The sequence below is a fragment of the Natrix helvetica genome (genome assembly GCF_964273705.1).
Source record: "Natrix helvetica genome assembly, chromosome: 6".
Lineage (NCBI taxonomy): Eukaryota > Metazoa > Chordata > Lepidosauria > Squamata > Natricidae > Natrix > Natrix helvetica.
Window position 1 is genome coordinate 61,284,719 of NC_138553.1, and position 251,689 is coordinate 61,536,407.

The 251,689-nt window shown below is 39.2% G+C and overlaps 3 protein-coding genes across 7 annotated transcripts; 2 read left to right on the forward strand and 1 right to left on the reverse strand.

Moving 5' to 3' along the window:
- The first annotated feature begins 26,196 nt into the window (after positions 1-26,196).
- Positions 26,197-46,733, forward strand: CAPZA2 (capping actin protein of muscle Z-line subunit alpha 2). Its single transcript, XM_081958856.1, has 10 exons — positions 26,197-26,468; positions 32,940-33,003; positions 35,341-35,392; positions 36,101-36,164; positions 36,894-37,100; positions 40,171-40,250; positions 40,818-40,896; positions 43,813-43,884; positions 44,944-45,006; positions 45,814-46,733. Exons 1-10 carry the CDS (start codon positions 26,430-26,432, stop codon positions 45,952-45,954), a joined length of 861 nt encoding a protein of 286 aa, XP_081814982.1. The 5' UTR covers positions 26,197-26,429; the 3' UTR covers positions 45,955-46,733.
- Positions 46,734-51,766: 5,033 nt separating this feature from the next.
- ST7 (suppression of tumorigenicity 7) lies at positions 51,767-164,621 on the forward strand. Of its 5 annotated transcripts, none has more exons than XM_081958613.1 (15): positions 51,767-52,382; positions 104,956-105,038; positions 112,832-112,991; positions 114,753-114,807; positions 116,030-116,145; positions 116,815-116,890; positions 123,251-123,405; positions 132,069-132,166; positions 139,973-140,087; positions 149,436-149,508; positions 150,887-150,989; positions 158,488-158,623; positions 161,617-161,709; positions 162,757-162,896; positions 164,318-164,621. In XM_081958613.1, the coding sequence occupies exons 1-15, from the start codon at positions 52,232-52,234 to the stop codon at positions 164,411-164,413; spliced, it is 1,650 nt and encodes a 549-aa protein (XP_081814739.1). In that variant the 5' UTR covers positions 51,767-52,231; the 3' UTR covers positions 164,414-164,621. The 5 variants fall into 5 exon arrangements, with proteins under 5 accessions (XP_081814739.1, XP_081814738.1, XP_081814742.1 ...); XM_081958612.1 differs by having other exon boundaries at positions 51,770-52,382; positions 158,488-158,638; XM_081958616.1 differs by lacking the exon at positions 51,767-52,382 and adding an exon at positions 53,819-54,160 and having other exon boundaries at positions 158,488-158,638.
- A 3,938-nt stretch (positions 164,622-168,559) lies between these two features.
- ASZ1 (ankyrin repeat, SAM and basic leucine zipper domain containing 1) lies at positions 168,560-207,019 on the reverse strand. The gene is made up of 14 exons (XM_081956820.1): positions 206,791-207,019; positions 205,132-205,231; positions 203,690-203,812; positions 202,854-202,965; positions 185,822-185,933; positions 184,521-184,655; positions 181,899-182,023; positions 181,177-181,252; positions 180,009-180,065; positions 179,286-179,398; positions 178,802-178,907; positions 171,576-171,689; positions 169,433-170,958; positions 168,560-169,151 (listed from the first exon to the last, which is right to left on the reverse strand). The coding sequence occupies exons 1-13, from the start codon at positions 206,887-206,889 to the stop codon at positions 170,806-170,808; spliced, it is 1,425 nt and encodes a 474-aa protein (XP_081812946.1). The 5' UTR covers positions 206,890-207,019; the 3' UTR covers positions 168,560-169,151; positions 169,433-170,805.
- Positions 207,020-251,689: the final 44,670 nt, after the last annotated feature.

A 251,689-nucleotide genomic window follows, 5' to 3' on the forward strand; every position in this document is an offset into this window, starting at 1 on the left:
GAATTGTTTTCCCATAAAATGTCCATATAATCCATATATACTGTAGATATAATTGCGTAATTGTAACCATAAAATAATTATGTTTTATCACACTGGATGAAATTATTCAGAAATTCCAAATGCACTTTTAAAACATTTCCTTATTAGGTTATCTGCATGTAAAATTGGCTTTAGAAAGTGAAAAACATGAAGAACATGCTTCTATAGTTCACAGAAAACAAGTAAGCAAATGCTCTTCAAATGTGTTAGATGACAAGTCCTGTTATCCCCAATCCCCAATGCCAATCCCTACTATCTAGGAATAATGATGACTGCAGGTCACCTAGAGAACATTGACTAACCTATTTGATCAAAATTACTATGGGTTTAACTTTTTTATGCTTTAAATTAGAATTGAAGGTCAATAGTGACATAATCAGGCAATCTAGAATTAATGCACATTTTGCTATTGATAAATTTACAAAGATCAATTTTCTCACAAAAATTTTTTTCTATTTTTAGAACCTGTATATTTTAAAAAAATGTGGAAGGACTTTTTAAATCAGTGTTTCAGTGTGAATGAAACTTCATTCCAGCTCACTGAAAACTTAACAAATTTGTCCCCATTAAGAAACAAAACATTGCTTTGGTGATTAAAAGTTTTGGTACTGTAGAAATAATTGCAAATAATAAATTTCTGCATCACAGTATATAATTGTGTGAGCCGCCCAGAGTCATGTATGGTTATTAGTGCTTATTTAAATTGAATGAATAGTCTTGTCTTGATTTCCTTGCAAGTAGAGGCATACACAATCAAGTGACAACTTCAGCTGATCTTGTGCTGGAACCCAAGCAAGGTCAAGAGGCCTTATACTAGATCAGGGGTATCAAACTCGTGTCGTCATGGCATTTATCGGGACTTTTCTCCCCTTTGCTAAACCTAGCATGAGCATGGCCAGCATGTGGCACATCCAACCCATGGGCCAAGCATTTGACACCCCTGGACTAGATGGCAGAAAACATCTCAAAATATGGCAAGATATGAGTCCTATTCTTCAATATTACAGTGCCCCGGAAGTCTCCAAGAATTGAGTTATTGACTTAAGACTTTTATAGATAGATGGATGGATAAGAAGAAAGTAAAGAAAACCTGGAAATATGCAAAGGCAAAGGGACTGAAACATTCCAGAACAAAGAAAACATTCAAAAGAAACTCAGAAAGACACTGATTGATTAGGTATAAAAAGGGGGAGAGTACAACACAATCAGACTTACGAGATTCTGCTATCACCAACCTCAATAAAAAATAGTTTTAGCCTTTTTGTGAAATTGAGTTCTTGCTCTGGGCTATCTAGTGGGGCTGATAATAATGCACTTTAAATTAAATGTGATAATAAAATGTTATAAAGGAAAGTAATTGATAATGTACAATACTTTATTGCCTCTTAACAAAATACCATCAACATTAACATTCTTGCCTTACCAATTAAGATTAAAAAGAGAATACTTAATCATATTTTGACTTCCCGAATTATCCTGTAAGTATGACTGGCAGAGGCCCAAAAGACATACTTAGTAACTGATGACAACGTGGGCATGTGTAATGGTCCAGGCTTTTTTTTCATATGCTATTATTTGCAAGTTAGCAAACAACAGCATATGACACAACATGTATCATTAGAGGCTCTATACAGAACAGTCAGCTTACAACTTGCGTATCTTTCTCTCTCCATGTGTATGAGAAATATCCTCACCATGATGTTGGCAGTGAAACTGCACAATATATACTTCACAGACCTGTGAAGCAACATTACTATATTCTAAACACACTTTCAAGAAAAAATAAATAAAACGAGTGCTGTTAAGTATGGCTAATTTAAGATTATTATTTAGAGTTGGTCTGCAGTCTGGGTAAGTTCATGCATTATGGCATAGCACATAAGGTGGGAGCTCAAGCAATTCTAAGCTATTATGTGCTTTTTATGCTTGTTACTGAATAATTTAAACATCCAGAAGTCTTGATTACATATAATAAAGCTGAAATAGAAATGATTCTACATAAGGATTTTCCATGGTAACTAAATTATTAATACCAAAGAAAACAAGAAATTAACTACTGTTAATTTCTATGTAATTTAGTAGTCTGGTTAAACCTCAGATCATTGAAACAAAATGACATTCATTCATTCCGTTAATGCAGAATCTTCGGTTTACTCCTTGGAATATGCATATGGATAATGGATTATTTAAACTCAAAATATTGCATATTGGAAGTTCTGACAATTTGTTTTTGGAGCTGGACATGTGAAAAGAAAAAGGGAATTATTTGCCAATTCTATCATTTAGCACAGGGGTCTCCAACCTTGGCAACTTTCAGCCTGGAGGACTTCAACTCCCAAAATTCCCCAACCAGAAAACTGGGAGTTGAAGTTTGGGAGTTGAAGTCCACCAGGCTTAATGTTGCCAAGTTTGGAGATCCCTGCTTTAGCAAAAGCAACCCTAAAATATTTTGGGGTGGTTAGACCTTGGGGAAATAGTGGGATCCTAACTGTCTATTGTGCAGTAAAAATCTGGAAATCACGGAAAAGTGTTAACTCACACATTTTAGCATAACAAGAGACAGGCTGGTTCTATGCTTTTCTATCAAATCTTTTCAAGACACAAAACACTAGACAGGATTGCATTAACTCCAGTCTATTAAAGGGAGATGCCAGTTCCTACATGGTGGAATGAGAAAGGAAGGAGGAAAGCTGCTCCTCCAAGAGAAAGGCTGCACTTTGCAGAGTGTTTTTGAGGATGGCACATTCACTGCAGAGGCAGCCTGAATTTCAAATCGTAAACAAAAGATACTAAGAGTATGAAGATGAATAAACAATGAAGTGAACAATAGCATGAACCAGGCAACATGCTTATTTTTAAATGCACTCAAAAAACAACGTGTCTGATAGCCAATCCAATCAAGTAAGCTATCAACATGAGTTTTGTGGCAATAAGGACTATTATGAAAGAATGGCATGATGGGTTTAGTTGTGCACTCACTCTTTTGTCTGGCTGATTGTGGAGTTTTCAAAATACCTTTGACTATGAAGACACTCACTGCATAGGTAAAAACCTGAATCTTAACATCAATGGACTACATGCAAAAAGAATGTACATATACTTATCAGCAGGCTAATCAATCCAACAGGTATTAACAATTGCAATCATATTATTTCTGTATGGAATGCTAGTGGGCGGGGACATCCTGAAAGCTCAGGGATCAGATTAAGTGGAGCCCAAACTTGTGCTGATTTGTTTTCATACTGTTGGAAATAATTAGCAACATTACAGTTCTTGCCCAAAACACGATTGGTTGCATTCTGGTTGTCAGTTTGGCTTATCTTGCTGCTGAGCCCTTCAGATCAAGGTCATCTTGCTCAATAGGGTACCACAGTTTGAAGTAATCTAGCGCATGCCAGGAAACCATACGTGATGGATTCCTCTTTGCTCTTGTGTAATGAGAGATAAGAATCATTGAAATGGAAGAAACAGTTTGGATTTTGAAAGTGATGAGCAATCTGAAAAATGCAGGGACTTTTTCCACTAGCCCACAAGCATTTACCAATCAAGAAAGATGCATTCTTGCCTCTGTTCCCCCACAAATCCTGCTATGCTGCCTCATTTTGATAGATGATGTGTGTTTCTGAAAGAAATAAGTGAAAAATGAAGGGAGCATAACATTCTAGCATAAGATGGGAAGGTCATCCCAACTGCCCAACTAAAGCAAGCAGGCACCTTTATTGGGCAGATGCTTTAGTGAGAAACAGCTTTAGTGACAATAGCAAAGACTTCAGAGACTTCAGTGGTAATCTATTCCTTTGTTTTAACTAAGAAAACCACATGGATAAACAATATGAAGTGATCACAACACAGTGCTAGATGATGGACCCCTTAGGTCAGATGGCACTCGACATGCTGCTTAGGAAGAACTGAGGATCTTTCAAATCCTGTACTTCCTTCAGTCTCCCTGCATTCACTCACTCCCCTGCCTATCCACAGTATCCTACCACACTCCTTACTTGGAACTCCAGTTGCTTCCCACTTAACAACTCATGCATCTTGTATTATGATGAACAGACTGCAATTAGCTCATATGAAAGTTCCAAGTTAAGCTAAAGTAGCTGAAGAAAAGCAACTAATTTTCAGGATGTGACCTTGAACATACACCCTCCATTTTTAAGAAGATTGCTTTGAAGTATTGAACTTCATTGACAGCCAATTAAAGGAATTGTGGAATGAACTTAAAGAAATAGTTAAGAAGACTGCCTGGGACAAAGAAACAAAAGAAAGCAAACTGGATGACAGACAAACCATGAAAATTACAAAAAGCGAAGTCAAAGACAAAAAACAAACATCTTGGAAAGAAGTTAACAAACAATTTCAACAATCTGTTAAAAACGGACAAAAATAAATTGCCAGATATGAAAAATTATTGAAGATGAATTCAGAAAAATAAAGTTTGGTGTTGGAGAAGATTTGTGAGAATACCATGGATGACTAAGAAGCACATATAGGTTCATGGAACAAATCAACTGTTCTCACTCAAGGCACAAATGACCAGGTTCAAATGATCATACATTGAATGCATTATGCAAAGACCTAGCTCTCTCAAGATGTTTATTAATGCTGGGAAAGGTGAAAGGAAAGAAAAAAGTATGATGAATAGCAAGGTGAATTAACTCAATTGTACTGTTGGAATAGTGAAAGGATCACAATCCTTCTATGTGAAGAGTTGGAACCAATGTGATGGCCCATAATCAAAATCATGGATGTTAAATCAGTTAGGACTCTTTCCTGAACTCCCATCCAAGCAGTAATAAGAGTTTGTAGTTCCTGAAATAAGGTGAATTTTAATGTGCTAAATATGTGAAAATCCATACATAACATACTTCTTATAGTTGGAGACAAATTCCTGTTGCAAGACATTTTCTGTTAAAAATAGAAGCATGCATTAATCCTATACAGGAGCTTTAAATATTACCTTCCCCATAATGTCCACAAGTCCACACAATGTGTTGGCGTTAACATAGATATTTTAAAATGCATATTTCATAGTGAAAACAACATTTTTTTAATTATTCAAGAAACTTCTACACATGCCTACTCTGTTAGTACAGATAGTATTAGGTGGACTGCACATTTATAGAAAAAGCAAGAAACATCTGACATTTCTTTAACTCTATAAAAATGATAACTTTGTTTTGCAGGTAACAACCTTGTGGGAAAGAATCCCAGAGGCTCATACTTTATAAGGTCACTTGTACTACTTTTGCTATCATGGCATGTGAAAAACCTATATTATTCATTTGGGGAATGGTTACCAGTGCTGTTACCTCTCTTGACTTACAAATATGAATCAGAAAGAAAATGAAATTTCCAGGCCACTTCTCACTGAAGAGTTTGAAATAAGGTGAAGATTACTGTTACATCACCAGGTCCTTTTTTCACAATTTCATTGACATTAATGGAAAAGGAACTGCTTTTTCCCCCACAAAGAAAATTAAATTTCAAATGAATTATCATGGCCGAAGTGCCCTGTTCTTGCACTTACTTTAATTACGAAGTGGATAATGTGCACATCACAGTGCCCTCTAGCTTCCCAATCTCCAACCTTCAATTAAATCCCAACAGGATCCATAATGACAATTTCACATGGACTTTTTTTTTAGACCATGAACCATAAGAAATCAAGGAAGCTGCAGAGTTTATTATAATTTAAATATATAATTATTTATTGCACAAAACTGTGGTCTAGAAAAGAAATTGGGAGTTCTAGGGTGGCAAAAGAGAGCCAGTTTAGTGTAATGTTTAAAGGTACTAGACTAGAAGCTGGAGGATCCTAATTCTAATTCTCCCTTAAGCATAGAAATTGGCTAGTGAGTCTGAATCAGTTACCTTCTCTCAGCTGTTAGAAGAAGACAATAGCACACGACTTCTGAAAGTTCTTGGACCTGTCCATGTAGCCACCAGGGAACAAGACTATCTCAAAGGGAGAGGGAGTGAAGGAGAGAGGGAGAGGGGCCGAGAGAGGGAGGGAGAGAGAGTGTGTATCTTGTGCTAGAATACCTAATTAGGAGCAAGATCAAATGTATGAAGGCAGAATAAATTTTACTAACTACATATTGCAGGTTCCTTATGTTAACAAAATGAGTGACAGTACTTCTTTGAGGATAACAAATCTTTTCACAAGCAGCAGGCATGGCATATGGACTGAAATCTGCAGGAGGACTGGTTCACTGGAAGCTGGTCAAGCTTTATGACTATGCCTAAATGAGAATAAAGCAGAAAAGTTAAATTTATCTTACTATACTGTAAATTAGGATAGAATCATATATTAGTCTGCAACCCATCAGTAACTCTGTACACCAGTCTGCTAAGAGCTTTGGAAGCCTATTTCCCCAAAGTACAATGAGACAGTAGAGATATATTTTCAAGAAATAAGCAGGAGGGAGAAAGACTGGAGTGCTATGTCACAATGCTGAGAACTCTAACAAGCACATGCATTTTAAAGAAGATGCAGGGACAATAGGAACTGACATACAATACTTCGATTTAGAAGAACACTTTGATAAATCTCATCTAAAGCAAATCTTAGAATGTAGCATGGGAAAGATTGTAGTCCAAGTAATAACAACTTGGCTACAGAAGGAAGCAAATATAGGAAGCAAATTATCTTTCAGACAAAATTTAGAATTAAACCAGGGATAGAAACACTATTGGTCAGTCTGGTGAACTATATCAGAATCCTGAATGTGGAATGTGATGCTTTCTAACCAGTTAGAGGCCATCATAGTGGCCTTTGACACCATCGATCCCACTATTTGACAACCTATGAGGAAAGGAAGAAGTTGGAAGAAATTTGGTCAAGTTATTTCTCAGGATTCCTTAGAGTTCATCACCCTCAAGTTGATTTTGCCTATTCTGTGCATGCATCCAGATACAGGGGTTTAAAAGTATTATCATTATGTGAATTTGGGAGATGACATAGGCTTTGGAAAACTTCAGATTCTGACATTCATCTCAATCCTATGATAGATTTTTGCAAGTTGATAAGAATTGTTTTAATTGAAGAGCATTTATGTCAAGTGCAAACAAACAACCACACTACATATGGAGTTCAAGCTAACTACTTTATTATGTTTCTGTGATACGGGAATCTCTCCAGACAGGCAACCTTCTCTTGGGAACCTATGCATAAAACTCCACAGAATCTAGAGGATGCCAGTCCAGCCCTTTTGCAGTTGTACAGTGACTTCATGTTAACTCCACACTTGATTCTTCTTCCCTGCCAATTTGAGTGCTTCCCAATAATTTAATTGAATGGTTGTGCAAGTACAATTTTTATTTTATTATTTGTGTGGGGGTTTTTATTTTATTATTTGTGCTATCTTATGTAAACTGCCATGATTGACTAAGTGGAATAAAAGTGCTGCAATAAATACATAAAATATTTATAAAAGTAAAAAAAGCACATTTTTGGCTTAAAAAAGAACTTGGTGTCAAAGATGAACTATATACTTCTGGAAGAGATTATTATTCTAGCCTTAGAATAGTAAATATGTCTAAATATATGATGCCAGACACAATTATTAGTGAGAAATGAACAGTTTATTCATGAAACAAAGAGAAAATAGATTCAGCATCAAAACAGCAAATGGTTATTGAATGAATCAGTAATCTCAAAGACTTTAATGGTTTAGTTCTCTTGGTACTCTGAAAAATTCTTTTACAGAAATCCTCTATGTGGATACAGACTGTTTAGTCACAAAAATCCATATGTGTTGGCTGAAACAAAAATAATAACTGCCAAATCTTATGAGTTGACTACTCTGGGAAGCAGTGAACTCTGTTGTAATCCTAGACACCTACAATCTCAAAAGCAGAGAGGCTAGAGCAGTGATGGCAAACCTTGTTTCACTTGGGTGCGCAAAAGCTCACATGCATGCATGATAGCATGCATGTCAACATCATAATCCAATGCCCCCCCTCAGGCCCCACCCCCTGTGTATGTGTGCGCTCCCTCCGCGCATGCACGTGCAACACCAGTTTTGGTGCTAGCAGATCTCCCTGAAGCCTCCTGGGAGCAAAAACGGGGCATGGGGGAGCCGTGCCATCCCCCCTGCATGCGCATGCTCTCCCCGCTCCCCCATACCCCCACTCACATGCATGTGTGACCTCCCCCTACTTCCCCATGCATTCACGCACATCTGCCTCAGGCACCAGAGAGCCAAAAATCAGCTGCCCGGCAGAAGGCGCATGGGCATGCACAGTGGATCTGAGCTGGGCACCAGCCTGCGTGCCTGCAAAAAGGTCTCCATCTGCCACCTGTGGCAGGCGTGCCATAGGTTCGCCATCCCAGGACTAGAGCATGATATGTAACAGGAACAGAAAAAATAAGGCTGTAGTTAAAAAGAATGGAAAAAGTTGAAAAATATTACAACATAAAATAGACAATTAAACATGTTCAGATCTAGACAACCTTTAAAATAACCAACATCTTTCATATATTTAATCCATGGTAGATATGATTTCATCAAGGTCCTAATGATTTGTGATCTTATATTATAAGAGATTATAAAGTGTTCTGATTGTAAATTTTTACCAGAAACAAATGTTTATTTTCTACAAACTTATTTTCAACAGGAAGAATGATATGTCATGATTAATAACCAAAGTGATAATAGATCTAATTGCACAGTATTATTTCTGAAAAGCTAAACAGAAGCAAAAGAGATTTATTATTAAGGCTTATTAACTGTGAAAAGGAAGCAAAGTAAAAGGAAATAGACCTATGCTTCTCTAAATTTTACAGCAATATTTATTTTATTTATTAAATTTGTTTGCTACTCATCTTGCCACAAGGAGACTTTGGGCAGGCAATTATGGCAATAACTATAAACAAAAAGTTCAAAAATGTTTATCGTCTGGAAACACAATCCTAAATCACCAAATGGTGAAATACAATATTTACATAGCAAGATTTACCAATGAAACTCAAAAATGTAGGAGCAAATTTTAATTGATGTTTTTCTAGAATTTATGTAGATAAAGGCAACAAAATGCAGTGCAATGCTAAACGTAAATTGGGTGACTTCAGAACAATGAGAGTGGGATTGAGGACAGGAATAACAAGAAATATAAAACTTCATATTATATATATTTCATTCAGTATGAAGTTTTATTCAGCAAGCTAAATGTATAAATACAAATTTAGCAAAAGGATATATTTTAACCCAATCAAATCATTATCATGAATACTTAATTCTTTTATTGAAAAAAATATCTTAATATATCTATTAATTAAAACAAATTAACTTCTTAAGAGTGACACAGGTATTTCACAGCACAAAGTCATCTGTAACCTTAAAAAAAACCAATTATTCTTTTTTCTCCTTCTTCCAAGAAAGATATCATTGCTTCAAAAGAAATCACACTTCCACCCAGGAACTCCTGGGGTAGTTGATCTACAATTGGAATAGGATGGAAGTTAAAAATTAATTACTCTCCCAACATATTGATTACATGGCTATAAACATAAAAGCTGGAGCCCAGAACAATGTACACTGACCCTCTGTTGAAGCAGCATGCTTGTTTTCAAAGGGAAACCAATTAAGGTTTCAAAACCAGCTTACTGCAGAATTGAAGCTGAAACAAAACCAACAGTGCCATCTAGAGGATATCTACTTATTCCTTATAGAAAAGCCATCAACTATACATCAACTCCACACATTCCATTCAGTTTTTTCACACAGTTGATATTTAATTTGCAAATATATCTAACAGCAAAAGATTTAGACAATGGGCATGCCTGAGTGGAATTTGATTTTAAATCTGGTTATATTAAATAGCACTTTAAAAAAATGTCAGTGAAATCTATAAACCGAATGCAAAAATAAAAGAGGAACTCTAGATATGTGTATCTGGCCCATCTCCAAAGATATCCAGCATTTAAGATTATTTTTGCAGCATCAGGTTCTGATCCTATGCTTGCTATGAACAACAAGTTTTTGTTTTTAATTGCATATGAGTTTCCCATGAAAGTCGACAGGCAAATGAATTTTATTTTTAACTCATCAGGCATATAAAAATTCCAGCAAATATTACCAGTTTAAATCAGAAGGCAAGCAACTAAAGCTATTCCAATTCTTCTAGATAAAGAAAACAGAAGACAGAATAGGCGTAATAAATGTTGTCCTATATTATTAATCCTCTTACTTTTTTTTCCTGTTACTTCTTTGATGTGGATCCCTTAGCCCTCCCCAATGAATATCGAAAGCACTTAACAGACACAGATTTCAACAATTCCCTAACAATAAAAATTGAATAGAGACCAATTCAACTCAGAGCACATAATAATCCTTAATGACTTCCCACATGCATAGGTTTCCAAAAGAAATGCCAATAAACTTCTTCCCAGGTTTCACTCAGGATCATTAAACTTCTCCAGTTCTGCAAACTTCATTTCTAAAAGAAAATGGGGTACCCTTATTCCCATTTGCCTCTAAGACATACCCAGTTTCTGCAATCGTTCTTCATATGTTTCAGCCTCCAGTTCCCTAATCATCTTTGTTGCTCTTCTCTGCACTCTTCTAGAGTCTCAACATCCTTTTTACATGGTGGCAACCAAAACTGAATGCAGTATTCCACATTCCAAGACATTATAAAGTGGTATTAACACTTCATGAGATCTTGATTCTATCCCTAAACTTTGAGTATAACTGAACTGAAGTTTTAAACAATCAGGAAAAACAAGCCTATGTGTTCATTGAGAACCTGGGATGGTGATAATTTTTTTTTTAGTAAGGTCTTAATAAACCTAAGGAATATTTTATAAGAATTTATAAAGCCCCAAAATGTATTGCACCAAAACGAAGAGAGATCATTGTAAGATCTTAATAAACATAAAGAATGCTTCCTACGAATTAACAAAGAACTAGTTTCCTGGTTTGTTTCCTTCATACATCACCTGTTTGAGAGAATTATTTACAAGGGTGCAATGGAGAGAGATACCTGATTAATCAACCTTTCTGCTGTTTTACGTTGGGATGAATGATAATTCCAGAGAGAACCTGGAAAGAATATCAAAAAACGAGGAGGAATAAGTTAGCTGAACTAGCTTAGAAACCAACAGGTAGGCTAGAAACAAACAGGTAGTCCTCGACTTACAACAATTCATTTATTGACCAATCAAAGTTACAAAGGGCACTGAAAAAAGTAACCTAAGACAGCTTTTCAAACTTACAACCGTTGCAACATCCCCATGGTCATGTGATCAAAAGTCATGTGATCAAGAGGCATGACAACAGACTTATGACACTTAACAACCATAGTAAGAAAGGTAATAAAATGGGGTAAAACTCACTTAACAAATATTTCTCTTAGCAACAGAAATTTGGGGCTGAATTGTGGTCATACCTCAAGGACTACCTATACTCCAAATCTGTGGATACTTTATTAAACATGAAAAAACTCTCTAAAGCAGAGGTTGACTTCCCAGTTGGTTCAGTGACTCCTGTCGCTGTCTGGAAAATCCTGGGACAGCCCCCAAGTTGTGGGATTCGTTGTCTAATTTGGAAATAAACAATCACCAGCCAAAACTTCCAAGAGAAAACAATGGTTATTTTATTCTTCACTTTGCAAAGCGGGTGGATCACCCACACGTAGTTACAAAAACTACTGGCAGAGAGCTATTATAATGGTTTAATAGAGCTTCCATTCTAAGGGACAGACTATCGGCCTGCTGGATAAAAAGGAAAAATCTGATCCTTTAGCTTTCTTAAGAGCCAGATCCCTCAATATTAGAATTAGTTTAAAAGAGAGTCATGTGATTTGGGGCCCAGCATCATTAAGCTTTCAGTAGAATTTTTTCTATCAATTCATTTTCTTTCTGGCCTGAATTGCTGTATGAGAAATGAAGTTAAAAAGCTCAGAAAAGAATTTCTCTGCTCTCTTTCTCTGTCCTTAAACTCAGACTAAGTAACAATAGTTTGGTTCTAGGAAAAAAATGGTATCTGTATCTAAGCAGAAAAAACAGAGAGAGCTGACTCTAGACCCAGCAGAGTTGTCTGTCTGTCTGTCTGTCTCTCTCTCTCTCTCACACACACACACACACACTTTAGTAGGTTCCTAGGGAAATTTGACTGCCAACTGTATGCAGAAAAAGTGGAGCAGGTCACCTTTGGTAGATCCCAAAGGAGGCCTTCACCTCTGTGGGAATTCTATTGGCTGTATGACTTCATCCGTCCAGAGGTGAAGGGTCAAAGGTCACTAACTGCCAGTAGTCATTGAGGAAAGCGAAGATGTTTTCAAAGACGTAAGTAGGTCTTCAGAAGGGCTCTTCTAAAGAGCTTCTCAATGGTTTTTCTTGTTTGGGAGGTGGAAGGTTTTGTCTGTGAGCCTTTGCCCTGGGATGGGGAAACTGAGAGGGGGAAGGGATGCCCTCAGGTCTGGGCTCCTTCACAGAGATTTACACAGAAGGAGCTTCTGTCTTTGCCCAAATGCTCTCCCTGTCCCAGAAACAGAGCAGGTAGAGCAGGTAAGAGTCTGGAAAAGAAGATTTACTCCATTCCATTCCGTTCCTTTAATTAGGCTCCTTAGATTTTGAGATGTAGGAAAGTCTTCGAATGCTGCTTGGGGACAAAGAAAAGGAACTCCAGGCCAGCAAGTCCTTCAAGCTGTACAATGGAGGACACAAGGAAGACAAAAGTTATTACTGAAACTCCACAAAGTGGAGCAGTATGGTGAGTACACACTTTGGGTTGAAGGGGGTGGAGAGAGAAAGGGAAGGAGCTCCTTTTGTAGTGGGCTCCTCTGTGTAGGCATCTAGATAAGCCAATTCTGCCTCTTCCTATATTCTAGATTGCACTTAGGGGCTGGGCAGAACCAAATTGCTCCTGACCCTATAGGCCCCCTCCACATGAAGCTTCTGAATCCACATTAACTTTCCACAAGTCTCTGACTCTCTGGGAGAGTCAGTTTCATGAGACTCTTCTAGGAAATGTCAAATTTGCTCAGTGGAACCTTTCTATATACTGGGAACTGGGGAGGGAGGATATAGAGAATGCAATTTGTCTTTCCCCTAAAACAGACATAGCCAGCAGCTTTGAACTGTGTCTCCGAGGGAAGGATGCTGCAAAGGGCTGATTTTAGTGTCTTTTCTTCAAGTGGAGGAGACCCAAAGCTTTGCTATGATTCTACCATCTGTGTCTCTTTTCCCAGATTTCCCCAAAAAGGGCAGCCGAGGGAAAAAGAAGGTCTTCTTCGAGAAACAGGATCTTGCCCAAGCAGCACAATCAGAGCCGGCCGGCCTGTATAGCAAGAGACCTGGAGATGAGCCAATACCTGTGGCAAGAAGTCTCCGAGAGGAGGAGAGAGACACAGCAAATAGTAAGTACCCCTCAGAAGGAGAGGGTTTTTTGCTGGGCTTTGCCTCTGGGTTTCAATCCCAGTCTTTTTTGCCCAATCTCAGTGTGAGGCGAAAGATTCCTTAGGAATCTTTCCTTAGGAATCTAAGAGAGTCTCAGAAGGGTTTCAAGCTTTCCTTCTAAAAGGAAGAACACTGGGGACTCTGGGAGAGTCAGCTGCCCTGACTGACAGCCAGACTCTTTTCAATTGCACAGGAGCATCGCCTAATCCAGGTCCTCAGTGCAATCACTGCATGGTTTGCCTTAAGAAAAGTGCACAAACGAGGACGCCAATGTGCAGAAATAAAAATGTGATGGGAAGTGGGGGGAGTTAATGGTGGCAATCAAGGAAGATGGGGAGATATCAGAGGAAAAAGGAGAGGAGGAAAGTTACTATGAATTCTCAGAAGGTTTAGAAAAAGCTGAAAAGGAACCTTAACATGGGGGAATTTTCCTTTGGACTGAAAGGAGAGCTGTTGCAGCAACATAGCAGATTAAAACAGGCTGGGACAAAGAAGTAGTTCTGGAGCAACTTGGTTGAGCTTGAATTTTCTGATTCTACCCACTATTGTTTCCTGGCAGGTTCTGTTGCAGGACCACAGCTTCGCGACCAGATTAGCTGCCTTGTTAGAAATGTACAATCTCAGGTCAGACTTTGGTTTCTTTTGTAGTGAGTGAGGAAAATCTGTTTGGGGTAGTCAATGAGTAAGAAGGGGAAGGGCATTCAGTTGAGCCAGCTTATCCTATTCTTATGGGAAAATGAAACTGAGGGTTGCTTACTACTATGGGCACTGATGTCTCTTCATTCTTTTAATCTCGCAGCAAGATCACACCAACAATGGACAAACCGATAGAATCCATGCTGATGGACCTTTCTGTTTTTTACTGAACGGCCACCTATGTTTCTGATGTACCACTTTAACCAACATTTTTGGGATTTCCTTTCTGGTTGCATGGATGGGAAAATGTTCTCCTGAAGTATTAGCACCATTTCTTATGTTTCCTTTCAGGTGGAGAAGAAGTTGTTTGGCCTCAAACTCAGAAGCCTTCTCCAACAGTCTCCCACCACACAGCACTTCATTTTTATTCTGAAGGTAAGGGTCCAGAAATCCCATGACAGCTTGAAGGAACATTTGGCAAACGTTAACACAATCAAGTGTCAAAACTCCTCATGAACAAACATGTCTTTTCTCTGTCAATTCCACAGCACTTGGACCCACAAGGGAACCTCTTCTTGCCGGTGTTGAACCAGCTACTCTACTGTGGGAACCATCATCCCAGGATCGATGTACATAGCAAAACTAAATTAACATGAATTTGAGTCCCCCACAACTCTTGGGACCCCATCCTCAAATAACCTCCCTCTTGGAGCCAGAAAGAATATAGAGGAGGTGGTCCTTTGCCTCTCATTTCACTTGAGGAAATTCTGGGAAAGATATCTTGCTAGTAATATTTGAGTGATAGGCCAAGGAAAGGAGAATTAATCTTCAAGACACCTTGGCAACACTGTTGCACTTCTTTCTCTGTTTGTTTGTTTGTTTGTTTTGTTTTTATTGGATTTATATGCCGCCCTTCTCCCAAAGGACTCAGGGCGGCGTACAACATTAAAAACATTAAAAAAAATATTTACAGTTGGATGAAGTCCAGCAAGCTTTCCCAGATGTTCCCAGGGGAATCCGACAGGCTGGAATGACCTATGAAAACATCAATGAAGATAACATTATTGAGAACACTAAGGGAAGGGGGTGAGGGTTACTTAAGACTTGTCCTCTTAGTTACGACAGTCATACCAACCGTACACTAATGTCATCACATTTTGGGTAGTTGGCAAGAAGTTCAAATTTACAATCCTTTGCAGTATCCAATGGTTAAATCCTTGCAGTTTGAGATATTTTCATTGTTTTAAGGCAGTGGTTGGCAAGCCGCGGCTCGCGAGCCACATGCGGCTCTTTACACACTTTAATGCGGCTCTTCTGTGTGCCGGGCGCCCGCTCCCCTCCCTCCTCTCGGGCACTTCAAAACAAGCGTCCCTTTCCCTTTTTTCTTTTCGACCCACAATGATTAGGGAGGATCCTGAAGATGGGTGGGGACAATTAACGTGATCGGTTAATTTGCTACTGCCCACGCGGCGTGATCGGCTAATTTGCTACTGCCTGCCCAGCTCCCCGGTTAGATTTTTGCTGGGAGGGGGCGGGGGGGGAAGCTCCTTGGCCTCCGTCTCTTTTTCTCCCTCCTCGCTTCTTGGGGCTCCACCAATGGGGGAGCAAGGCCCGCCCAGCACCAGGCTTTGGGCTAACACAGAGGTCTGCAAAGTTGGCTGTTTTAAGACTGGTGGACTTCAATTCTCAGAATTCTGGGAGTTGAAGTCCACAAGTCTTCAAGCTGTCAGGTTTGAAGACCCTGGGTTTTTTTTTCTAAAGGGTTAGGGGTGCAAGGGTCTTGCAACTTGACAGCTTTAAGACTTGCATGCTTCAATGCCAGAGTTCCTGAGCCAACATGACTGGAGGAGGAATTCTGGGAGTTGAAGTCCACAAGTTTTAAAACTGTCAGGTTTGAAGACCCCTGGGTTTTTTTTCTAAAGGGTTAGGGGTGCAAGGGTCTTGCAACTTGACAGCTTTAAGACTTGCATGCTTCAATGCCAGAGTTTCTGAGCCAACATGACTGGAGGAGGAATTCTGGGAGTTGAAGTCCACAAGTCTTAAAGCTGTCAGGTTTGAAGACCCCTGGGTTTTTTTTTCTAAAGGGTTAGGGGTGCAAGGGTCTTGCAACTTGACAGCTTTAAGACTTGCATGTTTCAATGCCAGAGTTTCTGAGCCAACATGACTGGAGGAGGAATTCTGGGAGTTGAAGTCCACAAGTCTTAAAGCTGTCAGGTTTGAAGACCCCTTGGGGTTTTTTTCCTAAAGGGTTAGGGATGCAAGGATCTTGTAACTTGACAGCTTTAAGACTTGAGTGCTTCAAATGCCAGAGTTTATTGAAACTAAAAACAGTGTACCATCCTATGTATTTTCGGTTTTAAAAATGTGGCTCTCAAAATAAATTTCAATCGTGGTTTTGGCGAGATTTGGCTCAGTTGAAAAAAAAGGTTGCCCACCACTGTTTTAAGGCAAAAAAAAAAAGGGGGGGGGGAACCAGCCACTGGATAATCTGCTTTTGGATTTATCACCATGTGATTCACTTAACAACTGCTGCAAAAACGATTGCAAAATTGATTTGGTCATGTGGCAACTTGATTTAAAACTGTAATTGAAGACTCACCTGTTTCGATTAGCTGGCCTGGCATAATTATAATTGTGACAACTGTTACCTCCTGGAAACATATTCTTACCTAGTTATTTATAGGGTATGGTTTTAAATTTAACTGATTTTAGGGTTTTAGAACCAGATTTATATTCTTCCGTACAGTTCTTTTAAAATTTTTAACCTCCTCCTTATGTGTATTTATATCTGTATTTATATTTGTATTTGATACTTATTGTTTGTTGTGTGGACTGTACACCGCCCCGAGTCCTTTTCGGGAGAGGGGGCGGTCTAGAAATTCGAAGAAAATAAAATAAATAAATAAAATAAAATAATGACTGATCATGCAGAATTTGAGCTCTCTTGTCATACGTTGAGGCCAACTCCCATAGATAGAAAACCTGTGTATGTTTTCCTCCTGTGTAGCAAACAGTTCAAATTTCAGTATCTTTCAGTTTTTCTCACATTTTATTTCCATGCAGATGACCTAGAAGTAGAGGAGCTGTGACCTCCACTCTCTGCTGTTGATCCACCTATATTCACAGCTTCCCATAAAAGGGGCTGTGAGCCAGAAGCTGCATGTTGGTTTACATTCTGCTCCAGTGGTGGGTTTCAAATTTTTTTAGAACCTATTCTCTAGGTGTGGCCTGCTTGTGGGAGTGGCTTGGTGGTCATGTGACCGGGTAGGCTAGGAGTGGCTTGGTAGTCATGTGACTGGGTGGGAGTGGCTGGGCAGTCATGTGACTGAGTGGGAGTGGCTTAGTAGTCATGTGACTGAGTGGGAGTAGCTTGGCAGTCATGTGACTGGGTGGGAGTGGCCAAGCTGATGTCACTGAATTCTTTGCCCCAAAGAATGACCTACAAAAAGAAGATATAAAAAAAGGAAATTTATTATTAGAATAAATAAGAATAAAATAAGAATAAATAAGTACAATAAAACAGCTACTTACAGAGGAAATATGGCTGTCCTTGCCGGTCTTCAACATTACTGACCACCTTACACACACACTTCCAACCCCTCTGCCTCTTCCCTCTTCCTGGATTCACTCAGACGTTCTTAAAACTCACAGCCTGTGCACAAACAAGACATTTTTAAAACCCACAGCACAGCCTGGGCACAGCACACACACTTCCAGCCCCTCTGCCTCTTCCCTCTTCCTGGAGTCACTCAGACGTTTTCAAAACTCACTGCCTGTGCACAGCGCACACACTTCCAGCCCCTCTGCCTCTTCCCTCTTCCTGGAGTCACTCAGACGTTTTCAAAACTCACAGCCTGTGCACAGCACACACTCTTCCAGCCCCTCTGCCTCTTCCCTCTTCCTGGAGTCACTCAGACATTTTCAAAACTCACAGCCTGTGCACAGCACACACTCTTCCAGCCCCTCTGCCTCTTCCCTCTTCCTGGATTCACTCAGATGTTTTCAAAACTCAGAGCCTGTGCACACACACGACATTTTTAAAACTCGCAGCCTGTGCATATGCACACACTTTTCCACTCTTTTAAAAATGTCTGAGTGAATCCAGGAAGAGGGAAGAGGCAGAGGGGCTGGAAGTGTTTGTTTGTTTTGTTTGTTTTATTGGATTTATATGCCGCCCTTCTCCCAAAGGACTCAGGGCGGCGTACAACATTAAAAAACACACATCCCAAAAGTTAAAAAGAAATTAAATACATATCCAAAAAACAAACCCAATTTATAGGACAATACATTTAAAAAATGAGATAAAATTAACAGGCCAGGCCGGCTTGCTGGAAAAGCCAACTTTTTAAGGCACGCCGGAAGGACCGGAGGTCAGAGTTTATGCGAAGCTCCGGGGGCAGCTCATTCCAGAGGGAAGGCGCTCCCACACAGAAGGCTCTCCCCCCGGGAGTCACCAGCTGACACTGTCTGGCCGACGGCACCCTGAGGAGACCAACTCTGTGGGATCGTACTGGACGGTGGGAGGCTACTGGCTGCAGTAGGTGGTCTCGCAGGTACCCTGGGCCTAAGCCATGGAGTGCTTTAAAGGTCATAATTAATACCTTGAATCGCACCCAGAAAACAACCGGGTGTTGTTTTCAAAACTCAGAGCCTGTGCACACACAAGACATTTTTAAAACTCACAGCCTGTGCATATGCACACACTTTTCCACTCTTTTAAAAATGTCTGAGTGAATCCAGGAAGAGGGAAGAGGCAGAGGGGCTGGAAGTGTGTGTGCTGTGCACAGGCTGTGAGTTTTAAAAATGTCTGAGTGAATCCAGGAAGGGGCGAGAGGCAGAGGGGCTGGAACAGTGTGTTGCTATAGTATCTTCCAGCCCCTCTGCTTCTTTCCTCTTCCTGGATTCACTCAGACATTTTTAAAACCCACAGCCTGTGCACACCCACACACTCTTCTAGCAGCCCTTCTGCCTCTTCCCTCTTCCCCAACATCCTCCCCCACCCACCCCACCCACTCACCAGTTCTTTCTTCTTCTGGTTCTTCTTCTGAGAACTTTTTGGCAGCATGGTACGGATGGCAGGGGTGAGTGAAAGAGCAAACGAGGGGAGGGAGTGTTCCGGTACGGGGCCTCCTGACCAACGGGTATGGGTAGGCATGCTAAATTTCACCATCCGGTACAGTACCAGTCCCTACTGGTTGAAACCCACCCCTGGTCTTTCTTATCTTGAATAAACAGCATTGCTGGAGGAGGAGCTTCCTGGAGCAATGGCAGTTTGCCCGTGAGCTCCGTATGTTTGCGGCGCTCGCTTGAGAGAGCAGGGATGCTACCGGTCCCTTGTGTCATCTTTGAGGACCTGGTCCAGTGAGTGACCACCCTGGCTTTTCATCGCGACCCAAATGGGTCTCCAGGTTGGTCTGGTGTCCAAGAAAATTGGAAAGAACGCGAGAGGGAGAGAGCTGGAGAGAGCTGGAGAGGAAAATGGAAAGAACGCGAGAGGGAGAGAGCTGGAGAGAGCTGGAGAATGGCAGCGTGAGTCAGCGCAGGCCGGCTGCTGTCAGCTGCTGTGGGAGACGCTGGGCGTGAGACGGCTGAGCGAAGTCGGCCAGTGTGTTTGCTGATGTTGGGAGCGTGCGGAGACGGCTGGGCGAGATTGGGGCATGCAGGCTGTTGTCAGCGCTGGCACTGGCGGCGTCTCAGAGAGGCCGGGAGCCTGGAGCTAGGAGCCCTGGAGGCCAGCCGAAGTGCCGAAGCGCCGGAGGCCGGCAGGGGCGTTGGCCTCCGGCGGCGTTGGAGGCCGGCGGAAAATGGCCCCTGGAGCTGGAGCGGCGGCCCGAGATGCCGAGCACACAGGAAAGGGCGAATGGTGGCTGTTGGCCTGTGGTGAGAGCAGAGAAGAACGGAGGAAGAGCGGAAGAGAGTGGAGGAGCGATGGCAGAGGCGTCTCAGCGCTGGAGGCCTGGTAGGAGGAGGGTTGCTCTCAGCGCTGGAGACCAGACAGGAATCAGGGGGCTTGTTGGTGGCTGAGACTTTCAATGCCAGGGCTGCCAGAGTTCTGGCAGGAGAACCATCTGTCTCCTGCTGGCCGCCTACCTTGTTTTTGAACATCTGCCCCCTGCTGACCACCACCAACCATCTGCCCCCTGCCTACCACCTATTTACCACCCTGCTTTCTACCTACTGACCAGCTGCCCCCCGCTTACCATCTAACTGACCATCTGCCCCCTACTGACTGACCACCCATTGTCCACCTATCACTTACCACTTGCAGACCATCTGATCGGTTCACCATCCCCACCATCCCCGCCTAGGACTTTGGTTTTACCATCTGTACCCAAGCTCCGGCTTTCTGTATACCACTGGACTCAGGGCATTATGTACTATTTATTCTAACATCTTTCAACACCATTTTAACATCTGTAGCACCCTCAATTCGATCTGGGGCCCTGCTGAATTATGGTCTTTTATGTACTCAAGGACAGACCTGATTTTACTGTGGGAGTCCCCCCTCTCGCAAGTATGGCCCTCCGCCCTTTCGAGGGCCCACCTTGATGAGGGATTTATTAATCCAGAGAGGTGGAGGAAGCGAAAACTGAGGGGTTTTTTAATAAAATGTTTTATATATATTTTAGGGGGTCCCGGGATGGGGGGTGGGATTGATCAGGCTGAGGGAGGGGCTAGTGCCAGGCCGACAGGTGAGGTTGGTAGGGAAGTGAGCGGAGCTGCGGAGGGGAGGGGGAATAGTGATATTCCAGCAGAGGGTCTTGTTATCACAATGGTCGTGGGGAGGGGTAGGTGCGAGGGCAGACAAAGATCTCGTTGCCGGTTGGGAAACCGTGGTCGTTGGACACGACCGATCATTGTGTTATTATTAAGGGGTATTTTAATGGCTGATTTTTTAACATTCTTAATGTGATGTAATTGTTACCTCCTCCGTGCATGTATGTCTTTGTATATGTGTGGATTTGGATGTTTATGTGTTTGCACATATGTTTTTATGTTTTTACATGTTTTATTGTACGCCGCCCCGAGTCCTTTTTGGAGAGGGAGCGGCTAGTAAATTAAAAATTATTATTATTATTATTATTATTATTATTATTATTATTATTATTATTATTATTATTATTATTATTATTATTATTATCTGTCCCAACCCCCGCGCCCTAGGTGGCCAGGACTTACAGAGCCAGGGCCTGAGGCTGATGTTGTGCAACGCAAGGTCCGTTGTCAATAAGGCCCCCCTCATTTATGATCTCACCTCTTCCAAGTAGCTGGCCTGGCTCAACCATAGTTTTATCATATCGCTCCTGACGGGTTTTTAATTGTGTATTTTGTATTGTAATTGAGGGATTTTAAATTGAAATTTTAATGCTATTTTATTCATTTGTTTACCTCCTCCTTGCACATGCATATGTATATGTTTATGTATTGTTATATTTGTATATTTTTATGTGTTTTAATTGTACGCCGCCCCGAGTCCTTCTGGAGAGGGTGCGGCTAATCAAATAAAATTTGATTGATTGATTGATTGATCTAGTTTTGGAGGGGGAGCCGGACCTTGCAGGGATTACGGAGACCTGGTTGGGCCACGAGGGGGGTCTCCCCCTCGTGGAAATGTGCCCACCGGGGTACTGTGCATTTCATCAGCCTCGGACCCTGGGTAGGGGTGGCGGGGTAGCGGTTATTGTAAAGGAAGGGCTGGAGCCGAGAGAGTTCACTGTGCCACAGATATCCGGGTGTGAGTCTCTATGCGTGAAGTGGGGCCCAGGGAAACAGTTGGGCTTGCTGATTGTATACTTGGCTCCTCACTATGCATCAGTGGCCCTGCCAGAGCTCCTCGAGGTGATTGCCGAGATGGCGGTTGAGACCCCCAAGCTATTGATTATGGGGGATTTCAACCTGCCGTCGACAGGGGGATCATCCGAGGTAGCTCGGGAATTCATGGCTTCCATGACAGCCATGGACCTGACCCAAATAATTCAGGGCCCCACACACGAGGGAAGCCACACCCTGGACCTTATTTTTGTCTCTGACCAGTGGAGGAGTGATCTGGGAGTAGGGGAACTAGCTATTACACCCCTGTCATGGTCAGATCACTCACTTCTCCGGCTCGACTTCCTGGGCACTACCCCCCATCGCGGGGAGGCGGAACCGGAATGTCCTAGATGGTTCCACCCCAGGCGCCTGATGGAACCTGATAGGTTCCAGACGGAGCTTGGGCCACTTCCTGTAGTCCTGACCCGCTCCCGGATGGAGGACCTGGTGGCCGCATGGAACAGTGCGGCTGCCGGGGCCTTAGACCGGGTTGCGCCTTTGCGGCCTCTCCTGCGGCAGCGATCCACCCAGGCCCCTTGGTTTTCCGAGGAGCTGAGGGTGATGAAGCGCCACAAGAGACGCCTAGAGAGCAGATGGAGATCTTCACGCTCTGAATCTGACCGAACACAGGTAAGAGCCTATTTACGGACCTACCTTGTGGCATTAAGAGTGGCCAAGCGTCGATATTGTGCCGCTCTTATTGCGTCCACAGACAACCGCCCTGCCGCCCTGTTCCGGGTGACCCGCTCCCTCCTTTCACAGAGGCCGCAGGAAGCCCCTTTGCAGGGTAGAGCAGAGGAATTTGGGGAATATCTGCGGGACAAAATCGCTCAGATCCGCAGCGAGTGGGTCCCCTGCAGTGGTCTAGGAGGGATGCCAGAGGCGAGTCTTGAGGGACCATCTTGGGAGGAGTTTGACTCTGTTACTGCCGGCGATATGGACAGGTTACGTGGACGACTGCGAGCCACCACGTTTACTGGACCCGTGTCCCTCCTGGCTTGTACTGGCATCCTGGGAGGTCACACGAGGCTGGCTCCAGGAGTTAGTCAACGCCTCCTTGAGAGAGGGGTTCTTGCCAGCCGTCTTAAAAGAGGCGGTGGTGAGGCCCCTACTCAAGAAGCCTTCCCTGGATCCAGCTATATTAGCTAACTACTGTCCTGTCTCCAACCTTTGCTTTTTGGCAAAGGTTGTAGAGAGTGTGGTGGCACAACAGTTCCCACGCCACTTGGATGAAATTGATTAGCTAGACCCGCGCCAGTCCGGTTTCCGGCCCGGCCACAGCACGGAGACGGCTTTGGTCGCGTTGGTGGATGATCTCTGGAGGGCCAGAGATGGGGGTTGCTCCTCCATCCTGGTCCTATTAGATCTCTTGGCTGCTTTTGATACCATCGACCATGGTATCCTATTGCGCCGTCTAGAGGGGTTGGGGTGAGGGGTACCGTTTTGTGGTGGTTCTCCTCCTACCTCTCTGGCCAAGCGCAAAATGTGCTGACGGGGGGGCAGAGGTCGACCCTGAGGCCACTCACTTGTGGGGTGCCGCAGGGGTCGGTCCTCTCGCCTCTCCTGTTCAACACATATATGAAGCCGCTGGGTGAGATCATTCGTGGTTTTGGGGTTGAGTACCATCTGTACGCTGACGATACTCAGCTGTACATATCTACCCCAACGAGGCCGTCGAAATGATGTCCCGGTGCCTGGAGGCCGTACGGGTCTGGATGGGCAGTAACAGACTCAAACTCAACCCCTCCAAGACGGAGTGGCTGTGGTTACCGGCGCCCCGGTTCAACCAGTGGGTTCCATCACTGGCCATCGGGGGCGAACAGCTGGCCCCCGTGGAGCGGGCGCGCAATTTAGGCGTCCTCCTGGATGCCCGGATGTCAATGGATGACCATGTGACGGCCGTGGCAAGGGGGGCGTTCCACCAAGTTCGCTTGGTGGGCCAATTGCGCCCCCTATTGGACCGGGGCGCCCTGCGCACAGTCACCTATGCACTGGTGACGTCCTGACTGGACTATTGCAATGCTCTCTACATGGGGCTTCCCTTGAGATGCACCCGAAGGCTGCAGTTGGTCCAGAACGCGGCTGCGCGGGCAATTATGGGAAGTACCAGATACTCCCATGTAACACCTCTCCTGCGCGGGCTGCACTGGCTACCTGTGGCTTTTCGGGTGCGTTTCAAGGTGTTGACTATCATCTTTAAAGCGCTCCATGGCACAGGACCTAGCTACCTGCGGGATCGCATCCTGCCCCATACATCCCTGCGGCCGATTCGCTCTCACAGGGAGGGACTCCTCCGGGTGCCGTCCACTAGGCAGTGCCAGCGGGCGACGCCCAGGAGTAGGGCCTTCTTTGTGATGGGCCCGACCCTGTGGAATGACCTCCCCCCCGACATTAGAATAACGACCGATCTCCGCTCCTTCCGTAAGAAACTTAAGACCCACCTGTTTAACTTAGCTGGCCTGGCCTAACTGTAGTTTTTGTGTCCCTCTAGCCTGTATTTTAAATTTTTAGGGATAGATTTTTTAGGTTGTTTTAATTTTTAACTATACTGTACAGCCTATCATTTAATTCGTTTTAATGGGTATTTATAATTATCTAAGTTTGTATATTGTTTTATTGTGGTCTGTACACCGCCCCGAGTCCCTTTGGGGAGAGGGGGCAGTCTATAAATTTAATAAAATTAAAATTAAAAATTAAATGCTGGAATCTGGCTCCCTACTGCTGAAGTTCCCCTTGGAGTTTGGAAGAGGTCACTGGGGCTGAATATGTTGTGGAGCAGACGCCGACCATACTCATTTTTATTATGCTGCAACAGTTTGGTAATGTGGAGGGTTGGACTAAGAGATGGTTGAGTTTCTGCAAATGTGTGTTTTTCTTCTATCGAGCATATGGTTGATTCTGCTCTCTGCCCTGTGATTTGTCTCTTCTTAGGCTGTGTAGCAGCTTGGACAGAATTCCATGCGGTGCCTGTAACTGACCTGTTTGCTTGGACCACCACCCGGCTGGATCAACATCTCCTCAGGATAGAAGAACAATGAAACACAGATAGATGGACTTGAGTTTTTACTGGCAACGTGTTTTTTCTTGTATCTATGGGACACTTATATTTCTCCAGCTATATGCCACCATTGAAGGCAAACAGAAGGTAAAGAAGACAGAAGTTTAGTCAAAGGTGCTACCTTCAAACTTTCAAGATCCCGTTAATGTAGCCTTACAATAAGGTCAAATTAGCACATTTAGTTGTATTTCCTGTCTGGTTTCCCTAGGAGGCCTGCTGCAGGAGATTGTGCAATGTGACTGTGAGCATTGTGCCTTTTGCTATTCTAATGGTGGTGGGTCAATCCTATTATGTCCTAAAAGTCCTGTCCTGTCTTTAGTAATCCCATCAGTGTTTTTGTTTGTGAATAGATTGGCCCAGTCTTTCTTAATAGGCACAAAATATCCATTTCTAAAGACTTCAGGCACCTGCTAGACGCTGTTTCACTATGCAGGAAGACTGGGGGTGTTTTCTGCCTTTAAGAGCATGTTTCTCCATTTCTCCTTTGGGGAAATATAAGATTCTGTCTCTTTTAATATTCTCCAAATAATATTATTTGGAGGGGGGGCTTCGTACAGTATCTTAATATTTATACATGTGATTACAACCCATTAAAAATGCAACCATTGTTTTAAATCCATTGACATAGGTGCTTTTATTACAACCTCATCAATAGATATACATTTTTATTTAACAATTCCTTTGAACTCACTAGACTTGTTACACAAAGTATCCACAAACATTACTTATAGGAGACAATTGGCGTTGTTGAAACAATGAGAAACAAAGCTTGAAGAGAGGGTGGACTCTCTTGTTGTTAGCAGTTGGTAAACAGAGACTGGCTGGCTTCCGGGGTTGTTAGGCTGATAGGAACACCTCCCTGCATGTTGGCGCCACGTGTCTTAAAACTTACCAGCCTGCCTGCTAAATGTTTACAAAGCGAACAGATGGGGATTGTAATTTGAAAACTCCCCCTCTTTGAAAAAGAGACAGAATCTTATATTTCCCCAAAGGAGAAATGGAGAAATATGCTCTTAAAGGCAGAAAGCACCCCCAGTCTTCCTGCCTAGTGAAACAGCCTCCAGCAGGTGCCTGAAGTCTTTAGAGATAGATATTTGGGGCCGATGAAGAAATTAAGCATAAAGCTCGAAGGCTGAACCTCGTAATCCTAAAGAGAGAGACCATTAAAATGAAAACCCCGGTATGACAGATGACAGCCTCAAACCCGGAAGACTGTTTGCGCATGCTCTGCCTCTCCGGCTCCCCTCGTTTGCTGGCTCCCCTGACGCGGCGCGCTTGGGCTTCGCGCTCCCTCTCCACCTCCGCCTCGAGGCCGAGCCCCGCCCTTCCTGCTTGGCTGAGGGGCGGAGACGGTGGCTGGGCCTTGGCGGCTGCTGCTCCAGCTGCTGCTCCTCTTCCTTCTCCCGCGAACGATTTGCGAGTCTCCGGGGGTTCTTTTTTTCCTTTCCCTTTTCGTGGGCTGACCGGAGAAGAGCTAAGATGGCGGATCTGGAGGACCAGCTCTCCGAAGAGGAGAAGGTAAAGAAGGCCGCGGGAGGAGAAGGGTGGCCTTGGGGGAGAGGGGAGGAAGAGGAAGCGGCGGCGGGTTCTTCTCCCCCTCCCGGGGACAAGGAAGGAAGAAAATGAAGCAAGCGGATGTGGAGCAGGCTGGAGCCGTCAGCCCGACTCTGCCAGTGGGGAAAGAGGTTGCTTTCCTTCTGCCCGAGGCCTCCTTTGCTCGCCGCCCTCGCCGCTCCTTGTACGGTCCGATGGCTGAAAATAGGCTGCAGGCTCCGGGCTGGGGCTGAAGCGAAGCGGGCGCGGCGGATCCGGTGTCTCCACCCCGCCTTCCTCGCCTCTCCCTGGATCTGCCTTTCCTCTTTTAATCCGGAGGAAACCGGGTGGATGGAAAAGAGCTCCTCCTGGTCAAGCCCCTCTCTCTCCTCTGTCGGCCTCTGCACTTGGTTCCGCCGCGGCCTCTCTTGTCTCTGGAACGGTTCGGGGCGATTTCCAGGTGGGCGGCATAGCCCACTTCCCTTGATTTAAATGGTGGCCCGTGGTCTTATTCACGTGGCATGACGGGATTTCCAAAAGGTGGCTCGGGTGGACGCTTGTTTTTTTACGCCCCTGACTTCTCTGACCTCTAGCCCTTGTCTCAGGATATTATTTTGCAGATCTGATGATATTGCTTGGAAGGGACTCCCATTCTTCTTCTATTTTGGGTTTTTCAGGGGCAGCTTGTTAATCTGATGCTGAGGGCAGTTCTGACTGGTTAAAGGAAAATTTCTTCCTGATCACTTCTTCTTAGGAGTCTTAAAGTTTGCATGCCTTTACTCAGATCCATGCTAGAAATGCCTCAATTAGTGTTAAGATTCACACAGCAAAGAATGTGACCTGCTTTCATTTGCTTTTGATCTGTCAATCTATCTGTTATTATTTACATTGATGGCTTATCTGTGAAAACCCAGTTAGTAATAAATCCTTGTTTGTTGCTAAGCATGTTTTAAATCATCTCTGCTCATTTTCTTGTGACACTGTTTATAACATGCAGCTGTCACATTCCTAAATTACTACTTACGTGTATGTGTAAATTAGTTTAAGATAGATTTTAAGATGTATGAGGTTCTTTTTCTTGGTTCTATTCATTTAATAGCTATTGAATAAGTATAAGTCAAATAATTTGTGTATTCTTTTATATTTGTCCTTAAATTTGATATACTGGTATGAAAAGGAAGCCATTCCCTTCAATTAACCAAACTAAGCTTAAGACCATCTTGCAAAATTTTGATTTGATCGTCCTATTATGCTGTGTCACTTCCTTAACTATGGTTTATAGAATCCACAATAGGTAAACTTAAACATGTAGTTTAGATTCATGCAAGTTGGTAAGCCATAATTTAGGAGAGGTACTTGATGTGTTAATTATGATTTGTTCAGTAAAACATAATTGCATGAGTCCAAACTACATATTTTAATTTTGGCAATTGTAGATTTAATAAACAGTGCTTAAACAAATGACCAATTGGCCATAATAGGATCAGATCAAAATTTTGCAAGATGATCTATTGCTTGATTTGGTTAATTGAAAGGAAATAACTTCCTTTTATTTTTTTAATCATCTAATTAATGAACAAATATAAAAGAATACGTGAGTAATTGAATTGATTTATATTTATTCAATAAAAAGCTTAGTTTAACCAAAGCTTAGTTGTATATTAACATAACTGTGATCTAGAGGTTTTGTTTCCAGAAGGATAACTGTATTAATTGATTTTAGTAGGAATCATAGTCTTTGAGTTCACATTAATCTATATATTACTATAACTTTCATTCCCATAGCCTTTAACTGGGAGACACAGTGCATCATAGAGCAATAATTTTTGAGCCAAGGTACCTCAAATAGATTAATTTACAGAATGTGTACAAAATCTGGGGCCCATAACTCTCTTGGAAGAGAAATTTGGCATCTTTTATAAAATATTTTATGACATAAATATATCATTAACAATTTATTCCATAATACAAAACATCATAAAATATGTTTGTGCTAATGTTTGACTTCTATCTAGTTCAACAGGGCTATTTTCAAAGTAGATATAGCTTTGAATGTATCCCAACTTTTCCAGTGAAAGCAGTAAATTAGAAGTTCTGTCACTGTTGAAGACATTGAGGAATCTAATAAGGAAATATCTATGAAATGACCCAACAATGTCTAGTATACAACTGAAGCTCTCATCTCTATAACCTTTAACTGGATGAAACACGGGGCAATAATTTTTGTTCCAAGGTACCTCAGATGGACTAATTTACGGAATATCTCCAAAATCCAGGGCCTGTGATTTCTGAGGAAATTAAATTGGGGAAATTGTGGCTTTTTCAGCTGCTGGGCTACTGCTGTGGGCCCTATTATCCTCATTTTCAACATTCCTGATAGTTTCTCAGCCATTCTGGCAATCTTTCTCTTCCTCCCTCACCCCATAGCAGCCACTTATCTGTCTTCTAGGAAGGGAAGGTTGAAAATCCTATGTATTCCTACAGTCTGCGCTACCCTCCCCAACCCACGTTACTCCCAAAGTGTCTTCTTCAATCCCTATACCTTTTCCCCATCCCTATACTTGATATCTTTTGCATACTGCCATGCATCCTTGCCCACTTTGCAAGCCTTCCTGACGCAAGCTAACTCCCTATGCTCCATCCTTCACCTAAACAGTATCTCCCCATCACTCTTCCCGACACACTGCCCACCTGTATGCCTTATCAATTATACATGACATATATTGTGCACAATCACGCACACTTCTCAACCTTCACACTTAGTTTCCTACTGGTCTTGGAATTGCAACTTCCTGTTGGCTTCCCAGTGACTCTCCCCTTGCAAGCTTCCACAAGCACAGTAAATGGGAAATAGTAGGAATTTGAGAGAGGGAAGGAAGGCTGGAGGAAAGAAGGAACAGTGCAGAAGGAATAAAGGGAGAAAGAAAGAGAGTGAGAAATGTGGGAGAAAGAAAGGGACAGGGTAGAAGGAAGAGGGAGGTAGAGGGCAAAGGAGAGGAAGGAACTTTTCTGATGCTCCTTGTCAGCTTCAATATATATATCTGAATGGCCAACCTAATACTGGGGCCCCCAACCCCTGCGTTGCGGCCCGCTACTGGGCCATGCCTCTTTTGGAACTGGGCTGCACAAGTGGCAGGGCAGCATGCGTGCACATGCAACTCCACTCACAAGTGGTGGCTGCTTGCGCTTCTACAAGCATCTCCACCTGCAAGAGTAGCAGGCGCTTGTTCAAATGCCTGCCACACAGAACTATCCCCTGCAACGGACTGCCAAGCCAGAAAGGTTGGGGGCCATTGACCCAAAGATCAAGTGTTGTCCACTATGTTTATAAATATTGCCTTTAATTTATGTTTATTTAATTTGAAATTCTTAATAACACAATAGATATTACACAGGCATTTCTTCATCATGAGGCAAATTAAACTTTGTAATAATTATTTAGGTTATGAATTTTAAATTTTATTGAGCATATAAATTGATACTTTAATTGAACATGGAATATTGATTTACTGTCTCTATCAAAAGATATTCAAATTCAGTTTTCATGTAGGAGTTTGAAATATCTTCCAGATGTCATCCTGATGTTTGCAGCAATTTGGGAAGAAAAAAGAGAAAAAATCCTGTTTTCAAGATGCATGATCTTAAATAGCTAGGTAGAGCCCAGGAAGACAATCTTTGTATAAACACAATTTACACAAGGAATTTATATTTGCCACACCTTTCTCCTGTAGTTGGTAATATCATTGAAAAGAAGAGGAAGGGCAGCTTTCTTCCAGTACTTTTAGGTTAGGAACCAGGTTATTACACTGCACAACTCTACACTTGTTTAAAGTAAAGAGGAAATGCAAATGTATGAGGAAATAATTTAGGTAGGTTTCATGGGGGAATATTAAGCAACTTTGAATTTTAAACAGGAACCCTACTTCCTCAAAACACACTACATTTTGTAGCATATTCTGAATACAGATTTGCAAAAAAATACAAATAAATCACCAGGTACCCTGAATTTCCACATTTGGATGACTAAGAAAGAGAGTGTTAAAGGAAGATGAGAAAGTTGCACAAAATCTGGAACTGTCTGTCTTAACGGTTTTCATTGTAGAACATATTGACAGAATATCTTTAAATAATATACTAAAAAAAAAAAGGAACTGAGGTAGTAAGAAATTACATAACTGAGTTTCTGTTGCAAAGAGCTGAAAGCAAAAGTAAAGTTCCCCCTATTTCCAATCTAAAACCAAACATTCAGATCTTCCTTTAGGCTTAATAGATCTTCCTCCCAAACCCTGGGGGAGGGGGGGACACACTGTATATAATGATCCTTACTTCAATTTCAGAAACATGTCAAATCTGTACCTTAAGACTCCAGAAATAGTTTTGATTTTAAATCTTGCTGATATAAAACAATTAGAGACTTCAGATGTTAGTCCCAAGTATGCTTAACTCAAATGTAAAACCAATGAGATTCTTACAGATAAGTAACATATTCTTAAATAGCTCTGGAATATACTTAAGGATAACAAATACTTGATAGTAAGTTTTGTCAGAGGTTTTTCAGAAGAAAATTAATTAAATGTAGGGAATGTTGGCAATCATGATCATGTGATTGCAGGAATGTTATGAATAAAACTGGTCTGGACATCAGGGAAGTTTCAATTCTTCAGGAGTAATAGATCCCCGAATTCTTATGCATTCTTTCAGTTAGCAGTTTTTTGATATCTTGATTCAAAAATTGTTGTGGTAGGCTAATTAGAGGGTAGAAACACAAGCGTTTTAGTAACATAGAATTAGATATTGCAGTGAGTGTGCTACTATCCTGGTTCTTCATCTCATTTATATGTGAGGGAAGAAGAGCCCACCCACTTTCCTACAATATTCTTTAAGATGAAAAAAATTAGAAAAGAAACAAATGAAACTGAATATGCAACCTAAGAAAAAAGGGAAAGATAACCTACTTTATATTATAGTATATACTTATTAATTATCACTAGTTTATTAATAAATATACTATTATAAATACAAATACAAATATTTTAAATTATCAACATTTCTGTCAAAGTTATGTGTATTTCTGTATTGCAAGAATTGTAAATACTAATCTAAGCATCGCTATTGCCTTATAAAGGCATGAACTTGATGGATGGGTTTGCTTTTGACTAAATTGATTTCCGTTGTGGTCATAAACATGAAGAAGTTAAGAAGAGCGTCTCTCATTTCTTATCTCTTCTATGTATTAAGCAAAAAATCTCTACTATTCTTGTTTAAACTGTAATATGTACATTTGTGTTGTAGTTTACATTTGTAGCATTTTTTCAAAGTTTTATTAAATTTTTTATAGATAAAATACAAATATAAAAAAGTTTTTTAAAAAGGTAAAAGTGCAAAGACTAAAGAGAAAGAAACAGGTAGTGACTTACAGCTTTTTTTCAGTGCAGTTACAAGAAAAGTTATAAATGCAATCTTTTTACATTTCTAATTATTTCACACTATTTCATAACAACATAGTCAATTTAGGCAAAAAGCAAAAATCAAAGTTTCATTTCGAGAATTAAGTCCAGAAGTGGTTTCCAAGTGGAAAAAAAGCCTAAACAAATTCTTCTCTTTAATGTAGACAATCAATTGATCTCTCCACCAGGTTCATCGCCTTTAGCATCCATTCTTCCATTGTGGGAACTGATGTGTTTTTCTTTCTCTGTGCATATAAAATTTTTGCTGCAGTCAACATTTAAAATAACTTTCAAGCACTTTGTCTAGCAGACCTAAAAAGAAGACTTCTGGCTTTAACTTTATATTTATTTAAATAATTTTCTGAATTAAAGCCTTGTCTCAGTATTTCTTTCCTTTTGACAAGAGATGATAAATAGTGCCGTCTTTACAATTGCAAAAAAGCTTGATCTCTTGTTTAACAGTAATATGTTTATTTGTGTTGTGTATTACATTTGGTAGAATTAAAGAATTTAAATGTTGTATTAAAAGTTATGCATATTAGCAGTTTACTGAAAATATTGGAAAAGTTAACCCACATTATTGTATTGTTACTTTGTGTTCATTTGACAAAGCCTTTCATTACAAAGAAACAACTGCTTCAGGTAGTATAATTGGGAGGCAGCTTATAATTATGAGTCATGTTAGTTTTAGAAGTAAGTTACTGTTAGTAATGTATTGGAGAGATAAATATTGTTCTGAGATATTTCAGGCAGTTCATTCCTGAAAGATTATTATTTTCCTCACTTCCCAGAGTATTATGTCTAAATTGTGCTATGGCTGCTACAGGTGTTTTGTGTTTAAGTTAATAGCCAAACTTCTATAACAATTGTATAGTAGAATTAAGGTATACATACATTTTTTCCTGAAAAATAAGTCCAGTTCTTTTAATACACTTCAGTTTTTTAAAAAGACTATTCTTGTTTCCTTTACAAATTTGGTTGAAAAATATACCATTTGTTTTAATTTTAGGTGCGCATAGCAGCAAAATTCATCATCCATGCTCCACCAGGAGAATTCAATGAGGTTTTTAACGGTGAGCATGCCATATGTTAATTTTCATTTCAGATAGCCTATATACAGTGTAGCATCCCTTTTTTGAAATATAAGTGTCCTGTTTCAGATTTTGGCCATCTCAAATTTGAAGCATCTTGTTTAGAGTCCAAAGCTGCTGTTCCAAACTTCCTGGATGCTTGAAATGCTCATTTTGAGCACAACAGTTTTAAAATCAAGATTTAGTAAACCTTAGTCTTAATAAAATTAATATTTTTATATAGATACCATAGTGTTTTAATATAATAGTATCTTACAAGTAATACAAGTCATATTTTTAAGTCACAGATTTTCCTATTACTGAAATTGATATACCGTATTTTTCACACTATAAGATGCTCCGGACCATAAGACACACCTAGCTTTTGGGGAGGCAAACAAGAAAAAAAAATCTGCCTCTGCCTCCCAGCAATATGCCTCCTTGCAGCAAACAGCCTGGTCAGCTTCAGAACAGCTTGATTTAGCACGAGCAGCTGATTGACGATTGGATCAGCCTACCAGAATACCTCCGATCAGCTCTTCCAGGTTGCGTCGATCACCACCACCACCTTTCGCTACCTCCACACACCCCATTTTTGGCCTCCATGTGTCCCGTTTTGGCCCATTCCAGACAGTGGGGATTACCACCACCGCGATTGCTGCTGCTGCCAATCAGCAGCAATAGGCAGCAGCAACCCCTGGAACGGGCCAAAAATGGGACACAAGGAGGCCGAAAATGGGGCATGCAAAGGCAGCGATGGGCTGTGGCAATCACCACAGCCTGGAACAACTGATTGGTGGTATTCTGGTAGGCTGATGTAACTGCCAGTCAGCTGTTCATGCTAAATCAGGCTATGCTGAAGCTGGCCAGGCTATTTGCTTTTTGCTACAAGGAGGCAAATTGCTGGGAGGCAGAAGCTGAAAGGTGGGGCTTCGGCAACATTCACTCTATAAGACGCACAGACATTTCTACCCACTTTTGGTGGGGGGGGGGGTCATCTTATAGACTGGTAATTCTTTGGCATATTTGATATTATCTTATGCCAAAATGAAGATTTGATTTTGTCAAGCATGAACCAGGCCTTTGAATATGAAATAGTTTAAATTAGAAGCATTTGTACACATCTGCTTTTGAGTTACATTTATGTACGTGTGATTTAACTATTTTTTTAAAAATTAGGTGTAAAAAGAATATATATTGAATATAAGCTTAAAGTTATGATAAGTTAAAATATTCTATTTAAAATACAGTATGATTACGTCCTCCCCAGTGGGCGACTAAGCTGTGGAATTGACAATTGGTTTAAGCTCTAATTAAGAGATCTGCATATCTCTCTTTTATGAAGAGTTTGAGGGGATTTGAGAAAATGATATAAAATTAGACCTTATTTTAAAAAAAACTTACAAAATGATTAGACATGACAGTTGCTGAAGAGGTGTTAACAAGTAGAATAGACTTCATATAATTTCTAGAGACACCAGTTGTCTTTAAATTGAAACTGGCAATAATCAAGCTATAAGCATTTTAAATGGTACCAGTCTTGAGAAAGGCAACCTCAGAGTGATTCTCTTGTCTCAAATCCTGCGCTTGCCTGAGGGTTTTTACTCATTATTTTGTCCCCATTTTTTTCTTCCTGTGAAACGTTTGAATTAAAGAAGCATTATTGGTATTATCTTGTATTTTTGAAGTTTTGGTGGTGCTTTTAGAGTTAGTGATCAATTACTATATATGAAAGAAAAGTATTTCTTGTAATAAAGTAACACCAGTTACAAGAAGAGTCATTGAAGTTTAAACTGCTGTTTAAACTTTGAAACATTTTAGTTCTTTATTTCCTAACTGCATAATGAACATAATGCCATTGTAAGCTACTGTGTGATACATTCTGTTTGTTTATATAAGTGCAGGTTTTGACAGTTTACAATAAATATTGAACTCTATTATGTGCATATTGAAATGTAAGGATAAATTTTGAATGAATTTCTAAATTTGAGCTTATATAAATGCTTGTTATATTTTTTTTAGGGGTTCGTTTAAGCTTTTTAATATTATACTTATTATTACATTATATACAAATGTGTTCATTTTTTGGTCAGAATAGCAAAATTATGTCCAGTTAAATATACAATAAATCCCCTAGAAAATGTAACTGCTATTTCCTGTGAAACTCCAAGAAGTATATTTCATCCATATACATAGCTGGTACCAAATATTTAGCATTAAAAACCTTTAGTTTGGTTGGCATGCATTTGAGATGGATATTTTTTATTTATTAGCAGATATTTTTTTGACTGGGTTTATATCCACTATATTCACCATATACTAATGCTCAGTATTTTTCAGATGTTCGTTTGCTACTTAATAATGATAATCTTCTCAGGGAAGGAGCAGCACAGTAAGTATTAAACCCTTTATACAATACTATCTTTCATTGCATTAAGAAAGCATGACACTATTGAAAATTTATATTGGTAGGTAGGCAAGGAAGAGGGTAATATTTCTCATTGCCGTTTAAAAATTGTAGTTGCTGAATTAAAATAAATTTGAAATTAAACTTTTTAAAAATAAATTACATTAAATTTTTAACTCCAGTTTGTTGAACAGTCTGGTCAGTCTTATGTATGAGCAAAGTAGGAATGTGAAACTTAGTCAGTACAACTTTTTGCATCCAACCAAACCAGTTATTTTGTTGGATTCAAAAGAAATAGGAAAATACAGACAGATAATGCATCTCTGCTAGCACGTCACTTGGGTAAACCAATACATGATTTATTATACACTGCTAAAAACAGCATAGTTCCTTTACTTATCCCATTCACGCAACATGTTAATCAAAACAAACAAGTCATGTCATGACTTATCTAGAGCAGCAGATCACCACCCTTTGGGCACCGTGGACCGGTTCTTTGGGGAGAGGTTTTTCCATGGACCAGAGGGTGAGGTTTTGTGTGCTGTCTGCATCCGTGGCTGGAGCTTCACTTGTTTGTATGGCCCGGTTTCTGACCCCAAATCTAGAGGATATAGTGATTAGAAATAGATATTTGCTTTAGTACTTACTTTAATATGTAGCAAAAAAATTATCTGATGTCTTTTTTCTTTCTAGCGCATTTGCACAGTATAATTTGGACCAGTTTACTCCAGCTAAAATAGAAGGCTATGATGAACAGGTATCTTTGAAAATATTTAAGTTTGAAAATTATTATTATTTAACATCTGATGAGAATATGAGAAAAAAGAAGTAAGCATATACGAACAATGCACATAATTATATACAAAAATTCTACGTGGGTGTGGCAATGGTCTCATAACTGGATGTCGAATTCAGCTATCCAGGTGATCGTCCCTGGGGTTCCTTCATGCAGATCATCAAGAGAACCAGAGAACGTATATTGTGGGCAATTTTGCACAATACGTTTAATTGTTTGCATATCAACATCACAATCGCAACAAGGGGACTCTTTTATCCCCACTGATATAGGGCAGAGGGACTTCTTCCAGTATCACACCTAATTCTGTACAATTTTATCCAGAGTGAGGCAGGTCAAAACCAGGTGGCTTGGTCGAGGTTAGGCCATAATAAGGTACCTTGGACCACTACTCCCTCCAGACATTAAACTGGGTAGATGTTAAGCAAATAGAATGTTAGCCAATCATATAATTGATTTAATCATCTATTTCTTTTAGTGGAAAAGCTCTATGAAAATAAATATTAATTGATATTATGAGTTATTTTAATTTTCTATTCAAACTTCATATTCTTTATATGTGATGGACTTTGCACTTAAAATTGTTAATGTACACTATGATATCAGATGTCTATAAAAAGTACTGTCTATATTAATTAAAAGAAGTAGAAATATTAACTTAGAAATGCCCCTTTCATAACTTTTTTGTAGGTATTAATAACAGAGCATGGCGATTTGGGCAATGGAAAATTTTTTGATCCAAAAAATAAGATTGCTTTTAAATTTGATCATTTACGAAAAGAGGCTACAGATCCAAAGCCTCATGATGTTGAAAATACAATTGAGTCATGGCGAAACTCCATAGAAACAGCAATGAGGGCATATGTGAAGGAACACTATCCAAATGGTGTCTGCACAGTAAGTATCACGATCTGGAAAATGCTTGGATTAAAACTATTATTTAGGTTGCATAATTTAAATGTCAAAATATATGTACAGAAAGATTGGTGCACTTGCTCTGCTTTTGTGTCTTCCTCTGTATGGCCTGTCCACTGATTTTGTTACATACATATCAGCCACCCTGTCCATGCCCTTTCCAGTAAATTTACATTACGATTTAGAACCACAATTGAATTAAAATTTCTGGTTTTAAGCAAGGCGTTTGAGTAATGCCCTATGACTTTTTTTGCCACAGTTTTTAGACAAATCACTGCAGTTCTTAAGTAAATCATTTGGTTATTAATGAATATGATTTCCCCAATTGATTTTGCTTGTTGGAAGTCAGCTGGGAAGGTTACAAACGGTGGCCACATGACCCTGGAGTGTACAACTCTCATAAATACATGCCAAACACCCAAATTTTGACCATGGGATGCTACAGCAGTCATAAGTGTGAAAACTGGTCATAAATCACTTTTCCAGTGCTTTTATAATAGTCACTAATTGAATGGTTAAGTTAATGAGTACCTGTATTGTCTCCCTTTAACTGCCATGGATCACCATCTTTTATTCACTATCTTATCTCAGTATGTAGAGAATGTTTTCTACGTCCCTTATAGGTAAAAAATATACAAAGAATTCAGCAGAATGAAGCTAAGAGCCTTCTGTTTCCACAGTGTTTGATTCCTGAGTAAGGCTACATACAAAATATGAGCATATTAGTACCCTATATCTACTAATAACTAGTATTTAAAGGTACATTGGGTTCACTAATAGAGATAATGTATAATCATAATAACAAGTAGCTGCATTTAGTCCTAATAGTAACAATGATTTTTACCTATATAATAAATATTTCATCATAATGCCAAATCATAATGAGTAAAATTTAAAGTTATATTATTGCACCGTGTAATAGATGAATCCAGCCAGGTGAATATACCGTATTTTTCGGAGTATAAGACGCACCTTTTTACCCTCAAAAAGAGGGTGAAAATCTGGGTGCGTCTTATACTCCAAATGTAGCCCCACCCACCTGGTCCGCACGTCAGATTTTCGGGTGGTTCCAGGCAGCGGGGATCCTCGCTTCTACATGGAGCCCAATTCCCGAAGCAGCCCAGGGAATTTCACTGAAAGCCTTTTGAAGGCCCCCTCAGGAGCCGTCAAATGCTTGTTGCCCCTCTGACACCGCAGAGTCTCCTCCCACCGCAGACGCGCCTTCTCTTTTCCCCTGGCCAGATCCGCCACCTGAAACGTGAGGCTAATGGAGGAAAGAGCTTTCAGGGACAGCGCCTTCCGTACACACCGTTTTTCGAATCGGGGAGGGGATCTGCCGCCTGAAAATGCTTTCCTCCATGATCCTCATGGGTGTCAGAAGGGCGGCAAGGGCTTGACAGCTCCTGAGCGGGTTGAGCCTTCTCCGCTCGCAACGTCATCGCCCTGAAGGCATCACTGGCAGCAGCTTCCTGCAGCTCAGGAAGCTGCTGCCTGGAAGGCTTAGCTCAGGAATTCAAAGAAGGCTTTGAATCAAGCTTGATTGCACCCCATTCAGGTTTTTAACTTCCCGATCTAGCAGCCAGAGAAATCTAGCATCTCTGAGGCACCTCTCATTTGCAGGAGGAGGAGGAGGAGGGCAACATATACAAGAGACTCTGCATAACTTGTAAAGAAAGCCGCGCTTGGAACCTGCCGAAAACCGCTGTCCAAAAAGCACGGCTTTCTTTCCAAGTTACTCAGAGGCTTTTGTATATGCCGCCCTCCTCCTCCTCCTGCAAATGAGAGGTGCCTCAGAGACTCTAGATTTCTCTGGACGCTAGATCAGGAAGTTAAAATCCTAGAATGGGGTACAATCAAGCTTGATTCAAAGGTTTTGGCTTTGGATCACTGTGCTGCCACCCAAAATGCTGTTACAGCGATCTCTGCAGAGTCCACTTCACCTGCCCCTTCTCAGGCAGTTCCAGGCGGCAGAGATCGCAGTAACAGCATTTTGGTATCCCATTCCAGGTTTTTAACTTCCCAGTCTGTTCCTCTTCTCTTCTTCCACCCCCATCTCCAATCTGCCCAGATCTGTCATGCAGCAAAGAGATATGGTAGCTGGGAGCCTGGTACCTGCTTTTGCACTGAGTAAGGAAAGGCGGTTGCAAAGAGGGCTGTGAACAAGCCCGGTTGTTCAAGGAGGCAGCCTTGATAGGCCATCTTCTTTAGGGCTCAGGGACCACCAGGAGAAACCATTAATCCAAATGAAAGGGATCCCCAACCCCTCCTTGCCCAATGTTCCCGGTCGAGCGCAGCAGCGGTGGTTCAGCAGCCCCCATGTTTCTTTCTCTCCTCACTGAAGAGAAGAAGTGAGCCTACTGCCGCTCCTTGGGCCAAGCAGCTCCGCATGGTCGCCGGTCAGAGGGAAAGGGGGGGGGGAATAAAGCGCAGAGAGATATGTTTAGTCCTGCCCTTCCCTGGGGAGGGGGTAGAGAAAAGCGGATTTGAGATCGATAAAAGCCTTACACTTTAGGATGATCGAGCCCCCACACATCATGTTTTTGCCCTCCCTGGCCCCAGAAGCACTTTGCAGGCCTCCCAAGCTCTCTGCATGCCTCAGTTTTCAGAAGGTTTGGGAGGCCTGCAGAGTGCCCCGGGGGGCAGGGGAGGACAAAAACCTTTTAAAAAAAATTCCTCTTCAAAATCTTGGTGTGTCTTATATTCCGGCGCGTCTTATACTCTGAAAAATATGGTAAGTGAATTTATGAAATTCAGTTTAAGCTACAATCTGCCAGGAAGTTCATGGGAAAAGTGCTTTCTTTTGTTTTTCATTACAGCATAAGAAAATAAATATTCTTATTTTATCAGAAGCAATATTTAGCTGCGAATTAAATGAAATTCCTCTATTTACAAATGTTATTATTTATTAGCCAATGTTATTATTTAGGTACTGTATATTAGCAATATGTTTTTAATGAAAACTAATGTCCGTGTCTGAAGGTGTTTTCGTATGATACAAATTATCTAAAGTTATCTAAAATTATCTAAAGTTTTTTCCCCATTTGTGATTAAGGTATATGGAAAAACTATTGATGGACATCAAACAATTATTGTTTGCATTGAAAGTCATCAGTTTCAAGCAAAGAACTTTTGGTATGTATAAACTGCTTTATTAAGAAATAGATTTCAAAGGAAGTTTTATTAGCGTTTTGATTTCATTAAGTTTAATTTTAAAAAATATGTTTTATCTTGGGTAATATCAATTTTATATATATTTCAACCGTGACATACTAGTCTCCTTTTTGCTGAGTCTCCTAACCGTATCTCACAAAACATGCTGTAAATATTCTTCAATTCTCCAGAGCAATTTTAGGAGACTTGGCAGAGGCTTCAGTGAGAGATAAATATTATTAAATTAGTCCACGATTTTGAGCTATATTGCATAAACACTTGTTAATTTGAAAAGGTTATGCCTAATATACAGGGGTGTGTGTGTGTTGAAATTTTTACTTTTACTACTTTTAATTTAAATACAGTATAAAGAGTTGAAGATTGGGAAAAGCCTTTGAAGAGCTAAAGCAGAACTCCTTGAAATACATCATTTTTTTTTAAAAAAAAGCATTTTGTAGTGATAATTTTGAAGGCATAGTTCTCTCTCCTCTCCCCCCACCTTCCCTCCCTCCTCTATTTCCTTTTATGAATTTGTGTTTTTTTTTAAAGGAATGGTCGTTGGCGATCAGAATGGAAATTCACAATAACGCCGTCAACCACCCAGGTAGCAGGTATCTTAAAAATTCAGGTATGGTTATCCTAATTTTCCAAAATAAACTCAATAGCTTAATAATATCCCATGCAAATCTCAAAAGATAATTTATAAATATATTTAAAGATCATTTTGCATTTTTCTATTGGGAAAATGTACAGATAGTCCTCAATTTATGACTACAATTGAGCCCCAAATTTCTGTTGCTAAGTGACACATTTGTTAAGTGAGTTTTGCCTGATTTTACGACCTTTCATGCCTTAATTATTAAGTGAATCACTGCAGTTAGTAACCTGATTGTTAAGCAAATTTGGCTTCCCCATTGACTTTGCTTGTCAGGAGGTCCCAAAAGGGGATCTTATGATCCTGGGACACTGCAACCGTCATAAATATGAACCAGTTGCCAAGCATCTGATCCTTGATCGCATGATCATGGAGAGATGCTATGAAGGTTGTAACTGAAAAAGTCACAAGTCACTTTTTTCAGTGCTACCGTGTTACCCCGAAAATACGACCTGTCCTGAAACTAGCGCCTTGCCACAAAAATATGGGCAAAAATATAAGCCCCCCCGAAAGTAAGCCCCCTGGACCCCCCCTCCTCCGGCCAGGCAGAGCACTGCTTACCAACCTAGCGGTATCCTGAAGGCGCCAAGCTGCAAGAGCCGGGGGGGAGGCGCTCAAGTTGCTTGCTGCCTTCGGGATACCGCTAGGTTGGGGAGTGGCGTTCTGCCTGGCCGGAGGGGGGACTTGCCAGGCGGTTGCTCCCTTGTGAGCGGCCTCCCGAAGAGCCAGGCACAGCCTCAGGGGTGAAGCAGCCATGAGGTGACCATGCTCACGAGCAGCCACTCAGCAAACCCCCTCTCCAGCCGGGCAGAGCGCCATTCACTGACTTAGGGGGTATCCCTAAGGCACCAAGGCACGTGGCTCTCTGCCTGCCCCCCAGCTCCCGCGGCTGTCCAGCAGAAAGCCCACAACCATACAGCGCACTCCTAGAGCGGCTGCTGCTGGAAGACTCGGCAGCCGAGTTTTGGAGTTTGGAAGCCGGAGAAGTTATGCTCGGAGCGTGGCGGTGGAGCCCTGGCTCTGCAGGGAGAGCTGGGCCAGGGCATGGTGAGGCTAGGAGGCATGCTTGCTGGGGGCGGAACAGGCGCTTGCGCAATCCCCTTCTCCAGCCAGGCAGAGCTCCATGCACTGATCTAAGGGGTATCCCTAATGTGCCAATCCGTGGGAGATGGGGGGGCAGGCAGAGCGCCACGTGCCTTGGCACCTTGGGGATACCCCCTAGGTTAGTGAATGGCGCTCTGCCCGGCTGGAGGGGGGTTTGCAGGGCGGCTCCTTGTGAATGTGGTTATCTCATGGCTGCTTTGCCCCTGAGGCTGTGCCCGGCTCTTCGGGAGCCCGCTCGCAAGGGAGCAGCTGCCTGACAACCCCAAAACAATAAGCCCTCCCCCTATAATAAGCCCAAGGCCATATTTCGTGGGGCAAAAGAAAATAAGACCCTGTCTTATTTTCAGGGAAACACGGCATTTTAACTTTGAATGGTCACTAAATGAACTGTTGTAAGTCGAGGACTACTATGCAAACAATTAAAAATATTATATACACCATATAGCAGTGGTCCACAACCTTTATGGCTTGGCATCCCAGTTGGGTGGGGTGAAGACTTCTTGTTTGTACAAATTGATCTGTACATATGCGCACTGGCCCGTCACTCTCAAAAGTCGATTCCGAAAAGGCTACTACAGGTAATGCTTGACTTACTATCACTCATTTAATGGCCTTTTCTGAGGGTGCTGAAAAAAAATTACTTAACATTTGTCCTTTTGATCATCACAAGCATCCTCAGTCTTGTGATCAAAATTCAGGCATTTGACATCTGGCATATATTTACAATAGTCCCGCTTCCTAGGTCACATGATCACCATTTTCAATCCTTTTCAAATGACTTCCAACAGGCAAAGTCAGTGGAAAGAGCTGGATTCACTTAATGACCATGGGATTTGCTTAATGACTGGGGCAAATAAGGACATAAAATTGGATGTGAGTCCTTTAATGACTGCATCACTTAATGATCAAAGTGTAATACTGTATAATGATTAATGTCTACCGCAAAGAGACATTTCTTCAAGTCCATTCTTGGGCACAAAAGATCTTGCTGTGCAGTTTTGGTTGACTTTCTCTCCATCAAACTTATTTCACAGGATTATATTTTGTGGAAAATTGGAAAGAGCATTAAATATACCACTTTGAAATCTTAAAGGTTTATATTAAATGATAAAAATAAGATCTGAACAAGTGGTATGCAGTTATGTTTTATTAGATTTAAAAGTATTTGAATCTTTGACATCTGAATCATATCTCAATCAACTAAAGACTATTTCTTACCATATTTTTCGGAGTATAAGACGCACCAAGATTTTGAAGAAGCAAATTTTTTTAAAAAAGGTTTTGCACTCTGCAAACTTCCCAAAACTGGCCCGTTTTTCATGAAAATGAACCACTTTCCCCTCCCCAAAAGGCATGAATAGCTTTTAGGGGGCTTGCAGAGTGCTCCTGGGGGGTGCCCCCCCAAAACGAGCACAAAACGGCCCGTTTTTTGTCAAAATAATTGCATGGATAACCTTTAGGAAGCTTATAGAGTGCTGCTGGAGGCTGGGGGGCAAAAAACGGTCAATTGTTCACTCATTTCTGCCCTCCCCAGCCTCCAGGAGCTCTCTGAAAACCTTCTAAAAGCTATGCACGGCCATTTTGGTGAAGGGGCGGGGTTTCAGAAGGCAAAAAAATGCTGTATTCAGTGTATAAGATGCATCCAGATTTTCAGCCTCTTTTTTGAGGGGAAAAGATGTGTCTTATATTCCGAAAAATACAATATTTTGGAAGGCAAAAAATATCACTAATATATGCTGCTGGCTTCTGTTTGTAATTATTTTACTGTGAACTTTCTATACATAGGTTCATTATTATGAAGATGGAAATGTTCAACTAGTGAGTCATAAAGACATACAAGATTCTCTAACAGTGACTGTAAGTATCTTTTCTTGGGCATTAGTATAAGAACATTACATATTTTTCATATTACATATTATAAAAGTTAGCATGCTAATAAAAATGAACATACAAGTAGCAATAAGCAACCTGTCCCACCTTTCGGTAATATTCCTGATGTGTGTTTGTGTGGCACATGATAACGTTATGATAACATATGTCTGATGTTGATGTATAAGTATGAAAATTACATTGTCATATGCAAGTAACATTTTTGTCATTGTGACTTGCAGAATTACATGTATGTTCCTTTTGACATATAAGTGGAAAAAGTACTTAGATCTATTTCTACAATTGACTTTATTAACAGAAATTGACAAGAGTAACACTTTGCTCTACAAAGCTGATCGGTTTTATTTTCTGAATCATTTTGCTAAACTTTAGCACAGATTATTAGTACTTAAAGCATTATTTGTAAGTAAAATTCATTGTAATGAACTATTTGAGACTTTTTTTAATATAGAAGTTTCCAAATTCATATTCTATTTCATTTTGAAAGCATATTTTATTCAATAAAAGTATTTTTTATAAAAAGCTACTGTTTCAGAAATAAAAATAGAAATGTGAGAGTAATCATGATTCAGGTACCTGGCAATTGGCTCACAATTACAACTGTTGGGTCATGCGATTACCATCTGCAACCTTCACTGCCAGCTTCCAACAAAGATAATCACATAACCATGGACATTGCAGCCACGTGAGATTCACCTAACAGTGGCTCCTGGAACTTCTATAACTACTGCCATAAGTTGGCGCATTACCTTGTTCCTGGTTCCAATTACCATTGTTAAGTGGGGATAACCTGGAGTCTCTACCTATTGTGATAAGGTTTGTTGAATGAGTAACAATATTATTTTGTGGCTTTTCTGCATCTCTTACATCATCCTCTAGATATAATACTGATATGTGTCATCGCTTAAACAAAATATCTACTCTCTCTGCAATTTGTGTACTGTATTTGAAATGATATTTAATCTTAATACTGATAGTTAACTATTTATGGTAGCTTTAGTTCAGAAACGTTTCCCTTTTTTATAGAATGAAACCCAAACAGCAAAGGAATTTGTGAAGATTGTAGAGGCTGCAGAAAATGAATATCAGGTATCATGGTATTTTATAAGTCTACTACATATAGTCTCAACTATTGTTCTGAATCTTACTGGGCAACTTTTATCTTTTTCCTTTTATATTATATGTTCAAAATAAGACAAAAGACTGTTAAATTCAAGATGATTGCAATACATAAAATAAAATTTACCAACTATATACTTAATGATAGAAAAGTATAAAAATCAATGTGCAACAATTCAGGATGTGATCACAGAGAGATAACATTTGGCACGTCGCTTATTTGCAGTAACAGCTATTGTAGACAGATAAACCTATTTAGTCCAAAATCCAATCTTCTATAGCTTGCTTGATTCGCTTTTCTCCACTGTTATATGATACAATTGATTTAATCTTGAGTTCTTAATTTGAACAGATGCTGAGAAAGGAATATGTCATCTTGTAAAAGCATTCTTGATACTTAACCTTACAAATTACAATAAATTATATTTATAGTTATAAGATATAAAACAAGTTTTTCCCAGTGAGTTAAAATACAGAGGTACTGTATTTAACTCTGTTATTGTTAAAATATACTAAGGTTTGTGCAGTCATTGTGCTGACTGTTGCCTGTGTACGTCGCCCCGAGTCCCTGTGGGGAGAGGGGGCGACTAATAAGTCCAAATAAATAAATAAATAAATAAATAAATAATATAATATTTCTATTTAATCTTAGACTATCGAGTTTATCAAATAAAGATATGGAAAAAAGTTTTGGAACATAATGATAAAGTATAGAGTTGGAAATGTGTTGCTTTATATCAACAAATTGTTTAAGAAATGTTTTCTTTTTTGTTACAGACTGCTATCAGTGAAAATTATCAAACAATGTCGGACACTACTTTCAAGGCTTTGCGCCGACAATTGCCAGTTACTCGCACAAAGATTGACTGGAACAAGATACTGAGCTACAAGATTGGGAAGGAAATGCAGAATGCTTAAAATGAATGTGGCAAATATGAATAATTTCGTTCTTCTGTACAAAATAAAGTTATTGCAAAGGTATTCAAAATTGTGATGTATCACCTTGGCCATTTGCCATTGAAATAACTGTAAGTAGTTTGGTTAGAACACAAGGCTTAGGTAACTTACTCTTTTTATTTGTCCATTTGTTTCTCCTTTACAAAGTTATAAAAAAAATCAGTGTAGCTGAAATGTTGAGAGCTTCTGATATATTTAGATTTTTATAATGATATGCCTATAGTTTTCAGTTAAATTAAACAGTTTGAAAAAAAATATTTTTGCATAAGATTATTCCATATTGCTTTGCTTTCATGCAAAAGACAGCTTACAAACACAATTCCTTTGAAAAGATTTTTTTTCTGGACAACATGGATTTTAATCATGTATACTGCAGAAATATTCTACCCCTCCACTGTTTGAAAGCTGGAGAAAAGCATTTCTATATCCAATCCTATTTAGTTATTTAAATAGCTTGATGTTAACTTTTTTTTAAAGCCAAGATCTAATTTTTAAGAAGTTGAAATTAAACATTAGTGCTTATGTTCAAAATGCATTTAATGTTCCATTTGACAGCACCTCAGATGAGTTTGGATTTTATCAGTCATCAAGTTATTTTTATCATGCAGCCATAATTGTATTATAGCAAGGCATATTGTTATATATATGTAATCCTATACTCATTGTGTGTCTGTCAATTTTTTCTTCAATTGAAATGTACTAAAAATCAGTGTGAATTAAACATGCAAATTTTCTATTTAGTTATGATTATCATTTCAAATATATATCTTGCAACAAGTTTAAGAAGGAACTTATTGAACATAAAAAGAAACAGGAGCCCATAATAAAAATAATAAAATAATGAAGGCAGAGATAAGGAAGAAAATTGATGTGTGTGTGGGAGTTGCAGTGGAGGCAGTCCCTTCTTCCAAAAATGGCTTGGATCTAGGTGGCAGTCACATGATGTTTTATTTAATGACCAACACTTAGCAACAGAATTGCCAGTTTCAATTAGAGTTGTTGTGGACTTTGTAAACTGATTCAAGCTTATAATATTGCTGAAGGAGAAAATTAAAAGTTTCCATTTCATATTTACAATTATAGAAGTAAATTAATGAAATAAAGAAAAGGATGAGAAAATTTAATAAATCACAGTATAATGATGAGATAATGCAAGCAAAGATAATTGCTTCACTTATTATTATAATCATAATTATTGCAGTCCTGCTTTTTTATTTTAACTATCAGACGACTATCAGAAAATCATTTCTTCATAGGCTGCCATTCTGATTTTTTTCCAGAATATCAGTTCCTTTTTCCAACTTACATTGCATATATGTTTTTGGGACTACTTAGGAAACAGAACCGAAGTAAGATACTGCAATAATAGGATTTGCTGGGCACTCTCTTCATGATCCAGGCACATTTCTGTATGAAATGGTTACAATGTATAGTTTTATTTCCATACCACATTAGGTAGAAGGTGAAAATCTAGCAAGAGATTAGATTTAAATGTATGATTCCTATTAAGCTATATTTTCTAATTATTACATAGCATCCCTCAAATGTTGATATATATTGTATAGTTTTGCAGATTTGGTAAAATAAAACACAGAATAAAAATAGTTGGTAGAGGATGGCTTCTATATTAGGTTCAATAAATCTACTTATTGATTATTGATCATACATGTAAGACTTAATTAGATCTAGTTACATTCATTGATGATACTATATCCACTCATACCAATATAGTTAATTGACCTCAAATTTCAATGGGAAATGTACAGATACTGTGAGAAATCTTAGTTCTTCAGTGCGAATGTCAGTTATATAAGGAGAGGAGGCCGGTACTCCCATTATGAAAATCCTTAATTAAATAGTTCAGTGAAATATCCAAAGCAAACTAAAAGCAGGAAGTTGTATTTGGAAAAAGTTTAAGTGGTGCATGGTATTCTTTTTTGTACAATTCTATTTTACAGAACAATATTTCACATTTATCAGTAGAATTGTAATAAATAATGAAATTTCCTAAAATAAAGATATAAATTATCTTATTGTATTATCCTTAAAATATTTTGTTAATATGTAAAATATTCAAGTTTCAAAAGTAGATGATGTTCAATATATTTATCCTGAGATAAAAAAACAAAACATGCGCAGAATGTTTGTCCAGTAAATTTATAATTTATTTGCCAGGTGGGGATAGAATGCTGTTTGCTTTTTCTGTTGTTTCATAGGTAGTGTTGAAAAATCAACAGGTGTTATCATGGATAATGCCATTTCTCCTCCTCTTCTTAAAAATATCCTTAGTAATATTTAATTATTTTAAAAAGCATATTAATGCCTTAGCTACTATTTAATTACTATTGCCACTGCAATAGTGTGTAAATAGTAAATATCACACAATAAAGTAAATAGTTTATTGTGTGATAAAGTAAAAATGGTAATGCTTTTACCATACAATCATGCCTTAACCAAGGGTTTTCCTAGGTTACTATGCAGAATGTGGTAGTCATCAGTCTGATGACCGAGTCCGTTTGAGTGCACTACGCCTATTCTGCAATAGTTTTACTGATTTCAATTAATTTTGGAGACCCCAAACTAAATATTTACAGTATATGGTCTTGGCCCATATACAACTTTATTTTGATATAAGCCTACCCATTCATAACATGCTGTTTGGTGCATAGAATTGTAAAGAGACATGCACCACACTTTCTCCTATCATTTAGGGTACTTGCTGTAGGCAGTATTTTCCCTCTTACTTTAGGATTACTAGTCACCTAACGAAGGAATAAGTACAATCTTTATTGTCATTGTACTTAAATACAATGAAATTGAATGTCTAACTGACCTTAGTTGATCTCAGAAAGATAGGTTGTATTTGTTTAGCACTTAGAAACCTTCAAAAAATCTAAGGACTGGGAAGATAAAATATTCTAGAAAGTTTAGAAACCATTTCTGTCCTTGTTTTTTTTAAAAAAAAAACCCTGCGTGTATATGTAATTATCAGGGATTACTCAATTTGAGAGATTTATTAGCTAATATAAATATTATTTCAAATCTTACATTTAAAGCAGAAATAGCAAAAGCACTGTACTCTTGACATTAAGCAATCTTAGAAGACTATCCATAGATTTTAAAATGTCACAATAGCTCTTACGACTTATATACTGTTTCACAATGCTTTACAGCCCTTTAAGCGCTTTACAGAGTCATCATATTGCCCCCAACATTCTGGGTCCTCATTTTACCGACTTCAGAAGGATGGAAGGCTGAGTCAACCTTGAGCCGGTGAGAATCGAACTGTAGGCAGCTGGCAGTCAGTAGAAATACCCTCAGAACTGCATTCTTAACCATTGCGCCACCACGGGTCAAGCAATTTGGTATTCTGCAGATGAAATCAAGTTCCCAGAACCCCAAAATGCCATATTGATGCCTTTTTTAAAGTTGTAGGAAGAGATTGTTAATGCCTAAGAAAAGTACTAAAATCAGCAGAAAAAGTGTGTGTGTGTGTGTGTGTGTATTTGTGTTACAACCCCTGGTATGCCCAAATATGGGAGGGAGCTCACTACTCCCTCTTTCTGTCCTTTGGCTCATTTCAGAAGACCATCCAGGCAGAAAACCATATTTGGGCATACCAGGGGTTGTAACACAAATACATACCTATTTCCCTGGCTCAGCTGATAAGGAGGAGAGCCTGTGGCTTAGTGGCTAATACTAACTTTGGCTTGAAACTAAATCTCTTAACAATTATTCTAGTGTATCTGTTAGAATCTCAGAATCCTTTGCTATTGTTAGGTGAGTGTCATATGATGACAAGTTGATGATTCTCCCCCCCCCCACAAACACACACCTGCATATTTCAAATTTCTGAATCCAAGAAATAAGGTTTTAAAAGTAAAATCAGTATCTGATTAAAACATTAAGATGCAAAAACAGACCCTTTCAAGTAATACGTGGCCTCTTCTGGTCATAGTACAGAAGCTACCGTATATCATTTTCATATTATGATAGAAGAGAAAAATACTTGGCTCTGTAATAATTGATGTCAAAGGGATTTTGAATTTATAGTGAGTCTCAAGCTGAAAATGATTCAGCAGTGATGGGGCAGCCAAAGAGGCAGCTGTAATGTTAGTTTGCATTAGCAGAAATTGTTTCCAACTTTGAGAAAGCAATAGTTCATAGTTCCCTCCCCCAACTGCTGCATTCAGTTCTGGACACCAGATTTTAAAGATGCCGTTGGAAAGAACAAGAGTGATCAGGTTTCTGGAAAATTAATCTTGATAAATTGAGATTTTTAGATAAATTTTTAAATTTGAGGAAAGATGATTGAGGGGATATGTGATCAATCATACTGGACAGGACGTCACATAGAAGGAAGCAAGATCTATTCCATATCGCATGAAAATGTGGAACAAACAGAATGAAAATTTTGCCTGAAAATTGGTTTTTAATGGTAATAGTTAAGTTAAACCATGGAAGTGATTACTGAGAAAGTTGGTAGAATCCTTTTTAGTAGGTATATTCAAGCAAAGGCAGGGCATAGCTATCAAGTTTGGCTTTAGTTTATGTGCTACCCAATGCTGAACAATTCTGAACATTGCACAAAAAGCATTAAAACTTTAAACTTTAATTTGGATCCTGTATTAAACACTGGACTTAGTGGTTTAAATAGGCTTCATCCAACTCTTAGGTTTCTGGAAACAAGACAAGTTTCTTTGTTGAGATGATTCCTTCATCAGCTTCTATGGGGCAAAAGCTATACAGGTTGTCCTCAGCTTACGACCATTTGTTTAGCGATTAAAGTAACAACAGTAAAAGTGACTTACAACTAGTCAGCCCACTTACTATAATCACAATGCGACATCATTCCATTTCCAGCCAACTGGAGCTTGCCGAAACGTTTTGAGAACACTGAGATGTTTGGGGGTAGTCTGCATATTTTCTCAGGATGCCTGGCCTTGGGTTGCTGGTACAAACTATACCCAGCTGCTCTGATCTTTATCATCTGTCATTCCCCTCTCCCGATTTCCCATCACATACACACGCAGCTTTGTTGCCCTTGTATCCACCCCCTTTTCCAGTTTTTGATGGCAGGATGCCTGTGCAATGCCAAGCTAAGCCAAGCAGATCTGACATTCTGCCCCCTTTGAGAGAGATGTTCAGAGATTAGTTCAGCAAAAAGAAGAAGAAGAAGAGAGGAGGGAGAGATATACAAAGATTCTAAATTAGCAAATAGTTCAATGGGGTTTATCTGGGTATTGATCATAGAATTTTTTAAGCAGTTGTGTGCTTTGATATTTAGAGTCTGAGGGGGGAATGTCCTACGCTACCAAATACTGGGTTTTCCCCCATGAAGTCCAAGATGTCTTTGACTTCAAAGTGCTGCTCTCCCTCAATCACAAGGGGTTGGGAGGTGGTTGCTATTCAGGATGGAAAGATGTGGTTTCTGGTTTCCACAGACTGCAATGGAATACTGGCATATGAGCTTTTTGGCAGCTCAACAATCACTAGGTTAATAATCCTTTTATTGGGAAAAGAGCCAATGTATCTTGCCCCCAATTTTTTGGATGGTTCTCTAGATTGTAAGAATTTGGTAGACAGATAGACTTCTCTCCTACTTTTAAAGTCCTTTACCTAAATGTGCTTTTCATCGACCTATTTTTGTATGTTACCCGAGCTTCATCCCAAGTTTTTTTCTCCCACTTGTAGAAGATGGAAAATATTCCAGATTCCACGGTACTTAAAATTAATGCTTTCCTTATTTAATGGGGATGGTAGGAGAGAGACGGGGCTGCCGTCGAAAACGGAAAGGAAAAATACAGCTAAAATGAAATAAAAGTGGAGGCTATTTCTTCTGAATGACTCCCTTCCCGTTGGCTTCCTCCCTGTTTTTGCCATCGGTTTGTAAGTTTTGGCACTGCAGAGACAGGAACCGTGTTGACTTTGGCCTCCGGGGGTAGTCTTGCGTGCCGGTGCAAACCAAGAAGTAGAAGAGGCAAGGGACGGAGGGTGGGAGGGAAGAGGCTCCTTTTACAGCTAGGTTTGTTTACCGCTCCAGCCGGGTCTTAAATAGATGTTTGCGTGGAAACCCTGGGAGAGGGAGGAGGTAAAGCGGGACACGTTACTTTGGGAGACATGAATCATCCCAGAAGTACACAGTGCGAGGTCGAGGTAGCAGAGCGCGAACTGCAGAGCGCGTGTGGCTTCGCTCTGCCCCTCTCAAGCCACCCCCGGCTCCCTTCCTTCCCCAAACATGGCCGAAACCGGGGGCGGTTTTCTGGAGCAACTCAAGTCCTGCATCATCTTGTCCTGGACGTACTTGTGGACTCTCTGGTTCTTCGCCATGCTTTTTCTCGTCTACGTCTTGAGGGTACCTTTAAAGATCAATGACAACCTGACTTCAGGTAACCAACGCGCCCTTTTTTCTCCTCGCCTAACTCACGCCGAGGGCCTTCGGCTGTGCAGCTCCGGGGTGGCTGGAAGGTGGCGGATGATGGGTTCTCTGGAGGAAAAAGGCTAGAAACTTTCTTTAGAGCCCACCCAGTTCCACGGCGCAGGCTAAAAACACCGTCGCTCTTGATAACGGGGAAGTGTAACGTTTTTCTTCTGCTCCTGTTGTACCTCTTAGGTAGTAAAATTGGAGAGGACTCAGGCTGGCTCTTTTCCCTGGTTGGTTGGTTTGTTTGTTCCCTATTAGAAAGAAAAGTAACTCCGTTTCAGCCCCATGAGACTCCGTAGGAGGCATTTTTGAGCTGGGTATCAAGGTTTTATGCTCACTTTCTCCTCCCCAATTTCCCCCTGGAGAGAAAGAGTGGGAGCGTTTGGGAAAGCTGGTTGGCTTGTTAGACTGTTCTGATCCAAACTAAAACTGTTATGGAAAAATATTGGAGGGGTGTTTCTGCACCCCCATGTGGCAACAACTATGCACTTTAAAAGCCAACGAAACTAGAAGAGTCTTTTCAGATCTTGTGTCTATGAGTGTGTAGGGCTGCAGCTTTTAGAGGTTTTGGTCGACATGTTGAATGGGGATAGGAGGAAACATAATCCTGTCCATAAGTTTGGTGAACAGACAACTATGGAAGTTCCATTTAGCTATCATAATAATCACTTCTGTGAGAGTTGGCATCTTTCTGCTACATGAAAGTAGTGAATAAACAGGGCAAAGTAAAGCATTTTGCAGGCTACAGGGAAAGACTCTGATTCCACTGCACATCTACAAAAACAAGTAATTGGTAGGGACGGAATGCTGGGTCAACAACAGCAGAAAATTATAACATGCCATAAGTCACAGGCTGATCTTTCCAAGCTCTTGATAGCCTTGCTCTATTTGATCGCCAGCAGCAGTGACATCAGCATGTTGAGCAAGTAGGATAGTGGTATTGTAGCCAGGATACTAACATTTTTCCTTATCCATTTAAAAAAGTAGTTATAAATAAGTTATGCTGTAAGTCTGACACATAATCACTAATACACCAATATTGGAATGGTGTGGAGATTAATGTGTTGTTTGTCATACTGTTTTTAGAACTTTGAAGTGTCATGATGTCAACATACAACAGGTGGTAACAAAGAATAGGACTTGCTTTTGAATATTATTGAGTTATACAGTTTGAATATATCCAGATATTTGTATGAAATAATTCATAAATGCCTAAAAATTAGACCGGGTAGATGAATATTTTGAGATGACTACTTTCATAATAATTTTTTTTACTAAAAATAGTGAAATGCATATGGAAGTTTAAAAATACAAATATTGGCAGAAAAGTAGAAGCTAGTATATGGTCTGTTGAAGGAAGGAATGTTTGCTCCAAGAAGCAAAAATGATTGTGAATACTAGTGTGCTTTTCTCACTTTGTTATGTGAAGTAAGGTATTGTGTGTAAATGAGAACCCTTTTGGTGTAGTGAATAAGGGAGACTGAGAGTCCTAGTCCTGCCTTAGGCACAAAACCAACTGGGTGATCTTTGGCCAGTCATTTTCTCTCAGCGCTAAGAATAAAGCAATGGCAAACCACTTCTGAAAAAACTTGTGAAAAAACCCCTGAAGGGAATTATCCAGGCAGTTTTTGAAAATCAGACATGACTGAGCAGAAGAAAAAAATGCAGCAAGAAAAAATACAAGCATTTAGACTACACCGACAGACTCTGAAAATCAATTGGAAAAAGGGGAAAGGAAAAAATGTAAGTATTTTATCTATTTTGTTTTTAGGTATGTTTTTCTTTTCTTTTTCTTTTTAACATTGATAATAGAACTGCATCTACATGGAGAGAAGTATGCAGTGGGTACCCCAAGACTCTGTTTTAAGCCCAGTACTCTTCAACATCTTCATCAGTGATTTGGATCAGAAGATAGATGGGGAACTCATCAAATTTTCAAACGACACCAAGCTGGCAGGAATAGCCAACACTCCAGAAGATAGGCTTAAGATACAAAAGAATCTTGACAAACTTGAACATTGGATCCTACCTAACAAATTAGGGGAGTGGAGATTAAAACATATAAAGAACAGTTGCTGGAATTGGGTATATCTACAGTAGTTTAATGAAAAGAAGGACTTGAGGTGACATGATAGCAGTGTTCCAATATCCCAGGGGCTGCCCCAAAGCAGAGGGAGTCAAGCTATTCTCCAAAGCACCTGAGAATAGAACAAGAAGGAATGGGTGGAAACTAATCAATGAGAGAAGCAACTTAGAACTAAGGAGAAATTTCCTGAAAGTTAGAACAATTAATCAGTGGAACAACTTGCCTCCACAAGTTATGAATGTTCCAACATTGGAAGTTTTTAAGAAGATGTTGGATAACCATTTGTCTGAAGTGGTGTAGGGTTTCCTGCCTAAGCAGGGGGTTGGATTAGAAGACCTCCAAGGTCCCTTCCAACTCTGTTATTTTATTCTATTCTATTCTATTCTATTCTATTCTGATAATATGGTAGAGATTTTGTTACTAAGCTCAAAAAATCCTATTGCTTTTTTTTCTTCTTCAACATAAAAACAAGTTAATCTGCTTCGCGTGGTAGATCTTATTTATTTATAAAATTTATTTGCTGCCCATCTCATATCCAAACAACTCTCAGCAGCAAACAATATTACATTGAGCTTTAGTTGTAACACCATACTAACTTTCTGTACATCTGCCATCTTTTATCTTTGTTTTATGGTTTTATTGTAATTTCTTTGGTTTTTGTTAAATTGACAAGAATTAGGTGGCATAGAAGTTTAATAAATTATTATTAAATTTCTTTGAAAATATATGTTTTAAATACAAATTTGGGAGAAATTATGGCAGAAGCATAGCGCCACAAGCTTCTCCTAACTCACACACAGACCCAAACACTTGCAGATGATATTGCTGTACAATTCTAATTTGGTTATACAAAAGAGGCAGTCAACTTATTTTCCATTGGCCTGGAGGACAGGGCTGGAACCAATAGGTGAACAAGGAAGAAGCTTTTGATTGAATGTCAGAAAGAACTTCCTGACTGTAACAGGCTGCCAGCCAGTGGAAACAACTGCTACATAAAATAGTGAGTTTTCCTTTGCTGGAGATCATGAAAAAAAAGCTGGCTAGTCATCTGACAGAAAAGAATAATGCAATGCTTTTATTAAAAAACAAAAACAAGGTTGTTACATTTAAGTCTAAAGAATGGATATATACTGTAATTCAAAGTTTGAATCAAAAGTTGTTAGTTACTAAAAGAAGACAAAGATGTATTTATTTCTTAGTTGAGATATAAACAACTTATTTAATGAATTTAATGTATTTAAATATAGTTCTTAGTAGAACTTGTAGGCCAGGAAAAAAATAAAGCTATTTAGATTTGCCAAAAGCAGTATTCCCTTCTAGAAATATCAGATTGAAATATCATCGGATATTCTTCTTTTTTTAATCTTTGAAGTGCATATATTTGGATAAGGGCTTAAATTTTACTTATTTTGTTTCATTCTATGTCATGGAAGTTTTGTACAATACCTTTTTATTCTTTTTTCCTTTATATTTTAAATTTTGGATTATTTCATCAGCAGAATATTCTGAAAATATTCCTTCTCTCACAAATGAAATCTTCCAGACAATTAGCTGCTGACTAGTCAGTTCGTTCAGATTCCCCCAAGTGCTCCTTCATTATCGTTTTTCTGTTTGACTAGTTAATTTTTAAAATATATTTAATATTTATTTATATCCCACTTTTATTATTTTCATAAATCAGTCCAGGTGTTGAACATATCGAATAGTTCTTCCTCCTCCTATTTTCTCCACAACAGCTCTGTGAGGTAAGTTGGGCTGAGGCAGAATGACTGACCACCCAATTGCCTTTCATGCTTCAAATAGGACTCTCTTTCATTGACCACAGTCCCATCTGTAGTCCCAGCTGTGGCCAATGTCAAGTAGCAGTGCCCCAGAGATATCTGAGAAATAAAAGTCCAAAGGTAATATTTTTGAATTGATTTCAAAATCAATGTCTTTCTCACAGAATATTAAGGTCAGATTCAGATGTGGAAATGATTAAAACAGCATTGTTTGGTCTTTAGCATTATCTGTTTTGTATCCTGTGGAATGCTGGGAAATGAAAAAAATAAAGTTTTCCTTCTATAAACATCTGAATTTGTTTATTTCTGTTAATGAAAAAGTTTCATTTAACTTGCTATGGAGTTACATAGTTTTATCAAACTGTCAGCTGGGGAAAAATAAGATAAGGAAAACAGCAACAACCTTGCAGATCACAATTGCTTCATCTTAACAATCATAAAATAAAATTTGTACTGTATCTATAAAACTGTTTCAGATGATATTTCTCATGTGCAATGAGATGGAGTAGATTTGGGTATGTTTACTGGGATCCATGTTTTTCTTTTTTGTCAGCAGCACATATTATTAGTAAATATTATTTTTCATCCAATGATCGTTCTTATTGCTTAGCTTAGGTATCAGATTGATATGGAAATAATATAAAGCTCTTTTTTCTTTATTACAGATATGACAATAAAAATCATATAACATATAAAATATGTTTTCGTAGATTTTCACGGGTGTAGGTATGCTTGTTGTATTCGAGTCTTTTCCTGTGTAAGATTGAGATTGTCTTGGCAATGTTACAACACAAACAACAATGGACATACAGCACCAATCAGCACCAATCTACCAATCATGATACAGCCACACATCCAATCAATCCACTTACTGAAACAACGCCAGCACTCCACACACACCCCACCAAGATTTATTGAAAGACGGTAGCTCCGATCACACTTTAAGCCGAAAACACCGAACTTCTCATTTCTAATTCAGACATTTTGAATGATTCTTTCCATCTCCTTCCTCAGACATGTTTTAGTAGTGGAAAACATTTTCAGAGAAGCAAAAATTTTCCACTCAGCTTTAATTCTTCAGAGAAATAAATGTGAATTCCTCAGATAATTAAATTAATGTGACCAATGAACATTTCAGATAAATTGAGGATGAAAGCACAACATGCTAAAAAGAGAGAGAGAAAATTCTTCCTATTTTTTTGGTGCTTTTATCCACAACTGTATCCCCCAAAATAGTTTTCTTTTATAATAATACCGGTTGACCCATAGATTACATAGGGCACATCCTGAGTTTTGCTACTCTTAAAGTCTTCTAAAATAACATCATCAACATGTAGAGGCAAAATAGTGGTTTATTTAATGGTATTGGATATACTCTTTATTAGATAATATGCGCTGTATAACAGATGTTTAACATGGATGTTTTTATAAAATTATCCCAGACTCCAGTCTTATGCATGCAGCCCTTGAAAGCTGAAAAACAAACATTTAAAAACTTTATATTTTGTTAAAAAGATTATCTATGGCAAAAAGACCCAATATTGTAACCATGTTCTTTGAGACAGGAGATGTTTTAGACTCTTTAATTATTTTGAAAATCCTTCAGCTTAACAATTTCATTTTTGAAGAATAGGAACCAGAATTATTGTATTACAAATTCTGTTTTTTAATTGATTGTCAACAGTTTGGCAGTTCGAATCTCACTAGGCTCAAGGTTGACTCAGCCTTCCATCCTTCCGAGGTTGGTAAAATAAGGGCCCAGATTGTTGGGGGCAATGTACTGACTCTGTAAAACTGCTTAGAGAGGGTATATAAGTCTAAGTGCTATTGCTATTGTTTTAGTATAACATTTACCTATAATGAAGCTCTGGTGGTGCAGTGATTAAAATGCAGTATTACAGGCAAACTCTGGCCACAGCCTGGAGTTCAATTCTGATGGGACTCAAGGTTGACTCATCGTTCCATCCTTCCAAGATTGTTAAAATGAGGACACAAATTGTTGGGGAAAATATATTGACATTTTAAACCACCCAGAGACTGCTATAAAGCACTATGGGTAGTAAGTCTTAAGTTCTATTGCTATTGCTATAATTCTTACTTATTGGAGGCGATTTCAGAGTTCTAAAAAGACCAACGAAGAGTAAGGCACTGCTAAATGGACACATGAGATCAAAGGAGCAGCAAATACTTTTCTCATCCCATGTGACTGGGTACCATAAAGGGTTAATTTTTATAAAACAGATTTCATAAGGGAAAACAATTTGCATGGAGGAAACTAGCAATTTAAAAGGTCAGCAATTTAAAAAAGTCACCATTGCAACATTAAAGAGGTGAAATTGTCAGACCCAATGCCAAAGAAGATTTAATTAAATTCAATTGAATCCAATTCTTTGCTTATACCAATGGCAGAATATTGTCAAACTAAAGTTATAACCTTCTAATCTAATCACCCTGAGAGATTCTAGTGTATGCTACTCTGAACCCCTCCCCCATCTAGCTCGGATTGCACAAAGTCTTAATTTGTCATCCTTTCTGGAATGTGCTACCTCCTCCTAGGGAAAGTCCAGTGCTTTTACTGGAATTCCCTTTCTTCTTCAAGTGCCATCTCATTGCATCACAACATTCAACAACTACACAAATATTCTTTAATGTTTAGATTTCATTTGTGTGAATTTTTTTATGTTTTCAGCATTGCAAAGCCCTTAAAAATAAACATAACAATAATTGGATCTAGAATGTGCAGCAGCAGAAATGATAAAAGCATTCTCCTAATATTTTCTACTGCTCCTGCAGTAAACATGCTATGCATTGATATGTGTCTCATGCTTATCTTTTAAATATAATGGGGATTTACAGCCTGAGCATCAATTGTATTTGAAAGGAATATTAGTACCAGTGGACTTTTTTTAACTGGAAAGATAAACTCCAATGATGATTGTGCATGTCTATTTAAACATCAATAATTTCTTCTAAACTGATTGTTAGTCAGACAACACAGGAAGATATTGTTAATAGGTTAGTAGATGTTCTTGAAAGGCATTCCAGAAAATATAGCACATTGTGAAAAAGATGAATTTTGGAAGTTGAAGTCCACACATCTTTAGGTTTTGAAAAAAATATGGTGTAGAGATTCACACATTCATATTTCTGATAGTATCTGTGGTGGAATCCAGGCTATGATCTAAGTGTATTGTTCCAGGTGTAAAATTTGCTTGTTCTGGGAAATAAATATAATTATCTTTTAAATCTTTCGTTGAAAACTGAATTATATTAATTTAAAAATACGTGTGTTTGAAATCTAAGTTGAAGAATCTCTTTTAACATTTTACAATTATGAATGTAATAATGAATTAATCACTTGAATTATAATTTAAAAGCTATGTTGTAAGTGGGCCAAAATTTATTAAACAAACACAAACTTCAATTTAACAAAGAACATTTTGATGAATGTGTATTGTTGCAATTGTTTTTTATCATTTTGAAAGTTCAGAATCTTATTTTGACCATTTGAATTAATTAGAAAGTATGATAAATCTTTGTTCTATGAATTGGCTATTTTTTCACCTCATCTTTCCCACCTTCCCACCTTCTCATCTTTCCTACTGCCTTCTCCTATTGGTATCTTATCATTTATACCCTATGACTTATCATTTTCTTGTTTCTATGTACACTGAGAGCTTATGCACCAGAGACAAATTCCTTATCTGTTCAATCACATTTGGCCAACCAAGAATAATTCCTATTCTATTCCATTCCATAAAACATTAAACATACTGATAAACTGTGGTGAGAGTTTGATTGTTGTAAACATATTTGGGACTTCCATTATTTTGATTTCATATTCCACTATAACCCCTTTAATGTTAAATTTATGTTTTGGGAGATTCAATTTGAATATTTCTATTGTAAATAAGAAAAAGTACAAATTTCAACTCTGAACAGGTTTATTTTTCACAATGGCTAAATTTTTATACTAGACTTGACACTAGAGGTCAGACTGTAAACACAATAAAAGTTAAAATCATTGACTCCCTTAGATTTCATTGTAGGTAGGACTGTGGAAATGTAGGTAGGACTGTGGAAATGTTATGTAATACCTTTTAAAAAAGATTAGAAATTTGAGTAGAAAAAGAAAAACAAACAACAAGGAATCAGACTTTTGATCATCAATATGCTTGTAATGAAGTCTCAGATGATCTGCACTATTGCTAAGTGGGCTGATTCTTGCTTCATCTTAATATGTTGTCAAATCTTTTTATAAACCACCTGTCAGAATATATAGGTTAATACTGAACTGAACAGATTGTATTTGGGAAAAGGATTATGAAATACTTCACTAACAACAAGTTGCATTAAATGTGCAATAACCAAAGCGTTGTTTCTAATATTCCAGATAGCATATAGAAGACATCATAACAGAGAAACGGTGACTATGTCCTGCCAGATGGCACTGCTTCATAGAACTGACGCAGAGCATACCCACTCTGTTAGATCTTGTGGGACAGATTATTATTATCTGATGGGAAGAAGTAAATAGAATCACCCCAGTTGCTCCAGAATTATGTTTATATTGGTCCACATGGATCTATGCAAGGCTAGGAATGCACGGAATTGCATCACTCCTATAGGAATAGAGTCCATTTGATGTCAGATTATTATTTGTTTTTTTCCACTTCACAGTCTACCTTGAGGCCTTAATGACCTGATGAACTCAAATACTAATTCAAATCTTATTCTCCCTAGCTTTTAGACATCAGTTAAGATCAGCCAAGAGCTTCTACCTATCTAGAAATATGGATGTGGTGATTATCATTTCATTGCCAACTCTCTTTTATCTTAAATGAACTCAAACTCTTTTTACTGTCTCATAAAATATTAAGATCTAGAAATTGTCAGAAAATTAACAATGGGCTGGACCAGTCACACGCTCATCTCAAACCACCTCACAGGACTTGTGGAAAAAATAAAGAAGGAATATTATGTATGTTCATCACCTTGAGTCATTCATTAAAAATCAAATATTTGATTATTTTACATATCTAATACATATAATTGTTCCTGAAATAGAACAATATATTTAAATAAAGCATTAACTTCATTGCATATCCAACAACATAAATGCAATGAAGTCATTTCTAAAACATTATGTATTGTTGAAAAGGACATAAACTGAAAATCTATTGAAAATTTTGCTTAACATAAAACTTGGAAGAAAAAAAAGAAAAAAGGTACAATTGAAGGATTTTTTTTGTAAAAAATATTTAAAAAATTATTAAACAGGCATCCTGCTAGCTCCCTTCTGTTTCTTCCTCACAACCTTTTTTTGCCATAGGTGTATAGTACAGGCCACCCAACCAAGCAGAAAAAATAGATGTACTTTTTGCCAACAAACTAACTACATAATATATGTAGGAAACACAGTACAATTGTAATGGGGACTTTAATTACCCTGACATCAATTGGAAGACTAATTCCACACCAAATGGAAATCGAATAAGTTCCTGACCAATTTAGATGACAACTTTGTTGTTCAAAAGGTAGAGGAGGGAACTATAGGGACAATTCAACATAACACAAACACAAGAAATAGAACACAATGATACCTAGACTTTAAACTCCTAGACTTTAAAAGAGCTTATTTTAACAAGCTCAGAGAGAATTTGGGAAAGATTCTTTGGATGAAAATCCTAAAGGAGAAAACAACTCAAGCTTGGGAAGCTGAAAAATACGATCATGAAAGTCCAGCCCAGCACAATACTGCTAAAAAAGAAAAACAAGAAAATCCAAGAAACCAGCATGGCTGCACAAAGATCTCTCTGACAAATTGAAAGACAAAAAGGACAAGTACAAAAAGTGGAAAGAAGGACACATAACTAGGGCAGAATATCTGCAGATAGACAGACACTGCAAAGATGAAGTCAGGAAAGCAAAGTCTCATAATGAACAAGGACTTGCAACAAAAGTCAAAGATATTTTTTAAAAAAGTTTCTACCAACATATAAATAACGAGAAAAAAATCAAGGAAACAGTTGGTCCACTAAAGAGAGAAGACGGCAAAGAAGTAACAGGCAGCAGAGAGAAAGCAGAGCTGCTTAACTCATTCTTTGCTTATGTCTTCATGCAAAAAGAAATTCTAGCCCAACCCACCAAAAACATAACTAAAAGACAGACTAGAAATAAAAGTTAAAATAACAAAAAAAAATGGTAAGAGAACACCTGTCGGATCTTGATGAATACAAATCACTGGGACCTGATGAATTCTTTCCCAGAGTTCTAAAGGAATTGGTAGATGTCATCTCAGAACCACTGTATCACATATTCCAAAAATCCTGGAGCATCAGGGAACTGCCAGAGGACCAGAAAAGAGCTGATGTGGTTCCCATCTTCAAAAAAAGAAAAAAAACCAGACCCAGGAATCTACAGAGCAATCAGCCTAACATCAATACCCAGGAAGATATTGGAAAAGATAATAAAAAAACAGATCTGCCAACATCTAGAAATGAATAACTAGGAATAACTAGGTCAGCATGGGTTGTTAAAAACCAATCATGACATACCAATCTTATTTTGTTCTTCAACTTAGTGACTAAATTAGTAGATCAGCGAAATACTGTGGACATAATATACTTAGACTTCAGCAAGGCATTTGACAAAGTAGATCACACAACTTCTTGGTAAGCTAGAAAAAAGTAGAATAGATAGCATCACCATCAGATGGATTCATAACTGGCTGACAAACCATACTCGATGAATAGTCCTTAGTGGTACTAAATCTACATTGAGGGAAGTAAGCAACAGCTTACCACAAGGTTCTGTCTTAGCCCCAGTACTTTCCAATAGCTTCATAAATGAATTAGATGAGGGAACAGAAGGGGAACTTACTACATTTGCAAATGATACTAAACTGGCAGAAATAGCCAACACCCTAGATGATAGGCTTAAGATCCAGATAGATCTTGACAGACTTGAACACTGGGTTCTATCCAACAAAATTAAATTCAATGTAGAGAAAAGTAAAGTCATACACTTAGGCAAGAAAAGCCAAAAGTACACATATAGACTGGGTGAAACCAGGCTTAATAGCAGTAACTGTGAGAGGGATCTTTGTAGTCTTAGTGGACAACCAATTAAATATGAGCTAACTGTGCGGCGGCAACCAAAAAAGCCAATGCAGTCCTAAATTGCATTAACAGAGGGATACAATCAAGACAGTGGTGGGTTCCAGATCACGGTGCAACCTGTTCGATGCAACGGGACCTGGCGTCCACCACATGAATGTGCACAGCATGCACGTACACACGTGCAGCATGCGCATGCGTCCTTACCTCCTGTGATGCTCCACGATGCCTCCGCGACACTCCAGCTGCTCGGAAGAGCATCACGCAGGCGCCGTACTCTCCATGCGCAGAAGCGCTGCAGAGCTCAAATACAGGAAAGGACGGCGGGTGAGCAGGTGGGTCCTCCAGAGCATCATACCGGAATGGTACCCGGTGCTCCCAGCAGGCACCGGTACACCGCAGGCACTGGTATGCCTGCAACCCACCACTGAATCAAGATCAAGGGAGGTACTAATACCACTCTATAAAGCCTTAGTAAGACCACACCTAGAGTACTGCAACCAGTTTTGGTCACCACACTATAAAAAGATGTTGAGACTCTAAAAAGAGTGCAGAGAAGCGCACTGGAGGCTAAAGCATACGATGAATGGTTGCAGGAACTGGGCATGGCTAACCTACTGAAGAGAAGGATCAGGGGAGACATGATAGCAGTGTTCCAATATTTGGGGGGCTGCCACAGAGAGGAGAGTGTCAAGCTATTTTCCAAAGGAATAATGAAGGCCAAACAAGGAATAATGGATGGAAACTGAACAAAAAACCCAAGAGATTCAACCTGGAAATAAGGAGAAATTTTCTGACAGTGAAAGCAATCAACTAATGGAACAGCTTGCCTTCAGAAGTTGTGGGAGCTTCATCACTGGAAGCTTTCAAGAAGAGACTGCCATCTGTCAAAAATGGTGCAGGGTCTGCTGGGGAGTTGGACCAGATAACCTATAAGATCCCTTCCAACTTTGTTAAACTGCTCCCAGTCACTATATTTCTACTTGAAGTCCTTAGCTGAAAATTCAAGCCAAACCAGGCCATTCTGGACTTGGTCCCTCCCAGCCTGAGCCTTAGTAAAGTTAAGGGATTGCCTCTAATTCTCCCAATCACATATCCTCCCCCCCCTCCCGCCGAATCTCTGGCCTTCTGGCCTTCCTGCACCCTGCCTTGCAGAGTAGCAAAAACCCCAGAACCGCATGGCTGTGGGACTGCTTGCCAGGTTCTAGGAAACTGTAACTGCCCCATCCCAACTCCAATTATCTTCACCATCTTGTATTCTGAGACCCCTGCTAACAACTGAGTTTAGAATGATACTGTATATAAATAAATGAAACAACTAAGCCACAATATCAATAATTCATTCATTTATCTCTCATCTACAAGGGAGATGTCTATCATTATCTGTAGTAGTGCCCATTTACAGTCTGCAGAGGATAATTAAGCCAGACTCTGCAAAAGAAATAATGAAATTAATAGAAGAACATTTCAGTCCCCAGTGTTGTGAAATAGACATTACAATTATTTGTGAGCAAAGGAATTTCAAGGGAGATAAGAAAGAGAATGGTCTGAATTAATGTTTATCCAGAGACTTAATTATCTATTTTTAATCACAGTATATGTATGTATTAATTAACTCGCTGAATTTTGCCAGGTTGTGTTTTCAACAACAGATAGGTATGTGTATAGGTGCAGGTCTGCATTATATCAATAATATAATTGTCACTATCTATACTTTATAGATTTAATTTTTAATGACTTACTGTTGCTTATTCCTGTCTTTCCAAAGTGTATGTACTATATATGCCTGTAGGGTGATGCAGCTCAAATTGTAGTCTATACTTTCAACATAATAAACAGTCTTGTAAAATGTGTAATAGGCCAGCATGATTAACCTCTTGAATAAATATGAGAGGTTTTAGGAATGTCCTAATGAATAAAAGTAGTAGAAAGGCAGCACTATTTTTAAGCTAACTTGCATACACTTTAGTTAGACGTGGACTATTTACTATTACATAGATGAAGCTGACTGTCCTTTAATAAAATTGTTCTGCTAAAACAAATATTAATTTTCACGTTTCAATGGCCAGAATCAGAGGCTGTGACTAGAGATAAGAATGCTTACAGATTTTCTTGTAATATGTTGCAAAACCTGTTTTCAAATAAACACACATGACAGTACTAAGGTTATTGGCAGAGAGAAAGTTCTCTAAGCTAATAAATACAGAATCTTTGAACAAAAGCTGTCATGAGTGGACCAGGTAAAAACAGTGCTTTCAATATAGCAATTAAAGTTTTAATTTGTTGAATGTATTAAAATTCATAGCATGATAAATTATTTAACGACTTGGTGTGACAAATTGCTTAATTGTTTATTCACTGCTCTCAGATTGACTTTCTGTCTAGTGATATGAGAAGTTTCTATGCATTTGTTTAGTCAATGTTTTTGACTAACTTATGACTGTATGACTGTAACTTTGCTGCTTGTATCATTATGATTTACCATATATTGATTGTTTCCTATTATGCTTATTTGTACCCTATGACTATCATTAAGTGTTGTACCTTATGATTCGTGACAAATGTATTTTTTTATGTTCACTGAGAGCATATACAGCAAAGACAAATTCCTTGTGTGTCCAATCATACTTGGCCAATAAAGAATTCTATCCTCTCCTCTCCTATTAAAAAAAGCTTCTCAAATAGTTGGTTGATTTTTTTTCTTTAGAAAAACTACATGATGAATCTGTGATTAGATAACATTATTTATAAAGAATGGATAACTTGTGCATGCAGGTTATCTGTTTCTATTATTTGATGAAGAAAATCAATTTGGAGATGTTAAAATATTTTCTTTCAAATACAATTATAATGCAAGGTATTTTTTTAAAGCAACTTTATAAGTTGATTTTATGATCGCCAGTGCTTTTCTTCCTATCAGAATATTCTGAAATCAATTTTTGGTAGACTTTCTTACTTCTTAATTGTAATCTTTTAAGTTTTAGAAATGTCTTTGACAGTGATAGAATTGACATGTGTTAGAATATTATAAAGGGCCTCACCATTGGTTCAGCAAAAATATTCCTAAAGTTTAAGAAGAAGAAGAAGAAAATTATTCTAGCATAGACCTGGATTAAATAGTTGAGAAAAGCATTTGAAAGCCATGATGGAAGAAAAGTATAAAAGACACAGTTCTATTTTGCTTAACATAAAACTTGGAAGAAAAAAAAGAAAAAAGGCACACACTGAAGGATTTTTTTTTTGTAAAAAAACATTTAAAAAATTATTAAACAGGCATCCTGCTAGCTCTCTTCTGTTTCTTCCTCACAACCTTTTTTTGCCATAGGTGTATAGCAGTGACGTGCGGTGAGGTTTATGACTGGTGAGTCACTGACACAGTGGTGGGTTTCAAATTTTTTTAGACTTGTGGACTTCAACTCCCAGAATTGACTATAGATCAGCGATGGCGAACCTTTTTTGGCTCGCGTGCCACAAGTGGGGGAAGCGCAGGGGGGTTGTGTGAGGGCATGCCACACCCATAATGCAATGCGCAACCCCCCCCTGTGCACATGCGCGCACAACAGGTGCAACACCACCCCCGTTTTTACATGCTTTTTTCACCCTCCCCAGGCTCCAGAGGCTTTATAGGAGCCTGGGAAGGGTGAAAAGAGCCTCCCCCCCGGAGGCCCTCTGGAGGCTTCAGGGACCATCCGGAGGCTTCCCTGAAGCCTTCGGAACGCTTAAAATGACCCTCCGAGCAAAGCGTAAGTGCCATAGGTTCGCCATCACTGCTATAGATGAACTACAGAATCATTCTTAGATGTTTTTAGTATCCAATTACTTCTAATTTTCAAGATCACAGAAAATGATTGTTCCCCCAATCTCTGAGAATGCAAAGATCAAGTTCCTTGCCTATCTTCTGCCATGGATCAAAAACGCAAATACTTTGACTTGGCAATGAGCCAAAACAAAGAATCAATTTACTGAATCATAGTTTTTGCTTCAGCAAGGCCAGAAAGTAATTTCATTTGCCATATTATGTATAAAAACATTGTGTGATTGTAGAGGACTAAATTTAAGTGTCAACAATCCCAGCTGGCACATTCTAAAAAAGGAACTCCTGGTCCGATTGGTCTAAGGAAAGAGGGTAGCAGAAAGCTCTTGTTCCTGAGCCCTCTCCCCCTAGGAATTTAACAGCCCCTCTCCCATTTCTGTTTGGCAAACTGCGAGCCTAAATCAGGTGCAAGTAATGATGAAGCCAAGTCAGCTTTGACATGCCAACCCTCCAGAGCAGTGGCCCTCAAACGTTTGGGCACCAGGGTCTAGTTCTGTGGAGCCAGAGGTGGGTTCCTACCAGTTTGGCCCAAAGCCGGTAGTGATATGACAGCCTGGGTCACTGGAACCAGTAGCGACCCAGGCTTGACACGTCCCTGAACTGATTCCCTGGTCATCATCACCGTCATCTTGTTTTTTAGTTCTGTGCATGCGCAGAACAATTTTAATTGAACTGCACATACATGCGTGAAGCGCGTTCACGAGCAAACTGGAAGTAAAGCCGGCCAGTACCCACCCCTGTGTGGAGAGAGGTTTTGCCATGGACCAAAGGGAGCATAATTTCGTGTGTTGCCTGCATCCTGCGGAGGGAGCTTGGCTTGTTTGTGTGACCTGGTTTCTGGCATGCCATGACCTGGTGCCAGTCCGTGGACCGGGGGTTGGGGACCCCTGTTCCAGAGGAATGATAGCCCTAGAAAATAAACACAAAAATGCACAAGAACATGTCATGTTCTTATTCAAGATTTTCCTTATTGGGTCTGACTTAGATGTTCGGCATGAAATCTGCACAGTTGCCTAGCTGCCTCCACATTTGTCACTGCCACCCATTCTGCATTGGCTAAAGGATGGCCCCTGCATAATAACAAATATTGCAGTTTTCCCCTATGGTACTGGGAGTCGAAAATCTCCTTGATTTCACAGTGCTCCTCTCCTTTGACCATGATGGGAGGTTGCAGTGAAACACTGGGGGCACTCACCTGAGGCGTTTTAGCAGCTGAAGTTCTACAATAACCAGATTTACCCGAAGGATCCTATGTACTTGGAACCTACCTTCTTACAAAATGTTCTGCTGTCTTTGTGTCATGACTCCTGTAAAATTGAGGTCCATTGGCTGGCTTTTTGTTCTTTTCCACACCAACTCATCCTTCAGGGACAGGTTGTCTTTGTGCTGCTGGAACCACACGTCTCTTGCCAGGGCATCTTTTAAGGGTTGCACTAGGTCTTGGGATGGCTCTGGTTGGGATGTCACTTGTTGTTCGGTGAGGGATGGAGCTGTGCGCTGTCTGGATGGGATAATAGAAGTCACTATTGCCTCTTGGGTGCTATTGTACTGTGGCATGTGAGAGAGAGCATCTACAAGGAAGATCTTCCCTCCTGGCAGATATTAGAGGGTGAAATTGAATGGTTAAAGTATTGAGCCCATTGGACTTGCTTAGGGAATAGTTTCCGGAGGGTCTTCAGTGCTTTCAGATTCAGACCTCGAACACGATCTTGCTACCTTCTGGAAACTCACTCCACATCATGAGACCTCACCAGACTGCATTAAGTCTCCTTTTCCTAGATAGCCGAGTGTCTTTCAGTATCGGACAGTTTGCGAGACACATAGGCATAAAGTTCTAGTTCCCCTTCAGTGTTCTTTTGGAGTAGGGCTTCCCGTATTGCTACATCACTGGAATCAGCCTGTATTACAAATGGCTTCTCTGCATTGGGGTGTTTCGGGACCGACTCTGCAGTGAACTTCAACTTTTCAAAAGCAGCTTGGCAGTCAAGGGACTAATGGAACTTTGAGGAACTTTGAGGAACTTCGAGCCTCAGAGTTTTATTTCATTGGGAGTGTTACTTGGAACCCTGACACCAGGGATTGACTGGGTTTTGGTTTTATCTCTCTTCCCCCTCCCCCGTTTTCAGCAAATTGGTAGGGCTGATCTGACCAGCTTTACATGTTCTTTAGGGGGTCTCGGTGTAAATTAATATACCGTCCAAGTACATCAAGGCCCCTTTGTATAGGTGCTCATGTAGGACCTCTTTTATTAGTTGAATGAACATGACGAGCCCATTGTAGCCCAAATGGTATTATTCAGAACTGGTAGCAGCCTAGGGGGCAATTGAACATTCCATTCAACTCTCTCCTTAATCTTCACTTGGCAGTACGCCTCAAATTCAGTTTAGTGAAGACTTTTCCCCTTGCCAAATAGCCCAGGTTGCCATAACAAAAGTTATTAACAAAAACAGCTAAAGCAATCTCTGAAATAGAACTGTATCAGAATAGATCTAGATTTGTCACTTATGTATGTATAAGGTTCTTTTAAAAAAATAATTGGGGGAGATGGGTTTGTACCTCTTGCTTTGGTTGCTTTGTAGTTCTCATTTCATTTTGCAAAACACATTTACTTAGTGTCCTTCTCTCAGCTTCTGAATGATAAGGAGATTGAATTAATCTGAGCTTCTTAATGATAAGAAAGGTATTCGATTCTGTTACTTCTGGCCTTGTAGCATTAAAATATTTGGATAGTGAAATCAGGCTATCTTACTTCGTAGGAGATAGATCAATCACATAAAAAGTATAATCAAACGCTTTAAAAAAAAGAACATGCAGAATTTAATGTTTAACTTTTTAAGTAATTATATATGGGTTCTCTTTGGTCAGTGAATCAGAAAGCATTAAACATGTACGGTTGTAAAATTAGGAGATTAATTTTCTGCATAAAGCAACATCAGCTGAATTTTTTTTAAATTGCACTTTTATTTTAGTGAACAGATATGGCTATTCATTTTAATCAAATAGCTCAAAAACATAACCATGGTATAAAGCACCACAAAAAATTAAAAGGGATAAATATACTGCATAGGTAGTCCTTGACGTATGACCACAATTGACCCCAAAATTTCTGTTGCTAAGTGAGATAGTTGTTAAATGAATTTTGCCCCATTGTATGACTTTTCTTGCCTCAATTGTTAAATGAATAGCTGGAGTTGTTAAGTTACTAGCAGAGTTGTTAAATGAATCTGGCTTCCCCGTTGACTTTGCTTGTCAGAAGGTCGCAAAAGGGAATCGCAGTACCGCTTGTACAGGTAGTCCTTGACTTCATTTAGTGACCATTCAAAGTTACAACGGCACTGAAAAAAGGGACTTAGGATCATTTTTAAGACTTACGAGCGTTGCAGCATCCCCATGGTCATGTGATCAAAATTCAGATGCTTGGCAAATGGTTCATATTTATGACGGTTGCAGTGTCCCTGGGTCATGAGCAAGTTGCTGTAGAACAGCAGCTTTCAACTTTTGGGCACCAGGGACCGGTTCTGTGGAGAGAGGTTTTTCTGTGGACTAGAGGGGACGTGGTTTCATGTGCTACCTACACACCGTGGATGGAGCTTCACTTGTTTCTGCGGCTCAGTTTCTGGCATGCTGTGGACCTGTGCTAATCCATAGGCCAAGGCTTGGGGACCCCTGCTGTAGAACTGTCATTGAAGGAACCGATGCCTAAACTCTCAGGTTCCTCCAGATCATGGGCAGGTTCACACAGCAGGAGAGTAATTGTTTTCTTCTGATACCTCCTAGAGCAAGACAGTAGAGTACATTGGGAAAAAGTTCTACAGGGCCTTGTACAATTAATATTGATGCTGTTATTTGCTGGCATGAAGGGTTTTATGTTTATATCCTGCCAATATTGATTACCTAATTCGTCCTTGTCTAATTGACATACAAAAGCTTTGTCAAACACCTGCTGCTGGATTGCAGCTTGATAGCCCTATGGACAGAGAGCTTTTCACGAGAAGCCAAACGGTTTCTAAGTTCTGGCTTTCTAAAAAAAATGTCTCATTACCAAGAAGGATCATTGCAGTTGTGGAACTGCTTGAAAAGTAAAGATTGGGCCTAAACACGTGGATCCTAAATTTCAGTAATATCATTCCTATTTCTGATTAAAGTATTGTGCTCAAAATTCATCAAAGTACCCTTAGTAATCTGGACCTAATAATATCAAAATCCTTTAAGTTATTATATGCATGTACCTAAGACCCATCTGAGAGATGAATTTAGCTTCAGAAAGTTTCTTTATGGATATATTCTTGCCTTTATATATGACAGAAACACGGTCCTTTGTGCTATTATTGGCCTTTTGAAAAATAGATTTAATTTGTTCAGGCCAAATTCCAGAGGGTTGCAAAGCTATTCTAGGATATTTAAAGAATAAAACCTGTATTGTTACTTGATATTTGAGATATTTGAATCCCTTTGAGAAAACTATGATTTTGATAATAGAATACTTTACTGTGAGCCTTTCTTCCTTACAGGAAAGTGCTGAAATCTGAGTTGGGGACACAATGACTTCAACATCAGGATAGAGAACTACAGACAGCTATCTAATTTTAATTGTGAAATTATTATTTCATTAAAGTGGTGATCGCTGATTTCATCTGGATATTGAAAAGATTACAATCCTATTTTGTTTTTTCTGAAACAACCTATTTGCAATGAGGTAGCTGCAACTACCACTAATTTACATAACTGTTTTAACTTTCTAATTAAGCCAAATAACCACCAATCTGTGGATGAAAACACATCCCACTAGATTCTTTCTGTAGGGATGGAATCATAACTGGAATTTAAATTGATAATGGGAATATATAGAGTATGTGTGCATTTTTTTCTTCATTAATCATGTCCGATTCTCAGAAACTGCCTGGACAAGTACCTGGAGGGGTTTTTTTGTCAATATTTTAGAAGTAGTTTTGCTATTGTCTACTTCCTAGGACAGAGAGAAAATGACTGGCCCAACATCACTCAGCTGCCTTTGTGCCTATGGCAGAACTAGAATTTATGGTGTCCTAGGTTTTGGCCTGATGCTTAACCTCTATACTAGACTGCCCCCCAATGCCTATATTTATCTGCCAGAAACTGTAAGATATCTCCATGATGGCTCTTAGTATTTCTTGCCGCATATTGTTTTAAAATGAAACATTTATTCCTTCTAATTTTGCTTATTTCCAATAACATTTCCAATAAAATTATGCTTATATTTTACTCAGCTTTTTCCAGCTCAGATTACCCATAATCTGTGTGACCTCAATTACTGTGGTTGCACCTTGTCTGCTGTACTGGTGGTGGCTCAATGGTTTTTGTCTCAAGCTGGATTTTCTGTGACCCGCTATTTCTAATCCATTATGGCTTTATCCTATTTAAACTTGGTATACCACCTTAAGCCATGCTGGGTTCTTCTAAAGATACTAGTGTCCTGCTGGACATTGTAGTTTACTTATGCCTGTCAAGTGGCATCTACTAGACTACAGAAATGTAGATGATCATTGAACCTTATGCTAACTCTTTTTTGCTGCCCTGAATTTCTTGTACTTATTCTTACTCTTTTCATTCCTCAACTCTTCTTCCCTCTATTTTTCAACTAGTTGCTTTGGTTCACATATTTTTCAATTATCCACATTATTATTTCCTTTCTCTATCACCCACACTCCAGATTCCTTAAAGAACCAAATAAGGAAAAAGAAGAATTCCTAAAATGTGATGGGACAGAAAGGAATGTAAGCCACAGTCCTTCCTCTCACATGGGAGAAATAAAAATATGAGGGGCAGCTTAGAGAACCTCCAATAGAGAAATGTGTAAGAGCAGATATCAAGATGATGCTGACTTATATTACTATTTAAAAGTAACTATGATGTAAAAAAGATGCCAAATTGCATAAAATATGCAAAAATGTGATCACTTATGTAGTGACAATACTTATCAGAGACAAAAAATATATATGACCTACCTTGAAAGTAAGTCCTAGCTTGATTTTTACACATGTGCCCAATATAAGGCCTGCCCCCCAAATAAGTCCTAATTAAGACCCCGCCCAGTCTGGGGTACAGGGGGTGAGGCGAGGCGCACGGGTAAAAATTAAGATAGTGTGAGGGATGGTGGAGCTGCCCTACTTACTAGGCCTCGCACACCCTGACACCTGCCTTGCCGGCCCACTTCTTCTGTAGCCGCTTGTGCCGCTTGTGCTTGTCGCCCCTGGCCTCTGTTTTGCTGTCCAAGGCCTTAAGGAAAGGCCTCTGCAACTGAGGAACAGGCTCCTGATTGATGCACGGGTTACCCCAGCTCTCCATTTCAGCATTAGAGGCCCTTCCGGAAAGGCCTCTGCAGTCGATAACAGAGCTCCGGATCAATCTGGAGGCTAACAATACGTAATATTCCTTCCTTCTCCTATTTTCCATACAACAGCAATAATATGGAGAGGTGAATTGGCTGAGAGAGAGTGACTGGCCCAGAGTCACTCAGCTGGCTTTCATGCCCAAGGCAGGACTAGAATTTTTAGTCTCCTGGTTTCTAAGCCAGTATCTTAACCACTAGACCACACTGGCTCTTACTTAAAGGTTTTCTTATGAAGTTTTCTTTATTTTTCATTATGATAGTTCAATAAAGAAAGAACAAGTTGTAATAGTTTTTTGTTTGCAGTTGTAATAGTTTTTCGTGAGCCTTTGTACAATCTGTCACCATATTGATGAATCCCAGATCACATTCAGTTTATTAGTATTTATACAGACAGTTATTTGTATTTCTGCATTCCCTGTTTGATGGAAATGAACAAACTATAAACATTTTGCTGAAGTGTACATGATAACAGAATTAAGTTAAATTAACAATGGAGGTGGGGAAGTATTAACAGCTATATTTTACTGATTCTATATACCAAGATGTGAAAGAAAGGCAGACTTGGCAACCGCAAAAGAGAGGACTACACAACCCTGTTTTTAGCTGTTCAGAGAGCAACTGGACTCTCCTTCCCAGGAAGGGAAACAAATAGTGTTGTTTTTTTTTTTTGAAGGAGAAATAGAAGAAGTTTTATAAGGTAAATATGGGCACCTCTATTTTCTCTTAAGACAGAATAGCCGTATATGCAATATATGCAAAATAAAACAGGGTTCACAGTTACAAAGCATGTTTCTGAACTACAGCTCTTAGCATTCTTCATCATTGCTCAATTTAGCAAGCGTGTATTAGGATTTCTTAGGAACATCTGGAAGGATACAGATTCTCTGTGCCTTTGTGAGGCAATTAGACAAAATTGGCTTGAGGCCACATTCAATCAGTGGGCTTTCAGTTAAATTCTCCCCTCCCCCCATCAGTATTAAATCTGCATACATACATTTAGTGTAAATATATACAGTTAGTCCATTGAGTTATATAGATACACATAGAGTAAATAGATATCTTTTTATAGTTTAGTTGATAATTTGTTCGTTTGGGCTCTGAATAAAGAATAGGCCTTGGATTATTGCTTTACTCATTCTTCATAAAGCAATCAGTTACAAGATATTTATTGAACACCATTCTGAACTGAGTATTTTTGTTTTTAATACTGTGGTGAATGCATTTCACTCACAAGCAGTACTTGCAAATATGTTTGAAATTCACCAGCAGCAATGTCCTTTATGTAGTGGGTCTTTCTTCTTTTCTTCCTTCCTTTCTTTGCAAGGATGCAAAATATATGTGCTTCTTTGTCTTCTGTATTTTGTGACAAAAGAATTCCCATTTGAATTGCGGTGCTCTATTCAGTCTCCCTCTGAGCCCGTGATTAACAGCAGTCAGTCTTTGCAGTATTCTGACGTCATCCAGTGTATGCATAAGCTATGCTATTGTCTTACGGAGAGCAGGGGTTGTGGATTGCAGTATATGGTCTCTGCTATCTATTTCTGCTTCCCTGCTCTACAGAAGAGACACAGACTATTCCTTGTCTTCTGGATTTTAAAGCAATACTCCTGATTTTTAAAAAAAAAAACATTTCTGTTGCTACTGCGAAGATTTTTGCTTTAAGGGCAACAAGAAAGGCTGTCTGTAAAGCGAAGCTTGGGAGAACATAAAATCTGCCAGTTGGATAGCTGTGGGAACTGCATTGTCTGGCTTCATGATTCCTGCTGTGTAGCAGTCTCATCCCTTCTCTTATAGATTCCCTCTATCTCTCTCCCTTTTAACCCATCCTTTGAAGCATCTGGAGCCAGCCATGTTTGGCACTGAGTCGTCATGTAAGTAAATGGGATGCCTGATTTTGTATTTCTGTTTTTGGAACACAACTTGCTCTGTGGTTTCGATCCACAGGCAACCACTATCTGATATGCTGAATAGCAGCCACAGAATATGTTATTCTAGTTTAAGAAACTGGGGATGCTGTGAAGGTTTTATCCAGCTTTCTCTATGCATGTCTTTGACACTGGCTGCAAGGCAGGGTAGAATGGATAGGGATGCTGCTGAATCCAGGCTACTTGGGGAAAAAAACTGGGATTGCTCTTGAAGGTGTTCAACCTGTGTGGATATCTGTGTATCTTTGAGATGCTCTCTCTCGCACACATACCATTATGGCAGATACAGTCGTTTCTAAAGGTGCATTAATGAAGGCGTTTGAAATACTGTCGGATTATATGCTGGAAAATTAGAGTGTATTTAATTTAACAAAAGAGTGGTAGCTTTGTGGTATGAAAGAATGGCCATTTCTGGTGGTGGGGTGGAATGCTTTGTTTTAGCTTGCTTTACTGATGTGATGGGGTGGAGTGGAAAGGGCAAGCATTTGGGATACAGTAACAGGAAGATAATTCCAGTCGTTTGTGGCATACAGAAATTTGCAAGCTCCATCTGGTGTAGCAGAGACAGTATGGATGCCTATCTCTGAAAACGGGATGGATTTGTTTTCTCTTTAAAGAATTTTTGGGGAGAAATCTAAAATAAAAGATGATTGTTCATTCCTAATAACATTGTTGATGATAACATGGATATTTAAGAGCCAGGGAACATTAATAACCAATGAGGCTATTAACTAACATAAAAATAATAATTAGATACTATGGAATTCTTCAAAAAGAATTATTTAACCTTTCATGATGTAAATGTTTATGACATGGGAATCAGTTTATTTTCCTTTCTAGTTAATCTGAAGAGATTACAGAGATTATAGATCATTCAGAACAATAACATTTTAGGAAATATGACACTTAAAAAAACGAAGGTTTCAAAGGGTTAATTGGTTCTTTTGAATTAGCTTCCCACTCTTTGTAACACAATGCCTGCTCAAGGTCAAGGCAGAACAAAACGCATCATCGCCTGTACATTGTTAGAGATTTCTTCCTTTCTCTTCCTCTAGAAATATTTCACCCATGTCATCATTTAATTTAAATCGATGTTTGCTTTTTTAATACAATTAACAGATGATATTGGAAATAAAACCATAAATGCTTTTAATCTCATGAAATGGCACTTCCTCAAATATCTGGGCAATGTAAATTATAAGAATCCTCATAAGCAGTTTCAGAAGAAAAAGGAAATAAACTTGGATTCTTATTGCAACCTTTGTACCAAGGATATATTCTGTAATTATGGCTAATGGTGAGTAGGGATATATAATAAATTGTCCACAGCATAAAGGATTTTCTCATTGTTTACTGAACTATCTAGTGGATCATCAATGTGCTGCTTAACCAACTGCTATTCTCGTAACAGCTGGGCAAGCCTTTGTTACTATGACATCCAGATTAATGAATTTTCTATTTTAAAAGAGTATGTGATGCAATCAAGGCTAAGAGCTATATATTTTATAAAATGTATATTTTCTTTTATTGAAAGCAACAAATAAAAAACATTGTTCTTGAGAATTCCACAAACAGAAAACTAGGAAGAGTTAAATGCTATTTTATTCAATTGTACAAACATTTCAGCTCAGATGTTAACACCATCACTACTGATCATAGAGAGTTTTGCAGGGGTTTTTCATTTTCCTTTTTATATATTATTAGCTGCAGGCAGCCATATATTTGCACTTAACTGTGTTGAAAACCTGAGGTTTGCGGAATGCAAGGTTCTGTTCACTCCATGTGGAAATGATGAATTACAATTTAAAGGAAACTTAACACTGATTTAGTGGCATTTTTCAGTAGTATGTTACTTTGAAAAGTGTTCCAAAAGACTGTTAGTCTTTATGCATTATAAGATAAAGTCATTCCTCTCTTGATCTTTTCTTTTAGCCCAAAACTTCCCAGTTTTTTGGAATGGCCTTGCTTCTTATATCAATCCCCAGTCATGTTGACCTTACTGATTTTGGTAGGAAACATTTTTAGGTTGTCTATTCCAGTGGCGCCTAACCTTTTTGGCACCAGGGACAGCCTCCGTGGAGAAAGGTTTTTCCATGGACCGGTGGGGATTTGATTTTGGCTGCTGCCTGCATCCCACAAATAGGGCTTTGATTGTTTGCGTGGCCCAGTTGCTGGCGTGCTGTGGACGATGCCGGTCCACGCACCGGGGGTTGAGGACACCCGGTCTATTCTATCCAATTTTTGAATTCTTGTACCCACATTATTTCAGAATTTCTTCTATCATTTGCACGATAATATGGAAATTACTATTCAAAATTTGATAAAATCTGCTGAATGAAGGGTGACTCAAATACTGTTTTGAGAAAGCAACCAGCCTAGACGCAACTCTTCCAAAATTCTTCATGGAAATCTGTTGTCAGCATTTTGAGGAGATCCATTTTTGTGGTTAGAAATAGGGAAGAATTATGGGTTAGTGAGGGTCTTCAACCAGGAGATATTCAAATCTTCAGTAAGGAGGTAAGAAGCTACTGCCATCTGGCTTAGTAATTTTTTAAAAAAACTTTTCTGCAAATATATTTCACAGAGCTTTCCATTAGTGTAATTACATTGTATGAGTTACTCTCTTCTTAACAGTAGTTGTAGTTTAAAATCCTTTTAAATTCCTCTCAGAGCTATATTTAGAATAGTTATAAAAGATATTTCTATTGTCCTTCTATCCTGATGCTGCTTAAAACCATAAAAGCTAGATAGTACAGAACTTCAGTCTATCCATACTATTTCTAAACAATCATGGGCATAGGGAAAAGAGGCTTCCATGCAAACCATTTGCCACCATAACGTCTATGCATCAACAGACAAATAGCTGCAAAGGATTGCAAAAATGTATAAAGGTATAATGTTAGGGTTCTTCCTTAAAAGTTGTAATTCTTAAGGACTTTTCAATATTTTGCATTCCTTTAAAAATCAGTTCACAGTGAGGATTCCATTTTGTGTAAATATGGCTTACTTTCTGCCATCTTAGATGGCCCATTCTGGAAGCAATCATTAAGCATGGGAATCTAAGGGCCTAGCTTAGCTATATGAAAAAGAACAGGTGATGCTGTAAAATGCCCCAGATTCAATCCTTAATATATTCAGCTAAAAGATTAGTTTATATTGGAAAACTACCAGCCAGGCAAGGAGGAGGAATCAAGCTGAGAACAAGCCTTGAGTCCTTGCACAGCTGCAAGAGACCCAGGCCTGATCTCTCCCCACCCCCAAGTCCCTTGGAACCTTATATGTTTGTTCCCAAGGGAAAGAAAGCAGTCTGGGAGATTATTGTACTACAGATAAAACATAATAAAGTAATCAACTTGAACCCTTCATGTGTGGATCTGGTTGATTGTACCTGATAGTTTGTGACTCTTTAGAAATCATTGCTAGTCATTAGAAATATTTTTTTTCTGATGAGGCTTGCATTCATTCCCTTGGGATGCAAGGGAATGCAATTCTCATTAGGGGATGCATTAAAGTAGATGCTTTGCTAGATTCAAAGGCAGATGAGGTCATCCTGTTCCAGCACTACCTTTCTTCTTTCTCTTACTCTGCCATCATGTCTTTTTATCCCTTTGCTCATATCAACATCCAAGTGTCCTAGAACATTCTTAATTCTCAAACTCTCTGAATGATAATATTAAAAGAATTGAACAAATATTATGTACATTTTGGTTCAGGAAAAATGTTTTAGTCTTGACTGGAATAATAAAGATTTGAAGCAAGATGGATATCCTTAGAGAGAGCATTTAACTGATCAGGCATCTCTAAGTGAAACAGCTATTTGCTATCAGTTTGCCTTCACAAGACTGGTCTGGTAATCTGGTGAAATATGTCAAGGGAACCTCACAGCATTTAGCAAGTTCATATCCCAAGACGTTTCTAACTTGAAAGATTAGTATCCTCAACCTTGAATTGTGCTTGGAAACAGGCAAATAGTGAATTGATGAGATCTAAGTAAGACAACCCCCGTCCTCCCAAGACATCACTGGAGGCAATCATGCACTGCCTCAAATTGATTGCTCTTTTGCCTTCCAGAAACTTGTTTTCCCAGAAACCTGCTCCTCCATCTTTGTTCTTGGTGAGAAGAGTATGGTGGGATGAGGCAAATAAGATGGCACCTTTTCCAAAATTAAGTATAAGCTGATCAGTTGGCTAGACCTGGCTATAACTCTTTGGTGCAAGACTCTTTGGGCTTTTTCACTTCTTAAGAACTGCTACGCTTAAGAATTACATGCTATGTGGACTACATAGGCCAATAAGTTTTGCATTTTGTCATGGGGACAAAAATTCAATCTTTGCACTTACTGACAGGAAAATCTGGATCTATGAAGCACTTTTGGTGGGGATTTAGGCATCCACTCCAATGCCAGTCCTTGATGCTAATAGGCAGTATGATTTGATGATTGCTGCAACATCATATTACTACTTCAAAATACTGTTTGATGTTCAGTCAGTGTAGTCACATGTTTCATGGAGCTTACCAGCAAGAAATCTTCCACAAGACCTATATTTTGGAGACAAATATAACTTGCTGGGTGAGGTTCTACTCTTTCCAGCAACCAAAGCAGAAATGGCCATTGTGGTATATACTTGTAGCTCTGCAGCTGGATAGGGAAACAGTCTTCCAATACATAGACTGAAATTCAGATGGTTACTCTCAAAAGACTTCTTCAGTGGCACTAAAATATTCTCGGAGGGGATTTTCTTCCAGTTTCCCATGGACAACACCACTTTCTTGCCAGATTACCTTCATCCAACTTCAGACTGTCCCAGAACCATGTTGGTAACAGGATGAAGGCTCTGCTTTGAGAATACGTCCTTTCCAAAAGGAAGATGGGCTGTTCATGAACAAGAGCGAGAAGGATATGCTGGATGAGCTGTTAATGAATATCCTTTTTAATTAGCAGAATGCAAGCAACTGACTGTTTCCATATCCCAGTAGTTCCCCCATGTGTATAGTATTTTCTAACATTCTTCAATCACAAAAGGCTATATTTTATTTTTAAATAACTATCATTACAAACCTCTATTCACAAAATCCATAAAATAACAACAACTAAAGAAGATAAAGCCTGAAGGACCTTTGTATTCAACATGTATGATGTTCAGAATGCCATATTGAGGTATGAGGCCTACACTGGATCAGAGGCAAACACCCTGAGACTGGACTCTTATGTTATAGGAACTTTACATAGATATAATCACTACTTCTATCCAAAGTGCAATGTTCTAAGTCCACGATGTCACAAAGATGAAAGAAAAAAAATCTATTTTCTATAAATAGGGCTTGGGTCGTACAATTGGAATATATACAGTTGAGTATGTGAGATTATATCAAGTTATACAGCACTCTAACATAGCAATCTAGGCACTCATTTGACATAGTTTATAAAGTTGAGCTACAAACACAGGTCAAAGTGGATAATCCCAAAAATGTAAACCTGCTTTTTGGGACGAAAGTTTGAAATCTTTCAGAGGTGTAACATATTCAGTTCATCTCTTTAAAACATCCATTTCCAGAGTAGGTCTACTTTTGCTCAGCATGTGGTTGTTGCCATAAAACAAGTGTGTCCTTGAGCAACACTTTCTGCACCTTTGAATTAGAAATGCAAACAAGACTGAAAGAAGTGAAGCTGGAAAAGGAACTAAGCATTGCTTGCAATCAACCCTTCTAGTTTTCTGCACTGATAAGATTTTGTCACTGACAAGAAAAGGAAAGGCACAAACTTCTGTATGGTTTAAAAAACCAATGGAAATTATGCTTAGGTGTTTAGCCATGATTTGTCATCTCAGTGCTAACCGCATTCATCCATGGTTAGCTTTAACAATATAGCTACCCATACTGAATGGCACTCGAGATTTAACAAATGCATCAAAGAATAATTGGGTGAAATCTAGTAATATCAATATCCTAATATTTCTAAGGTAAAGGTTTCCCTTGCACATATGTGCTAGTTGTTCCTGACTCTAGGGGGTGGTGCTCATCTCAGTTTCAAAGCCGAAGAGCCAGCTCTGTCCGAAGACATCTCCATGGTCATGTGGCCGGCATGACTAAACGCCAAAGGCGCATGGAACACTGTTACCTTCCCACCAAAGGTGGTCCTATTTTTCTACTTGCATTTTTACATGCTATTGAACTGCTAGGTTGGCAGAAGCTGGGACAAGTAACGAGCTCACTCCATTATGCATTGCTAGGGATTCGAACCACTGAACTGCCGACCTTTCTGATCAACAAGCTCAGCATCTTAGCCACTGAGCAACAGCATCCTCCTTTACTATTTCTACTAATATCAAATTGATAATTGAATGGAAATATAAGGAATATATGGGATATAACTCTCTGAGTGTCAATGACTAATTTTTTGATTAGGTTTTGTTGCAAAGATAAAACTGACATTTACTCAGTGTTTCTTCACAATGCAGTGAGAGTTTTTTGTGGGAGGGGGCTGTGTCTCCAGAGCATACATATTAATGTAGCATGAAGATGAAATAATAATGTACATGAAGGTAAAGCATTAAAGTTTTTTTTAATGCAATCTCCAATACTGTGTGCCATATTGCTTTATACTTATTTTCCCCAGACCATGGCAATCTTTAGATGTCCCGTTTTCTTAACCAAAACCCTCAATTACATAGCTTCACATTTTTTTGTCTTCTCCTCAGATGGCTGAACCATCTTATATTAACAATCTATGCAGAAAATTACTGGCATGAGCCCAGTGCCATAGACTATTGTACAATATGATCTGTATAGTATACTGCTTCAGACTAAATTAGGAGCCGTATTTAAAAGACTGGAACTGCCAATTCAGAAAGAAGAATAAGAATGGCTTGGTGATCTTTTGTTTTAGCCCGGCCAGCACTTAATACTGATAGTCATTCATCTGGGACGGTAGCAATATACTTGAATACAATCTGTGTGGCAGCATGTGCCCTTGCGCTATTCTCAGCAACTCTGAAAATGAGGCATTTCCATTTCATTTGCATCTCCCTTTTTAAAGTAAATAAACAAGTATAACTAGTTCATTTGTGTTCCTAAAATTCATTAAGCCTGTCTACAGAGGGGTCTTTTTCACTCCCATGTAATGTATTTTTTAATGGCATTGTTCAAGGATTAAAGAGGAAGTCAGATATGCTGCAGCAGCTTTTCTTGGGCTAATGTGCAAATTTTTATTCATTCTGACTTTGTCACCTGCATAATCTATAAGCTTCAATTTTTAGTGTTAAACTTCTAGTCCAAAAAAACAATATTATTAGCTCTTCGCTTCAAAATACATAAAAAATGTGTGTGTGTATTTGTGTGCACATGTGTGTGTGTGTGTAGTGATTAACTGATGTATTATTCAGTGAGATGAACAAGGGAGTGTTACCAAGATCATACACAACGTTTTGGGAATGAGGCTGGGATAACATAAAATACTCTATATCTAGCAACATTAAGCACTACAGAGAATAATAAGTCTGATTTGATTATTACATGTAGTTCTTGTCCTTAGCATTTAGCTTTGGTTTTTCCCTCCCAAAGAACCAAAGAAAATAAACCAAGTTTTTTCTAAGATGAGATTTAGTTGTTTTGAGACAAGGAGCTATAAAATAGAGATTTATGTTAAGCTAGATTCACCAATTTAACAATAAATCAATAGATTGTGATATTTAAATATTTCTTAACAGGCAAATGGAGTGTAATTATTTATATTTAAGAATATACTGGTGTATTTACTATTGGCATTTCAATTTACTAATTCTTTTCTAGAAAATATTTAGTCAAAATCTGCATCTATATATTGTTTCTATAAATATACTGTAACAGTAAATATGGGTTTTTTGTTTAATATGCAGGTAAAGCACTATTCACAATTCCCACAGTCCTGTGGGTCCTGTTAAGTAGAGATATAATATTACATTACTGCTAATAATATAAATTATAATATTTATTAATGTCAACCAACTAAATCTTTTATTTATTTATTACTTCAACATCTGTGCTGCTCCATTTCCAGGGATATATTGTCCAGGGACATATGTAAATATTGTTACATTTGATGATATCTTTGATCTGGTCCTTTCATTTGTATTAATGTTAAGTATGCATTTTAAAACCATTCCAAAAATATTATTAATAATAGTGAAATAAATGTCCCCATGTATCCCCCCCTTTTTTTGTGAGAGTGGGCCTTGGGATGCTCCAAATAGGTTGTGAGCTATGCTGGCCGTAGTGTATTCTACCAAAAAGATCACCCATGCCAGGCAATTCTTAGCAGAAGGATCAGACTAAGTGTATCCACCAAGCCATTTAATATGGTGAGAAAATGGGGGAGGGGGGAATCTATACCACAAAACATGTTAGAGTTTCTGGGCATCGGTCGACAAGTGACAACAAGACTCAGGAGATATGACTGGCAACCAGTACCTAGCTGTCTAGGTTTACTGGAAAAACAACTACCAACAAGCAAAGGTTTACCGTGTTTTAAAATTGTATCATGATGGCCTCATATTTTAAATTGGAACCAACAAAGCTGGAATACTTAAAGTGAATGTTTGAACAGCAAAAAAGAATTTATCCAGATTCAAATACCACTAAACAACAATTAGCAGATCGCAAGAGATTAATTACCAGATATAAAATATTCAGAAACAGAACCAGAACCAGAAGAGATTCATAAAAATTGTGAAAACAATAATGAGGAAAAAAATCAGAATTGGCAATATAAAGGAGGCAACTGGCATGACCGCACAAAGTATAATTACACAAAACTGTAATAGCATAACCAATACAGATCATCACAGAAACAACCCATGAACAGGCCTCCTGACAAGAAGAATTAAAAATGAAGATTATGGCATATGCAGAATTATCAATAGACGGGGAAAAGACTGCCAACATTGAAAGTAGGGCACAAAAAAGACCTGGCATCTATAATGAAAGATATGACTAAAGTGCTTGCAAAAGTTAAAATAACATCAAATGAACAGACCAATCAGAACAGCTGTGGTGGTTATAGATGATCTAGATATACAAATTAGAAAAGTGAAGATCAGACTGGAGGCCAAAAAAAAAAAAAAAAAGATCAGGTACAAGTAATTTAAAAACACAAAAATGTATAAAGAATGCAAGGATAAGGCAGGGCTAACAATAAATATTGGTTACCACCAGAAAAATTTGAAATATTAAAGTAACAAATAACAAAAAATCTGGAAAGATTGATTGCTATGTGGCACAAATTAGCCAATTTATGCAAAATAGCTATTTCAATCAGACCAGAGGCGATTCTACCAAAGAGTAAATGGCAATATAAATTCTGAAAAACAAAAACCAAACAAAAAGGAAACAATCTAGTTTTGGAAAAATCTATGGGAAACTCAAAAAGACTATGATAAAAATGCTGAATGGAAAAGGAAATAGAAGGTGGATTTAGTAAAAAAAATCAAATAGAAGACCTTATATTAGGAGCAGTAATGGATAAAATCTAGAAGCAAGAATTAAAAACTGGATATATCCTGGAAGTGATTAGTTGCATGACTTTTGATTCAAATACATGATAGCTTGCATCCAATTATAGCTAAATGGCAATGAAGTATTTCATAAAGAAGACATCAGTGACTAGTTAATAACTGGCAAAACGTATCTGATTCAAAAAGACCCAGCGAAAGGGACATCAGGAAAATATTGGCTGATAATATGCTTGCCTACAATGTTTAAATTACTCACAGATATAATAGTGGACAACCTCCAAGATTATTTAGTAGAAAATAATATCCTTCCAGTAGAACAGAAAGGAAACAAAATGAAAGCAGAGCTACAAAACACTTGATTAATAAGAGTTCTGGAGAATTACAAAAACTGAAAAACAATTTACACATTGTCTAGATCAGGGGTGTCAAACTCAATTTCATTGAGGGCCACATCAGGGTTGTGTTTGACCTCGGCAGGGAGTGAGGAGGCATGGACGGCTTGATGTTACTCATGTTTAAACTCTCTAGAAAATGAGTGGGCATATTTGGGCTACAAAATGCCGAGCTAAAGAGACAAATTAACAAATTGACATTTTGGGTGAGGGCTAATCCCATGCTATCTTTGTTCAGACCTTGCTTCAGGGAGTTTTTGCTTATGAATATCCCTTTATCTCTTAAGTGCTGATATCTGCTGTGGGCTATTAAGGAAGGGGGGGCTGCTTTCTCTCTCTAAGAAAACATGCTTCTCCATTTCTCATCCAGGGAAATATATTTTTCTTTTTAAATATTTCTCAAAATATTTCATACTTCTAGGAAAGGGGTGGATGCTGACTTTCTACAATTGGTGCCATGTTACTATGTCATATTATCATGAGAGCAAACTATAATAAATTGGAAGGAGGATCCACTTATTATCAGTGAGCAATCATGTAGCTTGGCCACTCTGAAGCAATGCAAAAGACTCCTGTCCCAAAGGTACTTTTTCAAGTGGCAACTGGACTTTCTGGAAACCAAGGATGACCTGGATGGCTGAAGAATTCCCATAGACAAGAAACTCCTGTGCTCAGTGAACTGACAAAGCACCCAAGAGAAGCAATCATTAGATCCATTTGCACCACTTAAAGATACCAGCTGGTCTCACTCACCTCACAAGATATTCTAAGGTAAATCACCCATATTTAAGGAAAAATCACATGCCTTCAGAAAGGCAGTAAAAAAATCAGACAGAATGCCAAGCTTGCATCCTGCCTCTCAGCCATTTCTTCTATGGATATGCCAACCCTTCTGTAAATAGCTGTTCAAGCCCCAGAAATAAAAGTCCCACAAAGTACTTGGGCGGAGGGGTGGACGACTCCGGAGAAGCTCAGCTACAGACAGAAAGTTTGGGTGTACTGCTAAGAATCATTAAGGCTGTTACAATGTAACAAAGCTTAACCCAGAGGCAGTTTCTGAGAACACTTAAAGGGGGGGGGGCATTAAGATAAGGATTAGGTAAGAAATACAGGCACATTAGAATCTTTCCTTCCTGCATTTCTTGCAGGATTAGCCCTGTAAAGTGGGAAAAGATTTTTTTCCAACAACCAGTTCTCCGAAGTGCTCAGAAAATTAACATATGGTTCGGGAGAACTGGTGGGAACTGGCAGGAGCCCACCACTGACACAGTTCCAATAGCAGTTTCCTTTGCACTACTCAGATGACTCTGGGACCTAGATAAACCTCCAAGTGGTCTCAATGACTCTAAAAGAATGCTTGAAGGAATATAAATCTTTCTATCCCCCACCATCCAGTCAGAGCTGAAAAGCTTCTTGGATGAAACGTGAAATGTATTTAAAGAAAAGCCAGAAAGTCCAGTTGTCTCTTGAAAAAGTACCTTTGGGACAACCTTTGGATGACTGAGAATCTCTATAGACATGTTTTTCTGGATGTAATTGAGATTGGCTATATCACTGAATTCTCCTTGGAATATTACTTTTTGTGTCAATTTTGCTAGACGAAAAGAATTTAAGTGTTCCTATTTCTGTGAATGTAGAAATAGCTTCAAGGTGTAGTCCCTATAATTATAGGAAATTGAAGCTTTGCATGGTAAATTCCTTTGCTCCAACTAAGTCATTCAGGATTTCATAAGTATACTGATTATAGTATATTAGCTTTGTTTCTAAGTCTTTTTTAAATGTACATTTCATCTGCGTAAGATGAAGCATTTGGAAAAGGAATGGTGCACACAAATCAGAGAATGAGGTTTTCCAAAGCACTGCAAGAATGGGGTTCCTGCAGTTCTCCAATTAGTGCACCCATTATGGCTGCTGCAGTATTCACATTTTGATCACATGATACTGCAATGGTCATAAAACCAAGCACGGATCTTAATTCCATTTTTTTCAGCACTATCATAACACTGAATGGTCACTGAATAGTCATCAGTCAAGGATTACCAGTAATAATACAATAATAGTTTACTGGCCTTCTGGTTTAATTTTATATGTTCTACTTTTATTTTTCTTTGCATTTGTACCACAGATGGTATTCAGCAGATTCTGAGCAGTTCTGGAGAACCGGTAGCAGAAATTTTGAGTAGTTCGGAGAACCGGTAAATACTACCTCTGACTGGCCCTGCCCCCATCAATTCTCTGCCTCCTTAGTCCCAGCTGATCAGAAGGAAATGGGGATTTCGCAGTAATCTTTCCCTGGAGTGGGGAGGGAATGGAGATTTTACAGTATCCTTCCCTTGCCATACCCACCAATCCACACTCACAGAAAGAGAGAGAGAGGAGAGAGAGAGAGAGAGAGAGAGAGAGAGAGAGAGAGAGAGAGAGAGAGAGAGAGAGAGAGAGAGAGAGAGAGAGAGAGAGAGAGAATATGAATTAATTAATTACCAGCAACTCAGCTTGATTTAGAAGAAACTTACTTTTCTAAAACCTGTAGTAATCTTGTTACAAAAATTATTTTTCTGTTCTAAAACTTTTATTTCATTTACAAAACTGAATCCTTGAGGAGACTTCTGGATAGCATTTGAAGAATCACCAACACCCAAGTATACAGATATTGAAAAACTTACAACTGTTCTTTTATACTTTTGATTGTTAGCTGCTCATTGCCTTTGCAAATGAGTGGCATTCAAAATAGTAATAAGTATCTGTATTATTCTTTTTAAAAAATTGTTAAAACTGAAAAGTGGAAAAACAATAAAAAATAAAAAATGACCATTACTAAATGCTTCATCTCAGAAAGCAATTTTGTCTGACTTTATATTTTCCATGTATATTGGGCTTGAAACTCCTATAATTTTCAGTTACATGGTCAATTCTGGAAACTGCCTCAACACAGACAATGTGGGGAAAACAATTTGGGGACAACTATCTTGAGAGGGATGCAGTGACTAAGATGCTGAGCTTGTTGATCAGAAAGGTTGGCAGTTCAACGGTTTGAATCTCTAGTGCCATGTAATGGAGTGAGCTCCTGTTACTTGTCCCAGCTTCTGCCAATCTAGCAGTTTCAAAGCATGCAAAAATGTAAGTAGAAAAAATAGGAACTACCTTTGGTGGGAAGGTAACAGCATTCCATGTGCCTCAGCGTTTAGTCATGCCGGCCACATGACCACAAAGACGTCTTCGGACAGCGCTGGCTCCGGCTTTGAAACGGAGATGAAATATATATAGATGAAATATATCGGGAACATCTAGCACATGTGTGAGGGGAACTTTTACCTTTTTTACCTTTTATCTTGAGAAAAGAAGGTCACATCTTCACAGGGCTTTTGCAATTTTCTAGAAGAAACTGCACATTTGTGTAAACATATTCCATTATCTTCATTTGGCAGATGGCCCAATTTATTTTTTGAGCGCACCAAACCAGCAGTAATGCAAGCAGCAACCCATCCCTGCTTAATTGTACATTTATTGTGAGATGATAGATGGGGATAGGCAAACTAGTATTCCTACAATTGCAGAGAGGCAGACAAAAATTAGCTTTTAAATACTGGAGCACAAGAAAATTTAGATGACCAAATCTTATCACCATAATTTGCAAGCAGGTTTCTTCATTTGGAAGATAAATTTATATTTATTCTAAGCACCTGCAAAAGAAGTAATCCATAGTCCAGCAAACATACTGACCTTTATTTAAAACAAGTCATTCATTTTATGTTGTCTTGTACCTCTAAGCACATTTTGTTTATTTTTTGGTTATTTGTTGAACTTTCACATGATATGTCACCGAAAGTTAATATTTGATTTTCCCATCTGGTGTTTTGCTTTACAAAACCTATTTGCCTCCCTGTTTGCTGTTTCAGATTGCAGAAACGTTATAATAAAACAAAGCAAAACAGAAAATAAATACGAGTTTCAAGTTCAGAATTCTTTATTGAGAAATATGAGGGAAACACTTTTTTGTCCAGGAAGAAAAATACTCCGAAAATTTCAGGGGCTTAAATGACTTAAGTCAATCAACAGATTCTTGAAAGACAGACAGTGTTTGACTACAAACAAAGGAAATAGTGGCCTGTACACTTTCCATGAATAAATACCAAGTGACTTTGGTGAAAAGGCAAACAACACAAAACTCTGAAATGTATTATTTATACAAATAGGAGTTCCATTGTGAACAGCAAGGTTCCATTATCCTAATTTTTGAAAAAGAGCTTAAATTGTTTATTTCAGATATTGAAATATGTTTTTATTAACTATTTGTAACAAATAGGTGCAGAACTCGAATCCAGAACTGAGATGTTAATCAAGCTACCTGCAGGTGAAAAAAAGGATTTCTGACTTTTGTTGCATTTTATAATGCAAAAAACAAAACATTTAAACATGATTTCATATCAACAAAACAATATAATGTGATACAGGAATCTCTATTTTAAGATTGAAGCCACAATTCTAGGCCCGCTTATTTTTGTTGTTCTTGTTAGTTGCAAAGTCGTGTCTGACCCATCACGATCCCATGGACAACATTTATCCAGGCCTTCCTGTCCTCTACCATCCTCTGGAGTCCATTTAAGCTCACACCTACTGCTTCAGTGATTCTATCCAGCCACTTTAGGAACTCCGTTAATATAGCAGATTTTGTTTCTGAGTTCATATTCTGAGGATTGCACTGTTAATCTTTACCTCCCACTAACTTCTATTGTTTTATCATGTTATATTAACAAAAGTATAAGGAGGGCTCGAACATTTGTACATTTACATTTCAAAATGACCACAGTGTATTGCAATTTATGAACAGGATTTGATTGCATTAACAGAAGAAAATGATTGCATTTTATAGGAAAATTTGTGTAGGGCTATAACTGTGAGATGAAATTAGAAAAGTTAATGTTTATTACACAAATCAAATATTCTTTATCCAAACTGAAATATTTCCTATGATTTTAATCTATCTGGAATTTATCTGGATCTATCTAGAATCTATGATTTAAATCTATCTGGAATCTATGTTTTAAAAATACTACAGATTTATGCAGAAATAGCTTCACTGGCATCATTCTGGGAAGGAAATATTTGCTTGGCAGTTATTAGTTATTATTCCATTCTTTGTTGCTATTTTATGTTATGATGTCCTTGCAAGCAACCCATGTGCTTTAATTCCAGTAAATAAACTGTATCAGTATAGCACAGTTCATCTTAAAAGAAGAATTACAGAATTATCAGAAACTATCCATGAGCTCTCACATTATTGTATATTCTTTTTTTTTTTTGAAAAAAAAGTTTTATTGGTTTTTTAAAACATTTATGAGGAAAAGGGTAAATGGAATGGTTACAAATTTTGGCAGTAGCAAGTGTGACAGACGCCCCCTCCCTCCAAACTCATAAGTTACATCCAAATATCAGACATTAATCCATAGTCATAAAAAATCAGCATATTAATTCTAGAGAAAAATTTTTCAGTCAGCTTATATAGTTATAATATATAATCTAGATATAATTTCATTATTGCTTTCGGTTTGTTTATAACATTGTGGCTTTCTTATTCATTTTTGTGATCTGAGCTTTCTTGGTATTGCCCCTTCCCCCCCTGCTGGCAGAGCTCCGGCCCCTCCCGTGTCCTGTGTGACCATTGTGGTATCTTCTGTTTTTTCTAGGTTCGCTTTGTTTTTTTCCATAAAGGCCTGTGCCTCTATGGGTGTATTAATTCTAATTCTTGTCTCCTCCCAGAATATCAGCATACCTTCGGGCATCAACCATCTAAACCACACCCCCTTCTGGTATAATTTATTCGCCAATTGCGAATAATTTTTCCTTTTCTCCCTAATTTTTTTGGGAATCTGCTTTAGAATGGTTATCTCCCTATCATGGTATATCAGTGTTTGCCCCCTTTGCACACCCAGAATTTCATCTCTTGTGCTTTTCCTAAGGAATCTAATATGAACCTCCCTGGGTACATTGTGTGTTCTGGCATATGCTGAGTTCACTCTATAAGCCAGATCTATCTCCCATTCCATCTGTTGTTTATCTTTGTGTGTATATTCAGCTAAAATATTAGTCATTATGTCCCTTATATTTTCCCCATCTATTTCTATTACATTTTGAAATCTAAGATAAAAGGACATTCTCTCAAAATCTGTTTTCATTTGTTGAATATCAAGCTCTTTGTTTCCCCTCTGCAAGGCCTCAACCCCCCCTCTCGCCTCCGCCACCCCACCCTCCACAAGGTCCAGTCTCTGTGAGTTCTTATAAATTTGCGCTTGGTTTTCTTTAATTTCATCTTTCATTTCCCTTAGCTGTTTCTTAATTTCCTCTTGGCCCTGTAAGATTTGCTGGAGCATTTGTTGAAAGTCTATCTCTGTAGTCTTGGGTTGCATCAATTCTGTTATCTTTGACTGTGTGGCTGGACTGGATGTTGCAGATGTTGGAGCAGAAGTAGCAAAGCCAGGTTTTCCAGGAGGTGGTCTTTTTGGAGACATGGTTTAAAAAGCAAAGAGATCAGTCACTGTAGAGATTGGGCAGCTGGAGAAGAAGAGCAGGCAGTCGGGTCCAGGAGACAGAGAATCCAAACAGATGGAAATTTCTTTAGTCACTCTAGCAATAGATGAAAGATTTTTTTTTTTTTTCCCAGAGGGTTCAAAAAATCACAATCCACAAGAGATTCCTCTGGGCGGCTCGGAGACAAAGACCGGATGCCTGAATTTTGAAGGTGGAGTCAGATCTTACAGTTCACAAAGACAACGGAAGTGTGCCATCTTGCCCTGCCAGTTTTGGGCTCAGAGGCATAACAAACTTTTAAAAGTTCAGAAAATTCTCAGTTCACCCATAAATTCTAGATCTAAGTCCAAGGAAAGTCACTTTTATAGGGGTGAGGCATCATTAGTTGGCTCTCCCCCTTCCTCCTTCCCCTGGGGGCGAGAGCAAAGTCTTTTCAAGCCGCTTGTCCAAGGGGGGGGGAAATCCCCCTCCCTCTAGCCGCACCTCCAGCAAAGTCCGAAAGAAACTTTGTTTAAGAAAAGAGCTGAAAAGTCCATTAATTCAAAAGAAAGGGAATGAAGAAAGGAAGCCTCTCACCACACCGCCGCTGCTTCATTCAGAAGTATATTCTCCGATCGGCATGGGGCGAGGCGCACGCGCGCGCGTCCTCCAAAAGGCTCCCCGATGCCTAGAACGAAGCGGAGAAGCCCCCGCCAGCCGCCGCCGACGCCAGGACCCTCCGCGAGCCGTTCCCTCGGCAAGACGCCCCTCCAGGGCGTCTTGTGCCCCCCCAGAAGCGGGGGGAGCCCACCGGGAGAGCTGGAGCAGGCAAAGACCTGCCTGTCGCCGTAGCCGCCGGAACCGCACATTATTGTATATTCTGATCACATTTTGCCCAGTAAAATAATTCCCAAGAATAGTAGAAAGCAAGTGATTTGATAGCCTGCAGAATCAGATTTCAGAATCAAGTGCTTCTAAAACTATGGGTGTGTTGCACCTGCCAATTGTTTTCTCAGAAATCTAGGTACAATATTTAAGACAATTGCAAAAAACTTTATGCAGTAATCTTGTATTGACAAAAATACAGACTTAATTGGGACTGGAATTAATATCTTTGCTTGGAGCAATACGTTTAACAGATTGCTGGTTGTGCCATTTTTAGAATGCTTGTTGATGAGCACAGTTCACCTTGCAGGGAAGAGACTGAATAACCTCAGAATTGAAATGGCAAGGATAATATATCTAATGTCAACATAGTTGCTATGTCCAGTCAACACATGTTAAATGGATATGTGTGTGACTGGATAGAATTGCATCTGCCAGAATTCTAGAGAGAGCTCATGGAACATAAATAAGAGGTTGTTTGTGATTTGATTAATCAGCTTGTTACTTCATAATGCTGTTATTTGGCACAATGTTGGTAACGTATTTGGGGGGGATGCTAAACTGTCTCAATCAATCAGAATAGAGCTGGAAGGGACCTTGGAGATCTTTTAGTCCAGTGTTTTTCAACCTTGGCCTTCCTGAAGATGTGTGGACTTCAACTCCCAGAATTCCCCAGCCAGCTTTGCTGGGAGTTGGAGTTCTGGGAGTTGAAGTCCACGCATCTTCAGGTAGGCCAAGGTTGAGAAACACTGTTCTAGTCAAAACCTCTGCTCAAACAGGAGACCCTATACTATTCCATGTTGCTTCTCTCCTTGATTAGTTTCTTGTCTTGCCTTCTGGTGCTTTGGAAAATAAGTTGACCCCCTCTTCTTTGTGGCAGCCCCTCAGATACTGGAACACTGCTATCATATCTCCCTTCCCCCCAGTTCATTTTTTCTCTAGACTTGCCAGTCCCAGTTCCTCCAACCATTCTTCATATGTTTTAGTCTCTAGGCCTTTAATCATCTTACTTGCTCTTCTCTGCACTTTTTCCAAAGTCTCAACTTTGTTAAAATTCCAACAGTCTTTCCATGCATCTATATTTTGGATAATACTTTAAATGGGAGTGTTTACCTTTTTGAGGGGAAATAATACTAATGGCAACAGATGTTTTTACAGAAAGAATTTTTATTCCAATCTTCCTAGAAAATAAATGGCCAAAATTTCATTAAGAATAGTTTTGCATACATGCATGAAAAATATAGTATAGCAGTCAACAGTACTTCAAGGTAGAGTAAAAATACATTGAAAGTCTCCTAAAATAAGAAGCTCCTGCTGTATCTTAAAATATTAGTGCCAGGCAAATCTAATGATAGGCATTCCATGGCTGGTATGTCATGCCTAAAAAAAGCCCCTGCTTTCCTATTGCTACTTAGATTGCTTCTGTTCTTTGGGAAAGGTTATTTATGTATGATTTTAGCAGACCACAAGTTAATACCGGAGATACTGTATGTAATTGTATGAGAGTGGTGTGCAAATGCAGTTGAATACAGGTAGTCCTTGACTTAGAACAGTTCATTTAGTGACTGTTCAAAGTTACAACGGCCATGAAAAAGTGACTTATGACCATTTTTCACATGACTGTTGTAGCATCTCCATGGTCATGTGATCAGAATTCATATGCTTGGCAACTGGTTGATATTTATGATGGTTGCAGTGTAGTGATCACCTTTTGTGGCCTTTTGGCAGGATAAGTCAATGGGGAAGCCAGATTCACTTAACAACTATATTACTACTTAATAACTACAATGTTTCACTTAACAATAATTGGCAAGAAAAGTCATAAAATGGGCAAAATGCACAACAAATGTTTCACGTAGCAACATAAATTTAGGGCCAAATTTTAATAAGTTGAGGACAATCTACTGAAGATTTGTGGATCCTCCCTCAAAAAAAAATTCTTTTTATTTAGCTTTTAATGTTATTTGAGAGAGTGAGAAAAGCTCAGTGTCCTTGAGTTCCAAGATTCCTTCTAAATTGAGATGTCAGAATTTAGCAGTGGATCTATCCCACATCTTGATTCCATCATAAATTTCCTTTTAAATTCAGAGCAGATGGAAAATTGTAATGTTTTGATTGTTCAAATATGTAGCTTTGAAATAAAGAAGAACATACAAATGAGATAAGCTGGGCTGCTTAAATTGAACAGCTCCTTTTTTTTGGAAACCATAATAATCCTTAAACAACCCACAGCATGAATGATGTTTTGTGTAACACCGCATGGATCACAATTACTTGTAGCCTGATAAAATAGAGTACTCTAATGTAATGTACTCCACCATGGAATAAAAGATGGCAAAAATTTGCAATCCTTATATTAACTTTCGTAGGAATAGATTTGATAGAATGAAAATTGCTTTTATTTAGTTTTGCAATTTCACAATTTTTGAAAATCAGTACTTCAAACTAAAGCAGACGAATAATGTATATTCTAGATCAGTGATGGTGAACCTTTTTGGCACGGAATGCTTTGATTTGAGTATGTTTTCTATATTTAATTTTTTCTTGCCTTACCCTCATATATGTGAATTAGGTGCAAAATAGGATGCTGTAAACAAACCAGCATCCCCAACCATACAAAAATGCGACAAAATTGGGTTTTAATTACTAAAAAATGTTGTGTTACTGATTGCTACTTGCATAGCATGATAAAATAAAAATGAAGGAGTCATATAGTGATTTAGCTTGATGTGCGAGTCCCAGATCTTTTCTATCATGTCCCATTTTATTGTAAAGAGGTTGAAGATCTTTTGTGGTCAATTTAATCTGTTAGGTGAAAGGAAGCCATAAGTGTGCATTCACTTTCCTTGGGGGAAGTGGTCTGTCTCATGTTTTTAGAATGTTATTTCTATTCTAGAGATCCCTCCCTTTTGGAGGAGACACATACATGGTTTTAGCATCTACTACCATATCTAATTCATTACAGAACTACATTATAAAATTAAAATTACAATGTCCGAGTGAATATAATTAGAACAATAATGCAGTTTTCCAGTTTTTTTTATAAACGTGAACAATTATTTGGAGGGATCATTTTTCTATAGTAGGCTGATGTTTGTGTTAGTAAGATTTCCAACTCTTTCGTTTTATCCACTGTCTGGCCAGTGATATTGCCAGTGCTTCATAATGGCCAAGAAATGTAAAACCAATATATTTCATAGCAAATTATTTTGTATTTACATTTGTTCCCTGTAACATCCCTTCCTTCATCCAAAACAGTCATTAGCATTTTTGAATTAGCATTTCTATCAGAACAGTGGGTTTAAAATCTCAGAAGGCTCCATCATGATAATGTTAATCTTCTGACTGGGATTTGCAGAACAATCTCTGCAAGGGTTTGCTAGACAAGACTATTAAATTAACCCAAGAAAGCTCCCAGGAGAAAACCATGCTATCAACCTGCTTGAAGGAAATAGTAATGAATCTCTGAGGCTTAAGTAATAATCCTCAGCTTGCAACCTCAATAGCAAGACAAAGAACAGCTTCCTTGGAAGTCAAATCAATACTTCTGATGGGGACTTTTGTCCTAAACCTGCATAGGAGGCTCAAATTCAGGAGAAGCTACTGCTGCACAGTGTTTTGATACAGCCTCTGGAAAGAAAAACGAGTAAAAAGAGCATTTCTTTGAATTGTTAAGCAACTGGTTAACTGCTTCTTGATTCCTTTCTGGGCACAATTCAAAGTGTGAGTGTTAACCTTTTCCCATTTACATTTTTCTCCACATCAGGATGCCCATGTCATGATAATTAAATGTGGCTATTGTATTGTATATTTTAGCATATTTATTTTTGTGTTATTAAGTTAATTTTTCTAATATTTCTATGCTGCCTGTTAAAAAGCAGCCAACATGATTCAAAGTGAACCAGTAATAACAGTAACAATAACAAATATTTAAAATGCTAAAGCAATAAAATATGTAAAGTAATTTTAAATACATACTGAAAGGTGCTGTTTAGTATGTGTGCATTAATGTTTTTTTCAGAAATCAGAAAGTGAGTGCTGAGCTCCTAATCACCTATGACAGGGGTGTCCAAACTTGACAACTTTAAGACTTGTGGACTTCAACTCCCAGAATTCCACAGCCAGCTCTGCTGGCTGGGGAATTCTGGGAGTTGAAGTCCACAAGTCTTAAAGTTGCCAAGTTTGGACACCCCTGACCTATGAGCTTAACTAACCTCACTTTCTGTATCTTGAGAACCAGTTTATAATAAGACAGCCAGACCCTTTGATTGCCCAGTAGTCTTTAGCCAGGTAGGATTATAATGGCCAAAGCCCATAAAACCAGACCAGAAAACAGATCAGAAAACAGCAGCCATTTTCAGAGTAAATCATAATTGCTGTAATATGTTTATAATATTGGAAGCCTGCATGTACCACATTTCAAAGCTCAGTCTTCAAGCTGAGTTAACCATTATGAAGATTAATTACTATTGCAGGTTCATGCAACGTAAAAGAAAGATATGATGCATAAAAATTGAAAGACTCTCGAGTTTCCCTTTATAACTATGGATTTACTTATCTATAATTTAGTGCAAGTTCCAAATTATAATCAAGGAATATGGACATCCTTTCACTGACAATATGTATATGTATATAGTGTCTGTGTGTGCATATGTATGTGCAGTCAACCGGACAGCCATTTTGGTCTTGAGTTAGTTAGTAGATAATCAACAATAGTTGGAAATCTTGTGGATTGAATCATCAATGAATGATTGTAAAAATGTAGAGCTTTTCCCCCCAAGACTGTTTAAGTTTGGAGTATTTTTAAATTTTATTTTAAAAAGAAAACGGTAGATTATATTGCCTATACTTTGGCATAATTTTTCCAAGGAGAGATATGAAGAAGATTTGAACCTGATAATTTTTACTTTAAAAACTAATTTTAGATATGTTTTCATTAGTTGGACTTTCACTATTCTGTTTTTCCTCATAACTATTCAAAGAATTTGGATGTTCTTTCCAATGAGTTGTATTAAAGTACTGCATGATTTTTTAATATATTACTGTACTACAGTTCTGATATTTCCTAGTGGTCTTTAATTAAAATTAATCAAGTCCAATTCTGCTCAGCTTTTCCAGACTGGCCAAAGTTGAGTCATTGCTGCCGTCTGCAAGAATTTGACTAGGTTAATTTTGAATGACACTATTTAGGTCTCCAAAAAGATTTATTTATTATATAGCCAATGAAAATCCCTGTACACTGCCTAGAGTCACTTCCCATACAACAGATTTACTGAACTACATCTTCTCCTGTTTCCACTATGTATGAACATTAGCTATTCTAGTTAGGAATTAATAGTGTTAGAACATCTGGCCAGATGCTACAAGACAAATATATTTTGGTATGAATTTTCATTTATAGCTTCTTTCATCAGATCCTTTTTATCAGTTAGCAGTTATACCATTAGGTATTAAACTAAATTAAGTACTTAAACAGTATGAATTTGGAAGAATGGCCTTGAAACAAGGGCCCTTAAGCATGCATGGAAAATTTAAATATTTGCCTCTAATTATAAGCTATGGTAGATATTATGTAAATTAGTTAAATTTGTATGAAAAAATACAGTGATCAAGGTCATGTAATTTTGAATTGGTGCATCATCCTGGAAACAAGATGTCAGCTAACTACCCTCATTCAAGCATCCCAGGAAACCAAAAGATTCCCATTAGTGACTCCCCCAAAAGAATCACTTTTGGTTTTCAAAGTTTATGTAAATTACATTGTAAGCTAATGAGAATGTTAGTTCTCTGATCACTTTTATAGGAATATCATATCTTAAGGCATTGAAGATTTTTGCACTCAATTCACATAAAACCATGCTGAATTATTTCCTTTGGATTTCCCCCAATGTTAATTGCAAGGCATAGGCATTTCACATTTCATAGTCTGGGTTTTCTCAATGAACTAGCTAGTGTGAGAAGTACACTGATATGTTCTCCTGTGTCATCATTCTTCTTAGTCTATGATTGTGATGCCTTTTTGGCAAAACTGTACCTCAAGGCCACTATAGCCATTTGACATGTCGTATTGCAATTGCCTGAGCCATAACATGATTTGCAGAGGGATTTTTTAAATATGTTGATAGCCATATATGTGAATACATATAGAAAGAAAGAAAGAAAGAAAGAAAGAAAGGCAGAAATGTATTAAACACAATCTGGCAATAAAGAAAAAGAAAATGCAAGTTACAGCATAAAGACATTGTATTTGAATGTAAAAAACAAATATATACAAAATATAGTCAGGGTAGCTGTGATCTTTTACAACCAAAGGTCAGAGGAAATGATTTTGCACATTTCTAAGTGTAACCATCAACATCATGCCCATGCTTAGAATTAAAATATGATGGCAATTCTGTGTGCCAGAAAGTATGACACTTGATACATAATCAGCAATATTTAGAAGGGTGTATGTTGAGCAATCAAAAAGCTTGAAATATAACCACCTACTTGTCGATAATTATAGCTTTGGTCTCCATGGAGCTGTTCAGCATGCTACTTATATGATCACAGTATATTTTGCAAGATTTGAGAGTTGGTTTCAACTGCTTTTGCCAACTCATTTCTCTCTTGAGACAAACTTACTCTAGCTGCAAATTCTCCCAACCCCACAGCTAGGATTTTCTTTGCTCTTGAAACCACTGGAAATAATTTATCTCTGATCTCTACAGTATTTTCTTTCTCTAAGGATGAAACCGGATAGTTAAAGAATTAAATAAATTTTCCATATACACAAATTACATAAAGTCGCATGTAAAAACTTGCATAATGTTTATTTAAAAACATAAGAATATCCTGCTGAATGCAAAACAAATGAAAAAGATGCTTTGCAGCATACAGGAGTGCAAACAAGATACCTCTCTTCAAATTGTTAATGCAGCCACCTCATTGCAAGGTTTGCCCAGCTTCCTTCAGAAGCTACTCCAGCTCTGACTGGATGGTGGGAAATGGAAGAATTTATACTCCCTGCAGACAGCTGGTCACTTGCATTCTTTCAGCGAGTTGTTAAGGCCACCTGGAGGTTTATCTGTGTCATCAGGGTCACCTGAGTGGTGCAAATGGATGTGGAGCCTTCTTAGGACTGTTGAAAGGGCTGTGTTGTAGACTGGAGAGAGATAATGTCATATCCCTCCCCCTCTGTTGAGAGAGGTCTGTTCAATTTTGACATAGATGATCTCTTTGACCCTTCTTTCAAACAGGTGATCCTCTCTGTCCAAACTGTGAACTTTGCTGCCTTCAAAAGAATGGCCTTTATCTTTTAAATGCAGATGGACTGCTGAATCTAGTCCTTATGAGTTTGTTCTCCTATGTTTTGCCATGCATTTAGGAAGTGGTTGTTTCCCCAATGTACAGATCTGTACATGGCTCACTGCATTGTACTGCATATACCATGTTGCTCAGTTTGTGTCTGGGTGTTTTATTCTTGGGTTTGACAAGCTTCTGCCTTAATATATTCTTGGGTTTGAAGTATGCACGTATGTTGTGTTGGCTGAAGATCCTCCTGAACTTTTCCGATATTCCTGCAATGTATGGAATGACAGCGTTGCCTCGTTTATTGTTCTCTTCATTGTCTGTTATGGAGGAGACCTGTAAGGTCCTTTTTGAGATTTAAGGAAGGCCCACTTGGGATAGCCACACGTTCTGAGGGCTTTCTTGATGTGTGTTAGTTTTGTTTTTCTTTCCCATCTTTGTTGGTAGGCGGGACTGTTGAAAGGGTTGTGTTGTAGACTGGAGAGAGATAATGTCATATCCCTCCCCCTCTGTTGAGGGAGGGCTGTTCAATTTTGACATAGATGATCTCTTTGACCCTTCTTTCAAACAGGTGATCCTCTCTGTCCAAACTGTGAACTTTGCTGCCTTCAAAAGAATGGCCTTTATCTTTTAAATGCAGATGGACTGCTGAATCTAGTCCTTATGAGTTTGTTCTCCTATGTTTTGCCATGCATTTAGGAAGTGGTTGTTTCCCCAATGTACAGATCTGTACATGGCTCACTGCATTGTACTGCATATACCATGTTGCTCAGTTTGTGTCTGGGTGTTTTATTCTTGGGCTTGACAAGCTTCTGCCTTAATATATTCTTGGGTTTGAAGTGTGCACGTATGTTGTGTTGGCTGAAGATCCTCCTGAACTTTTCCGATATTCCTGCAATGTATGGAATGACAGCGTTGCCTCGTTTATTGTTCTCTTCATTGTCTGTTATGGAGGAGACCTGTAAGGTCCTTTTTGAGATTTAAGGAAGGCCCACTTGGGATAGCCACACGTTCTGAGGACTTTCTTGATGTGTGTTAGTTTTGTTTTTCTTTCCCATCTTTGTTGGTAGGCGGGACTGTTGAAAGGGCTGTGTTGTAGACTGGAGAGAGATAATGTCATATTCCTCCCCCTCTGTTGAGGGAGGGCTGTTCAATTTTGACATAGATGATCTCTTTGACCCTTCTTTCAAACAGGTGATCCTCTCTGTCCAAACTGTGAACTTTGCTGCCTTCAAAAGAATGGCCTTTATCTTTTAAATGCAGATGGACTGCTGAATCTAGTCCTTATGAGTTTGTTCTCCTATGTTTTGCCATGCATTTAGGAAGTGGTTGTTTCCCCAATGTACAGATCTGTACATGGCTCACTGCATTGTACTGCATATACCATGTTGCTCAGTTTGTGTCTGGGTGTTTTATTCTTGGGTTTGACAAGCTTCTGCCTTAATATATTCTTGGGTTTGAAGTGTGCACGTATGTTGTGTTGGCTGAAGATCCTCCTGAACTTTTCCGATATTCCTGCAATGTATGGAATGACAGCGTTGCCTCGTTTATTGTTCTCTTCATTGTCTGTTATGGAGGAGACCTGTAAGGTCCTTTTTGAGATTTAAGGAAGGCCCACTTGGGATAGCCACACGTTCTGAGGGCTTTCTTGATGTGTGTTAGTTTTGTTTTTCTTTCCCATCTTTGCTGGTAGGCAGGACTTCATCTTGGTGTGTTTAGGGTTCTGATGACTCCTATTTTGTGTTCCAGTGAGTGGTGGGAATAATCTGTGTTCAGGATGACTGTGCATCTTCCTTTATCAGCTGGCAGGATGGTGAAGTTTGGGTGTGTTCCTAGATATATCACTGCTCTCCTTTCTTGAATTGAGATACCTTCATCCTTAATTGTTCTGCTTCTGCCAGTTTATTTTTCTTGATGGCTGACTGTGGCTGTGAGGAGATCTATAATTGCTAGCTGCTTTGGTGTTACTGCAAAATTCAATCATTTGGCCAAAAAAATATTTTCTGTTTGGGTAAGTTCTCTGTCAGACAGATTTCTCACCCATTGGTCAGTTTTCTGAGATATGTCACTGTCCATCTGAGTTGTTTTTTTCTGTTTTGTGTGTTTTTTCCTGTCTAAGCTGTAGGGCAGAAAATGTTCCTTGTTGTTGTTCTTCGTTCTTGAAAATCACCTTTGGGACAACCATCATCTTCATAGACATTTGCTTTAACAGCTTGATGAGTGATACCTGATCTGCCAGAGAGCATAAAGAGGATTCCTGTCTGTAAGACGAATCATAGAGAATCAGGGCACTGTTCTTACTTTTATAGAGGAAATGGTAAATCTTCTATTCACATAGAAAAAAGGGTGCTGACTTTGGGCTTAGAAAAATAATAATCAGTAGTCACATGTAATTCCTGATCATGCATTTTAGTTTTTGCCTTTCATGTTTCACAAAGTTTAACTCTATTAAAATATGTGTCTTGTAAACAGGATACCTGTAAGGATTTTTGAGGGACCCGCATAGACAAATGGAGGACTAGTAGTTCTTGTTTAGCAACTGCCTTGTACAACTGTTCATAGTTATGACGAAAAAGTAAAATGAGAATACCTGAATAACAGAAATAGAAATTGAGTAGTTTTATATTGCTATGCCTTTGCAACTCCTACTTTCTGTTGTCTATACAAATCAGTCAGTTTCAAGAAAAACATTACAAATGGTTGAAGTTAAAATAAGTTGATTTTTAAATCTATTTTTCAAAAAAATGCTATGAAGTGAAATTAATGAGTGGAGCTTACCTGTTCCACACATCTTTTCTTTTGTGCCTAAATAAAAGATCAATAAGAAAATATATGTAGATATGCAGATTGACTTTGTATTATTTAGTCTCTCTTTAGCCATTTCTTCAAACCTGCCGTGGAACAACTGTTTAACAAAGTTTTACACCAGGTCTGTCAAACTGGTGGCCTGTGGGCAGGATGCATCACATGCAGGCCACGCCCACCCCACCTCCGCGAAGGCAAAAAATATCACAATACGTCATGATTTGTCACGTGACACAATCAAATTTGACACCTGTGCTGTATATGGAGTCTACTTCTTGATTGCCTATAAGCAATATAACATTGGCCAAATTATGTTGGTTGTGCAATATATTAAGTGACATCCTTAGAATGACACATTTATTTCCATCCCAGATGCAGGCGTCTACTTGGGTCATTAATCCCTATGTCTGGTCCTGGGACAAGCATCACTGTTTTTTAGTAATTTAGACCCTTCTTTTAATTGATATATTAGTATATTGTGAGAGTTAGTCAGGCCTCAGTAGCTGAAGAATAGGCTAAATTTCAGCACCAATTTGCTTCTTGATTGACTGAATGTAAAGAAATTTAGTGTATTGTTGCTGAATTCAACTTGAAGATGATCTTACAATTTCCCAGAAGCTGACAGTTGTCTATTGTTGATTCAGCTATTTGAGAGAGAGAGAGAGAGAGAGAGAGAGAGAGAGAGAGAGAGAGAGAGAGAGAGAGAGAGAGAGAGAGAGAGAGAGAGCAGCTGGCCCAAAGTCACCGAAAGAGTTTTTGTGGCTGAGAATAGATTTGAACCTAGGTTTCCTCTGTCCTATTTTAATACCATAACAGGTATACAACACTGCCATTTCTTTGTAATTACATTAATTACTTGCAGTAAGGAATGGGGGGTAAAGAAAGAGAGCAGGAAGTTGTTAATAAAAAATAAGGGCAAGAATTTTTTTTCTCAATGAGACAAGCCATTGTGGAGAAGTATTAAATAATATTATTTTTAATATACATATAGAATATTTATTGTCCAAGTATGACTGGACACCAGTGGTGGGTTGCAGGTGGTACAGGCGTACCGGATCCTGCCCAGAGCACCGGTACGGTGATCCGGAGGGCCCGCCTGCCTGCCCGCGCTCCTTACCGGTGCTTTATGCTGTTGGTGCTTCCGTGCAGGTGCATGGCATGTACGGCGCCTGTGTGGCGCTCCGCGGAGCAGCTCGAGCCTCATGGAGGCTTGCGGAAGTGTCATTTGATGCTAGACTGCATGCGTGCACCACACACGTGTGCCCGCGTGCCACATGCATGCATGTGGGTAACTTTGGAGCCGTTCCAACCATACCGGTTGGAATGGAATCCGGAACCCACCACTGCTGGACACACAAGGAATTTGTCTCCAGTGCATAGGGTCTCAGTGTACATAGATACAAACAAGGTAATACAATCAGTGTGCATACAAACAACAGGTACATACAAACAAAAAGTATACATACCAACAACAATCTTATAATCATAAGCTACTAATAGGAGTAGAAAAAATGAGAAGGATAATAGTAATAATACACGAGTAAATATTCTTAGATACAAGACAGAAAATTAGTTGTTCAACAAAGTGATGGCATGAAGAAAAAAACCCATGTCTTTGTATCTAGTTGTTGTGGCACACAATGCCCTGTTCCAGCATCCCAAGGGGAGGGATTGAAACAGTTTATGTCTAGGATATGTAGGGTCTGTAGCAGAGGTGGTATTCAGCCGGTTCTCTCCGATTCGAGTGAACCGGTAGCTGCAGCTGTGGGAAGCTCCGCCCACCTGCCCTGACGTAATGCACGAGCACTGTGCATGTACAGAAGGTGGTGTGCACGCGCAGACGAGGCGCATGCACTCCCATTTGCGAACCAGTAGGGAAGGTAAGTGAATCCCACCCTTGGTCTGTAGATCTTTTCTCAGTTCTCCTTCTACCTTGTGCAGTATATCAATTGGAAGGCAGCTGGTTGCAATTGTTCTTTTTGCATACAATGTTTGTATATTCATATTTTCATTTCAAATTATAGTAAAGGAAAAACCAGGTAAATCATTGGTTTCTTTTCTTTTGTCTTTCTCTTTCAGTGAGTATGTTTTTGAACACGTTAACACCCAAATTCTACGTTGCCTTGACAGGCACTTCTTCGTTAATCTCAGGGCTTATTTTGGTAAGTACTAGATCTATTTCTAAAATATTTTATAATCTTCTATAATATATTAGATTTTACATGTTTTTTGTCTTTTTTCCTTCAAGTTTCCATATCTATTTACTATGTAAAATTCATATTAGTTACTAATTAATCTGAACATTAAGTCTTGTTCTGTGGAGCCAATTTTGCTACAGTGCATACTAGAGAAATCATACATTTGTTAATTAATACAGAAGAAAATCAATTTATTCAAAGTACACTGTGTGTTAGTTCAAATTTCTGGCCATGAAACTAGAGACATATACCTTATATATAAAACAAAGACTAATGGCACATTAAAGATAAATACAGCTTGGTTTAATTTATATGCATGATACCTAATATACAATCTGTAGTCCAACTGTGTGACAAAGAAAAACAGCAACTGTTTTTCATTCAAAGAGATAAGCTCATCTTATTACTGCTCAAAACCTAGAGGTGGAAGAAATCTGGGGAAAACAGTCATTTCAGCAATGAGTTGAAAGAAAGTTATTGTGTATCTTTTCAGAAGAATATAAGGTAGCCTCAAGCTTCCAAGAGGTATCATTTGAACAAAAGTGCCTTTTTGTTGCTTTGTTTGGGCATTGCTAAATTAACAGTTTTCAAAATGTTTACAGTTCATACATTTATGACATCAATAATTGTTAAGATTAAATACATATTTACATCCACCTTCCTAAAGTTCTGATTTATGATTAAATTTATTATGTCTTATGTGTTTTTAATTGAAAACCTCAAATCAGAATTTAGAATTCTTTTCAAATGTATGAATACAGATACTCATGTATTATAGCAGAATCCTAAATGAATCATCTTAAAAGTAAGGACTTCTTAGTTTTAGGCAACTTATTTCTGCAGAGGAATTTTTTTCTGTGCAAAATTTCAGAAAATCCTATAATTATATTATCCCGTTTGTGCCATCCGTTATTTATTTGCATAGATTAATTTGAATGCATTGTGCTAAACTTTAAGTTAACATTTATTTCCTGAGTTAATTTTGGCCTGCAGCTTACATTTGTTTGTTTGTTTGTCAAGATAATAAGTTAGCAAGTATAGGTATGAACATAAACATGAACAAAGGAAGTAAATACAGATAAATGGGGACAGTAAGACAAGGACGGTAGGCACGCCCCCTTTATGGACCTCTTAAGAATGGGGTAAGGTCCACGGTAGACAATTTGAGATTGAAGCTGTGAGGGTTTGAGGATGCAACAACAGAGTCAGGTAGAGCATTCCAGGCATTGACCACTCTGTTGCTGAAGTCATATTTTCTGCAATCGAGTTTGAAGTGGTTTACCTTGAGTTTGTATTGATTGTTTGCCTGTGTCCTATTGTGGTTGAAGCTGAAGAATTCATTGACGGCCAAGACGTTATAGCAGACAATTTTGTGCACTATGCTTAGATTGAACCACAGGCTGGTTCCAGATTGTCCAACCCCAAAATTTAAAGCCTAGTGGCATGGGAAATTCTATTGGGTGTTGGGGAGTGGAGTACTCTTCTCGTGAAATACCTCTGAACCCGCTAAATCCTGTTAATGTCCGATATACAGTATGGATTCCAGGAGTATGAGCTGTATTCAAGAATTGGTCTGGGAAAGTTTTGTATGCCCTAGTTAGCAATACAGTGTTACCAGAGACGAAGATTTGCAAAATTTGGTTAACAACTCTTAATGCCTTTTTGGCAGTGCTGTTACAGTGAGCTCTGGGGCTTAGATCATTTGAGATGAGTACTCCTAGGTCAGGGGTGTCCAAACTTGGCAACTTTAAGACTTGTGGATTTCAACTCCCAGAATTCCACAGCCAGCAGAGCTGGCTGTGGAATTCTGGGAGTTGAAGTCCACAAGTCTTAAAGTTGCCAAGTTTGGACACCCCTGTCCTAGGTCATTGACAGAGTAAGGGTTGTCTACCAGATTGTTTCTGCCCAACTTGTATTTGGTGTTCTGATTTTTATTGCCAATGTGTAGGACACAGCATTTATTAGTTGAAATTTGGATTTGCCAAATTTATTAGCTTAATACCAGAAATGACTATCTAATTTGGTATAATAAACTTTAAAAACTTTATTTTGCCTCAACATTATAATAGCAAAAAAGTAACTAGAAGCTTACTGTCTTTTCATGGTATACATTCTGAAACTCAGTCTAAATAGGTACATTTTTCCACAAAAAAGATCACTTGATCATGTTCTCCTTTAATAAATAGTACATAATAATTATTTAAGAAATATTGATAATTACCAATGTATTTTAGTACTTTAATTTTCTTTGCTATCAGAGATGAGACATATTCTGCAGTTTTTAAAAATATTCCTTTCTCAAATTTATATAAAACCTTAATATTTTGTAGGACTGTGCAAACCCTCAGTTTGAAGGTTTGGTTAAAATGCAATTTGATTTACTTTCCAAATAAAAGGGGACATTTCAATTTAAAAAATTGGGTGCTGCAAATCAGTTCTGCCCTTCTGCACCTGCATAGAAATGATTTCATGAATCTGTTTGAAAAGCTCAATCAAACTAGCTCTATTACGTAATTCAGTTCAAATAAAATAATACTGATTTGTAACCTTCCTAGCCGACTTCTGATAAGCAAATTCAATGGAGGAAGCCAAGTTTAATTACCACATGATTTTGTCAGGTCCCCAATAGTATTCGGGTGTCCTGCCATCATGCTGAGGGGGGAAAGGGTAGCAAACTTGGGATTTTTTCACTTCTGCCGTTCACTTGGGAATTAGGGTGGGGTTCTTCCCAGCTGGTTTCCAAGGCCATTGTGCCCTAAGCATGAACTAGTCTGCCTGGCACCTCAGCATTCTCAAAACATCTTGGCATCGCATTGGCTGCCGAAAGACTGGCCGGGGGTTGGGAAACCAAAATATTTACTTTACACTTTGAAGCAGGACCTTCAGATTCAACTTGAGGTTACTGCATCCAGTTTCTCTCAGTAAAAGTTCTTTTGATTCAACCCAACGGATTCAAGCGCCTTGCTTTCCTGAGGGGGCCGACTGGGGCAGGTCTGGCGTTAGGTGAAATCTGCAACAGTGGTCAACTCTGAGAGACCTACAGCCTCTACCATGCACACAATGTCATCTCAAGGCAGCGGCCAGGAAGAAGTTGAATGCTGGGGCGAAGCCTCATGCTAGGAATTGGACCTCTCTGAATAGACGAAAGAGGCTGGGGGCCTAAGGTGACTTGTCGACCAAGGTGATCCATAGGCATCAGAAAGAAGGGCAACTCAGAAGGACGGAGTAGCTCTTACCCTCGATAGCCAAGTAACTGTCGATGGGAAGGGCAAATGGAGCTGGAAGAGCTCAAGGACGACAAGGAGGCAGACAGAGAACCTGACCATGCCAACCTGATGATGGAGCAAGCCATGAAGTTCATGATGAATGCCTTCCAGACCCAGAGAACCCACAGCCACAATCAACTGATGGCTTCAAGTGCGGTCAGGAGAGGCATCTGGCAGCATAAAAAAAATTTCTATGTTACTCGGAAGCTTAGTTAACTACCTAATTTGATCTTGTTCTGACAATTTTTCCTAAACTTTATTATCCTGGTCTAGGTCTGTGAAAACACAAAAGGTTAGAATATGTCCAGAGCTCCAACTTTTTGTGATTATGACCAATCCAGAAACAGAGTGCATTTAACGTCAGTGAAATTTGTTTCTCCATAGTTTTTATCCTTTTAAAACAGTCTAAGGAAAAAGAAGTTTGGGTAAATCCAGAATATCAAAATAATTCTTGAGATAGGCTACTTTCTGAATTAAACCTGTGGAATGACTTTTTTAAATTTGACTTCTTGATGAACTTCTTTCCAGAAATGAGTTTCTTTCCCTTAAATAATTAACTTATTTTTTTGTTAGCCAGAAAAGTCCACACTAAAACCAGCAAAACATTCCAAACTCACCATTAACATAACAGAAAGAAAAGACTTACTGTATACATCCCAGAGGATATTTCAAATACGGCTGTTTTGCCTATGTCTGCAAGTTCTCTTTAGTCCCTCAAGATATTTAGAGCCCATTCAGGAAACAGCTCTCTGGAGAATAACCATGTCTGCCAAAGAGGCTCAGAGATGTTGTTGTTTCTAAGTAATAAAGGAATAATTACTTACCTAATGAGTGTATCTTGGGTATTCCGTGGACTAATTTTATCTCAGGGTATATGATCAGAGATGAAAATAACACAAATGAAAGTTTTCAGAATGATTTGAGTTTTGTAGGAGACAGAAAAAAAGCAATAATCCCAACAATGAAACATTAATTTTCAGAATTTATATTTTGTCTTTAGGTAAACATTTTAACCTTATAAATAACAGCAAAGGAATAAAAGAGTGTATCTTGCCAAATATAGATAAAATGTAAATTTGTTTTTTAAGGGGTATTGCTGTGGTGAAAGAGTAAGGGGGAAACAATAGGAGGGGTCAGTCTTATTATTTTTTTATATTTTTATTGACCTTTTCCTTCTGGGTTCATTATTGGGGTAACTGTTGTTACTGCAAGAGTGCAGGTGGTTAATTCCATTACTTCCATTTAGAATTTAGAATTCTTTATTGACCAAGTGTGATTAGACACACAAGGAATTTGTCTCCAGTGCATAAGCTCTCATTGTACATGCAAGCAACAAGTGATAAATCGTGATCATAATCATAAATACAATCATCACAAATCATAGCATAGATTTTCAATGATAGTCATAGGGTATTAAATAAGCAATCAACATAAATCATAATAGGATACTAAATAAAAGCAATCAACACAAATTATATGATGCAAACAACAAAGGTTTATTCATAAGATGCTAAAGGAATAGGTAATACAAAAGATGAGAAGGGTAATAATAATACAGTTCTACTACATGGTTTGACATCCTCTGACCTAGAGCATAAGATATAAGACAGTGTTGTGAAAATTTGTTGTTTAGCACTGATGGCATGGTGAAAAACTACCCTTGTGTGTAGTTGTTTTGGTGTGCAATGCCCAATAGTGTTGTCTTGAGGGAAGAAGTTGAAACAGTTTGTGTCTAGGATGGAGGAGTCTGTAGATATTTTCACTCTTTCTGGTTCTGCAGTGTATAGGTCTTCAGTGGAAGGCAGGCTGGTTGCAACAAATGACGGACACGATAATTCCATCTGTAGAACTTTATCAGTAGCTCCTTGGGCAGTCTGAGCTTTCTGAGCTGGCTCAGGAGGAACATTCTTTGTTGTGCTTCTTTGATGACTTTTTAATGTTAGGTATCCATTTCAAATTCTGAGATATTATGGAACTCAGAAACTTGAAGGTCTCTACTGTTAATACTGTGCTGTCTAGTATTGTAAGAAATGAAGGAGGAGAATTTAGGAGGGCTTCTCCTTAAATCTACTTTCATCTCTATAGTTTTGAATGTGTTCAATTCAAGATGTTCCAGCTGCAACACAGGGCCAGTTGTGGACTCTAACCCAACTTCCGTCTATATGTAAATTCATTGTCATCTTGAATGAGACAATGACTGTTGTATCATCTGCAAACTTCTGTACTTTAACAGAGGGATCATTTGAGATGCAATTGTTGGTAGTTATTCCCAAAGAAACTCCAAGAGTAATGGAGAGAGCACACAGCCCTGGGAGGCACCTGTGCTAATTGTATAGGTATCTGATGTGACTTTGCCTAGCTTCACCTTCTGCTTCCTATCTGTTAGAAAGCTTATGAACCACTTACAGGTGAGGTAAGGCTCAGTTTAGTGAGAAGAATATTTGGAATGATGTTATTGAATGCTGAGCTGAAGTCTACAAAAAGGACCCTTGCATAGGTCCTTGGAGATTCAAGATGTTGTAAGATGTAGTGCAGAGTCATATTAACAGCATCATTTGTCAATCTATTTGCTCAGTAGACAAATTGCAAGAGGTCTAACTGCGAATGCATGATGGTTTTCAAGTGGGCCAGCACTAACCTTTCAAAGATTTTCATAACTACGGATGTCAGCGCAATTGGTCTGCAGTCGTTCAGCTCCTTATGGAGTTTTTTTTAAGCACTGGGATGATAGTGAAGCATTTGAAGCAAGAAGGAACATAACACATCTCTAGTGATTCATTAAAGATGCAGGTGAGGATGGAGGCCAGTTGGGTCAACACAGACTTTCAAGCAAGAAGGAGTTACCCTGTCTGGACCTGATGTTTTTCCAGGCTTTTGTCTGTGAAATAGATCTTGCACATATTTTTTGTGATCACAAGAGGCTGGCGGGGGGGGGGGGAGGCAGAGGAATAGAGTAGGTTGTAGGAGATTTGGCTGTTTTTGGTGTATCTGAGATGGAAAGAGTGGCAATAGTTGACAGTGGTTTCCACTCAGACCTACAGTAAAACACATTCAGGTCATCTGCACTTCAGCATGGGAGACAGGTTTGCTGTAGCCAGTGATATTTTTAAGGTTTTTCCACACATTTGCTGGTTCATTTGTTGACAGATAATTTTCAGAGTAGCCCTTTTTGCTGTTCTGATCTTCCTTATTAAGACATTCCTGGCCTGATTGTAAGCATTCTATCTCCTTTCCTATAGACTTCCTTTTTGGCACGATGTAGTTGTTGAGTTTAGCTGAGAACTAAGATTTGTTGTTACTGTATGTGCGCTGGCTTCTGGTCAGCACCCATGGGTCTTTGCAAAAACTGATATTACCTATTACAAATGTGTTATTTTAAAAAATGGTTCACTGTTGCTTTAAACAAATCAGTGCACCAGTCCTTGTAAATAATGATAGCTTTTATGAAATTATTAAGACTAATTGAAAAATGGCTTTTTATCCCTGTCATATTGAGTACAAGTTCTTGGAAATTACGTATTCAAGCTTCTGTGAATTTGCTTAACAGTCATCATTTAGTCATTTATTACTATATCTCCACCTCTAAGTCTCCACTCTAGAATCATCACATTGCCTAAAGGCCTTTTATAGTGCAGTAATAAGTGTGTGAGAGGGAGAATAATTCCCCTATTTCTACTGCACCAGCCTAGGAGAGGGGAAAACCTCGGATCTTACATTCCAGTGGGAGATGTAGAATAGAGATCCTGTCCTTTATTTCCTGACAGTAGAAACATATCCAATACATTCAAAATTGGCTTAATCGTTTTCTTCCTTTTCTGTGGAACATCTCATATTAGTGGTTCTTGCTGCTTTTCACTTGTAAATTCACTGTTGGCTGTAGTTTTATATGTATGAAGCTTTTCCCTGGTATAAGTGGAAATACAAAGCGAAGTAGAATTAACATGGATAAATCACAGAGCTATAGAAATAAATTTAAACTAACTTTCAAGTATCCATAGCTCATTGGATTTCTTTTTTAGTCTCCTTCCCCATGTGTTGAATTCAAATTCTACCCAAAAAGACACACCTTTCTTGTGATCATTCACTATTCCCTTTGAGTATCTATTATTTCATTTGCCCACATTCCTTGTCATGTTTCCACCAGAGGTGGGTTGTCAATTTTTTCACTATCAGTTCAGGCACGCTCCCCCACACATGCGCGCAACACTTCTGCACATGCGCAACGCTTCTGGGTTGGCAGAGCCTTCTACTGGTTCGGCTGATCCAGGCCAATCCGGGCCAAACCAGCAGCAAACCCACCTCTGGTTTCCACCCATTATTTCTTTTGCCTGTTTTATATAGAAAAAGTTATATATCACATAGCATTGTATAAATTATAACAAATATTTTATCCAAAATATGCTTCAGTATAAATTTACATTCTGTAAATGTGAGTGGCAGTAGAAATAGCTTAAAAAGCCAAATAATTACATGTTTTCCCATCTGATTTAGATATTTGAATGGTGGTATTTTCGGAAGTATGGAACATCTTTCATCGAGCAAGTCTCTGTGAGTCACTTGCGCCCTCTGCTGGGTGGGGTGGACAACAATTCTCCCAGTAACTCAAATGCGAGCAATGGGGACTCAGATTCAAACAGACAGAGTGTTTCAGGTAAAATAATGACAATTTAATCATCATTGCAACTTAATAATGTACTAATTATGAATAATTAATTTAAATAACTGTTTTACATTAAAAGTCCTTTCTGCAGATTGGGCAAATCACTGCTTATTTTTTTAATCATTTATGAAGTTTGATGTATTTGGGAAAGCTCAGTTTTTTCTGGTAGCTGATTTGCTCACTTCTGCAAATACTAATCAGCCTTGATGAGAGACCACATGATAATCGCAGGGTGCAGACTCTGCCAGAAAGTTTTAAAAATTGTTTGATTTATTTATTTTAATCTTGGAAATGGCGAACCACTGCCATAGTTATTCTCAAGGAAACTATATGTCTATGTACTTCGTAGGAGTCTAGCTTGATTCCAAGGAGCATTTTTATTTTATATTTTCCCCTAAAATTCTTGCATGCCTTTATTGTTCACTGTGTCAGAACAAAATAAAATTAGGGAACCATTTTGATAAATGGTGTGCTGGAATCTCCAAATTGGCTCTGAGATCGTATTGACTTCTCTGCCTTTATTTCTCTATTTTCTTGTCAATGTGACATTATTTAATAGAGTCAGTTTGATCTAATGGTTCAAATACAAACTAGAAATCCAGAGACTGTGAGTTCCTGTCCTAGTGATGAAATCCATCTAGAGCCAATCATTTTCTCTCAGCCCAACCCACAACACAGGGTGTTTTTTGTGGAGAAAATAGGTTGAGGAAGATTTGCTGGCTATCTTTGCTGCCTTGATTTATTTGTAAAAATAATAATAAAAGTATACAAATAAATAAATAAATAATCAGTACCTGGTGTCTTATTTTATTTATTATGTAACAGCAGATTTTAAAAAGCTGACTACTGTATTATTCTACTGATCTATACTGTAAACTAGTTAGTGTAACTTTGCTGAAGTAGGCCCACAGGGACTAAAGAAAATACCTCAACAATTCTGTTTTTTACCCTCACATGCAAATCCACTTGCTGCTTGCTGTTAATGCCCACAAGATCAGTTGAGGCAACAGATCACAGTTGGCAAATGGCTAATCTAGAATGAAATAATTTACAATGTAAAAGTTGTAACTGAAAACAGCTTTCAAAAGACAGTTCTTTTCATTCAATTACTTTATTCTAGCCATACCCGGGGACATGATCTATGCAATGTTTGTTTATTTACAAATCACCTTTGTTTGTGCATTGCCTTGGGGATGTCTCCTCGTACACCACCTCTCAGGTTTCAAGGTTTTTCTTGAGAGCTGTGACCATTAGAGGAGAAAGCTGTAACCTCCCTTAGTTGAGCTTTTGGTGACTGGCTGCTGTGTCTCTTTTGTAGTGGTCGTGTTTTGGTCTGTGACTGTAAATAAAGTATTATTATTATTACCCTGAAATCACCTTTGTATTCTCATCTAAAATTTGGGAATCATTTAGAAACATAATCTGTTTGCTTTTTAAGCAAATATTTATTGAAAGGGTTTATTTTAACTCAATGAGTTTTAATGTACTAGTAATTTTGCAGTATTGGATAGCATCCATCTTCATTTGATCCTGTATATACCAATAGTTCGTGAAATCAAAGAAGTGGTTATAATTCTTATTAAATATAATGTGTTGTCAGGTCCTAAATTGCCCAATCTATAGTAAATACATGCTTACCACTTGGTTGTCTATTTAAGTGTTTCGGCTTTACCACTGGGATAGAATATAATTTTTTCATAAATAATTATTAGTATTCAGTTATAATTAGAGGCATTTTTGTTTTTGTAACAGAATGTAAAGTCTGGCGAAATCCCCTAAATCTGTTTAGAGGAGCTGAATATAACCGGTGAGTTTATTATTAAAATATGTTAGCATTTGGAAAGATATTTAGCAAATAGTTCAAATAAGGATGAATGGTCTTTGGATCCAGTCTCTTTTACTTTGTCCTTATGTTGGTGGGCCAACACTTGACATCACCCTGCATAGATAGCTACCCTGCATAGTTTAGTCTTAAGTTTTTAAAAATATATAGGACAAGAAGGCAACATTCTCCTGCAGACATTTCTACTTCAACATACCAAGAATAACAGTGCTGAAGTACATGAATCTGTTGAGAGTAGTCTTACTGTCCTCCAGATCAGGGATCTCCAACCCTGGCAACTTTAACACTTGTGGACTACAACTCCCATAATTCCTCAGTCAGCTGGCTGGGGAACTCTGGGAGTTGAAGTCCACAAGTGTTAAAGTTGCAAAGATTGGAGACCTCTGCTCCAGATAGTTCTAAATTTAAGGATGATGAATCCCTGAATTACGCTACCATTTCATTCAAGCAGTGTTAATGTGTAAATTTCTTTTAGTATCTCTATTAATCTAGTTCAAAAACCTCACTAACAACATTTTATTTTTTCTACATTTACATTGTAGTTTTTCTTAAGCACCCAATGCAATTTACATAGAGTTAACTCTCATTTTACTCCTCACTATAACAACTCTGTAAGCTAGGTCAGACTAAGCTCAAAGCCACCCAATGAGCTTTGTGATTGAATGGGGATTTGAATTTGAATACTTCAATCACTGAGCCACCTTGGCTCCATCTCTTCCCAAATCAGAAGCCTCAAGATAAAGGGGAGAAGCTGAAAATAATACAGTGGTGTACAGAGTAGTTTCCTTAAAATAATCAAAACTGATACTATAGAACTGACATACATATACCCAGGACTATTTTAAACCAATTAAGCCATACTTCAAGATTATTTTAAATTCAGTTTATTAAATGTGCCAGTATATATCAACTATATCACCATGGGACAATACTTTAATAACTTCTCAATTTTTCCTCAACTTAAAGCAATTAAAATCATTTCCAAAATCATTTTAGTACCATGGTTGGATATGTAGATGAAGGTTACTATATTAAGAAGGATGAAGGATGTGTGTGGATATATTTTTACCCAAAAGAAAAAGCAGCATAAGGAAAATCACCATATTATGAATGTATGATGTTTGTTTCTACAATTTCTCATCCTGCACATCTGTCCTGAATAAACAAAACACAACTCTATTTGCAGATACACGTGGGTGACTGGAAGAGAACCATTGACATATTATGATATGAATCTTTCAGCACAAGATCATCAAACATTTTTCACATGTGATACTGACCATTTAAGGCCTGCAGATGCCAGTAAGAATTTTACTAAATTTATTTGAATTTGTAGCAAATTGTAAATCCTGCTTTAAGACATTGGGGATAAAAGATATCACAGATATCTTGATTCTTAACAATACTTGTGTTTCATTTAATAATTTATATACGGTAATATGATATTTATATCATATTTCCTGATATGGTGATTTGGAATTTGAATTATGTGGTTATCTGTATTTCCAAATGCTGTTTCTCCTGAAACTTTGCTGTAGAATAGCACTCATTGTTGTATTGTGTTATCATCATTGGTTCTGGGAACTTCCTGTTATTTTTAAATAGAGCAGGGGAGGATTTTTCCCCCCAGAATAGCCAAAAATGCCTTATGTGCTAAAGGATCGAAGCACCAGCATTTTATCCTTTGTTCAGAATCCACTTAAGTACATTAATAGTTTTCATAGTTGCTTTAGAGTAAACTATTCTTAGAAAATTTATGCATAATGCATTGCTAACTTTAATTAATAGTTGTAAGTTTCTTTTTGAAACTTATTGAAAGAGTATCTCTTCTACCATCAGTATCTGATTATATTTTTAGAATTAATGAATTATTTGTGTGGTGAAATGCCCTGCTAATATGTTAATCTAGATAAGCCTTATGTGACCTCAAAATTATTGCATTTCAAAAAAAAAAACTGTTTTATTTTATAGTAATGCAAAAGGCTTGGAGAGAAAGAAACCCACAGGCCAGAATCTCTGCAGCACATGAAGCTTTAGAGTTAAATGAGTAAGTGTACTAAAAGTCCTTTGAATTTTTTTTATTTATTTGCTTTATTATAATTTTTTATTACTTGGGGAGTCTTGTGCCAGTTTCTTGTCATTGGGAAAGTCTTGTACAAATGGAGAAAACTGTGAAATAGTACTCTTTGTGTTAAATAGGGTGAATGGATGAGGCAGACTCAGGCTTCAGCAACAAACAGCCCTTTATTAAGTGACAACTATATACAATCCAGCAAATACTCTGTCTGGCAGCAGCCCTTTTATAGGGAGCTGTCAGACCATTCAACCAATCAGATTTGAATACTGTTCCCGCCTGAACAGAAGACCTTGGTGAAAACTACCATACTGTTTGTCAGTGTGTAACACCCCTCCCCTCTTAGATGGGTTCGTCCAGCTTGTAACATACTCATGCAAGAAGGTGGGCTTTCTGGTGACTCGCCCGGACCTGCACAGTTCAGATCTTTGGTGCTGGATCTTCGGTCAGGTCAGATGGACCTGTTGTCTCTTTGGCTTTGCTTGGTGGAAGCACCTGGAACATTCCACAGGGCGTGGTTGGAGTTTCTGGAGCCGGTTCCCTCAGAACTCGCTGCGGCTCTTCAACTTCACTAGATAAGTACCCTGGTAACTTCGGGCTTGAGAAGTCTGTGGAAGGAGTGAATTTGTGCTCCTTTTGGGTAGGGTTTTGGCTAACTCCTGCAGGAGATTGGCTTGGGAGAGGCGGCCTCGGAGTTGGTCAATATGCCACCTCCATGTTCTACCATCCTCGAGCTCCATTTGATATGATGAAGTCCAGTTATTCCTGCAACCGTGGCAGGAATCCAGAGGGGGCGCCCAGCATAGTTGTGGGCATATACTCGATCCCCTACATTAAAGTGTCCAAGTTTGCCGGTTGAATTTGGGGGCGTCGCAGCAGAGTAGTTTGGGTATAGCCGGTCTAAGGGCAATCTTAGCCAACGACCCATTACAAGCTCGGAGGGGCTTCTCCCAGTGGTAGCACTTGGCGTGATGTGCTGAATGAGGAGGAATTGATCAACCTGTGTTTGCCAATCTCCCGGCCCCATCCTAGATAGAGCTTCTTTAGCGGATCACACCATTCTCTCCACCTATCTATTACTGGCCGGATGGAATGGAACGATCAGGGCATGCCTGATTTCCTGCAAAGCTAAGTAAGACTTGAATTGGCCGTAAATTGGGGCCCATTGTCAGAGACTAGGACATCGGGCAGGCTGTGAGTGGAGGAAAGTCTCCATAGTGCCTTGATGGCTGCTTCTGCCATGGTAGTGGCCATGAGGACTATCTCTAACTATTTCGAGTAGGCGTCCACAACTACCATGAATACTTCACCAGGAACTGGGCTGGCAAAATCTATGTGCACCCTAGACTAGGGTGACTGAGGTCGCTCCCACTCCTTAGTGGGTGCCTCTGGGAGAGCTGGTCTGGACTCCTGGGATGGTGTGCAGGTAGCCACCCATTCCTCAATCTCCCTATCCATGTTAGACCACCACACGTAACTCCTGGTCAAATATTTCATCTGGACAATTCCCGGATGCCCTATGTGCAAGGTCTCTAATACTGCAACCCACAGTTTCGTTGGAACAACAACCCAGTCCCCTCATGGAAGACAACCATTGACAACAGACAGTTCATCCATTTTAGCAAAAAATATTTTAAACTCTGACCTAACTGGCCTCCTGGGCCACCCCCTCCACACCCAGTTCAAAACCTGTTTAAGAGTCCGGTCTTTAGATGAGTGGTGGGCGACCTCACTGGAGGAGATAGGACCACCTTCAAGGCTCTCTATGAGCAGGACTGGTGTCTCAGGGGTCGGATTGGCAAGCAGTTCTGGAAGAGGGCATCAGCTGAGGACATCAGTATGCCCTAATGTGGTGCCTGGTCGATCAATGAGGTGGTAGCTGTAGGCCACGAGGAAAATAGTCCAATGAGTCATATGCGGTGACAACGATGCCGGGGTAGGCCGGTCCCCAGCAATGTTCCCTCTAAGCTGAGTGGCTGCATGGCCGCGCACATGACAAGAAAATGCCGCGCAGCAGTTTCCAACTGCCGCACAGTGATTTTATTAAGAGGAAACATGTTTTCCCACAGGGGGCACTCTTCCTCCCCATTAGCCAAAATCATTCAGCCCCACGGAGGCTCCCTCTACTGCCCCCGCAGTCAAAGGACTCAGCAGCCTCAAGAGGCTCCACTTCCAGCGCCCTTCGGACTTCAGCCACGCATTTTGCGGAGGGAGCCAGGCAGAGCTGAACGCCCCCTCTGGGAATATTCAGATGGCCCTTCAAACAGCTCCGCCGTCCTAAGAGAGACTCTTTCTCCCTCCGGCCAAACTTCTCTGACTGGCGCTCCCTCTGGAAGGCTCTCTTGGACAGCAGCTGGAATGAACTTCAGGGCATGAAGGAGGAAGGGCTGAGCCTTCTCCACCAACAACTCCCCCCCCCAACTTCCAACTACACAGAGGTCAGGGTCTGGAAGGGGTCAGGAAAATGGGGGGAGATTAGGCACTACCGGGCAGTAATCCAACAGCGGTTGAGAGAGATGGGAAGGGGGCAGAAGAAAGTGGGCTTTCTTGGCGTTGGGGGGAAACGGCCCTTGACTCGTCCTGGGGCTTCTCAGCCAGTAGCTTAGCCAGTAGAAAGGTTCTCTCTCTCTCTCTCTCTCTCTCTCTCTCTCTCTCTCTCTCTCTCTCTCTCACACACACACACACACACACACACACACACACACACGGAGGGAGGGAGGGAGAGCAAGGAAAGGTTTCCCTTGTGCTGTCCTTCCCCCTTATGAGGACTTGTAGCTTTGCGCCGCTGCTGCTGCTCCTCGCCTCCCCAAACTTCCGGCAGTCAAGCGCGGAACTGGGTGCGGTTTTGGCCCATCCCAGGGCAGCAGAACCTGGAAGAGAGAGAAATTTGCGAGGCTTCGTGGTGTCTAGGGGCTGCCAATCCACAGCCTCCCGAGAAAAGAACAACTACTCCTTTTCCTCTTCCCCTTCCTCGCTTGCAGAGTTCTGTGGGAAGAAGCCAAGCGTGGCTCCCCCTCCAGCTGCTTCAGGGTCTCGCGTTGGCTCCAGGTGGAAGCTGCTTGCCTGATGGGGCTCCCCAGTGTGCATCTCCTCGGTCATGGTGGGCAGCCTCAGCCTCTGGAGATGGAGCCCCGACGTAGCCCGGGAGGGAAGAGGCGCAAAGTTCAGGTGCTCAGGCATGAAAATGTGCTGCTCAAACACTATACCCTTCCGTACACATTGAAAAAAATTTAGAGGGAACATTGGTCCCCAGCCAGCAGGCCCAAAAGCGGTTTATGGTCCAGGATGATTTCAAAATCACGGCTATACAAGTACTCATGGAACCGTTTTATGCCAGCTACCGCAGCTAGAGCCTCACGGTCCAGTTGGCTGTAGTTCTGCTCGGCAGCTGACAGGATCCGTGAGTAGTAGGCAATGGGCGGTTTCATTGGGCATGCAGTGGCTGAGGTCGGCCCTGATGCTGAATGGGGAAGCGTCACAAGTCAGCACAAGTGGCAGAGTCTGGTTGTACTGGACCAGGAACATGGCCGCTGACAGCAGTCTTTTCACCGCGGCAAATGCGGCAGCTTCAGCTCTGCCCCAGGTCCAATTCACCTTTTTGCTGAGGAGCTGATGCAAAGGCTCAGCAACCGTGGCTTTCTGTTTGAGAAAGACACACAGGTTAAGGAGTCCAAGGAATGCCTGGAGCTCGATCTGATTGCGAGGTGTAGGGGTGTCCTGGATTGCCTTAATTTTTTTGTTTGTGGGATGAATTCCAGAGCCGTCGATCAGGTACCCTAGAAATTCGAACCTAGGAACATTGATTTGGCATTTTTCTCTTTTTCACTAATTCTGGTCAAAACAGTCCTAAATCTTTGAAACGTTGCGCCTTATTTGCAGCCAATACCAAAATGCCGTCAAAATAGGGGATGACTCCTGGTATCCCCTGCAAAAGCCGCTGCATGATGCTTTGGAACAATCCAGGGGCAATACTAACTCCAAATTGTAGCTGGATGCATTTAAAGGCACCCCTATGTGTCACAATGGTTTGGGCCTCCACCATGGCACCATCTACAGGCAACTGCTGGTATGCCTGCACCATATCTAATTTGGCAAACACCTTTTCCGGGCCAAGGGAATGTAGTAGGTGCTGTACAATGGGCACAGGATAAGCGCTTTGTTGTAACGCTTTGTTAACTGTGTACTTGTAGTCTACGCAGATGCGGACAGACCCATCGGGCTTGACTGGGGTCACTATAGGGGCTCCCAGCATGCATGATCGACCAGCTCTAGGATTCCCTGGCCAATTAATTTGTCCAATTCAAGATCAATTTTAGGGTGGAGAATGAAAGGGACTCTCCTGGGTTTTAGCGTAATAGGGGCTATGTTGGGGTCCAAATTAAAAAAGATTGGAGTCCCCACATACTTACCTAGACCAGTGCCGAAGACATCCTCAAACTCCTTAAGGAGCTCCTCAGTGCTTTCATTGTGAATGGCGTTGATTCCGGTCATCCCCAGGCCCATGGATTCAAACCAGTCCAAGCCTAGGGTGCTCTGCAGGGCTCCATCAACTACAGTCATAGGAAGCAGTCCGTCAAAGGACTTGAATTGCACTCGGAAAGTGCCTTGGCCCAGAACCAGGATTCGGTTCCCCTGGTAGTCTCTCAGGGGTACATCTGGAACCCTCAGCTTGTGCCTCCTCAAGTTGGGGACAGTCTTCTTAAGCATAGCCCAGGACATAATGGTTAATCATGGCCCAGTGTCAATCTCCATGGAGCATGGAGATCCCTCAAGGAGGATAGTGACTTTCAGTTTTTTGGCTGCAGAGTGCGTGCTTGACCGATGGTGGTCTGGAAAGTTGTGCTGGGTTCTGCCCCTGGCTGCTTTGGCCATGGCTGCCATGCCCCTTGTCTTGGCAGTTTCGGGCGTGCAGATTGGCCCTTCAGTTGCTTGGGTGCTGCAGGGAATTCACTCCTGCAAACCCTGGCGATGTGCCCCTTTCGTTTGCAGCACTGGCAGATGGCATCCCGGAAGCAGTAAGCCGATCTCTGGTGGTTGCCTCCACAGCCAGCGCAAGGCGGAAAACACGTTTGAAATTTCCGCGCCGATTCTTTGTGGTCAGTGCGCATGCGGTAGATGTCATCCTTGCTATCTGAAGCCTCTGGCTCCGTAGTCTTGCGATGTACCTCCGCAGTTTTGCACGCACTCTTTGGGCTGCTTTGCCTCTGTAGTGTTTTCATCGACTTGGTCGAAGACTCAGTAGCCCTGGCTTTGCCAGGGCGATTTGTAGAGTAAGATTTGTCTTGGCGAGCAACCTCCTCTGTAAACTAATGTCCCAAACACCGCAAATGATTCTGTCCAGCAAAAGTTCATCTAAGTCCTTGAACTCACAGTAGGCCACAGCCTTTCAAAGTGCGGCAACATATTGGTTGATCGTTTCTCCTTCCTTCTGGTTGCAGAGGTTGAAAGACTCTGTCTGGCAGCAGCCCTTTTATAGGGAGCTGTCACACCATTCAACCAATTAGATTTGAATACTATTCCTGCCAGAACAGAGGACCTTGGTGGAAACTACCATACTGTTTGTCAGTATGTAACACTTTGTACAATTAGTACTTGAGCGATGAATGTATGGAATCTATACCCTTACACTTGTTGAAGCTAAAGTTGTATATGCGTGATATTTTCTTTTTTAATTAAGAAGAGGATGAGTTGGAGTTGATACAGGAGATATATTTCTTTCATACTAATCATGAAAGACATGGATGGATGCATTTTCTGAGCTTTTAAGAGATGGTATCTCTGTGATGTATTGCCTTCTACTTATTTCAGTCATGATGTATAAATCTTACTATATTTGAATGCCCATTCCCCCTTTTTGCCATATCCATTTATATTGGTCTTCGTTTGCCTATTGGGCTTTCTATCTCAGTTGTTCCTTGGATATTATTATTTATTCAGTCATTCATGTATACAGTATAGGTCTGATACAAAATCAATCATGTCCCTAGTTGAAACATATGGAGTTTGATATTTGCAGAGTTCTATCCCATTGCAACCTGGATTTTAAATGTTAGTTTACTACATCGATCCATAGCTTCAGGATTGGATAGCTTTGAATTTGCAGAATGGTGCACATGCACAGTAGTACTCTGTTGAAGTGAATAACGTTGCTTGGTAGGTCTGAAAATATGTTACAGACTTCTCATGCCTGCAGTCAGTTGCTGGATTGAGACATACGTTTTACCTAAACGAATTGGGCATGCCCAAGCCCTTTGCTCACCGGTTGTATCCTAACAAATGTGTATTATTTTTCTAGCTCTCTTTGTGATGATTACTTTGTCATTTCATTGACAGGTGTGCCACTGCTTACATTCTTTTGGCAGAAGAGGAAGCAACAACTATTGTGGAAGCAGAAAAACTGTTTAAGCAGGCTCTGAAAGCAGGTGAAGGCTGCTACAGGCGTAGCCAACAATTACAGCACCATGGTACCCAATATGAAGCTCAGCACAGTAAGACCCTTTCCTTGTGTTACCAATATTCTAAATTAGAAGGTCTCCGTAGGGCCCTAATTTATTTGCGCGCATGATGAAGTCAGCTATAGTTCACAAAAGCTTATGCCTTTCCTAAATATATTAGTCTGAAAAGATGCTACCACACTACTCTTCATTTTTAGTTATCATAGCTAAAGACACAGCTGTCTTCCTGTAATATTGTAGAGATCTCTGAGAAACAAGTTTGTTGCAATTGACTAAGAATAATTTGACTACAGAGAAATACTGCAGCTCAAACATAGAATTCTATTGATTATAAAAAATGTGAATAGTGCAATGGTTCTGTGGAAAAAAAACTGAAATTCAGTAATATAAGATATATGGAAATAATTTGGAAAAGAAAGAAAAAAATGCAAAAAAATGTAATGGGAGAAATGACTCTAGGGAGCACATCTTCGGATAGCTAAAAAGAATACATTTTTGTCTTCTTAAATGCTTATTAGAAAAAGAACTTATTGGAGAAAGTTATCCATAGTTTGCAGTCACCTGCATACAGGAAAGACGAATTCAAAATGGAATAAGGGCAATGTGTTATTTGGTTTAATCACAAAAATTAAATGTGTCATGCAAAAAAAGAATCTGGAAGAATTTGGTAATTTAATTTGTAAAATAAAAACAAGTGAATCATATTTAGGGATTTTGCCTTTGCCTTTTCTTTTTGGTGTTTTATTTTAAAAAATGTTTCTTTTCAGCTCACATTTTTCAAAATACGTTTAGTGACATTGTTCTGTGGTGTGTGTGTGTGTGTGTGTGTGTGTGTGTGTGTGTGTGTATTAATCAAGGTTTCAGCCCAGTCAATGCACTGGATCTCCATGCTTTTCTTCCAAAATGGGGGGATGCAAGTAATTAGTAGTCTATCTATAAAACTGAGAATTATATGTTGCAGAATGGCATTGTTATTAGGGAGCATTAGGGAGCATTAATTATGACATGAAATTAAAATTTGCTTATCTTTTTGTCTGCATGTTGATGTTATTGGAGAAATGGTAGAAAGACTAGAGCTGGAGAACTTAGAGGATGCTTATAAGAAGCAAATCAGCTAATCAAAAGTGACATTTCTAGATCTATTGAATGAAATTATCTTATAAAAGAATATTTTCAAATCCTAAAAAAATAGCACCATTTCATGGAGTCTGAAAATGTGCGTTTTGGTCAAGAGCTCTCAGAGGGATGATATTATATGATAATAGATTTTCTGCACAAAAATGATTTTTCTAAAAAAACAGAGAACTTGCAGTCTCTTTATAGTGGTACACTATAGGATATAATTGTCAGACATAATCAAAAAGTCAAATCAAAGGTTGCCATTATAGAATAGACAGGACTTGTCCTTTCTGGTTTTACATGGTTTAGATTAGGGACAGCAATAATTGGTTTACTTTCTGATACCTTAAATGTCATAATTCCTACCAACATAGCAAATGGCAAATGATAGGAATTGAACTCTATCAATATTCAGGTTGTCTTCTCCCACTAATCTAAATTGCATATCTTGAAGAAAATAACAATAACAACAACAACAACAACAACAACAATAACTGAAGATGGCCTCTGAACACCTCTGGAATTGAAACAAAAATGTAAATTAAAACATAACCAAATTTGCTGGTCAGAACCTGTACTCCCATAGTATGTGTAAAGCTCTTGGTAAATACATTCTGTGATCTAGAGGTTGTATCTTTCTAGCTCAATCTATGAATTGCAGTCTTCAGTGATAAAATGATAGGAATGATTCTGTATCTACCAAGGTTTCTTTCTTTCTTTTTAAAATTAAGATAGCATGCCAAACATTATTGATATCGCTGATAATTTTACTTAATGTTTCAGTTCACTGATAAAGAGCACATTATAGCCATATTTACCTGGATGGGTTTACCATTTTAAAGATGAATGTTTTGTAGTAATATGAGCATATGCTTCTCACGAAATTCTATGGTTCCTTAAAATCACCCCTGACTTAATGGCATGTTAAGGTTTGTCACACAGTTAACCAGGTGTTTTGATTGCATTTGGCATTTTTATCTACTTGTCAAGTCCTTTCCAAGGATCTGAGATAGGATTATTATTATTTAAGATTTAATCTTCAATTCGATTCACAGTCTGGGACTAGTAAAATTTAACAGTTCAAGTCCTAACCAAGGACCTAAGAGTTGTTAAGTAATGTCTGACTATATAGGCAGTTATTCAGAATATTCAGGTCTAATAAGTTCAAAATGTCCATGTATCTAGGCAGCCCTTTGGTTATTACTCCAAAGGCTCCTATTACAATTGGTACAACCATTGATTTCTTCCTCTATAGTCACTCAACTTCAAATTACAAATCACGACATTTTGTTATTTCTGTCTAGCTGTTTGTCTTCAATTCATGCATCACTTGGTATTGCAATATCAATGAACAAGACTTTTTTCTTTTCTACAATGGTGATGTCAGGCATGTTGTGGGCCAGATGCCTGTCTGTTTGGATCCAAAAGTCCCACAGGATCTTGACTTGCTTGTTTTCAAGAACTTTGTCAATTTGGCATTCCCAGTAATTTTTGCTGCACTCAAACCCAAACTTCTGGCAAAGCTTCCAATGTATAATTTTGGCAACTCGATCATGACTGTGAGATTTTGCTGCAGTCAAATATTATTATTATACTTTATTCATTAAACATGAAACTCAGTCAACTGAACATTCAAAAATGCATCACAAATACCATTGGCTGGTGCTAATGGTTGATACGGGCTACTGCCAGTGTCCTAGGTATCAACCAAGTACCTTCTTAAAATGTACGATGTTCCGAGTAGCACAGTTTTTTGCAGTTCCGCTGGTGTTTTTTGAGGAAGCTTCAATTTGTTGATGTATCATATAAAATTCAAGTGCCCCAATGACAATGTGTGTCACTGTTTTTTTATATTATTGTTGTTGTTGTTGTTGTTGTTGTTGTTGTTGTTGTTGTTGTTGTTGTTATTATTATTATTATTATTATTATTATTATTATTATTATTATTATTACCAAGGACCTAGGAACTGTTAAGGTAATGTTGGAGGGTATAAGTTGTTCCAAGTAGGGTGGTTTTTTGTTGAGTCAGAATGTTCAAGTCAGGTAAATTTAGAATTTTCAAATAGCGAGATAGCCCTTTAGGTATTGCTCCAAAGGCTCCAATTACAATTGGGACAACACATGATTTCTTTTTCCACAATTCGCTCAACCTCAATTTGCAAATCACAAGCTATTTTGTGATTTTTCTTGCTGATTATCTTCAATTCGTGCATCACCAGGTATTGCAATGCCAATGAACCATACTTTTTTTTCCAATTATTGTTATGTCAGGTGTGTTGTAGGCCAAGTGCCTGTCAGTCTGGATTCTGAAGTCCCACAAGATTTTGCCTTTCTCATTCTCTAAAACCTTCTCAACCTGATGGTCCCAGTGATTTTTGCTGTACTCAAATCCAAACTTTTGGCACAATTTCCAGTGAATAATCTTAGCAATGCGGTTATGGCGTTGTAGGTAGTCAATTTGTGAAATTTTACTGCACCCACTGATCAAGTGGTTGACTGTCTCATCTTTCTCATTACAGAGGCGACATTTGCTGTTGGTGGTAACATGTTGAATTTTTGCCTTCATGCAGTTTGTGGCTAAGGCTTGTTCTTGAGCTACCAAAATAAAGCTTTCTGTTTCTTTTTTCAGTACTCCTGATCTTAACCAGTTCCAAGTTAGTTTTTGGTCAGCTTTGCCTTCAATATTTTTCAAGTATTGACCATGCATAGCTTTGCTTTGCCAATTTTCAGCTCACTTCTCAATTACTTCTTATATTCAGCTTTTAACTTAGTTGTCTTCAAAAGGCTTCCTTTATTTACTTCCTTAATCATTGGTTCTTTACTTTTCCGGATGTAATCATTCAAGCTGTGTCTTTCTTCTTCCACAATCTGCTTTACTTGTAGGAATCCTCGACCACCCTCTGCTCTTGGTAGATACAATCGGTCAACATCACTTTGAGGGTGCAAAGCATGATTCATTGTCATAAGCTTCCTTGTTTTTCTGTCCAAATTGTCCAACTCCACCTGGGTCCAGTCAATTATTCCTGCAGAGTATCGAATTACAGGTATAGCCCAGGTATTTATGGCTTTTATGATGTTTCCTCCACTCAGTTTGGATTTTAATATCTTGAGAATTTGTACTTGGCTGAGGTTAATTCCTTGACTTTATTATGCATTAAGTCAGAGGCCTCTAAAATCCCCAAGTACTTGTAGCCTTCTTCTGGTTTTACTGCCTTTATCATTTCTTCATTCTCAAGTTGTACTCCATGATCTTCTAGGACCTTGCCTGCCTTGGTTGCCATTGTTGCACATTTGTCAATTCCAAACTGCATACCAATGTTTTGGCTAAAATCTTTTGTGCTTTCAATTAATAAATTCAGTTCAGCTTTTGTTTTACCAAACAGCTTCAAATCATCCATGTACACCAAGTGTAAAATTTTCAGTCCTTTCTTTGCAAGTTCGTATCCACAGTTCATCAGTTCATCTTCTTCAAAATGGTTGTCACTGGTAGCATTGAGAGTATAAAAAGTAGGGGTGAAAGGGAATCACCCTGGAAAATGCCTCGTTTAATTTCAACTTCACCCATAAGCTTCGTTTTCCAGAGGTTCATTGAAATTTCCATTGAATTTTTGTATGTTGCTGTTGATGCCAAAGATTTTCAGGCATTTCTTGATCCAGCTGTGGGGAACTGAATCAAATGCTTTCTTATAGTCTATCCAAGCCATGAACAGCTTGGTTCATCTTTTCTTTGAATTCTTTAGGATTAGCTTGTCAATCAGCAGTTGGTCCTTTGTTCCTCTTGAATTTTTGCAGCATCCTTTCTGTTCTACAAGAAGTAAGTCATTTCTTTCCAAGTATCCATAAATTTGGTTTGCAATGATACCTGTAAGGAGCTTGTATGTTGTTGGCAACCAGGTGATTGACCTATAATTTCCAGGGTCCTTTCCTTTTTCTTTATCTTTTTGGATCAAAAATGTCCTTCTAGTTGTCATCCATTCATCATTTTCAGGTGTTTTAAGATCTGGTTCATTTGGGCTGCCAATCTTTCGTGCATACTTGTAAGTGCCTTTAGCCAGAAACCATGTAGCTCATCTGGTCCAGGTGCACTCCAATTCTTCACTTTGCTTGACTGCTTTTGCACCATTTCTTTTGTTATTTTCACATCTTCCATTTTATGCACTTTAATAGAATCCTCAAATTGCTTGATCCATTTTGCATTTCTGTTGTGCTTGTTGTTTTCCCACAAATTCTTCCAGAATTTCAGAGCTTTCTCTTTATTAGGCTTTTCATTTGTTTTTACTCCATCTCCACTTTCTAAGCTCTTATAAAACGGGTGCTGATTTGCTCTGAACTGTGAATTTTCCTTGAACTAAGTTACTTGATTTTCATACCGTTTAATCTTTTCAGCAATGGCAACAACCCTCTGCTTCAGCTCTTCAATTACTACCGTAATCTCCTTATTCTCCAAATCGTATCTTGCTTTCAGGCTGCTTTTGACCTGCTTGTTCTTTAGCTTAGGCTGCCTTAGGTTCTTCAAGTTGCTCAAGTCTCCACGAAAGGTTTTTTTTTTCTTTTTGATATTCAATTTGAACCGAATTTTCCACTTAGGCTTCCCCTTTCTGCCTCTTTGGTTCCTTTGTATTTTCAAACCCAATTCTTTGGTGGTTATGAAGGCTGCTGCATACATCAGCTGGTTTGTTTCAGGTAATATAGTGGTTTGAATGGTTTGCACAGCCTCATTGACCTTTTTTAGTACATTTCTCAATTCTTTTTGGTTCACTTGGTTCAGCTTTGGCAAACGTGTCATTTCAGGATCTTCCATTTGATGCTTTATTTTCTCAGCTAATTGAGCACTATCTGTTGGTGCTTGTTCTTCAGTGCTTCCTTGTTCTTTATCTTCATCCATTTCAGCAGCCTCTTCCTCCCTTTCTTCCTCAGTTTGCTTTTGAGTCTGCAAATCATTCTTAATGTTACTCTTCTTTGTTGGTATACATTAGTTGCTTTCTCTTCGATTCCTGTTAATTCTGCTGTAGTGAAAAATTTGTGGCTCAGAATTACACGTCATTGGTCCATTAGCCTTTGTTCACTGATATCACAGTCTGTGTGGTTCACCTTCCAAATCTGATACATTCATTTTTGAAATCATTTTTCTGGTTCAGACTGATAGTAAACTTCCATAATAGAGATGTTTTCTTCCCTAGTCCAGAATTTTCACTTTTTTGCTTTTTCTTCCAGTAGCTTGTCAGCTCCATGCCCTGGTTGCCTAGCAGAGGGAGGTGAGCCCTGTAGCTCATTTTGCACAGAATGCTCAGGGGCCATAGCATCCAACGGAACCCTTGTTAATCCGGCAGCCGGCATTATTATTATTATTATTATTATTATTATTATTATTATTATTATTATACAATTGTATCACAGCGGCCAGTTGTTTCGCTGGATTTGGCATTGATTACTAGTCGGGCCCCACCCAGGGGCCTAGGACGTCGTAACATATTATTTAACGTATTATTAACGTTATTATAACGTATTAATGTAACTTATTGTTGTTGTTGTTATCATTATCATCATCATCATTATTATTATTATTAACATGTTGCCTGTCAGCAACTGTCAGCAACTGTCAGCAACTGCAACTGTAACTGTAATTGTAAACAAAATATAAGAAGCACAAAACAAAGCAAAAAAATACAAAATAAAACAAAAATGGTGGAGAGAATAAATCCTGATACAAATAGGAAAAAAGAAGAAAATGGGCATCAATTGTCCTCACTGACAGTCTGGATAAAGAGCCACATTTTGGGGGGCCTTCAAAATACCCATAGGACAAGATCATTTGAATTTGGGGGGGAGCCTCATTCTAGAAGGCATATGCTACTACAGAAGAGGCACACTTTTAGAACCTGGAACATTGTTTAATCTATGAAGCCCAGAGCACATCAACTCTGTCAGCTCAAAGCAGCTAAACAAATACTAGGAAAAGAGACAGCCCCTCAAGTAACTATCCCCTATGTTCTATAAGATTTTATAGATAATGAGAAACACCTTGAATCACACCCAGAAACAAATAGGCAATCAATGCAGCTCACAAAGCAGAGGTGTTACATAGGCAAATGAGGCATGCCAATTACTGAGAGAGTGGTAGTAGCGCAATGGTTAGAATCCTATATTGCAGGTTAATTCTGCTGACTGCCAGGAGTTCAATCCTCACAGCTCATGGTTGACTCAACCTTACACCCTTCTGAGGCTGGTAAAATGAGGACCCAAATTGTTGGGGGAAATGTGCTGACTCTGTAAACGGCTTCGAGAGGGCTGTAAAGCACTGTGAAGCAGTAGGTAAATCTAAGTGCTATTGTTATCATTATTGTTACTGCCCATGCCAGCTGAAGCTTCCAGATGGTTTTCAAGAACAACTCCATGTACAGAACAGTCAGCCACTATTAGCATATTAAAACAAATAATTATTAAGCAATAGTACTTAAACTAATATACCACTCCATAGTGTTTTACGGCACTCTCTGGGCAGTTTACAATGTAAGTACATTGGGCCCAACAACCTGGGTCCTATATTTTATAGTTTATCTGGGGTTATAAAAGTTCTAGTCTGACAGATTTCATTTCCAGCAGAAGTGCACCATTGATACAATAAACATCCAAAATAAAAAATTAGCTCTAGCTAAGATTTATCTAAGAATTGATACCAATTTGATGGCACGTAATAAGATTTACAAGAGAAAAAATGCTGAGTATATTCTCTTATTTCTTGCTGACCTTTGAGGCTTGTCCCAGTTGTATTCTTAATATGTATCTCACTTGTTTTCTTGTGTTATATTAAATATTCACAACCTTATACAAAAGGGTAAGTTCCTATGGAGTGTCAGAATTGCTGCAGTAATTTGTTAAGCACCAAGTTCCTAGCTTTTGCAAATTAACCATACACACTCACAGATATTCAAAGAACCAAAATTTTAAAAAAATGTTAATTGCAAATTATTATTAAATATGAGCTATCAACAGTATGAAAAGGAATTGCATTACACACATAACAAGGTATCTGTTACCATTCTTTAATGTATAGTCTCAATGTGCAGAAAACATATTCAAGGGGCTTTCTTAAGATTGTCATGCAAGTTTGTGTAGGCCTATGTTAGTTCTATGAAATGCCAAGCAGTTTACAGTGTACAGATTTGTGGCATGTTGTACTGATGAGCAGTTACTTCAAGTGCATAGAAAGTACACTTGCCTAAATAAAATGTTTTGTGGAAGTTACCATACTGTGCTAGGCATAGGATGTGAATGTATCACAGTGATCTAATATTGGTGCTCACCATAATTGGTAGTATATTGTAGACGTAATAAAACTATTTCTTCCATCTACATAAATGTACTTCTCTAACATGATTAGTGATAGACAGGTTTTAGAGCTTTCGTTTTATTGTGTCCTACTATCTCTATTCAACAATAAATTCTAAGAAAGGGCATTTCTTTGGAGATGTCAAAATAGACCTTTTGTTCTGTCAGTTTCTATAAACACTCAATCTCTTCAAACCTTTTCCCCTTCTTCTCTCTCTCTTTCTTTCCTTCTTTTTCTTTCTTCCCAGGACGGGACACTAATGTTTTAGTCTACATTAAAAGGAGGCTGGCAATGTGTGCGAGAAAACTGGGGAGAACCAGGGAAGCTGTGAAAATGATGAGAGATGTGAGTTTGGATTTGTGTTAATATTTGTCTTTTATATAACTAGTCACAACCACAGAGAGGAATTTCCTTTTACTATAGAACCAACCTATCTATCTACGTAAAATAGTGCTGATATCTAGAATGCTTAACCTGCTTTCTCTTTTTCTGGTCCTTTTCCTATCATCCTCATATTTCTATACAGGGTGAAAGGCTGAAAACATCCTTGGATTTGTGCCCTTTCTTGTTTACTGCTCCTGTCTTGTCTAGTTACTTTTGCATGGAACTTCATATTAAAATCTGATTTTTCTTATGAATTCAAGATCTATATAAGGAAAATTGTTGTGTATTATGAAGAGTATGAAGAAGGATACTATTAAGCAAAGGATCATCCCCGATTTTACCATAAATATAGAGTAGTAATAAACAGAAAAAAGATTAGAGTATTTTAGAAAATTTGATATGTCGTACTGAAGAAGGACGTTTATGTGACCAATAGATGCAGTTCAATTCAGCCACTGAGGCATATGTTGTTAGCTATGGGACAGTTTTGAGGATGATTTTAAGGAATATTGCAGGGGCATAAAGTACCCAATCCTGCCAAAATCAAAAACAAGAAAATGCACTGTTGAAAACCATGATTTTGCTGTCCGCTCATACTCAGGCCATAAATTTCTCTTTAATGAATGAAAAAACACCCATTTCTTAGAATGAAAGAAATGTGAAGAATGCAAACTAATGAAATTAATTTACAATTTCAAAAGGGCTAAGAGAGATGTAAAATGTCACAAATTGTTCTGTCTCCTGTACAGTTTTTCTGTTTTCAGGATGAGAGACATTATACTTGAATGATCAAAATGTTAGACTGACATCAAGAAGTCTAATGTCAACCATGTAAACTTCCTGGATTACTTATTGCAAATTATTTTTTCTCACCCAACTGTTCTCACAGGGCCACTGTGGGAAACAAAATTGAATGGAGGAAGTGCAATAATGTTATTGTGAAAAGCAGGTTAAATAAATATAAATAGTATAAATTACAACTATTTTAACTGTTTTAAATGGAGTGGGACAGCATAATAAATTTAAATAATAACATTAAAAATACAAAATTGAATATGCCTATAATTAAAGATAAATTTTAACATGATCATTTTACCACTTTGGGAGGGAAGCATACATTATTTTACTTTCATGGCCACTACCCCATGACTTTTGTTGCTTCCCTTGATTTTGTGGGTGGTGAATTCTTATTCCTACCTTTGCTTTTAATATTGTATAATAAAATGCATAGAATTCAGGGACATTCTATTCATTGTGTAGCTGGAATCTTATCTTTAAAAGTAATCCAATTTGCTTTACCTCTTCTTATTCCTCAATTTGAAGAAACTAAGGTTGTCCCTTTAACTATCTAGCATGAGAAAAAACTAAAAACATTTTGGTGTCTTCGTTTTATAGGTAGTCCTTGCTTAAGGAATTGGAATCTCAAGTTATTGAACAAAACAGTTGTTAATTGTTTAACTCTTGGCACTCCTGACTATGGTCATTAAGCAATCTCCTGGGTCATTAAGCAGATGAGCAAAAGAATTGCTTAATGAAGAATTTCAGCTCCATGCGGAGCTTCATACAGAGCTGAAATCCTTCTGGCAGGCAGCACTTTCCCTTCCAAATGTTCCTACAGCCCACCAAAGGATTTCAGCTCCCCTGCATGCACGGAGGGGCTTTATGGGGCTGCAAGAACTAAGTTGAAATCTTCAGGATTTTAGCTCTGTTCTGCAACTTGCTAAAGGGTTTCCTCTCCCTTCCATGCATTCTTCCAGCCCCACAAAGGATTTCATCTCCCCTTGATCCGTAACCACGCTGAGTATGGTAAGACTTTTGTGATGATCAAAATTGCTTTAGAGACCATATCAAAGGTAGGTTGCGCCCAGTTCGGCTGAACTGGTAGTGGTATTTTGGCCTAGGTCGCAGAACTGGCAGTGACCCCAGACTGACCATGCCCCCAAACCGGTTCCCCGGTTGCCACTGCCGTTGATGGCATGTTGTTTAGTAGTCTGAGCATGTGCGCAGTTCACTGTAAATTGTTCTGTGCATGCGCGCAAGAAGCGTGCAAGAAGCGTGCAAGAAGCAAACCACTAATAAAACCGGGAGCAACCCACCTCTGGATCATATGGCATCCTTTCCAAAACTATCATTAAATTAATCCAAACAGTCATTAAGTGATTGATTAGTTATTAAGTGAGAACTACATGTAAAAAATGAAACAATGTATGTCAAATGTATGTAAAAGTGGTTGCTTTAAAAAAAGGCCTGTTAATTTTTTTGCTTTTTACAAAAATCAGCCAAAAATTTATAGGAAAACCGAATTGCAATTAAGAGATTAAATGTGCCAAATCTGCTGAAACTCAATGCAGGGCTTTCAATACTTGTTTAATTTCTCATTTAAAATGTACATAATTTGTTTGAGTGGAGAATGCAATGAAATTTGCTGCAAAAAAATGCCTCAGAGTGATAAATATATACTGTATGTCACTCAAATTTTATTCAGAGGGATTGATCAGTTTTTGTGCAAAAGATAGATTGGAAAGAGGCAATAATCCTTTTCGTGAATTTATTACAGCCAACAGTTATGGAGGTCTCAGAGAAATACAAGAAATTAATATGTTCATGTTTTGTTTAAAAGAGAGCATTCCTTAATCCATGGGTTCCCAAGCTGTGGGCTGCCACATAACCATAACCAGGTCATGGTCTAATTGCTACTGGGCCGTGTGAATGGCTGGCTGGTGGGTGTGCACAGCCCCACTCAACCAAGCATCCTGGGTGCTCACGGTCCCACTCGTGCGAGCATTGTCGCAGGTGCTCGCGGTCCCATTTGCACTAGTATCATTGCGGGCAATGCCCCACTCACGTGAGCCTCATCACAGGTGCTTGCACCCAGTTTGCAAATGTTGTGAGTGCACACACACACGTGCTTGCCCCTCCCACAAAATCATCCCCTCTTTTCCCCCCTCCCCCCTCTCCAGGCTGCCAACCCAGAAAGCTTGGGGAACCCCCCCTTAAACCATTTGAGTAGTAGATAAGATAACCATAGAGTTGCTTCTGTGAATTGCTTCGTAGAATAGAGCTTCTATGAATGAAGGAAACGGAATGATTAAACAATATTTCTCCCTCCAAGTCTTTCCATCCTTGCAAAATTCTAAGATTGGTATAATTTATATAATTTGATCACAAGGATCCTTTTTTTAAAAAAAAAATCCATAAATATTTAGATCATATTCTCTGATACTGTTCAACTTGTCAAAATTGTTTGTCCTCAATAAAATTTTAACATGTCAGAATGTTGTTATGTCCTAATAAGTATACTGGATGAGCTGTTTATATAACAAGTTTGCATAACTGTGGAACACTACAGGCTTTTTCATCAATAGGAAAATGAAATGGAACCTGAGATTCGTTTCAGTCTTGCTGCTGGTATTAGGAATCTTACAATGAAGCTTTAATTAAAGGTTTCAGTCTATCCCTGTATGCAATTTCATTATCTCTATATCTAGGCAAGACTTCCTAGAATTATTGACAATTCTAGTTCACACCCTTCCTCCCCCCCACTTTTTAAAAACTGAATAGTATAAGGATCATAAATGGACTCTGTAAGATCAAATTGTATGTCAGGTTTTTAATGTCTTCGTTATTGGTACACCTTAATTTACTCATAATATTCAAAAATAAACTTTTATATCAGTCTATGCATTCTTAATTCCAATTGTGTTTCTATAAGTAGCCTTTTTCTATAGTATCCAAAATCACTAGGTTGTTATGGGCTGCTCTAGAGTGTTTTGTAAAGAAAATACTAATCTCACATAACTTGCTTTCAGATCTACATTCCAAGCAATGATATAGATTGCCAAAGCGTGGACAATGATTCTTAATGACAACAGTATAGAAAATATAGTGAGAAACCTGGAAACAAGCACCAAAGAAACCAAATGTTTATTAAAACCAGGAACTCTGTGTAAGGGGTGTAGGAAAAACAATCAAATTACATGACAAAGTCTAAAAAGAAATGCTGTTCTGGGATTTGGATGTCAAACTACATAGCAAACTAAACTGTATATTTCCATATGGTTTAAAACAAAGGTACCATAAATAATTGATTATTGTGTTACATTCTCGGGCACCTGTGGCCCAAGAATGTGCCAGCAAAAATGGGCTCCTTTCAGCTGGGATGGCCTGCTGCAGCCTTCTGCCAGCAAAAATGGAGCTCAAGGGGCCTTGAGAGCTCAGTTTTTGGCCGTGAAGGCCTCTTGCAACCCTCTGCCAGCAAAAACAGAGCTGGGGGGGCGGGGGACGACGACTTGCATGCTCCATTTTCATCTGCAACAGCTTCCTGCAATCCTCTGCCAGCGAAAACAGAGCTTGGAGGGCCTTTCAAGCTCCCTTTTTGGCCGTGAAGGCCTCCTGTAACCCTCTGCCAGTGAAAACAGAACTTGGGGGCTTACGAGCTCCATTTTTGGCTATGAAGGCCTTCTGCAGCCCTCTGCAAGTGAAAACAGAGCTGGGTGGGGGGCTTACAAGCTCTGTTTTGGCCCATGAAGGCCTGCTGCAACCCTCTGCCAGCGAAAACAGAGCTGCCGTCATCCCTGCCGCTTGTGCACCTTTTTCTTCCACACTTTTCTCTTCCACCTAACTTTCTATTAATGTGCTTTGATACAGCACTTTGGGAACCTCCAACTTCTTTTGCAATTACCTTTTGAGGCTTTCCCTTTTTTGTCTTCCCCAAGCTTTAGGAAAGCCTCTGGGGGCTGGGAGGAGTCGCACGCGCATTTGCAGGTGGGCAGGGAGTTTGAGTAGTCACACATGTGCATGCAATAGCGCACACATGTGCAATTTTGGCATGCCGTAAGAAAAAAGTTCGCCATCACTGGTCTAGATAATGTACTTTTCTTCTTATCCTTTTCAGATCTTCTTTAAAATAAGGAACAAAAAGATTCATAAAATGAAACAAATATATATTTTAATTTACAATGAATTCTTTGTTTTATTTGCTATATCAGAGTTTATCTGCATGAAGTAAGGGAAGAGCTTTCAGTTAGATTATTTGCAACCTACTATTTACTGTATGTCATATATAATCCCAAGCAAAACCCACCATCCCAAGCATCAAGATTTTTTCATGCATAGAAGTTGCTTTAAACAGTGGTGGGCAACCTTTTTTTTCAACTGAGCCAAATCTCGCCAAAACCACGATTGAAATTTATTTTGAGAGCCACATTTTTAAAACCGAAAATACATAGGATGGTACACTGTTTTTAGTTTCAATAAACTCTGGCATTTGAAGCACGCAAGTCTTAAAGCTGTCAAGTTACAAGATCCTTGCATCCCTAACCCTTTAGGAAAAAAAACCAGGGTCTTCAAACCTGACAGCTTGAAGACTTGTGGACTTCAACTCCCAGAATTCCTCCTCCAGTCATGTTGCGGCGACGTCATCTGCGTGGATCCATCTTCGGCTTTTTTCACAGGGGGCAGGGCTGCTGCTGAAGATGTCGATGACGAGCCCCTGCCGCCACCAGAACAACAGCTGCCTCCTCCTCCTCCTCCAACAGCACCACTACATTTGGAGTGAAGCCGCCAAAGCTCCCGCTGGTGCCCCCCTCCACTCGGAGCACCGCGTTACCCCTGCTGCCTTCGCCGCCGCCGCCATGCTTTTGAGAAGCCATGAGGCTTTTTTTCCCTGCTCCTGCCCCCCCCCGCCGCCTTCCTACTGGCTCCCGCGGCCTCATGGCTCCTCAAAAGCACAGCAGAGGAGGAGGGGGAAGGGTAACGCGGGGCCCAACTCAGGTGCTCCGAACGGAGGGGGAGGCGCCGCTGCCATAGGCGGGGGCGCCGGCGGGAGCTTTGGCGGCTTCACCTCTGCCGCAGCGTCGGGTGCTGTTAGAGGAGGAGGAGGTGGCAGCAGATATTCCGGTAGCGGCAGGGGCTTTACTTTAGCTGCAGCGCCGGGCGCAAGCAGCTAGGATTGGCCACCCACAAAGGACCTCCTCCACGGGCTTGCTTTCCTGGCATCAGTCGCCCCGCGCTCACCAAAACAAGTCCGGGGAGGTCCTTTGCGGGCGGCCAGTTCTAGCAGCCGCGCACCTTAGAGGGAACAGTGGGAGGGAGGGGAGCGGGCACCCGGCACACAGAAGAGCCGCATTAAAATGTGTAAAGAGCCGCATGTGGCTTGCGAGCCGCGGCTTGCCGACCACTGGCTTTAAACATTATAATGCTTTTGTGATCTTATAAAATACAACCTATATATACAACCATTCTTCAAAATTGGACTAAATTGATACCTTCTCCTTTTGGGCCATGGGTGTCTAAACTTGGCAACTTTAAGATTTGTGAACGTCAAATTGCAGCATTTCCCAGCCACGTGCGCTCCTGTTCTAGGCCAAACTCCAACAGGTGAAATAATTGAGTTTTTGGAGTTCTTGTGTTTAGAAAAGTGTAGTTTTTCCAGTCCAGGTTTAGCTGTTGCTTTCTCACTCTTTTGTGATACAAGTATCTCAAGACCTAACAGGACATTTATTTTCATTTTAAAACATTTACTGTAGTAGGCAGGGCAATATTTAAATAAATTTTGAAGCTGACTTCAATGTCTTAACTCAATCCTGGAAAGTTAATAATGATAAAAAATTAATATTTTTGTGTATTGACCTTGAATAAGAAGGATTAGGCATGTTTCATCTAGTTAATCTTTGGCTTTTCTAGATACAAATGACTCTGGAGAATGTAATTTAATGTGTTAGTAAAATTAAAATACTCCTTTCTGATCTTCATAAGTAAAATTAGGAACACAAGAGCTGCGAACATTACAGACAAATGAATATTAATAAGGTGATCGTGATTGTATATCCCTACAACAAATGTCCATGTATCTTGAATGGGATCAATTAAATCTAGCATATTCTTGCTATGTTTTGATTATTACCTTTTTTTAAGCCAGCTTAATTATATTTTGCTATAGTTACTCATCCATATATTTATAATTTGTTGGTATTTGCCAAATATTTTAATGTAAGTTGTTTTATGTACGTTTTTCTTCAGCTGGGCCTTAGATGTTATTCTGCTATCCATTTCTTGATTTCTCCATCATTTCTCAATCCTTCCTTTTTCTAATTTTTAAAATTGACTTCTGAAACCCACAAATAATGAGGAAATGTGGTAGTAGAATGTAACATTATGAAAAACAATTTTTGCATGTTTTAATTGTTTTAACTATTTTATAGTTTTAAAATTGTAAGCCAATTCTTGGCTGGGATAGGTTATAGCAATCAATCAATCAAATAAATAAAGAATACATTCTTAACCCATTTCCTGTGGTCCCTATCAGGAAATGATACAAAAATGTCTTAAGACATGAAAAATTGGGCTTAAAGAAAGTTTATCTTTAAAGCTAACTGTACCCTGCCAGCATTTCAGAATATCCAGTTGATCCAAATCAGGTTCTTGGTATAATAAATGGAAGCCTAGTTAAGCCCAATTTTCCATTCTCTTAGTTGCAAGATAGAAAACTGATCTGTGAAATAAAAATGTCGTTCATCAGGTTAGACTCTTTGGTCCATCTAGCTTAGTACTGGCTTTACTAGAAAATTTCAATGCATCATTTTTTAATGCTGCTGTTCTTGGATTTATTAACCTAACCATATATGCCTATATATTGTTTTCATGTTCTAAGTTCAGACAATGGCAGGAAGAGATTATTAAATGTGAACAGTCATTATAATTTATTTTATATTTGCCATATAAAATACCATGCTAAGTACTAAGCCTCTTTTCTTTCTTTCTTTATAGTTGATGAAGGAATTCCCTCTTCTTAGTATGTTCAACATCCACGAAAATTTGCTAGAAGCTTTGCTGGAGTTACAAGCATATGCAGATGTTCAAGCTGTTTTAGCAAAATATGATGGTAAGTAAAGTTGCTCTTTATCTACCCTGATACTCTGTCTGTATGGGTGTAAAACAAAGGATAGCAATACCCTTTAACCAAATCATGTTTTGGTTTTCTTTTTATTTGTTTTGCTGGATTTTCTTAAGCTGTAGTTGTAGCTTCCAAATAATTCCATTTAATTTATGATACCTAGTGTTTAAATGTGGTAGTAGTAAAGAACAAATCATCATTCTATTTTTTTGGGGTGAGTTTCAGAGTTTTACTAATTCTTCTATGAATATTTTCTGTCAGTGACTTTGTAACTTTTTGGTTTACAAAAAACAACCCTTTCTAATTTCATTAGAACCTAAGGTGAAGTTATAGGACTTAAGCAAGAACTGTTTTCTTCCTCTTTTCTTACTTTAGAAGTGCCACTCAAACTCTTGAAAACAGGTACACATAAAAGTTTTCAGGAAGCCTTGGAGGAAGGAAATAAGGACTTGCCTAAGAAAGTCATTTTCTGCCAGCAGTAGCAGTTTGATATTGCAGCCACCAAAATTGCTAGCTGCAGAAGCTATAAATGTGGAATCTAAGATTGCTTCTGAGCAGAACAATTTCTCTTTATGTTGCCTTCTTCTTAGCTAATTTTTGAAGGGCATCTAAAATAACCTGCTTTGCTAAACTTGAAATTATCAAGTTTAATACTAAGCCACCCATCAATCTTTTGCTGTTGGATGAAATATATGAGGTTTTTAGTAGTATGTAAATTAGTACATTGTTCTTTATCTTTATTGCTAGTGTTGGATCAGACTTTTAGAAAGCAGCAGACTGTGACATAATTTGCGTGAGATTTTTGCTAAAAAAAGAACTGCAACAAGCTTGAATAAGTAGGGAAAAAATTAAAATAAAGACTTACAACTTAACATGTTTTTAAGAGACAGAAATAGTGCCATAAGCACCACTGGGGTATTCATTGATAATCTCCTCTAAGCATACTGATGTAATATTTCTTCACATTTCTTAGTTGAAGTAGCCTTCTGAGATGTTCTTTGGTGCTTGTTCCACTAACATAGCAAGATTTCTCTTCAACGTATGGTACTTAATGCTCTACAAGACATTAAACTCCTGGAGATGACTTCTGGTTCCTGAAGGCGACGGACGTGTTGTCCGCCGCTCTTCTCCCCGGCTGGCTCCCTAAGGAGCACAGAGGACCCTGGAGGGGTTCTCTGCTGAAGGGCAGCTTGCTGAAGCCCCCCAGAATCGGTGGCAGCCGGCGGGGGTGCTTTTCAGCTTCGCCTAGGAGCCGGGGAGCAGGGGGGGCGAGGGACGGCGTTGTGCTGTCCGCCCTTTTGCCGAATGGATCTGGAGGAGAGAGCGTACCTGGAGAAGTGCGGCTGGATTCTGGTGGTAGGGGACCCATCCTGAACTCTCTGATCGTTTAAAAGAAAAGCAGCAGACTTTTGTAAATTCTGTGTTCAACCTATTTGAATGGAGATTAGAGGGGGGTGTTTCTTTCTTCTACCCCCCCTCGGATTAAGTGGCATTTGAACGATCTCTCTTAGAAGAGAGAGAACAAAGGCTGACCCGTCACTTCAGCTAGCCAACGGAGAAAGATCTTTATCACAACTGCTAGTAATGACTGTGGAGCTGTTTTTCCTTTAAAAGCTTTGATAAGAGATATCTGTTTTCTTTCTCCCTGTGGAAAGAGGAGCCAAGATGGCTCCCACCCTACTCTGTTTGTTTACTTATAAATGAAGTCTGCCCTTTGAAACTACATTCAGCCTTATTACTCTCTCTGAGGGAAACTGAGACCCCTCCCTGAATGTGGCTCTTCTGAACTTTGACTATTTGATACCCTTCATCTGGTTTGCCTCGGTGCCTTGGAACTGTCGGTTGCGGCTTTGTTTTGCATTTTGGGATCAGCACAGCTGCGCAATCCTCGGACACCATCTTCCTGGGAAAAGACTTACATCTCTGAATTTTAAACAAATGTGGCCTAAGAAGCCACCGATGGGCAAGTCACTCTCGGCCCCCTCATCTGGCTCCTCCAGTCCTAGTATGCAACAAACAAAAATCACCTCAATGTTACAGCAAGAGCGGACTGGAGAGGGACCAAAAGAACTATCTGTCTCTCAAATGTTTCAAGAACTTATGAGGGGTCAAAATGATTTGAAAAAAGAAATGACAGAGCTTAAAGAAGAACTCAGAGATGTTAAACATCATATTGCAGAAAATAAACAAAGGATTGTGGTGTTGGAGGAGGGAGTGGCTTGGTTGGGGGAAGAAATTAAAACAATCCGGAAGGGAAATGTAGACTTGGAAAACTTTTTGGCAAAAGTAGAATTTGAAAGAATATCCTTTTTTCTTAGATTCCAGAACCTACCAGAGACAGAAAATGAAGACCTTAAGGATATCATGAGTACAAGTTTAGCAGATTATATTAAGAGAGATAAAAATCAGCTGTGGTGGGATATGAACTTAGTTTATAGGATAAATTCAGCATATGCTAGAAGTCATAATGTTCCAAGGGAGGTACATGTTAAATTTCTCAGGAGGACCACAAGTGATGAGGTGCTTGGGACCCAAAGGGAGAGACCATTGAAATATAAAGATGAAGAAATCATCATTCTTAAGCAGATTCCAAAAAAGATAAGAGAGAGAAGGAGAAAGTATTCCTTCTTATCAAAGAAATTATACAAGAAAGGAATTTGGTTTAGATGGTTATTGCCAGAAAGAATGTTGATCTTTTGGGAGGGAAACAGGATTAGAATTAATACAGTGCAGGAGGCGGAAGCCTTCATTAAAAAGAATTCTCTCCTCCTAGAGGACGAACATAGTGAAGGTAGTGGAAGGGACAGTATGGTGCAAGATAAGAAGGAGTGGGGGCTGAGGCCGCCTCTGGGGACAGGGATGAAGGAGCAATATCGAAAAGGCTCAGATCACAAAAATAAAAGCACTTGAAGTAAATAGCAATTGGTGATATTCTAGAATGTGACAAAAGAAAATGAATGAACACATGGTTGACAATATAGAATAAGACCTTGTTTTCTGCTTATCTTTTATATTTTGTTTTTAAGATTATAAAAATTGTGAGTGTTGGATGGGTTTCTATCACTAGTGTGGGAGCTGCCAAATTTTTTTGTATATCCCTATACCTTTCCCCATATATGTGTAAAAACCAATAAATTTTTTTGAAAAAAAAAAGACATTAAACTCCTCCAAAATTTGATGTGTACATTCTGAGAGGTGATGCAACTGCTGTGATCCTCAATATGGTACTTAGGAGCTCTAGGAAAAGAGACCCCATATGTCAACTTTATATTTGCTACCCCACTTAATTTTTTTACATTCTATAATTTATAAAAATAATAAATAATTTGCATCATGAAAAGTACCTTCGGCATAATCTTTTTTTCTAAAGATTTCCTGGTCCATAAATGGACTTCATAAGACGTCTTAGAAATTAAGTGCCTGAAGTATTCCTATCACCTTGGAAAAAGATTAGGTTTAGAGGAAAATCTGCAGTGATAGAGGGCACTAGAGGGAATTGCATTTTGATAAATCTCCCCCATATGAATCAGGACCATTTGAAAATAGACATTTGCTAGAAAGTGCACAACTTGTCTGCAGAATTTCAGATATGTCCCTTTAGAACAAAAAATGCAGAGGAGGACCCTGCCTAGTTGCATTTTTCAGTTCTTTTCAGTTATTCTTTTCAGTTGTCTTCAGACATCTATTTTGATTTACTATTGAAAGCTTATAAATGTCTTTGTTTAGAAGAACATTGCTTTTATAGCAAAACTATACTAAGAAAAAGAAGTTCTGACTTTTTGGACAGCAAAAGGGGGGAAAGATACACAAACTAAAGGACTGGATTACATAGAATATTAAAGTGAAAATTGCTGAACTACGAAATCTTAATTATGTTTTCTAGTAACAGTACATATCTTATTGTTGGCATTGCTTCCCTGTTGATCTTGACTTGTTGCCAAGTGCACTATATAAATTGGCTATGTAATCACATACGATTTGTTGATAAAGAGGGCACTTGCTTGTTCTTTGTAACAAAATCAAAACTGGACTAAAAGTGTCAGACAGATTTAGTAAACTCTAATTTTAAAACTGAATAAATTCATGCTGCCTATTTATTTCATGGGTTTGCAAGCCATTTTTATTCATAGACAACTCTAAGGACATATACTCCAATTGTATAATAAAGATTACAACCTATAGTTGCAATATGAATAGTCAATGTGCTGAAAAACAACCTCCCATCATCACCATTTTCATCACAATGCCACTATCTCAATAAGCAAGAGTTGGGAGTTGAAGAAGACTTCCAGGTTATAGAATATAGACTTCCAGGGAGTTGAAGAAGACTACCAGGTTATAGAATATAGACTTCCAGCTTAAAATGAGGGAACCAATCCATTCCAAGACTAATGGCTCATTGACCTCTGAACCTACAGCTTCTCCATCTTGCAGAAAGTAAGTCTGAATCTGTTCATTCCTATCCAGACCCTGACAATCTCAAAGCAATGGGACAGTGCTTTGATCATATATTCTGTTTGACCTGAAATTGAGATGAGCAATGGGTATCATGATATTTGTCCCTGTGTTGATGAATCACACACCACTGTTGCTTAAACTATGGAACAGAGAAAGTTGAACACTTTCGGTACTTTTCAGACTTGACCTCTCCCTTCCCCTCACTACCAACTGAAACAAGTCCCAGAGAATCTATAACACACTTCTTTTTCAAGTCCCAGAGTCAGTTCAAAATTATTTTATAATTGATGTGATAAAAGGCAACTGAGAGGTTGAAGAGGACAAGGAATCTTGCCACATATCATCCAATAGAACAATTTGTGTGTTCTTGTTAAGATACACTAGCATGAAACTCATCTAAAAAGGGTCCAAATAATCCATCTCATCTAGACCTCTCCAACCCCAGCTCTAGCCCCTCCTCAATACTCTTTGCTATACAAGGAAGATTCAATAATGGTTGATGGTTCTCCCAGCTATCTGAAAAACCACCAAGCAATGTTTTCTTAAAGGGTCATAAGTGCCGTTTTCAAGGCCAGGAACACGAACTCTTCTCTCAAGGATACATTTGCTATCATTGTAACCCAGCAAACTTCCGTCAGCCTGGAGGCTTTTACCAGCCAGTTAGTGCAGGTGTCTAACCACACTGCACTGATAGTATTACCAAAGATCACGTCCATTTCTTCAGGATGAATAGACTCAATTTCCTAGATAGCTTCACAAGGTCAGGTATTTTCGTATCAACAGAATCTGACTAGCTAATGTCCAACTCTGCATGGATCTAAACTGTTTTATCATTCAGTTATACTGCAAATTCAGCAAATATTCTGCCAACCAACTTTTCCTAAAAGATTTGAGCATACTTCAGAAAAGGCTGCTAATCAGCATTCTCTGGACAGAATAAAGGCAAAGAAAAAAAAACCAGACCTTACCCATGATTGGACAGATCCACTCTTTGTCTTCCACCAGCATTCTTCTCAGCATTGCTTTTGCCACTTCAGTTCTCAAAGTTCTTTGGTAAATCAATTCTGCAAGTGTATCAACAAACCAAGGAAGGCTGCTCAGGTGCAATTCTGTCCAAAGCAATGGTTGCCAATATATTCAGTTGATTAACCAAGAACTCTGGAAATGCCCAACAAAATCTCAGAAGAAATTTCTTGGAAGACAGAAGATCCAGTAGATGCTTGTGCATACCAATCAAATACTTCATTCCATTTGCAAAGAGGTGGTAAGCTGTTTTAATGGTGAGGAACATGAACATTAGCTAAGATGTATACAGTGGTACTCAATTGCTTTGAATCCTGGTACTCAATTGCTTTGAAACTCATCTAATTTGGTACTCAACACATTTTGAGATGAAAACTGTCCTGGTACCTATTGTTTGTTTGATACTCAATGCCCAAACTAGATTTTGTTGGTGTCAGCTACCTTGTGACTCATTACATTATTCCTTATGGGAAAAGTTTGTTTGGTACTCATTGTTGGTACTTTATCGCACCTCTCAGAACCAATTAAGGATGAATACTGAGATACTATACTACTTTATATATATTGTGGCCATTATTTTTCATTACTTATACACTACTGAGCTTCCAATCATGATTAATGAATATTATTAGTGTTGAACAGTCTTGGATGAAGAGAAATCCCATATTCTAAGCCAGAAATTCCAGTCGTTCCCATGTGCATGACACAGCTTTTGCATTCCAATCATCAATATCATCCCTGTAAGTTTCCCAAATGCACAAAAAGCTTTCTTGATGAAACTTAACAAGCATAAATAATATAATACAACAGCAACATTTCTATCTGTATGTATCCACATTTTATTATAGTTCAAATAATATAAAACGCTTAAAATATTAGGTCTATCAGGCTAGGCAACCTCTTGATGGCAGCAAAAAGGTATTGAAACCCAAATTTTACTTACTTTTTACGGGTCATATGAATTTTTTGCAGTTCAGATATTATGATCAGAGTTGTGTAGGGCAGCGGTCACCAACTGGTGGTCCATGGACCACTGGTGGTCCACAAGAAAATTTTGTAGGCACTCAGAAAAAATTATTTGCCCTTTTTATATTGCACTAAATACTATTTATCTTTTTTTTAAAATTGTATTAGTAGTCCGTGGGATTTAAAATTATGAATGTAGTGATCCCTGGGGTCCGAAAGGTTGGTGACCCCTGGTGTAGGGTGAATATAAAGCCACAACTTCAGATGTTGTTTCTGGTATCTGATATAATATTCCAACTGCAAAGAATTCAAGTTCAGCATTTTGTTTACTATGATGGCCAGCCAGAAAAAAGATCTGAAGCAACATGTAAGGACAAAAGTTCTCTCATTTTATATTTTCCCCAGCAACTGGTGTCCAGCAATTTACAAATCAGTTACTTCTGATCTCTCTGATTCAATGAAAAACAGTTTTTTCCTCACCGCATTTGCAAAGTGAGTCATTGAACCTTTCCTTGACAACCATCTATACATTATACAAAAAGATGCAGGTTTCGGAAATCTGGTGTCCCTGATTAAAATTATTACCATGCATAAATGTATATAAAGTCTGGTGTGCACATAGAATAAATAAGAAATTAACGTTTGATGTGTATTTCTGAATATCAGTGGATCCATTTTTTTTCATGATCCCAATGGAGTTTTGAAAATGTAAAACTTGACTGGGTATTTGCTTGTTTGCTTAGTGAGACAAAGCTGAGAGTGACCATTAGGTTAGCCACATACTGAATGGAGGGGTCCAACTGTAGTTCAGACACTGTTCTATTAAAATCTCAATGGGAAGCCATAAAGCAGGCTGTTTTGTGTAATGTTTGGTAGTGTTTGCTCTGGTATTTGAATTCTGAACCTGGAAACTATTTGCTTCTCTCTGTTTGTTTCTTTATTTTTGTCTTTTGTGGTTATTATGTTTGCCTGACTTTTAGAGTTTGATGATGGTAACTGGCCATTATCTTGTCTACTTGCTGTGAATATGAAAAGAGCAGAATATCAATTGGTTAAATAAATAATAAGGGCAACTGCAATGAAGTTGCAGCAGTTTGGATGCACAAATTGGATGGTTTGATTCAAGGACCAAACTTTCTAAATACCAATGGTTTGAAATTGATTAAGCATGTTCTATTTTGGTAAATGGAAAAAAAGTCAATTGATTGACTTCTGCTTGCTTCTCTGGCTGTTTTTCACTTTTGTCTCTGGAGATATTTGCACATGCCTCACAGATGCCAACAAGCTTTAAAGTACATTATTCCTCTTAAATTCCAAAGAACCTTAAAATAGTTGTCTAATGGAGACTATATTTAAACCACAATCATGCTAAATATATTCCGTTTTTCTGTGAATTTATATATAGTCTCATAAGATAGAGAAGATTGTGCATCTTAGTTTAAAGAAGTCATAGATGAGGGAATCTGAGCCCTTATCCATCTAACCCAGGGGTGTCCAAACTTGGCAACTTCAAGGCTTGTGGACTTCAACTCCCAGAATTCCCCAGCCAGCAGAGGCTGGGGAATTCTGGGAGTTGAAGTCCACAAGTCTTAAAGTTGCCAAGTTTGGACACCCCTGATCTAACCTATGCTTGGATTGTTACTTCAAGTTATTCTTCCTTGGCTCACTTCCACTGCCTGAGTCATCCCTGAGAAGAAGAACTAAGGGTAGAGAAACCAAAGAATGGAAACTTTAGCTTTATGTATCAGTGTACACTGGTTCATGTACTCTGTTGATATTTCAAGTAGGCTACACTACTTTATACAGAAAGGTACCACAGGAGCAACAAACATTGATTAATCAGTGTCCTTCATCCATAAGGCATTTGAAAATTGTGAATCCATGTTATGGAAAGATAAATACAATACTGCAGCCTTCCCAAATTTGGTATTTTTCTTTGCCTACACTGGATGGGAATTATGTGCTCTGTGTTGAGGAAGACTGCAGAATAGTAACTGGTTACTGGATAAACATTATTTATAAACCAATAAACTGTTTAATTTTTAAAAAGTATCTAGGAAAATATATTCATACTACCTACCTTAGCATTTAATAAGGTCCTGCACTGCATCTGCTACATATTGTATGTTGAGAGTTTTGGCCCAATCATGTCCAATACTGAGTAGAAGACCTGGAGAAATTCCCAAAGATGTGATTTTAGATGTCTCAGTCTTTTTCCATGTGGACTGAAAACAAATCCTCATAATTAATGGGACAAGACCAAGAGGAAAAATGGATCTTTTAAGCCAGCAGTTGATATGGTTGTCCACTCTCTAGCCTCTACTTTCATGAGGCCTGTCTCTAGCCTCAAGGTAGCATTTGAACTACATTTTGGGACTTGAAGGACTGATCTTAGGAATTTGGACTACGGTGCAAAATTAGAAAAGGGACCCAACTGGGCACCATAGAAAAGTTGTGCTATTGGCTTGATTTTAAATAATTCAGATGCTGCAGGAATGTAATGGTCACCTCTTTTCCTGAGGATTGTAAACATAGTAGATGAAGACCTTCAAGCATTTTCAGCAACAAAGTCACCATAGGGATTGTCAGTATTGTCAGAATGTAGGACTACACCAAGATTTTTAAACCAGAAAACCTGCTCCAATTTATTGCCATCTATCATCCAAGAGGGATTTTTGGGCCTTTAGGCAAATGACATGATTTTGATTTTCTGATAGTTCACAATACGTTTTCCCATTTCATCAAATTAATTTCTACTGAGTATTGATAGCTGTCTATGTCTCTTCTTCTCTGTCCTTTTGTTTTCTTTAGCTGCCCACTTGTAATGATCTATTATCAGTGCAGACATAGAAGAATCACATATTCTTATTTTTATTTTCTTTCCAACAGATATAAGTTTACCAAAATCAGCAACAATATGCTACACAGCTGCCCTTCTCAAAGCCAGAGCTGTCTCTGACAAGTAAGTCTGGAAAAATTCCTGCCTGCTCAAATTTTACTCTGTTAAACATGGCAAAACATTTTTCATAGTTGAAGGTTATTTATCCTGGCAGTAAAGCATCAGGTCTGTCATAAGTCTGCAATATACTACCAAGAATGGATACTGTGGGGACAACAATGAATTCCATATGGTTTAATTGGGGGGAAAACAGCTAGCCGCTTTCTTTCTGCAAGCAAAAGAAGTTCGAATGCCATAAATGTAATTCTAGCAATGTAGTTTTACCAGCAGAATAATAAGTGTGGTGTTGGACTGGGAAGGGGCTAAACTTTATTTGAGGCAGGTAGACCAAGTGCTTACTGCATAAGAATTCCTGGCAGGCAAGTGATGTCCTTTTAACTTGTATGTGAAACATAATTGTGTGCAGCTGTGAAAGGTGTCATATGGTTGCTGTCGAAGCACAGCACCAGACCCGAGCCAGGGTCTGATCAGAGGTGGAAGTGAGCCAGTCCCAAGCAGTAGACATCCCACCATCGCCATGCTTTCTGAATTCAGCCGAGTGGGGGTGGAGCAGGCCGCATGGGAAAGTCTGCTTTCCTTCCTGCTTTTTTCAGAGAGTTTGCTATTGTAGTGTATGTGCACTTCAAGACCTGAGTAATTTTTTTTCTTTCATTCTTTTTGTCCTGTAGATCGCCAGTACCAACTGCAACATCTTTCCTCCCTACACAGCGACTCCAGCTTGGGAGGGCAGGGCTAGGTTTGTCACAGCTTTCCCTGTGGTGGCTGCCTGCCAAGTACAGCTATGGAGTTAGCCGTGGGGTGTGAGGTGAGAAAGAGATTGCATGGTCTGGGTATTTTTCTCCCCATCTTCCACTCTCTGGGGCAGATAATATTTGCCCTCAGTTTGGGTACATGGTCAGGAATGGATACAGCTGGGAGCAGATCTCCTGCTGCTGCTGCTGCACCAGGCTTTCAACTCAACTTGTCTTAGTGGCATTGGGTTGAGAAGTCCTGAAGCCGTCCTAAAATGTAATCTATAAATTTACTGGGATTTTTTTTCCTCACACCTCCCCATGCCCCCCCTCCCAGCCTGGAGATTTTGGTCCAGATTTTAAAAGCAAACACATAAAATAAATTTAGATTAGCAGGCAGACAGAAATAGAACATGGACTGTTTGAACATTATTGTGATAAGTTTCAAACATGCTTTTGACTTCTGCTGGGATTTTTAATCTCTCTATAATTTAGTTGTTTGGATGTTTTTTTTGCCATGGAGGTTTGATAAGAGCTAAGGGAACTGGCTCAGCTGATTTCAAAGACCCCTTTGACTTAGTTCTTCCTTTTATGTTACTTTGCGATGCCAAAATTAATCTTCATACTTCTCTTCTCTTTGTTCTGTATAGGTTCTCTCCAGAGGCAGCTTCAAGAAGAGGTCTAAGCACAGCAGAAATGAATGCAGTGGAAGCTATTCACAGAGCAGTAGAATTTAATCCACATGTGCCAAAAGTGAGTTGATGTGAATCTCTACTACTATTTGGTATAAGAATCAAAACAAATTTAAGTAGCAACTTAATTGCCAAATGGTATCTCCTCATATGAAAAAAAAAAAAATCCAATCCAGTCACTTAGAACAAAATTCTCTTTTGTCTCCGTCTTTTGCCATCTTTTCTCCTCATTCATAATTGATTTTTTGGATGTCCTCTACATTTCTTGTCGTGCCTTTAATCAAATATAATTCTGACAGAAATGTGCACACAACTTTTGATTATTGACATGTAGCATTAAGTTGGGAATAAAATTCAATTCACTTGGTTTTTCTTCTGAATAAACATGGGTGAGCTTGTCAGCGTAGTTTTAGACAGCTCTTGGCTTACTCATAAGATTTAAAGAGTTCAATAGAGATAAGAAAATACAATCTCATAGTTGCATCCTATCTGCTGGGTCGGTGATCATCTGCCATTATTGGAAGCCAAAGTAGTAATAAGTTACTTTTCAGGGACGAACTTTGGCAAAAGTTCGATGTGGCCAGGGAAGAATGTGACCATTTTAACAATCACAGGATCAGAAATGAAATAGGGATGGATACAATATGGCAAACATTGAAAAGAAGAAATTGTAGTTGGCAGTCAGGTTTCATTTTAATTTCCCAAAGTATTTTGGATTTAGAGGTGTTTAGAGAACTTTCAAGATCACAAATCTCTCCATTCTCAAGATCTTCGTGTCAGCGTTCCAAATATCATGCAGAATTAAATCAGAGTCCAAGGCAGAGCTATCCTTAAAGTTCCAATTTAATAAGACAGACATGTTGGCACATCTGTGGAATCCCAAATCTGAAAACCTCCTGGGATTCCACCCAGTTGAAAGTTCATGATCTTTTCCCCACACCCATAAATCCATCACATGGTCCAATCTTCCTCGGCCACGCTGGCATCTCCACCCAGCTGGTTCCGGTCAGGTGCAGAGGTGCGGAGACAAAATATGACCTTGGCTTCTATAAAGGAATGACAACAACACATTCCACAACTCTACTCCTTTCCATTACCCCCTCCCAATTACTACACTAATGAAACAGCACAGTGAAATAATAGAAAGTGTGGCAGGCCAAAGATCCTAAAAGGAACATAACTACAAGCCTGACACTAGGCTCGTACTGGATTCCATCCCCTTTTGGATGGCTACTGTTACAGGTAAAATGTACTTTGATAAATCTTGTGTTTGTAGTAATAAATTATTTATCTAATGTTTCTATGTGATGCATCTTCTTGATCTTTTTAAACCTCAGGATCTGTTTTTTGAATTTGAATAATACTTCCTGTGTTCCTCCTCTTCTTTCAAACCTTTTATGGGACTTTCCTGCTTTAGCTATTAAGACTTTTCACAAGTGATGAGTAATCCTTTTTTTTTTCATTTCCTTGTTCTTTTAATCAGAATGTAGAACTCTATTAGGTGGATGGTCAATTCAACTAGAATGTCAAAATGTGAATTTAAAACCTCTGCTCCATTATTCATGTTACATAAGTAAGAGTCAGAATTTCACAATGTGAGTTGTTCTGAAATTTACTTATAAAGCTAAAAGGTTTGTTTGTTGTTCCTTTTATATGCTGGCCTTCATACTGCAAAAAGAAGAGGGACATTTCTGTGCTTCACTAACACTATTTCCTTTTCTGTATTTGATCCATAATATAGTTTAGAAGAAGATTTAAAATATGTCTTCTCACCCAGAACTTTTCAAGTTTTGTGCATGTTATCATCAGGTTTTATTACAATATTATGATATTACATCTCTGTAAACCACCTAGTGTTGTGGAAATGAGTAGCATACTGTATATATAAGCAGCAAGTACACTGAGACTAAATATGGTGAGGAGTCAAAGCTCAGAACCAGTTTGTACCAGCATCCAAGGCCAGGCGCCCTGAGAAAGAATATGGATTACCCCAAAACATTTCAGCATTCTCAAAACACTTTGGCAAGTTCCGATTGGCTGAACACAGACTGTTATGGGGGAGGGGGGGGCTTGGATTAAGGGAAATTTTTCTGTATCTTTTGTTTGCAGGAAACCCAGAGCTAGCCTGACTTTACTGCAGCCATGGTTCCTCGGGATCGGGGAAAAAGGAAGAGTGGGAAGAGAAGCCCAAGGGAGAGACACTCACCCGTGGGAGCCATGGCATCTGCTGGCAGGAGATGTGAGTAGAGCTGGAGGAATTGGAGGAAGAACCAATTTCAGGCGAGCTGGATCAAGAGGACTGGAGCAAGCCATAAAGTTCCTGAGAAGGGATTTTGGCAACCTTAAATCATGAGAAGCCCTGGCCTTAGCACACCCTGCTAACCAGCCAGCTCCAGTTATGGTGAGCGATGGAGCAACCACCTCTTCCGCTGCAATGGCAGCAGCAGTGGGGCCACACAGCAGCGGCAGCTGCCCCTGCATCCGATCGCGTAGCCCAGCCTGCCCTGGCTATAGTAGCAGCAACAGTGCAATGGATAGACACTAGCCCTGAGCTTAAAGTTCAACAGAGAAGAACCCCAAAGAAGTTGGGGTTCTTCCTAGTGGATGTCTGGTCCTACATGCAACAGTATGGTCCAGAGATGGCCATCAAAGGGGCCAAGGTGCAGTGCGTGACCATGGCATTGGAGGGTACCACAGATGAATGGATAGCCATCCTCCACAACGATGCCTCAGAGCTGGGAAACTTTGACTGCTTCATGGCTGCCGTTTGGAAGACCCCTTAGCCGATTGCAAAGCCAGAGACCACATAAAAACCATCAGCCAAGGGAACAGGGAAGAGACTGAGTACACCCAAGAGTTTTACAACCTGGCCTGCTAACTGACCAAATGGTCAGAAGATGGTTCGGATGCTTCTAAGATGGGTTAAGCAACAAGGTCTATAACACCTGTATCTCCAGGACTGCCCCCCCACCCTCCATGGCTGAAATGTCCTAGCAGAAGAAGTAGAAATTGACCTGGCTCAATCCAAATAGCAGCTGAGCCCTGGGTAGTGAACATCCTTCCCTGAAACAAAAGAGGTCCAAAACCACCAGCATGCGAGCAGACCGATGATTCGCCGGCTGCTTCAGGTGTGGGAAAGAGGGGCAGTCAGCTGCTGACTGCTGAGCTGCATACGCAACCCAGAAGGCAATTTTGACTCCTGCCAAAAAACTGGCAAAATTGCCACAGAGAACGCACAAGACAGTCCTGAAGGGAATAGAGGTCGTAGAGTACACCCATCCCCCAAGGATGGTGAGAGAACTCCGACTGGCCCATGGACAGTCCAGCAGAAAGCAAATCAAACTACAATGATGATCCCTTGGTAAGTCACCCGGGCAACCCAGTGACCATCCCCATAGACCTGTTGGTTCAATCATTGGCTTGCAAAGGGAGGCTAGTAGCCTCTTGGACTTGGGGTGCATCAGATGTCTGGTTAACCTTGTCCTGGTTGAGAAACTGGGCATGAGATTCAGACATGTTAAAGTGCCCATAGCTTTTTGCCAGTTGCATGGTTCAGTGCCAGGGTGGAATCCCAGCAACATTTATCACTGAGCCAATAGAGGTGAGGATGGGCGCACACAATGACCCTGAGCTTTATTGTGGCCCCTGGCATGGAGAAACCCCTTGTGTTAGGACCCTCTTGACTTTTGAAGTGGAACCCCTGTGTGAACCGGAGGAAGGAGTTGCTAAAGATCCAGTGGGATCCAGCTGCAAAGGAGGAAGGGAGAAGGACCATACAAATCCTACTCTTAAGCTGCTGTGAGCAAAACCAAAAAGTGAGGTGGGAGCAGCTGCCAAAGACCGGCCCCAGGCAATCATCAGATCCCCAAAGAGTATTGAGACTTACAGGAAGTGTTCAGTGAAAAGAGGTCATGCTCGCACCTCACCAGCCAACCGCCTGTTCCATAGAAATCTTACTGTGGGCCAAACTACCCAAACCTAGCTGTATGCCATGATCCCTGGGAATTGGATGAACTACGCACTTTTATAGAGAAAAACCTGAAGTATGGTTTCATCCAGCCCACCAGACTGAGGGTAGCTGCCTTGTTACTATTTAGGGAAAAGAAGGATGGGTCCCTTTGTTGGTGTGGTGACTATCGGAGGCTTGATGCTGTCTGTGTGGAAAATGTCTCCCCATCCCCTTGATGAAGGGCATTCTAGCCCATTTGGCCAAGGGGAAGGTCTTCACTAAATTGGATTTGCAGGAGGCATACTGCCAGGTTAGGATCAAGGCAGGGATGAGTGGAAAACAGCTTTCAATTGCCACTAGAATGCTTCCAATTCTGAGTCTTCCCTTTTGGTCTCCAAGGGGGCCCTGTTGTGTTCATGCAGATAAGAAACAAAGTGCTGCATGAGCACCTGAAAAGGGAGAGCTAGTCTACCTGGATGATGTTTTACTCTACACTGAGAAAATGGCAGAACATATAAAACTAGTAAGCTGTGATCGAAAAAAACTTTGAGTGGCCAAACTATATGCCAAGTTATCGAAATGTGAATTTCATCAGAGTAAAATTAATTACCTGGACTACTGCATTTCCCAGGAGGGATAGAGATGGATCCTGAAAAGGTGCAGGTAGTATTAGAGTGGACTTGTCCCTGAACCTCGAAGCAACTACAATGCTTCCTGGGTTTTGTGAACTTTTGCCACCAATTCATTCCCTTGTTTACCCAGATAGCCCTCCCCATCATCAACCCACTAAAGACAAAAAGGGGGCGGGGAGTCCAACCCCAGCCAGCCACTTAAATGGACTATGCAATAACAAGCCACATTTAAAAAACTTAAGCACCTGTTTGTGGCGGAGCCAGTGTTGAAATACCCAGATCCCGATGCTCCCTTCGTCATTCAGACTGATGCCAATGATGTAGCAGTGGGCAGTAGTTTTTCTGCAGGAAAAAAAGCAGGGGAACCTACAGCCATGCACCTACACTTCTACATAATTTAATGAGACAGAGTGTGGAATGGGCAGTTTTGGAGAAGGAAGCCTATGTGGTGCACTGGGCTCTCTAACTTGGAGCCATTTCTTAGCAGGGGGGAAAACCCCATTTGAAATATGGACTGACCAAAAGAATCTGGAGGCACTAACTCCACCCTACTCCAAAGGTTATTGCTCAAACAAGCTTGTTGGACTTAGTACTTTAACTGCTTCCTCCCACGGGATAGTAGATGCTTTATGCAGGCTGTTGCAATACAATAGTTCAAAGCCGGAGTGATTAGGGCAGTTATCCCCTCCAGTCACTTCCTGGGCACAGGCCAAAATGAAAACCAAAATATCCAGTGATCTAAAGGGTGTGCTAAAAGCAGCGTTGGAGGAAAAGAAAGGGTGAATGTACAATGTAAGATGGTCTAGCTAGAGTAGGGACCAAGCTATACATACCATAGAGCCAACAGTTAATGGTTCTACAAAAAAGCCATGATTCAAAAGTGGTGGGAGACTTCAGCTTTGTAAAAACTCTACACCTTATCAAGTGGCAATTTTGGTCCCCATCACTGAAGAAGGACAGAGAGAGTTGTGCAGCTGCCCTATTTGTGCCTCCACCAAGAAGTGACAAGGGAAGACACAAGGGATACTCCAGCCAATAGCTGAACCTAAAGCCACATGGAAAGAGATATCAATGGACTTTATAGTAGAACTGCCCGAAAGCTCGGGTAATAGAGTAATTTGGGTGATAAGTGACTTGTTTTCCAAACAAGTGCACTTTATACTCTGTCAACAAAATCCTCTCTGCTCGCACATTGGCTAAACTTTTCATGCAGCACATCCACCTAGCAAGAATAATCTCAGATTGCAGAGTCCAATTCATCTCACAGTTTTGGCAGAAGTTCCTAAAACTCTTGGGGACCACTTGGGCTCAGCTCCTCGCATCATCTGGCTACTAATGGTGCCTGTGAACGTAAAAACGGGTGTTTCATTATCTGTTGGAGCAGTATCTCAGTTGTTACATTAATTACTAAACAAGACAATTGGGAAGACTTTTTCCCTTTCACTGGAGTCATTTAACAATAATTCAATAGCACCAGGTTCATTCCATTTAAAGTGGCCACAGGACAGGACTTTGTATCTATCCCTGAGGTGCCTTAGCCCCCCCGATCACTAAAAGAGTGGGTCACCCTACTACAGAATATCTGGCTGGTAGTGAGAAAAACTTTGGATGATGTTAGGGAAGCCTATAGAAAACAAGCTGATAAAAAGCATATTAAGCCAAGGACTTTATAATGGGAGATAGGGTCTATGTATCTACCAAATTCTTACAATCTAGACCCCTGTCCAAAAAATTGGGGCCAAAATATGTTGGACCTTTCCCCATAAAAAGGATTATTACCCCAGGGACTGTGAAACTTGAGCTAAATGCTCAGACTGGTTTACCCAATGTTTCATTGCAGCCTATTGAAACGAGAGATCACATTTTCCCTCTGCCTTGAGTTGTAACTACCCGAGTTGACCCCATTATGATCAAGGGAACGCAACACTTTGATATCAAGGACATTTTGGACTCCCACTTCCCTTCCTCAGAGTCTGAATGGGTCAATTCCCAACATATTAAAGCTTCCACATTGGTTAACAAATTTCATGAACAGTACCCAGATAAACCTCACTGAACTATCTGCTAATTAGAGACTTTCTGTTTGTCTCTCCGTCTCCTCTCCCCCCCTTGTCCAGGACTAATGTTTCTGTCAAGGGGGGGGGGGAGAATGTCAGATCTGCCAGTCTTGGCTTGGCGCCCCACTGGCATCCTGCCATCAAAGGCTAGAAGGGGGGAGGAAGGATAGATGGACAATAGAGCTGTGTTCATATGTGATGGAAAATAGGGGGAGAGGAATGACAGGTGATAAAGATATGGGAAGTTTGGAATCAGTTTGTACCAGAATCCAATGCCAGGCAACCTAAGAAAGAATGTGGATTACCCAAACGTCTCAGCATTCTCAAAACACTTTGGCGAGTTCCGATCGGCTGAAGACAGACTGATCACGGGGAGGGCTGGGATGAGGGGAAACATTTTTGTATCTTTTGAGCATGGGAAACCCAGAACTAGCTTGACTTTACTGCAGCCAACATCTTTTTAATAAAAGAACCTTTCATTTCAACCAAATGGAGTCGAGGGTCTTTCTTTCCTAAGGGATCAGGTTGAGGAAGATATGACAGTATGCATAATTTTACCTTGACCTACTGTATATTTTGTAGAAAACTAATGTATGTTCTTGCACTGTCTTGTACAAAAGGTTTTTTGGATAATGCTTTGGATTTAAAAATAACTTTCTGTATCTTTTAAAAGAGAGAGCTGTTTATTGTTTTCTGCTATCTGTAAAGAAATTAAGAATATGGTACTTGCAATTTGCTGGTATATTTTAGCATTTAAGATATATGAGAAATTTATTATCAAAAGCAGTGGATGAAAATGTAGATTTAGTAAAACTTTGCAGCTGAACAATATGCAGTACGGGGGGGAGGGGACTGGAGTATACTTATATTTTCCTTTTATGTCTGGATTATGACTGTATGCTTGCTGTTTTTCTATTATAGTATCTCCTAGAAATGAAAAGCTTAATATTACCCCCTGAACATATTTTGAAGCGAGGCGACAGTGAAGCAATTGCTTACGCTTTCTTTCACCTTCAGCATTGGAAAAGAGTTGAGGGGGCTCTGAATCTCTTACACTGTACGTGGGAAGGCAGTAAGTAGTTCACTTTCTTAGAAGCATATGACAGGAAGTGAATGCTGAATGCTTTTAAATATTTTTCTTTGCAAAGTAGCACCTAAGTTAAAAATTCTTTCAGCTCAATTCAAAGTACTATTTAATCATACAATGCCTGAGCATGTTTTTAGTTGAAACAGTGTAATAATTTATACTGTGTTTTCCCGAAAATAAGACAGGGTCTTATTTTCTTTTCACCCACAAAATATGGCTTGGGCCTTATTATCAGGGGAGGGCTTATTGTTTTGGGGTTGCCGGGTGGCTGCTCCCTTGCGAGTGGGCTCCCGAAGGGCTGGCACAGCCTTAGGGGTGAAGCAGCCATGAGGTGACCATGCTCATGAGGTGACCATCCTCATGAGCAGCCGCCCGGCAAACCCCCTCTCCAGCCGGGCAGAGTGCCATTCACTGACCTAGGGGGTATCCCTAAGGTGCCAAGCCACATGGCGCTCTGCCCACCCCCCAGCTCCCGTGGCCTAGCACATTCGGATACCCCCTAGATCAGTGTATGGAGGAAGAGCTTGGCCAGGGCATGGTGAGGCTGGGAGGCATGCAAGCTGGGGACAGAACAGGCGTCGTGCAACCACCCTCTCCAGCTGGGCAGAGCTCCATGCACTGACCTAGGGGGTATCCTGAATGTGCCAAGCTGGGGGAGCTGTGGGCGGACAGAGTGCCATGTGGCTTGGCGCCTTAGGGATACCCCCTAGGTCAGTGAATGGCGCTCTGCCCGGCTGGAGAGAGGGTTTGCCAGGCGGCTGCTCATGGGCGTGGTCACCTCATGGCTGTTTCACCCGAGGCTGTGCCCGGCTCTTTGGGACCCCCCCCAGGGAGCAGCCGCCCGGCAACTCCCCCCTCCGGCCAGGCAGAACACCACTCCTCAACCTAGCGGTATTCCGAAGGCGCCAAGCAACATGAGTGCCTTCCCTCCAGCTTGGCACCTTTCGGAATACCGCTAGGTCAGTGAGCGGTGCTGTGCCTGGCCAGAGGGGGCCCGTGTCCACAGGGGGATTGTTTTCAGGGGGGCTTATATTTTTTGCCCACACGAGAAATGTGGCAAGGCCTTAGTTTCACGACAGGTTGTATTTTCGGGGAAACACGGTATATAGATGCTTGAGAAAAGCATTGTAAGATCTCACCCCATTCTTTGAGCTTTTTTGCTGAGGTTGTTAAGCAAATAATTGCAGTTGTTAAGCAAAAAATCAACGTGACTGCAATTTGTGGCCTTCCCTGCTGGCTTTCCCATTGATTTCATTTGTTGGAAGCCGCCTGGGATGGTTACACATAGTGATCACATGATGACTGTGATCATCATAAATGCACAATGGTTGCCAAGTGCCTCAATCACAGTCACATGACTGCAGGGACACTGACTGACAGAAGTGGAAGAGCCAGTCATAAATCACTTTTTCAGTATAGTCATAACTTTGGTGACAAATGAATGATTAAGTCGGTTAAAAATGGTTAACCTGTATACAATATAAGATGTATGTCATTTGGACAATAGAAAAATATTGTCAATAAGTTAGAAGACTTTTCTTAAGTTAACTAAATTATATTGGAGTACTCCAAATCAAGGCAGATGCAAATCCGGTCTGGATGCCTATTTTCTGGATAATGGCAGTTCCACAAATGGTCAACAGTCTTAGAAACATGATGTTGCAGTTCAGTGCCAGACACTGGAACGCTTGCTGGAACTGCTCAGCTGGTAGCAGCATTTGACCAATTTTGAGCTTTAATTTTAAAGCTTTGAGCTTCAAGTAAACAGCATCACTTGGATAGTACTTGGATGAAAGACTTCCAGGGAACACCAAGCCTATAGAGCAGATATTCAGAGTACACAGCAATGCAAAAGTAGCACCTTTCTGAAGTTACTTTAAATTTGTTATGATTTTTCTAGGATTGGGAGGGATTGAACCAGAGGCACTCCACAGCCTAATTCAAATGTTTGCAATATTGCCCTGTTTGTTTACATCAAATGTGTATTTTAGTGGAAGAAGTATAATAGAACACACCAGTATCTATGGTTACATATTATTTAGAACATATTAATTCTAGGAGAGCTTTTGAACAATACATTTCCTAAGACTGCTATTCCGTATCTTCCTGTAGTACTTATGGCTTCCACTCTTGTCTGCATGCATCTGTTTCTAGTAGCTTTTAATTTCTTACACTTTCCAATTTAAAGTTAATATGTTTGTTGTTTTCAAAACGAAGGCTGCTATACTGCAGAATAATGCCTTATCTTTAGAATTCCTTGCAACCCACATCCAAGAAGTAAGACTGCTGGGTACATCTGATTCATTTTGATATACATCTAGAAAAAAGTTAAGGGTGTAGATGAGATAGTGGTGGATTACTCTGTATCTTGGCCATTCTCTTTGATGCAAGAATGACACACGTCCTATGTCAATAATTTTGTGAGAACATCCATGAAATCCTTTTAGAATCCAAACAACCCTACCACCATTAAAAGACTAGAGGGTATATAAATTTTCCTGGGGGTAAAATCAATTGTAATTAATGGGACTTACTTTTCAATACAAATATTTAAGGTATTTTGATGATCCTCCTTTGCCATATTATTTATAGATGTTTCCTTCTAAAGGCAGGAAAATCAAATTCTTAAACATGCCATATATTGATTCAATTTATTGGTATAGGAATTTGCTTTGTGGCACATTATGGATAAACAGATGGAAACATTAATATTAACAATTCAGAACAAGGTGGACTATATGCAACTTCAAAGAGAAGTTCAAAAATTCACTGGATTTCACTGCATTGAGCTCTACCTAACTAAAAGGTATAGTGGACTTAACTCCCATAATTTCAACCAAGCACTGACTTATCATTAGCCATACTGACTAGGGATTATGGGAATTGAAAGGCCGCACATCTAGAATCCATTAAATACGAGAAAGTTAATCTGTAGTCTTCAAAACTTGTTTTTTTTTCTTTAGCTTTCAGAATGATCCCTTATCCTTTGGAAAAAGGGCACCTTTTTTATCCTTATCCCATTTGTACGGAAACAGCAGACAGAGAACTTCTTCCATGTAAGTTTTGATTTCCAACCCCCTGGTTTTATTTTTAAATAAGCAAGAACAATTTATCTGAATTAGCTCATAAACAAGGAAGGTTTCTGTTGTACAAGTTTATCCAGATTTTGTTACATTGAGTATTAACTAAAGGCTTACAAGCCAATCATGAAAACATCCAAATAAATTCAGTTGTCTTCTTCACAATATGCACTATCAGCTTTTTAATGAAAAAAGAAATTGGAGTTCTTCAAAGTCTTATGTGTAGCACAAATTGAATTAACTCCAGCTTCAAGAACCAACATTTTTCTTTCCCAACCCAAGTTGCAAATAAAAACAGTTATATCTAACTTTAATTCCAGGTCAGCAGAGGAATTAACAAATTTAGCAAATTTGTCTTTCAATCTGGGGGTACTGATTAAAATAATCATGGATTTGTAATCCAACTCAAACCTGGGTTGCTACATCTGAGGCAGCAATAAATTGTACAAAACCAAATATTGATAAGCTTAATATTCCATTCTGAGAAGAAAGAGATTCAAACTGGGACCTTTAATATGAAATTACCTTCCTTGAACAGAAATTCAATGAAGTATGTGTGTGTATTGCTTTGTTAAACAAATAAAAAGACCATTGGTGAAAAGATAAACATATCAAACATGGTATTATATAAATATTAATAAAACATACAAATTAATAATTAGCAAAAACTAGTTTAAGTATAGTCTGAAAAACAATTTTAATTGGTCTTTTTTTTTAAAAAAAGGAGACAAGGATAACTGAATAATTTGATCAGGAGTTATTGTGTTCTTGAGATTAAGTCCAAGGTCCTTTCTCCTTTTCATACTTTGATGTTGTATTATTTTATTAATGCCTGTTAATGCCTAATTTTTGTTAGTTTAATAAAAGAAAAAGATATTTAATTATTAACAGCATACAAGTACAGTATAAAATTGTTAAGAATCATGGAGATTAATAAAAATAATTTTAGTAAATTTAACCAGATTGAAATCTGTAACTCTGCTTAAAAGTGTTTCACTTTTTTTCTTATTATCTTCTTAACAGCATTTCATGAAGTCTCTGTTTACCCCAAGAAAGAGCTTCCATTCTTTATTCTGTTCACTGCTGGATTATGTTCTTTCACGGCTATGTTGGCCCTTCTGACACATCAGTTCCCAGAACTAATGGGAGTTTTTGCAAAAGCAGTGAGTATCATGTCCTTGTTTGTTCATTTTTTGATGGATCAAGGGGAGGGGTGAGTAAATGAATTATGGGATAACAGGTTTTTTTTTAATCAGCAAGCACAACAGTTGCTGTTTTTTGCCATATGGAAACCATTTTACAAATCATTATTTGTCACTACATTTTAGCAATGAGTTGGAGGAATGTGATTTGAGTTAGAATGTTACTAATCTGTTGCCAGGGAACTTCCAATGAGAAAAGGTATTTGAAATGAAATGAACATATGGTTAATTCAAAGAAAGGTACCACTTTTTAAATATCTTGACAGGAGCACTTAAAATGTTATATTCACAAATGGGAAGAATACATGAGATCACATACAGTATTATTAATTTTTATAACTGGCATCGTCAATAGTTCTCAATGTGAGACTTCTATTTACTGCATTTGATTTGATTTTGAGAGCAGCCAATTCCTTCACAAGTCTGAGGAGCTTACAATTAAAAAAGAAAAAAATATATGTGAACATATATGAGATCATGTATAATAGAATCAAGAGATTAAACACTACAACACAGTAAAGAAATATGTATAAATTAGGTGGTAAGTGAATTTGGGAAACAAATTCACTTACCACCTAAGCAAGGGAATTCCAGGAGTATATATTTTGTCCTGCTCTTGCTACTCTTTCATTCAATTTTTAGTGTTAAATGATGTTTAAAAGGGAGGAGGGGGAGGGGAGGAAGGCTGACATATTTTTATTCATAATGCAGCCCTATCAATTATCTTGCTCTTATTTCTGGCTGTCCCATCACCATATTAAGAAACCCTGTCAATCTATTCTTTATATTGTAAAAATTATGTCACTGCGTCTGTACATCAGCCTTTCCTACCTTCATGTCCTTCTGAATTAAGGAAATGAAAGTCCATAGTTAAGAATTCTGAAAGTTGCCTTAAGGGCACCATAAGAGAGATGAGAGGCAAATGCGTAGTTACACGAGGCAAAAACCAGAACAAAATTATTGGGAAAGACAGACCATAATTGAGATGAGATTGATCTGTTTAATGAAGATAGGAACATTGGGAGAAAGTTTGATGATATAACTAAAGCAAGAAGCCCCATGATTAAAACAAAGTCATCAGAGAGGCCAACTGAGTACTGGAAAACCTAGTCATAACAGAAGAGAGATTTTCAGTGAGTTGAAGAGGGCTTAAATCAACCATCAAAATATATCTGAAATATGAATTATTTCCTTTGTAGCATTCGATCTATAGAAAAGTCATTAGGACATTTTGTTCTGCAGATTAAATAATCTTTATATTAATATATTGATTTAAACCTATCTATTAAATAGATTAAAAATTATTTCAAATGAAAACTTGTGTATTATTCCAAACTAGGTTGAGTGGTACAAATCAGATAACTATAACTCTTTTCTTGCAGTTTCTTAGTACTCTCTTTGCTCCCTTAAACTTTGTGATGGAAAAAGTGGAAAGCATCCTGCCCTCCAGTCTCTGGCATCAGCTAACAAGGATCTAAAGGAAAACAGTTCTCAATGACTGCCATATTTTCTGTGCCAACTCCCTGTTGACTACCAGAAAGCATGATTTCTTTTTTAGAAGAGAACCCATTTTAAGCTCTTCATAAATTGTCTGTTATCATACATTTTTGTTGTACAAAGTACATTGATGTTTGATTCTATTTTGCTTTCAAGAAACAAAAACTAAAAAAATAAACTTTTGTGTATGGCAACCATTTGATCTTGTTTTAATTCTCTTCTAGCTTCCATGAGGAATTGAGTGTCATGATTGAGCACTAGAACTGTCAATCAAAGTAGGGGAATACAGAACACCTCCTCCCAGGTCATATTCCAGAAGAGTGGGGAAGCTAAGGGCAGATTTAGAGGGTGAAGTGAAAGGATGCAACTAAGGAGAGCTGGGAGTTTAGGAAGACCTGTCAGAGGGAGAGTGTTAAATATTTAGTTCCAGAGAAGGCAAGAACTGGCAGTCTATAAATATGTGATGTTAAAGGAACTGGGTTATAAACTAATCTTAACCAATTTCCTTGTTTACAGATTAGTACAAAGGGACTACAGTGTTCTGCAGCTTCTCATTTCTGAGTCATGTTTAGTCAAATATATAAGAGAGATAAAAGGCTATTTCCAAACCAGGGAAGGGTTTAGTGGTAGCAGTAAAACCAATAAAGTTTTCAGAGATTATTTCCATTTTAATAGGATTTTTTGATTAACATTTAAAAATTTTTTAAAGGATGATCACAACAGTAAATACACACAAAACATACCAAAGGTGGGGTTAAAAGTTATGAAACAAAAAGAACAGCTCATAAGAGAATGAATAATACCAAACAAATGAGATAAAATTTGTCAGAAAACACATTAACTGTCAACTATAATTGGAAACACAGGCACAGAAACAGGTTTTTGACACAAAAGGCAAACGTGGCTCTAAAACTGTACCAGTAAATAGGTCACCTTTATTAATACAATATAGTTTTCCTAGTAAAAGTGTCAGCTGAGAGGAAATGAGACTTGTTCGTCATAAGAAACTATATTGCAGGGTAGTGTATACAAGTGGGGAGGGGGACAGATAAAACCCACCAGGGAATAATTACAAAGTCTGAAATGGAACTTTGGAATCCAGAGGAAGAAAGGAGACCCATTATGTGGTACGTGAGAAATACCAGCAGCCTTTGACTGTAATTAGAACAAATAAACAATAGACAGAGAAAATAATTATTTCAATCTACAGACCCTAAATTTAGATTTTAAAACACTTATTAAGTTGTAATAGACCCAGTGCTTATGGTGATTTTAGGTATTGGAAAGCAATGGAGCAATATTTTTATATTTGCATTAGCTGACATCGTTGCTGCTGACATTTTCCATTATAAAGCCCTCAAAATATTATTGACAAATATTGGGAAAATTTGTCTTAAAATAAGTTAACCTGAAACAAAAAGCTTACTAAAAGGTAATGGACATGGTATTATGCATTTCCATTACTGTAGCTTTATAGATATGAAAATGCTATATATAATATTCTGGAAATTATAGGCAGTTGTAAAATCACACATGTAACTTGATTATCTGGATATACAGTGGGGCAAAAAAGTATTTAGTCAGCCACCAATTGTGCAAATTCTCCCACTTAAAAAGATGAGAGAGGCTTGTAATTGGCATCATAGGTAGACCTCAACTATGAGAGACAAAATGAGAAAACAAATCCAGACAATCACATTGGCTGATTTGGAAAGAATTTATTTGCAAATTATGGTGGAAAATAAGTATTTGGTCACCTACAAACAAGCAAGATTTTTGGCTCTCACAGACCTGTACCTTCTTTAAGAGGCTCCTCTGTCCTGCACTCATTACCTGTATCAATGGCACCTATTTGAACTTATCAGTATAAAAGACACCTGTCCACAACCTCAAACAGTCACACTCCAAACTCCACTATGGTGAAGACCAAAGAGCTGTCGAAGGACACCAGAAACAAAATTGTAGACCTGCACCAGGCTGGGAAGACTGAATCTGCAATAGGCAAGCAGCTTGGTGTGAACAAATCAACTGTGGGAGCAATAATTAGAAAATGGAAGACATACAAGACCATTGATAATCTCCCTCGATCTGGGGCTCCACGCAAGATCTCACCCCGTGGGGTCAAAATGATCACAAGAACGGTGAGCAAAAATCCCAGGACCACATGGGGGGACCAAGTGAATGACCTGCAAAGAGCTGGGACCAATGTAACAAAGGCTACCATCAGTAACACACTACGCCACCAGGGACTCAGATCCTGCAATGCCAGATGTGTCCCCCTGCTTAAGCCAGTACATGTCCGGGCCCGTCTGAAGTTTGCTAGAGAGCATTTGGATGATCCAGAAGAGGATTGGGAGAATGTCATAGGGTCAGATGAAACCAAAATAGAACTCTTTGGTAGAAACACAACTCGTCGTGTTTGGAGGAGAGAATGCTGAGTTGCATCCAAAGAACACCTACTGTGAAGCATGGGGGTGGCAACATCATGCTTTGGGGCTCTCTGCAAAGGGACCAGGACGACTGATCCGTGTACAGGACAGAATGAATGGGGCCATGTATCGTGAGATTTTGAGTGCAAACCTCCTTCCATCAGCAAGGGCATTGAAGATGAAACGTGGCTGGATCTTTCAACATGACAATAATCCCAAACATACCGCCCGGGCAATGAAGGAGTGGCTTCGTAAGAAGCATTTCAAGGTCCTGGAGTGGCCTAGCCAGTCTACAGATCTCAACCCCATAGAAAACCTTTGGAGGGAGTTGAAAGTCCATGTTGCCCATACAACAGCCCCAAAACATCACTGCTCTTGAGGAGATCTGCATGGAGGAATGGGCCAACATACCAGCAACAGTGTGTGCCAACTTGTGAAGACTTAGAGGAAACGTTTGACCTCTGTCATTGCCAACAAAGGATATGTAACAAAGTATTGAGATGAACTTTTGATATTGACCAAATACTTATTTTCCACCATAATTTGCAAATAAATTAGTTCCAAATCAACCAATGTGATTGTCTGGATTTGTTTTCTCATTTTGTCTCTCATAGTTGAGGTCTACCTATGTCTTTCAGCAGTGGCTGCTCTGGGCGCAAGCTCTATGGTTGTACGCTCTGCAGGCAGCTGGCCCATAACCATAGAGTGTGCGCCCAGAGCGGCCACTGCCAAAAGACTCGGGTTGGAAGCCGCGGAAACCAGGCTGGGATGGCGGCGGAGGTTCCCTAGCTCTGTAATGAGAGCTGGGCCATGCATTCTGAGGCTGGGAGGCTGGTGAGGGACAGCAGAACAGCCGCTCGCGCAACCCCCCTCTCCAGTCGTGCAGAGCGCCATTCACTGGCATTTGGAAGGCGCTAAGCCGCGGGAGCCGGGCGGCAGCAAACAGGCACTCATGTGGCTTGGTGATAACCCTAGGTCAGTGAATGACGCTGTGCCCAGCTGCAAAGGGGGTTTGCCGGGTGGCTGCTCGTGAGCGTGGTTGCTTCATGGCTGTTGTGTTGCGCTGCCGCGACAGCACAACATAGCCATTCGCCCATGAGGCTGTGCCCGGCTCTTTGGGAGCCCGCTCCCAAGAGAGCAGCCGCCGGGCAACCCCCCAAAAATAAACCCTCCCCCTATAATAAAGCCCAAGCCATATTCTGTAGGTAAAAAGAAAATAAGACCCTGTCATATTTTCGGAGAAACACGGTAGTGACTGAAACATTTCTAATCATAAGGGTATTAAACATTTAGCACAGCTAAGAACATCACATGCTATGCAAATTAGGTTTGCAAGTTTGGCCAGTGTATCAAATTCTATGAGAAAAAAAATTGCTATACTACATCAAAAGATTGACATGAAGTACATATGTCCTATGTCCAATCAATGGTTGTATAAAGAATCTTCCCTCGGGGCAAAAGAGGAGAGATTGTTATTGGCTAGAGTGGCATTCTCTTACACTGTGTAATTTTTTTCTATGCAATTCCCCAATCTCAGGCACATGAAAGTTGGTTTTCCTATAAAACACATTACCCATCCATAACTGATTTGGGAACAATGGAAAACTATTGAACCTGCTGTGGCATATGTATTACTTGAATATGTCATGCACTAGAGTCAACTGAATTCACACATCTTTTTATAGACCATAATGGGCACCATTTCTTATGCTTATTTTATTAATCATATTTCTACACTGTTGTGATTAAGAAATGTTAGTATTTTACATAAAGCATCTAAGCATAAATAAGCAACTACAAAAATAATTTGAAAATACAACATAAAGTACAAATAAACAAACACAGAAACATTAAGAGAAAGCTTTCCAAAACAATTCAATCTTCAAAATTCTCCAAAAGAATCTGATCTTCTCATGGAAGACGTGCCAAAATATTGACACTATTACAGAACACTACCACTTAACCTCAGTCCCTGCAACATCTCAAAATGCAGGATTTGCAACAGTTTCTTTTTTGTGTAACTTACTGATGGAAGTAAGTGATCCTGAAGGTAGCCAGATAACCACCTATAAGGGTTATCATTGATCAATAACAGTACCTTAAGTTGGACGTGGACATCAAGTGGAATCAATGTGAAATCCCTAAGTGCAATGACCTGTGCCATTGCATTTTGGACTAATGGTTGTTTCCAAGTGCTTTTTATTTGGTTTTGGTATTATTGAGTTATTGGACTAACTCCAATAAACTGGCTATATGACTTTGCCAGACATTCTCTCTCAGCCCAAATCACCTAACACAGGGATCAGCAACCTGTGGCTCTGGAGCCGCACGTGGCTCTTTCATCCCTCTGCTGTGGCTCTCTGTCTCTGGTCAATTCCACAATTGGATGGTCTCTGGTCAATTCCACAATTGGTCTTTTGGTTAGGACAGGTAGAGGGAAAAGGATGGTGCACTAGAAGGAGACTCTATGGTGGGGGAACTGGACTTCTGATCGGCTCCAGAATTGAATGGGGGGGCTTCCGTTTAGGACTATTGTGGCTCTTTGAGTTTTTAAGGTTGCTGACCCCTGACGTAACAGGATGGTTGTTGTGGGGAAAATAGGTGGATGAAGGTGTTTCAGGTATGTTCATCTTATTTATAAAAATAATAAAATGGCATAAGCATAAACTCCACAATTAACCATGTATTGTTAAAAATCCTGAACATAGCTTAACATGGCAGGATTTCTATTAACACTAAAGATCTCACTAAGAGCTTTTGATCTTGCTTTTAAAAATAAAACTCAGATCAGGAAGTAAGCAAATCCAGACAAAAGTAACAACCTTGAATATTAACTTCTCGTAGCAATGTCAGAATGCAAACTAAGCAAACTTGTGGCTATTGCAAAAAACATAAACAAGATCAAGGTTTACTTTATTTATTGGATTTGAGTCACATCTTTTTTCTACCCAGTTTTCCTAAAATAAGACAACTTCCACAGACAGAAATCCATGAAGAGATAATTAATAACAGTCAAATATGTTAGTATGAGAGAATAAGTTATTTCCTATCTGTTTGAAATAAAAAATATCTAATTATGATATATGGAGAGAAATAAAAGAACTCAACATACAGTTAATATAACATTCTTATTGGCAACATAGGGATTACTTGGAGGCATAGACTAATGAATAAAAAATAGTACTTACTCAGTTACATTATTTGCATATCAATATGAATCTGAAACATACATATATTCATATGGATTTAAAATTAGAAAATCTAAGAATTGGGATTTATTGTAGTGGTGACTAATATATGAAGGTAGAGATTACAACTCAACCTCATGACCATCCTGAGGGACGCTGCCGTCACAAACACACCCTTTTTGGAATTTTAACAGTGAGAGGCAAATTGCTCCTGTTTCTGCTATAACCCCAAATCAAGCTGTCAGAATATGATAGCAGAGTAAAAGTCAGCTGAGTGACTTTGTACCTGGAGTGTATTTGTGCATGACAAAGAGGTTATGCAAAAGGAAGTGGAAGCATTTTGCTTCCAATTCCTATTCCCACCCTTATAACTTGCAAAGAAAACTTGAAACATCGCACTACCGGTAGCAAAAATAGGTCAACTTCCAATAGCATAATCTATTGGTGAAAGAGAGCTGCATGGATAATTTAGAAATGGTGAAAATCAATGTACCTTTTAAAATTAAAACTTAAGAATTATCTATCGTGTTTCTCCCAAAATAAGACACTGTCTTATTTTCTTTCAACCCCCAAAATAAGTGCTTGGCCTTATTTTTGGGGAGACATTATTTTTAAGGTACAGGAGGCGATGAGTGTGGTCACCTCATGGCTGCTGCTGTGTTGCAATATTTTGGGGGAGGGCTTATTATCCAGGAAGGTCTTATTTTGAGAGAAACAGGGTAGCTTTATCAACTATAAATAAAATCTTATTGTAATTCAATTTTTCTTTAGAGATAACTTGAAAATAAAGAAAACACATCCAGACCCAATCACAGATAGTACTGCTATTTTAAAAAAAGTTGTCTTCCATCTGCTGTATTCCACCAAAGGTTGCATTCGGCAAGGATCATCATTCTGCCCATCTTGGAGCTGATAAAAGTGTATTGAATAGAAGAAAAAAATGTTAGAAATCTATACCACTATATTCCAGAAAAATTCAAATTTAGCCTTCTGTAACATTGAAGGTTTTATTTAAATAGCAGAAACGCAGCATTGCAACTGCATATGCAAGCCTAAATTAATTTTGCTGTATCTGCTCACTGACAATTCTGAATAGGAAAAGACTACCAAGTTTCCAAATTGCATGGTATTTTGTTTTTTTATGTGTAGTCCTTATTTACTGACTTTCTCATTTAGTGACCATTCATAGGTCTGTGAAACAAAAGAAAGCTGAAGACAGTAAGCTCATTCACTTAGCAATCACTTTTCTTAACAAAGTTGACTGTCTCAGTTGTGACTGCTAGGATGTACTCTATAATGGCAAATTCTAGAATGTTAGAATTGACATGTTTGAACTCAGTCTACCAAATCTATTAATCCATTATTTATTTATTTATCAAATTTGCCGATGGCTCATCTACCTAACAAAGTGACTGTGGGCAGAGTACTATTAAAATTTAACAACAATACAACCTGAATGAATTCTTAGAAATGTGTTGATCTGTTGGTAATTATCATATGTACTCTATTCATAAAGGGATATGTACCTTATTCATGGCCATTTTTAGTTTTACAGCCTCTGCAGTCAGATCTTCAGCATTCAAAATGAGTTCTTCACATACTGTAGCAAGACTATGGGGTGGACTCCATTCAAGAACCAACTAAGAAAATTTAAAAATGTCTTAATTACAGTTACATATGAAATGCATTTCACTGATATAATTTCACTATTGCAAAATTTTATTGTTTGAAAAATATACACGCACCTACACATTTTGAGGTTTTGAATAAGCCTCTCCCATACAAGCCTCCTGCCACCTCTTAGAGAGGATTTTCCATCGTCAATAAAGTTCAGAGTGAGTGTGGTTTTGTGCTGATATGCAAACAATAGCAAACATAAGGGATAGCCTCTGGTTTCAGGTGAAAATGACAGGTGAAAATGTCTTACCTGAACTGTTGTTTTAGGAGGTTTTGCAGGATTAGCCAGGATTGTGTATTGTGATGTCCAATTGGCCTTGAGACAGAGTTAATTTGAAGCCACGCCTCTGTGCTCCTTGCTTCTGGTTCCCAGTTTCAACGAGTCAAGCCCACTGCAAAACACCTGAAAACAAGTCATAAGGGAACACACCCTACCCCCTGAACTCCCCCAACGGCCCCAGTTCAGAGATGCGACGGCCTGAGGTGACCGCCACAAGGAACACTACCTTAAGGGTTACAAACTTCAGGTAAACCGTCCTCAAGAGGTTCGAACGGTGCTCCTATCATTGCTTGGAGAACCATAGTGAGGCTCCATGTCGGAAATCTGCGGACTACCAGGGGATTCCCCACACCCTTCAAAAACCTCTTAATTAATGGGACCTGGGAAAGTGGAAGGAGCTCCTCTCCCCGAATAATCGTGGAGAGGTCCGCCACCTGTCTCCTGAGGGTGCCATGTAAGAGCTCCCTATCCAATCCATCTTGGAGGAACTCCAAGACGTGCGGTACCGAAGCCTAGCGAGGATTCGCTCCTGAGACCCGGCACCACTCTGCAAAGACCCATCATAAATCATAAATCCTAGTGGTGGAACCCTTGCGTGAAGCCTCAATTATGGAGATCACCCTCTGTGAAAGCTGGGCAGCCCTTAGGTGCTCCCGCTCAATCTCCACACGGCTAGCACTGTGGCTCGGGATGCACCAGGTTCCCCCGTCTGAAGTTCACATCCCTCCATGGGATACTCCACAGGTGTGACACTGACAGGCACATTAGGTCCGCAAACCACGCCCGGCACGGTCAGTAGGGCATGACTAAGATGAGCTCCGCCTTCTCTGATATTACTTTCTGAACTACCTCAGGGAGAAGGGGAGGGAAGGCGTAGAGCAGGCCCTCTGGCCATGGAATCCAAAGTGCGTCGACTCCCTCCGTCCCCCGAGCCGGGAACCGAGAGAAGAACCGATCCACCTGAGCGTTCTGCGGTGTGGCAACAGGTCCACCACCGGATGGCCGAACCTGGAGCAGATGGCCTGGAACAGTTTCAGAGAAAAGCTCCATTCCCCATGGTCGACCGTGGCCCGACAGTTGGCTTGATGGTTGTTCACTCCTGTGATATGCTGCACCCTGAGCGATCGAAGATGCCTCTCCGCCCAGGCGCAGAGTGCCATCACCTTGGTTCGAAGAGCCCTGGAGTGTGTGCCTGTCAGTTGACGTGGGCTTTTGCCACCACGTTGTCGGTCAGCACCAAGACGTCTCGATCCCGAACATGGTCCTTGAAGTGCCGCAATGCCAAGTGAATTGCTCGCAGTTCCAGCCAATTTATATTGTGTTGGAAGTCCAACCAGGTCCAATGCCCCTGCGCCATCCGGGACTCCAAGAGAGCTCCCCACCCGTACAAGCTGGCATCCGTTGTCAGGATGTGGCGCTCCAGGTCCCTGAACTCGCAGCCCTCATGTAGCACTGGGGAGACCCACCATCTCAATGACAGCTGCACCTGTGGTGTCACTGGAACTTTTTCCTCGGAATTCCTGGAGTTTGACCTCTGATGCGGCAGGAGATGCCATTGGAGCGGCTGCGAGTGTAGACGAGCAAGGCACCACGTCTATGCAAGAAATGAATTTCCCCAGCAAGCTGGAGAACACTACTACAGGAACAAAACATTGACTTCTAACTTGTCTAACTAAGGCTAACAAACTAACTTTACGGTCGTAGGACAGGAACACCTTCCCCAGCTTAGAGTCTATGATGGTCCCCAGGTGAGGAATCCTGGTGGCAGGAACGAGGGAACTCTTATCTAGGTTAACCGAAAAACCTAACTGCTGTAGTGTGGATACCACCAACGAAATATCCTAACATCGCTCAAACGATGCTATTTGGACTAAGATGTCATTGAGGTAGCATTGGACCCTGACAGAGCGCTCACGTAGGTAAGCCGCCATTGCGGCTAAACCTTAGTGAAGGTCCGAGGTGCCGACGTCAAGCCAAATGGTAGGGCCCTATACTGGTAGTGGCTACCTAAATAGGAGAACCTGAGATACTTATGATGGCCAGGGAAGATGGGGATATGGAGGTAAGGCTCCGTCAGGTCGACAGAGGCCATGAAATCATTGCGCCTGACCCCCGCCAAGATGGAAGCGACGCCATCTTGAATATTCTATAGACTAAGTGAAAATTTAGCAGTTTAAGATCCAGAATCGCCCTCCATCCCCCCTCTTTGGAACGACAAAGAGGTTGGAACAGAAACCTGACCCCACTTGGTCCGGTGGAACCGGTTCCAGCACCCTAATCTCTAGGAGGTGTCGGATCACCTGCCTCATGAGAGAGCATTTATCTTTACTCTTGGCGACTGAAAACGTCCAAAAGTGGTTCAGTGGAATGGAGAGAAACTCTAGGCACAGGGCAAATTTAATGGTATTCAGAACCCAGGCGTCAGTGGTAATGTCAGCCCAGGCGTCGGCAAACAGAAGCAGTCTGCCACCTATGGGTGGGGTTGGTATTGACCTATCTACCCCGGCGGTAGGGATGGCCACCTCCCCCCCTTTAGGGCCTCTTCCCCTGGGGTTGGAACCTAGGCCTATCCCTGGTGTAGTGCCTATCCGACTGCCTATCTGATCTCGGAAAATACCTGCTGTGCTGTGCCTCCTGATCTGACTGACGATAGGACTGCTTCCGAAAGTAAGGTGCAGATTTTTGCTCCGACTTCTTTGCGGGCGTAGGCATGACTTTTTTATTCTTGTCCTCAACAAGGATTGGGTCTAACAGGGTACCGAAAAGGGATCTTCCGGAATAAGGCGACGATGCCAGTTGCCACTTTGCCTTGTTCTCCACTTGCCACACCCTCAGCCACAGGAGAGGTCGGGAGGTCGCCGAGGCCGCCATTGCCCGTGAGGCATACTTGCAGAGTAAATTGCAGAGGAGATAAACCTCTGAATGCTTGCTGGAAGCTGCTCCATGTCTCTAACGAAGGAATCCTCCTCCTCCTCTTGTGCAGTCTTCCGACTGTGGAGCCAATGATGGCCTAATGGGACTATCCCCCCTGCACTGAAAAGGATCCCTTAGATAGGGGCCCTGTTCACCATGGAGAGTGGGGGGGAGGTGAAATGTCCCTGAGATATACTGGGGAATCCTCCCTGTGAGGAGACCTAGACCTGGATCTAATGGGCGATCTAGACATCAAGGGACAACTAGGCCTACCCCTCTGTTCAGCCCTGGACACCTGCTTTTCCAGGACCCTGGGCCTCCTTTCCTCATCCTTCTGCAAGGCCTTGGAGGATTTTCCAGCTGCTGCAGTTTTTCGCAGTCTCACAGAGACTGTGGGCCTCACTCGGGCCCCACTGGATGTCCCCTCCCCAGGGGACAATGGGGGGAATCCGGACACTCCTCTACATCTGCCATGGCACCAGGTCAGGGCTCAACCAGGCTCAGCCCACCAGAAACAGCAGCGACCAAAAGACAGCTTCCCCCAATCACTCACAGCCTCCACGCAACGAAATCAGCCTCTGGTAGACCTTTCCTGTCCCTTTTGCCCCTCCTCGCTGTCCCATGCCACTCCAGGCCTCCTGGCGTCGATCCTGGGCCTGCAGGGCCTTGCCGCTGCCGCCGCTGCAGAAAGGATGGCCACCCAGGAAGGCAGGGATGAAAACGAGGCTTCATAGTAGCCTCTGCCCCAGCCCATGCGGCCCGCAGGAATTGAGCCCCCAAAATGGCCGCCGTAATGGCGTCCTACCTCTAAAGCCCCAAGAAGCAACTTTTAAATCCCTTACCGGCAGCTGGGAGCGAGCCACACCAAGGGGAGGCTTCCAGGTATCAGATGGAGGCAAGGGGAAGGAATTTGCAGGATGGCACTGGATTGTTTTTGGAAGAATCAGGAACCAAAAGCAACCTGTCTTTCTTCGGCCAGACAGAGTTGAAACTGGGAACCAGAAGCAAGGTGCATAGAGGCGTGGCTTCAAATTAACTCTGTCTTGAGGCCAATTGGACATCACAATACCCAATCCTGGCTAATCCTGCAAAATTCCTCCGGAAAATATGATGCACCATGGCAAAGATATATTACAGCTTGTAGGAAAGTTGAAACGTTTAAAGTATTGCATATCAAGGTAATTTTTAGATGAAATGTTGGCAAATCCCTCCACTTGAGATCAGCTCTCTACTCATACAGATTCCAACAATGTAAAGAGTTTTTAAAATAGTTCTCAACTTACAATAACAATAGGGACTGGAATTTCCATTCTGAATCGAGTTTTATGACCACTTTAACAATAATTGTTATGCAAACCATGTGGTCAATGGGAATTGAAAGAACATTGCAAATCACAATCACGTGACTGGACTCTGCCACAGGTAAAAATGTGGGCAAGTGGCCAAGCAACTGATTTGCAATCATGTGGCATTTTGTAACAGTTGGAAGTGCTTTATAACCCATAAAGCACCATTTCCAAGACTGTCATAAGACTATCTTAAACAAATGATCGTACGTCGAGGACTATCTGTATTTGTGTTACACTTTTATATTTTAGGAGGAATTATAACTTTGTAAGTTGTGTTGTTTGCACAAGTTGTTTTGCAGGTATCATTTTGTAGTCTGTTCTGTTCTGGTGTGCTGATCTCTTGGTATGTTCAATTTTGTTACTTAATTCAACCTTGATACTTGTTACAGAGGATCTTCTAGGGTGGTTGCATATGCTGACCGCTACTGTTTTATCATTGGTTTAAAACTTGACTTTCATCTTGTATGTATATTTCACTTACTATTTGCTCTGGTACTTGGGTAATATTTTTAGTGTAAGAATTATACCTTGTTTGGGCTGAGGTATGAGCTTCACCTTACCAAAAGTAAGCTCTATATGGTGTGTTCTCTTGGTGGTCAATGACAATCATATCAGTTATTACTACTGTGGCTTTAACTTCTTTATGCTGAGTTATGATAAGAGAAAGAGGAATATATATATATTTGTTTCCACTGGGATATGTGTTTCCATTTTTGAATTTCATTATCATAAATCATCATCATGATACAAGCAGTACTGTATCCCAATATCACACATCTGAAGATAACTTTTTACCCGGGATTTCCCCAGAACTATCAACCCAAATGAATCAAACAAGTTCTTCATAATGGAGAGTACATCACATCTGGTGATTTGTCATCAAAAGTAAATGTGTCCATCTTGAGGTGCTGGTTTAGTCCAAGGTGACATTGAGTGGTCAATTCAATTCTTTTAGCTCTTTTGCTTCTTTATGGAACCTCAAGTTTGTACAGCCTGCTGTGTTCTTTTAAGCAAACTGAGAAGCTTCTTCAATAGCAAAAGAATATAGGTAGTCCACACAGACCATTCATTCAGCAACCGTTAAGAGAACAAAGGAGACTAACAAAAGGTTCCTGAAGTTCTGGGACACCCAGTATGCCCATGGCCAGATAATTGTGATCTGGATGCTTAGCAACCAGTTTGCACTTAGGGTGGATGCAGCATCCCAGTCACATTATTGCCATTTGAGACCATCCCTGCCAGTTTCCTACAAGCAAACGAAACGGGTAAACCAGCAGAGAAGGTCACAGTTGCTCCACTCAGTTACATAGATCCTTCTCTAGGTCTCGGTACTGGCCAGTCATGCAACCTCCCCTCCCCAAGCAGAAACCATCCATTCATGCCTTACCTGCCTGTCTGGGGCTCACTAAGTGACCCGTGATCCTTGCTTTACTGGCAATGGGGAGTGCCGGCACTAACTGATGTGGTCAGGTGACAAAATGCTTTCATACAGCATCATTTGGCAATGGAAATTCCAGATCCAATCACTTGGAAAAATAAATCTTTTTCTGGACAGTGCCTGGCATGTGTCCAAACTGACATTTACCCTTCACATACTGTTCTTCCACAGGACTATAAATTGTTACCATAAGTCTGCAGTTTTATTGTTTATTTAACAATATATTTTCTGATTTCACTGTCCTGGTACAAGATGGCAGAATGGGTTCCCTTTAGTTGAGCTTCAGGCCTGACTATGGGATAAAATAGCACTGGTTATGCTTGTGGATGATTTCTCATCCTGCTAGGACAAGCCCATCCTATTCGTGGTGGCAGAGAGGGCCTTCTTTGCAGCCTTTCATTCAAAGAACTTCGACTATTGGGATCCAGAAGAAAAGCCATCTCTGCTACAGCACCGTCCTTTGGAACATCTTACTGTCTAGGATAAAATCTACCCAACCACCTCCTATTCTTCCACAAGAGCCTGAAGACCTGGCTCTGTTGGTTGGCCTGGGGGGCCAAATGTGGGAGTTCCTCACTGGAGCTGGCTGCTGGATTGATAACAGACTTCACTCTCTCTTCCACCTGCTTTCCACGCATAACACCTATTGTTATCACAGTGCTATATTCTCACTTTCTTTTTTCATTATTTCATTTATTGTATTATTTTACTTTTCTGTTTACACTTTTTCAATTCTTCCTTTTTATTGTTTTAAGTGTTTCCAGAGTAGCCCCATGGTAAGATAAGCAGCAAATAAAATTAGCAAATAAATAAATAAATAAAAATGAAATTGTGGTGAGTGGGAGGGGCAGTGAATATCCTTGCTCGCCTTGACCAAGTCTTAGTAGCTTTTGATATATCATCAACCATGGTACCCTAGGCAGCACAGTATTGTGTTACTTCAGCTCCTTTCTCCAATGCCTTTTCCAATCAGTGTTAATATGGAGAGAGAGAGGTCCAGCCCACAAGCCCTTCCCTTGTGGGGAATTAATTAAATTAATTTTACTTAAGTGAAGAATGGTGTTCTGAAAAAACACATTTAGATGAATATTGTACCTTATGAGCATCTGTAGGAAACTGACTAATAACATTCTGCACAGAAGTTTTAAGTTGACTGCATTGTCTTTTTAGTTTCATAAGAAAGGAAAGAAATTCATCACCACTGTAACAAAAATATTAAAAAATTATTAATTTATACTAAAACAGGTAAAATACTTTTAAATTTTAACTTTCATAACTGCATCTAAGAGAATCAGAAATGCAAATGGAGTATTTACTTTCAGATAAGCAATTACCATCAAACTAATTTATTTACAATAATGACTTGATAGCCTTATTTATTCTCTTATCTTATGCATATGAATAATGGGTGAGGAGGACACTGCTCACTCTAAGGTCATATGAGAATGAATATCCTTTAGCTTTAGTATTTCACAGTAGATCTTTGCAAAATAATAATTTGACTATTAAATACGAGTATGATCTTTATTACTATTTTAGTTAAAGGAATAGTTCATCTTTCTTTTTAACACTATTTTACCTGAATTCCAAGTTTGTCACTGCAGACAGCTCTTCCAACTTTACTTCTTCTATATGTAGTTCTTTAACAGCACCTAAAATTTTTTGTTGATCTCTAGTATTGTTGATGCCAATCTAAAAATTTAAAAACATTTGTAAGGAGATTTAAAATTTTAAACATTCAAATTATTTATCAACTATCAATAAAATTAAAATCCTTCAAATATTAATTATGCATTTGAAATTTTACATTTGACAATGTTGCTATCACGGTAAAAACTTGTCAATTAGTTTTGCACAAAATAATGCTGATACAATGCAGCACATTTTATACACTTCATTTTCTTGGCGTGCATGCGTGCGTATGTGTATATATCTATAAAATATTCTCCATTTTATTCACATTATTACCAATCACACACATTTTGAACATTCTCTATTTTGCTCAAATTACCAATCATTTCAACTGAGAACTGCAAAACATCTTGTACTGATAAAGCTATGATTATATCAACAGACCCTTTGTATAACACTAATTTCTATTAAAGCACATATCCAGCCTAACCTTTTTTTCTGGAAAAAAAGGAACAATTAGACATTCAAATCAGTTAAACAGAAGAGTCTTCTCAAAAGAAATGCAAATCAGTATTGAAAAGTGTTATGAAGTGAAAAAATACAGAATTAAAATTTAAAACAGCAGTATTGTTGCAATAAGAGCAAATATACAATAAATAAGTAGACTAACTTGTATTAAGTCTTCTTTTCCCATTGTCAAAAGCTGTCTTAAAGGTATTTCTCTCTCCTATAAGACACAAAAGTATTTTCTAAGAGGTACTTTGGGCTAAGATCCTATTATGTAGGTCAGTAACCCACCTTAGTATTAAACTTCCAAGTATTTTCACAATAAACACAGAAAAACAAACTCAGAAGACACTCATAACTTGCATTAGACAATATTGGGTCATCATTTCAGACATATTTCCTCACGTAAATAGAGAAACAGAAGGACCACAGGCAGGCAAAAAAACAGTGGCAACAATTTCCAACTTCCTGCTAGCTTTCCCACTCAGTTTTCTTATGGGAAGCTGGCAGGGAGACTCTTTTCTTGAACACTGAAAAACAAACTCAGAAGCTATTTTTAATTTACTTCTCCCAGAATATTATGAAGTTAGTCACATGAATGTTTGAACTTCTGGATTAAACCTAAGCAGTGATATTTTGAATTGTACAATAAAATATTACTATGAAACCTCAATTTAGTGGATCTGATAAAAAAAAATACAAAAAATAGATAAAACAATCCACTTATGGCAGGGGTGTCCAAACTTGGGAACTTTAAGACTTGTGGACTTCAACTCCCAGAATTCCCCAGCCATCTGGCTGGGGAATTCTGGGAGTTGAAGTCCACAAGTCTTAAAGTTCCCAAGTTTGGACACCCCTGACTTATGGAGTACCCACTGCACCTAAAGTAATCAGTAGGTATGGCATTTAAAATAAGGACGCACAATTATTTATATTATGTACATTATGACATTTAACAAATGACTTTATTTTGTATCCCACCTTTACTTTTTTTTCTACAAATCAAGGTGGTAAACATATCCAACACATCTTCCTCCTCCTAATTTCCCCACAACAAACACCCTGTGAGAAGAGAGACTGTCCCAAGTCACTCAGCTGGTTTTCCTAACTAAGGCAGGTCTTAAACTCAGTTTCCTGCTTTCCAGTATGGTGCCTCAACCACTCTTTCATATCTCTTTCACATCAATATAATTATTTAAATATTACAAATGATCTCAATTCGCACACAAATTACTCATGCTGTTATACGATGGCAATAAATTAATTATCCCCGCTCTGAATAAACCTATTAAGATTTTTCCCCACCCATGTTTTCAATAAAGAAATCTTACCTTCAGTAATTCTGTTATGTGTTCAAGTTCAAGACCATGTAGAAAGACTTCCATGTCACTAAAAGCTGCATAGGAACTTTTCACATGCATTGGTTCGATTAGTTTAAAATATATAAATGAATAATTTTAATAATGCTTTAAACCAAAATTAAGAAAACAAATTATTTGTTTCAAAAAAGACCGGCTATTATTAATCCATTTTACAGATTCTAAAATATATTTCTCTACATTTTAAGTACATAGAAAGACAAAAAAAAAAGCCTTAAATATTGGGCTCTAAACTTTCCATTATGGTGAACAGAACATTTGAAAGCACACAATTGTTCTGAAATATTGGATCTAGTTCAAATCTGATTCTATATAAAATTATGTTGTGGTTTAAAAATGCTTGCTCTATAATATCTTAGTACTTTTTTCCAAAAGTAAAAATGGATTTGATGCATGTCAGGTAAATTATTATACTATATATTAAAAACCAATAGATGATTATGTTCCCAATAATCCAGCCTTAAGGTATGCATAGATCCTTAATTTCTAAAGACTCTTTAAACATTCAAGCACAATCTGGTTAGCACTAGCAGTGCAAAACTGTAGCTCATAGGAATTTTGATAGAAGATCTGAACAATTGTACATTTAAAGTCTAATAGCAGTTTTTCTCTATAACAAAATTTAAATTAGAACACAACTTTCAAAACTTAACTTCTAAAGTCTGAAGTACTACCTGCTTTTATGGCTTTTAAGGGCATCTGGAACTGCAGTTATAAATCTGTGAATAGGTTCCTCTTTGCTCAGGTTCTGGAATTTTCTTTGGAAAGGGTTTGCCGTCAAAGAAAGTAAACTGAAAAGCTACGAAAAATCATAGGAAACCATTTTCACCATTTTTATACCTATAGCAATATGTTCATTCTACAACATAGACACATAGCACGGGCTCCCATTTACGAACCGGTAGCGAAGGTAACTTGATTTCACCCCTGATACATAGGTTAACTCTATGTAATGAATTTCAATAAATTTAGCCTGCGAAAACAAAATATTTTGAGATGCTTGGAAACATATTTCAGAGAGAACACAACTACAGAAAGGTTTATGGCAACCAAGAGGAGGTTTAAGCTCCTGGCATTTTTAAATGTCCTGCATTTTTTTTAAAAAAAGGATATAAACTATTTAATGAGAATATTAAATAGTTTGTATCCCATATAAAGAGACAGCAAATATTTAAAACACTGGAAATGAAGTAGCAAGTTTGGAGCACTGGTAAAGTACAAGCTTGAAATTAGATAATTGGGTGATGCTTGGACCAGTCACTCTCTCTCACCAAGCGAGAAAGCCAGTGGCAAGCACTCCTGAAAATATCTATGGAGATAGTCAATTATCTGGGTGATGGTTGTTTTTCAAAAGGCAACTGGACTTTATTTTTCCTTGAAGACATTTTGCTTCTCATCCAAGAAGCTTTTTCAGTTCTGATTGAAAGGTGGTGGTTGGAAGGATTTATATTCCTTGCAGTCATTTGGTCGTTAGCACTCTTTCTTAGAGTTGTTGAGGCCGCTTGGAGGTTCATCTGTGCCCTCAGAGTCACCTGAAAAGTGCAAATGGGTGTGGAACCTTCTTGGGACTGCTTATAATATTGTGTTGTAAATAGGAGATAGGTGTTGTTGTATCCCACCCACCCTCTGTTGAGAAAGGGTTATTCAATCTTAACGTAACCCTCTGGTGCTCTCTATCCTCTAGAATGTGGATTTTTCTATCTTCAAAAGAGTGAAGAGTTTCAAATGAAGATGGACTGCTGAATCTTGTCCTGATGGGTTTGTTTTCCTATGTTGTGCCATGTGTTTGTTTCTCCAATGAACAGATCTAAACATTTCTCACTGTATTGTACCTCATACATCACATTGCTCAGTTGTGTCTGGGTATTTTATTCTTGGGGTGGAAAAGCTTCTGCCTTAGTATACTTTGGGGTTTAAAGTGTGCATGTATATTGTATTGGATGAAAATCTTCCTAAGCTTTTCCAGTATTCCTGCAATGTATGGAATGACAATCTTGCTTTGTTTGTTGTTCTCTGCTTTGTCTGTTATGGAGGAGCTCCTGCTGGGTCTTTTTGGGGATTTGAAAAAAGCACCTTTGGGACATTTCTGAAAATGTTGTCAAAAAGCCTGCAGGGACTTGTCCAGATACCTAGACATTTGAACCCAATAACTTGAAAATGCACAAACAAAAAGGGAGTACACCAGTAAATTGGATATATAGGTTTTTTTCCCCAGTAAAGGAAGATAGAATTATCATATTTATACGAGGTTGGTTTTTTTAAATTAAACTGTATTTCTTAAACTGTCAACTATCTATTGTATCTGTTAAACTACCTTTGCCTTGGTTGTCCAAATCCCTCAGTTAAACCTTACTTTTAATAGAACAATTCTCTAATAAAACGCCAAATGTGTACAGTCTATTTTCAGACATAATTAGCTCATGAAATGTTTATTTGTTCATACTACCATGTTTTCCCGAAAATATGACATTTCCTGAAAATAAGGCCTTGCCATATTTTTCGGGTGGGCAAAAATATAAGCCCTTCCCCGAAAATAAGCCCCTTGGACCCCTCCCTCCGGCCAGGCAGAGCATCACTCACCAACATAGCGGTATCCCGAAGGCGCCAAGCTGTGGGAGGGGGGAAAGGCACTCACGTTGCTTGGTGCCGTTGGGATACCGCTAGGTCGGTGAGTGGTGCTGTGCCTAGCTGGAGAGAGGGGTTGCCGGGCGGGTGCTCTCTTGCGAGCGGGCTCCCAAAGAGCCGGGCACAGCCTCAGGGACGAACGTGAGCATGGTCACCTCATGGCTGCTGCGTTGCGTTGCTGTGACAGCACAACACAGCCATTTGCCCCTAAGGCTGTGCCCAGCTCTTTGGGAGCCCACTCGTAAGAAAGCAGCCGCCTTGCAATCCCAAAACAATAAGACACTGTCTTATTTTTGGGGAAACACGGTAAGTTGATTGTTCCTGTTTTCTATTCTGTTTTAATTAGTATCTTAATAGAAACAAATGCAGATGTTCACTAAGCCAAATGTTAGATATGTTTTTTGAATAACAGGTAAATGAATATATATGCAGACACATAATAGGTATAAAAATAAGGATAGAGCACGTTTAAAAATAAAAGACATTAAGACATTAGTGTACTTGACATTACTAACAATTGCATAAAAATTAATTGCACTGCACATTCATATTAATATCTATAGTAAACAATTCATATCTGTTTTGATGTTTAAAGAACTCTTTATAATATATACCCCTACTTCAATTAAAACATCTCAACTCAAGGATTGATTCTTCACATAGAACAGTACCTCTAAATGCCTGTTCTTCTTTGCAATCTCTCCTGGGGTCTGTCCATCTTTTGTCTGTATTGATTTATCAGCTCCAAGTTCAAGCAGCTTGAATACTACTTTTTTATGGCCCTGGCATGCCGCCCATGTTAATGCCTGTAATGATTTATTAGCAATTGTGATCATATTCATTTTGCAATAATAAAAAGAAAAACTTCAGAATATACATTACTTCTGAATGACCCCACTCTATATAGCACATACGAGTAATTTATCTTCACATCCCAATTCAGCATCACGTCTTGCCAAAATGTAAAACAAAAATTTGTAATAGGAAGAACAGAGAAGAAATGTGGAAAGAAAGTGAGGCTGAAGATAACTGGGGTTGACTGAGGTGCAATATGGGAGCATATAAATTAAATTGTACAAAAGTTGTGCAGCAGTTGCACCTATTCTTAGATCATGAAGCTCTCTGCTCACAGTTATTTACACCCTAGTTATTTCCTGAATGGACTACAGTAACATGTTTTATAAGGGGCTGCCCTTGAAGAGTATATGGAAGCTTTAGTTGGTACAAAATGCAAAAGCACGAGCAGTTATGTAGAAACATATAGAAAAATATATGCTGCACCTCTGCTCCTTGAGCTGCATTGGTTACCAGTTTGTTTCCAGGTCCAATTCAAGGTGCTGTTTTTGACCAACATGGCATGGGACCAGATCATCTGAAGGACTGCCTCCTCTCAATTACATCTATCCATCTCATCAGGTTCAGCCCTTTTTTCCATAGGACCCACCCTTTGGAATATAGCCCTGAGGCAAGGTTAACCCCAAATCTTATAGCCTCCCGAAAGCCTTCAAAGCATGAGTTTTCCATCAGGCCTGGGGAATCTTCTCGCAATAGGAAGCCCATACAGAGGCTACATTACACATAATAATTTGATTTTAACCCTCTCACAATTTTGGTCTTAATAACTGTTTTAATTAGTTTTATAATTGTTGGCTGTATACCTTTCAGAATCACCTTGGGTGACATATGCAGCCTTATAAATTTGATAAATAAATAAAGCTGTGTTACACTTTTGAGAAGAACTAGAATTTTCCTTTTTTTTCCACCTAGCTCTGCTCTGCTTTTTATTTCTCTACAGTAAGCCTAAGACTACATTTCCATTTATTTTCCACTTCACAATAGCAGTGCTGGAGAAGTAAAAATTGCCAGTGATGGGGGAGAAGACCCCCATATCTTTAAAGTCTACCTTGTTGAAATATTTGAAGTTTCATAAAGGAAAGTAAATAATTTAGTTAGGATTATACAGAAAGCTCACAGTGTAACCGCCTTTATCTTGGGCATTTACTTGTGATCCATGAACAACAAGAAGAGCAACAACTTGAGAATGGCCTTCTCGGGCTGCATACATTAATGGAGTCATTTTCTTCCTACGGGAGAATTCATAATATCTGTTAAAGAAAGAATAGCTAAATTCAAAGCACATATTAATCTGTTATTAAATAAAAACAGCATTGTCAACTGAATAAATATTTATGCATCACATGTTCTGTAAGAAATCTCAGTCCAGAAATTGTTAAGTTCAATGGAAAGAATTCTAGCTTCCCTGCTTAACCAACTGATACAACTAATTGCCAATGCAAATCTTATCATGATGATACTCCATTAAGCACGGAAAAAATAAGTCATAAAAATGCGATGACTCAAAAAGAAAAAACAATGCATTATTTCAGTAACATTTTCTTTACAAGTGACTGAATCCAGTTCTTGTCAATATAATACAAAAACAATGTTAAGACTCTAGAAAGAGCACAAAGAAGAGCAACCGAGATGATTAGGGGACTTGAGGCTAAACAGTATGATGAACGGTTGCAGGAATTAGGTTCATCAAATCTAGTGGTGACATTATAGCAGTGTTACAATAGTTGAGGGACAGTCACAGAGGAGAGGAGGTCAACCTATTCTCCAAAGCAATTGAGGAAGGAATAACAAGTAACAAATGGGCGATTATCAAGGGAATAAGAGATAATTAAGGAATAATTTCCTGACAGTGAGAACAATTAATCAGACCTGCTTGCCTTCAGAAGTTGTGGGTATTCCATCACTGGAGGTTTTTAAGAAGAAATTGGACAGCCATTTGTCCAATAAGCATGAGTCTCCTGCTTGAGCAGGCGGTTGGACTAGAGGTTCTCCAAGGTCCCTTTCAACATTCTCTATTCTGAATGTTACAGATGTAAGAATAGTAATAGTTATAATGCATGTTATTTAGAGGAATTACTTTAGACTTTTCAAATAATATTGTTAATCACATGTAAAGCCACTAGAGGGATCTCTAAACACACTGAAACTCCCCAGTGGGGACATTCTTTTCATCCCATTTCAATTCATTATTTCAGTGATATAATTGTTATGTTTTCTTTTGTTAGAAATATATAAACATCTAAAAAAACTTTTTATGACTAGAAGAAAAGAAAGGAGTCAAGAATAAACGTTGGAAAGTAGAATTCTAACATAGACTAGTAATTAAAAAGTTTTGTGGATAACCAATTCAGAAAGGCTACCTGTACTGTCAGCTAAATAGGTATGTGTAAATCAGTGGTGGGTTCCAGATCCCGTTCCAACCGGTACGGTTGCAACGGGGCTCGGTGTTGTTCACAAGGATGCGCACACGTGTGCATGCATCTTAACTTCCAGCGATGCCTCCGCAACGGTCCAGCTGTTCGGCAGAGCATTGTGCAGGCGCTGTATGCATCGTGCGTGCCAAAGACTTTAAAGATAGGTAAGGAGCGCGGGCGGGCGGGCCCTCCAGAGCACCGTACCGGTAACCAGTGCTCCGGGCAGGCACCGGTACGCCCATACCGGTGCCTGCAACCCACCACTGGTGTGAATGAAATAAAGCTGAGAGGAAGGGCATGTTCATAAATTATCTAGAATCATAAAAATCACGCCGTATAATAAAGCCAAGTGGACTGTAAGGATTTCCTAAGTAGTTCACCAAAGTGAACTGGCAAGAAAACAGCAAACAAACTAAAAATTCTGAAGGAGTACAAATTGTAACATTCAAATTATATCAATAGGGTTCAAATAGACAGTAACTTTATTTTTATAGGCTGAGGTGAATACATGAAAATATAAATTTAGCTCTGGAAGTTACTAAAATCTAGAAAAAGTATAACAGGCTAGAAAATGACAAATGAGCAGTAAAAATAATGAAAGGTTACTAAGAAAACAACAGAACTGTTAAAAGATGAATCAGGAAGAGATGTAAAAGAGATTTAAAAAATTAAGTTCTGATGTGGAGAAAATTGCAATATTTTTCTCTTTTAAAAAATACCAGGATGAACTTGTTGACAAATTGTGATGAGCCAATGAAGATGATGGCAGTAGTTTCTGGATCATCAAAAACAGTGGGCAGGCATGATTTTATGATTCAAGCAAATACTTTGCATGAGAAAACTACTGGAAATTGAGTACGGACAAATCTTTAAACTATTTCTGCTTAATTTAGAGGAAAGGTCTTTTGCAATACAATCTAAAGAACCCAGCAATCAAAACTACGTAGATACACTAGTACTAAATGGACCACCTGACTGTCTGACTTTTAAATGCTGTTTATGTGTAAATATATTTCATAAAGTAACAATTTATGGAAATCAGTCAATGTATGGATGGATATGAGCTTTATAGCTAAATTAAGCATTCAATTCTCTGTAAATCTTAATATATAATAGAATAATAAAATAGAATGTTAAGAATCTATGTTCACTGGATACTAATTATTGAGAAGGGGAAACTGTCAGGAGAGTGTTATATTGTGATTCCTGCTGATTTAAGGTATTCCCAAAAGTATATGACTGGCAACTATAAAAGTATGGACCTTTGGTCTTACACTTCCCAACTCCTAGTCTCTTAGTTAGCATTTGTAAATTTATTGCAATATACTGGAACGTAAACTGCTAACAATAAAATGAAAATAAACAATGAACAGTGGGAATTGTTACGCACAGGAATGATTCACTGTCCCAACACTGGGATGCAATACCATTTTAGTCAAGGCTGACGAACAACTTCATATCCTGTTGTGATAAGATAATTTGCAGACTGGTGGATAAAGGGAATCTAGAAGTTGATTTAGATGAGCTATGTAAAAAAAGGAATTTACAAGATATAGAGGTTTTAAATATTAATAAAACTATTGAATGACTGAAAACAAATATTCCTTGAATTCCCCAAACAAACAACTTCAATAAAAGTTTGTAATAAAATTATTCAAGTTGTGAAATAAAAAAATGATGTTGGGGGTCTGCAATAATATTCAACTTTTCTATAGAAAAACATGACAATACATAACAACTACGGTAAACATGTTAGTAATCGGCAAACTATTCTTTAATTTTTATTTGTCACAGTTGGGATTGTTCTTATGATGGTCTTTGAGCTGTGGTACAATTCAACACAAAAGTTTATTTATCAGGTGCAGAAAGTGTACAAAGTTAAGCCCCACTGATTTCATTGAAGCATATCTATTCTATGCAAGCTGAGAATCTTCTGAGTGAAATGCCAACTTACATATGTTGCCTTCAATTTGTTCTTATAATGATGCTAGAGGTGATATCTTCCTGCATCCCATTCAGTGCAGAAGTTGGAAACCCATGAAAATATAGGCACCAACAGCAAAATATTATTTTAAAAATGGCCACCAGTTAGTTGTCTCATAAGCAAATGTAAGTTGCCAAGAGACTTAGTTTAGTTGGGCAGCTGTAGAAATCTTGACTGACTATGACATCCATATGGGCTAAATTGTCAGTATCCCCAGTAGATGCAGAGAATATTTGCGCTTTATTAATGTCAACCTTACAATATTAAAATATCAAAAGCAAGAGATATTTATAAATATGAGTTTAGGAATTTTCAGTTTAGGAAAATTAGGACTACTATCTTCTTATGAGCTATAAAATTATTTGAGTCTCCAATTCTTCTCCTTCCAATTTTTGAGTATTAAATATTTTGAACATTTTCTAACAAAAGGCCCCATTAGTTTTCTAAAGCAGTGAAAATAATCCATAGCCTAGATTTCAGAAAAACATCAATATAAAAAATGGTTTTAAATTGCTATTTAGCTGCAACCAAAATACAGAGCTTCATTGAAAATCAACTACTTATCTCTGTGCCTTATCTCCCTTGATAACATATATAAATATGTATTTCATCTCCACTTGAAATGCGGACACAACAAATATCCACCCTTACAATTGTAGAGAACAAACAACTGATGTTAAAATTATATTTTTAACAAAAAAAAACAAACCCAAAAATCTAAACTATGGCTTTTTTGGGTGTTATGTTGCTACAAGTTTCATATTTTCAAATCTCTTTTTTGCCTTGAACATAGTGTATAATGGGGCTTGTGATGGCAAATGTAATGCTTGAATATTGCAAGGTATTTAAAAATGTTTTCGACATAATGCAATTTTATGTTTTTTTTAAGTACTCCCTATATATCTTGCAATGGAACATACTTCTTATATTTTGGAAAAAAACCAAATATTTTCCTGTTTAGCCACGCCAAGACCAAAAATTAATTACTGACTAAAACATACAAAACAACTAGTACTAACAATCAGTATTATTAAGTCATCGGCAGCAGGAGGGGGAAGCAGGGAAAGGAAAAGGAACTCAAATAAAAATAATATGAGGAAAAATAAGCTGGTACCATCTACTCACTCAACATAGCTTATTTCCAAACTTCAACAGACACTAGAGAATATAAGCCAAATATTTAAATCCTTCTTTCAAGACCCTGTATTCTAGAGCTATGCAGCACTTTGGATTTAAAAGGAAAGAGATGCTGTGAAGTATATGAAGTGTTGACACAGCATCTGCCAGTAAGTCCTTAATGATCTTACATAAAATCTGAGATCACACATCTGAATTATGACACATTAACCCAGATGTATTCCAAAAATCCTTTTTCCTTTCAAACCCAAAGCACAGCTCTTTCCTATTCCTTTCCAACAGCCATCAACAACCATATTTTCTCATAGCTATAAATCAACTTGAAAGTCATGGGCATTCAAAATAATTACCTTGAAGTAACAGGTCCCTATGTCTCCCATTGTTTTCTTCCTACTTCCTTCTAATCTAAGGTAACAATATCTATCTCTACACCAGTATTTCTCAACTTTAGCAACTTTAGGATATGTGACCCGCTTCCAGAAAACCCCACCACTTGAGGTTGAGAAACACTGTGCTAGATATCCCAAATGTGTTTTTTCAAAAGGCAACTGGACATTCTTTGTTTTGCTTGAAGATGTTTCGGTTGCAGGGACGTGCGGTCAGGGGAGGCAGAGCCTCACCGCTCTCATCATGAAAAAAAAAGGGAAAAGATGCTGAGGAGCCTCAGAGAATGGGACTGCGCGAGCCGCGGTACCCTTCATGTTTACTCAGGAAGGTGGGCAATGGGACCACGTGTGCAGGACAGAGGGAGGTGCAGGAGGCTCCTCTAGCCTCAGCCTCCTTCCTGCACACGTGGTCCCATTCCCCGCCTTCTGTCGGGTTCTGACGCCGGAGCTCATGTTCCAGGGCGAATGTGCAAGCAGCTCCCTTCCTCGCACTGAGCAACAGCAGGTTTATGGGAAGTTGCTCGCGAAAGCAGAAAGTGCGACGGATTTTTCGGACCGTCGGCTACCATTTCCCTGCCAGCTCGCTCGCGAAAGGACCCTGGAAACCGAGTCGTGGCCGGCGCCTTGTTAAGAATTCCCCGCCTTCCTGATGACGTCACCAGCCTCACCAGCCATAAACCTCACCGCATGTCACTGTTCGGTTGTCATCCAAGAAGCTTCTTCGGTTTTTCAGAAGCTTCTTGGATAAGAAGCGAAACATCTTCAGGCAAAACAAAGAAAGTCCAGTTGCCTTTTGAAAAAGCACCTTTGGGACAACTATGACCTGGATGACTGAGAATATCCATAGACACTATGCTAGGTAATGAAATAATCAATACTATCATACAGTATCAGGTATTTGTACTTTCCTGTCATTAATATGTTTTTTTCTCATTGAGAATACCATCTCATCTGAAAAGACATTCTGCAAGTTTTTTGTTTGGTTTCCCAGTCTCCCAAAACAACAATACAGATTGTTGGTTGTTTTCTGGATTTTGTTTTCAACCAAATAGTCTCTACAGAGAATGAATGATTCCTTAAAGTTTCATCTTTACCACTAGTAGTTAAGAAACAATTTGATTATGTGATATGGAAATACAATTTAAATAAAGTGTTTAGTCCGCCAGGAGTGCCTGATAGGGGCATAAAATAAATAATCAAATATCAACTGTCCATATAGCTGTGACAAAAAGGCAAGAATCTTTTATCCCACAGATTTTTCTTTTAATATGCCCTCTTTAAAAGGTAAAGGTTCCCTTCGCACATATGTGCTAGTTGTTCCCGACTCTAGGGGGCAATGTTCATCTCCGTTTCAAAGCCGAAGAGCCAGCGCTGTCCGAAGATATCTCCATGGTCATGTGGCCGGCATGACTAAATGCTGAAGACGCACGGAACGCTGTTACCTTTCCACCAAATGTGGTCCCTATTTTTCTACTTGTATTTTTACAGGCTTTTAAACTTTGGCATAAGCTGGGACAAGTAACGGGAGGTCACTCCATTAAGTGGCGCTAGGGATTGGAACTGCCGACCTTTCTGATCGACAATCTCAGCGTCTTAGCCACTGAGCCACCGCGACTCTTATGCCCTCTTTAGGATACAATCATCTTTCAGCATTGGACTAGTTTTATTATGTAATGGTGTGTGTCTCTCTCTGTGTGTGTTTCATCTTCATGTACTACATGGAAAACCCAACACTGTGGAATTCACTTCTAAATGGCATTTGTTTGTATAAAAAATATGCTGAAGAACATATGTATTAAAGTGATGTTCAAAGGTATGTCTCTAGAACAAGGAACATTGTAATAGTTATAGCTCACATACAGGAAGTATTTTTTTTTAAATGCTCCAAACTGATGGATAATTTTTCTTTCATGATAAGAAACTATATTATAGTAAATTATTAAGTTTATATAACTGTCCTCTATCTCTGTTTAGATACATTTGTAATAAAGTTTATTAACTAAAGAATAAATGTAACACTTTTCCCAGGCTATTTGCAAGTACTGAGTTGTCATTTAACAAAGTTAACCATCACAGAATGATAAAGTCAAGGCCGATGAAATTACACAGTAGTGCTAACATGGTACTTATCAGCAGCAATAAATATTTTCTGTCATAATTAAGTATTAAGCAATTGGTTAAATAACTCATATATTAAGCAATCAATCAACAACAATAACAAAAATCTCCCACTTAGAATAAAACCTCCTTTATGTTGCTTCACACAGAACTCCAAATTAGTAACCAAAACTGTGGAAAAAGCTATGAGTGCACAAGCAAAATATTCTAGAATTCTCTGGAACATTTTGTTCCTCTTTTGGATCACATAGATCCAGATGTGGCTTCACCATAGTTAGTTAATAATTGCATATTGCATTTACTAGGCAATATCTATGAAGTCTATCAACAGATATCAGAAAATGACATCACCCTTTCTTACAGTACTATTTATGACAGCAGTTAAACCAACTCAAAAGCTGAAATGGCAACTTTAAAGAACAATTTTTGATCATGTTCTCCCCACCCCCATGAGGTACCTCTCCCTATGACTCTTCTTTAGACCATAATGTAAGCACTCAGACTGACTTATAGAGCACTGTGGTATGAAGGAAGAAGACCATTAACTAAGGCTTTGTATACTTCAAAGATATTTCTGGATACATACTTCATAACTTGCATGAATGTAACACTTCTCCAATGTATATTAAATGAGTGCTTCTATTTGCAGGTCCTGCATGAGCATCAACAAATATTCTGTTGCTTTTCCCAAGGGTGCTTTTCAAAAGGCAACTGAACTTTTTTGGATTTTTTACCCTTCTTCCTTCTTCAGGATGAGAAGGAAAATGTTTTGAAAGAAAAAACAAGAAAATCCAGTTGCTTTTGAAAAGCACCTTTGGGACAACCATGATCAGAATGATTGAGAATCTCCATACACATTTTGTTGCTTATAAGAAACTGATTAAAGTTTCTGGGACTTTTAAAGCAACCATTTTCTTAGACTTGTACAGAAGTCTGAAACAATATGAGCTGCTTCAATGAATATGCTCACATGAGACTAATTTTGGAAGCAAGTACCTGCCATTTATCTAGCTCTAACTTACTATAGTGGTAAAAAAACATATACCGTATATACTTGAGTATAAGCCGACTCGAGTATAAGCCGAGACCCCTAATTTTACCCCAAAAAACTGGAAAAAGTTATTGACTCGAGTATAAGCCGAGGCTGGGAAATGCAGCAGCTCACGGTAAATTTCAAAAATAAAAATACAGGTAGATAACAATAAAATACACCGCCCCGAGTCCCTTTTGGGAGAGGGGGCGGTATAAAAGTTTGAAATAAAGTAAAGTAAAGTAAAATTGCTAAAAGTGTGTGTGTGCGTGAGTGAGACAGACAGACAGAGGAACAGAGAGAGGGAGAGAGAGAGGGAATCAGAGAGAGACTGACAGAGACGAATCAGAGACGTACTTTTAACTACCTGGCAGCGGCGTTTTGCCTTGGGGGGCTCCTCAGAACATCCCAAGTTTACAGCCCTCCCTCGGAACGCTTCGGAGGGAAGCTTCTGCAAAGGCGAGTGACAACAAGTCTCCCAGGCTTTAATTTGCCGAGCTGTGCGCACGCGCCTGTTTTCGGCTCTTCTGTGTGCCGGGCGCCCGCTTCCCTCCCTCCTCTCGGGCTTTGGAGGGAAGCTTCTGCATAACCCCGGCGAGTGACAAGTCTCCCAGGCTTTAATTTGCCGAGCTGTGCGCACGCGCCTGTTTTCCACGGCGTGGAGCAGCGGCGAGATTCTGCGCGGCGAGCGGTGATTCCAGGGGCCATCCGGGAAGATGAGGAACGCGAGGGGGGACCCTGCCCCCCCACTGATGGCCCCCGGAATCATCGCTCGCCGCCCAGAATCTTGCCGCTGCTCCACGCCGTGGAAAACAGGCGCGCGCGTACAGCTCGGCAAATTACAGCCTGGGAGACTTGTCACTCGCCGGGGTTATGCAGAAGCTTCCCTCCGAAGCCCGAGAGGAGGGAGGGAAGCGGGCGCCCGGCACACAGAAGAGCCGCATTAAAATGTTTAAAGAGCCACATTTTTTTTTGTTCACTGGAGTATAAGCCGAAGTGGATTTTTCAGCCCAAAAAGTGGGCTGAAAAATTCGGCTTATACTCAAGTATATACGGTACATGACAATCTGTATTAGGCATTCAAAGGGTAAATATATATTTCAACTACAGAGAAAAATTTAAATGCAGAGGAAGATGCACAAGCTTAGTCTTTTCTCCCTATTATTCAATATTTAGAGATTTAAGTGATCACACCATTCTAGCCACCCCCACTACCTGTTATAAGACCGATAGAGCAAAATTATCTTTTCTAAACTAGAGTAAAATTAGTTCTTTCCCTATTCTTACTTTCCCTTCACATGCTATATAAGACTAGTTATAAAATTGGAAAGAAATGCAACTTTCCAGGCCATCACCTAGGCTACTCAAATCATTTCATTCCAGCAAAGAAATGTTCCATATTGGTAAATACTTATAACACAGAAATTATCTCAAAGCACTTTATTACAGGTAGTCCATAACTTACAACAGTTCCCTTAGTGACCGTTTTAAAGTTACAATGGCACTGAAAAAGTGACGTGATCATTTTTCACACTTATGACCGCTGCAGCATCCCCAGTCACGTAATCAAAATTTGGATGCTTGGCAACAGGTTCATATTTATGACTGTTGCAATATCCTGGGGTCAAGTGTGATTACGTTTTGCGACCTTCTGACAAGCAAAGTCAGTGGGGAAGCCTCTTAACAACCATGTTATTAGCTTAACAACTGCAATGATTCATTTAACAACTGTGACAAGAAGGGCCTTAAAATGGGGCAAAACCCGTTTAACAAATGCCTCACTTGTTTGGGCTCAATTGTGGTTGTAAATTGAGGATTACTTGTAGTTGAAATTTAATGCATAAGATTAATATAGTAAAGAACCTGAATTTTTTATTCTTTCCAGTTTAGCTGCTGCAACTGTTTCAACTCTTTAAATTAGGAGAAAAAATAAAGCTGAAGTTTCAGTTACTATGACATAGGTTTAATGCAACTTTCCTCTCTAGGGGCCATGTATATGTTTGTACTATATGTTGAAGATTAGAAAACTGAAAAGATCTATTGGTCCTGTGCAATTTAAGAAACTGCATAATACCAATAGGATTTACACAGGGACGAATCACAAATGCGCTCCCAGGGGTTTACAATCTATAGCTCTTATGAACAATAGTTTTTAAAAAGAAGAAAGGGAATATCTCTCAAGATATCTATGGAAATAGCAATCATAACACACTTCATTGCTAGTTCTAAATAACTCCCTTTTGCAGAAATATGATGTCAATTAAATACAGCATTAAAATGATTTATTCAGCAACCTGATGTAACCACAGATGTATATTGAGACTTATTTCTGCAACTACAATTCTCTTAAAAAAATTCAATTGCTGTATTCCTCTCTACGTCCATAAAACTTGCTATAAATCTCCAAGAACATATTTGTTAGCGCAGACAAATAATATGAGGTTAAATGGAAGACATCTGATCTTCCATTCCTCTAATAGATAGACATGCTTGGAATAACAGAAACTGACAGGATTAGGACAGGGAAACCCATCAATCACCCATCTTCCCTTTAGGAAGGACAAGATTACAAACATTTTCATTATAAAGAGTATTAAGTAACACTTCTGTGAGCAGTTGGACTCCCTGGAGTTTCCCAAGACTTTTTATAGCTGTTGCAGTATTGGATACTTCTTGTTTCTTCCTGGGGTAAAAGATACAGGAGGGCACAATAATGCAGCTTGATCATACAGGCTGTAAATTCAGTGCATGTGTGGTCCATCCAGTTGCATTGCTTCTGCTGTGAAGCACCCAATTTAGAACATAGAGAACATAAAATAATAGAGTTTGAAGGGCTAATGGCTTTTGGCAGCACGCCCAGGCTTTCAATTAGCTTGAGCATCTGCACTTTGTTTCCCTCCCAGCTGTTGTGTTTGCTTTGGGGTTGACTTTTTTTTAAAAGGGGAATGGCTATTTTAAGTTTTCTGCATTGTTTAGACAGCATGGCATTGTCCTTTTAGGCTGCACTTCCCTCACTCTTTTTGAAAGCCTCTAGTGATGGAACACCCACAACTTCTGAAGGCAAGCTATTCCATTGGTTGATTGGTCTCACCCTTAGGAAATTTCTCCTTAGTTCTAGATTGCTTCTCTCTTGGTTAGTTTCCATCCATTATTTCTTGTTGTGCCTTTTGGTGCTTTGGAAAATAGATTGACTCCTCATTTTTGTGGGAGCCCTCAAATTTCCTGAAAGAACAATTAATCAATGGAACAACTTGTATCCAGAAGTTGTAAATGCTCCAACACCAAAAGTTTTAAAGAAGAGATTGGACAATCATTTGTCTGAAGTGATGTAGGGTTTCCTACCTAAGCAGGGGTTTGGACTAAAAGACCTCCAAGGTCCTTTCCAACTCTGTTGGATTGGATTGGATTGGATTGGATTTATTAGATTTATATGCCGCCCTTCTCCCAAGGACTCAGGGTGGCGTACAGCATTAAAAAACACATAGTACAAAAGTTAAAAGGAAATTAGAAACAGTCCAAAAAACAAACTCAATTTATATAACACTCACATTTTAAAAATTAAATAAAATTAACAGGCCAGGCCGGCTTGCTGGAAAAGCCAACTTTTTAGGGCGCGTTGGAAGGACCGGAGGTCAGGGATTATGCGGAGCTCCGGGGGCAGCTCATTCTAGAGGGAAGGCGCTCCCACAGAGAAGGCTCTCCTCCTGGGGGTCACCAGCCGACACTGTCTGGCCGACGGCACCCTGAGGAGGCCAACTCTGTGGGATTGTACTGGACGGTGGGAGGCTATTGGTGGCAGTAGGTGGTCTCGCAGGTACCCTGGGCCTAAGCCATGGAGCGCTTTAAAGGTCATAATTAGTACCTTGAATCACACCTGGAAGACAACCAGTGCAGGCCGCCTAAAAGGGGTGTAATATGGGAGCACCTAGGTACCCCCATGATAACCCGCACGGCCGCATTCTGGACCAGCTGAAGCCTCCGGGTGCTCTTCAAGGGCAGCCCCATGTAGAGAGCGTTGCAGTAGTCCAGGCGAGAAAAGACGAGGGCATGAGTGACTGTGCACAGAGCATCCCGAACCAGGAAGGGGCGCAACTGACGTACCAGGCGAACCTGGTAAAAGGCCCCCCTGGTCACGGCCGTCAGATGTTCTTCTAAACTAAGCCGCGGATCCAGGAGGACTCCCAGATTGCGAGCCTTCTCTGAGGGGGCTAAAATTTCTCCCCCTATCATCAAAGATGGAACAAGATGCACAAATCGGGATGACGGAAACCACAGCCATTCAGTCTTGGAGGGATTGATCCTGAGCCTGTTCCTCCCCATCTAGATCCGCACAGCCTCCAGGCATCGGGACATCACGTCGAGGGCATCGTTTGGGTGGTTTGGGGTAGAGATAAAAAGTTGGTTATCATCAGCATATTGATGATACCGTACCCCAAAACCACGGATGATCTCGCCCAGCCGTTTCATGTATATGTTGAACAGGAGGGGTAAGAGAACCGACCCATGGGGCACCCCACAAGTGTTGCACCTGGGGGTCGATCTCTGCCCTCCAGTCAACACAAACTGCGACCGATCCAATAGGTAGGAGGAGAACCACCGTAAAACAGTGCCCCCCACTCCCAACCCCCCGAGTCGTCGCAGTAGGATACCATGGTCGATGGTATCGAAAGCCGCCGAGAGGTCTAATAGGACCAGGACAGAGGAGCAGCCCCTGTCCCGGGCCCGCCAGAGATCATCGACCAACGTGACCAATGCCGTCTCCGTGCTGTACCCGGGCCTGAAACCCGACTGAAACGGATCCAGGTAGACAGCTTCATCCAGGTACTGGGGAAGCTGGCGTGCTACCACACTCTCGACAGCCTTCGCTACAAAGCGAAGGTTGGAGACCGGACGGTAATTGGCTAAAGAAGCTGGGTCCAGGGAAGGCTTCTTAAGGAGGGGCATCACCACCGCCTCCTTCAAGGCGGTGGGAAAGAACCCCTCTCTCAATGAAGCGTTGGTAATCGCCTGGAGCCAGCCTCGTGTCACCTCCCGGGAAGCCGAAACTAACCACGAGGGACACGGGTCCAGCACACAAGTGGCAGCACTTAGTTTCCCCATAATCCTGTCCATGCCCTCGGGGGTCACAGGGTCAAACTCATCCCAGATTGTCTCCTCAAGATTCATCCCCGTCGGCTCGCCCAAATCTACCCAGTCAGAGTCCAAGCCTGTCCAGATCTGAGCGATTTTATCCTGCAGATACTGAACAAATTCTTCAGCCCTACCCTGCAAGGGGTCTTCCCCAGTTCCTTGGTTAAGTAAGTAACGGGTCACCCTGAACAGGGCGGCTGGGCGGTTATCTGCGGACGCGATAAGAGCGGAAAAATGTTGCCGTTTTGCCGCTTCCATCGCCACTAAGTAGGATTTAATATGAATTCTTACTAGTGTTCGATCAGATTCGGACCGGCTGGCCCTCCAGCCACTCTCTAGGCGTCTTTTCCGGTGTTTCATCTCCCGGAGCTCCTCAGTAAACCAGGGATCCACCCGGGATCGACACAGGGTCAGAGGCGCAAAGGCACAACGCGATCCAAGGTCCCAGCGGCCGCCGTATCCCAGGCTTCCACTAGGGCTTCGGTCAAGTTGTGAGCAAGGGATTCAGGAAAAGTCCGAAGCTCCATCACATCCCTGCGACCAATTCGCTCGCACAGAGAGGGACTTCTCCAGGTGCTGTCTACCAGACAGTGTCGGGGGGCGACGCCTAGGAGCAGAGCCTTCTCTGTGAAAGGCCCAGCCCTGTGGAATGACCTCCCCCCTGATATCAGGACTACCTCTGACCTCTGCTCCTTCCGCGCAAAGCTCAAGACCCACCTCTTCCAAGTAGCTGGCCTGGCTCAACCATAGTTTTACCATATCGCTCCTGACGGGTTTTTAATTGTGTATTTTGTATTTTAATTGAGGGGATTTTAAATTGAAATTTTAATTCTATTTTATTCATCTGTTTACCTCCTCCATGCATATGTATATGTACTGTTTATATTTGTATATTTTATGTGTTTTTATTGTACGCCGCCCCGAGTCCTTCTGGAGAGGGTGCGGCTAACAAATAAATTTTTTTATTATTATTATTATTATTATTATTATTATTATTATACGATTGTATCACAGCGGCCAGTTGATTCGCCGGATTTGGCATTGATTACTAGTCGGGCCCCACCCAGGGGCCTAGGACGTCGTAACGTATTTTCGTAATATACGTGCAGATCCAAGCAGTGCAGCTTTTTGCATTTGACTGATGGTGATTTTGTCTGCTTTTGGAATAGCACCCAGTGTGCCGATTACCACTGGAATTACCACTGCTGGTTTGTGCCATAATCGTTGGATTTCAATTTTTAAGTCCTGGTATTTCGCTACTTTTTCATGTTCCTTCTCCTCAACTCTGCTATCACCTGGTATTGCGATGTCTATGATTGTAACCTTCTTTTTCTCAACCAGTGTGATGTCTGGTGTGTTATGCGCTAGTACTTTGTCTGTTTGTATACGAAAATCCCACAGGATCTTGACCATCTGATTTTCGGTGACTTTTTCAGGCTTATGTTCCCATCAGTTTGTTGTTGTTTTAATATTATAATTTTTGCACAAATTCCAGTGGATCATTTGTGCTACTGAATTGTGCCGCAATTTATAATCAGTCTGCGAGATTTTTTTACAGCAGCTGAGTATGTGGTCAACAGTTTCATCAACTTCTTTGCAAAGTCTGCATTTGGCATCATCAGAGGATTTTTCGATTTTGGCCTTAATGGCATTTGTTCGGATAGCTTGTTCTTGCGCAGCCAGGATTAGTGACTCTGTTTCTTTCTTTAATATACCTGTTGTTAACCATAACCAAGTTTTTTCACTGTCCACTTTATCTTTTTTTTTTTTCAGAAATTGACCATGTAAGGCTTTGTTCTGCCAACTCTCCATTCTTGATTTTATCACATCTTTTCTGTATTCTTGTTTCGTCTGTTGGGCCTTCAGTAGATTTTTGTTCTTTACTTCGATTAATAGATGTTCTCGACTTTCTTTTAAATAATCAGCTAGTGCATGTTTTTCTTCTTCAACTATTTGCTTCACTTGTAATAATCCTCTGCCACCTGATTTTCGGGGCAGGTATAGTCTATCAGTGTCACCACGTGGATGTAAACTGTAGTGCATTGTCATTAGTTTCCTTGTTTTTCGGTCCAAAATGTCCAAATCAGCTTGTGTCCAGTTAACTATACCAGCTGTGTATCTTATAACTGGTATTGCCCAGGTATTTATGGCCTTGATTGTATTTCCACCATTTAATTTAGATTTCAAAATTTTCCTAACTCTGTTGGTGTACTCTCTCCTGACAATATTTTTTACTTGTCCATGTTTGATGTTATCCAACTGCAAAATGCCTAAGTATTTGTAGGCTTCATTTTCGTTGCATTTAATTAGTTGGCCACTGGGCATTTCAATTCCCTCACATGTAGTGATTTTGCCCCTTTTTATGGATACAGTGGCACATTTTTCCATGCCAAACTGCATTGAAATATCGGTGCTGAATACTCGGACAGTGTTTGTCAGTGATTGGATTTCTATTTCTGACTTTCCATAGAGTTTCAAATCATCCATATATAATAAATGTGAAATTTTTTCAGCTTCTTTGGCTGTTTGGTAGCCTAATTTCATTTTTTTAAAGATTACTGATAGTGGGATCATCGCAATGATGAAGAGAAGAGGTGAAAGTGAATCATCCTGGAAAATTCCTCGCTTGATATTAACCATTCCATAGTTCTCATTCCCTACTGCCAACTCAGTTCTCCATTGTTTCATCGCCTTTTCAGTGAAGGATGTAATATTTTTACTAATGCCAGTTGTTTCTAAGCATTTTATGATCCAACTATGTGGCAATGAGTCAAATGCTTTTTTATAATCAATCCAGACCATATTCAAGTTCGTTTTTCTTTTTTTACAATTTTCTAATATCATTTTATCAATTAGGAGCTGATCTTTTGTGCCCCTACTCCTTCTTTTGTTGCCTTTTTGCTCTACTGGCAAGATGTTGTTTGTTTCCAAATAATCCATAATGTTATCTGCAATAATGCCTGTGAGTAATTTAAAGGTTGTTGGCAAGCATGTTATTGGTCTGTAGTTTTCAGGTATTGTTCCTTTAGTTGCATCTTTCTGAATCAAGTATGTTTTTCCAGTTGTCAACCATTCATCAATTATTATTATTATTATTATTATTATTATTATTATTATTATTATTATTATTATTATTATTATTATTATTATTATTATTATCCATCAGGAACCTTTCGGGGTCCATCAGGTGCCTGGGAACCATCTGGTCGGTTCCGCCTCCCTGCGGTGAGGGGTAGCTGTATGGAAGTCAAGCCTGATGAGGAAATGATCAGACCATGACAAGGGTTGAATAGAAATATCCCCTAAATCTAGATCATTCATCCACTGCCCAGAGACAAAAATCAGGTCGAGCGTGTGTCCCCCATTATGGGTGGGGTCTTGAATTAACTGAGTTAGGTCCATAGCTGTCATGGAAGCCATGAACTCCCGAGATGACTCGGATGTCTCGCCAATGGAAGGCAGATTGAAATCCCCCAGGACCATAAGCCTGGGGAAATCAACCGCCAATGTTATTCGATTCTATTCTAAATATTGAAACAGTGCTATTTTATTGTGAATTGGACTACGGAAACATTTCCTAAGGGTGAGACCAATCAAGTTGGCCACGTCCACCCAGTCACATGACCCATTTCCCACAGAAAACACAGGGAGCCACAAAACCTGGGTCATGTGACTGGGTGGGAGTGACACTGAGTTGGTAGTAAAAAAATTTGAACCGGTAGTAAACAAAATTGAATCCCACCATTGTATATTACATATAAATGCATTACAAATAGTCAAACATTTGTCAAAAGAACTTGAGAGTGAGTGTTAAAAAACAAAAGGTCTAACAAAGATAACAGTAAATACCCAGTAAAAAGATTAATTAATGCAATACTTTATTAGTTAATTAGCTGAATTATTCAGCAATCATTTTAAAATGTATTTTTAATATATATATTAGTGCTTACTTGCATGCAGCCTTAGGATTCGCATTTCTTGAAAGCAGTAGTTCTACACTCTTTAAAATCTGTTCTTCTGAACCAGATGCAGTACATGCAGCCATCAATACTGAATAACCATCTAAACAGCAATTGTTAAGAAACACATTGGAAAACACCATCAAAATTCAGAAGCTGGGCAACTGGTTCCTATTTATGACAGTTGCAGTGTCCTAGGGTTATGCGATCAGTTTTGAAACCTTCTGACAAGTAAAACCAATGGAAAATTCATATTCATTTAACAACCATGTTACTAACTTAACAAATGCAATGATTCACATAATAACTGTAGCAAGAAAAGTCAGGCAAATTTAGCAAATGTGTTACTTAGCAACATAACTTTTGGGCTCAATTATGATTGTAACTCGAGGACTACCTGTACAAAAAACTATACTTATTACAAACATGGCACTGAATTATAAAATGAATTTTTCAATGTTCGCCTCACACCTAGATTTCCAAAAACTTAAAAACAGATCAGTTGAATCAGGGCCAAGCCACATCTTAGAATTTTATTTCTCATGTTAGTCAATAAGACCTTACTGGGGTGCACCTAAACAGAAGGTAGAGATAGACCAAGCTCTTGGCTTTGCTCTCCTTTAATTGGTATGTGGAAGTTTGCTACCTCTACTTTGGAGATGACAACATGTAGTCCTCAACTTACAATTGGTCATTTAACAATTGTGAAGTTACAAGGGACTCAGAAAGTGTCAGAGTCACTGTTTCTTTAAATAAACATTTATGTTTATTATTATACAGAACGCGTAGGATTACATCCTTGAAATGGTCCATTTATAAAAACTCACCCTTCTCAAAGCTTGCATTTGCACCTCTGCCTAGAAGGAGATGCATAAGTTCCACATTCGCAACACTAGCTGCATACATGAGGGGAGTCCATCCAAACTTAAGGCTAGATTCTACATTTATGCCTGTAATATTTATATATGCATTTAATAAAACACAAATCTACAATATATATTCTATTATAGAAGTTTATTTAAACACAACCACTATTCAGTTTCCCCAATGATGCTCGCAAATGATGCAATCCTTTCCCAAAAAACCTCGTTTCTCATTTCTATAATATCTGTCTATCCTAGACCAGCCTTTTCCTTTAATATCTATAGGTTCCCCCCAAAACAATACCCCACTCCATAGCATGTAAATACAGCATGCCACAAAAAAGCATGGGTCAGATTGTCTTGTGACATACTGATATAGTTTATACTAATATTTCCCAATTTGGGTAGCTTATATCTGCATAATGCTGGCTACATTTAGCCAGTTCTAAATATTTTTATGCCACCAAGATTTTATTTTATTCAATCTGTCTGTTTTCTACCTATTTTATTTGCCACCCATCTCATGGTTCAGGCAACTATGATTTACATTGGTGATTGATAATTAAATAATAAATAACCAATTGCTCTATTCTTCACTCACCAATCTGCTACAAATCATAGAAACCAAATGAGTAGACCAATAAATTTTGATTTCTGTAGTATCTGCAAAATCTAAAAAGTTTATATTGCTATATAACTAAGTATAATGCCCTTTATAGTTTTATTTTTTACAAAGTAAAAAAGATGCCATTATAATATTTATTTATACAATTAAGCCAAAACCTACATTGTTTCATACAAATTATGTTGCTAACTGTAATTTACCAGTATGTACATTCATAGCACACTATCACAAGTATTCACTTTTATTATACATATAAAAAGACATTCAATTATCCATATAAAAAGTCTGTCAAAACAGGAACATTGAAGTATGAACCAATTTAATTCTTTAATATTTTTAAGGTAGGTCATTAGCCTAATGTCTCATAGTCAATATTTCTGATTGCCATAATATGTAGCTCATTTCCATTATGAAGTGTTCAGGAGTTCAGTTTCTTACCAACTAAGGGAATAAAAGTTAATTCTATTATTTCTTTTTGGAGCGTATTTATTATTCTTTTTTTATTATTAACCTATTTGAAATCTCACTTCATAGTCACCAAGGGATAAATTGACTCTTCTGGTCCTAACCTATTTGCTCTTGCCGGAAGACAGCTGTTTGTCAATGAGACCTTCATAAACACAAAAATCAAATTTGATGAAAAAGAATGTGGTAAGACCTTATACAGTATTTAACTAAATACAATCTTACATTATTCTGTGCCCAGACAAGGACTATAGATATCCATTAAAGGCCGAACTTTCAAAAAGTGTTAAATTTAGCTGATATTCATTTGTCATACCTGTATTTAAAAGTTCCCCAATGACAGACAAGTTTCCAGCAGTTAATGCTTTTTTGAAAACTTCACTTTTATCCTGGATGTGCGAGATTTCATCTAAACACTAGACAAAGAAGAGGTTTATGCTACAATACATAAATTTACTAGTTCAATATTAATAGAAGCACTATATGAACTGCTTCATGAGTTACAACACAAGCAAACATTTTAAAAAATGGATTCAAGAATATTTGATTCTTCTAAGACCACTTTTTAACCACTAACATATCTACGTACATCTGTATTTTTTGTGTGTGGTAAAAAAGTTGGTGCACCGCAGCAGTTAGAATGCAGTCATCACTTCTGATGACTGATTGAATCTCACCAGGCTCAAGGTTGATTCAGCCTTCCATCCTTCCGAGGTGGGTAAAATGTGGACCCAGATTGTTGGGGGCAATATGCTGACTCTGTAAACTGCTTAGAGATGGTTTTAAGGTACTGTGAAGCAGTATAAGTCTAAGTGCTATTGCTATTACTTGTATACATTCAGAAAAGAGATTAAGGCAAAATATTTGTTTAGCTAATCAAAATGTACTGGCAAGTATTTGTAAAGAGAGAATAGGGATGAGATTCAAATGCCATTAGAATTCTCTCCCTACCATTTTTTTTGGGAGGGGGGGAGGGCACAACCTTTGAGTCAATGTTTACTTGTGGTAAACTTCTAGATAAGTCCCTGCAGTTTTCTTGCCAAGATTTCATGAATGCCTCTGCCATTCCCACAGATGAAAGTGTTTGGCCCAAGGCCACTCAGTGGACTGCTCCTACTGGCTAGAACTCAGTTTCTCAGTTTCTAGCCTGCTGTTTAACCACTACACCTAACTGGCTCTTAATTAAAATGTCCTACTATAAGCCTGGTTTATCATTGGTTTCAACCAATAGCCACTGCAATTGGAATCCCTCCTGTTGTCATAACTGTTCTCTACAATGTTTCATTAGTATTATATGTGGAATTACTGATATCCTCTAAAAGGTTACAGAGTCCTGCTTATTTACTGTACAGCATGTGATTTATTTATAAAAATGCTTAAGACAGCACAGTCTCCCATATCATAAGATTTTTTAAAAAATCTAATTTGAGAAAATCAACTTAATAGTTGGACTAGTGTAATTTAGGTTTTTCAGTCTGGAACTTTGAATTGATACAACAACACATTGGTCATTACTGCAACCAGTATTATCAACATATATACTTATACATATGTATTGTACAAATTCAGAAAATTTGAGGGTAAATGACTGATCATCATTTACCTACAATCTACTGGACTCCAAAACATTTATCATAATTATGACATGTGGATGTCAAACATGCTCATCAGGTTTAATTCACAATTAGCATGCACCTGTCAAATAAATACACAGAAAATAACAAAATCAGCTGCTATAAATATTAAATTAGGAAATGGGGAACTTCTACCCATGAAGATCACTAGACGGCCTTGGGACTAATGTACATTTACTCATTTTTTCCGTTCTAACTTCACCTTTTCAAAAGTATTACTACAACAAAGTTTTTGGAAGGCGGTGAGGAAGGCTGCCTGGTTTAAGCACGCGCCTTGGTCGTCCCAAGGAAATCGAATCACTCTTTTAATTTGCACCTGCTCGGCCGCCATCGCCTCTCACCTGGGCCTGGGACATGAACCCTATACCCCAGCCATCGTCGTCGCTCTCACTGCTCTCGTCTCCCCCGGGTACAACGCAGAAATTCGTGCCGTTAGCCATCCGCCCGCACCTCAATTTCTCTTGTCCTCTTCCCACGGTCCGTCCCCCCACACCCTCGCGCACAGCCGCTTTCTAGGGAAACGCCGTCCCACCCTAACGCTTTCGCCAGCCCAAGCGCAGGCGCGGGGGGAAAAACGCGGACGCGGGAGAAGGTGCACAGCGTGAAGGAGGCCTCTGCGGTCACGTGTCCCATCAAAGAAAAGAAAGCCCGGAGAAACTTTTTGGAATCCTCCTGATTCCATTACTTGGGCCGCATTCGTTCTAATAGATGAGGCCATAGCCTCATAAACTTTGAAAGAGCTGCTTTCACCCTTAAGTCAGGGATCCCCAAACTTGGCAACTTTAAGACTTGTGGACTTCAACTCCCAGAATTCTCCAGCCACCTATGCTGGCTGCTGGAGAATTCTGGGAGTTGAAGTCCACAAGTCTTAAAGTTGCCAAGTTTGAAGACCACTGCCCTAAGTAAAGCATACCTAATAATCTTCTGTTTAAAGGCGTCCGGTGAAGGGGAAGATAGTAGTACCCTCATTTGGGGTACTTGGCTCCACTGTCGAACTGGCGAAGTTTTAGAATGTGTTTTGATGCATTAACGGGGGACAAAACCGTCTTTACTTCTCTGAGACTTCTGACGTGAGTGTATAGGATGGCAATGAAAATTTCTTTTCCCGAGTTCACTGAGACTTAAAAGTGTCGATGTAGTGATTTTTTAAAATTTTTTGAAAGCAAAATGAGAGTTAGTTCTAAATGTACATACTGTAGAAAGGACTGCTTGGCAGTCCAACTCCAGTGGATCTGTAGCGCCTGCAAAATTAAGAGAAAACACAAAAACAATGGAAGGCCCAGACTGGAATAATCTAACAGCAAAACCAACAAAGCAAAACGTGCTGTTGAACATCAACTCCAGGCCTGGGACCGAGCCCAGATTTACGGCTTTGAAAGAGTTGTTACTCACTTTGAAATTTCATGGGACAGTATTTGCAATAATCCACAATCTTCAGCATGTTTCTTCAGGTGTAACTCAAATGCGTTGTATCCAGTTAGCTCACTTTGTGGTAAATGTGACTCGTCAGTGATTAATATTTTCCATTAGATTATGGACAGCATGCTTCAATCCAGAAATTGAATATTTTATTACAGAAGGATAAAATAAATCCCATCTTTTATTTCCTTCCAACTTATTAAACAGAAAATGTTTATTGTATGAATTTTTTAATCCCACCTTTGTTATTTTTATAAGTAACTATGAAGGTGGCTGAACATACACAATACAGTATTCTTTCCTATTTTCTCCACATTAATCCAAGCATTCATTCCAACTGGGATGTTTGCAGTTGTTGAATTTTTAAAATTTTAAAATAAATAAGTTGCAGAATTAAAATTTCATGTTAATATATTTTTGGACAAAAAATCATGAGGCAGTGATACAAATGGACTTAAAAAAGAAGCAAGATAAGAGTATTGACAGTTTGAAAATACTTGAAGCTATCAGGAATATTTGGGTCAACAGGCATTACAACACTGGCTGGGTTTCCTTTAATCTGCTAGAGATGTTTTAAATACAAGTTTAAAGACTTATTTTAATTAACTGCAAAACAGTTATTAAAAATCTGATTTTAGAAACTTAGAAATTATCTAAGAGTCCAGATAAATTTGAAATAAGATTTTGGAATTAATTATAATTATAAGATTTTTTTCTGCAGAAAAATGTGTTTGTTTTTAATTCTTTTTTTTAAAAAATGAGATAAGTTTTAAAATAAAATTTAAACCTATTTTGCACCTGCAGATTTCAAAGAGATTAACATGGATTTAATGAAATACAATCCTATTTATATAGGATTCCTTAAACGAATGTTTATTTTTTTTATCTGATAGTGACAGGTGTCAGGAAGGGCCACATTGTCTAAATATGATGTATCACTTGAACAATATATATTACTTGAAAAAAATCAGCACAAGTATTTCCAATGTACTATTGCATCAGTAGTGCTTACTGATGCATACTTTACTGAAATGAGATTTACACGTTACTTTGACTGAATCTTGGAACTGGCCGTTGTATTCTAACTGGCATTCTGCAGAAGACCTGGCAGATGTCCATGTATTCACTGCAAGAGTTTAATGTCTCCATTGTCTGCCAACGGTTCTTATAAATAAAATGTTATAAATTTTTAATAATCTTTTAGTTCAGAGGAGGGGGGAACATTTACATACTTGTGATTTAGGTAAATCTCAGAGTAAACCAATTAGTATGCCATAAGATATGAGGTGAGACACGAAACAGAAGCATTTGTTACTAAAACTTTAAATAAAATGTAATTCATTCTAGGGTTTATTGTTTTGTTTTTTGATCTTTAGTTACAAAATGAAAAATTAGTAGATAAGATAAATGATATTTAATGTTTATTCAATTTTTTTCACCTCAGTAAAAGAAACTTTTCTTATTTGCCCATCCTTGACATTTTCATCCTTTAGCTAAAATTAATTAAAGCATGAAAATCATTTGGTTTTGAACATCTTAGTCAACAGATGTCAGTGGAGACTTGCTTGTACTATGTGAAAAAAGTTAGAATTAAAGTGAGAATTGAATGAATATGCAGAAAAAGATCATAAAAGAAAAGGAAGAAATCATAATTTCTTTTCAAAATCCTGCTTGAAATACTCATGTCATTTAAATGCAAATACATGCCATTCAAGCTTTGTGTAAGTATAATGTTATGTATTTCATACATTGTCTTATTGTCACCTTTCTTTTTTGAATTTCATCAACTACATCCAACTTGACTTTCTCAGTCTTCCTGATCTCCTTCCCTAATCTACTTATTCTTCCTTCATAGTTTGTTTTGAAATTCTGACTTATTCTACATTTATTCATTCTATATTTATTCATTTTATCTTTATGATCAAACCCACCTTCTTTATGATCAAACCCAGCTTATTTCATACAGGTCACACTATATCAGTCAAATTAATTCAGTAAATATTTGCTGTTATTCTAGCTTTCCTTGTTTCACCATAACCCATTCTCTTATAAATTAGTTTTATATTTCTCCTAATGCACTTAACTCTCCCTAACATATTACAAATAGGAAGAAGCACATACTTATGCCCAGTATATTTTCTTTCAACAAATTAATTCTTCACAAAATACCACTCAATATCTTTCTAATACCATTCACATATTTTAAATTTTTTCTGTTCATTTCTAGTCTTTTGGTTCTCCCAAGGTATCTATTTCTTCTCGTTTGAGGGCATTTTTGATAATGTGTAGTAGTTTATTTTAACTTTCAAATGTCACAGTCTTGATCTTTGATGTATTACTTTTCTGGCCCATATTCCTTCTTTCATCATATACTCCATCATTCACTGCAGACCATTTCAGATCTCAGATACCATCATGGTTTCATGTCATTACCAAAGTATATGTATAATGATAATACAATGTCTAACCAACACACCATTAACATTATCACAAGTAATGATATTTTCCTAATTCACACATACTTTATTTCCATCATATACCACCCTAAACTATATCCAGCAATCAAGGTAAAATCTGAAAGAAAGGTAGAAGAATAGAAGTAAAGAGTAGAAGTTGGAGAAAAAAATGAAAAATGTAAAAAGAAATAGAAAAGAAAGGTAAGAATATAGTAGAAAAAATGTTTGTATGTGACTTCCAACCTTCATCACAACTATAAACAATTTTAGTTACTTATCTCCTCTTAAAATATAACAGATGATCTCTCCTCCCATATCCCATGCCTTATCTATAGACAAAGTTATAAAGTAACTGTCACTTTAGTCCTGATGTGAACAAAAGTCCACTGAGGGTTATATAAGGGAATGTGTAGATGAACCTGGGGAGCAAGAGGAAGAGCTGCTACCTAGGAAAGTCTTCAGTAAAAGGGCAGAGAAAGAAATTTAGGAAGGACTCCTCATAATATTTAGTCCATTCAAATAATGTCACTGAATTTGATTTATTTTTCTTTTTTTCTTTGTCCCTTTTCACAAGATTCTTCAAAACATTAAACCTTTTTTGCAAATCTAATATAGCAAAATTATTCAGATCGCTCTCTTGGTATATTCTTTTTAATCATTAAAACACAGCTGGTTTCTTCTGTATGTCCAGTGTGACATCTTTTTCCATGCCATTCTTGTAGTCTGTCTGTCATTTGTAAATCTACTTTCAACTCAATTGCAATCTTGTCAGGTAAAACTTGTTCCTGTCCCATAACATCTTTTATACACAGTTTATCCATAGAGACGGATGTGTCTTGTGGAATTAAAATGCAGGACTAAAAATCAGAGGTGGGTTCCTACTGGTTCAGATTACTTTTCCACCCTTCTACTGTTACTATCTTCAAGAAAAAGAAGATAAAAGAAACGTTGTTGTAGAATGTTGATAAGTGTTCCTGAGACCAAGGTACATGTGTCAATTAGTGTTTCAGTGTTTCTATTTTATAATGCAGTGCCACTTGCATTATTTGTTTTCTTCACACTAACACTATTAATGTTATCTTTTCAATCCAGTTTTCAAAGTATCCAATATGTCCAGTTAGAATATTCTCCATTCTATAATTGTAAGCTGTGTTTATGGGTTCTCTACTATCATTTTAATCTTTAGTTTCCTCTAGCACCCAATTTTTAAAATTTTATGTTTTTTTTTTAAAAGTCAAAACAAAAACATTTCCCATGGGAAGGATTTTTTATAATTATTTCCAAAATCTTACTTCAAATTTAACTACACCCTTAGTCCATTTGTATCTTTCCAAAATTAAAGTTATAACGATCTTCAAGGATACCACTTTGACAGATTGAGTTTACTAAACTCAGGGACATTATATAGGTATAGTTTTCTTGTGGTCTACCAAATTAGAGAAATGACTTGACAAATTTATGCTAATTCCCGAGAACCTTTTCTTTTAAGTGCTTGCACCACCTGACAATCTATTCTAATTCCTAGTCACAGATGTTAAAATTTGTTTTCTGGACTCATTTTTCCTTTTTTGAGTCTGATCTGTACCTAACTGCTTCTGTCCTTTAAAACAGTGAATCCCCATGACTATTCATTTTTCTTTTCCCTGGTGAAAAGCTTTCATATGATTGATTTCTGTGGAGTTTGTACTAACCGTAATCCTTTCTGCTATTAGAAACTAAGTCAAAATGATAGAATTGTCTCAAGTGGTTGGAACTAATCTTACATGTCGAGGGCTTCAAATCAGTTGCTCAGCTCTAGTGGCATGTCTCCATCTCCTGGTTCATCCACTTTTTTCAGTCACTTATATCCAATACTTTCTTAGCCACCGGTCTGGTTTCTTTATGGTACCTGCAAAATTGGGGGTACTCTCACCTAGCAATCTGGATAGCAATTTTCACTTCCAGGTATTGTTCAAAAGCAAACCCATGTATCATATAGAGCAGTGATGGAGAACCTTTTTCACCTCGGGTGCCAAAATCATGTGCGTGCACACTATAGTGTGTGCACACGTGCACACTATCACATGCACGTGCATGCCCACCCCATAATTTAATGCCCCCCGTGCCCCCTGCACATGTGTGCATGCCCCCCCCGCTGCCTTGTGCATGCGCACATGGCTTTCTTGGAGCCTGGGGAGGGCAAAAACGGCCTCCCCCGCAGGCCCCCCCAGAAGCCCTTTGGAGGTCAGAAAGAGCTCAATTTCAGATTTCCATTGGGCCCAATAGGGCCGTTTTTTGCCCTCCCCAGGCTCCAGAGGCTTTCTAGGAGCCTAGGGAGGACAAAAAATGGCCCAACCAGAAGTTCAGGAAAGGATTTCCGGGTTGGCCGTTAGGCCGTTTTTCTCTCCCCCCCCCCAAGGCTTCAGGAGGCTTCCCTGAAGCTTTCGGAGGGCAAAAAACAGCCCAACACGCAAACCGGAAATCCTTTCCCGAACTTCCGGTTTGTGAGTTGGGTTGTTTTTTGCCCTCCAGAGACTTCAAGGAAGCCTCCGGAGGGCGAAATACTGCTGAAAATCAAGCCCAAAAATTAGCTGGCCAAGCGCACGCATGTGCTTTGGAGCTGACAGGGCAATGCCTTGCGTGCTCTCAGAAATGGCTCTGTGTGACACCTGTGGCATGTGTGCCATAGGTTTACCATCATGGATATAGAGGATGAGGGCATGAGTTAATGTCATGAGCAACTTCAGCTCTAGGAATAGCGTACCAACTAGTGTAACAGATGAAACTGAACAAGGCTCCCTTTGAAATGTATGTAATTATCATATCTTATATTACACACGTATATCTAGGAATGTCACCATTGCTGTTTACTCACCACATCCTTTTATAAGGATGTATGGTTGACTTTTCCTCCCCACCCTCCCCCAAACTATTTCTGTTTCTATTTGTTCTCCTGATTAGTTGCACTGTTAGCAAACTACCTATGTCGTATTTTCTTTCTAAAAGGTGCTGCAGATCCTGAATCTTAATTGGTCCATTATCCTTACATAGGGGAATGACCACTGATAATCTAAAACTCATCATTACAACATGATTGCTAGGAACACTTGCTATACCTGCAGTTTATTGATGGCAAATACATACTGGACAGAATTGAGAGACTACAGGAGGGGAAGCTAAAATGTTTCTCTGAAGCTGACAAAGCCCAAGTAGAATTTTCCAATATTCTAAAACCAATTTTTTTTAGACCATGCAGGCATAACTTTACCTCTTATCTTACATGGGAAGGGATCGCATAATTAAAAACAGAGAAAAATTCCCTCAGGTGTACATTATGTTCTGGTGTAAGTAGCTTTTTGTGCTTCCTTAGGCATTTGTTCAGTTGCTTTGTAGACTTCTTGTTGCAATGCACCTGTTCTTTCATTTAGGCACACTGTGATCCAGATTGTTTGGTTTATTCTGCTTTGTGACACATAGTAAAATTAATTGACCATTTGGTCTCTTTACATCTATCATTCTGCAGTCTTAAGATAACTTTTACAGCCAGTTACAAACTCTGCTCAAAATCTACTGAACTATTTTTCTTTTCAGCAAATAATTACACTTACAAAAAAAATATGAATTCAGTAGTAAGCCCTTATAGAGATATTATAAAACATAAAATCATATTCTGTACCTAAACTAATTTATAACAAGCAACAGCTGTATATTCACACAATGCTCTGAATGTATATAATGCCATTAATATTACATTACTGTTTACCAATTTCTTTCATTAGAACATTGTCAATCAGTATATTCAAGTAAATAGATATTGTACTTTTAAAATCTTCAAAATAATCTACAAATAATCAAAACACTCTTTCCTACTACTTAATACTATTTGTTGTTTAACTATTTAGAACAGGCTACATGTGCCATTTGTTATTCAGTCTTGGATTTTTGCCCTCTCAGCCTCAACAGTGTAATTGTTCTAGGATTATTAAATGATAATATGAAATGAAAGACGTTAAATAAAACTTTTGAAAACTTAAAGCTTATAACTAGTGAAAAAAAGATTCTCAGGCTTTGGGGGAGGAGCCGAAGTCACGACGAGACGACATGCGATCTCAATGCCCTGAGATCGCAGTCGATACTTTTGCCACTGGGTGGTCCAAACGGACCTAAACCGTCCCGCAGAGATGGTGAACATGAAGAATATGTCTTGCTGATCTCAGGGACATTGCAAAGTCCCTGATTGATGCAAGAGAAGTTCTTCAAGCCGGTGACAAAAAATCCAGCCATTTGGCTGATGAAGTCGGGGCGGCTCCAAAACGGAAGGATACGGAAAGAGAAAGTGTTTCCAGCTGGTGAGGAATTTTTACTGTTTTAAAAGTGACTGCCTATAAAAAACTTAACATTAATTTAAATTGGAGAACAGAAGAAATAAGCGGCGGAATTAAATTTGGAATGGTTTTGGACAGTGGGTTATCTTACTTTTTAAACGCTATCTTCATGGATGGAATTTATGCAAGCCTACTAAAATGAATGGATTAAGTTTTCTTCTTCTATTTTTTTTTCTATTCTCTGTAACCTATGGACTATAATTCTCCTCTTTCACTACTGTGGGTGTTTTTCTAACTTATTTAAGAATCAGACTTTTTAAAACTTGAAATACAAAAAAGATACAAAAAGAAACAAAGAAAATTACAACATTGCAACAATAACACTGTTACTCAGAGGCTAGAGTTTTGTGTATTGGAAATGAAACACTTTTTTTTTCACTGATTATCCTGGCTTGGCACTTCAAGGTCTCACTGCTTGTTTATAGAGAGTGATAAGAAGAAAAGCACACAGATGTTCCTTTGAAGTATATTTCTAATCAGAGAAAGGTGAAAATGAAATGTTATTGTGAATTTATGCTTAATCCTCCCTTAATCTTCTAAGATAGAGCAGCAGTGTTTGTTAGATGGAGATAATGGCACAATTTCAACAGCAGAAAGAAGTTTTAAGTCTGCAAAAGATATTCTCAGAAATACAGAAATTATCAGATACACGTGAGAGGATAGAGAAGAAGTTGGAAGACTTAGTGCATCTAACAGCAAAATATGATGAAGAAGTTGAAGATGTTTATCAAATGGAAAAAGTGGCAGTTAAAATCCTAAAAATCAAAAGGAAAATGAATATAAAGAAATTAAAATTGCTGATATTTATGGTGATTGGTTTGTCTCTGAAAAGGGAAAGAGTGGAATACTGAAAGAGGAATCAAATGGAAGGGAAATTTACCCCAGATGGCAAAATACAGAAGAGAAACCAAAATAATTTATGGATTTAAAGAGAGAAATTTTATTAGCAATATGATTGATAACACTACCGACAAAGATAAGCTGATTAAGGAAATAGAAGAAGGGCATCGAAATCACATGAGAGATTTTATAAGCAAAGAGTTGCTAAGAGGAGTCCATACAAAGTTGATTAAGGAGACGATTAGAGGACTGACACCACAAATGGCAGAAGATATGAAACTGTTTTGCTACTGGAAAGATACAGATTGATACATGGAAGAGTATAATTTAAAACTAGTTAAACTTAGTGAAATTTAGTGACAATAGATATGTCGCTGCAAGGTTTGCGACACACTCGAGTCCGGATTCGCCTGTCTGGGTCTTCAGGGTTCTCCCTTGGGTGGGAGAACGAGCCCCGGTCCTCACCGGGAATTTGGAGGGTCCACGCGTGGACAAATACCGCAATTCAAGACATCACACAAAGAGTTTGCTCGAGGGAGGCAAGCACAGAATGCTCGGAGGGTGTAATGCTACATTCCTCCTGACGTGTCCTGCACAAACCCCTTTATTGCATAGTTTTACAACGGCTGGGAGATAGGCACGTACAAGAAAAGTACACTCAGTAATTTCCCACAAATAACAAGAAAACAGTTATCAAATAATGTAACAAGAATACAGTTATAGTTAAATGTTGCAGTTAGCCAACATCCTATGCAAGCATTTTTAAAGGTCATTTTCTCACGGCCTACTTGCGTTTCAGCTTCAGCAAAGCCTGAACCAATCTACTATTACTGTTATACACTCACATCTCCTCTGTTTTTGTTTTTTAAGAAAGGTCAGTATCCCTCTAAGGCTAGGCATTCCTCTAACGACCCACCCTCCGGTAGGCAGCGAGAAGGACCACTCACCTTATCCGGGAACTGAAAATCACTTTCTGTGTCAGAGTCTAAATCTGAAAATGTCAACAATGGTTGTTTGCAAGTATCATATGAGGAGGGTAACAAGTTTTGCAGTAGATTTAAATCTTTTCGAGTAGCACTAACTTCTCTATCTATATCACCAAGGCGAGTGCGTAAAAAGTGAAGCAATTTTCCCATTATGCAAGGGCCAATGGCACAAGCAAGCAAGATTAAAATCAAGGGACCCATGAGTGCTGAAAGCAAAGTTGTAAGCCATGGGGAAAAATTAAACATTCCCTGATACCATGTGTGAAACTGGGTGCGTTCTGTCTCTCTGTCTTTCAGTCGGGTATTTAATTCTGCCATAGAATCGAGTACAATGCCTGAACTGTCGGTATAAAAATAGCATTCTTCTTTCAAAGCTACACACAAGCCCCCCTGTTTTAAAAATAACAAATCCAATCCTCTTCTATTCTGTAAAACAACTTCAGATAGTGAAGTAAGGGAATTCTGGAGAGCAACCATAGATTGTTCAATGCGTTTGAGATCGGCATCAATTTCAACACTGAGCTTTTGGACTTGTTGGTCAGCCACAACCATTCCTGCGATGCCTGTTGCTGCTCCAGTGGCTCCTAGGCCCAGGAGCAAGGCCAGAGTCATAGTAGTGACTATCTCACGTTTTGTTCGTGGGAGATATTGAGGTGTTTCCATTCGAGAAAGAAAGTCATTATCAGAAAAGACAGTTATTTTTGGGAGGAGATAAATTTGAATACAAAAGGCTTTTTGTGAATATAAAATGTCTCCACTGACACATGCAGTAGCACCAGTGGAGCAGGCCCAAATTGAACCATTGGAGGGGATAAAAAAATATCCTTTGAAATAAGATGAAAGATCCGCATTGGAGTGGAAAGAAAACAAAGTTACCCAACCCCCGTGAATATCAAGTGACTGGATAGAAGAGGACATCCGAGATTTTGGCAAATAAACCATACATTGATGATATAAATCTGTAGAAGCATTAATACAAAAGTGAGAAAAATTAGAGGGTACATTTCCAAGGCAGCAACCTTGACCTTCAATGGAGGATATGGTTATAGAGGAATTGGACCAACGACAAGTGATAGCTAAGGTACTATTGGTAAAGGGTAGGGCAGATCCCACAGCTTCATAAAAGGGAGGTTGGGAAGACATGCACAACCAACACCTAGTATCATTGTGAGGAAAGGTACCAGCTGCCGCAAGGGCATCTCGAGCGGAGGAGACCAGGGTCACCAATGGGTTGTCCTTTTATGTCAAGGGCTGTAAAAAAGGCGAACTGAGTTGCGTGTTCGGGCCTACTAGCGGAGACGTTTCTACAGTCCTGGTAAGGCGAATTGTGAAAACATTACCTGGATGGCCCCGATACCAATAGTCAGAGTTATCATTTGACCTTCCCCCCCATTGCTTCCCTGCAAGCCATTCAGCGATTGGAAGATTTCTGCCATATGAGGTAAAGGTGACAGTCATGGGGTTAAGGCGAACACCACAACAGGCCCAATTCTCACATGAGTTCCAAGGCAAATTACTATCAGGGCCTAATACTGCTTTGATATAGTCCGAGATATAGGGAGCCGTCCACCAAATCTTTCCAGTCGACACACATTGCCATGACTTACAATAATAGTCTAAGTAGGTTCCACATTTATCCTGGTGGGAAAGGTCCGTGGGATGTCCAGGGCAAATATACAGGCCTGGGCCAATCTTCCAAACATCTCGGGGGGAAGGATCACATTTAGTCTTATGTTTAAAGCCATGAGCGCCAACCAGCATTTCAGCAAAGTCAAAGGAAAGCACAGGGAACCAAGGCCATAAGGTTCGATTAGAAATGGAATGGAGGGTATTTCTTTGAAAGTCTAAAATAGTCCAGGTGTAGTTTACAGGACGATGCCGATTGATAGGGCGTTCCTGCAGGGCACGCCGGTGGCGGACATGGGAGATCTCAGAGGGGTGCAAGAGAGAAACGTCCATTCCAAAGTCTCGTTTCAGTTTTGGGAAGTCTAAAGCACACCTATAAATTCCATAGTCCTGAAGAGAAATATTAAGGAAAAGAAGAGAAGTAGAACAAGGAGAAGACACAATATAGGTAGTATCAGAAGAGTGGATAGTTCTTCCTTCCTTAAACCAGTACCAGTTAGCCGGATGTATCACTGGATATCGCTGTTTACAGGTCAGTTCAGCTTTGCCTCCTAGTGGTGCAGCAACTCTGCAGTGAGGCACACGAATGTATGCGCTGGGCCGTTCAAGGAAGGTGGGAGGAGGAAAGGAAGAGTCAGAAAATTTTGAAAGTGAGGGGTCAGAAGAAAAATCAAAAGGATCAGAAAGAAGAGGAAGAAAGAAACAGCTGAGTGAGAGAAAAAGCCGAATCGTCTTCATCCTCGTTGACTGGAGATTCCTCCTTTTTTTATTTTTGGGGGGTCAGGTGACACGGACGGACACACCGAGCCGGAACCCAGAGGACTCGATCCTGCAATTGTACTGCAGCGTATCCTTTTCCCCAGGTGATGAGTGGAACAGGACCCTTCCAGGCAGGATCAGGTAGATGCCTATAATAGACAAGTGGACGAGAAGAGGGGAGGGGAGGGGAAGAAAAGTGTCGAGAGGCCGCAGTAGAAGCAGGAGATCCAGTCAAGTTTAGAAAATTCAAAGAATATAAGCAAACATTCAACACATTCTGTAACGCCGGGAGAGATGGGGGGGCTGAGGCCATTTTCCCCCAAATGTCTGTCCAGAGCTTGTTTCAAGGTACCATTGGCCCGTTCAACAATTCCTTGAGCTCTGCTATTAAATGGTATGCCAAATTTATGAACGATTGACCAACGGTGGCAAAATTGTGCAAAGGCAGAACTGGTGTAGGCCGGGCCGTTGTCAGTTTTCAATGTTTTTGGAGCTCCCAACGTCACAAAGGTCCGAATACAATGGTTGATAACATTTTTTGAGGCTTCCCCCCTTTGCAAGGTAGCCATAATAAAACCCGAATAGGTATCCACAGAAACATGGATATATTTCCAAGGGGCAAAGGAGGAATATTGAGTCACATCCATTTGCCATGTCTCACAGGCCGAGGTACCCCTAGGGTTTACGCCCTGTGGGATAGCAGCAGCCTGGAGACTACAGGTCAGGCATTGTTGAATAATTGCAGTGGCTTCTTGATGTGTGATGCCAAACTGCTTGACAAGTGCTTTTTTGTTCTGATGAAAATAGTCATGGCTTTCTCCAGCTGTCAGAGTTAACAGACAGACTGGTGAAGCATGCTTACAGGCTTCATCTGCCATATGGTTCCCTTCAGAGAGGAAACCAGGTAAATTTTGATGACTTCTAATATGTGCCACAAACAGATGATGGGTGCGGAGGTGTAACAGATCCTGGAGCTGTAAAAAAAGCTTCATTAATGGGGCAGGGGTGGAAGGAGAAATATATGCATCATAGATGCAAGACACCAAATGAAAAACATATAAACTGTCAGTAATGATGTTAAGAGGTTGGTTCGGGAATACTGACAGAGCCAGATTAAAAGCGGACAGCTCCGCCTGCTGGGCAGAGGGCTGTAAGGAAGTTTGGCGAGTCTGCCATTGGTTAGCAGAATCTTGCCATGCACAAGCGCCCACTGATTTTGAGCCATCAGTGAACACAGTAAGAGCCTCCTTGATAGGAGAAGAAGCGACAGGGGTAGTAAAGAAAATAGGAACAGTCTTAAGGACTTGAATTCTTGGATCTGGAGGGAGATGGCAGGAGACATTGCCATTCCAGTCCTCCAGAGCACTTTGCAAAGCATCTGAAGATTGAAACAAAGATTCCCACTGGCTTAATTTAAAAGGTACATAAAGGGAACAAAACTCTATTCCCATCAGTGCCTTAGTGCGGCGCCTCCCCTTTTCAATAAGAAGAGCCATTTGTAGGGCTTTGGTAGTAATAGAAGCCCTAGGGGTGTGAGCCAAATGTAACCATTCTAAAATGTAAAGTTTAGGTTTTGAGATTAAACATGTAAAAAGCAAATTTTCCATATATGTCCCCAAGTAATTAAAGGAATCGGTGTTTTGTCTGGTAAAAATATACCAGAGGGAGAGGCAAACCTGCCTTTTGTTGAAAATGCCTCCAATAAGTGGTCAAATTAGAAAGTGAAAAAATTCAATTGATTGAAAGTAAATAAACAAGGATTGGGTTTGTTTTTGCATGGCTGGGAGGCCGAGGCATTTTTCCTCTTTTGATTTATTCAGGGCATGTTAGTGAGTCTAATTAGCTCGCTCCGCAATTCCCTGGCCATGAGAACCGCAGGGCAAGCCAATTGTGTGTGTGTTGGACCACTTGTCACAAAGGTCTGCAAAGGCAGTACAGATGTAAACAGGGCCATTGTCTGTTTTCAGTTCAATTGGGCGTCCCAACATTGCAAAGGTACAAATACAGTGGTTGATCACACCCCTTTGCGGGGTGCCATAATAAATCCTGAATAAATATCCATGGAAATATTTCCATGGGGCAAAGAAAAGGTATTGAATCATCCATATGCCAGAGTTCACAAGTCCTCACATACACAAGTCCTCACATATTCATAGCTATGACTTTCTGAAAAAACATATCTCTGACTTTCTGAAAAAACATCTCTAACTTTCTTTCACTTACTGAAATCCTTTCTTGCAATGACCAGTTGCTGTAGCTTCAACTGTCCTTAACGACTTGCTTTTTTCCTCTCTTTTGTTTCTGCAACATCTCCAGTCCATTCAACAAAGCACATCTTTTTCCCACGTTTAGGTCAGATGCCTGTTACAACATTCTCTTCCCATCTATATACAAAATAACCTTTTTCTGGCTCCAATATCTGATCTAAATGTCCGTGTGAAACTGATCTGGATTCTAGCAAAAATGTTACTCATTCTTTCTGACTGCATTTTGTATATTTTAGGTCATCTCTGTTAAAATTCTAAAAGGGACAGCAACCAGTGCTACTAACAAACAATTAAACAAACAGAGTGACATCTGTTAAGCATACAAAGTGCGCGCAAACATAAAAACATAAAAGAGAAAAAACTCAGCTTCAAAAATCAAACAAACAATTAAGATAGTTTGAGTATACTCTGAAATATGCAGGCATCAGATATCACCCTCAACCCCGCCTTTCTGAGGCTCGCAGGGAGAGGAGAAAAAAAAATGGTGAAAAGAACACAGCCCCCCCCCTCCTGCCTTCTCACCAAAGGCAAAGAGGGGGGTGAGAGGAAAGGAAAAAATGTTTTGTTAAAACGACAGGCTCTTTTAACACAACACGCTCTGCTTTTTCAGCCAACGTACCTTACATTTCAAGCATCCAATACTAACTACATACACACCCATTCACACCTATAATTACATTTCTTTTACCACATTAATTTTACACACTATCATTATAGATGCAAAAAACGGTAAGTCAAAGGAAATTAAATGCACAGCGGGGGAGGATTGCAAAAGCAAAAGTCAGGAAAAGGGGAAGCGAGAGTTGTATCTTTTTTCCAAGGCAATTTACAATCCATACTAGGGTTTTGATCCCTGATGAAAGAGAGGGCGAGATGTTACAGACATGCCCCTCCTTGGATTTTTACACTCCCTTGTAAAATAACACTTTCCTTGAGGTTTGCTGCCTTGTAATAAAGCAGCTACTAACAAATTAGTTTTATGAGAAGATGTTCTTATGTCCTGACACACTTTAATCATATCTACCAAATATATTTTAAAAGGTAAATCAAATTCTTTTTTTGATATCACTGGCAGGACTTTCCCATTATTTTTAAAATCAGCCAATTGTTTTAGTTTATTAGTGAGTTTGCCATGATTAAGACAGAAGGCCAATTAATTCCTTGTTTTTCAAATGGGGAAGTGTTTTTCCCCCATTAGAAGAGATTTTAAGGCAGGAGGCAGTTAACTCTCTCATTGCCTTTAGGTGCGAGACCAGATACTGAGAGAGTTTTCCACCTATACGTGTTTCAGGCAGGGCGAAGTGCACATGCTTGTAGATTCTTTTAAAACACGCAGTTCAATGTTGGTATGGACAGGGGGGCCGGGGACGCCCGGCACAAAGGTAAAAGGATAGGCGACAGGGAGATCGGAGGAGTCAAGGGAAAAGGAATGAGAACGGAGAAGGGAGGAACGTGACCGCCCTGGGAGGGAGAGGGGAGGCAAGAGGCAGAAGAAGGAGAAGGGAGAGGAGGGGGGTAATCGGGAGCCGTAGGTGAAGGATAGGGAAGGGGAGAATCAACATTTACAGGAACATACAAAGAGTGTTTTTCAGAGGAGGAAACAGAAGGGGGGTGTGTGTGGGAGAAGGCAGATTTAGAAAGAGGATAGACAGTGATGTCATTAATCTTTTGGATACAATTAGCACTCTTCACAGGAGCGAAAAGTTCCTCTCGGTGATGAGCAGAAACTTTAGAGCCCGAGGAGCCCATGACTTACGTGTGCACAGTGGCGCGTCCGGCCGGGTAAGTTCACAGGAGTGAAGGAGAGCACACCGCTAGACAACGATCGTGCCCACGAAGACGCCAAGACAGGACTGGACGAGCCCCCAGATGTCGCTGCAAGGTTTGCGACACACTCGAGTCCGGATTCGCCTGTCTGGGTCTTCAGGGTTCTCCCTTGGGTGGGAGAACGAGCCCCGGTCCTCACCGGGAATTTGGAGGGTCCACGCGTGGACGAATACCGCAATTCAAGACATCACACAAAGAGTTTGCTCGAGGGAGGCAAGCACAGAATGCTCGGAGGGTGTAATGCTACATTCCTCCTGACGTGTCCTGCACAAACCCCTTTATTGCATAGTTTTACAACGGCTGGGAGATAGGCACGTACAAGAAAAGTACACTCAGTAATTTCCCACAAATAACAAGAAAACAGTTATCAAATAATGTAACAAGAATACAGTTATAGTTAAATGTTGCAGTTAGCCAACATCCTATGCAAGCATTTTTAAAGGTCATTTTCTCACGGCCTACTTGCGTTTCAGCTTCAGCAAAGCCTGAACCAATCTACTATTACTGTTATACACTCACATAGATATAGTTAAATAAATAATTGATAATGATAATAATGTATACAATGTGTAGTGTTATAAGTGATAATTGGATATGAATATTGAATGGTACCCATGAAAGGAAGATTAGAAATTCTTTTGGATTATATATAAAGATTAATAAAAAAAGAATTGTTAGATTCATTTGAGCCTTGATTATTAGGGGGGGGGGGAAATGATATGATACAGGATATAGTCAAATAAAGGAGGGATAATGATAATGTGTGTGTGTGTGTGTGTGTGTATGTATGTATGTATGTATTTGTGTTACAACCCCTGGTATGCCTATTTATCAGTACAAATACAACATATATATGTATGTATGTATGTATGTATGTATGTTTTCGTAGATTTTCACGGGTGTAGGTATGCTGGTTTTGTTGTATTCGGGTCTTTTCCCATGTAAGGTTGAGATTGTCTTTGCAACGTTTCGGCAGGATCTCACCTGCCATCTTCAAGCGTGGGCTTAAAATTTTAAGCATTTTAAGCCCACGCTTGAAGATGGCAGGTGAGATCCTGCCGAAACGTTGCAAAGACAATCTCAACCTTACACGGGAAAAGACCCGAATACAACAAAACCAGCATATACATACACACATACATACATACATACATATATGTACAACATAAGGAAATGGGATGTAAATTGTAAACAGTGATTTGGAAAGAAGGATTAGAAAACTTATTAAATATTATGGATGTTTAGCTAGAATAGGACATAAGGATCCAGTGTTATTGGAGGATTTTAGAAATAGTAAATGAAATACCAGTATGTGGTTATGTATTAAATCTTGGTATATTTTATGATGGACGTTTGAACAATTATAGTCAAATGAAAATGGAGGTATGATGATGGTAACATGTATAAATATCTGCGTTAAAATACTTGAGTTAATATGAATTATGTTTGTTGACTGTGGAAGAGATGCACCTAAGCCTTTTTGTAACCAACTGATACCCTTTCTATAGTATGTAAAGAAGGATGTGTTGTATTTGTTTTGAAAAAAAAAACTTTTATTAAAAAAAAGATTCTCAGGCTTTCAGCTCCTCCTAATTTTAGTTTATCCCTCAAAAAAGATTGAAAAAAGTTTCTCAAAATCTTTTGCAATTAATTCTATTTAATTTTAAAAGGACATTGGCTCCTTTCTGACAAATTTGTGTTAATATATTTTTTTAATCAACTTCAGCTCCTCATGTACAAATTAATGACCTAGCCATGTAGCTATTGAGAGAGAAAAAATCAAAACATTATACTGAATAGTAAATATTCTGATTTTCTCTCCAATATAATTAATACTCTCTCAAGTTAGATTGTATTGATTATAAAATTGCTCTCTTGAAACAATTAACATCATGAAATATAACTTTTATGTTACCATAATTGCAGAATGTAACCTATTTATTCATTTTTAAAAATTATATACTTATGGGCTCAGACCTATAAACATTCTACAATTTCAAGTAAAGGTTACATTGGGTATATTATATAAAAAGAGACATTTTAATAGAGAACAAGTACAGTCAGTGACCCTACACAAATCTGGAACATAAACCAATCTGGCAGTTATTCTATTTGTGCTGAATCCACATATAATTGACAATAGGTCTTATACAGAACCAATCTGGAAAGATTAGATTTGAAAATGCATGAATGCACCCATTAATCAATTTGCATGTTTGATAATAGCAACATTTTTCCTCTGTTATTAGAAACATCACCAATAAACGTACCATTTAATTGTATGAGAGGGCATATTTTCTTAGGAAAATATGCTTAAATCAAGTAGCATAACTGATTCTCTAAATTGCACAAAAACTGGGATTTATTGTTGGGGGAAAAACCTATTATCCTCAATAAGTGGAATTTTCACATTTTTAAATATTTATGAGACAGTTATGAATGCCTATACCAAAGTGTGTTCAAAATACCATATGATCATATCTGTAAATCAGCAGTATGGCACAGGATCTTTGTAAAGTTCATACTATCTAATCATGGAGCTCTGGGCATTATAGCTGAATATTATACAGGTAGTCCTCAACTTACAACTGTTCATATAGTGACGGTTTGAAGTTACAATTACCATTTTTCACACTTACGACCATTGCAACAACCCTGTGATCTCATAATCAAAATTCAGATGCCTGGCAACTGACTCATATTTTTGATGGTTGCACTGTCCAGGAGATCTTTTGCGACCTTCTGACAAGCAAAGACAATGGAGAATAACAATCGTGTTATTAACAACTACAGTGATTCACTTAATAATTGTGGCAAGAAAGATTGTAAAATGTGGAAAACTCATTTAACAAATATCACTTGTTTGGGCTCAATTGTGCTTGTAAGTCCAGGGTTACCTGTAGTTGAAAATTATGTCTCACTTAGCAACAGAAATTTTGGGCTCAATTATGGTTGTAAGTCAAGGACTACCTGTACATAAAACTATTGCATCTATGGATTCTACCAAATTCAAATCTAATCCTCAGAGTACCATCTCTATTTTATTACTGTTGGCTGTTTCACAACAGTTTATCTTTGTAAAGGCTAATTTTTTTAGCTCTTAAGTTTTCCTGTAAAATGGAAATGGTGTTTGTCTTTTATAAGATTGAAAGTAGTTGCAGGTTAACTAACTATTTGCTGCACAACTATTTTACTTCCTGCAAAATATTTGGTGCTTTGTAGAATAACTCTACAGTTCCTTAAAAGCAGTTTCTGGAAATCCAGAAATTGCCCATATGAACTGAGTGCAAAAGTAGACAACAGAACTAATTAAATCAGTTTATTGCATGGTATACTTTCTGAATGTGGTTTATCATTTTTTTAAAAAACTATATGTTAGTGATATTGAAAGTAAGTGGCTGATCACTGGTCTTGCATCTGCAGTCTTCATATGTTGAATTCTAGCTCTTGCTAGCTCTAGCCATTTTTGAAAAGTCCAAGAAGATCTGGAATTAGTCATGTTTACACATTACGTGAGTGATGCAATATGCATACATTTCTTGTTCATCTCTAGCAAGGTTAGTATTTTTGCTTATTTTATTAATTTATAGTTCTAGACCAAATAAAAATGAAATGCAACACATAATATAAAAAAGTAATATGGAAGTTTAAAGACCAAATGCTATGGCTGATGTAGGTTATGCAGAAGTCAGGCAGTGTACCTGATGGCAATGGTGATGAAGCAAAACTTCAAAACCTTCCTGTAGATTTCTGGTAAGAAATTTGCAAGGAAGAAGCAGGAGATTTTCATGTCCAAGGAGCCCATAACAGTAGAAGAGAAGAGGAAGTAGGAATGGGGTGAGGTCCACGGTAGACAGTTTAAGGTTGAAGCTGTGGGGGTTTGAGGGTATAACAATGGAGTCAGGTAGAGCATTCCAGGCATTGACCACTCTGTTGCTGAAGTTGTATTTTTTGCAATAAAGTTTGGAGCGATTTACCTTGCGTTAATATCTATTGTTTGGCCATGTATTATTGAGGTTGAAGCTGAAGTAGTCGTTGACAGGTAGGACATTGTAGCAGATAATTTTGTGTACTATGCTTAAGTCAAACCATAGGCAGCGTAGTTCCAAGTTGTCCAAGCCCAAAGTTTCAAGCCTGCTGCCGTAAAGGATTCTATTGTGAGCAGAGGAGTGGAGGACTCTTCTTGTGAAATACTTCTGGACCCGCTCAATTGTATTAATGTCTGATAAACAGTGTAGATTCCAGGCAAACAAGCTATATTCAAGAATTGGTCTGGGAAAAGTTTTTTATGCCCTAGTTAGTAGTACAATGTTACCGGAGAAGAAGCTTCGCAAAATTAGGTTAACAACACTTAATGCCTTTTTGGCAATGCTGTTACAGTGAGCTCTGGGGCTTAGATCATTTAAGATGAGTACTCCTAGATCCTTGACAGAGTGAGGGTGGTCTACAAGGTCAAAACCTCTCAGCTTGTATTTAGTGTTCTGATTTTTGTTGCCAATGTGTCGGACAGAGCGTTTGTTAGATGAGATTTGGAGTTGCCAATTGTGCAACCATTCTGACACATAGTCAAGGTCGCTTTGTAGGGTAGCAGCATTGTGGGTGGTATTAAAGAGGTCGCAGCTGCTTATAATATGATCATAAAGGTCATTTATGCAAGGAAGAAAGAGTGTGGGTCCTAAAATGCTGTCTTGGGGGACACCACTGTTAACTGGTGCCGGGTTTGATAGGGCACTCCCTATTTTGACTACTTGTTGCCTGTTTCACAGGAATATGGCTATCCACTTGTGCAGGGACCTGGAAATGCTGTAAGAGCTTAGTTTTAACATAAGTTTGTCATGTACCACTGAACCAAAGACTTTGCAGAAGTCTATGTAAATTGTGTCTATTGCTTTACCCTGGTCAAGTTTTGTGGTCGAAATGTTTCGGCAGTGTAGGAGCTGCAGTTTACAGGACAAATTTTTCTGAAAACAAACTGCTTGTTAGAAAGCATGTTGTTTGTCTCTAAGTGGAGGGTGCTGGTTTGGTTTATAATTGATTCCATGATTTTACAGGTGACGCAACACAGTGAGATTGGTCTGTAATTTTCTACTAGGCTAGGATCTCCCTTTTTGAAGATAGGTATGACAATGGCTAATGACCATAGGGTTGAGCAAGGAGCTGGTTCTGAGGGATACCTGATAGATTGTGCTTAGAGGTTCGGCTAGAGCAGTGGAAAGCTTTTTCAAGAAGTAGCATTGAAGCAAGGACATTACATCTTTAAGTAAGCATCTTTTGTGAATGGCAGATAGAAAGATACTTGGGAGGGCTGAAGTGGCTATGGAAAAATGTCTTGAATTAATAAAGAGAAACTATAGATCTATGAAATTATAGAAAATACTTGCAGCTCAGGTTTTGGATTTTAGCAGTGGTTTGCTCTCCAAACTTGTTTCAATTTAGTTTCTGAACGTTTTGTTACCAGACTAGGTAATACCATCAGTAGGATTTTCTTGTCGTATTCTTCTTAGCTGATAAATGTCTTGTGTGCCAGTTTGGTCAATTGGTTATGAGATTGCTTGTTCATTTGGATCTATATTTAAATTCTGAGCAGCTGATTGGTTCTCTTCTTCATTTGTCATTTGAATGATCTGGTTTCTTACGTATTCATATGCTTGTTAATTGCTCCTTTTGTAGAATAGCAGGCTTCAATAAATTCATGTGTGTGGCGAGTGCTGGCATGCTAATGATTTTTGTTCCTTCCCAATTGAACTGGTGTTGTTTATTATCAATGTGGTTTTAGAGCAAGAATTTTTGATTATGCAATTTAACTGCTAGTTGAGGTTTAAAGAACACTTGTTTTCAATTGCTTTCCTGTTTGTCCCACTTCGAATTGGTTACAATTGTCGCAATTGATTTTGTATTCTATATTGCTGTTGTCTTCCTTCTGTATTTTGTCTTTGACTTTAAATAGCTCTTTTCTGAATGTAAGTGTGAGTTTGTGAGCTATCATTATTCCTAGGGGTTGCAGTATTCTGGCAGCCATTTTGGATGTTCCTTTGTTGTATGGCAGGACTTCTTTTTGTGTTGTGGTTGGCTGTGTATTTTGTCGGGGTTTGGATGACAAGGATCGTATTATGAAATGTTTTGGATAGCCATTGTGGAGGAAAACATCAAAAAGGTGTTTCTCTTCTGCTTTTCTTAATGACTCGGTGCTGCAGTGTGTTTTGGCTCTTTTGAAAATGGTCTGGGTGCAGCTCCTCTTGTGTGCAGGAGTGTGGTTGCTTGTAAAATTTAAATGTTGGTCTGTGAGCATGGATTTTCAGTAGGTTGTTAATTCGCAAACATATATGCACCATTAATCAGATAACAAAAAAGCATGCAAGGTATAATCAAGTGTGATAGTTGTTGCAACTCACCTAAATTGCTTGAAAGATATTTAGATAACGAACTAACCAAAGGCTAGTCAGTAGCTAATCATAGTAGTGGTTAATTTTATTTTCAGAATAAAATAAACATAGTTTATTTATAACTCTGTTTCCTCAGTGTTAGAAGAGACACAGGTAGTGTGGTTAATGAACATATTTTTTTCCAGGTATCTTACCAAGATGTCCACTGATCCATGGGCATCTACATTACAAAGTTTGTTCAAATGCTGAGTTTTTCACTAATATATTTGATATAAAGATATTATAATATCATTTTCAAATGAATCTAAAAACACATTTCCAAACTAGTTGCAATGCCTATAGATCATGATTTGCATACTTACCAGCTGTAACTGACATTAACAAGATATTGAGCAGTAAAATTATTGCAAGATACTTTTTTAATTTTGAGTCAGTAAGTAGCCCACAAATTATTGTGATTTCATTTAGCAGTCCATGTAGTATTTTAATTATTGTTGAAAATCTTATATCTTCAGGGGGCCCTATTACAACTTAATTACTTAATTTCAATAGCTGAGACACATGTCTGGCTATTGTTTAAAAAAGTGTTGACCAGCTGTATGTAAATAAAATTGGTCTTGTCAAAACTAAAATAATGTAAGAAAGAAAATACAAGACAAAAACATGGGCTAACATAGTTCAGATGCAAAATCCAGTCAATGAATAAATGGTTAAGGTTTCGGTGTCCTTTTGCACAATAGTGGCATTCTGGATTTTTGCAGAGCATTGTGTTGTCATGATGTCTAAGTCCTACTCTGCTTGACTGATGCTGTCCTAACAGTTTTAATGCAGGACAGATCAAGGAGGCAGTAAATGAATTCCTCTGGCTTCACTTCCACCAAGTATCACCTGATATCAAGAAGAAGAAGGACCAGTTATGCTTCCTAGTGTATGATAGGTAGCAAATGAAAGCAAGTGCTTTGAGCTGCAGATTATGCCACTGTCTGCCTGGCCCTAAGGAAGGGCCTAGGAAGAACCAAGTAGAAGCAACCAATAAAAAGCTAGTGCCATCCTCAACTGCTGCTTCAAGAGAATAGCAATGTTAGCAGCGAATAGCCGTGCCTAGAATCATCTGGAAACGATCTATGGAATGTACAAAATAATGCTCTTCCAAGTTTTACTCACTAAAGGAGTAAAAAGAGTGAAAAATTCTAACACACAAAACCCTTGCAATGCACTTTTTGGTGACAGAATCAGGAAAGGCAGCAGAACCGAATTCTTTTCCTTGTTTAATCAGCCTTTGCTATGCACAGGGCTAGTACTGTTTCAAAAGTGGACTCGGTCTGTTTAAATAAGGAACCTTCCTCGGGATCCGAGAAGCACTTCAGACATTGCATAGCCAATGCCTCTGAGGAAGCCAGGCACCTGGTTTTTCCTGAAGCCCAGACCAAAATAGCCAGAGGGAGGCAATACCTAGCTCTAGCCTTACCCATATCTATTTAAAGTGTAATAATTGTTGCAAAAATTCTGTCCCCTGACTAGAACATCAAGAATACCGTTGATGAAGCATCCCACATTGTGTCCATGGTAAAAAGTATGTTAAGGGGAAAGGAAAACAGTCAAAGTTGTCTCCACTATGCAGCAGGGATAAGGTAACGTCATGAGGGCATGCACTACAAAAACATCAGAGCAAATTTCACTGCACTTAGGGGAACAGAAGGATATAATTTTTATGCTAAACATTTGGAAGTATATAGGACTCTAACAAAAATAAAATAGATCCTGTAAATCTGAAAGCTGGCTACTACCAGTATGAAGGTTAGAAGGCTTGATATCACCGGCAGCTGGAGAAGCAGCCATACAGGTAGTCCTCAATTTACAATAGTTCATTTAGTGACCATTTGAAGTTACAATGGCACTGAAAACAGTGACTTATGATCATTTTTCACGCTTACGTCCATTGCAACATTCCCATGGTCACATGATCAAAATGCAGACACTTGACAACTGACTCATATTTATAATGGTTGCAGTGTCCCAGGGTCATGTGATCATCTTTTGCGACCTTCTGACAAGCAAAGACAATGGAGAAGCCAGATTCACGTAACAACTGTTTTATTAGCTTAACCATAATGATTCACTTAATAACTCTGGCAGGAAAGATTGTAAAATGGGGCAAAACTCACTTAACAAATGTCTTGCTTAGCAGCAGAAATATTGAGGCCAGTTATGGTTGTAAGTAGATAACTACCTGTATTCATTGAGAATAGTCTTTCCTTTGTACACACCGTGGGTGTGTGGGGTTGCAACTACTAATATTCCCAACTAATAATTCTTGAAGTTGAAGGACAAGTTAGGGGAGGCCTCAAAGTGATCTTGATGTTTTGTCCTTAAAGTTTCATTGACTGTACAGTGTTCATTAGAAAAATTAATCATTACTGAAATGAAAAAAACTGCCCAACAACTTACTGATAGGCAAAGTATTGAACTATAAATCACTGGCCTGTTTGTCCTGCAAGCAAGCTTGCAGAATCACCATACTGAAATGGAAGGGTGTAGGAAGAAAAGAACAAATTCCTGCTTTGTTCTTGTACTTTATTTGAATATGTTTGTTGTTATGCAGAACACAGGTGTTTAAATGATTTTATCAGAAAGGAAGCCTAGATCTTTTGAAAACTGCTTGCTATATAAATATTAGTAAGCAAAATTTGCATTGTAAGTTTGCTAAACGGGATGGAGGTGGGTGGGAGTAAAATAGATATACAATACAAATAGCATACTGTAGTAGAGATAGCCTGGAGAGAGCTCTTGCCCTATTATCTGGGAATGATCTAGTTGGCCCTGATGAAGTGGGCAGGGCCCTTGCTACTCTCAGTGCCACTACCTATCAGTTAGACCCTTGTCCCTCCTGGATGGTGAAAGCCTCCACGATGGTGACTGGTGGATAGGTCCAGACAGTGATTAATGCGTCACTAGAGGATGAGATATTTCCGAATGCTTTTAAGCAAGTCCTGGTTCGCCCCCTCCTTAAAAAAACAAAACATTCCATCTGCCTGGACAATTTTCATCCAGTTTCTAACCTCCCATTCTTAGGGAAGGTTGTGGAAAAGGGTCCTGGATGAAACTGATTATCTGGACCCCTTTCAGTCAGGATTCAGGCCTGGTTATGGGACGGAAACGGCATTGGTCACACTTGTTGATGATCTCTGGCAAGAGCGAGATAGGAGTAGTGCAACCATCGTCACTCTCCTTGATCTTTCAGCGGCTTTTACTACCATCAACCATGGTATCCTTTTGGGATGGCTGCAGGGGACTGGGGGCACAGTTCTGCACTGGTTCAACTCCATTGTCCGTGGCAGGTCCCAATTGATACTGATTGAGAGTGAGAGGTCCAGCTTTTGGCTGCTATTCTGTAGTATCCCAAAGGGCTTGGTACTTTCTCTACTCGTTTCCAATATCTATGTGAAATCGCTGGGTGAGAACATCCGTCACCATGGATTGTGGTATATATTGTATTCTGATGTATTCCAGCTCTATATTTCCACTCTTGTTGACCCAAGTGATGCTGGCTGCCGCTTTGCAGTGCCTGGAAGCTGCGGGGTCTGGATGCTTTCACTGAACTCTGGTAAGGCCAAATAGCTATGGGTATGCAGGGCTCTGGGATCTGGGACTAGATCTAGATGGGGTGACACTGCCCAAGAAAGACCCGGTTCACAACTTGGGGGTTCTTCTGGACTTGCGACAGGCAGCTGCGGCTAGGAGAGCCTTTGCACAGTTTTGTATTCTGTGACAGTTGCATCCTTTCTTGGACCAGGATTCCCTGCACTCAGTCATTTAGTCCCTAGTCATCTCACAAATGGATTATTGTAATGTGCTTTGCATGTGGCTACCCTTGAAGATCATTCGGAAGCTACATCTGGTGCAGATTGCAGCAGCATGGGTAGTTTTTGGTGCTCCAAGATTGGTCTCTGTAGCATCACACTGCTCTGCAAGCTGCATTGGCTATCAGTCTGCTTCCAGGTGCAATTCAAAGTGTTGGTGATCATCTTTAAAACCTTCATGGCATGGTTCCAGGTTGCTTGAGTGATCGTCTTACCCTGCTGAGATTGGCCCATACTACTTGGTCCACAGACGAGGCCTGCTGCAGATCCCCTCAACCCAATTTTTCCAGCTGGCGGAGTCCAGGGGTCCTTCTCTGTTATTACTCCTGTCCTTTGGAACATCTTGCCCCAGCCGACCAATATGAGGTTGGCCCCAACCCTCTTATCTTTTCATAAAGACTTGGCTTCGCCACTCAGCTTAGAATTCCAGTGGGGGAACAGCATAATGGAGTTGGTTTGAGTAATAATAGATCAGATATCCCACCCATTCTGCCCTCTGCCCTCCCTATGTGCCTTTGGTTTTAATGTTTGATTTTAACTTTTATGTTTTAACTTAGATATAACTGTAAACCACCTAGAGTTACCCTGTGGTAAGATGGATGGCCAATACATTTTATACATACATACATACATACATACATACATACATACATACATCATACATACATAAATAAATAAATAAATAAATAAATAAATAAATAAATAAATAAATAAAATAAACAAGTATAAAATCAAGTTACCATTTTGAGGACTAAACTAAACTAAGGCATAAAATCATTTCCTGCTCTGCTCTGATCCAAAGAATAGTCACTTCCCCCAAGATAATATTTTAATTACAGAGAAGTTTATTGTTATTGTTAATGGAGTTTTCCTCTGAAAACCAGCTTCCTAACCCTAACCCTTTAATACTAGCAACATAAAAGAATGAATTTTCTTACCAGATTTGTTGAAATTCTTTCAGATAACATTGATAGGTTTCAGAAATAAAAACACACTGAATATTAAATATAGATACCTGGAAGTTAAAAAACAGGAATTCAGAAATTCCCCTGCAGGACCAATCTTATGTTATTTGCATTTTTTAAAAGAACAGGACAAATTTTTAAAGAAAATCACATAAGGGTTTGGCCCTGTGCAGGCAAATATGGGTCTCTCCTTAGGCTGGAAGTCGGTATGCTGAGAGACTAGAATAGGAAATATGAAGAACTAGTTCCTCTATTATCCTTTTTCTGTAGAACAGAATATAGACAAAATGGTTATTTGGTACTTGTCTATCATCTCCATAGCCTCAGGAAGGGCTCATTTCAAAGGCCTTTGATGTCAACTGCAATCTTTCCATATTAAATTAACTTTGGAACATTCCCAAAATGAACTCTATTTTGCTGTGCTCTTTGAAGGTTTCTTCATAAGCACAGAAGTATGTAGAATTTATCCCAGTGACAACTACCAAGGGAGTCCTTGTAATGTGCTATACAGTAAACCTGTTTGCCCTGTTTTGTTTTGTTTTTTTTTCCTGGTGAATTTATGCAGGATTTGGTAGCCAGGGTTTTGCTGCCTAGTTGCAGAAGCTGCATAAAAACTGCCGATACCAGCAAACGTATTAATTTAGGTCCTTATATTTTCAGACTGTGACTGTTAACAACTCATGTGCACATTTAAGGAATGCTTAGAGCACAATGAGTGACATTCTGTTCTAGGCCACCCTCCAAAGAATGGTGTAACTCATTGTCTGGTGGGACTTTGGGACTGGGTTTTCTTGAATAGTAAGGTAAGATTAGTTTGAAACCCCAGGAAACTTCAAAAGGACTTTTGCATAATCATGAAACTAAGTAGAAATAGTTTTAGGCAAAAGAGAAATACAGAGTACAAAATGTGTGAAATAAAACATTAAAAATGTTTTACAAGAATTTCCTTGTATAGGTGGAGACTCTAGAACTGCAGTCTGAAAAGTTGACAGAATTTGGATCAAAACCAAAACTTGAAAAGCAGCAGCAGAAAATATGCTGAAAAGAATGAAGTTATTATGCTCTGACAATGAATTGTCAGAGACTACTACATTATAATGTCTTAGCTGACAGTTTACTTGATCTTTGTATCTATAATACAAAGTGCTCATCACTCAAAGTATGATAAAGAAAAACTAGTTGTTATTCAAAGAGCTGTAAAATGTTGTAAGATTTTTTACCTATGATAGTTTACCAAGTGAAGAAATATAGTAGGAAATTGATTTAACCAATATGATCCTTAATGTTGTGATGCTAAGCCTGTATTGGTTTAACATCTCTCCTTACTTTTTTAATTCTCATATTCAAAAATACTGTATATTCCTGATTTATGTAGAAAATAACACCAGCACACTTAGTATAGAATAAAAGACAAAGCCACTAACTTGTGGGAATTCCTCATCAGACAAAAGAACTATCTAATCCGGCATTCTGTTTTCAAAAGCAAAGAAACAATAAGCTTACCAGTCTTTCTTCTTCCAATCAAATTCTCAGCTATACCAGTAGTTATACCTCCATCATGACAAGATGGAGGTATAACTACCTCCAGTGGTACTTTTTGCCATTCATCCATTTTAAAAGCTTTTTAAGAAACTTTGCAAGTTATATATCCCCCAAGCTTTATTCGTTTTAATTTATTTATTATAGTCTTAATTCCTGTTATCTTGCCACCTGAATTTGGCAATTGTTGAAAAGTCACAGTATAGTTTTTGACTATTTTGAGTTGTAGAACACCCCAAAACCTACAGTAAAGTGTAAGCACTTTTTTTTTTAGAAAAGGCAAATCAAAATATCTTCTCCAAAACCACAGGAAAAAAAGGGTCTAGGACAGTGATGGCGAACCTTTTTCGCCTCGGGTGCCAAAAGCACATACGTGCGCGCTATCACACGAACTCGAGTGCCGACCCACATAACATAATGTCCCCGCTCACCTGTGTGGACCGTGCATTTTTGCACAAGGCTTCCTCGACACTCCCTGCTCTGGCTGCTTCCCCTTGGATAACACCCAGTGAGGGGAGAAGTTGCTCTGCCACTAACGGGCAGAGATTGGGGTGGGGGTGGGAGGATGCTCAAGTGTGCTCCTGTGTCAAAAAACCTTCCCTTATCATTCTCCTGTGTAAAGATTGGGCCCTTTTTACAATGGCAGGTGTGAGTCCAGTTGCTAAATTCTCCCCTTCTATTAAAGAGGATCCTGGGCACTACAGTCAATAGACAAATGATGAAGGAGCTGCTGGCACAGGGGAAAGAAAAACAGCAAGGAAATAAGGAAAAGCAGCTTTTCCCCCTCAAGGTGGCTGCTCTGTTTCCCCCCCTCCCCTGTGCTAGCATAGAGGATCCTGCCTGGTTGCTGCAATCCAAAGAGAAATGAGGAAGAGAACAATCTGCATGAGGGAAAGACAAGTAGCAAGGAAATAAGGAAAAGCAGCTTTTCCCCCCTCAAGGTGGCTGCTCTGTTGCCCTTTTCTCCATTTCAGCACCACTCCATGGAGCCTGCCCCACCCCTCCATCGCCCAGGTCCTTGCTTCTCCCAAGCATTTCTTTGCCTATTTAATTTCCCCTCCCTAGCATTTTTCCATTGTGTTTCTTGCCGTTTTGGACAGGAAAACAAAGTTTGTGGGACTAAAAAAAACTCCTTTCAATCAATCAATTCCAACTTTGCGAGACCTCTTCCCCCCCCCTAAGTTGTAATTGATTGAAGTTTTGTTTTAGTCCCACAAACTTTGTTTCTCTGCACACGATGGCAAGAAACGCGATGGAGCTAGAAATCAGGTAGGCAAAGAAATGTTTGGGAGAAGCTAGGACCTGGACGATGGTGGGTGGGGCAACCTCGATGCCCTAGCACTGAAATGGAGAAAAGGGCAACAGCAGCCACGTTGAGTGAAAGAAGCCTCTTTTCTTCTTTCCTTACTGCTTGTCTTTCCCCCCTGCTGGTAGCTCTCCTCATTTCCCCTGTGGATTCAAGGATCCTTTTTAGTAGCAGGGGGGAGGGGGGAACAGAGCAGCCAGCACGGGGGAAAGACAAGCGGCAAGAAAAGAGGCTTCTTTCACTCGTGCTGGCAGCTCTCTCATTTCCCTGTGGATTCAAGCGATCGGGCAGGATCCTTTTTAGTAGCAGGGGGGAGGGGGAACAGAGCAGCCAGCATGAGTGAAAGAAGCCTCTTTCCTTGCCGCTTGTCTTTCCCCGTTCCGGCAGCCCTCTCCTCATTTCTGGTTTGCATTGGGCTGTTTTTCGCCCTTTGGAGGCTTCAGGGAATCCTCCGGAGATTAAAAAAAAGTATCAAAAATCAGGTGGCCAGCGGGTGCATGCGCACTGGAGCTGACAGGGCAATGCCTCGCGTGCCCTCAGAAATGGCTCCGCGTGCCGCCTGTGGCACGCGTGCCATAGGTTCGCCATCACGTGTCTAGGACAACAAGGCGCCGTCAACTTAGTACAGCCAGCTCCCCATTGTCAAGTTTCCTCTGCCAACTCACTGCTGCCAAGTTGTCATAGGACAATTGAACACAGTCCATTCAATGCAGGGACAACTTGCTGCAGGCAGTCAGAGGGAGAACTGGGTGAGTGAGCGAGCAGAAGCGCACTCCCATCTCTATCACTGCTGCTGCACTGAACTCCGGGCTGTTCGGAGTTAGGGCCATTTGGGGATGGTGGCAGAGTGGTGATGGAGGCTGGGTGCATCCCATTTTCATACATTCCACTGCTACCCATCCTGCCTACTGCTGCTGCTTCCGAATGATCCAAACACTGAACAGCTTGTGGCAGCAGGGTGTATGAAATGGGACGTCCCTTGCCACTGCCGCTTCTGCACTGCCTGCCTGATTCACCATTGCCAGCCGAACAACCAAAACTCCAAAAGGCCTGTAGCATGGTGCTGTAGCAATGGTGGCAGCAAGATGTTTGTGAAAATGGTAAGCCCCTGGCCTCCAGCGCACTGCGTTCTGTCCAGCTGCTTGCTTGCCAAGCCACCCAGCACTCCTTCTGGCTATTTGCAGTGAATTGCAGCAAATTGTCTCCATGTCAGTTTGGCTGTGTTCAGTTGTCCTGCAATGACTTGGCGGTGATGAGTTAGCATAGGTCACTTGGCAATAGCAAGCTGTCCATGCAGAACTGACCGCCCTGAGCTGGCCACACCAAGTTGTCCCATTTTGGGGAAAAAATGCTGAAAATAGTGGATCCATTTTGAAGAACTCTCAGTTTCAGTCATGAAAACTTTGCTGCTCCCCAAATTTAAATGTGAACTCAACAATCAGCCTTTATATGTAACTGATGCAGGGGTGAAATCCACCAGGTTCTGAGGTTCTGGAGAACCGGTAGCAGAAATTTTGAGTAGTTTGGAGAACCAGCAAATGCCACCTCTGGCTGGCCCCTGGAATGGGGTGGGAATGTTGATTTTGCAGTATCCTTTCCCTGGAGTGGAGAGGGAATGGAGATTTTTCAGTATCCTATTCCTGCCACAATCACAAAACTACGCCCACAAAGCCACATCATGCCCACAAAGCCACGCCCACAGAGCTGGTAGTAAAAAAAATTGAATTTCACCTCTGACCTGATGTACTGAATAGTAACTTAAGTTCGTACTTATCATTACACATAGAGGAAAATAGGGAATTGAAAGAAAAATGAAAAGTAAGGCAGACGTTTACAAACTTAACTTATGTAGATTCAAAGTAGTTTCTGTCTTGTTGATTAATATTAAACGGGTACTGGGTGGGAGATTGAATTTACCATGTCCTCTCTCTATGACTCATGTATCTGCCAACATTTACATTAAGTTTGAAGATAAAATATTGAGACAAAAAACATTAATATTGGAACCATTTTTGTAAATAAGAATATAGTGTAAAATCAAGATCTTTGTTCATGAACAATTAAAACAAAGAGCACCATGTGATGGGTACAACAAAATAAAATAAATCTAAGTGCTTTGATATAAGAATGTAATCATAAAACATTACAGATACCGTAATAGACTTATCCAATGTATCATTTGGAATAATAGAGTAAATTAGCATTGTATAATGATTTTTCTCTTTCCTGTCCGACACCAGAGAACAATGTACCGCTACATACTTTGTGTATACGTGAATCAGTAAGGGTCATATTATATGATATTACATGATAAAAATGCATAAGGAAATAATATATATATATAGAAATAATATATTTCTTAATTTCTGAATTAAGTGGGAATTACATTTCAGCAATCTGAAGTGGTCATATAGTTGTTTAGTATGGAGTAAATGGATAATTTTCTTCACTTTCACATAGTTATTCTTTAACCCAGAGGAGTTGAGAAGAAGAGAATAGATACAGACTTTATAGGAAGATTTATGAACCCTCTGTTATATATTTGTCTGAAATGGTATAGGGTTTCCTGCCTAAGCAGGGGGTTGGACTAGAAGACCTCCAAGGTCCCTTCCAACTCTGTTATTCTATTCTATTCTTTTCTGTTCTATTCTCTTCTGTTCTGTTCTATTCTATTTACGTCTTACAAGCTCTATTATCATTCCCCCATCTTAGACAGATCAATTTCCCAAAATAAGAAAGCAAAAATTTGAAGATCTTGTCATAAAATCTCAAAAATAGGAAGATTAGGAAATATGTACACAACTGAATAACAAAGAGATAACCAGCAAAATCCAATATGGCAATAATGTAAAATTGTACTGAAATCAGTTACTTTATAAATCTCAGGAGTACCACAACCTTCTGAGGAACAATCTACCCAGAATTTCCTGACAATGTTTGTTTATCTTTGTTCCCAGTTAAAAGGATATTTTCTGGTTTTCAAGTGTCTTTACCCTTCATTTCTTTTTTTCCTGGAGAAAAGAGTATTTTAACTTAGAGGCTGTCAATAGCAAATGATTTGACATAAAACTTTGAAGGTGCTTTGCATGAGGCTTAGTGTGATTTCAAGGGCATTCTCCGACCCTTCTCCAGTTCGAAACGTAAGAGAGAAAGAATGTTCAGATGCCAAAAAGGAAGAAGATCCAGCAGTTGAATGGTTTTCTGGAATTTGGAATTTTATTCCCCAGCAATTTACAACTATTAAAGGCTATAAAGTCTTGTTCTTTTGACCTTAAACTATATATATAAGAAATAACTACATCTCTACAGAAATAGAGCACAACAATGATGAGAACTATCTTGAATGCATTTGGGTCAATATTAAGGTTGGCGGGGGGTGTGTGTGTGTGTGACATTGCCATAGGTCTATACTACAGGCTAACCAACCAAGCAGAGGAAGTAGATGAACTTTTTGCTAGTCAGCTAACTAAGGTATGTAGGAAGCACACCACAATAGTAGTGGGGGATTTTAACTACCCTGACATCAACTGGGAAACAAACTCTGCACCAAGTGGAAGATCCAACAGTTTCCTAACCTAGCAGACAACATTGTTTCCCAAAAAGTAGAAAAGGGAAAAGGGGGATCGTCCTTATTGGACTAAATTCTCACTAACAGAGAGGAAATGATAGAAGGTTTTGAAGCCACAGGAACCCTGGGGGGCAAGTGACCCTGCAATATTGGAATTCAACATTATGCAAACACAAGTAGTAGAACAACGTCAAACTAGAGTCTTGGACTTTAAGAGAGCTACTTTCAATAAACTTAGAGAGAGCTTGGGAAGAATTCCATGGATGAGAATCCTCAAGGGGAAAACAACTCAAGAAGCTTGGGAAATTTTGAAAAATGAGATTACAAAAGCCCAGTCTAGCACAATAACAATGAAGAAGAAAAATAACAGCTCCCAAAAGAAACCAGCATGGCTGCATAAAGAACTCTCTGACAAATTGGAAGACAAAAAAGATACCGTATTTTTTGCCCTATAAGACACTCTGGAATATAAGACACACCCAATTTTATCCTGATGGGCAGGATTGCAGTTATAAAAATGAATATACTACCCAAATTTCTTTTCCTATTTCAGAACATACCCATTAAATTAGAAAAAGGTGTCTTTAAAGATTTCAGTCAATTGGTTTCGAAATTTATCTGGCAGGGAAGAAAACCAAGAATAAAACTTAAGGCTATGCAAGACACTAAGGAAAAGGGAGGATTTGGTGTACCAGATTGGGAACTCTATTATACTGCGGCTATATTAACATGGCTAAGGGAATGGATAATGCTGAGAAATAAAAGATTACTCAAATTGGAAGGTCATGACCTCCAAGCAGGCTGGCATGCCTTCCTCTGGTATGAAAAAGGATCTGCACACAAATATTTTAGTAGACATTACATTAGACAATCTCTGTTAATCATATGGAATAAAATTAAACATGACCACTATACTAAAATACCTATTTGGCTATCTACGATGGAAGCATACATACACCCAAATTTAATTAACATGGAAACTATAGTCACATATAAAGAGCTATTGAACAGGCAGGGGGACATCAAAACTAGAGCAGAATTGACATCACAAGGAATACAAGTAGAATGGTGGTCTTATTTACAGATACAATCAAGGTATGCACAGGATAGGAAGAACGAAGGTATTGCCAAAGACTACACAATATTAGATAAACTGTTGATACAGACAGAAAACAGACTGATCAAAGTGCTGTATAGATTTTTGTTGGAATATAAACTAGAGGAAGAACATGTCAAAGAAAACATGGTCGCCTGGGCGAAAAATTTTGGTTACAATGTGGAATTGGCTAAGTGGGAAAAACTTTGGATATTTAATCAGAAATTAACATTGGCTACGGCGTATAAAGAAAATCTTTACAAGATGTTCTACAGATGGCATCTCCCGCCAGCACGGCTATCTAAAATGTTCAAAAATTTGGCCCCAAATTGCTGGAAGTGTAAAAAAACACCAGGCACCTTCTACCATATGTGGTGGACGTGCAATGAGGCAAAAAAATATTGGAAAATGATCCAATCATGGTTAGAACAAATGGTGGGAGAACAAATTATGTTTAAACCAGAAACGTTTCTCCTAGGCATAATACCGGAGGGGTTTAAGAAAGATACACTCTATCTAATTATACATATACTGACTGCAGCGCCCATAACCTATGCACAGCATTGGAAAAAAGAAAATACACCATCAGAGCTAGATATAATCAGAAAAGTGTTGGCCTGTGCAGAAGCAGATAGGCTCACTTTGGAACTTAAAAATAAAGGGGAATCAGAATATTTTGAGGTATGGAATAGATTTTATGACTGGCATAAGTTAAGATGACAAGACTGGAACAAATGTATATATGGCGATCGAACAGAAGGACAGACAATGTATTAAGTAGAATAACTGTTAATGGTTGAAACCAGCTGTACATAATGTGAATATATGATCACCCTGACCCCGCAGCATTGCATTGTTTTAAATGTAAAAACAATAAAAATATATTTTAAAAAAAAAGAACTCTCTGACAAATTGAAAGACAAAAAAGATAAGTATAAAAAGAGGAAAGGGGGGGATATAACTAAGGCAGAATATCAGCAAATAGCCCGGGCCTGTAAAGATGAAGTGAGGAAAGCTAAGGCTCACAATGAAGAAAGGCTTACCACAAAAGTAAAAAATAACAAAAAAAGCTTCTTCCAATATGTTAAAAACAAGAAAAAAGTCAAGGAAACAATTGATCCATTGCTGGGAGAAAGTGGCAAGAAGATGACAAGCAACAGGGAGAAAGCAGAACTATTTAACTAATTTTTTGCATCTGTCTTTACACAAAGGGATAAAACAGCCAATCTATCAAAAACATCACCACAAAAATCAGATTAGGAACACAAGTTGAAATAGGGAAGAAAATGGTGAGTATTATATTCGATGGGTGGCAATGACTGAGGTGAGGCAAGCCCCGACTAACATGGCTTTATTAAACAGCTAACACAACAGCAACTCAGAACCCAAGATAAAGAACAGTTCCTGCTTGACAGCAATTTACATGCAGGCAGTACTGCGGTTAGCCACTCAGAGAACAGAGACTCTCCCGCTCTGGCACACACACGTGTCTCAACCAATGGCAAGCCTCGGAGACGAAGCCATGACATAACACCCCTCTCCACCAGTCAGATACAAGCGTGATCTTGCAAATATGCAGCCCGCCTGCTCGTGCAGTCCGATCTTCTTGGCTCAGCTGAACTGACGCCGTAGAAGGGCAGGAGGAGGCTTCTCCAGGGGAACTGCCTGCGAGTGTACTAACTCCCCACCAGGCGACTCTGGATGCGACTCTGATGGCTCAGATAAGTCTGGTGCCGGAACACCGGACTGCTGGGATGGGAAATGCTGAGTTTCAACGGAGGTGTCCAAAGTAACTGGGGAATCTATCGGCCCAACTGGGAAGAGATCAGCTGGCGTCGGTGTCGAGGCCATCCGCGGTCGCAGCTGATCAATGTGGCGGCGCCAAATGCGCCCATCGCCTAGGCCAAGCCTGTAAGAGCAGGGACTTGTTAATTGCAGAATGCACCCCGGTAACCACCTCTGCTCACCCCCATAATTCCATGCAAAAACCAGATCCCCCATTTCGAAACCCCTGGCGGGGTTATCGCTGACAATAGGTTTGTCATTGCAGTAGCTGGGGTGAAGTTCATCTAGGTTAGTCCGGAGGCGGCAGCCCATTAACAGCTCTGCAGGGCTGTGGTTGGTTTGGGGACATGGGACTGTGTGCTGCACTAACAGGTATCTGTCAATTCGGGCCTGCCAATTCCCTGGCCCTAGCCTATTAACAGATCGCACCGTCCGCTCAACCATGCCATTGCTGGAGGTATGGTAAGGGGCCACCAGAATGTGATGGATACTGTGACCTGCTAGGAACATCTGGAAAGATGCAGATGTCAATTGGGTGCCATTATCTGACACCAGGACATCCAGGCACCCATGAGTTGCGAACATCCTTCGCAACGCCCTAATGAGAGCCTCGGTAGTGGTCGATGACATTAGGACGATTTCCACCCACTTTGAGTATGCATCGACCACTACCAGGAACATCTGGCTGTGGAACGGCCCTGCAAAATCCACATGGATCCTAGCCCAGGGAGTCTTGGGGTCCTCCCATTTCCTAGGTTTTGCCGCAGGGGGAGCTGGCCTGGACTGCTGACATTCCTGACACCTAGTCACCCATTGTGCAATATCCTGATCCAAACCAGGCCACCACACGTAGCTCCGGCTGAGGGCCTTCATCCTCACTATCCCAGGATGCCCCTCGTGCAGACAGTGGAGGATAGGTTCCCGCAATTGAGGGGGAATGACCACCCTATGGCTCCACAGCAGGCAACCCCTTGTACCGACAGTTCATGTTGCCTGTGTTTGAATGGCAGGAACTGTGAGGGAACTGGCATCTGCGGCCAACCCCTCCTTACCCAGTCTAAAATCTGAGCCAAAGTAGCGTCCCTAATCAAATGAGTGGCAACGTCTGTGGCTGTCAAGGGAACCGGGAGGGCCTCAATCAGTAAAACTAGGGGGTTAGGATCCAGATCATCCCTGGATGCCAGCAGGGGGCAATGGCTTAGGGTATCAGCATGCCCCACCTGCTTCCCAGGCTGATAGACAAGTTTGTAATTGTAAGCAGCAAGGAAGACGGGACATGCGAGGCAATAATATCACAGGAGTTTGTCTATCACCTGCTAGTAACCCCAATAAAGGCTTGTGGTCTGTCACTAGCTCAAAAAACATCTTTACAGGTAAGGCCACACTTGGAATACTGCATTCAGTTTTGGTTGCCACGATGTAGAAAAGATGTGGAGACTCTAGAAAGAGTGCAGAGAAGAGCAACAAAGATGATTAGGGGACTGGAGACTAAAACATATGAAGAACAGTTGCAGGAACTGTGTATGTCTAGTCTAATGAAAAGAAGGACTAGGGGAGACATGATAACAGTATTCCAATATCTCAGGGGTTGCCACAAAGAAGAGGGAGTCAAACTATTTTCCAAGGCACCTGAGTGTAGAACAAGAAGCAATGAGTGGAAACTAATCAAGCAGAGAAGCAACTTAGCACTGAGGAGAAATTTCCTGACAGTTAGAACAATTAATCAGTGGAACAGCTTGCCTCCAGAAGTTGTGAATGCCCCAACACTGGAAGTCTTTAAGAAGATTTTGGATAGCCATTTGTCTGAAACGATATAGGGTTTCCTGCCTAGGCAGGGTTTCGGACTAGAAGACCTCCAAGGTCCCTTCCAACTCTGCTATTGTATTATAGCTAAAGAGAAAGTTGACAATCTGCTAAACTTCTCTGAATTTAAATGAAATTTGTTTCTTTGACATTCTAATCCATGCTTCAGGGATGGAGATGGGAAGATTGTCTTTTTCCTTTGTCCCCTCCCCCCCCACATACTCTGATTATTATCCGAGACACCAATTCAATGGTTTAATTAACTGTTAATTAACTAAAAACTCCTATGTAGCTAGGAGGTTTTACTTCTGTTATAATGGTAACAGGCTTGTCAAACTGATGGCCTGCGGGCTGGATATATCACACGCAGGCCACCCCAGCTCCGCAAAGACAAAAAATATAATGATACATCACAATCTAGCCTGTGTCACGATGGTATTTGACACCCATGCCTTATAAGATGCATGGCCTCCAAAAACTTGACAAACCAGGGACATGGATTTGTTCAGGAAGTCTAAAAATCATCTTTCCCCATAGCTATTTATTTACATATATGTAGTCTTAGAATCTTTTATTAGCTTTTATAATTTCCTGTTATTTTAGGAAGAGTCATTCTGCTCCAGGTATGTGTATTTATGTGTACATTTGTGTGTGTGTGTGTGCATACATTTATAAGTATGCCATGTATATGTCTGTGTACATATGTGTGTACACACATATAAACCCATACACACATACAGACACATTCTCTCTTTCTTCAGAGAAATAGAGGTAGTCCTCAACATATGACCACTTGTTTAACAACTGTTTGAAATTATGATGACCCTGGAAAAAAAACTGGCTTATATACTTACCATCATCATCTCATGGTGACATGATGAAAATTCAGGCAATTGGCATGTATTTAAAACAGTTGTCATGTGCTGTTCACTACTTATAGTCTTCCCAGGAAATTCTCAGAAACAAAGTCAATAGGGAAGTCAGATTCTTTTAATGACTGCCACAAAATAGGTTGTAGGAGTCACTTAATAACTACATTGCTTAAAGGCAGAATTTCCGGCCCCAATTGGTTGTAAGTCAAGGAATATCTGTAGGAAGGATGGCGAACCTATGGCATGCATGCCAGAGGAGGCACACAGAGCCCTCTCTGTGGGCACATGCACCGGCCAGCTGCTCTCTTCCAGGTTCCGGTATGCACGCACACGCTCCAATTACAGTTCTTGGTGCCGAAAAAGTTAACCATCACTGATATATAAATAAAAAATAAATCAATTTCCCCATAAGAAGATTTAAAAATGTACTTGCCAAATAACCTTTGATTTCAGGCTCAATATACTTTAATGTTGATAGGTGTGTTCAGCTAGGAATCATCTTAATCTTGTAGTTTCAAAGTAAACAACTCTTTAAAAAATAATAAATTTGGAGATATAAATTCAAGTTTCATAAGCCTCTTGATTTTCTGTTTCTTGAACTTCTGCTGTCAATACGTACTTCCAGTAAATATTTTAACTTTAATACAATGTATACAAAGCACTTTAAAAAGTGAGACAGGATAATATTACAATTCTTGTTGATCTTTGGCATTCTGGATTTCCTTGAGACATTAAAGGTAACAAGTTTCTTTGTGTTAACCAACTTTTCTTATTTTTACAAATTTATCTGAAAAGGATACATTTCCTTTTACTTAATATAAGACTTTGTATTGGCTGAAATATAAGGTTTTCATTATTTACCAACATTGTCGTCATGAAATGAACATGTTCAGAAATCCTTAAAGTAGTAAAAATGCCACTGTGTTACCAAAGTAAATTCACTTATGAAGAAAATAATCCTGAAATTATTTGTAGTTCTTATAAATGCATTTATCACTTTGGGATAACATATTCTCTAAAATTTATTCTGGTCATTATTTGTATTCTCTTGATTTAAGCCAAGTATTTGGTTTAATCATATTATGAACAAAGATAACACTTTCTTCAAAATCATTTTTTTATAAAATGTGCATAGAAAGCACAATGGAGTAATTTTCTGTGTTGAATGGCCCAGGGTTTATGATTAAAGATGAAGGTAAAACTTTCCCGTTTCTAGTCATGGCTGACTCTAGGAAGTAGTACTCATCTCTGTTTCTCAGCCAAGGGAGTCAGTGTTGTCCAAAGACATTTCCATGGTCATGTAGCCAGCATGAATTTACACCAAGGTTCAGTTTCCTTCCCACTGAAGTATTTATGTATCTACTTATGTTTGCATGCTTTTGAACTGCTAGGTGAGCAGAAGCTGGGACAAGTAACAAGACATCACCTTGTCACACAATCCAGGTGGTCAGTTTTCCAGGTGACAAACTCAGCATCTTTAACTGCTGAGCCTTCATGCCCCCCTCTGAAATTTTGATTAAATATTTCAAAATAAACTAAGATATAATCCAGTAATAAACTATAAATTAAATCTACCTGTTTCAGCACACCCAGCCACATTCCAAGATTCAATTCCAATTTAAGCAGTTTATTTGATCAAATAGGAGCTAATAGCGGATTCAATTTGCATATAGGGATTAGCATCATAGTTTATTATACTTTAAAAAAAATTGGTGTTGATCATTTTTTTATAAAATGTGCATAGAAAGTCATTCTCGCAGCTAAAGAAATATATTTTGGACCACTAGAAAAAATATATTTTTAAAAAATGTTATTCAGTAGAAATAATTCCTTATTATTGTGTTCAGTATTTTTCTTCATATAAAGATGGGCAGCTGGTGATATTCAGACAAATAATTCTGTCTGAATATAGGACTTACTTAAGATCTCATATTTTTTATTGCTTCAGAAGTAAAAACTGCCATCCGGGGTCTTTAGTAACAGTGATTCACTTATTTTATTGATCAAGATCAAATATGTTATTTCTCTCATTCCCAATGCAGTTGTAAGATCTATTTTTGTTTGAAATTAATTATTATTGATCAGGAATTGGAAGTATAAAAGTAAATACTCTGAAATTGTTATGCATTATTATAGTGTAATAATAGAATATATGTATATATGTGTGTATAGTATTAATATTTTAATGTCAGTTAAAATTATAATTATGTGTTTTTGTGTGTGTGTGTGTGTGTGTGTGTGTTATTAATTTATAATGATATAAAATAAAATTAATGCTTTAGTTTTTAATTTATTTATAGTGCAATATAGTCCCACACATTATTCAGAAATAAACCTATGTGTCAGGCCTGCAGAGGTTCCTTTAAGAATCTTTGGCCTGCCACACTTTCTTATAATTTCCTATGTGTTTCATTAGTGTAGTAGTTGGGAGCGGGGAATAGAAAGGAGTAGGATTATGGAATGTATTGTTGTGATTCTTCCTAGAAGCTCAAGGTCATCTTTTGTCTCCGCACCTCAACACCTGACCGGAAGCAGAGGGGTGTAGATGCCAGCGTGGAAGATGATGATTGGAACATGTGATGAATTATGGGATGTGGGGATAGATATGAACTTTCAACTGGGTGAATCCACAGGATGTACATTTGAGTTGAAATTTCATAGCATAATGCCAACATGCCTGTATTATTAAATTGGAACTTTAAGGATGATTCTGTTCTGGACTCTGATTTACTTTTGCATGGTATTTGGAACGCTGACATTATGTATGTTTCAGAGGTGGGTTTCTGCCAGTTCGCCCAGATCAGGAGATCCAGTAGTGGCAGTGGCGAGAGGCTCTAATCACCTGCCTGGACGCTTCTGCAGATGTGCAGAAGCATTGCACGTGGGCACAAACCAGTAGTAAAAAAAATGGAAACTCACCACTGGTAATGTATGTATATATGTCAAAAAATGCTTGGCATATTCTTGCTGTTTATGGCACACCATCATATGGATTAAGAGTTTAAAACTTGTGGGAAGGCAGATCTTCACCCAGAAATGAAAACAAATGTCTTTGTTTTCCCGAATTCCTTTCTCAGTTTATTCAGTAATATATTTCTGCTATTACTTTCCTGGTCTCACTTGTTTCCATTCTGAGAGATCTTTGTCTTGATGTTGACTGAAAGTCATAATAGATTATTACTGATCCCACTTAACCTAAAGTGGTTCATTGAAGTGAAATAGTGCAGGGAAAGAAAAATCTACTGTTATGTGCCTTGGTGGATTAGAAGCTACTTAGCCACAGTATGATGTAGCTGGGGGGAAAAAGTCAATACAATCCTAGCCTACATAAATTCTGTGACAGTGTTGAGATCAAGAAAAATCTTTATTCCTTTCTATTCTGCATTAGTCAAATCATTCAGAATATTGTCTTCAGTTTTGGCCATTGTTAAGTAGGAGTGTGTCCAAAAGACTGCAAGAAAAGTTGGAGGTACTGGTTATGTTCAGTCAGACAGAAGACTATGCAGAAGTCTTCAAAGGTCTTTCAGAAAATAGAATTAAGAAACACAGCAGGACATTTCATAACTATAAAAGGTGTTCAATAATGGAAGAAACTGCCTTCAAAAGTGGGGAACTCTTCTTTGCTGCTGCCTCTGTTCTTTAAACAGAGGTTGGATGACCATCAGTTGAGAATGTCACAGTACTGGATTTCTGCTTTGCTTAGATTATATCAATATCTCTTGCAACTCTCCCATCTTTTATTCTTTGATCACTGGTTATTGGAATTGGATAAGGAGGATGGGGTAGAACAGGGCTGTTTAAATAAAAGAGGGTTGTGATGAATAAAATATATGGCAGTTTGCTTTAGAAAGCGGATAGATACTGACTACAATTTTGTTGGTTATACCTAAGAAGAAATACATTCCATGCACATCCAACCTTCTTTTTAATTACCAGAGTAATTCCCATCCAGTTGCAATAGTAGTTCATGTATTCTGGTAAGCCATGGTTTCCCTCTACCTGGGCTGAGCTTGGACCTTTCCAGGGTCCCCTAACTAGGCTCAAAGCTCACATGTACTTGTCTCCCACTTTGTGGCCCAGCCCAAGCCTCATACACACCAGATTACTCACCTCCCATTGGATTCACTATTCCTACCATCCATTAAAAAAGTAAAGGTTCCCCTAGCACATATGTGCTAGTCGTTCCCAACTCTAGGGGGCAGTGCTCATCTTTTTTCAAAGCCGAAGATCCCGCACTGTCTGAAGATGTCTCCATGGTCATGTGGCCAGCATGACTAAACACCAAAGGCACACAGAACCCCGTTACCTTCCCACCAAAGGTGGTTCCTATTTTTTCTACTTGCATTTTTACATGCTTTCAAACTGCTAGATTGGCAGAAGCTGGGACAAGTAACGGGAGCTCACTTTGTTACGCAGTGCTAGGGATTCAAACCGCCGAACTATCAACCTTTCTGATTGACAAGCTCAGCATCTTAGCTACTGAGACACCTTAGCGTCCCCTGTTACCACCCATTAGCCCATACATAATAAATTATCTTAATTATCCTTTTTCTATGCTACATGAGCTACCTCTGAGATCTTCAGTACTGATCTGATTGTATAATGTACTACCCATAACTCTCATGTGTCTGATGTAGCAAAATAATTGATGCCAGGCATTTATATAGCTGGATAAGCAATTTAATAATTGGGGACAGGACTGGCAAAATCACACCTATGATTGCATAACCTAACATGCACCTACTAGCCATTCAATAAGCAGTGTTATCATACAGTTGAAGATCATATCATAATGTGAATTGGCCATACATGTGAGCCACTGACGGATACTTAGGCCATATATTTCATTGTAGATAATAAAGCTTTGTGTATTTTACCAGGTGTTTTTTTATGGGCTGGTAGCAAATCACAATGAAGCCTGCAGACTCCCTTCCTTTGACCATTTTTTCCCTCAAGAAACCAATCAGTTCTACAAAGACTTCCTTCTTGGATCCTGGCAGTGGCTCCCTTCAGATGCAAAGCAACTCTTTATTCTTCCCTGTCACTGCAATGCTAGCCAAAGAGACTGTTCCCTATCCATCTACCCCACCCAGGTAAATAATGCTCAGGAACCATGCATCATTTCGGACCCAGTTGACAGAGCACTTTTAAAAATTGTTCTCACAGAGTATAATTAACTCTGCCTGGAAAAAAACAAAGTGAGCAGGGAATGGGTGGGTAGGATAATAGAGAGGGCTCTCTTGTCAGTTGGCTGAATGTGTTTGATGCACCTGTTTGATGCACCAATGAAGATGCCTGGTGTCATTCAGAGCAAACATTCCAAGCTAGGGTTTGATCAACTGGTATAGGAAGACAAAAATGTGCCCTATTCTCACTTCATTATGTAACAAAAGTGAGGACTTTACCATTATATAAAAACTAGCTGCCACTATAAATTTTAGTGGAGTGACTCCATAAGGAAATGGATGTGATGTGAACCTTTGCATCACACAAACGAAAACATAAGACGTTCAAAAGAA

What these genes read in the sequence shown, in the direction of transcription:
- CAPZA2 (XM_081958856.1), top strand. Translation starts at nt 26,430, where the DNA reads ATGGCGGATCTGGAGGACCAGCTCTCCGAAGAGGAGAAG. An exon ending in TAGAAGGCTATGATGAACAG is followed by an intron (nt 36,165 to 36,893) that starts GTATCTTTGAAA and finishes ACTTTTTTGTAG; the next exon opens with GTATTAATAACAGAGCATGG. An exon ending in CTGCAGAAAATGAATATCAG is followed by an intron (nt 45,007 to 45,813) that starts GTATCATGGTAT and finishes TTTTTGTTACAG; the next exon opens with ACTGCTATCAGTGAAAATTA.
- ASZ1 (XM_081956820.1), bottom strand. Translation starts at nt 206,889, where the DNA reads ATGGCTAACGGCACGAATTTCTGCGTTGTACCCGGGGGAGACGAGAGC. An exon ending in AGAAGAACAGGCATTTAGAG is followed by an intron (nt 182,024 to 184,520) that starts GTACTGTTCTAT and finishes GATTTTTCGTAG; the next exon opens with CTTTTCAGTTTACTTTCTTT. An exon ending in TTCCTACAGATGCTCATAAG is followed by an intron (nt 171,690 to 178,801) that starts GTACAATATTCA and finishes AAATTTTCTTAG; the next exon opens with TTGGTTCTTGAATGGAGTCC.
- ST7 (XM_081958612.1), top strand. Translation starts at nt 52,232, where the DNA reads ATGGCCGAAACCGGGGGCGGTTTTCTGGAGCAACTCAAGTCCTGCATC. An exon ending in CTGTGAAAATGATGAGAGAT is followed by an intron (nt 132,167 to 139,972) that starts GTGAGTTTGGAT and finishes CTTTCTTTATAG; the next exon opens with TTGATGAAGGAATTCCCTCT. An exon ending in TGTTTTAGCAAAATATGATG is followed by an intron (nt 140,088 to 149,435) that starts GTAAGTAAAGTT and finishes TCTTTCCAACAG; the next exon opens with ATATAAGTTTACCAAAATCA.